Below are 244665 nucleotides of genomic sequence, written 5' to 3' on the forward strand. Positions count from 1 at the left end.
TAGGCTTGTTAATCTAGATTTGAGATTTCAACAAGAGGAAAGACATGCTGTCTCTGAAAGTCTCCTTTTGGGTGGAGAGACTGAAAGTGAAGTCCTGCTTGGCCCAGACTGACCAGCCAACCCAGGTCATCCCCTGTTAGAATTAAACCCACCAGAGCCCAAGGTCAGGCACAGTTCCCTTTGCTAATTGTTCCTGCCGTCTGCTTCTGCCAGATCTTCTCTAGCGTATCTGCCAAACCTTAAACTTCTGTTTGTACCAAGCAACCAGATGCTGTTGCTTACGAGCCTTCCGACCAACCCATTTGCAAAATTGCCTGATGTTGAGGGTGGCTGTGTAATTTACCAATCAAACCAGGGCACTTTTGAGAGCAAAGCGGGGTGAGTTTAATAATTACACTGGGATAACAGTGTCAGCTGATTCTGTTCCCGGTGAACCAGTTTGCATGGTCACCCTACTGATGACCCTCCCCTAGTGTGACCTCTTGGGCCATCCCCCAGATTTGCTAGCTTTGTCCATTCACTGTGGTAGAATGCTTCCTGCCCTTCCATCTTGGGCTTGGGGAAGGGATGGCATTTGGCAGGCCATTCGCTGCTGAGAAGCGTCATCTACTTGAGCATCCATCAGAAACAGCAATATTCAAGCCCTCAATAAGGGGTTCACCGCCTTCCCGCAGATGTCCTAGACTGACTTTCTCTCAGCCTGGGGAGAGAGAGTGATGCTGAGAATGATGCCCAACGGCCCTGTCATCCAAAAAAATTTAGTCCTTTAAGCAGCGTAGACATGCATTGACATTTTAAAAAGCAAATGCATTTTGAAGAGTAAGGATTAAAAACAGTGCACGGTCTCCAGCTCAACTTTGAGTTTACCAGCCAGAAAAGTGCAGGGATACAGACCCCAACACTGTACCAATATAGACATAGGGTAATTTTGGGGCCCATGGAGCTGGGCAACCTGCTCAGTGCTGCCTTTGGGGTGGGCCTGTGCCAGTGGGTGGGCTGGAGCCCTCTTTCTGGCTTTCACCCTTTTCCCACTGGGGTCCGAGACCTTCGAGGTGGCGGTCGCATTATTGGCCTGAGTTATCCTCATTGTCTATCAAAAGCAAAGTCTCTCACAAGCTGCCTGAAAAGCCCAATGTCCCTGTGCTGGTGAGCCACATACATTTAACCACAGCTGACACCTACCAGCGTGAGCTCACACCACTTTCCTCTCCTTGCTCCTGCCTGGCCGCCTCCATCAAGGCCAAGCAGAACTGAGGTGTGTGCAGAATTCAGCTTTCTGTGGCCATTGCAAAAGTGAGACTGAAGCATAGGGTTCCATGTAGCCAGATAGACACTCGACCCAGCTTTTCACTTCCGTCCCTATACCTGTCCATCCATTTATTGATTAGTATTTAAATTGTGTCTGCAGTGAGCTAGGAGGGACTGCGTTAGGTGCTGAGATTCAATGGCAATAAAGCAGCCATGATGATTCACGCTCCAGTGAGGTTTACAGGTGTTTTAAAATGTAGGTTTTATTATTATTCAGGTTTGGTGAGGCCAACAGATCAGCAGACAATTGCCATTGAAGAGAGAGTTTGGTCCAGTTCCTACGAGGAGGGGGCACGCCATGCCACCCAGGGCCACATGGGGAATCACCAGGACCAGTCAGGAGGCAGAGGGAGTGAGGGACAAATGTGAGCAAGACCCTTTACTGTGGTTCCCATGGGAAAGGAAAAGCAGGGTGAACAGGCTTAGGATTGGCTAGTCCGAATAATTTCTGTGGCTTCTGGGACATAGGTGTTGCCTCTAGTTGTCTGGTACCTGGCTCTGGGTGATGAGGGCAGGTGGCCCAGAGTGTAAGAGCCTGGTAGAGGAAGTTGTGGGGGATCTGAGCTCTGGATTGGTTAGTTTGCATATGAAAGGCATGCTCTATTATCTCTAGGAATTGGCTGGCCCTGGGAGGGGCAGTCCCTTCAGCATCATCAAGGCCCCAGATGTCAAAGCATCAGAATAAAAAAGCATGCTTACTACAACAGTCTGCAGGGTCTCAAACGCTCCGCCTACAGGCCACATGTGTCATGTCTGGTGGGGCATGTGTTTCAAATCTTTCAATGCAAATGCCTTCAGCTGCTCAGGAGTGCAATCCCCAGTTAGCCGCACACCTCAACCTTCCCTATTGCCTTATAGCAGGCCACTCTCATATTTATGTTATCTGCTAGCCCCATAGTTTGTACCCTGATCTCCTATTTCCTTGTGCAGAGAGCATGGGCTGGGTGACATTTTCTTCAGTGACTTTGCAATCATTAATTGTACCTCCAAATCCACTTTGCTGAGCTGCCTGGCTTTCTATAAGTTGTGGTTCCCGTCCTCCCCACCATCCTGCACCATCCCGCCTTCTCAATCTCACTATTTCCTTCTCAGCCATAGCACGGATCACCTCACCCTTGCAGAGGACCTTACCAAGTGTTTCTTTCCCGTTGCCTCCTGCACAAAACCTTCAAAAGTGACAGAACAGCCATTTCTCCTATTGTCTGGATGGGAAGACTGACACCAATAACACGACTCACACAGGCTCACGCTGGTGAGTGGTAGAGCCTGGCGAGGGAACCAAACCTGTTCCCTGATGCCAGCTCCCTTTTTGGTCCATCCCCTGCCTGGACAGGGCCCCAGAAAAGCCCAGGGCTGGGGGTGAATACTGACCTTTGGGTAAAGACGTGCACTTACTCACAAAACCGATATGCAATGAGTACCTACTAATCCCAGGCCAAATGTTTAGATACAGCCGTGTAGGGGGATGAACGAATGAGGCAGAAACCCTGCCTCCAGGGAGCAGCTGGTCACGAGATGCAATGGAGTCTTTACCAAAACTACCACAAGAAAGAAAATAACCAGCCCCTGGGAAGGGGACCAATGGGACATGACAGGCTGGTGGTATTGATCTCTTAAGTTTACAAGCTCAGTTGTTTTCTTTCCCCTAAATATCAGGATGTTAAGCTTCATATGGGCACTAGGGGTGAAGTGATTTCTTTTAAAAAACCCAAGAATGGGTGCTCTGTGATTGTGGGGATAAGCTTTTTATTCCTGTCTCAGGAGAACTCTAGAGAATGAGGAATTTGTTAACTAAGTTTCCAATTACGGTTTTGCTAACAAGGACATACATCCCCTCATGTATCAGAAAGTGGGGAGCTGATGAATTGAGACCCAACTCCCAGGTCCTGGCTCTGGATTTGGGAGCAGGCTTTGTTTACAAGCTTTGCAAACTGTGAGGCCAGCTCAGCCATGGTTCACATTCTGTCATTGTTTACTTTCATTTTGGCTGTGGCTGTTCTAGAACTTACATTTATGTAAGTGCTAAATGGTCTTGTCCAACCATTAGCTTCCAGGGTTTTAAAATTTGCGGCTCTTCTCCAGGTTGCATACAATGCAGTGAGCACTGTAAAAGGGCTGCTGCACGGGCAGGGAGGGGAGAAACCTCAAGCACAGCTGGGGGGAAGGTAGAATCGTGATGGAAATAGTCCCCAGTCCTTGGGCAGAGCAGATGGGCTCTCCTGGGATTCCCATAGGCATTGCAAGCCCAAAGTTGGGCTCACAGAGACCTGTGGGCCCTTCTCCTCTGAGTGAGGGTCTTGTAGGTCATGCTCTCTCTGGGTGCTTAGATGGAGGGTGTTCACCCCACCTGGAAAGAGGGAGGGTTCTTTTCCTGTTTCCCGTAAAGCCACTGGGTAGGGGCACCTGGAGGTGGCCTAAGAGTTTCCTGCACTTGTATGTCTGATTCATTAGCAAGTCCTCTAGATTCTTCTTTAAAATCCAGTTTGAATGTGTCTGTGCGCTCCCATCGCCACGGCTCTGGGCTCTGACCAAGCTGCCTCCCTCATCACTTGCCCGGATGGTTGTGACAGCCCTGAGCAAGCTGCCTCCCTCATCACTTGCCCAGATGGCTGTGACAGCCCTGAGCAAGCTGCCTACCTCATCACTTGCCCAGATGGCTGTGACAGCCTCTCACTGGTCTGTCCTCCTCGTTCCACACCCCCTCTGCATCTTCATCCAGCATCCATCTTTTAAAAGGACAGACCTGACCATGCTGCTCACCTGCATGAGCCCCTCGGTGCCTTTCCTTGTCCTCAGAATAAAAATTCAGGTCATGACCATGGCCTCATGACAAAGTCAGGAGAGCTGAGCCCAGACCCCCTCGCCTTAGGCCCCTCTGTGGCTGTTGTCTGCCCCTTGGGTCTTTCCTGAGGACCCCGTTAAACAGCACCCCCCAAGTGCCCCTTCCCATCCCCAACCCCACACATGCTATTGATCTATTACCAGTTTGTGGCCTCGCTCCTCAAGGACAGAGAGTGGATGTGTTTCACTGTGTGCCCAGGCCTGACCCAGAGCAGCCACATAGCAGCCTCTCCATAAATGTTTCTTGAGTGAGTGAATGAATGCCAGGGTCTCAAATTTTGGTTGATCTCATTCATAGCCTGGCACGACAGTGTTGCCCCTTGCTAATGGCTAACCCTGTGATTGTCATAAAAATGCAGAACTGGGAGGGCTGGAGAGGCCACCCTTCCTGAGCACCTGTTGTGGCCAAGCACTGTGTGAGGGGCACTGCAGTGGGTGTGGCTCCCACTGTATCAGTGGGGAACTGACTTCAGAGGCATTGAACCCGCATTAGGTCACCATGGCTCGTGGTTGATGGTGTCAGGATTGGAACCCACTGCACAGTGTTTTAGACCCCATAGACCACCATCTTTCACTCTACCAGGCTGGGCCAGAATTCAGTTCAGGCATATCTCTGGCCATTCCAGCTAAAAAGGGGGACTGTTCTCTCAAGGAGGCCACTACCCAGCTGGCCGGGACCCATTCTTCTTTTTCTTCTGCAGAGGGGGCCTCCCCCCAGCCAGGTAGGTGAAGGCAAATGCTCCTTTAAAAAAGGCTGGTTTTGTATTTGCAACCAGTTTTTTTGTTTTTAAATCCTGTAGTGATATATCATGACCATCTTTCCATGCCAATAAACAATTATACACCATCAAAAAAGTTTCAAGATTATCTAGGGAAGATAAATGTTTCCCTTATGCTAATTCCAGCACAGTTTATATGGTGTTTTGTAACACGGGCAAACTGTTTTCTTCTCATTTAAGCATTTAAACTCTGCTTTTAAAATTGTTATGGCATACGGATCGCCTAAGAGTAACAGATGTCTGCTTGATAGAGATGTTCCCAGGAAAAGAACTTCTGCTTCTTGGTCTCCAGAGGAAGGATGCCTTTGCAAGTATGTGGCTTTTGGTCCACTTGTCGCCCCTCTCACCCCCATAAGGAAAATGGGAGAAGAGATACAGCACTGCAGGCTGCCTTGTACGTGTCTGTGTTCACAGATCCTGGGACTATAGAGGTGAGACCTTGGTCTCTCAGGACGGTTGTTCCTGCCCCTCCTGCAAGGTGTGTGTCTCTGAATTTTCCTCGGTGGGTGAGGCCACTGCCCATGATCTGGACACATGAAAATGTGCATCCACTTTTACTAAATGTGCAGCTTTCTCCAGAATCTCAGTAGTGAAAGAATTTCTTTCAATTATTTTTCTTATTATTTTTCTTTTTTATTATTATTATTTTTCTTTACTATTGGTTAGCATGAGAATTTTGGTTAAGATCATGTCATGAAGTTTGCCTAAATTCTAACCCGGCTCTATCGCTTGTTCGCTGCGTGATCTTGGGCAAGTCATACATCTTTCCAAACCTATGTTTCCTCACCTGTTAGAGAAGGATAACATTGGTCCCAACGTGAGAGTCAATAAGATAATACATGTGATGTGCACAGCACAGTGCCTGGTCCAGAGGGGGCCAATACATAGTAGTGACCCAGAGAGGTTGTGTGGTCTGTTCAAGGTCACACAGGGCAGACTAGCAGATTCCTGGTTCTGGTGTAGGCGAATTTCTGACTTCTTGGCTGGGGCTCTTACCCCATGACCTCTGCGTGGCGACAGGAAGACCCCCAGGGCCAGGGGGCTGGATCTGAATGTCGTTCAAATGATTGAAGTGGGAAGTATGTGGGACTCTGACCAGGAAAAGGTGAAGCCCAGAAGCGGATTGCGGAGGGCAGCCAGGGAGGTGACGGGGAGACCTGGCTGGGCCTGGGATTGGGTAACAACGCCAGGAGATAGCTCCATTGCCAACCAGGAGCCAGGTTCCTAGTCCAACCAAGTGGCCAAGTTAACGGGAAGGATGTCTGAGAGGTCACTGACAGAAGGAGTTGGTGTCCCAGGAGGGAAAAGCAGAGAAAACAGGGAGCCTGTTGGGTCTCTGGAGGCATTTTGCATCTGAAAGAAGGGGAAGAGAAGCTAGTAGATGTCCTTGGGGGAGCCGCTCGTGTCCTCGGTGACTTTCCTTGGCACGCGAGGATGACGGTTTCCCATGGAGGAGCTGACCCCGTGCTTTCCTGGATGTCCCGGGCTCCCAGACCCCTCGGAGGGAACAGCCTTCCTGAAGTTCCCGGCTTGGGCTCACGGGGGAGCTGGTGAGCTGTAGAGGGAGGGAGCAGCTGGGCTTCCCCCCGGGAGGTCCCTGCAGGGCGGAAGGAGCCTCGGATCTCTGGGAACCGCCCCCCTGCCCCGGGTCCTTCCAGAGCGGCGCCGTGCGGTGCCCCCTGCCCAGGTCTGGTTGTAAAGGATTCTTGGTGCTGATCAGCTTCAGAGAGCCCAGGTCTGGGGATGGGGCAACCCCGGAACTGCCAAGTCCATGCCTGCTGACCAAGGCCACCGCCCTGGCTTGCAGGGATGAGGCTGGGCCTGGGCAGGAAGGTGGGGCAGCTGCTCGTACCCTTGCTGGCTCCCACAGCCCCATGGCAGGAGGAAGAGGCACTTCCTGGGCTTGCAGGGGGGTTTTCTTTCCACGCATTTCAGCTGGTTCTTGACCGCTTTCCTCCTCCTGTGCCCCCACCACCCACCTTCCACCTTGGCCTCTGCTGGCCCCAAAGACCCCAGATATCCCACCGGGCCATCAGTGGGAAACGGTTTCATTTCTAAAGTCACTACTGATTTTTAAAAAATGCTTGGAAAAAAAGTTTTGATGCGAGTTTATTACATAAAGAACTGCAGGACTTTGTACATAAACTGCCAGGTACTAAAGTTATAGTAACACAGAGATCAAGAAAGGACTGGCTGTGTGCACAGAGGCTTAAAGGTTTAAAATGGTTGAGATATTAAATTTCTCCCTTTCCCACCACCGGATTTTAAAAGTATATCTCGAGATCCTCACCTTTTATCTTTGTTGTTTTGTTCTGAAATGTAGTTATTCTATTTATTTATTTATTTTTAAAGATTTTATTGGGGAAGGGGAATAGGACTTTATTGGGAAACAGTGTGTTTTTCCCAGGACCCATCAGTTCCATTCAAGTCAAGTTGTCCTTTCAATCTTAGTTGCAGGGGGCACAGCCCACCATCCCTTGAGGGAGTCGGGAGTCGAACTGGCAACCTTGTGGTTGAGAGCACAAGCTCCAACTGAGCCATCCGGCTGTCCCGGAGCTCGGGAGCTCAGCAGCAGCTCAGCTGCAGCTCGTTGTCTTCATTCTAGTTGCAGAGGGCGAAGCTGGCTGGCCCATGTGGGAACCGAACCGGCAGCCCTGTTGCCCAGAGCTCGCGTTCTAACCAACTGAACCACCCGTCCACCCCTGAAATGTAGTTATTCTTTCTGAAGCTACCTTCTACCTCCTACAACCTGCAGTGGGATCTGGGTATGTGGGGTGGGAAGGGCACACAGCCTGGCCGAGTGCCTTTGGGGGAGGGTTTGCTTGGGAAGGAGTCAATGACCCTCAGCTGGGCCTCAGGAGGTAGGAGAGTCCCTTCTTCCCGGAGGCATTCAGAGTTGGGGCAGCCTCCTGTGGGATATGGGATGGGGGCACTCAGGCATCCCCTGAGACTGGGCTGGCTGAACCCTGAAGCCTCTTTCAACTCTGAGAGGCCATGGGTTTATGTTCTGGAAGATGCTTCCCAGGAAAAACGGGAACTCACATCTTCATTTACACCCGGAGGGAAAGCAGGAAGTGATTTTAAAAGGGAGATTTAAGAGAGGTAAAAAATATCCCGAAAGGCACGTTTTGTTTCAACATTTGCACAAGCTCTTAAGTTTGGGCCCTGGAGCTTTGAGGACATCATCAAACGAAACCATTTCAGTGGAATAATAAATATTAATCCGGGAACATTCCGCTGTTACCAGCTGTCCTCAAGATCCATCACTGCCAGCTGGATCACCACCGCTGCATAAGGAGGCAGGGTTCGTTCTAGCCCAGAGAGGTTAGACTGAACTATGTAATACGGGAAGATGGAGAAGGGAGAGAGAAGCAGGGGGAGGTGCCAGGGGGACTGAGGGTGGGGGTGGGGGATTGAGGTAAGTGGGTGGGACAGAAACAGGGCTTTTAATTCATTCCAGAATCTGGTGTTTGGATCTCCTTCAGGATGATCCTTTTCCACGGAGGAGCTGGGTGTTGAGGAAACAACAGGAAAGTACATTGGACTGTGCTTCTTTGATGGCACAAGTCCTCTGAGACTGGACCATGTAGGTGCCGGGTTTTATAAGCATTACTTGATTAACCCTCGGGCTTCGTGAGCAGAGGCCAGTGGGCTGGCCACTGTGGGGAATTCATAATGCTTGTTGTTGTAGGATGTGGTCAGAGAATCTTCTAGTCACTTGATTTGCCTTAGGAATGGTACTGCTTTCTGGCTGCCTAAAAAACAACCCCCACCCTATAGATTGCAAAGCACTTACTCTTCCAAGTGATCTCCTTTAAGCCTCACTACAAGACTAGAGCGAACACGTGGGTATCAATATGCCCATTAAGCAGATGGGAAAAGTAAGACTCAGTGGCATATGTGACAGGTATATAAGGAACACGGGGATGTGCACGCTTACTTTTTCTGACTGCTTTTCCCACTGCCTGCCCTGTGGACACCAGACTCGCAACCCACCTGAACTTTGGCTTGAAGAGTCATCAAGTTGGTTTGGCTTTCCTGTCCCCAGAGCAACTCTCAAGTAACTTTGGAACTCAAGGCTGAGTTGTGATTCTGTTTTTTTTTTTCCTGAGCTTTCTTTGCTTGTTGGAGGCACTCTTTAAAAACCCATTGCATTGTTTCTGAAAATGAGTGACAGTACACTTGCCAAAGCATCATGTGGGTGGTGGCATTCTGCTATCTGTTCTGTACACACAGAGAAATGATGCTGCTAATTACATCTGTCCTGTCTGGATGTGCCCGTGTGTCCCTCAGCACTGCTACTATTTATGGTGTTCTCGGCGTTGGCTCAGACAGCTCGGACGTGAAAGGGAGCCAGGGCCCTATTCTCTCTGTGGTGTTTACAGAGAGCCAAGGACGCTGTTGTCAAGGTCATATTTCCGTTTTGTTGGTGTTGGGAAGTGGGGTAGGAAAGAAGGAACAGGGTACTTCTTGGAAGAAAATGGGGTGGGGGGGCGAAGGCATCGTACATTGCAACTAGAAATGAAACCTTCAGTGGTTTAACTTACAGCAAGTTCAAAGGATATGTTAGGGGAAAATGCAGGTGCTGGTTCTGAGGTGTTTGGAATTTAGAAGAAAAAGAGAACAAACTACTTGGCAGCTCATCTCATAGAGGCACTGGTATGCAGATCACTCCTTCTGACAGGAACCCTCCTTCCAGTGGGTCCTGAAGGAGGTGAGGGTGGTGGAAGGGGGCAGAGGGAGGAGAAAAAGGGACAACAAAACACACTTTTTGAGACAAACTCATTCACCCAGCTTTCAATATGGAAACAGAGTGAGGGGATAGATCAGGCATCCCATCAGAAAATTCTAAGAGATTCAACAGAAGGAAAGAATTTTCTGATGGTGCTCAAGTGCAGAAACTACAGAGTTTCTTCAGAGATGGAATCAGTTCCCTGGGCTTTTTTAAAAAAAATAATGTAGAAAAAACAGGTTCCAAGCTGCTGCCAGCTCTGCAAAACTTTCTTTAAGTATCACAGAGGTCTAGAGTGTGCAGAGGCTGGCCGAAATCTTTATTCCTTCAGTTCAGACCCTAGGAGTCAGAAATCACATGATGACCTCCATGGGTGCCCCCCAGGAGGATGTGATGGGAATTGCTCACTCATTCATTGTCCATTCCTTCCATTCGTTCCCCAGAGCAAGTGCTCATTTGTGCTCGAGTTGTATGGGACGGGCTCACAGGGTGTTGGTTTCTAGATTTTTCTTTAAAAAAAATAAATGCACACATTTGGGATTCAGTTGTTTCCAAGGGTAATCCATGATTCTTTGTATGATCGTGATCAATACCTAGTAGTTGGCCTCTAAGGAGGACCCAGGCTGGGTGACAAATATGCATCTTTAAATACCAGAATTATAGGCAGTGAGATATTCTCACCAAGGTGAGGCAGTAAGACCAGCTGACCCTCACATCTGTCACTCAGGGGAAATATGGTCCCTGTGTGGGATGGCGCGTGGAACGGCCTCAACTTTTAAAACGGTGTTTCTCTCTCTCAAGTGGATAGAGTTAAATCTCTGCATTAAAGGAGCTTCTGATGTGACCTCCTTGTACTCAGAGACTCTTAGATGCAGCGTGGGGTCCCTTTCTTTGAGCCCTGACCCTACCTACATATGACAGCCTTCCCTTTTCCTCTGTGACTTCCAAGGTATGTAAAAAGAAAATAAAGGCAGATTATTCTGGCTGGCTCATCAGCCTATGTACGATAAGGATTGTTGAGCCTCTGGTCTGTACTTGCCGGAGGAAGAGGGGCAGAAGCTGAAACAGGAATTGAGAGAAAAGGGTAAAAGCTGGAGGAGAGGAAAGTGCCTCCAAACCCCTGGGGGCTGCAGGGGACAGAAGGAATCAGGGGGACTTCTGGTCTAAGAGGACATTTGCATCCACCCCATAATGATCTCCCGTGTGTTGTGCTGCATCAGCAAATACAGCTCGTAAGAGCCAATTACGTGCATCTCTTCCCAGCTCCATGTTCGGTGTGTGAAATTAACCATGGTGTTGGGAACATTTACACCACAGAAATCGACAAGTGCCAGCTACAATCAGGGCTTTTCACTCCTCTCCCCTAAGAGTCTATTAAACATTGACCAGCACACCACTGAAGATTCCCAGGCAGAGGTGGTCACTATCATAGAAAGTGATAGCTATTGATCTCCATTTCTGTCTATCTATCTCTCTGTTTAATTCATAGGACCAGGGGGTCTAGAAACACATCCTCTGTTGGGCAATGGATAAATAGAAAAAAAAATGGGCAAATGGTGTACTCAGACCTGGGCAGTGGATATGTGAAGAATGGGGGTAAACAAGAACAGAGAAACACTTATTAAGCAGATTTAAGAGGACAGACATAAAGTTCAAATTCATTCTTCTTTAGGAAATAAAAAAGATTATTAAAACAAATTCATTCCTTCTTCAGCTGTTCAGAATTTTCACAAATTATGTTGCAAGAGGCAGCATCCCCAGAGGCCTGTTGAGGAGGTGTAATGTCACTAATCCCCTCCCAGTCCTCTGGAAATGGCCCCAACACCCAACTTCAAGAGCAGCTGCAAAGAAAACAAAGCCTTTTCTGAACACACTGAGCCCCGCGAGGGATTGAGCCAGAGGCTGTCACCCTCCTCTTGCCCTTGCTTGCTACATTATGTTTACATCGCCCAGGCTTTTCCCATTCGCTTGGATGAATGTTTGTTATCATTTACAAAAACATGAACAAAATCCCTGAACTACACTTTCCAACCTCAAACCCTCTTATTGTTTTTGGAAACTTCGGTGAGTCCTGGGCCACTGTGAAAGGGGACGTCTTTGTAGCTGGGCCAGTGACTCGGTCCTTGTGAAGGCTGAGACCGAGGTCCACAAAAGGACTTCTCTGGACCTCCAAGGACTTGGTGTGAAGATATAAATCCATCACATTTTGATGGCTTCCCCTCACCCCCCATTGTTGTTGCTGGTTTGGGCTCCCTTTGTGGGACTGGCATAAAGATGGCTTTAGAATAAAAACCGAGGCAGTGAGGAAACTGGCTGGGAGTGCTTGGTTAGCTCTGTGCCAACCTACTTCCAGTTAAAACGGGGCTGGGCAGCTGGAGAACTGGAAATTGCAAAGAGATGAACTTGGAAGGTTGGGGCCAGCTGCTGAGAGGTGCCTGGGGCACTGGCCCACTGTGCCAGGTGGTGCCAGATGCCACAGGGCAGTGTAGAGTGAGTGAACATGACACAACCTTGCCTGCTGAATCTGAGGCTAGTTGTGCTGCCAGCCATGGCCAGGGCCAGGGCAAGGTAACATGTTCTGCCGGGACCACCCTTTGCCCCCAGGCCCAGCAGGAGCCAGGCGTCAAATACGTGTCTGCAGATGAGGAAGACGTCCTCAGTGGGCATAACACCCCATCCTCATGGCCCCTGGGCATTTCAGCACACATGACGCCATTCTAGTCCGGTGTATGCCAAACACAGCCGATTCCAAACCAAGGTGGGCTGGATGGGCTGTGGGACAAACCCAGAAAGCTCGGTTAGCTGCCCTCAGACCCTGTTGGCTGGCATCATGCTTCTCTAAACCTTCCCCATTCTGGAGACAAGAAACTCTTGGATGACAAAGTTCCTTGGAAGGAAGGGCCCCAGTGGGGAAGGATGGACCGGTTCTGTTACTCCATGTGGGATGCATTAGAAATAAATAAGTTAAATAGACCGAATGCGGGGAAGGTCAGAGTGCTGATCCCGGGGCCGTGGGCTCTGGGGGAGCTGCCCACGGTCTTCACTGTGCCGCTTCCGGGCGCCTGGCCTCTGAGTCCCCAACCTCCACCTTCCTGGAACCTCAGAGGGCTGGGCTTTGGCACATGGGGAGGGGACTTCTTTTCAGAGAGAGAAAAACCTGGGAGTGAGGGGAAGGTAAAGGGAGGTGGGGCAGGAGGGAGCGTATATGAGACCTTAGGAGAGCAAGAGACAGGCAGAGGGGCCGCGATGGACGAGACACAGACACAGAAAGACAGATAAGAAACAGACACGGGTTCAAAGAAACAAGCACAAACAGAGACTGACACACGTAGAAAGACAGAGAGCAGGAGGGTTTCGCTGAGGTGTATTTGAGCCTCCCAACCTCCTGCCAGCCCCTCTGTCCCAGCACTGAGGAGGCAGGTGGGGGGGGGGGTCTCTGGAGTTACTGACCCTGCAATGGCCCCCCGGGGCTGGAGGCAGTTTGGAGGACCAACACAGCCTACGCTTTCTCCTCCGTGGGAGGGGTGAAGGGCATTTAGAGGCTCAGGGAGGCCTGGTCTCCTCCAGTCCAGCGCACACCCCTCCCCTCCTGGGAGCTCCCCAGAGGAAAGCAAATCTGGCTGCTGTGAGGATGCTCTCTGCCTGCCACCCATTCCCTCTCAGAAGAGGGAATGCAGGTCTGGGGTTGCACAGAGGATCTCCCTTGGAGTTCAGGGCCATGTCAGCAGCCAAGGCAGGGACACAGCTGTGAGCGCAGCGGAAATAGAAGCTCAGAGACTCACCTGACTGAGCCAACACCACGTCCTGCTGGGGACTGGGCTCTTAAATCACCTAGGTGGCTGCAGACACTTGACCACCAGCAAAGAGAAAGGCAGAGAGAGCAGCTGAGGGGGCCCCGCCTCTCCCAGTCTTGGGGGCCAGCCCCACCAGCCTCTTTTACCTGCCTGCTCTCCCCACTTCTGTGGAAACACTTCTTCCCTTTGTGGCTTATGTCCTCCAGTGGCAAGCATGGTGCTGAGAGCTTAACATTTCTCACCTCAGCAAATGTCGCATTGGCCTCATGGGGCAGCTGCTGTCGTTAGATTAGTTTAACAGACAAGGGAACAGACTCCGAGACATTAAGGTCACTTGCCCAAGGTCACACAGTTAGTAAGTGTCAGAGTCAGAATCTGATCCCAGCTCTCTTTGCATCCAAAGCAGAGAATGAGTAAGTGATTGGTCAGCATTTAGAATTCTAGAGAGGCAGAGCTGGAAAGAGCTGAGAGGTCCTCAAGTTTATGAGCAAATTCACTGGCACCGTTTTCCTTCCTGAGCCCACTGCAGACTTCACTAATGGATCAAGTCATTCTTTTCCGCTAAGCCACCATTCAGCCCCACCGGCTCCCTCAACACGTGGTGCTCCAGGCAGCCACTCCTACTGAAGATAGTAACAATAGAGCAGGTACTTTCGTGTGCAGGACGCCTGTCAGCAGGTGGGCACGGCCACACCCCAGGTGCTCCAGGCGGCAGCTGTTGAGGACTCCCCTGCATCCTGCCTTGGAGGTTCGCCCCAGCAGCCTCCTCCAGAGATGCCTGAGGAGCTCTGCAGCTCTCCCTCCTGGAGGCCTGTGGAAGGGCTGTAACAGTTCAGCCCAGGACCACTTCTGGGCTGCAATCAATGCTCCAGAGCTCCCTGTGGGACCAGGTTGAGGTTGTACTTCTCCTGAGACCACAGCTTTGCTTCTTCCACGGCCTGTCCTGCTTCCCTCACTCCCTTGATAAGTCAGGTGCATGAGAAGCCCAGTCTCAGGCTCTGCTTCTAGGGAAGCTGGCCCAAGACAAACAGCAACAGGGCTAACGTGCACTGAGCACTTCCTAGGTGCTGGGCGCTGTGACACATGGTTTCGATGCCTCGTCACCGTGGTGCGTGAAGCTGGGAGTCTCACCTCATTTCACAGCTGATAAAACAGACCTAGAGTATGGACTTTATTCCAGGTCACGTCAGTGGTGTGTTCTAGAGCCAGGGTTCAAACCAGATCTCCCTGCCCCCAAGCTGCATGCTCCTTACACCACACTGGGAAGGTGCATTCTTTCCTCTTCCCCTTCCTGCTTCTCTTATAAGCTTTGTAGACGTAGAAGGGAAACTGCTGAAAGCTTTGCCTTGGTTTAATTCATGTTTAATTTGATTCGTTTGGGGTGGGGGGTCACCTCTGGGTTTGGGTGACTTCCCAACCTGCCCGCGGCGTCCCTGTTCTGCCGTTGCTTTGTGTCCCAGCAGTTCCTGCCATAGGTCCCTTCCTCCTTGATGCTGTCCCTGCGCCATCCAGGGGCCGCCTCCCAGGAGAGGTAGCTGCTGACCCCGAGAACCGGTTGCTGCCTCTCTGTGCTCTAACAGCTTAGCCCTCTGCAGGCGGAACATAAGGGAGGAAAGGTGGCCTGAGGTTACAACATGGAAAAAGGGGGTTAGGAGCTCAGGCCCAAGTGGAAGGGGCGGGAAGGGCTCATTAGGGCATGAGGTCCACCTGCGTGTGCCAGGTGTGCTTATTCTTTGACGGGTGGAGGCAGGCCAGACGGGGCTCCTCTAGGAGGTCTGCACACCGCCAAGCCTGGAGGAGGGAAATTGGACCAGCTGGCCCTTCACTAGCCCCCCTACCCTCCTGTGGTACCTTCCTGCCACAGCAGGAGAGATTGAACCCTCTGTGCCGGTTTCCTCGGCTTCAAGAGAGGGACGACCTCATCCAGCCTGCCTACCATTTGGAGCTGAGCAGTTCTCTAAAGTTGGAGCCAAACTGTAAAGTGCTGTGCAAAAGAAACCAAAGCCCAGTGAGGGGAAGCACTTTCTTGAGATCACACAGTAAAAGACGTTGAAAGGTTTCACATACGTGGAGGCTCCCAGGGGTTTGTTTTGTGGGGAGAAAAGGCCCTGCTGCTACAGTAAGTTGGGGGAAAGCACTCATCCTGTTCTGCCTCCTCTCAGAATCAGGTGGGTGTTCTAGAGAACAGGTCATTACAAAACAAAACAGGAATGAAAACAAAAACCAGCTGCTGACAGCAAACCAGGAAATGACCTTAACTTGAAAAGGAGGAAGAGGGGCCCTTTCAGATCGACTCCTACAGACGCCCACAAAGACGTGGGGCCACTGGGTGGGCAAGGAACATCGTTGCCACCCTGGGAGCGGATGACACGAGCGTGGTCTTGGCCTCGGACCCACAGAAGTCTGGCTTCTGATGAGCTTGGAGTCCCTCCTGTGCTTGGGAAGAGAGGTTTTCTGTGTCCTCATGACGGAATTCAAGGGGACACCACCACCGCTTTCACAGCCCAGCCCAAACCACCACCTGCCGCCCTTCCACACCCCCTCCACTTCTCCGCCTTCTGTTCTGCTGTGAAATCCCAGACCTCGTATCATGTCATCTGTAAATATGTCAGTATGGATCTCAAAAGTTATACTTAAAAACTAGAACCAAGGCAATATTGTCATATAAATCAATAGCTATTTAAACATAACACCAAACTCTCCAATAGAAAGAAAAATAAGCTAGCATTTATTGAGTGTTTGCAGTATGCTCGGTTCACGCCATGTCTTATGTAAACCACCCCCCTGCCCTCTCAGGCACTTATATATAGTTATGCTCTATCCAAAATTTCAACATCTGCTACCCACATCATACCTAGCCTTTCTTCCTACTTTAGTTTGTATTTTCTTACATAGTAAAGAAAAACTTTTAATTTTGAAATATAGATTCATGGCAACTTGCAAAGAAAATACAGAGAGGTCCCATAAACCCTTCACCCGGTTCCCCCAAAGGCTCCAGCTTACATCACTGAACTGCAACAACATCAAAGCCAGGAAACTGTCAGAGGTCCCATGTGGATGTATAGTTTTATGTCATTTTTAAACACATGTATAGATTTGTGTAACTACCACTACAACCAAGATACAGAACTATTCTATCGTCGCAAAGACCGCCCTCACGCTACCTTTTCTAGTCACATGTCCCCAACCCCAGGCAACCTTACGTCTGTTCCCCATCTCTCTGATTTTGACATTCTGAGTATGATGCATAATTCCCTTGAGATCCATCCAGGTTGTTGCATGTATCAATAGTTCCATCCTTTTTATTGCTGCATAGATATGAACCAGAGTTTATTAACCATTTGCCTGCTGAAGGGGATGTTTCTCTCTCCAGGGGAGCAGAGACTTTTGCCTCTTGTTCATTGCTGCCTCTCTAAGGTCAGGCATAATGCCTGCCCATAGTAAGAACTCAGGAGATATTTGTAGAGTGAATGGTGCATGAGTTTTACAGAGGAAGAGATCTAGGTTTGGGGAGTGTAAGTAACTTGCTCAAGTGAGTGGTAGATGGTGGAGCGGGGACTTGCACCAGCTCCCCTGGCTCAAAGCCCCACTCTCAACCCCACGTGCACCGGCTTTCTTCTCTCTGGCCAAGCACGGGCAAAGCGGCTCCCCTCTCTGTGTTTCCCTTGGCTTAAAGGACCTGCGCAGGGTTTTCCAATGAATCTTTACTGACAACCCGCAAAGCCCAAAGGGAAATAAACAAGGGAAACACGAGGGCTTATAAAATGTTGAACTTATAAAATAGAGAGTTTTTCTTTCTTCCTTTCTTCTTTTCTTTCTCTTTTTTTCTTTCTCTCCCTTCCCCCCTTCCTTTCTTTCATTCTTTCAACAAGTGTGAAGATTTAATGAGAAAAAGCATATAAACTTTTAGGACAGTGCCTGGGACATAGCATATACTGAATAAACAGTACTCTTTTCCTTCTTTCATTTCCTCCTCCTTTTCTAAGTCCCTAGAGTGCTGGGAGGCAATACTGGGGTCCAAGAGAAGAATAAAACGCAGTTCATACCCTTAAGGAATCTATAATCTAGTTAGGGAGACACCATCACAAAATGCCGGGTAAATAGTAAAGCGCCATATGAGTGTTTGACACTATTGATGGAATGACTATATTAACATCAATTATTGCATTAGTTTCCTATTGCTGCTGTAACAAATTACCACCAACTTAGTGGCTTAAATCAACACACATGTATTAGCTTACATTTTGGAGGGTAAAATCTAAAATGGGTTGGCCGGGCTGTGGGGTGGGCCCGGCAGCTGTGGCACTGCCAATACTTGCAGTACGCTGTGACGTACATTATGTTGGCCTATATTACATTGATAAAACACTTAAAAATAATAATGAACACGATAAATGAAAACAAGCTTCACATTAGAAGACCCCACCCCTACCCCGGACTCCAGTCCTATGTCGTGGCTACTGCATGTTTATCCTCCTGGCGTCTAGACAGCAAATAGGAATCACGGGGAGGGAACAGGTAGAGAATGAAGGTGCCAGGGTAGGGAACTTACCCACAGCCCTGGGCAAGGATATTTGACACCACTGTGGAGAGCAGGGAGTGGAGCAAGGATGGGGCATTCAAGGGGCAGGTTGCCAGCACTCTGAGATGGCCTTGGGGACAAACTTCTGCAGAAAAGAGCCACTATTTGCCAGCAACGCTCTCCTGCGAGCTCTCCAGGATTTAAGTAGATCAGTGGAGCGCCCTGATACTGAATGGCTGAATAGAACTCACCCTCTAGCCAACTGAATGGGCCTCTTTCCTGCTGTTCCCGTGAGGCAACGGAGCCAGGCCCCACCCTCCCTCCCCAGGACAACTGGCCCCGACTGGGCAGGAGGAACTACTGGGCAACGTGGCCCCAGGAGCCCTGACTCGCTTAGCTTGAGTGCCTGTTCCTAAGGGCCCGACTTTCCTCCTCTTCAGGTCTCCAGGGAGGGCAGAGAGATCCTGACACCCCTACAGACCCCCCCCCTCCCAGAGGGAGAGTGGCTTGAAGCTCCTTGGTGCCCCAGGAACACCCACTTTGAGCCTTTCTTGGAAATGAGTTAGTTGGAGACCATTTTCGTGCTCTCACTCACCAAATCCACAGATATCTGGAGTTGAGAGGAGGTGAAGGGGCCTAAATAGGTGGAGGAGGTGAGGGATGGGTGCTGCCAGCCCCAACTGCAAAAGAAGGGCCTGAAGTTGCCGAGCAGAGGGGTGTAAATGGTGGGGTGGGCTGGTGCTATGGGGCTGGAGTTTCTTCCTCAGATGCAATTACCCAGAGGGACGGTGGCTTCTCCCTGCCTGGGAGGCTGGCTCAGTGTCATGCAGGGTATCATGTGGGGCCTCTGGTCCCGCTCCCCACATAAGAACGCAGGACATGGTGAGGCCAAATAGGAACACCCACGGAGCCATAGGTAGGGGAGTCACACCAATATAGTCGCGCTGGCGGCTGGGTTGGAGACACAGGAAGCAGGAGCCACATGATCCGCAGCCTGCCATCCATTTGTCTCTGCCAACCAACCATCCCCTTGCTAACTGCAATCCACGCTTGCAGGCTCAGCCCCCATCTTCTTGCTAGCCCCCATTTTTCTGCTAGTGTAGCCACGGCAGTTATATTAGTGGCCAATGGCTCACTGGTTATAGCTGATGGCCAACTAGCCACAGCTGATGGCCATCCAATCACAGTTGATGGCCATTTACTACCCGAGTGAGCACCTTTCCACATGAGGCTGAGAGCCTGGAAACTGCACTCCTGGCTCTGTCCCCACACTCCTCCCATCCAGGTCTCGCCTCACAATCTACGCGACAAGCATCTTCCGCGAGGGGCCCTGTGCGAGGAGCCTGGAGGTGAATGCAATATTTGGGACACAGCTAGGGTATCTCAGGGTACCACCAGTCTTTCTGAGCAGAGCCGTACTTCCTGGGCACAGCCAGGGTTCTCAGGGCACCGTGCTCTTTCTGGGCACAGCCAGACTTGCTGGGTTTCTGAGGGTACCACCAGTCTCCCCTGGCACAGCCAGGACCTCTCAGGGCACTGCCACTCTCTCTAGGCATTGCCAGGGTTTCTCAGGGTACTGCCAGTCTTTCTAGATACAGCCAGACTTCCTGGGCTTCTTAGGGTACCACCAGGCTCCTCTGGCACAGCCAAGGCATCTCAGGGTACTGCCACTCTCTCTGGGCACAGAATGGGTCTCTAAGGGTACCACCACTCTTTCTGGGCACAGCTAGACTTCATGGGAACAGCCAGGGTTTCTCAGGGTACCACTACTTTCTGGGCAAAGCCCAATTTCCTGGACACAGCCAGCGTTTCTCATGGTATGACCAGTCTTTCTGGGCAGAGCCCGATTTCTGGGCACAGGCAGGGTTCTCAGGGGACCGTACTGGAACAATAATGTCTCATAAGCAAGGTGCTTACATATTCTCGATGGCAGCCGGTTGACACACAGGAAGCAAACGTCCACCGGTTCAGCTGCATGGTGTTACATTCTCAAGCAAACAGTCAAGTGGTCCATCAAATCAGGGATGGAAGGCAATTCCCCATAGTCCACAGGTATTTGCCAGGGCTGTATGTTGGCCCCACAACGTGTGTTCTCTCCGCCGGGCGAGGGCTCCAAGTCCTCCCCAACCTGGGGGTGAGGGACGACCTCGACCTCACCCGCATCTCCCACCGAGGACTCCGCAAGAGTTTCCTCCTGGGCTACAAGTCCCGCAGCTGGACTACCTCAGCAAGCACTTCCCAGCCCACATGTCCACAACCTTTGCTTTCTCCAGCCTGTGCTGGTCGGAGAACTGTCCATGTCTACCCACCCCTCCACGGGGGTCCAGCTCTCCGGCAGCTGCTCCTCCTGGTCTTCCTGAGACTGAGTGTTCATACGCACAAACTGTTCCACCACCCTTCAGAGGGCTGTGGCCGGCACCGTACCCTGCTCATGTGTCATGTGGGGTGTTATGCAGGGTCTCTGGTCCCGGTCCCTGCACCAGAATGCAGGATACGGTGAGGCCAAAAAGGAACACCCACGGAACCATAGATAGGGGAGTCACACCACTATATTCTTGTTGGCGGCTGGGTTGGAGACACAGGAAGCAGGAGCCACATGATCCGCAGCCTGCCGTCCGCTTCTCTGCCAACCAACCAACACCTTGCTAACTGTAATCCGCGCTTGCGAGCCACCATCTTCTTGCTAGCCCCCATTTTCTGCTAGCCTAGCCATCGCAGTTATATTAGTGGCCAATCGCTCACTGGTAACAGCTGACGGCCAACTAGCCACAGCTGATGGCCATCCAATCACAGTTGACGGCCATTTACTACCAGAGTCAGCACCTTTCCACATGAGGCCGAGAGCCTGGAAACTGCACTCCTGGCTCTGTCCCCACACTCCACCCGTACAGGCTCTCGCCTCACAATCTACGCGACAAGCATCTTCCGCAAGGGGCCCTGTGCGAGGAGCCTGGAGGTGAATGCAATATTCTGGACACAGCCAGGGTCTCTGGACACAGCCAGGGTCTCTGGACACAGCCAGGGTCTCTGGACACAGCCAGGGTCTCCTCAGGGCACAACCAGGCCTTCTGGGCACAGCCAGACTTCTTGGGCTTCTGAGGGTACCACCAGTCTCCCCTGGCACCACCAGGGTCTCTCAGGGCACTGCCACTCTCTCTGCGCACAGTCAGACCTCCTGGGCACAGGCAGGGTTCTCAGGGGACCGTGCTGGAACAATAATGTCTCATAAGCAAGGTGCTTACATATTTTCGATGGCAGCCAGTTGAGACACAGGAAGCAAACGTCCACCGGTTCAGCTGCATGGTGTTACGTTCTCAAGCAAACAGTCAAGTGGTCCATCAAATCAGGGATGGAAGGCAATTCCCCACAGTCCGCAGTTATTCGCCAGGGCTGTATGTTGGCCCCACAACATGTGTTCTCTCCGCCGGGCGAGGGCTCCAAGTCCTCTCCAACCTGGGGGTGAGGGACGACCTCGACCTCACCCGCATCTCCCACCGAGGACTCAGCAAGAGTTTCCTCGTGGGCTACAAGTCCCGCAGCTGGACCACCTCAGCAAGCACTTCCCAGCCCACATGTCCACAACCTTTGCTTTCTCCGGCCTGTGCTGGTCGGAGAACTGTCCATGTCTACCCACTCCTCCACGGGGGTCCAGCTCTCCGGCAGCTTTCCTCCTGGTCTTCCTGACGCTGAGTGTTCATACACACAAACTGCTCCACCGCCCTTCAGAGAGCTTTGGCTGGCACCATACCCTGCTCGCTGCGCCATGCGTCATGCAGGGTTCTCATGCAGGGTCTCTGGTCCCGCTCCCCACATAAGAACGCAGGACATGGTGAGGCCAAAAAGGAACACCCACGGAGCCATAAATAGGGGAGTCACACCACTGTAGTCACGCTGGCAGCTGAGTTGGAGACACAGGAAGCAGGAGCCACACAATCCGCAGCCTGCCGTCCGCTTCTCTGCCAACCAAACAACCCCTTGCTAACTGCAATCCACCGAACTAACTGTAGTCCGCGCTTGCCAGCCACCATCTGCTGCTAGCGTAGCCACAGCAGTTATATTAGTGGCCAATGGCTCACTAGTTACAGCTGACGGCCAACTAGCCACAGCTGATGGCCATCCGATCACAGTTGATGGCCATTTACTACCAGAGCCAGCACCTTTCCACATGAGGCCGAGAGCCTGGAAACTGCACTCCTGGCTCTGTCCCCACACTCAGACAGTGGAAGTTTTTGGAGGGGTGAGAGAAGGTTCCAGAGAAAACGCTGGGGCCACTGAGAGAACAGGAAGGGTCCTTCTCAACCTGCTCTGAGGTCAGAGTGCTTCCTGTCTTCTACCCCCTCCATTTTCTCCTGGTGGTCTCTCACTGTCAGCAAACCCTTCACTGTAGGTTCCCTCCGCCCTTCAGCTGATTGGGTTCCCTCCGTTCCAGGAGAGAACTGTTTTGAGTCTCAGCTGCTCCCACTGCACCCCCATCGCTAACCAGCCCCCCTTTCTCTTCAGTTTCAGAGTCCCCCAATAAGCAGAATCCTCTCATTCCTTTCCTCTAATTAAGAAAGGTACCTGCTTCTGGGAGCCAAGGGTAAGTAACTGTTGCAGTTGCTACCTTCTCTGTGAGGCGGGCCCCAGGCCCTGCCGGGAGTCGTGCAAAAGCAAACCTTGACTCCCAGCTCAGGGTGCTCCGCCTACCGAGCACCGAGCACCGAGCACCGCTGCGAAGGCCTCGTGCTCTGGGCGGGGCTGGTGTGAGTGTGGGTCTAGCACCCCCGCCTGTCCTGAGGTCAAAGATCAAAAGGGGTCCAGAGACAACCAGGGTGACCGTGTCCTCCAGGGACACCTTCTGTGCTGAGTGTCACACATGTTCCAGGCTGCACAGGGATCTCATTTTATAGACAAAGACCCCAAGGCTCAGAGTTCAGCAGCTACTTAAAGTCATCCAGTAAGTAAGCGGTTGCCTGAGCCCAGAGCCTGTCTCATTCTACCACTGAGCCAAGCAGGTGGCAGGGAGGCTCAAGGGGCCTCAGGTCCTAGATGGGGACCTGGGCTCTGAGGCACTCAGGTGTCCTGACCTGCTGGTTACCCAGTCCCAGCGTGTGGCTGGCTGGGTGAAGGCCAGAAGCACCCCTCTCTGCACAGCCTGCCTCAGAGTAAAAACACATCCTGTCACGCAAAACATGCCAGGGAGAGGTGCGAATGCCTGTCTGATGTGTGGGTGCCAGGCTGACTTCTGACCGGGCTCCTGCTTGGGGCCCTGTGGCAGGATCACTTCTGGGGTCACTGCTGGGTTTGGGCTCAAAGCCAATCAACCTGGACAGGGTTCAGGTGGGCTCCTGAGGCCCTGCCCACCAGAGCTGGGTCATCTTGGGCAGGGCAGGGGAGGTCAGCGTGTGGGCCAGCTTTGGGTGGGGCTGAACCCTCCACCTGAGCGAACGGTTAACTCAAAGACAGCAGGTGCTGGCACCTTACAGGGCGGCTGTCACATGCAGAAGGACCAGAACAATAGCTCAGCAGAAGCAAAGAAGCAGTCATTTTCATTAAGGAATTTATTTCTCTTAAAAAAACAAGAACAGTGGTTCGATCTAGGTACAGCAGCACTGTGACGTCTGAGACGGAACATACAAAGATTCCGCGCAGCAGGAGAACAAAAGCTCTTATCCTCAGGAATGACCTCCAAAATGGAATTATTTTCATTCACCCATGTTAAAATTTCCCTGAAAAAAACCCCAAAAGAAACCTTTGGATACTAGGATTATTACTTTAACACTACCGACAGCCACTAAGCTCTTCTGTCGAGAACATCTTCTTTTGATCTATTACAAAAATGACCCATTGAAGGACCAGGAAAGACATCTAGATTCTTCTTTGGGGAATTGTCCTTCCTTTCTAGGGAGAGCCAGCTTTTCACATGTTTTTTTTTTTTTTTTTTTTTTTTTTTTTTTTTAACTTTTATTTATTTTAGGTGTGTTTTTCCAGGACCCATCATCTCCAAGTCAAGTAGTTGTTTCAATCTAGTTATGGAGGGCGCAGCTCACTGGCCCACGCAGGGATTGAACTGGCAACCTTGTTGTTAAGAGCACCACCCTCTAACCAATTGAGCTAACCGGCTGCCCCTTTTCATGTGTTTTAACCACTGTCTGCAGCACAAGCCTTTAAAATCAGACCAAGAGAGACACCCCGAGCAGGGTTAGACCCGCACAGCTGAGCTTCCGAAACTGGGCGTTAGTTCTGGAAGCAGGTGTGGCAGGGGCCTCAGAGATGAGGCATCACCGCCATCATCTGTGGTGAGCAGAGAGAAGTGAGCTCTCCACTGTTCATGACTCAGGGCTCCGGTGCTTCAAAATGCACAAAGGCTTCACACACTCTCTTTCCATAACAAAGGCTAGAAAGTTAGGTCCTGTCTCAGAGGGTGGCCCTAGGCAGGGCACAGGTGCTCTCAGGGATTCTGGAGCACACAGCAGCGCCAGAGGACAGCTGGTGTTTCCTCTTCATCTCAGTGGACTTCTGGTCGTCCACGAGGCCACTGTTCCCTTTCGTGAGGCCTGGGAAGCAGGCTCGAGGAGGCCCCGGTTCTCCCTCCATATTGAGGGGTGGGTCAGCAGCTCATGAGACAGTCGGTGAGAAACAAACCGTTGATCTGAGCCTTTCGGTAAAGGACACAGGTGTGGAAGATAAAGAGGAGCTCTGCAGTGGCTGGGCTCCTTGGAGAGGCATGGAGACCCCGGCTTCTCGGAGCGCAGGCCCTGAGCCTCAGCAGAGCTGGCAGGCCCAAAGGTATTCGGCCACATCCAACTTATGCCTTCAATGCCAAGGTTTGCCCTCAGAACTCACAGCCATATGTCCCAGGGCGCTGCTTGTCAAGTGTGCATATAACCAGGCCACACCACTTCTGTGCAGCATAGCCACCCTTCCACCCACCCTCCAAGACTGGGTGTTCCCTGTTGCTAAGAGCAGTGCATTTCAGGAAACAAGTATACTTTCCTGGGCTGCTCGAGACATAGCAACACTTCGCTACTGCGCAAGTGAGCAGCTCAAAGCTCATGGTTTAGAAAGCGAGGCTCCTGGCCTGGAAAGAAGGGCGAAGGAGTCGCTGTGGGATGTGGTGCCAGCCTCCATGAAGGTGATACTATGGGTGATGCAATGAGAACCCCTGGGGGGCTGGATGAACACTCGTCAGTCACGGTGATCGTGGCAGAGACCACCCCTGTCCCACCAGGGACAGCAGCTTGTCTCTGGGAACTGGAAACAGAGATGCTGCTGCAAGACCCTGCGTCTCACCTCAAAGGCACGAAGTCAGTGAACATCCGGTGAGAAAAATGTCAGGCTTGGAGAAAGAAATGCTCTCTGTGAAGAGCTCAAATGCAATAAAAAGATTTCAATCCACTCACTGTCCAAATATGCCTCATCCTGGACAGGTGGATGGATGGGTGGGAAGGTTTTTTTGTTTTTAAATTAAAAAATACCTTTAAAAATGCAGTTATAAGAAACAAGCTGGAGTAGAAGCAATTGGGGTGGGGGTGGGGAGAAGGGTCAGAGACAGGATCTGTGGTGATTGGTGAAAGGAGGGCTGATTTTCAGGCTCTGTTCTAAATTAAGACTTCCCTTCTCTTGCACAAAGCAATGGGCCGAAAGGAAGAAGAGGTTTGGAAAGGCCAGGGACTCTGACCCTATGTCCTACGGGCACTCGCGGGGGGCCGGTGGATGTGAAGGAAGACTCCAGTTATTTTAAGTCACACAAGGACTTCTGCTGTAGCATCGGTTGAGCTCTCACGCTGTAGAAGCACACTAAGCAGATTTATGTTTTCTTTCTTGCTCCTTGAGGATTCTCTACTGCAAATGGCCAGTGTGTTGGTTTTGAGGCCTAAAAAGAGACTGGCCTCTCAATGCCGGCCTACTTGGTAAGGGTTGGGTTGCAGCGAATTGGACAAAATAAGTGAAACTGCTAGATAGGAGGGCTGGTGATTATCCCAGGATGATGACCGTCCTTCTGGTCATATAGAAAGGAGGGTCAGCAAGAGCTTGGGGGTCTCAAAAGAGCTTGGGGTTCAAAGAGCTTTCCACTACTTGGCAAAAACCGAATATAGCTGTTTGCATTTATCTTGTATTCAGCCCAAGAAGGGTAATTCAGGCAGCCTCATGAGACAAGAACCGGTCCCGAAGAAAATAATACGGCCCATTAAAGGGACCTGAGGGAAGCCCAGCTGTTTCTTCTCTCCCATTTGTTTGTAAAAATGACCTCAAAATGCTCAGTCCCAATGGACAGGCTTTCGAGAAGGATGCCCTAGGACCACGGGTAACGTTTAGGAAAAGAGCATGGAAACTGGGACACAAGGCCGACATCCTCGCTACTCTGTCCTCCCCCACAGAAGCTCATGCCCCAAAGTTGCCTGAGTCGCCCAGAGAAATAAGGCTGGCATGGCCTAGGATGCGTCAGAATGACCTGGTGAGCTTTCAAAACATTCAGACGCCTAGGTTTGGGGTGAAGCCTGGAACCCGCATTTTATGAGCGCAGGGCCCTCACTGGGAGAAACCCTGGCGGTTTCCTGGTGGCTGAGACCAGGCCTGCCTGAGCCCGGCCGGGGAGCAGAGGAAGTGACCCACTTACCCTGTCCCAGAGGGAAGGCGAGGGCGGGTTTGCTCCTCTCAGAGGCAGCTGGGGAGGCCAGTGGCTCCCTGGGACTAGATGGCCACGCTCTAAGGGCCTGGGGACTGTCCTCAGAGGCCCTGGTCTGGCCAAGCCACCAAGTCCTCCTGAGGCTACCTCTGCCTGAATCTTTAAGACCCCCATTAGAGCTGGCCTCTGCCCACCTCTCCTGGGAGGTGACAGTGAGCTTGTCTTGAGCTTCTTTGGTGGCCCAACCTCTCCTTGGGCATTCTGGAGAGCTAACCCCATCCATGCCACCTGGGCCAATGAATCTGTGGGCCCCAGGAAGCTCTCAAGGCCCTGTGAGCCCGTGAAGACTTAAGGAACAAGCCCAGAGCCCCTGGGCAGGCCCACCCTCCCTCTACAGACTCATCCAGGATGACCCACTGACTCCACTCCCTGATGCCCCCATGGGCCATACAGGTTTGGGACATTTGGGGCTCTGTGACGACTCCTATCATTGCGATGCTTCTCTTAAAAATAGAATAAAACAACACTCCCCCCCCCAAAAAAAAAAAAAGCCTCCTTAAAACATATTGGCTTTAGCAGTCAGAACCTGCTTAGAAAGAAAGAGGCCCAGAGACCACTGTGCTGAAGACTCCTGGCTCCACAGACCAGCCGCCTTTCAGATGGAAGAAGAGACCGAGGCCAGAGCCACAAGGGCACCGGGAGCCCCTGCAGGGACAGGGCACCTTCCACCGGAGCTGCCCCAGGAAACCCATGGACCCAGCAGAGGACGTCCCAGCTGGGGGAGAAGTCCCAACAGTGTCTCGGAGGATTTAATTCCAATTCTTACAAGGCAACAGAAGGGTGATACCAATGAGAGGGCAAGGTTAGAGAGATGGATACAACCAATCCTTTTAAAGGTGAAATGTGAATCATTTTCTACATTTAATAAAAACGTTTTCTCATTTGAGGCTCTGGAAGTCTTGAGTCACATTTTTTTTTTTAATCCCCCCACCCCCTCTAAAATGTCTGAAAACACATGGCTTAACAGTGGCTGCACAGAAAATATACACCCTCAAAGTCTGACTTTCATTTAAATACAAATATACAAAATGTAAACTGAGACAATAGAGAAATTTACAAAACTTTTCTTTAAAAATAATAAAGACAAAATTCAGTTCTAGTTATGACGCTATTAAAATACGTGCAAGTCGTCGTATCCAATTGGATTTCTATTGCAATGTCCGACAGAGACAAATCCAGTCCACCCCGGCTCGAGGGCCACCTCTGCAAACAGACCTGAGTGGAAATTGCTTTGAGAAGCCTAGAGGCTCTGTGTTGAGGGGGTGACAGCCTCCTTGCCCGGCTCCTGGAGGGCTCCCCCATCCGCCCGGCCAGAGCAGAAGCTCCATGGGTCACAAGGTCCGCTTCTGAGAAGGGTCGAGGCTGGTCCCACTGTGGACTTCAAGGCTAAGCTGGAACTAGCTGCTTCCGGTGGAGTTGGAACTGACATGGTTTGAATTTATGTGGTGGTTAAAACTGCTCTTGGAATTGGGCGAACTCTTGGAATTGTTCTGATGCTGGGAGTGGGGTGTAAGCAGGGAGAGAGAGGGAGAGAGAAAGCAAGTCAGTCCTCGCAGAGCCAGGCCCTGTGGCCTGCACGTCACAGGGGCCTCTGGACCTGGACGTAGGCCTGTGGGTCAGGGGCTGCTGACCAGAACTCTTCTTGCTTTGAGCTGCCTTTTGCACTCTCTCTGCAGACTCAGGTCCAGTGTTCTAGCAGGGGTGGCTCTGTCCCCACGGGACATCGTCTGGAGACATTTTACAATGAGAGGGGGGGTAGGGAGTGGGGTGCTACTGGTATCTGGTGGCTGGAGGCCAGAGAGGCTGCTAAATACCCGTCAGTGCACAAGATAGCCCACGTGACAAAGAACCCAAAACGTCAACAGTGCCAAGGTGAAGAAAGCCTGAGGAAAGGTAAACTTGGGGCTGGCCCTGCCCTTCCACCCTGGGGGGCCCATGAGCCAGTGGGTTTTGGGGGGCTTCAGACAGGTTGCCTGCCCCTTCAAGGTTGCCGCTGCCCCCCGGTCTCCCAAGCCCCACATGTGGTTGGAAATCTGCAGCTTTGGTCTCAATGGCAGGGAAGTGCCTGGGCCCAGGGTCCCCGGGGCAGAGGCCAGGACAGCTGCGCGTGGTGGTGGTGGTGGTGGGGGATGAGGGGGGTGTGGGGGGGTGACCTCTCACCTGACGCTTGAAGATTCTCTGGAGCAGCCCTTTCTTTGGTGGTTCTGGTGGGTGACTTCTGTTCAGGTCTGGCGAGAGGGTACCGTTGGGTCCAAACACGTTCAGCTCCTTGAAGCACTCTGTTTCTATCATCTGGAGAAGCGGTGCATAAACATGGGCAGTGTGAGGGGCTGCGGCTGTCATCTTGGGTGGAGAGGAACCCCAGCACCGAGCCTTGGGCTGACACCTTCCCCCGAGCCTGGTCCTACCAGGTCCTCCACCTGCCGTCCGTCTTACCAGGGCCAGGACCCAGTCAGCTCCCACCTGCCCACTGCCTGTCCCCGACGGCCTTGTATGCGCCTTCACTGAGAAGGCAGAAGACATCCACCACCAAACCTCCTTCACCCCACTGAAGCCCAGGTCACCCCACATGCTCCGGAACCTCCCCCTTTCAGGGCTTCAGCCCCCTCCTCCGCCCTGTCATTTCTATCTCATCCGACCCAACTCTAAGACCCCCAACTCACTCCCACTTGTGCCTCCAGCCACTGCTCCATTTTTCCCTCCTTTCCCAGCCAAACGTCTCAAGAGAGTCATCCAGACTGGTCGCGCCTGTCCTGCCTCCTCTTCCCTTTTCTGACCCCACCCCACACAATGCCCGAGTCCAGGCCACAAGGACGCCTGACCCAGCAGTCCCTCTCCTGTCTTCATGGCACCCCAACCGCCAGGGCGAGGCCGCCCCCGGCCTGCTCACCTCGTTCTGCCAGGGGATGGGCACGGAGCCGGTGGAGAACTTGGAGTAGAAGTCGTCGTCCGTGTGGTCCAGGTTGACGCCCTTCACCGTGGAGAACTGCTCGATGTCCAACACGTCCTTACAGTACACGGCCCGGGGCTGAGAGGGCAGAGGTCAGTCGCACACGCCCTGCCCATGGCCCCGCTGTCCCCCAGCCAGGCCTGGGGGTCTTATGGAGGAGCGGAGGGGCGTCTGCCCGAGGCCACCCCCCACCTTGGAAACCTGTGCTGCCCTCTCTGAGATCCGCCAAGCGGACCCTGGCCAGGGTGAAACGTGAGCTCAGGGTGTCTAGGGCCCCTTCCTGCCATCATGCCCTCCCACATGCCACAGGTCACCCATGTTTTTCCTCCAGGCCGGGCCAGGGGGTGGGGGCAGTCAGAACACCCCTATCTCTCAGCTCACACTCTTCGGCACCCCTGGGGATCCCCACTCCCCTATCAGGTATTCTTTCTCTCCCCAAAGCCCACAGGATTGGGGCAGTGGAAATATTTCCAAAGTCGTCGCTGTCGGAATGAGGGCTGGCAGCTTGGGGGCTCTGGTCTAGTTCTCCACAGAGAGAAAAATACTGGTTCCCAGGGCCAGGCAAGGGCATGGCAGAGACAGTGCTTCACCGGGAACAGTGACGCAGGGACGCAGCGATGGAGGATGTCCCAGGAGGACCTCCCAGCCCCTCCTCATGAGAGGGTGCAGCACCCAGGCTCTGCAGCCAGACAGGCCGGGCTGGGGTCCCAGCTGTGGTGCTTGGGAACTTGGGGAAAGTCACATAGCTCCATTGGCCTGTTTCCTCACCTGCAAAATGGGATACAGAAGCACCTGTGCCAGCTGGGGCTGTGGCAAATGCTGTTACCGAGCCTGGTGCCGTGCCACGAGCTGCCACTGTTACGGCAGTCGTATCTTTTGTCTCACTCGCTTCTCAAACGTGCAATGGGGGCTGCTCTATGTCAGGACTCACGAAATGAACCTGGATGGGCTTTGCCCTCCAGGAGTTCAAAGTTGGTGGAGAGGCCTCCCAGGGGCCCTGGAAGCCTGGGGGTCTGGAGACGAGGACTTCAGAAAGGTGATGACTCCAGGATGGGTGCAGAAGGACCCCCGACCTGGCAACATGTCTGTTAGTAGAGAGCAGAGGCTGCCTCCTGCCCACGGGTCCCCTCAGCTCCCTGTCAGGGCCCAGCATGGACATTCAGGGAAATTGAAGGTTGTGAACCAGTGCACAGGCTCAGTCCGGGCTGGGGGAGGCTACTCACGTCTGGAATGAAGGGAGGGTCCAACATCCCGGCTTCTAAGCGCTTGAAATTCATGTTCCTGAAGAAGGGGTGTCTCTTGACCTCTGCAGCCCCCTCTGCCTGGCAGCCCAGCCTCTGCTTTGCATCTTTGGTGAGCAGCTGTGAAAAGACAGAGTCCCATGTGGCCATGCCTAGGGGGCCTTCCTCCTCCTGGAGGCAGAGGGGCTGTGGGAGGCCTGTGGTCACCTCCGTGTCACAGGTGCATCCCTCAGCCTCTCCGGTGTCCCTCGTCCAGGCTTCTCCAGCCTGTGCAACCCAGGAACCCAGTGGACGTGGTCTGGCCCTGCTCAGGGCTTGTTTCACGGTCACGTCCGGGGCCACATCCAGAGCCTGCTGAGATGCCTGCAGCCTCCAGGACAGCAGGAATGCCCGGTGCCTGTGAGTACTGGGCACCCACTGATGTTCGCTGAGTGGATGGTACCTCTTCTGATACAGGGAAGCTGCAAGGGCGAGGGCTCTACTTGGAGGTCTCTCATTCACTTACTCAACTCACAAGTACAGAGCTGACTTGAGCCTACTTGGTGCAAACCACTGTGCTGGGGGAGAGGGAGGGAAAAATCGTGTTTAGAGGCCCCATCAATGCAATAAAGATGCAACACCACGGGGTCAGGGGAACGCAAACTGGCTGCCAGCTGGGGGGTCGGGAACCTTCCTGGGGAAGGGGCATTAGGGACAGATAGGCTTTCAAAAGGCAGGAAGGTGAAGACACCAGGTAAAGGGACATAGGGGTGTGTATGGGGCGCTCCCATCTTAGTGTGAGTGGAGGGTGAGTGTGGGGTCCAGTCAATGTGATGGGGACTGGTTGGAAGAGGTGACAGAGGGTCCTGAAGGCCAGGTCTGCAGGTAGTGGGGAGCCAGGAGATTGGGACAGGGGAGTGTCCTCATCGAACCTAGAGGCAGGAGGGTTGCTAGGAGAGGAAAAGGCTGCAGGGCAGACGGCCAGGGCAGGTGGGATGAAGGTCGATGAGGCGGGAGGGCTGAGCCTCAGCTGATGATGGAGGAAGCAGCCAGGTGACGTCCACAGGACGGAGGCCCCTGCCCCGAAGTCCCAGTGTCCCTGCCTCACTGCACTGCACCTTGTACACAGTCGGAATCTAGTTTGCTTTGAACGTAAAATCAAGGTGGGCAGTCTGCACCTGAGGAAGTCCAGCCCTTTCTGTCACCAGTACCTTGGGCCTTCTGTGCTCGTCCTTCCAGACGTATTCCCAGCTGGTCTGTGTGGGCTGGGGGCGCAGTGAGAGCCAGCAGGCAGGTGAGCCTCCTGGGGCTCCCAGTCTGGAGGGGGAGGCTCTCAGGGACAGCCCCTATCCCAAACAAAGGACTCCAGGGTGGCAGTGGGGCAAGCACCACGTCATAGCCTTGAAAGGACTAAGCCGTGAGTGCACTGACCACCTAGATGTGTTTCGCCCAGTGAGCTGGTAGCTCAGGGACTCAGCGTCTCTTCCCCGGGGCTTTTACCTTTGCACAAAAGCTTCGGGAATCGGGCTGCGCTGCGCCCGAGCTCCTCCCGCTCTGCTAAATCCCAAAGAGGCAGGCTCCTCGTGGGGACCTGACCTCCTGGCTGCAGACCCCAGTGCCTGCCAGTGCTGGCCAGACAGGTGACACAAATGAGAGCGATAAAGGTGAGGGGTGGGCCAGGTGGGCCGTGCCAGGCTGCCCATCAGCTCCCATCAGGCAGGAATGTCAGCCAGGCCTGCTGCTTTTATCAAGAGAAGCCAGAAAATCCAGGTTTTTATGTGAAATCTCTCCAGTAAGAAATCTTGGTAATGAACCCACCATTCACTTCTTTCCAAAACACTGTGCAGACTGAACTAAACATCTACCTACACGATGCCTGTTTGCAACTATGATACCAGGTGTACACCAGAAGTGAGAGGGAGCGGTGGTGAGAGGGAGAGGGCCTTCCTGGAGGCAGAGGACTAGCGATGGGCTAGGACAGGTGAGACTGAGATGGCGGAAGTGCCAGAGGAAGGGAGCTGGCGGTGGGTGCAGAAGGACCAGTGCTGGGACTCAGCAGGGGCCTAAGAAGGTGGGGGCTGGGGGCTGGGCCTACGGGCTGGACTCAGGGGAGAGGGCAGTGAGATGCATGAATTTCAGGACCCCAGGGGCAGTGGCGAGGGGCTGCCAAATTGGAATGGGGGACAGAATCTAGGGACCGAGGACCGGCTTCCTTGCTGTTTGTAGAGAGGCTTTCTCAGGCAGGCAGGGCTGGAGCTGCACAGGGCCTCCATGGTCTTCTTATAATTGGGCCCTACTGTGTCCTGAGCCAGCACCCATCGGAGGGGAGAGAGCAAGCCTGGCTGCCAGACCAGACGGGCTGTGGTTAAAGGCACAGAGGAACCCCAAGACCAGAATCCCAAGACCCCAGGGTCATTTTTAGGAAGATGGAGCAAGACCAGAGGCCTCCCGCCGTTCTTCCCGCTGAGGAAGACGACAGGATGTTGGTTTGACACGAGGCACCCACAGGCCCAGGTCTACCTGGAGCCCCAGGCTCAGCGCCGCTTTTTCCACCCGTGGCCACCAGGGGGCAGACGAGGGACAGCAGCGCCTCTGGTCCTGGGGCCGAAAGCCAGGCGCCAAAGTGGATGACTGCGGCCTCTGTGCCTCTCTGTCCTCTCAGCACGTCCCAGGTGCCTGTTGGGGTCTCTTAAGACCTGCTTCTCTGAATCCTTGACCCTGACCTGGGACAGCTGATGATGCTCTGACCTCCCTTTTCAGTCCCTCGCTGAGTTTGGTCCCACTGGGTATATACTCACCCTGACTGACACAACAAAGTATAGTTGGCACTGCCCACCTCTAGTTTTCAAACATCCCCAGGAGCCCACATTTCCATTTATCTGCCTTTTTCTGCCTTGCTTTCCCTATCTTCCCACCCAACTCTGGCTGCTGTGACTACCTGTTCTCTTAGAGGCCTCGGGCTTTGTAGGCAAGTGCCCAGCTGCAGGTTGGCCCGTGGGCTACAGGCTCTGGGTGTGTGTTTGCGCATGGACCTGCTGCCCCTCCCTCGCTGTCTCTCACACATGCAAATGACAGAACTGTGCATCCTCTTTTTTCTGGAAGCGGTCAGATGGCAGCTCAAACGCTAATCCTTCTTCCCAGGGCTCTGTGACGTCAGACTGAAGGTGGTAAGAGGAAGTGGTCAAGCAGCCGGCGGATGGATCCAGGAGAGGGGCCTCCTGGGGACGGGCAGCCAGGCCAGGTGGTTCCTGAGCCCCCAGCAGTGCAGCGTCTGGTTTTCTAGCAGCACAAGCTTTGCTACTTTTCTTCCGCTCCCAGGCCTGCTCTTCTCCACACTCCAGCCTAGTTGCTATGCACACGGTTCAGAGGTGGGAGGTCCCACCTGCCTGCCTGCTGCTCTGGGTACAGCAACACTCCAGGAGAGAATGTCCATGTGCTTGCAAGTGCGCAGACTGGACACTCAGGCCCCCCGGTCTCTGTGTGGCCGCCACTGGAGGGCAGCTGCCTGAGGTGTGGGTGCCAGCACAGCTGTGTTGGGCACCAGAGGGAGGAGGGCCCCAAGGGGCACAGCAGAAGTTGGGAGCCTAAGAGCCAGGCAGGAGCCGGAAGTGGCCATTCCCCCATAAAGCCCCTGGCCAGGCTGAAGGAAAGGGCAGTGGTCCAGGGGTGGACTCTCTTCCAGCCCCATTTTTGATGGTTCTTGGCACTCCTTCCTCTGTCTGGCTTCCCAGCCCCAATCTGTCCCCCCTCCCCCCGCCGCCTATCTAAGTGTCACTCCTCACGTGCGCCCTGCCTAGATGGGTCAAATCTCACTACCCATTGATACTGCCATATAGGTGTGACCAGCATGCCACTTATAGAGGGAATGCTGGGCTATAAGATGCTCAAAGAGTGAGAATATCACCACCCAGCACCCGTGGCCTTCGCCGACCACCCCAGTGCAGCAGGCAGCTCCGGCACCTCTGGCGTGGTCTCACTGCCCACACCCTAACGTGCCCAGACCCGGGCCACCGCAGTCGTTTGCTGTTCTCAGCTGGGAGTGGCGAGCGGAAACACCGCTGGACACCTGGCCCAAGGGCAGCCTCTGGCTCACCAGGAGCTCACCATTTTGCAGATGGACTTGGCCTCCTCGGAGAACTTGTGGGAATACACCTCCTCGGTCTCCAGGACCCGGCAATCCACCTCCTCCCGCTTCACCTTCTCCTTGCGGCCTCGGAACGGTGACTGGCCCTCGATCATCTCATAGATGAGGCAGCCCAGACCCCAGTAGTCGGGGCTCAGGCCATATCTCTGGTTATTCAGGACCTCTGGAGCTGGGGGCAGAGGAGGGGAGTGAGGAAAGGTGACAGACAGCTGGTGGCAGGACAGCCCAGGCACCCGGGCGCAGGGCTGTGACTCATGCCAGCCAGGCCTCAGAAGTCCTGCTCCCAGTAGAGATAATGTTCCTCATGAACCCTTGAACGTCATGGCTGGGACAGCTTCCCCTGCTGTCTCCTACTCACCAACTGCTACATATACCACCTCCTCCAAGGAGCCTACCCTGATTGCTCTCCTCTATGCTCCCACAGGACTCTGTGGCTTCAGAAGCCTGACCACAGTGGATGGAAACATCCCGCTCCTTTAATGTCTCCCCCTAGAATATGAGTTGCTTTATTCACTGCTGTGTCCCAGTAACAGGTATGACAGCTGGCACATAGTGGGTGTCGCATATATACATTTGTATCAATGAACGAGGGCATGTTCACTCAAATTAAAGATGATTTTAAATTTACCTGGAATTCAAACAGCCTCTTCCTATGGCTTCCCTACTACTTTGATAAAATGACTTATAGATTCACCATAGAAGTGCAAAAAAGATAGTTTCACGTCATCAGGCAGGTCACACATATCCAGAGGCAAATGTACACACACGTGTTGGCATGTACGCAACAGGGGCTGTGTAGACAGATACATGACACGCTGCACCGAGGAGACACACACAGGTGCACAGCAGACATGTACACAGGTGCAGGTAGATCTGTCAGTCCCCCACCTATCCATCCATTATCTATCTATCTATCTATCTATCTATCTATCTATCTATCTATCTATCTATCTATCATCTTCTATCTATCGTCCAACCATCAGCATTTGCATGTGTATACACACAGTCACATACACACAGAAACAAATCCCACAGGTTCCCAAATGTCATGCAGTCTGAAAAGGACCCTCTAGCACCACCACATACAGAATCCTGTGCACGTGCTATTGGCATGAGGGTGGCAGAGGACAACCACATCCCTGGCCCCCAGAGCTTTCTGGAGCCCTCTACCCTTGGGGTGAGTGAAGGCATGTGTGTGAGGTGTGCAGAAGAAGCCCAGGGGCGCTCCCTAATTGGAAGGGGATGGATCCAGGGGACTGGATGTAGCTCCGTCTCTTCCCTGCAGCCCCAGGAAGACAGTCTCAGAGTCGCCTCAGGAGAGGCAGGGCCAGGAGCTCAAGGCTGGTGTCTACTTAGAATCACGCTTGGTGACACAGAAGTGGTGTGCTTCTCTCCTTTCTGAGCCTGTCCTAATGACCTCCCTCGTCTCAGCCTCTCACGGAAAGGCTGCCCGCCAACCCACCGGACCCCCACTTCTGAGCAGTGCTGTGTGCCATCCCTGGCCACTGAGCCTGAGAATGGCTTGGCTTTAGACACAGGTGGGGCTGGGGTTGGGGATTACAGAGAGCTCAGTTGAGTCAAATCACATCTAATGCTGCCCCCAACCTGGCTAAGACCTCTCACCTCCCACTGAGAGTCCACTTTTGATCAGAGCCGCACAAAGAGTCCAGGGACGGGTGTGGGCAGGGGCCACACCCAAACTTACCCATGTAACCGACGGTGCCCACCCGGCCACGGATCAGGTCTCCCTCGGGGATCTTCACGGCAAGGCCCAGGTCCGAGATCCTAATGTGACCTGAAGGGGAAGAGCAGGGTCAGCAGGTGGTGCATTTGCGCCCCCACCCCAGGCAGGGCCACAGATTTGCCGTGTACCCCTGGGCAAGGCATGTGAACTCTGTGTTTTCATTTATTGCACAGAGAGGGGCACTCCAATCTGCTATTTCAGGGTGACAGCAGACCCTTGGGAGAGTCCAGGTGTCAGAGGATGTGGGTAAATCATTATTTTTTAGGAGAAACACATAAAGATGCAAAAGGACGCCTGAATTTGGCTGGACGTTAGCCGACCTGCCTCATAAAATGCTCTAATGGGCTTCTTGGAAGGCTGAGGTCACAAAGTTTAAAATGCCTTGGCCTGATTCTGGGATTGCTTCATGGAAAAAATGTGAGATTCTCCTGACATTTTGCAACAATTTGCTTAAGGGGAAAAATTATAAAGCAATTCTGAAAGCAACTCCCTGCCCTGCCTCAGTAGTCTTGGAGGTGGTTTGCTCCCTTTAGAGAAACAAGATGGAAGATGCCCAGGCCCCTGGAGACTGGGAGATGGCTCAGAGCTCCCATCCAGGACTGACCCTCAAAGGCTGAGACAGCATGCTGAGCGCTCGTCTTCATGTTGTCTCAGCTGGTGGCCCACCCAGGGACAGGGGTCACGGCCACATCTGACCCTGCAGGAAGGAACACTGCCCCCATCCCCGTCTGCGGGTGCCAGGGCCCCCACAGCCTGGACCTCAGCAAAGCCCAATGCCAGGGTCCACGGCCAGGCCAGAGCTGCGTGGGTCCCCCAGGTTCAGTGGCTCCTGACAAAAGCAGGAAGGGTGAAGGGAGCATGTGGATTCCAGCCATTGGGGCAGAGGTCAGTGGTGGGCACGGCTCTGAGACCAGCAGGGAATAGGAAGCCTGGTGGCCACCGGGCCCTCTGCCTGCTCCTCCACATGGCAGCATCACCAGGTCACCAACGACCGGTCCCCTACCCTATCTGGGGCTGCCTGGTGTCTGGGGCACACTGGGGGATCTGGCCTCTGCTCTTGGCTCCCCACTGATATTGCTAGGTGACCACGGCAGCTTGGCTCCTCTGAGCCTTCATCTTGTCATCTGTAAAATGGGCACAGGGATGCCAGCTCTTTGCCCTCTGTGGAGATGGGAAGATCTACTCAAATTAAAGACATCAAAAGCATTTCCTAGGCCTGACAGCCTATGCAGTTGTGAGGCATTGCTGTGGCTATCCTTGTTAGCCATGCGTGCACACAAGAGAAAAATAACAATAGTGATGCACAAACACTAATGACTAACAGACTTATAACTGGCTATGGTTGACAAAACAATTTCCCCTCAAGCTATCTTGTCGGAACTTCACCACCACCCACTGACGTAGGCAGGGCAGGGCCCCTTGTTTCCCTTTTACAAACAAGGAAGATGAGGTACAGAGAAGTTGTGCTAGAGTTCAGTATTTGCCCAGCATCTCTGAAATTCTGGACTCCTCATTCAGCACATAGTTCTCTCTCTCTCTCCCCTCCTCCTTCTCCTCCCTCCCCCCCTTTGTCTCTCTCCACTGAGCCACACGGCTCCTTACCAAGTGGGAGCTTTAGCCACGCCCACTGCCTTCCCCAGGATCCCAGGACAGAGGAGATGGAAAGGGATCTTCTTGCCCACTGCCCTTCTTGCCCACTGCCCTCCCGTGGGCCCAGGGTGGGCGCCTGAGTCTCCGGAAGGCCCTCTGCTCCCTTTGGGTTGCGATGCTCACCTCAGCTACACAGTAGGAAAAGGATGTTCTGAGCGGCTCCCTGACTTACCATAATCATCCAGCAGGATATTTTCAGGTTTCAAATCTCTGAAAGGGAAAGATCACAAGATGTGAGTGTGGCTATTCTGGGCAGCAAGGGCACACGTGCATCTGGGGGGACCCCTTGGGCCAGCCAGGCCTGCAGATTCCCTCCCCACTTCCTGGCTCAGGCTGTCTGTCCTCTCTCTGGGTCAAGACAATCTTGGGCTAATTTCTCTCCTTCCAGTGTTTGTCACAGGCATATTCCCGACCCTGGAGAGTGACTAGGAAGGAGGTTAGGCCAAGGCTGGTCCTGGCTCCTGTCCACATACTGTCAGCCCCCAGGGCTGAGAACACATCTGGCTGGGGTGGTGACAGACCCCCCAGGACTGGCAAGACCCTGAGGTCTCAGGAGGCCCTGGGGGGCCCTGAAGGCAGAGCAGGGCCTGGGAATAAAGGGAGGGAAGTTACTGAAAACAAAGCACCAGCTGTAGAATTGGGACAGAGAATCGTAGGGATGAGGATGGCTGCCCCCAGGAGAATGACCCCCTTGGAAGGGGGCCCCAGGATCCTGGGATATCTCCCAACTCCAGCTGAGCCACAGCCTGGGAGAAATTGCAGCCAGAAGGTACAGCTGTAGGTGTGGCCACCTTCTCCTGTCTCTAATGTCTCTCTTCTCTTTGATGAGACAATCATGCTCCTAAGAAAGAGAACCTCTCCATTCCCAGTAGGGGGAATAGGCAGCAGAAGTGTCTAGTTTTACTAATAAAAGGTCTCCCCATGAGTAAAAGAACAGCCAGTAGGACAGTGTATGTGCAACTCACCATTGGGAAAACAATACACAGCATCTGGGTTGAGGATTGGTTCTCAACCAACTGGTTTTGTTGATTTAACTGATGGCAGCTGTCCTCATGGGGCATGGTTAATGTGCCCAAATGCCGTGGGCAGCCTCACAAAGTGATAATTGCTTTTCGTATGTAGTTATTCATCACAAAATACTTTTTGTTGTTGTTGTTACTTAATTTGCATTTTTTTGATGTGTTAATAATTCCAAATAAGGGCAAGAGCCATTGACTCAAAAAACCAGCAGCCACAGGACTGGAGAGTGGGCCAGTGGGCACAGGCCAGAACCCCAGCCCACGAGAGGCCAAGGCAAGTGTTCAGGCTGGAACTCGGTGGGCCGCCTTCCTTTTTTTTTAAATGAAAGGCAATTAAGTGGAGGATTCTTTCTCCCACTCTTAGGAAAACTGTTCTGACTCTCTTCTCACTTGAATGAAAACAAAAGCATAAATGGGGAGATGGGGGGGGGGGGGAAGGGCATGTCGTCAAGACCTTCCTTCTTGTTTTGAAAACCTTGGACTCCCAAGATAATCTCCACCACGGGCTCCACGGCAAAAGTCTTCAAACTGGGCTTTGTGTGCTGGGGATCTGTGGGGGAACTGCCCAGGGGGTTCCCAAAGGCTGGGATTTCTAGGTCCTTAATATCATAATGCCTCTCATGGCGTCCTTTGGGATCTCCCCTCCCAGCTCGTCTCCTAACCGGCAGAAGAAAAACAGGCCCCGCCCAGGTCCTGAATATTAATTACTATGGTGTCCTTCTCTACGGTCCCCATTAGAAGTGGGATCTCCTTCCGTGTTTCCCCGAAATGAAGACCTAGCCGGACCATCAGCTCTAATGCGTCTTTTGGAGCAAAAATTAATATAAGACCCGGTATTGTATTATATTATATTATATTATATTATATTATATTATATTATATTATATTATATTATACTGATCTTATATTATAGTAAAATAAGAACAGGTATTACATTATATTATTATTATTATTATTATTAATTATAATTATTATATAAGACCCGGTCTTATAGTAAAATAAGATCGGGTCTTACATTAATTTTTGCTCCAAAAGATGCTTTAGAGCTGATGGTCTGGCTAGGTCTTATTTTTGGGGAAACATGGTAGTAATAACTACAACGGCAACTCAACAGAAGAAATTATTTTGATACTTAGGAAATTAAAAACAACAAAATTTATATATCCACATGTTTCAGAGCTGAATGCTGATCAATGAAAGACTTTTAGGCAAAAAATTACATTACTTTATAAAAACATTCTGTGAGGGAGGAAGGGAGGGAGTGGAGGAGAAAATGGGAGGAAATTCCTCACCATTAAAGAGTTTCATGCATTTTTTAGATGGATGATAGTGGAAATCAATTTGCCACAACAATTAGATTCCACTGGATACCTTTAAAAATGCGATATCACTGTTCAGTTTCAAAATATGAGTATTAACCACTATTTAAACATATGATAGGCTATTTCAGATGTCTACTTAAAATGTATGAGGGCACAGAAATGTGTCAGAATTCTTTGAGGAGGTCTGTGAGACAAGTTTGCAGGACTCTGCTGCCAGAACCTGGACCCGGTCCTGCAAGGTCGGGCAGTGTGGGACGGAAGGAGGCCTGCTGGTGGTGCTGACCCTCCTGAGGTCTTCCTGGGGCTGGGTCCAGGCCACAGCCACAGGCTCCACCGCGATTCCTCGGGCACTGAGTGAAGGGACCAGTGGCCACCACGTTTGGCCCGCCTCAGCAGCCCACCTCACTCACTCAGTTCCAAGGTGGGAGTTTATCTGACTCAAGCACCTTCACCCACGAGGGCAATGACTAGGCCTCGGTTCCCAGGCCAGGAATGACCAACGACCCGAGGCAGGGACGGGTCCCCACCCACTCAGACCCAGGTGGGAGGACGGGCGAGCCTGCTCACCTGTACACGGTGTTCTCACGGTGCAGGTCCTCCAAGCCGCACAGGATCTCTGCCGCATAGAACAAGGCTCGCTCCTCCTCAAAGCCGGGGTTGCCCATATTGTAGATGTGGAACTTCAGGTCCCCCCCGTTCATGATGGTCAGAACCAAGCACAGTGCATCCTTGGTCTCATAAGCATAGGCCAGGTTGACCTGGGAGCACAGGACAGCAGCACCGTGAGATTCTGCCAACTGCCCCCCCTTCTGCTCTTCCTCCTCAGGGTCCTCTAAGCTGGCGGGGGAGCTGACGCAGTTTCATGCCACCCCCCTGCACCCAGACAGCCTCATAGCGCCCTGTCCGCTGCCCCTCTGGGCTGATGAAGGACTCACACCTTCCAATTCAGTGGTTCCAGGTGAGGAGGCAAAGGGGGAGTGGCACCGGGTCCCCTGCCCTTTCAGGGATCCGGCCAGGATGGTGTCTTTGTGTTTACACCACAAAAGCACATGCAGGCATTAGTTGGCCAAAACTGTATGTTGCTTTGTCGGCTGGTCAAGAAAAGCAAGGCCCAGATGCCGTCAAACGTCATCATTGCAGGGACGCGGGACTGGGCTGTGGAGGTGGCCAGCGGGGCTTCATGAAGTGGAAATCAGCGTGGCAGAGACAGTCTCCCGCTGCACGCAGGACACGCCTGGCCAGAGGGACCATAAGCAGAGGGGATCTAGTCCCTTGCTGGTGGAGACCAGCCTGAGGCGCATGGGCAGAGGCCATGGGGGGTGGGAGAGGCGGCGGGACTGCGTCTGAGGCAAAGTACACTGGGTGGTAGTCGTCCTTCTCCACTTACAGAGATGGTACAAATGAAATCTGGCCACCATGGACCCGGCTGGAGATAGGCTGGGCCAGAAAACTTGGATACAAATATCAGGATCAACAGGGTTATTTCTGAGAAAGGAGACAATGGCAGTGAGGGTGAGAGCTCTGGGGACTGTGCTCTGGCACCAACGGACAGCGCTGCTCCCCGACCCTCCCCACACCTACCCAGGTGATCACCTAGGAAGGACTCCAGGAGGGGCAGAGGACAGGGGACAGTTGAGGAAGGTCCACGCCCTTGAAGACGTGTCCCTTCAGGTCTGCCAGGCACACAGCCTTTCCCTGATTAGAAACTACCATCACCAACCCCGACAAGAGCCAGAACAGTCCTTTCTTTTACTGACGAGGGCTACAGCATTGAGATGGCGAAAGTGGTCCCTATTGAAGGGGGCTGGCAGCACCGAGGAAGGTTCCAGAATCAAAGAGGCCTGGGGTCAAAATAATGGCTGGTGTTGGTCTCGTCCACTGCCTCCCACACAACCCCATCTGCTGGGCAGGGCTGGCAGCTGGTGGCAGCCTGGGATGAGACCCAGAGACGCACACTTCTGTCCCCTTTGAGCGTCACCTTATAACCACCCCTTTCTAGGGAATAATGCGAGCATGAGGCCCATGGCATGTCTTGCTCTCACACACAGCTGGTGGGCGTTTAACTGGGGCAACCTTCACGGAGAGCTACCAAACGGAAGGCACACACACCCTCTGACACAGCATACATCCTGCAGACACTTTCACAGAAACGTGCCAAAGGGAGGTTCAAGGATGGACATCACAGCCTGGTTTGCAGTGGCTTCAAAACCAGAAACGCTCCTATCCATGGGGACTGGCTGCATAGGTTCTGGTTTCTCTCTTCCCTGTAGACCAGGGGAATGGCGCACAGCGTTTTAAAAAAAGGTGCAGCCATAGATCTGGATATAGAAAACGATCTACATTTTAAGGGGAAATTAAACATTCATGCTCAATGAATCGAACATGTGGAAATGGTTCCTTAAAGAAGGAGGCTTTTGTTTTTATTTTGTATCTGTCTGTGCTGTTTGAATTTTTACCTTGTACATACATTGTTTTTTTGTAGTGACATGTGGCAGAGACACTTAGAGCTGACCAAATACACTCTTCCACATCTCCCTGCAGGTGGCGTGCCCCTTGCAGGGACGAGCTCTGGCCCACAGACTGCAGGCAGAAGCGAGGCTTGTCACTGCGGCTGAGGCAGTGACAGCCTCTGCACCCCAGAGCACACTTCCATGACTAAGACGGAGGAGGGTGGCCCGGTGACTGGATCCCATGCGAGTGACAGAACAGTCTTTGGTGTTTTCAGCTACTGTGAGTTGGGGTTAATTTGTTACAGCAACAGAGCTTAGCTTAGACGGAGAAACACCGCGGACATAAACATAACAAGATGGCGCCTCTCCAAAGGCTGACTCCACCATCTCCGCCATGAGGAAACCAGCCTACAGAGCTCTGTGGAAACAAAGCTCCTTGGCTGGGCCCAGGGTGGGCTTCTTTTGTCCACCGAGGAGCTTACAAGGGGGTCCTGCAGAGTCAGGCCCGAGTTCTACACACAGAGGGGAGCCAGCCTAGCTCTGGTGACAGGACAAAGTCAGCCATCATTGACCATGTGGTGCCTTGTGACAGAGGAGCGTCTGGCTGCCTTTCTGCAGCTTACTCTTCTCACTGCATTTCACCTCCCTGCGGATGGGGAGCTGCCATACTGAAGGACCACCCACTTCCCCAGGGACAGAAGCCCTGGTCACTAGAGGGTAGCCCGTCACTGGGCCCTGGATACTCACCACAAACTGACTGTTGACCTTTTCTAGAATCTGCTTCTCGTTGAGGGCCATGGACTCCCCTTTCCTCTTTTTGATCCTCTTCTTCTCCAAGCGCTTGCAGGCGTACATTTTACCAGTGGCCCGAACCTGGCAGGCACAGACCTAAGGTGCAAGAAAGAAGCCAAGGAGATGGGAGGGGGGTGGGGATGGGAGAGAAGACAAAGGGATTAGAAAGTACAATACAAATTAGTAGTCACAATACAGCCACGGGGATATGAAAGACAGTTTGAGGAATATAATCAATAATGTTGTAAAGGTTTTGTAGGAGGTCAGATGGGCACACGTCTTACTAGGGAGACCACTTCATGGAGAGTGTAGATGCCTGACCACTGTGCTGTACACCTGAAGCTGAAGTTGAATAATATTGAATGTCAACTATAATTAAATAGACATACAAGGTCACAGCCTGTGGAGCACAGCATAGGGAATAGTCAATGGAGTTTTAACAGCTGTATATGATGTCAGAGGGTAGGAGACTGGTGAGGAGGGGTGATCATTTTGTGAGGGGTGTAAATGTCTAGTACATTGCTTTGTACACCTGAAACTAATAAAAAAGGAATGGAAGGAAGGAGCCAAACAGATGGAACACGTGAAGCCTGCCTGAAGCTCCTCCATGGCCAGGACGCTGGGCCTCGGGATGGGGACTGCTGGGGCCACAGCTGGCCACGCCTGGCCCTGTGGGAGTCCTCAGCCACAGGACCGGACAATGCCTGGCCTTGGACCCACAGCTGCCTTGGGCCCTGCCCTCAAGATCTGGCTTCAGGCCCACTCTGCTCTCCTTCCCCACACTTTAGGTGGATCCTAGATCTAGAAGCCATTTATGCTGATGTTTAGATGACTGGCTGGGGCCTAAAGCACCTTCCTCTCTCACAGGCCACTAGATTTTCTGTCCTAAGTTTCCAACCAGATGCAACCATTGCTAACTGCGGACTTTCAAGCCCCAGCTGCTGGTAGAAGATGCTTGTTGGGGGATCAGTGATGAGAGACCCCCGAGAAGCCCGAGTTTATAATTCAGAGGAATGGAAACCAGGGTACTTGGCTGCTAATCTTAGTTCTGCCCCTTATTGGTTGTGTGCCCTTGGCTGGGTTCCCTAACCATTCTGAACCTCAGCTTTCCTTATCTCTAAAATGGGAATAATAAGGCTTGCCTCACTGCTGGGATCAGACAAAGTTCAACAGTGCATATAGACAGCGTTCTCTGGCCAACTCGTTTAGGCCCCTCATGTCCTCACTTCTCCTTCCAAACACAGCTAAGAACGCCCATTTCTCCTCTCCAGTCTGGAACCCTGCCTGAGGCTGGCTGCAAGAGCAACTCTGTCTCACCTCCACTGCCACACACAAGGAGACTGCTCCACACTCTCCTTTCCCATTTTAGACACGTCTGACCTTCCCAAAGGCTCTGAGCCTCCCCCTCCCTCTCCACCAGGGGGCCCACAACCGAGCTGTTTGCTGCTCAGGACACTTTAGGCAGATCCAGAGGGGACAGAAAAGGTGTGTAAAGAATGGGAACTGAAAACATGGACGTTCACTTACCTCCCCAAAGCCCCCTTTTCCTAGCACTCGGTACTGCCTGAAAGTGTTTTTGGTGACTGGTTGCCTGGAAAAAAGCAAGAATCCAACATTGGTCTCATGGTGTGAAGATGCAGAACCCATAAGCAACAGACACTGGCAGCATTGAACAGAGTGGGTGCGAAGCACAACTCCATGCCCTCCTAACCAGGCCAGGGGACCCCAGGATTCATCGCTGCAGATGGGACCTCAAAGACTTACTCTGGGGCTGGGTGTTCAAATCCCAGCCCACCAGGCCAGGTCGCCCTGAAGCCTGGGAGAAGAGCAAAAGGGCAGAAGGCTTGAAAAATGTGAGCTGGAGCTGCTTGACCGCACTTTCCGTGTGGTTCCCCCCTCTCTCCCAAATGCAAATCAGGTGGCTAAACTCAGAAGGAAGCTGTGTCCTCTGTGCAGGGAGAGGGGAGGGGGCCAGGAGCCACAGAGATTCAGTGTCCCACGGAGGACAAGGAAACCGCAGCCCTCCCCACACCTGCACACCTCTGCCTGCCTAGCAGGTCTACAGCATTCTCTCCCCAGGAGCCCGGGGCTATTCCTTCCTGCTCCTCCAGCCCAGGCCTGGCAGAGCCCCGAGAAGACCTGTGTCCAAGTCTCGTCTCAGCAATCTGTCACCATCGGCTCCTGACCTTTCCACCGAGGCCTCTTTATTATATTTCCCATAGCTCCAGAACACTAGAAGGTCCTGTCTGCCAAAAGCAGAATTTAGGAAGTAATCATCACTTCGTGTCTCCAGACGCCCCACTTTAATTAGCCAAAGCCATGTAGCATGTCTAATCAGACAGGGCCTCTGACCACGAGGCAAGGATGGGACTTCTCGGAGTAAGTAAACAAACGTGTTAAGATGCGGAATCTGTGTTGCAGATAACTTGTGCTTTTTCAGCGCTGGCCTGTTTGGCTACGAATAATCAGCTTTTTTTTTACCTTTACTGAGGTATAACGGACAGTGTAAACGTGCTGTTTTGATACACGTATACACTGTGAAGTGGTCACCTAACCAAGCTAATTAACATCCTATCACCTCACGATTACCCTCTCTCTTCTTCTGTCTTTCTTTCCTCCCTCCCCCAACCTCCTCCTTCCTTCCTTCCCCCCTCTTTCCCTCCCTCCCTCCCTTCCTTCCTTCTTTTCTTTCTCTGGTAAGAACCCTTAAGACTTATCCACGCAGCGAAGTTCAAGTATACAACGCAGTACTGTTAGCAACTGTCACCACGCTGCACGTTGCGTCCCCAGAACGTACTCATCCTGCGTGGCTGAAACTTCGCACCCTTGGCCAACATCTCCACATTTCCCCAATCCCCTCCCCACCTCTCGCAACCACCATTCTGCTTTCTGCTTCTATGATTTTGACTGTTTTACATTTCACATGTAAGTGAGATCATGCGGTATTTATCGTTCTGTGTCTGGCTTATTTCACTTAGCAAGTGTCCTCCAGGTTCAGCCATGTGGTCATGAATGGCAGGGTTTCCTTCTTTTTTAAGGCTGAATAATACTCCACTGTGGATACGTGGGGATATATGTATATATGCCAAAAAATTGCATACAAGTGGACACTTTGGTCAACGTTGCTCAAGCAGGAGTTCGCCGTCATCAGAAGTGTCTGGACGCTGATGGTAACCACTTTGAGCCCCTCTTGTAATTGCAGAAGTCAAACGTGACTTGTGTTCATCTTTTGTTGTTGGTATATATTATTACAATTTTAATACAGTTTTCCTTTCTTAAAATGTGTATACATTTTTTGGCACCCTCTGTATATATGTACACACACACACACACACACACACACACACCACCACCACCACCACATTTTCACTCCCATGTTCATTGCAGCATTATTCACAATAGCCAAGATACGGAAACAATGTCTATGTCCATCAACTGATGAAATGGGTAAGAAAACAATCAGTTTTACGACATTAAAATTGGCTCTTGGATCTGCAGGACTATTTTTGAGCATCCTCCAGCTCCATCCCAAGATCCTGACCAGGGTGGGGCTTGGAATGAGACTGAATTGGCCAAAGAACTGGGTCAGCCCGAGAAAGACCCGTGAGCTTCTGGTCACCCAGCAGCTCTTGAATGAATCTTCCACAAAAACTCTTCTGGCTGCTGGGTCCAGTGGAGGATTTGGGTTTCACCGGAAATCACATCTTTGGACCATGCTGTTCTCACAGGACAGCCCTGAAACCCCAGGCCACGCCATCTGGAATTCACATGCTGTGACTCACTCTCCTATCTGGCGTTTCTTTAGGATGCGGGGCCCAGGCCCCACCAGTAGCACAGGGCTGCCCTACTGCAGGACTGGCCATTGCTCTGTATCTTTCTTCTGCACACGAGCAGCCCGGGCCCTGGAGAAACCTGCCGAGCGCCAGCGTCCGCCATGCGCCCTGGGAGCGTTTCCTACAGCTGCCCTCGAAACCACATGAAGGCGTCCGGGCCTAACAGTTTACGATACATGGAGAACAAACAGTCGGTCGACATTACCGCAGAACTCCTCTGCTAGGGGAAATAAGTGTAATACAATTTCCGAGGAATTTCTTGGTTAACCTTGGGAGGGAAAGAATCCTTTTAATATTTCAACAGTACAGCATTAAGGGGCCATGATCTTGTTACCAAACAAAAAAAAGGGTGGAGGGGGAGGCAGTGTGTTGTCAGTCATTTAGGATGGTCCCTACTGGCTTCAACAACTTAATGCAAAAGGGCTTAACTTCTCAGATTTAAAAAGTCCATTTCTCCATTTCATGTGCTTGATACACACAAGTAGGTAAAAGTCAGTGGCCACAGCTGGATTCTGTTGGAATGGGAGTGTTGGGTAGACGAAAGGTGAAGGATTTGAGTGACGGACCTGGAGTTCAGATTCCAGCCTTGCCAGGCCCTTGCTGTGTGACCCAAGGACACTCCATCAACCTCTCTGAGCCTTGCATCTTCAATGAAATGAAGATATCAAAAAGGCATTTGCATCCAAAGGCTTTCTGTAAGCTGCTGTTCAAATGTCATTATTAGAACTCTAGGAAGAAAGGACATGGCCCCCTTTGGGGGTCTCTGTAGTGGGAGTCCCCACTGCTTAAATCACCCTGTAAGGTGGCCAGTGACAGTCAGTGGGCTAACAGAGAAGGCCGTCCACTGCTCACTCTGTCATTCCCATTGGTCAGGGTGCAGAGAAACGTCCCTGAGCGGCTGATGGGCAGTGTTTTACTCTGGCTTCCTGAAGTGGGCAGGGAGGGACCGGGAATGGGGCTTCTAGCGGGTTTGTGTCCTGAAGCTTCCTGAGCCTCTGTAGGGGCCTCAGCCAGCAAAGGTGCTGATACATACCCAGCAGCAGGATGGCTCCATGCTCTCTAACCACAGCAGACACAGATGGCTGCGAGTGCCAGGCCTTCAGGGCACAGGTTGCTCTCCCAGCCTCATCTACCAGCTTAGCCCAGAATGGACTTAATGCAGGCATCACCCTGCCCTGCAAATCCTGAAACATGGTGGGCAGAGCACTGTGCCAGGAGTCCTGGTCCAGGGACCCCCTTGGCTATACTACAGGCCCGCTGGGTGACAAGGAAAGCCACGTCCCCTCTAGGTCTCTCCTTCCTCATTAGTCACATGGAGGCCACATCTGCCTGGCCAAGTCACCACCATGCATATGAGAGTACTTGGCAGAGAACGACGCAGCAAATAAAATATGACAAGATACTCAGTCTCACCCAACGTTAGAGATGAAAAGATAAATACAAAGGAACATTGCTGCACATGTATGGGACGGGAAGACATGAGAACGGTGTTGCTGAAGCTGACAGGAAACAGGCACTGGGGCACTGGCAGGACTGGGAATCGAACAAGCTGCTTGGGAGGGCGATATAGCAGGCCCTCACCATAGCAGGCCCTGACCATAGCAGGCCCTGACCATAGCAGGCCCTGACCATAGCAGGCCCTCACCATAGCAGGCCCTCACCATAGCAGGCCCTCACCATAGCAGGCCTTCACAGCTTAGCATCGGTGCTTTTGGATCCTGAAATGCCTCTGCTAGCAATTTCTATGGTCGTACTTGAAAAGTACATAGAGGTATATGTACAAAGTTTTTCATTACTTAGGGAAGGTTGCACACAAAATTGAGAGCCACCTCCATGTCCATCAATAGGGGATTGGGTTAAATAAGGGACGTGCAACTCATTCAAAGAATATGGCAGCTCTTCATTCTCTGATGGATGAAGAATTCCCAAGGACAGTGAACCAAAACAGAACCAGATGCCAAGATGCTGTATGTGTACGTGAGTGTGAGTGTGAGAGTGTGTAAGTACACTTTAATAAGCACAGAGCATTTCTAGAAGAATACACAAGAACTTAACAATAGAAGGGTGGTTAATTTAATTTGATCCATGGGTCCATGGAGGTACCTGATTTTAATATCACTTCTCAGGGGAAAAACCAGTAACCAACCCCCTCTTCCCCCCCCACACACACGCACATTGTCACACGCACATAGGGTGTGCCAGGGGAGTGCTCACCTTTCCAACCACTTCCACTGGAGAAAGCGATCAAAATACATGCTGTCCAGATACTCGTGGAAGGGTTCTCCACTCAGGTAGTTGTGGACAGACCTGGCTCGGAGGGAACAGAGAAACATTTTATCATCCTGATCCAGCAGGCTGACGCAATGCTCCGGCCTCATCCATTCCCAGACTTTGGAAATGCAAACACACAGGGTCCAGACGCCCCACCGTTCTAGGAGGTCACTGAGATTGCCTGGATGATCCTGCAAACATGGGCAGAGTATGTGGCACGGGCACATTCCAGGCCTGGGGTACAGCAGTGAGCATGTGGATGGCATCACAACAGTAAATAACAAACATGAAATTGGGACATGTTATCATGAGTTAGGGTTAGGTGAGGTCCCGGGGTTGGGCGGGGGGAGTCATGGAGATCTTTCGGAAGAAGGGACAAGAGTGGAGATGACAACAGAAGCGGATTTAACTGCGTGCAGGGGAGCATAGGGACTCCGAGGTGGTGGGTGGTGTTGGGCTGAGTGGGGATGAGGCCCCTGAGGGCCCAGGCTCTGGATTTGGTCCAGGATAAGCAAAGCCGTGGGGAGATTTTCATCCCCGCAGCAGAATTTACTGGTCACTTGCTATGGGCCTGGCCCCAGGCCAGACCTGCAGCGTTCTGAACCTGGCTGCAGGCAGGGATAGGATTCTTCCCTTTTTAAAGTGGCAATGCCAACAAATCTGGCCCAGGCACCTGGGACCTAGGGAGGGGAGGTGCCATGGGGAGTGGCGGCATTTCACAGCTGTGTCCTGCCAAACCTGAAAACGGGCTGGCATGGGGGGCTGGTGTGGCCACTCCCTCAGGGTCCGGGTGTCAACCCAGAGACCTCACTGGTTGTCAGATCTGACAGATGGCTAGCTCCAAGAGGGCAGCAACCGGGTTTGATTCTGCTCACGGCCATGTCTCCTCGGCACCTAGCACAGGGCTGGGCCCCAAGCTGGCCTCCCTAAATGTCCGTCCTCTTTGTCACACTCCCTGTGCATGGGGGGTGATGGCTTCCTTGCCCCCTGCCTGGCAGGAAGCTCAGTGACAGCTGGGACTGGGCTCCTGCTCACCAGGGCATCCCCCAGCACCAAGCAGAGTGCCAGGCACACAGCAGGTGTATTTATACCTGTGAGGCAAAGGCTGAACAAGGGCACGCAAAAAGCTCCCCATTCGCCCAGGTGTGTGGAGTGATTGAGCTCCGGACGTCTCTTGGCATGTAGGTATGTTGTATGCCTGCGTGAGTTAGCTTATGGGGAGCAGTGCGTGTGGGCAGTGAATGTGTGTGCTACGGTTTCGTTGTGTGTGAGGGCTTAATTGGTACACGGCTGGCACTGCACCCACAGACTTGTCTCATATTCCATAGGGTGGTTGTACGGTCTGCAGAGGTGATTGGGTGTGGCTCTGACGGCAGCCGGCAGCCCCCTCCTGTAGCAGTGCCACCTGGCTGTGGTTGGTGGCAGCGGTGGTGGTTGGGGGGCCGGGGAAGGATTTCTAAACCACCCAGACTGGGTCAAATTTTTGCACATTCCTCTGTCTCAACAGCCTGGAGAGCCACTTGCTTTCAACACCCTTTGAAGCAGATGTTTTCTTTGGCCTTGGCCCCCTGGTATCTTTTTCCCTGCTTAAGAAGTATACAAATAGCTAGGTGGCTTGGCTGGGGTCCTCGGCCACTGAAGACCTGTCCCAGGTGCCCAGTGCTCAGGAGGAGGCTAGAGGCGGCCTCTCTCGGGCAGCTGTGTGGCTACCCAGAGGAGGCTGAGGGGCCTGAGGCCTCCAGCCCAGGAAGGGAGGGAGACGGGTCCGCCTGGGGAGGCCAGGCGGGCCGCGGCACTTACTGTGCACAGGCAGAAAAGAGTTCTTTGCTGGGCTTCTGAAGGAGCTTCTCCTCTGTCTGGGAGACTAGGTCCCGGCCGACTTGAGTGATGAAAACTGGGGACTGGAAGGAGGAAGAGAGAGGAGGCGGTCAGTGATGGGAGGAGCGGGACGGCCAGGACCACCCCAAGGTGCTGGGCGCACAGTGCCCCTCCCTGAGTGTCTCGCCCTCCCACCCACACCTGGCCCTGGGCCACGTGCAGTGTTCGGTGGTGCAGGTAAGCAGCTGGGCGGGAAGCTGGTGAAGGAGCCCAGACTTCGGGTCAGATTTTTGGCTCTGCCACTTTCAGTTGGCGTCCCCTCATGGAGGTCACACGGCCCTCTGAGCATCACTGCCTGCGTCTGCAGAACATCCATCACGACATCCCCATGCCCTGGGCCTGTGGTCAGGACTGAATGAGGTACGCGCGTGCACATGACATAGGGAGCTGTGCAAGACAGCCCCGTCCATCAGCCACCCCGTCGGAGCTTGCTGACGTCCCTCAGCCACTCTGGGGCTGTCTCCTCAGAGGGCAGACATGAGATGAATACCTTCCTGGTCTCAAGGTCATGAGCAAACAGGTCTGAAATGGGCAAGAGGGCAGGTGAACAGGATGGCCCAACAACCAGGGGAGGGGAGCTCAGCAGCCCTATGGGGATAGCTTTGTCAGGGACAGGCCTGGGTTCAAATCCCAGATCTGCTACTTGTAGCTGTGGGACTTGGGTCTTGACTGCTCAGTCTCAGTTATCAGGAAGATGACCAAAAATAAGAATGTCTCCCAGAAGGAATCAACGAAACATTTAGGTTAAGCCTTTGGCCCAGATCCTGGCACACAGTAGAAAGCATGCAATAAATGTCACCACTGTCATTTCGTTCTTCTTCTTGGTTAAACTACCTGGCCTGAATAGTTCAAGTATGAAAGAGCATCTCCAAGAGCTTCTGCGTCCCACCCCGAAGCAACCACCTCTGGGAAGGTAGCCCCCCTGCACCCGTCCCCTCCCCGCACCAGTCACCCTCCACCAGCTGCTCACTCACCAGGTGGGTTTTTAATAAACTAGAGCAATAATTGCAAAAATTGCTGGGAGTGGGCTCAGAAAGACAGGGCGTAGACACATCTTTCCCAAAGATGTTGAAATCTGAAAGGCTTTCTTTCTCTTCCCAGCTATTGAAATGTGACCATGGGCCTGATTACTCTGCTAAGCCCACCGGGCAGTGTCTGGGGAGGCGGGTTCCATTCTAAGAGTGGAGGTGGGGCAGCCTAGAATGGCTCTGGTGAATGAAACCAGTGGCTCATTTTCTATTTTGCCACCATTCTGAATGCCTTCCTTCTTCCATTCCTTCCTTTCCTTCCCTTCCTTCCTTCCTTCCTTCCTTCCTTCCTTCCTTCCTTCCTTCCTTCCTTCCTTCCTTCCTTCCTTCCTTCCTTCTCCCTCTCCCAGGCCCTGCCCTCTGTAGGTTTCCCCTGCCCTGGGGCCTCCCTGCGGTGCAGGGGGAGGCCTCAGGTGTGGGGGGAGCCTCTGTGATGGCAAATGCCACCTGTCCACTGAGTGCAGGCAAAGCCAATTACACATGCATCTCAGCACGTCTCCCCGATGTCTGCTGTCTCCAGTCCTGGGTGGTGGGGGCTCCCTTTCGTCCCACTCCACCCTGGACCATCCCTCTCTCCCACCCGAACAACTTAGTGGGACTGCAGAGGAGCAACCATTGCAGTGCTGGTTTCTGGAGCTCCTGCTGCTCCTTTCACAGAAAAGATGCTGAACCGAGAGGTGGGAGCCCTCCACTCTGGCCCACCCTCTGCCCTTGGCCATTTTGGGCCTCCATGTTCTCCTTGGTAACAGGAAAGAGCTGCTCGAGATGCCTGATGGGTCCTTCAAAACTTGGGAATTGATGGTTAGGAGTTTTCTTGCTTCTAAGACTTGGGGAACTTTCCCGGGAATTCTGGCATCTGAGTCTCCTAGAGATCAGTAACCCCAGGCTACTTCAGGGCAATCAAGTATTGGAAGAAACCTTGAGGCTGTGGGCAAATGTGCTTCAGGAGGAGAGGTGATGGCTGGCGCAAACTTGGTTGGCAGGGCCCAGGGGCTGGTACAGAACTGGTGCCCACCATTTATTTGTTAATGAGGGACATAAAACAATGTGTTGTGCCAGGATACGGCTTGAACCTGGGGTGAGTCAGCAAAGACCAAATAGAGATGCTGGGTGGATGGGCCACAGGGAGAAACAGCCATTTCGTGGACCTCGGAAGAGGCACCAGGGCTGTGCACTCACATATACCACCTGTGGCCATCAGATGACCCAGGGAGGACCCACCCTTACCCACAGTGGGCCCAGCCTGGTACTGGGTACAGCGGGCTGGGGGTCGGGTCGAGTCAGGTCGGGGAATTTAAAAGGTGAAGCCAGTGCGGTCCTTGACGGCAAAGCACTTTTTCTCCAATGGGACATAAATGAGATAAATTTCTATCATAACAGAAAAGTGCTTTTGCATCTCTTGGCTGTATGTGGTGATGTATAAAATGGGCTGGTTGGAACTCCGTGGTTCTCAAACGATATATACATATTTTTAGCAGCAAGCTTCTTTTCTCCTTCTCTGCATGCAATTTATCTTATAGACTCGATGTCTAAAACAAATAGAAATAATATAATGGGTAACAATAGTTTACTTATATTGAGGCCACCTCTGGCCGGGCGCCATGTGGAATGCCTCATATGCATTTTTTCACTCAGTCTCCATTGTGGCTCTGTGAGGTAGACACTATTATGACGCTCTGTGAGGCAGACGAATCACTTCGCAGATGAGGAAACCAAGGATCAGAAAGGTAAAGTCATTTGCCCAAGGTCACCCGGACAGTAAGAGGCAGAGAGGGGATTTGAACCCAGGGTGAGTGGGTCAAGGATGAGTTGGAGGTGGTGGGGTGTCTTGGCCACCTGTAGTCCCCTCACTCCCCACCTCCCAGGAGGCCCCTGAGACGTACGTAACCTTAGCTCTGCTGACAGAACACTGCGGCCCTCCAGCTGAGGCAGGTGGAGCTTACATGGAAGATGCCATAGCTCAGGGCCATGAGCCACTGGGCTCAGGGAAGGGGAGATGCTTATGGGAGGGTCTCACTGGGAAAGGCTCCCGCAGGACGGGGTCAGAAGCAAAGCGAATCTGGCTGCAGACCCCTCACCCCTCCTAGGCCCGCCCACCTGAAGGGCTCCCTGCTCAGCCACCCTCCCCTTGCTCCTAAGCAGATGGCAGGACTGTCCCGGGACTGGAGGTGACCCAGCTGTGTGTATGAAGTCGCACCATCCCATTCCTTGGGGTTGGCTGGCAGGAGGGCTCTGGGGACACTGCCCACCGGTCAAAGCCCTAATGAGAGTTAACAAGGAGGTAATAATGCATTTAGTTTAACGACCATGGGTTCAAACTCAGTCTCTGACTCGACATGAAGAGACTAAGCGATTCCAACCAAACCCCCTTTCAAGTGACTCCAGAGAGTGACACCTTTGCCAAGGAGAAGGGAGTAAGACGCCGTTGGCCAGTTTAAGTTGGAAAGTGAAACCCAGACCTGCCAGGAGAGTGAGCTGAGCGCTGCTCAAAGGGGCATTTCAGTGGGACATTCGCTATTTGCACTGATGGAATCAGAGGGTGTCTGGTCCTTCCCCTTCCTGTCAGAGAAGTCAATTTCAAAGGGAGACCATTAGGAAGGTTCTGCCTGGGCTGTATGTAACGTCTGACCCACGTAAGAAAAAGGGCCCCCAGATGTTCACAGGACTCTGGGGTTCCAGCAACCACAATCCACCCCCTGCAGCTTGAAAGCAGAATTTCATGCAGTTTCAGATCTCTTTCCAGGAAGTTAATCTCTTTTGGTCCCAGGGGGCCTATGAGGAGGCTGAGGAAAGGGGGGCATATCTTCCGGGCCAGGTGGGCTCTGGACAGCAATGGCAACCTCACTGCACCGAGGGCTCCGGAGAGCTATGGCTGGGATGCCCCTGGCACGGATGGAGGGGACCCAGTGGGCTTTGTACCTTCACTCTTTTCTAATCCCCTCTGGCCCCTTTTATCTCCATGCCCCTATTACGATCTCAGTGTCCCCAAGCTGCCTGCACTACCTGTGACCCTAAACTTGGATGTATGGCCTAGCGCATACCTCTCTCATCCTCTGCTCCATCAAAATGAAAAACATCACAATATTCAGGCACAGTGTTGATGAACTCCTTTCAATACCCTGGAGCAGGGATGTCCAAACTTTTTTCAACATTTTTTACCAAGGGCCATATGCGGTAAAATACACAAACAGCCGGGCCACTCACTCGAGGTGAAGTACGAATTGCCTCACTTGGTTTATTTTAAGTAAACTAAATATATTTTTGGAATTTGCTGCGGGCCAATTAAAAATGGATTGCGGGCCGCAGTTGGCCCGCGGGCCGCAGTTTGGACACCCCTGCCCTGGAGTCTCAGGACTTCTAAAGAGGAGATGATAGATGTTGGTGGGGGGACAGTCTGGTTGGACTGAAAACCTAAGGACTAGTCCTGAAGCTGCATTTGCGTGGCGATGGCTTTGGAGTGAGCATAGGCAGTGGTTTACAGCACCCCTTGGGGCTGCAATTGCTCAAGGGCTCACCCCTCCTGGGTCATAACTGCAGCTTCACAAAGGCCTTCTGTGCTTAACCTGAAGCAGGACAATCTGGGGTATTTCAGGGACTGAGCAGGCTGGTGAGGAATGGATGGTGGTAGAAAAGACATTGGCCTGGCTTGGGCACGAAGCCACCCCACAAATGCTTTACTTAGCTCTCAATCGGGAAGCATATGCTGATCACCCACCACTCTCAGGGCTCTGCCTCCCTGGGATTCTCCAGCATCCAACCTCCGTGATTTCACAGCGAGAAGGACTGAAGCCCCAGGCAGGCCTACAGCCCAACCCCAGTGGGCTCTGCCAGTACTGGCCAGGTCATCCAGTCTCAGCCAGCCTGGCCGTGAGTCCACAAGGTGGCGCTGTTGCGCCCTTGGTGTCTGTGCCTCCCTGTGCAACCAACCCCGGGTAGACCAGCATCCCCAGCCCCCAGGCCTCTAAGAGCAGGGAGGCCAGGTGGCACACGGGAAATAATGATCAAGTGATTCATCGCAGACCTGAGGACTGCGGCCTTTGCAATAACAGTTGAGGGGTGGGGGGGAATGAGAGATTGGTTTTGGCGGGAGCTCTGGAGAGGGAAGATGAGAGAAGTCGGATGTACCAGGTGGAGGGGACAGCACCGGCAGAGACCTGGAGGCTGGACTGAGTGGGGAGTATGGGGGTGCTGCTCAGGGGGAGAAGGACTCATCCAGACAACGCTAACTAAGCAGGACTAAGCACGTGCCGATGTCTCTTGCGAGGCTGGTTCTCCCAGCCCCGAGGGCGGCATTGTGAGGGCCCTGCCATCAGCTGCCCCAGTTGCTGTACCTGCTCTCTCTGGGCCTTGCTGTCCCCTCTGCACTGTGATTGATGACTGGCAGGAGGAAGGGACATCATTTCCTGCATCAGTGAGAAACTAACTCCACATGTCTGAGGACCCGTTTCCCAAAGCATCTCCCAGCTTCAAAGTTGCTGGTTTGAAGATGTCAACGTGGAAATGTGATCGACTGCATGTGGCTGGTGCCCTTGGAGGCAGCCAGGGATGGAGGCACACAGTTGGGCCATGAAAGGCTCTTCAGAACCACCTCCCACTCCTCCTCTGTAGCCATCGATAATCCTGAAGACAGAACCCATCATGTCACCCTCGGAGCCTTCTAGAAACACACACCCTCTACTTGTTCAGAGATGCAGGACCCACGATGGAACAGGAGGAGGAGGCATTGTGATCACAGGACTCTCCTGGGCCCAGCTGATTCAATGCATTCATGGTACAGATGGGGAACTGAGAGAATGGACCAAGAAGGGAAGGGACTCCTCCAAGGTCACCCTGCTGGCCCATGCTGGAGCCAGGACCAACACACAGCAGGGCTCCATGGCAGGCTTCAGAGCAGTAATGAATCTGAGCTGCATGGGCTCTGTCAGCTGTTCTGGGCCAGCTCTAGGGGAAGGACTTAGCTCTGCCTTCATTGGTCCCACTCAAAACCAGCTTGTCCCCATTTCACAGATGGGAACATGCACACACGGCAATCTTAGCCCTGGTATCTCTCCCACCCACCTGTCCTCTCCATCGCCACCTCAGTGCCCGGTTTCAAGAATTCTCTTCTCTTGCCTGGACTATCAGTAGGCCCCTCACAGCTCTCTGTTACCACTTACACCACTTACACCACACAGCACAGGTGGTCTCCACTGCCAAAGGACCAAGTCCACTGCCTTCTTGGGCCTGGCCCCAAACACCCTTCTCGACCAGCTGCCCCTTCCTGCCTTCTGCTCGTGGGTGATCTCACGCTACACTCGCTGTTTCCTGAGCAAGCTCTGGCTTTCCGGCCACTGGGCCTTTGCTCGTTCCTTTAGAAGGAGCTCTTCGTGCCCCATCATGGCACGTCCAAAAGTCACCCAGTCTTCAGGACCCCCTTCCAATACAACCTCATCCAAGATGATTCTCTGAGCAGGCAGGACCTTCCACCAACCCCACCTCCCAGTGACGACTGTCACCATCATCACCATCATCATCATCACTGCCATTTCCTGAGCACCTACTACATATTAAGTCCTAGGTGCTCTACATGGGATAACCCTTTTTAATCCTCTCAAGGGAGGTTTTATTATTACAATCTGCATTTTACAGATGCAGAAATAGACTCAGAAAAGTGAAATAACTTGCTCAAGGTCACATGGGAGTAAAGATAGGATTCAAACCCAGGCAATCTGGTCAGAGAGGCTCTTCCCTAAGCCCCATCGTGTCCTCTAAAAGATGCCAGAGTCCTTCTCGGATAGTTTGAGGAGGATATGACTTTGGCCTTGAAGAACAAGGCTGGATAATGAGGTGCAGTGGGCGCTACGTGTTTTGGCAAATGCTGTTTGTATAGTGCCGTCAACGTACCACCCCCACCCCCCACAGGCTAATGGCCAACATACGCTTTGCTTCAACATATGAAAACATCCCACCAACGGGCTCAGTGCTCATTAGCAGTGGTTCCATCAGTGAACAAAAGGTCAGTCCAGGAGACTGGCCGCTTTATCTCCAGACGCAAGCACTTAGGGCTTAATGATGATGTATATTTTCACATGTGGGCAGCTGACATTCCCCATGTAAACTATTATGATCAAGTGAAAGGCCAGCTCGCTTGACTCCAGCAATTTCCCAATGTGGACAGACCTAGCTTTCAGGAAAAGCAGAGCAGGACAAGACACTCTGGAAGAAAGGGGTTCCATGGGGTCCCCTTCCTTCCAAATAACAGGGGGTTGCCCTCCCACCCAGTGGAGGCAGCTACCTTGGGGGCCCACCCCCCATTTCTCCTCCAGGACAGGAGGGGGAGGGACACTTCCACAGCGGCCCCTTGACCCTTCACAAGGGGATCTGCGTCAGTGACGGGAAGCCGCCAGGGCCTGGCCATGGGCGGGGGCAGGGGCGGGAAAGAGGCTCGTTGTGGGCTCCTGGAAGAAGGGGTTGGCCTGACAGTCATTGGCCCCTTGACGTGAGTTTCTCCACATTTAAACTTCTGCTGCTCTCCAGAACAATGCCCTAAGGAGAAGCTTGTTGTCCCAGGGTCACAGATGTGGAAACTGAGCCTCAGAGAACTCTTTGAAGGGTGGGAGTGTTCATTCCTGTCTCATCAGCATCCAGCACAGTATTTGGTGAGCAGCTAGCATATGCCACACATGCTTGTAGACCAAATAGTAAATGGTGGGTCTGAGATTCAAATCCAGACTCCAAAATCTGTAATCTCTCAACCCCTCTTTGCTGAAATGAACAGATGATATTCCCGGCACATAGAAGGTAGTCAGTATATGTGTGGCATAAATGTGTGTGTACACATGTGCATTCATAGCAGGAAAGAAGGAGGAAGAGAACAAAGACGTCTGTCTGTCAGAAGCACCTTCATGAGGTCATCTGGTCTACCCCTGCCTTTGGACAAGTGGGCCAATCAGAGTTCTTTGGGAGTTTCTTAGTTATAACCTGTTGGAACGCCTATCTCGGGCAGAAACGGTGGGCTGGAGGCTTGGGATGGCCAGCGGGGAGAGAACCTAGAATCGACCTTGGGAAAAGCATCCTTGTGCCAGGGACTCCTCGGCCCAGGTACAGCCATGTCTCTCTCACCGTTTCATTTCATCATATCCCCCTCCCTTCCAACGAGTCCCTCTTTTGTTTGAGCAACTGGGTTAAGTACGTGCTACTTGCTGCCAAGACTAGTTCACCATCTGTAAAACAGGAGTTGGGCCAGGTAACCAGAAGTAACTTCCAGATGCTACCTAACCCACCAGGGCTTCCTTTCTCTCCTCGCTTTTCTCTTCCCACCCTCAAGGTGGCTGTTTCCAAGCTCCATGAAATAACTGAGGCCGGCTCGCTTGACTCCCGGAATGAGAACTCAGTAAAGATAGCACGGCTGGTAGGAGGGGGACAGAGGGGGCCTCCCTCCAACCCTAAATCCTGGCTTGAAATGAAACCTGCTTGTACAATCACAACCAGAAGACAAAGGACAGTTTACTGAACGGCAGCCTTGGACAGCATTTCCTCACTAGAGGGTTGATTTAAGGTCTGGCTGACAGGAAGAAAAAGCACCATTCTTCCACCTTTTTAATCAAAACCTTCAGTGTCATGTGGAAAAGCCACCGCCGTGTGCCCGTCTGGGATAGTTCCTCTCTCTGTACACAGCCAGGCAGTAGGCACGAGCCCCAAACAAGACCAGAACCAAAGAAAAAAGGCAGGGTTTTGTTTTCTTTCTCACTGGGGAAAAAGAAATCCATCCAGCCAAATGCTCATGAGCGAAGTGCTGTGGGGCCACAGCTCCCTCCACGCGGTGCCTGATGTCTGTATCCTGCAGCTCTTGGCGGAAAAAGCCCAACTCCCCCCCAGTGTCTGCATGGTCAGCCTTGATGGGGAGACTGCATGGTCTAAGCAATGTGCCGGATGCAGCCCCATTGGGCAGGTCCACACGGCTAGACAGGCAGCTGGTAGCGGGGGTCCTTGGGGCAGAAGCCAGAAAAACGACCAGTCTCCCCCTCAGGAACTCACTGGGCCTCCTTTAAGTTCTAAGGGAAGGTGACGTTCACCGCTTCCATTGGGGTGGGCCTGGTCTCCACCAGAAGTGACTTACCCTGAAGCAGAGGAAGTTTAAGCTTTGGGACCCTTTCCCTGCAGTCCTGCGAGCTACAAGTGTTCTAGGTGGGAGGTTTCACGGGGGAAGCATTTCTACAGAAGCACCTCAGGTACCTTGAGATCGCAGATGAAAAGGACCTGAATCTCCAAGGCTCCTGTCATTTGTTATGATTTCTTTTCCCATTCTCAGGGAAGACTCGCTTTTGTACCTAATGTTCTGTTCTAAGAGAACACTCCCCAAGTTATTTAAGCTTCAGCCCCCACAAAACCCAGATCTTCCCTTGTCTCCAACAGCACTCAGTCTCAAGGGGGCCTTCTCCAGAGGGACACCCAGGAGTCCACCTCCTGCCTGATGCCACCAACCCTTAGGACGATGGAGCCTGACCTGCACCGTTATCTTCCGCGATGAACAGCCAAAGACGAGTCCAAGGGGCTCACGGGACCCTCAGGGCTCCTCACGGTTGGAGGAGGAGGTGAGGAAGGCCAACGCCCTGGCACTGTATTGGGAAGCAGCCCCGGGGCTTCTGTAATGACCACAATTCCGTTATACCTGCGACCACCCTGGAAATCTCCTTAACTCTTTGGGCAACGATCTCTTGCATTAATTTGGGGGTGACCCTGAGAATGGCTGCTCACTCTGCCAGGCCGGGAAGACCTTAGAAGGGATGGGAGCAAGCGGAGCTAGAGGTGGTGCTACTGCTGTGACTGGTCAGAAAACAAGGAGATTGTTGCTTCTCCAGCTGGGGCCTGAGCTGATTCAGTCTGTCAGTCACAGGGGTTCCCCGAGTGTCCATTCTGTGCCCAGGTCAGGAGCTGCACCCGAGCGACCTCATCGACCACTCACTCGGTCAATGGCAGGAGTTCAAGGCTGATGGGGACCAAGGGCGGCCAGGTGGGCTGCAGCCGACCAGCCCGCAGGAGGGAGAGCTCAGGGAGGTGGTTGTATCAGACTGAGGTGGGGTTTGACCAAGGCCCAAAGGAGGAAGGGGGTTTGGCTAGGCAATGAGAAGGGCTCTTCCTTCCTTCAACCTGGCATTTTCACACTGGGAAGTACTGAGAAGGGCAAGGCTCCGAAAGAATCGATTTTTCCCTATGGCAAAGACACTTCTCTGGACAAACTTAATATGGCAGGATTGCCTTTGAGAACCTCCATCCCACAGCAGGCTCAGAGTGAACATCAAGAGAAGGAGGGGCCACGAGGCCAGGAAGTGCTCTGAGGGAGGGGGTTCCAGCCTTTTCTGATGGTTCCCCTGCTGACCTGGTCACCCCAGGTCACAAGGTGTCACGGACCCTGGGTCAGCAAAGTACAGAACCACAGCTCTTGAGAAATAGCCACAACCCTTCAAGAAGAGAAAAGCAGATTGGGGCCTAACAGATCTTGACCCATATTTCTTTGCTATTCAAGGGCTTCGCAGAAATCAGGATGAAGGATTTTTAGAAGTCAGGAAGTGAGAGGATGTTTCTAAACATTGGCAGAATTTAGCCAGGGGCCTGAGAGCTGGGCAACTTTAATGAGAAAGAAAGGAAAATACACAAGCAACCCTGCCCGAGCGCTTGACTCCTTACGTCAAAAGCGAAAAAATGATAATTAACAAAATGAAATATGCCTGGAGGTGGACTGAGGGGCCAGCCGGGCTCTGTCAATTCGATAATCCCGGTCATGACCTATGGGCCCAAAGTGCATGATGGGAGATGACGCATTGTTTACATATGCTGCGAGCTGGCTCTTGGGGACCCCGAGAGTGGGGGTTTTTCCTGGCAAGTGGCTTGAATCCAGCCAACTCTGCTCTGGGGCAATGCAGCCACGTGCAGGTAATTGTCGAGTGGAACCTGGGTCTGAACGGCTGGGGTGCAGAATGCTCACGGCGGGGAGTGTCCCTCATTCCTTGTGCGTGAGAGGCAAGGGCCCTGTGAGCCAACTTTCCATCTTCCAGAACACCCTCCCATTCCACGGCTTCCAAACCGGCTTCACTTTGAAACTGTGTTGGAAATATCTTGGCCTTGGAAGATTTTTCTCTGGTGAGGATTTCATTCCCTGGGCTTAGGAGTGAAGGAGGGGCAGGAATCTCCTAAGATCCAGGGAAATCAATGTACCGCATCACCATGGTGTCACTTCCCTGCCTAAAGCCCACCTGCTCCACACGGGGAGTCAGCCCAGCGCAAGCACCGCAGAGACCAGCGTCACCACCCACCCAGGGCAGAGCTTGGGGGAGGGAGATGTTCTTCAGAAAGCCTACGGCTGAGCTCTCTGTATCCAGCCACTCTAAAGAGAAGAACTCTGGGCAGGAAATACTCTACATACACGGGGGAACAGGGAGTCGGAGGCAGAGCTGCTCCGCCAGCATGAAAGGAACATCCTACTTCCTGACCTGGAAGGTCACGAGAAAGGAAAAGGGACCCAGACGGGCATACTTGGGCCTGCTGTGAGGAGCCCCAGCTGGCACATCAGTCTCAAGGACCTCAGGAGGAGCAGGAAAGAAATCAGGCTTTGGGCAAAGAGCATCTGTTTCTCAGGAAAGGTTGGGGGAGGAAATAAAGTATGTCTATTTGAAGGACAATTACACTCATTAAAAATGCTGTGTAGAGAGACTGTGACAGGAGAATGCTGAGGACACAGTGCAAAGTGAAAGTTAATGCCCAGGTTCAGGGCCAGTAGCTGGACAGGGGCAGAATGTACATCCTCAGTTTGGCCCACCTGCCCTCCTGGACCCCCTCATCCATGGACACCTGGGATGGTGGGGGGGAATTTTGTCTTTGGTTAAGTTTTGAGAAGATAAGACAGTGGAGGAGAAAGACTACGGATACTGGAATCAGAAAGAGCGGGGTTATATCTCAGATTCACTCTTTTTTTGTTGTTTTTCTTTCATGATGATAAAATATACAGAGGATGCCAAAAAATGTATATACATTTTAAGAAAGGAAAACTGTATTAAAATTGTAATACTCAATATATACCGATAACAAAAGATGAATACAAGTCACTTTTGACTTCTGCAATTACAAGAGGTGCTAAAAAAAAAAAAAGCATTCAGACACTTTTGATTACGGCGAACTACTGCTTGAGCAATGTTGACCAAAGTGTCCACTTGTATACATTTTTTGGCATCCCCTGTACATTGCCATTGTAACCATTTTAAAGGCACAATTCAGCGTACATTGATTACATTCATAATGTCAGCCACCCTACCATCTTTTTCCAAATTTTTTTCATTGTCTCAAACAGAAACACTATACCCGTAAATCAATAACTCCCCATTACCTCCCTCCCACCAGCCCCTGGTAAACACTAATTAACTTTCTGTCTCAATGGATTTGCTTATTCTGGACATTTCCTATAAGTGGAATCATACAATCTGTGGTCTGTCGTGTCTGCTTTCTTTCACTTAGCATCATGTTCGCAAGGTTTATCTGTGTAGTAGCAGGTGTCAGAACTCCATTCCTATGTCTGGCTATAAATAATAACATTCCATTGTATGCATAGACCACATTCTGTTTATCCATTCATCTCTTCATGGACACTTGGGTCATTTCTACTTTTTGGCCACTGTGAATAATGCTGGTGTGGACATTTGCATACGAGTATCTGTTTGACTCCCTGTTTTCAATTCTCCCAGATTCACTCTCTACTAAGGAACTTTGCCCAGGGTAAAAAAGAGGACAATTGTGTCTACTACACAGAACTGTCATGAATATGGGATGAAATAAAGAAGTAAAGCACATAGTGTACAGTAGGTGCTAAATTAATGTTATGTTGCCCCATCTCCCCCATTAAAACCCACCCTTAGTAAAGGAGTGGGAAGGGGTTCATGACAGCGCTACCCCTTCCTTCAAGGGTGTCTCCGTTTAAAAAGCACAGATGTTCAAATGGTGGAGCCGCAGCCCTCTCTGCTCTGCTCGGACACGACACAGGGCTCAGTATCTGACACAGATGGACGGGCCCAGGAAGAAGTGCCCCAGAGGAGTTCGAGCCCAGTTACAGGCCAGCCATGGTGGGAACCTGAGAGCCGAGTCAGGAAGCATGCCTTCTGGTGCCTTCTCTCCAAGCTTGTAGCACAAAGTTGTGGAAAGCCCAACGAGGAGCATTCCAGTCTCCTCCGAGCCATGTGATCCTGGGGAGGTGGTGGGGAGAGGGGGTCCAGCCCCTCTTTGGGCCTCAGTTCCCTCATCTACGAAATGACAAGTTTGGCTTAACTCCATGTTTTTAAAACTGGGTTCCATGGAGCCATAAGTGTTCTTCTCAAAGCCAGGGCCTGGGGAGATGGAGGGAGGCAAACGGGGGGCCTGGCCCTCAGGCTGCTCAATTATAGCAGATATTGTGGACTGGATGGCCCCTGAGATTCCCCTGGGTGCTGCAGCCAACCCTAGGTGCTGTCCTCCTTCTTTTGGGGTGAACTGGAGGAAAACTCCTCAAGGATGAGCTCTCGGGTCCTCTTCCAATGGACCTGGACTTCTGGAGGCCCAGCCCCAATTCAGAGGAAAGCTAGAACAGCAGGGGTGGTCCCTGGGGAGCAAGGCAGCTGCTGGGCTCCGGGGCGAACTGGAAACGACTCAGGAGCCCTGGCAGGCCCTGCTGCCCTCCATCAGCACCCCGGCTCCCTGGCGAGTGCTCCTGGGACAGTAACAAACCCTCAGCAAGAAGAGATGCGAGCGGTAGGGAGCCAGGCTAGGCTACCTTAGGAGAGCAAGTTACTTAACCTCTCTGTGTCTTCTCCTCACCTTTAAAACGGAGACAACAATCCAGGGGGTAGATGTGCAGATCGAGTTATTTAAAGCCCTCAACAGAGTCCTTGGCACATAGTAAGAGCTGTTTCTGGGACTGAATTTTATCATTACTATAGGTGGTTAGAGTGGAAGGGCAACACCCAGACCAACTTCCTCCCTCTACCCATGGTGAGGCCCAGGGCGAGGGGACATCTGGCTGGGAGGGGATGGGAAGACGACAGGCCTGGCTTCAAGTCCCTGCTCTGGCCCTACTGGGTGTTCTTGGGCAATTACTTAACCTCTCTTAGCCCCCGTTTCTCAACCTTTCAGCTGGTTATTATGAGGACTGAGTTAAATGTGAAACATGAAGTTCCAGGCATACAGTAATTGCTCAATAAATGCTAGCTCCCTTCTGTCTCGCCCCAGGACAGCTAGTGAGCACAAATGTGGCTTTGTTTTGATTTCCTCTGTCTGCTGCTCCCAAAAATGGAAGAGGAAGAGGTCCAGCCCCTCCACTCCCCCACTGTGGCTTCAGAAAACTCCAGGAAGTTCCTTTCTCAAGTTTTCTTTTCAGTCCTCTTCCACCCTTGGGTCCTCTTGCAGTGTTATGGTGGAAAGTAGGAGAAGCCAGGGGCATGGCCCAGCTGCCCCTCCAGCCCAGCGCAGGACAAGCTGAAGGGAACATGGACTTCAAGCTCACCAGATTCATCAACAGGATGAAGACGCTGCTCTGGGTGCTGGGAGACAGACGAGGGCCAAGCAATCTTTGCAGAGAGGAAAAGCTGGGTCCAGGGCCACTGGCTGGAAGCCCAAGCCCCACAGAAGATGGGGCAAGCTATTGTAAAGGAGGGATTTGCTCAAGCCACCCATATTCCATGTCATGGGCTGCCCTGGAGACCAAGAGTTGGTTAGATGGTTAAGTGGACTCCATGTCAGCTCCTCCCAAGGCCACAGATCCAGGAAGGGAGATTGGGAATAAGCCTGACTCCTAGTCCAGTGCTCTTTGCTCTGTCACTCTGTCTCTTCCAACAAGCCAGCATTTATAAAATGCATCATAGCTGGGAAGTAGTTAGCCCAGCATTTTCCCAAAACTGATGAGGTAGGTGGTTTTAGGAGGTACAGAGACACACTTTAATCATATTAATCACTCAGTGAAAACGGTGGTCCCTTTTCGATTCTCCTTCAAGCCTCCTACCCTCAAGTAGAAAGCCTGCGTGTGGTGTTACAATGTTACAATCTTGCTCACACGTCTCTAATATTCACGAATCTCCTTCAAACAAAGAGGAAGGAGGCTTCAGGCTCAGAGCCTCAGGTAGGCCAAGACTATCTAGCTAGAATTCAGTGTCAATCTTTCCACTTATCTTTATGTATGACAAATCAATGCTAGTTTTCCAGACATGTTCCTGATACAAAGTTTCCTCTTAAAGCTCATTTAAAGTTAACAGATGAGTTAATTTAAAGAAAAATGTTATATAAATAATTGTTAGGGGGCCTGCAGATGTAGCCAAAACTGTGAAGGTGCTTTGAGAATGACTGAAGTCCACAAGCCCATTTGAGCACCACCGTCATCATCCCCATACTCAGATGGGGAAACTGAGGCCCCAAAGAGGCACAGCTATGAAATGGCAGAAGTGGGGTTCCATGTGAACCTGGGGACAAGGACAGAAGCTATTGACCGCCCCCGAGGCTATCCCCTGCTTAGAAGCCAGACTGCCTGGCGAGCGCAGACTCCCGGGGTGGGACAGGGAAGGCACCACAGAAGTGGCGCTGTGGGGGGTGGGGGGGTAGAAAGAAAGAGGAACTTAGAATTATTTCCTTTCATTCAAACTCTTTACTTTTTAAAAGGTGGATGTTTTCTGGAGCGCAAAACAAGCATTAGGAATAGGTTTCTTTTGTGCAGGAACTCGGGCTGATGGGTAATTTCCCCCTAAACAAGAACAAACTTCCCTGTCTTACCCTATCATTGTTTATAGAAACAAAGAAGCATCGTCTCTGGAGGGACCCAGAAAACAATATCCTTCCAGCGGACCTCCAGCAAGAAATGCCCTCTAAGAGCTGCCTGCCTGGGGCATTGTCAGCATCAGAAGCCTGCTCCAACGCACTTGTCCACTTTGTTGTCAGAAGAAACCCACACATGCACTTTCGCCAGGTCTGAGCTTCCCCTGGATTCCACTGATACTCCCTAGTAAAACTGCACTGAAATTGGTACCACCAGCCGGGCTGTAGTGATTGGGAGGGGACAGCTCAAAGCTGGAGACCTCGCACAGTTGCTCATGGGCCTAATTAAAATGAACCACAGTGGGGTGGCTGGATGGCTCAGTTGGCTAGAGTGTGAGCTCTGAACAACAGGGTTGCCAGTTCAATTCCCACATGGGATGGTGGGCTGCAACCCCTGCAATGAACAGCAACTGGACTTGGAGCTGAGCTGCGCCCTCCACAACTAGACTGAAGGACAACGACCTGGAGCTGATGGGCCCTGGAGAAACACACTGTTCCCCAATATTCCCCAATAAAAAAAATGTAAAAAAGACTAAATTTGTTAAAAAACACACACACACACAAATGAACGACAGCAAGGTGTCCTGCAAACAACACTGCTGAAGCAGGATACTCAGGGGCTCCACGTAAGCCCTAACCCTGCCTCCACTAATATAAACCAGCCTCTTCCCTTCCCAAACCTCAGTTGCCTGATCTATAAAATGGGTCCACTAATACCCATCTTGGGGAGTTGCTAGGAAGATCCAAGAGCCCGTCTGTAAGATGCCATTGCAGTGCTGGACATAGAGGGCCTAAGGATAGTGCCATGTCAACCAGGGGAAGGGCTGGAATATTCCTGAAGGACAGCTCTTTCCAACAGGTAATTGGGCTTCGGTTCTTTAGAGGAAGACAGATCCATGGGCCTAATGTGTACTCCAGTTTGTTTACTTTGTCACCATACATAACCTGTTCCCCCAAAAACTGAGACCTTCTTATAAGGACAGATCAGACAAAGTAAAAACCAATCATTGAAAAACAAGTCACAAAAATGAGTTTGAATTTCATCAAAATTTAACATCTTTATGCTTCAAAGGACACCATCAAGAAAGTAAAAAGACAACTCACGGAATGGGAGAAAATATTTACAAATCATATATCTGATAAGGGACTTGCATCCAGAACATACAAAGAACCTTTAAAATTCAACATTAAGACGATAAAAAACAAAAAAAACAAAAAAACAACCCAATTTGAAAACCAGGCAAAGGATTTGAATAGACATTTCTCCAAAGAAGATATGCAAATGGCCGATATGCACATGAAAAGATGCTCAACATCATTAGTCTCTAGGGAAATGGAAATCAAAACCACAATGAGATAACACTTCACACCCACTGGGAAGAATAAAATAAAAAAGACAGAAAATGTCAAGTGTTGGAGAGGCTGTAGAGATCGGAACCTTCGTACATTGCTGGTGGGAGTGACAAATGGTACAGCCACTTTGAAAACAGTCTGGCAGGTCCTCAAATGATTCAACATTGAGTTACCCTATGACCCACAATTCCATTCCTAAATATATACCCAAGAGGAATGAAAACACATGTCCATGCAAAAATGTGTCCATGAACGTTCACAGCAGCATTATTCATTAGAGCCAAAAAGTGGAAATAACCGAAGTGACCATCAATTGATGAGAAGATAAACAAAATGTGGCTTATTCATACAGTGGAATATTAGTCAGCCGTAAAAAGGAATGAAATATGCTACATGTCACAACACGGATGAACCTTGAAGACACGCTAAGTGAAAGAAGTCAGTCACAAAAGTCCACTTATTATATAATTCTATTTATATGAAATGTTCAAAACAGGCAAATCCATAGAAACAGAAAGCAGATTAGTGGTTGCCAGGAGCTGGGAGGAAAGGGAAACAGAGTTTCTATTGTGGATGATAAAATGTACTGGAATCAGATCGTGAGAGCTGGACAACTGTGGATATTTTAAAAACCATTGAACTGTATACTTTAAAAGAGTTTTATGGTATGTGAAGTATATTTCCATAAAGCTGGTATTTTAAAAAAGAAGTCCGTAGCGATGAATGACCACGGTACGTAATACTGTTTTTAGGATCACCTATTATTATTTATTATTACAATTAGAAATATTTCCGTCCACCCCAGCTCAGAGCAACCCTGCCCCACCCCCCAACACCTGTCACCTGTATCATTTCTGATCTGCAGGAACCTGGAAGTGAGCTGCCCAGGTCTCCAAAGCACCCAGCACATATGTCTGATGCTACCAGGGGGCTTCTGGGCAGCTTCTCTGATAGCCTGAGGCTATCGGTAAGATGCCATTCTCGTGACTGTCTCACCAGCACCAGAGACTAGCCTGCCACACAGACAATGTTTTCAGCTGGGGAGATGAGAATGGAGGGCGGAAGCCGTATTCCACATGGCCCCCTGAAGACCCCCGGCTTCCTGACCAAAGGCCTGGGAGAGGAAGTGACATGTCTTCCAGGCCAAGGCAATTAAAGCTCTTGTGCCTCCTTCACTTCTCTCTTCCCCTTTGGTGGTGACCGTATGACATCTTCAAGACGGTGGAGCCAACAAAGCAACCAGGACCCCTGGTTTCACCCAGGAGACTTGAAAACCCAATTAGATTGTACATGAGAAAGAAAGCAGTCTCTGTGGTGTGAAGGCCCTGAGAGTTGGGCTTGTTTGTTGTGGCTGCTGGCGTTTATCGTCCTGACTAATGCACTGCGTTTTCATGAGTCTGGCCTGTCTGGTCAGCCCTCTGTGGCTGGGGGCTCTCTGGACCCCTCCCTGGCCTCTCACAACTGCACAGCTGGAGTTCATGTCTGGATGATTTCCTCATTCAAGAGCCTCATTTTGAAAGTACAGGCAAGAGAGGGGAATGTCCGATGACAGCAAATGCTGAGCAAATGTCTAATATGTACCAGCTCCTGGGCTCTGCACACGTTCACGACCCTCACCACTACCCTGCCCACTCAACAGACAAGCAACCTGTGGCACCGAGAGGTGAAGTAACTTTCCCAAGGCCACACAGCCAAAAGAGGCCAAGTGTGGCTTCCAACCCCGGTACCTGGTTCTAAAACTTGCCCACTCACAGCACTCTGGTGCCTTCATGTTAGATCTCCATGGCTTTCAGCCCCTCCCAGAACCCACCCCGGGCTGTGCCCTCTAACGGCCCCCCAAGCAAAGCTGGCCACTTATGGTCAACTGATACAGGACTCTGGGCAGCGTCCAAAGACTGGACATTGCCTCTTGGGAGGGAAGCCTTCAAACCAAGGTTTGAAGGGAATCATCCACGGCAGGCAAGAATTCGACTCTGGGCATAAGCTCTGACTTTGAGCAGGGACTGTCCAGCCAGACTTGCAGCAAACACACCAAGTCAGACACTGGGGGACACAAGCCAGCTAAGTGTCAGCTCTCCAGAAAGAGGCATGAGGCAGGAGACGTGAGGGGCCCGTGGAAAGAAGCTTCCCAGGACCCCTCATTGTCTTAAACCAACTGGCAATGAGTAAGAGCCATGTGTCCAGCACTGGGGCAGGGGACACCAGAGAGAGCAGGTGCCATTGTTGTCTCTGCCCAATGAGCTAATAACCCTGCCACTTACAGCAACGACCCTCGTCCTACGCTCTGTCCTCCTTGGGCACCTGCACCCACTCAGTGACTCAAGACGGAGACAGGGAGTCACTCGGGAGTCCTGCCACCTGTTCTCGCCACCCCTCACACCTGCCCGTCTCCCAGAGTTCCTTCCTCCTAACGTTCCCCAAGGCCTCTGCCTCCCCATCCCCGGCCCACAGCTCGTGCGTCAGCTCCCCACGTCGGCGCCTGCCTTCAGTCTCTGCCCCTCTCCTCCGTGGGGTCAGAGGGATCATGCTGAATAGCAAATGGCATGCAGAGCCCTCGTGGCTCCCCACTGCCTTTGAGATGGTGTCAAAGTCCCCGACGTGCTTTTCCAGGCCCTGCCACCCAGAGGACCCTGTACCCCTACCCTGGCCTCATCTCACCGTTCCCACCTCTATACCAGGGTTTCTCCCCCTCAGCACTACTGACATTGGGGGGCCACATAATTCTTTGCTACGGGGCCGCCCTGTGCATGGTGGGACGTTCAGCAGTGTCCCCGGCCCATGTCCATTAGATGCCAGTAGCACATCCTCCCAAATGTGTCAATCAAAAAGTTCTCCAGATACTGCCACATGAGGGGGGGATGACAAAATGTCCCCAGGTGAGAACCGCTGCTCTGACCTTTGCCCATGAAAGGCCCTTCTCCTTTCCTTTCATTGGCACCTGCCTTCCTCCTCCTCCTCCTCATTATCATGTTAAGATTTACTTCAGCAGCGTCACCTCCCAGAAGCCTCTCCAGCTCCCCCAGGCTGGTCTAGGGCAGCTTCTCACGAGCCCCCTCCCCACTTCCCTTTGCACAGTTCCACCACTGCTCCTGTCACTCTGCATTCCACTGATCCGTTGATATGTTGTCCCCCCCTCTGTAAGGCGGGCCGTTGAGGACCCCCCACCAGCCATGGAAGCACTGACTGCATGGGCGAGAAGCACAGCAAAGCAGCACACTCAGAAACCACCCAGGTAGGAACATGGCTTCTAACCAGAGGCACAGGAGGCTCCGTGCAGCGGGAGGCGTCGGGCTGAGCAGGGACAGAGGGAGAAAGATGGAGTCGGGGGGCCACACCTGCCAGATGAAGGGCCTTGCAGGGAACAGCCTGAACCAAGGCAACGAGGTACAGATGTGAAGCCGAGCTTGGGAAAGGCGTGGCCAGAGCCCGGTTTGGGGGCTGTGGGAAAGGTAACAGCAGAAAGGATGTTGGAGGAGGACGAGGCCAGGTCGTGAGGACCTTGGGTGTGTTCCGCAGCCCAAGATGGATTCAGCAGGATGTGGGTTTGAAAGAGAAGAGCAGGTCTGATGGTCACATAAGTTTGGGAAATGTTTTGTTGCAGTGAAACAGGTGTCTTTATTGCAGGACTTCTCAGAGTCTTTCTTTAAATGAGGGAGAGGCAGTGTTGCCCTCCCTCTAATGACTGCAGAGGTGGGGTTTTTCCTCAGAGCCTCTCAAATGACCAGTGTCCTATGACCTACCCTTTGGAAAATGCTGCTTGAAGCCAAGACACAGGAGCTGCAACTCGAGGGGGGCCCAGGGTAAGGATGATTTGGGCCTGGGGACAAAGGCTCTGGGGGTTGTTCCAAGGCCTCAGGGCCATTGCTCAGCCTCGGTCACTAGCTTGGCCCCTCTCCCGGCCACTTGTTCCCCAGCACCTGGGCATCTGCAGGACTGACAAGTAAAACAGGCTGAGGAGAGGGAGACTACAGGAAGGCCTGGGAAGGCAGTGCAAAATTTATTGTAGAAAAACAGTCGACCCACGGGAGCGCTTCGGCCACCTCCCCCAGGCCCCTGGGCCATAACATATGGTGTGGTTTAAATTCTAAAAACTGAGGAGTACTTAAGGAAAAAATGTTGGCAGGCTCCAAGGCACTTGTAAAACCGTCTGAGCTGATGGGGAGTCTGGGCCCCATCCCTCCAGGAGGTGGATGTAGCACTGAGCAGGGGTGGGGAAGTCTGGAGGGCCCAGCTTGGGGTCTTCTAGCAGAAGCTTCTGGATGAGGTTGGCCAAAGGGGAAGAGAGGGAAGCAGCCCCCCCGCAGCCCTTGGCTAGGCCGGAAGAGCCGACGAGCCTGGGCTAAGACCACTTCTTCCTCACTGAGCTCAGCTGGGCCACCAGACTCGCATGTGGGGCGGGGGTGGGAAACAGTGCACCACAGGGGACAGACCAAGGCCCTGGGGTCACCCCGACCTGGGCTCAAATCCCAGCTGTGTGACCCGGGACAGTGACAGCCCATCCTGATCCATACGTCGGAGCCAACAGAGTCCCATCACGTGGTGACGGTGAGGACTGAGATAGCGCCTGCACACAGTGGGTCCTCAGTACATTAGCTGCCATTGTCTGGAGGGAACCCAAGGAAGTGGGCAGCCCTGAGGGGGCCCAGAGCCAGAGATAGACGGGCAAAGCCAAGCCACATGAAAACTGCCTTCGCAGAGAGCAGCTGAAGAGTCCATCAGCTGTGCCCTGTCTGGCAGCAGATTATGCCCTCTCAATCCTGGGAGCCACCTATAAACAGGGCTATCTGTCTCTCATCTCTTGGAGGCTGGAACCATCACAGAGAGGCACGCCTGGCTCTCTTAGGCACTCAGCCAGTGAGCTGTTGTTCTTATACCCCCCTGGGGTGAAGGAGCTACTGTGGGTTTGAACCCCTCGTGTCACCCTGGATGCCTTCACGGGTGTGCAGGCTTTCAGCAGCCCAGCTGTACTGGAGGAGCTGCTGTACGTGACCTGGATTCCTTCTGTCCACAGCCCACCTCTGTCTCTGGAGCAGCTAACGCATCCACGTTTCAGTGCCTTCAGCTGACACAAGCCATGGGGGTTAGTGCCCCCATGGTGGCAGGGAACTGGGGCCTTTTGAATTAAGCTAATTAAGAATCAACTGATGGACTAATATTCTTAGGTGGGTCCGGGGCTGCCTTTCTTCAGGGGCTAAATGTCACATCCCGGAGTCTGCGTCTCGTTGGCAACACATCTCTCCCTGCCTGGAAGCATCTCCCACCGTCTGCTCGTTGTTGTTTGGTTTTTGTCTAGTGAATCGCTTGCCATTCCCTCAGTGTGGGGTTGGAGAGGATAGATTCTGATTATCCAGTTTGCAGGGACGCTTTGAGATGATCTGGTTAAATCTCACCCATTTTACAGCAAAGACCACTGAGGCCCGGGGAGAGGAAAAGCAAGGTCCCATGGAGAGTTAGGTGTAGGGCCATTTCCTGACCTGCGTGCCTGTGTGTTGCCACCCCCGCCACACTGTGTGTGGCTGGACTGACAGCGAGGACCTGGTTACACAGGCTATGGTGACCTCAGTCCACTGGCAGCTTGGCACATGAGGAGCACCCTTCCTGGAGGGCTGGTGCCCACAGTGTCCAGGTCCTGGGTGAAGATGATGGCACGGCTGGCCCACAGGGACGCAGGACGCACCCACAGCTCTTTGCACGCAGGTCTCACCTCAGGTTCTCAAGGCCTCCAGGAGGTGGGTCCCTTTTAAGAAAGGGAAACTGAGGCCCAGTGAGGGACATGGCTTGACTGCATAGGTAGAACAGCTGAGACTAGAACCCCAGGCGCCCAGGCCAGGCTCTCTGAACTAGATGGAGAAAACATTCATGTGTCAAGTTGGGGGCAAGAAGACACAAGCTCCAGGGAGCCAAGGCCACCAGGACCCTGGGGGGGAGTTACGAGTGGGTATGACTGTGAGAGGGGTTCAGGGTGACCTGTCACCCTTCTGTGCACTCCAGAACCTACTTCAGGACACTGCGTTCTGTCACGTGTTCAACTGACATTGCGTCTGCCGACAAGCTTCAGCCACCCCCTTTCCCTCCCAATCACCTCGGACCCTGCCCCCCACAACAACCTCTTAGAAGCACCCCTGCTGGCCTGGCCTGGGCCCCCGCCTTGGCCCTTCAGGCACGTGCGCTCTCTGGGGGAGGCTGAGAACTCCGGATCTCTGGAGACCAAGGGCAGCCACCAACCAGCTGCTTCCAGCTCCCCACACAGCCTGGCACAGACCTGGGGGCCCATATTCCTGGATAAGCCCTCCCCTGCCTCCTCTTACCTTTGAGGTGAGGTACTTGGTCATAATTTCCTTCCCTTTTTCGCCCAGTTTTTCATCTGGAGTAACTTCATATTCTGCCTAAAACAGAAGAAGGAAAAGAATAATAGATTTGCTCATGACCTTCTTATAGTTCAAGAACTTTGGAGGCCCCTGACCAATCCCCTCCTTGTACAGGGCAGGGAGCTGAGGTCCAGAGCGGGGAGAAGCCCTGACGCCCAGTCCAGCCTACTCTGCACCCTTCACGATGTGTGCTTAGAATAGCGGCTCTCCTGCCGGGCTGCACATTAGCATCACTGGGGAGCAAACTCTGCTGCTCAGGCCCCCCCCACACACACCAGCTGGGTCAGACCTTCTGGTGACGAGGGCCAGGCATCCAGGCAGCTGGGTTGGAGATGCCAGGCAGCTGGGTGGCTTAGATAAATCAAAGCGAGCCACTAGAAAACAACAAGCCACCAGGCTGGAAGGCCCACCCACCCCCAAGAGGCTGCCTTGGATCACTCAGGCCTTACAAGCGGCGTGACCTTAGACAATTTCCTTAACCTTATAAAATGCAGATGGAAAAAGCACTGACTTATAGGGTAATTGTGCAGATATTAATAGAATGTGATAAAGCTCTCAGCCCAGAACTGGGCACATAAATACTCAATTAACAGTTGCCATCATGATCACCATTCTTATGATTACACCTTGCAAGAGGAAACAACAACATGGATGCCTTAACTTTTGCAAATTTCAGCTTTCAAATGCACATAGAGATTATTCAGATGTTCTTATCTGAATCTCAAAAGAGCCAGGTAGTGAAGCGGGAGGGCCGGGGGCCACCATTATATCCCTTCATCCACATATGAAGAATGGGAGAGTCAGCAGAGTTTCCATGGTCGTTCACAGGGAGGTGGCAGGTCTGGCATTTGGACCCCCAATCCTGGAGCTCTTTCACAACAACACCAAGGAATTTAAGACTTCAGGTTGCAGGCCAAGCAGGTGGGACCCGGGCTCTAAAGAAGTGAGGCCTCTGAAAGGCAGACATTTTTATTTTCCTTCACCCAAGAAGGGCTGCTTCACTCACATGTGATACACTTGCCCAATGGATGACGCCCCGGGGTTAATGGGAAGCCTGGGTGAGCCTGCCTTTCTCATTGAGACAAGGCAACTAATTGCAAATTATTTATAACCATTTCAAAATCTACCACCCAAGGATTTGTCCGTCTCGGTCCAAAAGTACAGCTAATTCAAAAGAGACAAAGACAATGACATCAGCACAGACGAACTGAAACTCCTTCCCCCTCCGTCTCACTGTGGAGTTAAGACCCCCCAGCCCTCTGGGCCCGGTTCAGGACAGCCTCACAGCCCAGTGTCTAGCGGCCAGTTTCTCCCCAGGGCAGTCCAGAGGACCCTCCTGGAAAAAGAGAAGTGCAGGCCGCACATGGAATGCCCACAGGGGCAGCTGGGCACGTTTCCACCCAAAGTGAGTGACTTTTCTTTTACGACCATTTCTCTTCTCATGGAGAATCAAAAGTGAATGATTTTCTCCATCATTTGAATCCCAGGACTATGGGATGGTGGTTCTGGAAGGAATCCAACCCACTCACTTAACAGAGCTGGACACTGAGAAGTGAAGGACGGGCCCAAGGTCACAGAGCTGGTCGTGGCACAGCCAGGACAGGCGCACAGGCCTGACGTCCACTAGGCCGCCCGCCGCTGTGCCTCTCTCCCGAGGTACTGCCAGTGGCTCCTCACCATTAGGATGAGTTTTGGGGGACTGATTACTTTTTGATGATTTAGTTTGATTGATGACGTCTTGAGACCATTTAAAGAGAGAAGGTTGAGCTTCTCCTGTTATTTTCTCATTCAATGCTGCCCAACAAGCCCCCCAAACTGGCAGCCCTGTGCACGCACACACCCACACACAGTATGGACTAGATTCTAGGCTCTCCCTACAAGGTAGGTAGGTATTAAATCATTCCCAATGTACTGGTAAAGAAACGTAGGCTCTCAGAGGCCAAATATAACCAGTTCAAATACAATAGAACTGGCATCTAGGCTGGGCGTTGCATTTCTAAAGGGGCTGAGAGTTCTAGAGCACAACTGGCCATCCTTTTTCCAGGGTGAGGAGAGAAGCACCCAGCATCCTCTGCTCTGGAAACCCCACCCTAGTGGTCTGGCACATGGGAATTTACTCAAACTGCTTTGCAAGGCCCAGGCCCCGGGCAAATGGCCGACCACCTTTTGGGGTAACTCAATCCCACGCAGAAGCCTGGATTTGTGCTGTCCCAAAATACATCTGTGAAGGCAGCTCTATTTAACCAAATGGAGTCCTGAGGCTCACTAATCAGCCTCAATAACCAGCTGAAAATATTATTGCTTTAGGTACTAAAACCCACGTTAAAAAAATAACATCACTTTTAGGTCAGCTGCCTCCCAGCAGAGGCCTGGCCGGGCGGCTGGGCGCCACAGTTCCACAGGGAGGCAGCCGGGAGCACGCGGGGACAGGCCTCCCAGCCCGGGATCAAAAGGCCTTTCTTTGAGAGTCCACATCAGGTCACCACCACTTGAAGAGCATTTGTGTTGGGAGGCAGAAAACCAACAGAAGGCTTCCAGCTGGGCTTTCCACACTGATTAAGTCACTGGGAGTGACAGGCCATGTCTCCACAATGACCCCTGAGAGGGGCTTATGACCCCCCATGGGGACACATCTGGAGAGGCCACCTGCAGAGCTCAGGCACATCACACGACCCAAGGTGAGGGACCACCTGGAAACGCACTGCAATGGGAACACCTCTGCCCAAGTAGTGGGCAAAAGCTGCTGCAATCAGCTTACACAGGAAAACAGAAGCAGCAAAGAAGAGGTGGGGCCACCAGCCTAGAATATTACAACTGGCTTGGGAAATGGCAGCCAGACAATAACGTCAATGACAAGAATGGTAAACCACATGCAAGGCGTGCTCGTGTGACCTCCATCTGCCAGAGAGTTTCCTCCAACCACAGAGGGTGCAGGGCCCTGTCCCCTTCCCCAATAGAGGGGACACACATCATCCGTCCTCTCTTCTGTAATGCCCATGTGAAACCTTCTCCTGCCCAGAACTCACCCCCAACAGCCAGAGCGCCTCTGCCAATCCAATCGGAGAGCATTTCTCTTCCCCAGATACATCCAAGGTGTCAGTAAGTTCCAGGGGAGGGAGATGGTAGATGAGGGTAAAGGGGATCCAATATATGTTGATGGAAGGAGAACTGACTCTGGGTGGTGAACACACAATGGGATTTATAGATGATGTAATACAGAATTGTACACCTGAAATCTATGTAACTTTACTAACAATTGTCACCCCAATAAACTTTTAATTAAAAAAGAAACAAAATATGTACTCCCTATTAAGTCATATCCCTCAGATGATTTTTAAAAACACAAAAATTGCAAGCTGATAAAAGGGGACCTGCCACATTTTCACACTGGTTTAAAGAACAGAGTTTGAGCTGGACTCCTCTTGGTCTCTGACTAACTTTAGATGTCACCTCCTTCTCCCAGGAGACCTTCTTGTGCCCTGACAGGAAGATGAAGTCAGAGATGCTATGAGGTCTTGCCACCTCCGGCTTCTATAATTACCCATGTGGTCAGCTTTTCCAGAGTACTCATGGCAGGGGCGAGTGACGTGCCTGGTTGGCAGCGCAGCTCACCATGGCCCTTTCTGGAGAAATACCCGGCTCTGCCCACACTGGCCCTGGTGTCTTACCCGTGCTGACCACGTGGACGGGGAGGAGTCTCCATTTGCCTCTCCAGAGCCACTTGCCACCATGCTGCAGGGGCAGGCAAGAATGAGGGGTAGTTATCTGCTGGCTCCCCCCCACCTGGGCACCACGGGCTCCTACACTCCTCTTCTAAAGACCCAGTCTCAATATGCTGCCGCCTATGCAGACTATTCTCTGATGTCCAGCTGCCATCTGAGGAGCTCACCTGGGTCTGGGTTGGGAAGGGATTCATTGACCCCCTTTAGGGCAACAGATGGGACAGGACCAAAGAAAGATGGAGGGAGGAATGAACCACTGGCCACAGTGGGGTACAGACTGAGAGTAGTAGGAATAGCCCAAGGTGACCCTGGAACTTACTGACAGCACCACAGCCACCAACCTGTGAGACATGTCCTGGCTGGGGCAAAAGCTACAAAGGAGGAAGGAGGAAAGGGGTGTGCACTTCTCTCCGGGGAGAGGTGATTCATTTACCAGCAGCTGTCAGAGAGGCTGTGCTGTCACCCGTGTCTGCACCATCGTCCTCCTGAGAGCCACGGCCCTGAGTGGCTCCCCTGACCCCAACCCCTGCCCAGCTGCTTCTCCTTCTCTCCAGGCCCCAGAATTAGTTCTGTCCTCACTCCCTGCTGATGCTCTGAAGGCCACTGTGCAGAGATCTTTGACTTTCCCGGTTACTCTTTTGGTTCTAAGAGAAAGGGATCCCAACCCAGCCTATTTCAGGCAAAATTATAATTTCTAGGTTCCTGGACTCCAAGGATGGGTTGGACAACCAAATTGTGGGGAGACTGGAAATGCAGCTGGCCCGGAGCACCAGGAACCAGGGACATAAGCACTTCTGGAACCTACTCTCATCTGTGTGCGCGTGCATACGTGCGTGTGTGTTGGCCTCATGTGTCTCAGTGCTCACTGGCTTGCTCCAGTGGTAGGAAACATGGCAGTCAACAGCTCCCAGGTTTTTTATTTTAAGTCTTCTGTACCAGAAAACGACTTCCCCTCAAGTCTATAAAACCCAGAGAAAGGTCACAGGCTCCTCCCTGCTCCAATCAACTGTGGTTTTGGGGTGACATCATTAGGAACATGGCAGCTTCTAGGAGAGCCATGTTGTTTGGAAGTATGAGTGGGGCACACCCAGGAGAACCCATTTTACGAGTATAAGTGGTACTTTTCCAGGGGGACCCTGCTCCAGGGTCTGGCCTCACCAACTGCTGGAGTGTCTGTCTGTCCATCTGAATAATGATCACCTCCCTCCACCTTCCTTCCCTCTTTTGGGAGATCACAGCAGTGATAGTAAGACGAAGATGAATCATGGTATTTGTCTTTTCTCACACATAAGAGAAGCAGAATACTTAGTTCCCCGGGGAAAGTATGTCAAATCATTTTAGAACATAATTTCAGGATAATCAGGCAAATCTAAAGCCCAGTGATAACTTACTAATTTCAAGTTATTTTCCATAGTTCTGGACTAGTACTATGGCTGGGAGATTTCATTAGTGGTGACTTCATGTTTGTCGTTGCCAGGCTCCACTATGAGAGACTTTAATAATCCTTGCTCCTGCTGTTCCTGCTCTAGGAAAGTTTCTTCCCATACTGAACAGGGCTAATCTGTGTAACCATTACGATATTAGGGACATGACAGTATGGAAACTCTGAGACTAGGTTATAAAAGACATTGCAGCTTCCACCATGCTCTCTTGGGTCACTCGCTCCGGGGAAAGCCAGCCATGTTATGAGGACACTCAAGCAGTCCCATGGAGAGCTTCACACGAGAAACAACTGAGGCCTCCAACCGTCAGCCAGCACCAACCTACTACCAGCCATGTGCAGAAGCTTGGAGACACACCAAGCCTTCAGAGGGATGCAGCCCCAGCCACCAACTTGAGACCACCTTTTGAGAGACCTTTAGCCACGAGCCCCTCAGTAAACCATTTCCAAATCTTGACTCACAAAAAATATGAGATAATACATGTTTATTGCTGTTTCAAGCTACTAAGTTTGGCGGTAATTTCTTACACAGAAACAAATAACAAAATACTTAACAGGCATCTGAACTCATAGCAAGTATCACTTAACTTCACTAAAAATGTTTCTTTTTCAATCTCTCGTTTCCTCAGAAAGAAAGCTCCACGAGAGTAGAAACTTCATGACTCCTGCTCACTGCGCAGTCTCCAACCGCTAGAAGACAGTGTGACGTGTTGGAGACACCCAATATGTGCTGAGTAAGTCTGGTTGAGGATAAGCTGAGTGCGCTCAACCCCAAAGAGAAGAGACCTGAATACCACACTGCACCAAAGTGTGGAGACAGGGGTCCCATGAGCTGAGACACCATCAGGGCCCCAGAAAACAGCTTAGAGAAGAAGTACATCAATCTTTAAGAACTCCATGGCAAAACCCCATTAGCCTGTGGACGCGGACACTAACCTGGAACCCCTCTGACCCCTTGACGAGCTGGGCACATCCTCTCGGCCCTCCAGAAGCCGAGCCTAGTCATAGCTTTGCCTTAAGTCACTGACTCCAGTTCTCGGTGGGAAAGCAATGGGGACTCCTTCTCAGGGTCCCAGAAGTCCCTTGACAAACAAGACTAAGCGCTGAATTAGCCCTGCAGGCTGATAAGTGGTACACACCCAGCTCTGCTGCCCCCCAAATCACCCAGGCCCCATTTACAAACAGCCGCAGTCTTCCGCTTGACTTGAGCAATTCAGACAGGAGGGCTGTGCAGGAGAGCAGCCTTTTCTGCGGGGTACGTCAGAGCCTGACGACGGTGGGTTATTTTTAATAAACTCCACTTGGTAGAAATTCCACACAGAAGTGGGAATGGTGTGGATGGCGCTGGCTGAGCCAGGGAATACTGGGGCGGTACGCAACACCCCGGACAGCACCACCTCCCTCCTCAGACTTCCAGTCAGGATGGAAGGAAAAAAAACGTATTTCAGACAAGAATTGCGCCAGCCCTGGAAAACTCAATAAAGTCTTCATGCGTAAAAGAAGTGTTCCAAAGACTGGTCATTTGACGTCAAGATGGGCGATGAAAAGGCCTCACTAATTCCCAGAGATGCAGACAAAACGCAAAGGGATGGGGTCAGCCTCGCGTACGTGGCAGCTTCGTTAAGGCAATGTAAAGAGCATTTGTCACGTCAATACAGGCAGCCAGACTCACATTTCCTTTCCAAAAGGAAAAAAACCTCCTGGTACAGGCCCAGCAAAAGGGAACGTCTGCATGCACAACTAGAATGAAAATGGGCATCCATTGGGTGTTTTTTTTCTTCTTCTTCTCAAACTGACTATACCCATCTAACAAGACACACGGCTGGAAAATTCCACTGGCTCCTGGGTTTAGCCTTGCTTCTCTCTGCCTCATCAACTCTAGACAGGTCCCAACGCTGCCGATGCCTTACCTTTTCCAAATGGGGAGCAGCCTTGGTCCAGGGCTCAGTCTTTGGGTTTCATCTCTTCCCCATCCACATGCATCTCCTGGTGAGCTCATGCAGCCCATGGCTCTAATAACCAGCTATATGTTGGCAACTCCCCATTTTCTAATGGCAGCCCAGATCTTTCTCACCAAGTTCAGACCTGAACACCTTCCTCCCCTCAAACATCTCTATTTGGATGTCTGACAGACGTCTCGAGCTGAGTGTGCCTAAAATGGAGCTCCTGATCTTCCCCTAAACGAGCCTTCCCCTAACTGCATCCTTCCAGCGGCTCAGGCCAGTCCTTGGAAGTCCTCTGTACCTCTTCTCTCTCACCCTCAATGCATCAGGAAATACGGTTAACTGCCTGCAAAACATGCCCCAAAGCCAACCACTCTCACCACTGCCAACTGCTTCCGGGTGGCTTGAGCCACGCTCCGCTCTCACCCGGACTGCTGCAGTAACCTCCTGTCAGAGCTCCCTGCTCTCCCCCTCTCCCCATAGCCTGTTCCAACCCAGGAGTCAGAAAGCCCTTGCAAAACATAAGTCAGACCAGGCCACTGCTCTGCTCCGAACCCTCCAGTGGCTCCTCATTTCACTCAAAGTCAAAGTTCTTCAACGGCACAAGGTCTGGCATGATCAACACCTCTCCTAGACCTCTCTGTCCTGCTTCCTCCATTCCAGCCAGGAACAAATTGCTTCAACCAGCCTGGCAAACGAGAGCCATCACAGGCAGATGGTGGGGCTAGAATGTAGGGCCCAAGAAAGACCCAGGGGAAGGTCGAGGATGAAAGGGCAGGCAGGGGCCTGTCGGTGGAAGGTCTGGTAAGTCAGCCTCAGAACTTGGACTCTATCCCAGATATCAATGCTTCCCAACCTTGGGTATTTCGTACAGTCCTGGGAAATTTGAAAAATGCAATGTCTACTACAAAGTACAGCTAGTCCAGTGGTAATGAGCACCCCTAGTGCCAAACTGGTCTCCAGGTATCACTTCCCAGTAGGGGAGCCAGGGCTCCTTGGAGAAACGATGGACTCTAGGAGTAGGGCACACAACCTGAGCCTGGAACATCACATTATACCAGATAGCCAGAAGGCTACCAGTGACCACCGGGGTCCTCTCAAGGGCTCAGAAGCCAACCAGAAGGGCTCCCACTGGCCAATGAGGAAACCATGGAACACCAATAAAAATAATGCCTACCGTGCATCAAAACGCACCATGTTTAAATCCACATGTTTCAAATCCAGCTGGCCACTGCGGTTGGAAGATGCTAGTGCAGCAATTTGGTACTTTGAAAACATCAACACAGGGAAAGAATCAAGCATTTCCTGTATGAACTTTACTGCTGGGGAACCAAACAGTAATCGAAAGGAAGTATTTCCAAGTTAGCAAATGGAGAAGGAATGATAGACTTAGAATGTCACCACGTTGTAACCCCTAATTAATCAACTGATATAGGTATTTGAGATGGCTGCTGCCATCTCAAAAAGAAGGACAACCAGCTATCACATGTCCCCGGACAGAGAACATGAAACCACTTATGAAGTCAGTCCCCCACCCCCAAAATTGAAACTAATCTGATGAAGTTTCTAGATTCAATGAGCAATTTACAAGAAATACAGAGGAACCTATTAAGTGACACATGGGGACGAGAGCACAAAATTCACACTATGGGAAGCTCTTCGGGATGAACACGGGGAGACGCTTTTATAAAAAGCATGAGGAAATCAGAAATGGGAAGACTGACAAATATTCGATCATAGGAATTATTCTTTTAGTTGTGGTGATGGTACTCTGATTATTTTTTGTTTGTTAAAGAGCCCTTATCGTTTAGACACATACTGAAATGTTCACAGATGAAATAATATGTGTAAAATCCGCTACACAATACCACAGAGGGGAGGAAATGGAGGAAACAAGATTGGCCCTGAGTTCATAATTATTGAAGTGGGGTGAAGGGTGCATGGGGGTTCATTATACAATTTTGTAGACTTTTACTTTTTATAGTTTGAAATTTTCCATAATGAAATGCTATGAAAATCCTAGGCTCCACCCCAGAGACACAAATTAATGAGTCTGAGCCAGTTCGAGCACTGGTTATCTTTTTAAGGCTCCCAGGTGTTTGTACTGCTCAGCCAAGGTTGAGAATATTGTAATCGCTTACAGAAGCTGTGCGGAGAACCTGCACGAAAACCCAGACAAAGGCCATGGCGGGGAGGGAACTGCTCTGGGAAAGGTCAAGGAGCCAAGTGCATGGTCCTCGATCGGGTTGGGGAAGGGATGAGAGAGAAGGAGGCGTCAAGGCCAACGCAAAGATTTCAGGCTTGGGTGACCGCAGGGGGCTGGTTACTGGAACAGGGAACATGACAGGGCTGGCAGTTTTGGGGGCCTGAGGGAAGGTTCTGAGTTTGTTTAAGACACGTTGACTTTGAGGGGGCCTATGTGACTGCTGGCAGACACATTCAGTGGACAGTTTGGCTTGTGGGTCCAGAGATCCACATTGAGACCCTGAAGAAGACACAGAAACTTGGGCCCCACAGGCCTGTCTCCTCAACTAAGGCAGAGGTAGGGATGGCTGCAGCCAATAATGGCAGGAAGGTCTCTAGGAAACAACAGTACTTTGGCCCCCTGCCTTGGGAAAGGGAGACTGGACGACCCCACTCCTTTCCTGAGTGGTCTGTCTCCACTCTTCACCTTGAATAGAAACCCAAAGGGCTGCTGCTCAGGCTGAGGTGCCCTGCCTTCCCGAGCTGGTGCTGACAAGCTCCTGCGTGTTCCTACATCTGCTCCTTAAAACCCACGCAGCACAATCAGCATTTGTTAAACAAGTGAATACCGGTGCCTCTGCAGGACGTCCCCACGGTGCCAATCACAGCCCCACGAGCAGCAGCTGTCAGGTTGGCTTGAAACTGCTAACACGTTCATTCCACAAACATATACTGAATGCCTGTGTGTGCCAGGGACTGTGCTAGGCAGAGGTGAAGCGGGAGCCCAGGGTCCTGGCCTCAGGGAGCTTGCGTTCTAGTGGGGAAGTAGACAGCAACCCAGCACACAAACACAAGCTTTGGCATTTTAGAAAGTGGGTTCTCAGCGGGGGAAAAGGGCATTGGGAACATCATCCGACTTGCCCGGGCACAACCTTGTATAATAACCCAGGCTCCCAGAATCAGAGCTGACAGGGCTTCGTTTTAAGCAGCAGCAACTAAGGCCCAGAGGGGGTAGGTGGCCCACCCTTGGTCGCCCAGCAGTTGCACACCTGGAGACAAGTCTGCATTCTCAAAGTCTGCATTGGAAGTTTCTTGAGCAACAATTTTATTCTTCACCCTTCTAAACCATGTGCTCTTGCTTTTCCTTCGGACAAAAGTGATTGCTGATCACAGAGGACCAAAGACACCCCTTCTCCCCAGGACCAGGGACTTACCACTGAGTCCAGGAACTGAATGTAACACTCCAGCCCAGGTCTTGTTTCACAGAATTGCCGGAAAAGCAGTCTCCCAATTGGCTGCTTGTCACATAAACTGCAGTAATCTCTGTCTGGAGACAAAAAAAACAAAAAAAAAAAAGAATGTGGTAAGACCCAGGAGAATGTCAGGCAGAGCCATCCCACCAACCCACACCTGGTTCTAACATCCCAGATGGATGGAGAAAAGCGACAGGTGAATTCTCAGGACCCCTTATTTATTTCCAGGCTCTGCAGACTCAGAGGGGTCAAGGTCAGTGTAGAAGAAGGCAGGGGTTATGACCCAGCCTCTACTCCCCAGCCCACTCCCCCTTTCCAAGGCCCTCATTTCTTTATGTAGTTGCCAGCAGTTCTGGAGACAATGACTGGCTGGCAGATTAGCATGTCACATTCCCTGATTACAGTGACTGGGTAAAGGTGGCAGGCATGTAACCCAAGCCAGTAAAATCAGAATGAACCACAGACTTTGCCTACACACTGAGAAGAGGGGCTTTCTCTTTCTCTGGATGCTGGGTGCATGGGGGTGAGGCCAGAGTTCCACTGCAGCATTCTTGACACTGCAAAGGAAGCTGGGACACACAGAGGTCAGAGCTGGGAAAACTACAAGTAGACTTGGTGCCCTGGAAATGTCATGAATCTGGATCAAACCATGCCTGCAGCCCAACCACATCTGGAAAACTTATTTATGAGCTTTGTTTAGGGCAGTTTGAAAAAAAAATTTTTTTAATTACTTGTAATTCAAAGCATCCTAATGAATACTGTAAAACAATTTTTTTCCATTTTGCCCAATTGGAGCAAGCCCCAGTTTCAGGATGCTTCAAATTATGAAAAACCTGCATTTTCTAGCTGAGGAGCTAAACACACAGAGACAGAAAGTGATTAGCTCTCAGCCACTCAGTAGCCAAGAGAGTTGTGAAGAGGAAATGCAGTGCAAGACTCTAAGCCCAGAGGCCTGGAGATCAGGGTTCTAGCCAGTGACTGGCTGTGCGACTTCAAGAAACTCACTTGCCTTCTCTGGGCCTCAGTCATCCTCTGAAAAAATGAAGACACATGTTGGAGGTAAGATGGAGGTGGGGGGTACCCCTTCTTGGCCCTTCCTGCAATGACTACAAGAGGCTTTCTCTGGCCAGAAGAGGCTCAAAGGAACGACCAAAGCACATTGCCTTGAATCCTCGCAAGCACTGAAAATTAGCCCTTTGATTCTGCAGTTGCACCAGAAACAGTCTGGTGGTTTTGCGGGGAAATCAGGAAGTGGGGTGAGCTAGCTTCAGTTAGGAGAGGTACTTGGACGGAAGGAATGACTACCCTTGCCAACTGTAGAGGAGCCAGGACAATTGTCCCCGTAGAGGACATTTCTTTAGTGTTAGGGACTACAACAGGAGACTGCCATCATGCCATCTCATTTCCACTCCCAAATTGCTTATCCATGGGGAGGTAAAGCATGTAGGGAGGTTGGGGGCCGTGAGCATGGGTTATGGAGCTAACCCGCCTGGGTTCAAATCCCAGCTTCACCACTCACTGCCTGTGTGAACTTGTTTGACGCTTTTATCCCTCAGCTTCCTCACCTGTAAACTGGGAACAGGAATCGTACCTACCTCCTAGGACTATCATGAGGATTAAACAAGACAATTCATAGAAAGGACATAGACCAGATCCTGGCACACAGGAAATGCTTCATAAACACCATCTATTATCATCACGGATATGGACTTTTTGGTCTGTTCCATCTCCCTTTCTTTCGGGACCTTCCTTTCCCAGAGTCTGTAAAAATCCAACCTAAGGTTGTAAGGAAGCCGACTCCTCCCAAGCCTCAGGGATGGGCACATGACTCAGTCATAGCCAATCAGAGCCCTCTGCCTCACGGACACAATGAGTCGGCCTTGGAGTCCTTCCAAGGGTTTTGCTAGAACTTCCAGGAAAGACACTTGTTCCTCTCTGGGGTGACAAGGCCTTAGGACTAGTCAGCCAAGAGCTGCCAGGACTGTTTTTCCCACCAGCCAACGAGAGAGAGCTCACGGAGAATGTAGGCAGCACAGGGAAGACAGTTGAGTAGAGAAGAGAGAAACCCGGTGATAGCCCCTGAAGCCAGCTCACCAGGCCAGGACGGTACCTACAGCAGTATTCACCTGACAGTCTTTCTTAAGCCAGTGGGTATGGAGGTTTTGTCTCTTGCAACTGAAAGACTAGACATACTGGCTGGAGAATGCTACAGGCCACTTCTTCCTTCATGGGCAAACTGCCTGAGGGCAGAGACTGTTTTTGTAGGAATTCACCGGGCCTAAGTAGACTGTGTACAAGAAGGCACTCACAAATTATTACTTCTCTGAGTAGGTTCCTTGAGCAGTGTGGCCCCTTCCTCAAGTGGTTTGGCGCTGAAACTAGCCTTGAGCTATGGCCTTAATTCAGTCTGCCTTTCCATGCACAGATGGTGCACAAACAGCCACTCCAACAAACATTTAACCCACCTCGATGTGTGCCAGGATCGGTGGGGGTGGGGATGGGATGTGGTCCCAGCCCTCGGGGATCCTGGGGTCTGTTGGAAGCGGAGTGTGTGTGTGGGTGAGCAGACAAGATCCCAAGTGACAGTAATAAAATGTCAAGTTAGATGAGTGTTATCGTCAGCCACTATAGGGAGTCTGGAAGGAGGGAGCCCAGAGGGGGACAGGTCTGTAGCCCGCACCTGTGAGAATGACGCCCTGCAGACACGGCCTGCATTCCCGCTGCATCCCACGCCACCTGACGCCCCAAGGTGAGGAAAACAAACTTCCCTCTCCTTTCCCAGTCAGCTGAGCTTCCCCAGCACAAACACAGAAGGAAAGTAAATTACCTTGCGTCAAATTCCAGTTTTATTCAATTATGGCAGAGAGCACACTGCTTATGCAATTTGAGCACGATCCCCCTCCCCCTCCTTCTTTCCAAAAGCAATTACGAGATTTCATGTGCCATATTGTGATTGCTTAAGGGTTCATCTGACAGGATTTTTTCTCACCATATGGTGTTTGCTGTCAGTATGGAAACAAGCCGTAATAAATTCATAGCACAGTAAACACCATGTGATTCCAACACAAGCTGTCAGCACCTCAGCTCCTCAGCGGCACAGGCCGCTCCCAGCTGTACAGGAGCCCAGGCAAGAAAGATGCTCGTTGGAAGCCCAGGAAGGAAAAAAGGAGCAGTAATCATCTATTTGGATTCTTTGCTCAGCCTTCAATAAAGATAAAGGGGCTTATCTTCTGAGGAAGCGCCACCACTGCCAACCACCAAATCCAAGTGTAACGTTTGGGTTCCTTTAGAAATGAACAATGAAGCCATAGAAGGAAGAAGATGAATTGGGGAATTGATCCAGGTGACAAGGGGAGGTGCAAGTCAAAGTTCTCGCATCAAGGGCCAACCGGAGGTGCAGGTCACTTCTGGAAAGTTAGACAACCCTGAAGCTGGCAGCATGAGGACCCTTTCGGATCGGCCTCTACAGAAGCTGGTCCTGGTGTGGAAATCCAGTGTGGGAGCGCCCTGCCCACAGCCTGCTTCCCATGTGTGTTGTTCGGGTTGGCGGGGAATAGCATCCAGGACAGAGGGGCAGAAGCCTTTTCTGTCTGACTCTCTGTCAGGCTGGGAGAACCCTGGGATGCTGTGCACACAGGCACGCATGCACTGTACACACACACACACACACACACACACACACACACACACACCAGCTCTTCCACAACATGAAAATCCTGCTTTGGGCCACTTGCCTCATTGATCTTTCCCTCCAAGCCAGAAAGAGGCTATTGTTAGGTAAGATATGAGGGGCATCAGTGTCCCCTGCCCCCAAAGTACCCACCAGTCATCTAATCATTCTAGCTATTATTTTAGGTCCTTCATTCATTCAATAAAGTGTCTTCCAAGGTCTCCAGCTTTTTGACACTGGAAGTTTCCTTCAACTTTAAGACTCTCTTCAACACCTGAGGGTGTGTGGATGAATGGGTGGGAGGAGACAAACCTTATATCCACTGGCAGGTTAATAATCTAGTAACAAGCTTGGAGTTAACAGCCCCAAGAATGGGGCATGGTCTTTGTGACATTACATCTGGCCTTGGCTGCAGTAATAGAGGTCTGGTGGACATAGCAAATGGAAGCGTGCCCAGAGATAGGCAGCTGGAAAAGGGGGTCTAGAAAGCCCAGCACAAGCTCTAGGACACTGAGCTGTGCCCACTGTGCCCACAGGAGGGTGGTGGGAGGTAGAAGCTGGAAAGGCAGGCTGGGCTCAGACAGGAAAGGGCTGGGCTCCCAGGGCAAGGAGACTGGCATGGATTCACCACTCACTGGGAGACCCATGATTTTAGGGCACAAATGATTCAAGTACAATCCACAAAAAGGTGGACAAAAAGGGGTGGGGAGCAGGGAGTCTGAGACACTGATGGAGGAGGTCACCGCTCTGGAAGCCGTGGCCTCCTGGGGTTCCAGCCCGGCCTTGGGGCAGGGAGGGCACAGTCTGTGGTTGAAATCCTGCTTTGGTGAAGAGCTGGACTGAGGAAAACCACATGCGTCGTTTGTTTCTTCAAGGACTTGATACCTCTCAGGCATGCCCACGGCTGGCCTGGGAACACAGGACTGCCACCCCTTTCTGCAACACACTGAACTCCAGCCATGCCCTCACACAGAACCGCTTCTTCCCACAGACAGTCCTTAGCCAGCTGACAGGCACTGGCTGTGGCCCTACTGGGCACTGCATTCCGGGCCCTGTCATGAGCACCCCTGAAAGCAGACGAGGCACCACAGGCTTCGTCTTTGTCCTGACACTTTGCTCACGAGCCGGGTCAAGGGGAAGCACATTCACAGACAGGCTGGGAAGAGAAGCCACGAGACAAAACTGCATAATGCAGGGCTGCTGGCAAAGTCCAGGAAGGGGACGCACACGCCCCTCGGGATGTTGGGTTGGTGTCCACGGACAGCATGCTGGAACGCAGGAATGGGAGTGACAGGGTCAGTGAAGGCAATGCCGGGAGACGCTGAGTGCTGGGGAGGAAGGTCAAAGCCAGAGATAATGGGGCCAGAGGTCGGGGTAAGAGACAAGGAGAAGCCACAGTGGGGAGAGGAATCCCCAGGTGAGACGCCAGGAGGACAAGGCAAAGCATGGGGATGGTATGTTAGGGGAAGAATTCAGGGCGCGGTCTGTGACCACTGCAGGAAGCCTGCAGGAATGACTGAAAGTGTAGGAAGGGGCCTCAAAAAATTAAAAATTAAATCTAAAGCCACCACATGATCCAACGATCCCAATTCTGGTTATTTTTCCAAAAGAACTGAAATCAGGATGTCAAAAAGATACTTGCACTCCCATCTTCACTGTGGCATTATTCACAATACCAAGATGTAGAAACAACCTAAATCTCCCTTGATGGATGAATAAATTACAATGTGGTATATACATACAGTGGAATATTATTTAGCCTTAAAAAGGAAGGAAATCTCACTCCATGTGATAACATGGATGAGCCTGAAGGACATTATGCCAAGTAAGAGTAAGAAAAGAAATAAGCCCGTCACAGAAGGACAAATGCTGCATGATTCCACTTGTACGAGGTTATCTAAAATCGTCCGACTCATAGAAACAGTAAAATGGTGGTTGCCAGGCACCGAGGAGAGGGTTAATGGGAATTGTTCCATGGGTATAACATTTCAGTTATGCTAGAGAATTAAGTTCTAGAGATCTGCTATGCCTATAGAAACGATACACTATTGTGCACTTAAAATTTTATTAAGTGGGGAGATCGCATGTTAAATGTTCTCACCATCATACTTTTTAAAAAAGAGAATGGCTTAAAAAACATGGACAAAAAGTGATAGGTTGCTTGGCGATGGGAGGTGAGGCATGAAGGCACAGGAATCAGAATGTAGCATTAACTGATGGGGTCAGCAAGTAAATTTACTAGATAATGAATGTCACTGTTTGAGAACACACATCCAAGCATGCACGCACATGCGTACCAAGATGCAACACACAGCCAAGTCACTTAAAATTCTTCTTACCCAGGTTGGCATGACTCGTACCAAGTATTCAACCAACAGAGGGCGCAACAAGACAAAGGGCCTCCATCTTGTGATGCTTGGATGCTTTGCTGAGAGCTTCCCCTTGTCTCATGGGCTGTTCTCGCAATAAGCTACTGACGGTACCACCACCTCAAGCCCACTGTCAAGGACACTTGCTATAGATTAAATGTTTGTGCCCCACCCCCCCAATGCGTATGTAGAAACCTAACCTCTAACGTGATGGTATTTGAAGGTGGGGCCTTTGGGAAGTGAGCAGGTCATGAGGGTGAAGCCACCACGAATGGGATTAGTGCCCTTCTAAAAAAGACCTCTGAGAGCTCCCTTGTCTCTTCTGCCATGAGGACACAGCAAGAAGATGGTCATTTATGAACCAGAAAGCAGGCTCTCACCAGACACAGAAATCTGCCAGCACCTTGAGCTTGGACTTCCCAGCCTCCAGAACTGTGAGAAATAAATTTATGTTGTTTATAATCCACCCAGTCTGCGGCATTCTGTGACAGCAGCCCAGACACACTAACTTGCTATCTGGTCTTGGACAAGTCCCTTAATCCTGCCTCTCGTATCACAAGGGCAACCAGAGCCAGCCACTGCTACCAAGGATTCGCGATACGTCTTACTTAGCAGGTCGTACATAAACAACTGCCATTCGGACAGCTCACGTGTCCTCTACAAGACTTAAGAAATGACTCAAGAAATGGTGTTTTTTTACTTTTCTGATGTAGGGGGAAATGGGATGTAGGTGGTGAAAGGGGTCTTGACTACATCGGCGCCAAAAAAGGAAAAAGCCGCTTCACCCATGGCTGAGCCATTCCACGACTCCAAGCCCCAGGAGGGCAGGGGCCAGGGTGCTGCCAGCCTTTCTTTCCCTCACTTTGAGCCTCCCTCTCAGAGAGAAGCCACACGTGTCCTCACAGCACATGGCCGAGGTTAAAATCTCACAACCCACAGTCAATTCCTTCAAGACTCCTAGCCCCCAGTGGAACTCAGAAACAGGAATGATATTGATAGTGAAGATAAATAAATGCTGTCACTGTTTTCATTCCTTTCGAGTGACATGAGACGGGAACATACTTTCTTAATTAGGAGCCTGTGGTATGTGGACGCTTGGAGGGCAACCAGATTTTCCCAACCGAGGGCCAGAACGCAGGCAGGGAGGCCAGCATGGCTCCCCTCAGAAGGCCAGGAACCCAAGTGAACAGGCCACCCTCCCCGGCCTTGGAGAGTTGGCGCTGCTCCCTGGCGGATGGGCAACAAGGGGAAGTCATGGCTGGGCTGGGGGGGTGTCAATGACTGAAACCTGCCTGGGGCTGTTTTCCCTGTTGCCCCAGGCACTCCTTGAACTTGGGCCAATGAAAATGCACGTTCCATTTCAGAAAAGCGAGAAACGCAGTTTCCTGAGGAAATGGAACCGCTAACACCCGAGCCCTTGGAAATGAAACCACATGTTTATTGTACATGGTGGTGCTGAGGGGGGGGGGGGTCCCCAAACTGATTCCTGGAGCCATCTCTACCAACTGGAGGTTTATTTTATTTTGTTTTATTTCACTTTATTTAATTTAACATTGTTTTACTGAAATACCAAGGATGGGGGGGGGGGTTGGGGGGTAAAGGGGATTCCTAAAAGCTCCTAAGGCAATTTAGGAAAACAGATGTGAAGCGACTGGATTAGACACAGGCCACGAGCCCTTTACTTTGCCATACTCCAGGTCTAAAACAATAAACAGAAAAGTGATCTGAAAACAACTTTCTCTTAAAAATTCCTGCCAAAATTGGAAAAAACAATCGGGCGTTTGCTCTGAGGAAAAGGCTCTCTGACGTTGGAAGGGCAAGATAGCATCACGGATAACGGCAGTTCTTCACAGCCCGCCTCTTGGAAGGAGCACGAGAGGAAAAGGGAAACATTTGGTATTTGGTTAGCAACAGCTGAGTGGGTTCCTATTACTTCAAGAAAGATGTTTTTATGTGAATAAAAAATGACATATGGCACGTTACGTAAACATGCCCAGATCAAGCCCCATCTTCTGTGCCTTTTGTCCCCCTCATTCTGGGCTCTAGTTTTACTGACTGTCTTACACTTGTCACATGTCTCTGTAGGGTAAAAAATATTAAGGCTGGGCCTTACAAAGGTTGGTGGCACTTGGCCAAGCCACATGTAAAAACCACTCAATTGTAGGGAGCTTTGGGCGAGGCTGCCAGGTGAGGGAAGGGAGAGAAATAGGGGTGTGGTGAGGTGGGGGGAAGGAGGGTCTTGTCTGTGGATTTGTGAAACAAAGAGGAGCAGTGGGTGCTTCTGGGGGGGGCAGTGCAGCAGCCCCTACCAGCCTCGCCTCTTTGATGAAGGTCAAAGTCTCTGGCTGGAACCCATCGAGTGCAGTCAACCCCCAGCAGATACCTGGGAATCTAGAAAAGGGCTGAGGGCTGAGCTGGACAGGAGATGGAGTGAATGTTGTCACCACAGGGGCCCTCCAGGCAGTGACCTCTCCCTAGTCTCAAGGCCAAGAAAAGCAAAGAACTGAGATATTCCCTGGCAGGGGGAATGGGACAAAGGATGAGGTGGGTCAGTGGACGGGTGGTGTGGTGTAGGTGGACCCAGGGAATGGCTAGATAGACACGGAGACTGCGCAGGTAGTGGCTCGAATAAGCCCGGCATGTTGGAAAGAGCTGGGGACAGAGTTGGGACTGAGGTTCCAGGCCCGGCTTTATGACCTGCCATTTCTAAAGGCAGGTTGGAACCAGTGAGCTCTGAACCCTCTTCTGTGTGTGTTGCTCTGACTGGAAGCCTCCCTTCCATGCTAGCACAGGACTCTGAGCGTGAACCCCAGAGGCACTGGGCACAGCAGCAGTGTTGGCTCTTGAAAATGCCACTCATAAAGGAGACACACCAACACGTGACCTGTAGTTGTTGCTATTTCTCTAGATTTTCAGTACTTTCACAAATGAGGGGGAAACAACTCTTGTAAAAACACAGCTGCAAAATCACTGAGATTAGGAAGGCCTTGGGAAGCAGAGCCACGGTGACCGGCAGACATGTCCCCCTTCGGTGCAAGGCCTGGGTAAGAGGTAGGTGCTCATGGCTCCGTTTTACACTCCCAGGCCTGCAGCAGAAACTTCCGGCAAGCCAGGACAAGGCCTGCTTTGGTGCCAGCACCCAGGGACGCCTTGGTGGATGGTAATTCTGCCTACAGCCTGGTGACCCCGGCATTCCCTCTCTCGTGCTCTGCTCACAGCCATCCTAGGGATGCCATCCTCTTAGAGCCACATTCTTTCTACAAGCCTTTTTCTCCTTGAAAAGAAATTTCCATATGCATACAGGCAGCTTCGGTGATTGAAACACCCAGGCCACACCTGGGCCAACCGCCTCACACCTCTGGGGGTAGTGTCAGCATTGTTTAAAGCTCCTCGGGTGATTCTAACACTGTCTGGACTGTAAGGTCTAGGTCACCAATTTATCCCCAGATCTGGACGGGTGCCTGGCTGGAGCAGGAGCTCAGGAGTATATGTGCGATGAGTGAATGACTGGACAAATGAAGGAACAAAGCAGTGTGGCGTGGGGGCCACACACTTCCAAACTGGAGAGTAGACATTTCAGGCCCACGCTCCCTCGACACACCCCTCCGGTGGTTAATGGTCCAGAAATGACAGTCTCCCCAAAGAGCCAGATGACAAAGACTCGCTCCTAGTGGAGCTTCTTCTGTCCAAGAGAAACAGAAGGGCTCCGGGTACCCAGCCAAGGTTAAGGCTGGGACAGGCTGTGTGCTGCTCTGGGAGCAGCAGCTGTGGTGACCGGGGCCCCCAAAGCTGGTGGGCCTGAGTTCAGGGCCCTGCCTGACTCCCTGCTCCCCGGAAAGCTCGGCCAGGGCCAGGAGTCTGGACTTTGCCCCCAGCTCCTCTTCTGACCCCTGTACGAACTCAGACTCACCATTTTCTCTGGACCTTGGTTTCTCCTTTACAAAATGAGTCTGATGAACGCGGGGAGTTAAATGCCCGTCTCCCAGTTTGGAGTTCCACAGGGAGGAGCCTGGTGGGCATGGAGACACCAGTGGGCACAGGCCTTTCTCCAGCATCGGGGGCTTTAAGCCCATGTGGCTGCCTTCCCTCTCACACCTGCACTGTGACCAGAGCACCACGGTGTGAGCAGGAGCTGAAAAGCAGCATTTCTGGAAGGCCTGGGAAGGGCATTGTTCTGGGGGGCCAGGGGCCCCAGCTTCCATCCCAGCCCTGCCACAGTTTGCTGCGGGGCCTCGGTTGTTACTTCTCTCTGTGCCTCAGTCTCTCTGGAGTGCTTTTCTGGCATGTCAGGCGCACCCCTTACTGCCAGCTGCCCTGGCTCACTGGGGAAGAGAGCAGGGCGGCCTGGGGGCTCTGAAGCCTTGAAGGCCGGGCCCACTATGCCATCCAGGGGCCCCAGGACTGGCTTCATCTGGAGCTGTGAGTTAATGAAGCAAAAGCCTTGGGGGTGGGGTAGGGTGGGGTGGGGAGTGTAGCCAGGAAGTGGCTGGGCAAGGGTGCGGGGGTGGCAAATAGCAACCTCTCTGCAGAGAGGCAGCTTGCTTCTTCCTGGGCCACCAGCCAGGGCCTAGCAAGGCTCCCAGCTGCGCTAGCAAAAGAGCTGGAGAAGGGAATGCCTGGGAAGGTGAAGGCAACTGATGGTCTCCTCAAAGTCCTGATGTCTCCGGATCCTAAGACCTCAGCCATTCCAATCCTCTCGACATGGTCCCCACCTGGGGCTTGGTCAACCATGGTCTGTGCACTTGCGGGGACAGGAAGCACCTCACCTACAAAGTGGCCAGCCCTCCTTATCGACGCTGTGTTAAAAATCTATTCTGAACATGAGACCAGACTTGTCTTTCCCTCATGCTGGCCCCTTGGTCCTCATTCTAGGGATACAGAGGACAAATGTTAGGTGGCAGTTAATCTCTGCTCCTGGAGTCTTCTCTCATAAACCTCAGGTTTCCCCAGCTGCCTCATCACAGCTCCTAGAAGACTGGCCATATCAGGTCTCTGTTTCTCAAAGGAACAGAGCGTGGAGGGCCTGGCTCGCCAGAACCAGACCTGGGCCTTTGGTAACTAAACGTGAAAACATATCACTCTTTCCTTCAAGCCATCTTGGCTTAGCTCAGCCCAGATGCAAGAGGGTATAGATTTGGGAAGAGAGGGACACATTCGCAGGCACTCACAGTTCACCCCATGCCCACGTCCCAAACAAGATACAGGGGAGAGGCCTGATGCTTCAGTAGAAACTAACATAGAGAAAGCTGGAGTCTCAATTCAGACTCATCTTGGCTGAGTTATAGGTCAGGTGCTGGGAGTTTAGACACGGATTTTCAGAGTTTGCCAGAGCTAGTTTTCAGAAAGAGATATCCTTTGGGTTGGGCCGCAGCCTTCCCACTTTGCTACCTGATGTGTGATAACAGTCACTGAAATGGTAGCAGCCAATGGGGTGCTTGCTGTATACCAGGTGCTCTGCTAGGCACTTTCCATGCTTGTCTGTTGCAGTCCTCATAACATCCCTACGAAACAGGTACTGTTATCAGCCGATTTTTCAGATGCCAAAGAGTGAGGTACTGAGAAGGAATTAACACAAGGTACCAAAGCTAGCAAGAGGCAGAGAGGAGATTTGAACTCAGGTCTTCCTGACAGCAAAACAACTCTTCTGCATCGTTTAGCTTTTAGGGACCCACAACAGCAGCAGGCAAGGACCTAGGACCCCGAAGGGTGGGCAACATCCTGCCAACCTCTGGGGGGCACCCCAGTAACCTGAATGTACCCACGTCCACAGGCCCAGGCTGCGCTGCACACTGAGTCCAGGAGCTCTAGCCTCCAGAGACAAAGGCCCGGAAAAGCCACGGCAGCTCAGGGGCTAGCGATCAGCGGGGCATGCATGCTCCAGAGGCTGGGCCAGCCCAGGAGAAGTGTTTGGAACGCCTTCTCTCTCCTCCTCCAGAAAGCCTGAGTATGCCGCCTCCTGCCCGCTCGGAGCTCCGTCAGCTCTGAGGCTACACAGCACCTGTGACCACATAACTTACGTGCTGTCTCATTCCTTTGGCTGCTCTCCTCTGAGTTGGCCTTCTCCCCTAGGCTGAGCTATAAATTCTCTCTCCATCGCCACCCCCTTTGCATCCCTATAGAGCCCGGGACAGTCTGGACACTTATGAGGTCACCAAAAAATATACCACTGATTAAAGCAGGAGCAGCCATGAGAAAAGTTATTCACTAGGCTCCTGTTTACACTTCTTTTGTCAAAACAAATCCCTTGCTCCTTGAAGGGAGAAACCTTCAAATGCTCGGTGTCCAGAAGTCAATGCTTGACTTTTAATAGGGTGTTGGAATTGCATTTCGCAGCACATTCCTGTGCCCAGACCTACATCGAGACAAATCTTGAAGCCAACAGGACAGGAGCCCAAACAGGGCTGGACCCAACGTGGAGCCGGCATCACCCAGGCTGCCTTGTTCCTCGCGCCCCCAAAACCCAGCACAGAGCCTGGCACAGAGCCGGCACACAATCACATTTAACAAGTGAATGAATGAATATATGAACGACCTAACTCATCCATTTGTGAGCTTTTGGCTGTCTTCTAACATATTTGTTTCCAAATTTCTCCTGTGCTAGGTCAGGTTAATGAATGAATCTGCCACACAGGACATGGAGCCCTCCCCAACACTGACACCCTCCTCCTGCACGGGGCAACAACGGCAGGGCAGAGAAAAGGCATGTTGGAGGGAGCATGGTCAGAGACCTTTCAGAAAACCCGAAGGAAAGCCAGTCTGATCCCCCATCTCTCAGATGGGCAAACTGAGGCCCAGGTGGGGGAATGGCCTTGTCCTATCCATCACCCGAGGGCTTGCTTAGCCACCTCAACTCCTCCAAGCCGCTGGATCCGTGTGAATAGCGAGGGGAAGTCCTTTAATACAATTCAAAGACCCTCACCCAAGGGTCCCACCCAGGTCTGGCACAGAGACACTCAGTCAAGCCTTGCAAAACTGCCCCCGGGACTGGCACTGTGAACGCCGTGAAGTGTAGCTGCTTCTGTCAGCCTGAAGGCCTATGATCGATGCCACACAGGTGTCTCATATAAATCTTCAAGGGCCGTCTCTGCACGGAGCCAAGTAGAAGCTTTTAATCATCAAGAGGGAAGAAAGCAAAATGCCTCATGCATTTTCATTTTTATCTAAGCAGGAGAGCACGATCAATTTGTCAGCAGGCAGTAGCACTTCTTGCCAAATACCACTTCTTTTAAACTAAAGCTTTCTCAGCTACACAAATACAGAAGAGGAGCCTGCAGGACCCACAGCACATGCTTTCCTTTCTTCTTTTCTTTCTTTTTTTCAGAGTGCCACATATCTCATGACTGTCTAGACCTCCTAAGCTCCGTCTCAGCCGGGAGCGGTGCTCCCTGCTAATGCTATTGCTCTTCCCTCTGACTGCCAGGCTTGAGAGACATTTTGACAGATATTTAACTGATGTTAAACCAATAGATAGCCTCCTCAGTTACTTAGCACAAGACAGGTAACTGGGGGAAAGCCCCCCCCCAAAAAAAAAAAGATTGAGATGATCAAAGTATACCATTGTGATGAAACCCCTATTTCCAACTGGGCTAAAAATGTAACCCATACAGCTGTTTGTTTTAAATTATTCCTTGCCAAGCACAATGTTCAGATGATTGAAAAATTCCACACTGAAACCTCGGATGCTCACTTATTTTTCCTTCTGAGCACCTGCATGGAGAGAAGCTTTTCTCAGAAAAAGGTAACTAATCCTAGGGCAGGCGAACCCCCAGCTCCTCACATTCAGTATTCCTGCCTTGGGAAGTCCTCTGAAGATTTCTTAATGGGGGCAGGGGGGGGTGGGCTGGGTTCTGAAGGTCAGGCTGTAACTGTGTTTTGCTCTAGATGAGTCAGGGCCAGTTAAAGTAGGCGGCTGCAACACAGCGGGAGGGAGGCACGGACCCTTCCTTGCAGGCAGGGTCTGCACGGCGGCCAGCAGCTGACAAACGTGACCTACGTATGTGTAGCTGGAACCAAATCGGGAACGTACACAGCACAGCCAAGTGACCACCACTAGGAAAGAATCCAGTTTTCCCCAAAGGGGGCTCAGAATAAAATTTCCATTCTGGAAGCACAACTCACAGACGCTGGGGTTAAGCTGGGGAGCCAACAGGACACCCTGAACCTCTGGCCCAGACCGAAGCAGCTGCAGAGCTCCACCCTGGAATGGAATCCCAGACCTGGCTGCCTTCTGGCGGTTGGTCACCAGTTTCCAGACCCCTGTATATCCACATCCAGGTTTGCTCAACTCATTTAGCTGGGGTTGGATCTGGTAGGCCAGGGCCCTCTCTCCCAGCCCACCCTTTAATACTGATTTACTGAGCACCTACTTGGTGCTCTGCCCTGAACTAACCCAAAGGGTCAAGGGATCACCAGAAACCCCTACCCCCCCATGCAGCCAAGGAGCTGACGGTCCAGCTCTGGCTCTTTTCCTTAGAGCTAACTTAGAATTCCTCCCGGATGAGAGGTGGTGGAAAGGTGAGGGGCATGAACGCTGCCACCCACCTGGATACATATCCCAGTCATCCAGTGTCTGTTCATCATGTTTTCTATTGTAATAGAACCTCCATTTTTAGCTGGGTACATGGCCACCCAAAAGAAAGACTTTTTTCTTTGTGGCTAGGTATGGCCATACGACCAAGTTTGAGCGAAGGGAATGTAAGCAGAAATAACGGGACCCAGTTAGTTCTGGTGAGGCCCTTCACCATCCCCCTCCCCATGGACTAGAACGCAGACACTGTGGGCCGCCATCTTGGACCATGGAGAAGAGAGCAGTACCTAAAGACAGAAGAGACAGAATGGCCACATACCCAGAACTTCCACAGCACTGTTCCATGAGAGAGAAATAAGCTTTACCTTGTTTAAACTCATGTTCATCTGGGTTTTGTTGCAGTCCCCAAACCTACTCTCTGCCTCATACAACCACCTACTAGCTGCATGACCTTTTCTGAGACTCACTTCTGTGGTCCTAATATGGAGACAACAAGATGACCTACCTTATAGGTACGATTCCATCAAGGTGCTTAGCGCAGTGCCTGGCACATGGTGGGCCCTCAGTGGATGCTATCTATCCACTGTTTTTGTAAGGAACAGCTACTGGATATTCTTGACCAAATCCCCTACATCATTCTCCTCCACTGCCCAACCAGGAAAGAGTGTGAGCACACACTTCCAGGAACGGGTTAACTGGAACCAGGTTGACCCACCTGAGCCTCATCTAAACAGGTGGAGTTTCAGACGCTCTTAACTACAGAGTGGGAGGCCGAGGTGTTTCCAACACAGTGTACCCACCAGGACCCATGGTGCTGTGACAAGGCTCCAAGGGTCCCACGTCCTCTGGGTACCCCTGCACTTGAGCAAATCTAAGACCGTTTTGCTGGTGGGATTTAGGTACTGCAGTCTCAAAAAGCATGTGTTTTGAAGATCAGAAATGCAGAACAATTTTCCTCCCTGCCAAACACCATTTAGTCTTTCTTCCCTGTGATATCCTGGGTGATTCACATCGGACGAGTAGTTTAGTGAGTTATAGTTTGGATGCTGGAAGGTTCTGAAGTCAACAGAACTGCTTTTGCTGTATATTACATAAAATAAACACTCAGTTCCAGGAACTCAAGGCAGCATACTGGGAACCACATTTGTTTTCCCAAGACGCACAAGTTGTGCGAAACTGCCCATGTCCTAACCACACTGGGTCACTCAGACCCAAGGGTCTCTGGGGTTCCCCAAGGGCATGGACAATGGGCAACCCTGAGCTGGCCACTCAAGCACCTGGCATGATGGCACCTCCACTCACAAGGGCCGGGACGGAGGGCGGACGATGTGCTCGCACTCAAGGGGCAGACATTCAGGGGCTATAGCATTATTTAAATGGTTAAACACGAGATTGTATACAGAGCTACTAAGGGTTTCTAATAACTGACATTTCTTCTTTTAAATATTGACTTCCTTCTTGCAGTATCGTTGCCTCTGATGGTCGCAGAGCACAGAATGGGGACAGCCTGCAGCTGGCTCCCACATTTCCTGAGAGCAAGGGCTGCCTTTCCATTCTGAACCCCCTCAGAGCCTCCGCCAATGCTGGGCACCCAGCGTGGGCCCCTAGTCTGGGCTCCTATTACCTCTTCTCTGAGGCCCTCAACACTGTGACCTTTGCAATCTGCCTGGGTGATGGCCTGACTGACTTCCCACCACACCTCCTTGGTCTGTCTGACTCATGCCCGTATTCCCCAGTGCCCAGAGCAAGGCCTGGCATATAACGGGGTCTTGGAAATGGGAGAATGAATGAATGAATGAATGAATGAATGAATGAATGAATGAATGTTGAGCTTGCTGAATAAGGGAAGGGTTTTAATCACGATGAAGCAGATGAGGACTCCATCTAGGCAGTTAGAGAACAGAAAAGGTCACACACTGACCAGTGCGTGTGGGCATCTGCTCATGGGCATCCAGTGAACACCGGAACACTCACTCCGACATCAATGCACACGTATTTGGCACCTACTAGGAGCCACACGCGTTCACACTCCATTCTCTCCCTCAGTGTCACCCTGTGTGGCAGAGAGCACTACCCCGATACAGCCAGTCTCAGGGGCCTGCCTGAGGGCACAGTGTCAGTAGAGGAACTGGAGTCTGAGTCCGGGATTTTTGGCTCCAAAGCCCCGGGTTCTCCCAGCAAGCACTGGGGAGGCCAGAGCCGGCCTGGCCAGACGTTCCTGGGAGAATTCCCTGATGTCACAGAGACCAGTCCTTAGGAATCAGAGGGAGGGGGTGTAGTGACTTGCTCCTCCCTCAAGAAGAAGCCACCATTTCCCACCAGAGAAGCAGTGGGGCTGTAGACTCAAATACTCAGGGGCCTTCCTCGGGCCGGAAGGGAGAAAAAGGGCCTGGGAACAGAGCGTGACCCCGAGGAAAGGGCCCGGGGCCAGGTGCAGAGCAAGAAGATAAGGGATGAGAGATGCGGGAGGGTAGATATTCCATCTTCTCTTAACTCGGCTGTTGTAAGACCTTCACGTACTTTAACATGGAGCTTCAAGAGAGGCATTTTCCCTCTCGGAGGGACTGTGGCTTCAACTCTGAAAAGCAGCTCCCTGGACACCTTTGGAGCCCCCGAGGGGCCCAGGTGTGCTAAGCCACGAGACAGACTTATGAGAAGCCAAAGACAGGCTCTGCACCCCAAAAATGAACAGGCTCACAGACTCTGCTTTGGGGCAATGCCCGGCACTGTGGCCTCCATGGAGGAAATGTGAGACACAGGCAGTTCCCCCAAAACAGCAGTCTCTCTGCCTCCCCTGCCTCCCTGACTCCCTCAGCCTCCTGGCTGGGCACTTACTGCAACGCTGCCTGGAACCCGAATCTGCTCTGGACCCCACAGAGGGCTTGGTGCATGAACCCAAACTTCTGCCTTGGGAAGACTGCCCTTATTCCAGAAACACAGACACAGCAGAAATTTAAATTCTAAACCTGGCAGTGAGGATTCTCTTCACCAGCCACATGCAGCATGTGAGTCTGAGAAGGGAGGACAGACACAGGATGAGGAAGGCAAGAGAATTTACACCGAGGGCTCCCACATGCAATGCTGTCCTAGCACAGAAAGACAGAAAGACCATGTTCCCCAGCAGCCAGGGCCATAGAGCTGGGGGCTGGCTGCCACGTGCTCCCACCTTCTCTCTCTCTCCACAGGTTGAGGCCCATTTCTGCCCTCCTTTGCTCATCCCTGCTCACCCAGAATTCCATTCTCTTCTACATCAAAGACCTGGACATGCTACCTGATTGGCTGCATCAAGCTACAGCTGCCTGTGGGCCAGGCCGGGACCAGATGGTCCCGTCCCTCTTGCCACATCCATGGAGAGAAAGTGGTTCCTGGAAAGAGCCCCAGATCATCTGAATCACTGGGATGGATTACCTGTGGGGCTGCCCTGAAATGGGCCGGAGTCCCACATGAGCCAGCTACAAGCCCAGCATGTACGCATACAAACACATACCCAGAGTCACACACACCTCCAGAAAGCCTTCCTGGATTGCCCCCGTCCTATCCCTGGGCTCCTGTACAATCATTCCAAATGACTCGTTTAATGTGCAGTAGCGGCCATCTCCTGGCGTGATCGGGAGGGCCCAAAACAGTGGGAGGGGCTCGGGGTGCCTGGCGGACTGAATTGTGCCTACCCCACTCCCCAAATCCACATGCTGAAGCCCTAACCCTCAGTGTGACTGTATTTGGAGATAGGGCCTGTAAGAAGGCAATTAACGTTAAATGAGGTCATAAGGATGGAGTCCTAACCCATTAGGACTAGTGTCCTTATAAGAAGAGGAAGAAACACCAAAGATTATGCTCTGTCTCTCTCTCTCCCCCTACACAGAGGAAAGGCCATGTGAGGACATAGCAAGAAGGCAGCTGTCTACAAGACAGGAAGAGAGGCCTCACCAGAAACTAACCCTGTCAGTGTCCTGAGCTCAGACAGCTACCCTCCAGACTGTGACAAAATAAGTGACTGTTGTTTAAGTCACTGAGCCTGTGGTATTTTGTTGTCGCAGCCAGAACTGAATAACACAGGGTGTGTGATCAAAAGAGTGAGGTTTGAGGCTTAGTTCTGCCATTTACAAGCTCAGTGATCTCTAATGAATCATTTGGCCTCAGTTTCCTGGTCTGTAAAATGGGGCTACAGTATTTCCCTGAAAATAAGACCTAGCTGGACAATCAGCTCTAATGCATCTTTTGGAGCAAAAATTAACAAAAATTAATATAAGACCCAGTATTATATTATGTATAGTATAGTATAGTATAGTATAGTATAGTAGATCTGATTATTATATTATATTGTATTATATTATATTATATTATATTATATTATATTATATTATATTATATTATATTATATTATATTATATTATATTATATTATAATATCATATTACCCAGTCTTATAGTATATTAAAATAAGATCAGGTCTTATGTTAATTTTTGCTCCAAAAGACGCATTACAGCTGATTGTCCGGCTAGGTCTTACTTTCAGTGAAACACGGTTCTAACTCTCTCTGCCCTGCCTGCCTCCCTAAGAGACCTGTGGAGGCCCCGGAGAAGGTGGCTAGGCTGCAGGGTAGGAGGGCCTGGGCTGGGGCATGGATGGACACAAGTTCAATCCTGGCTCACCATTCAGCACCTGAGCCACCCCAGACAAATCACATAATCAGAGCAGTTACCGTTAGCAGAGCATTTGCTGCGTGCCAGGCACAATCGATCTGTTTTCTGAGCAATGGGGATGAGGACCCTACGGCTGGTGGGAGTGACAGCCAGATGCTAACGTGGGCACAGTGTCTGAGCCAGGGCCAGCTGTGCACTCGGGGCAGTCACCCAGGAACCCTGCCTCCTAGCCCTCGCCACCCTGGGCCCAGGGACACTTGCTGGTAGTGACCCTTTGCTCCTTCTTCACTGCACAATGGGGAAATCAGCTGGGGCCTTGGGAAGAAGGGGCCAAGCCATTCCCGGCCATCTGTGGCATCGTCCAAGGCTCACATACTTTCCACACTGAGGCGTCCCCCTTGGGGTGTGATTGACGCAGCCCCCCCAAGAGGACCGGATCTGCTCAGCAGACGCTGCCCGGCACAGCTCACAAGTCTGCCTCAACACCTTGTCCAAAACCTGGTCCCCACTGGGCCAAGGGCTTGGAGTCAAGGGCATGCCCCCACCCACTCATCACCCTGTTAATGGCTGTGGCTACTGACAATGGAGAAGCCCTGATACGTGCCTGAGGGCAAGTGGGGGTGAGAGGTGGGGAGGCAAAGGGGGCACCTTGCTTGCATGGAAAAAAATGCATGCAGAGCTGTAAATGACAGGAGCCAGCGGGGGTGCTGAATTTGAGCTGCTATTGCTGTCAGGATTTCCCTGGTACCTGGATGCAGGTCTTTGGAGGGCAGCCAAGCAAACAACAATTTAGACCATGATGCTTCCCACCTGCCTCTCTGAGAGGCAGGAATTCAGGAGACAGCAGTCACAGTGTGCACCAGAATGGCACAATCGTGGCCTTTTCAAACCCCTCCTAGACCCCAAGCACCCACTGTCCCCACAAGGTGCCTCAGCCTCTATCTCCCAGGAGACGGCACTGCAGAGAAGACGCAGGACCCTCTGAAGGCATCTCCTTGTGGTATAGAGACGGTCTGGGGCATGAGGGAATTTGCCCAGAGCAAACAGAAGGCATAGCCCACCCTGTCTGCCATTTGTTGCTTTATCTTTGGAGCAAAAACAAGCTTCACCTGCATTTACAGTCAAATCGGCCAAACCACTATTCCAGTCCTGCTCTGTTAAAAGGAAAAAGAGAAAAGTTACAGATCTCTTTCATTACTCTGGAGGGGACACAGCATTTGGTGTCACTCCACCAGGGCTTCAGGCTCCGTTTGGCGCGGCCCCTTTTCCACCTCACTGGTTGCTAAGAATCTGTCCTCCCTTAGCCTGGCCTCACCCACATGCTATTCAGTGGGTGTGGAAGCTCCCTGTCCCAGGGCTGGGTCTTCTTCGACAAAGCCCTAGAGCAGGGGTGTCCAAACTGCGGCCCGCGGGCCAACTGAGGCCCGCAATCCATTTTTAATTGGCCCGCAGCAAATTCCAAAAATATATTTAGTTTACTTAAATAAACCAGGTGAGGCAATACGTACTTCACCTCGAGTGAGTGGCCCAACTGTGTGTGTATTTTACCGCATATGGCCCTTGGTGAAAACCGTTGAAAAAAGTTTGGACACCCCTGGTCTAGAGGTACCGTGAGACAGTCCAACACTGGTAGGTTGCAAAAAGGGGACCTGGCATGCATATTTCAGTAAAGCAAAGCCTTTCTCCTTCTGTCAATTTGCGAAGGGTTTCCACACAGGAAGACAAATCTTACTGTAGATTGTGTTGAAAACTCATGAGCAAAGGGATCAAGGGTGGCTGGACAGAGTCAGGTGGATGCTGAAGCACACAGCGGACTGTGGTTCTGTTTTGTTATTTGTTTTCTATTTTTGACAGTTTTCTCTGTTCTAGGCTCTTACCTTTTGAGAGTCTTGGGCACGAATAGAAATCAGTCTGGGGTTAAAGGAAAGAGAAGGAGATAGAAAAACCCAAAGCCTGTTCAAAGCTGGATTTAAGCAGTGCTGGGAGTAGACAGCCAAGCACAGTTAAAGGGCTGATCTGACAAGGCAACAGGAAAATAGACAAACAGGACTCTGGCCAGCCCAACCTCACAAATCAGATGGCATCCCCAGAAATAAGAAGGGATGTACAGTGAATGGTCTAAAGTCAGGGCTCAGAGCCCCAAACCTGGACATTCACAGCAGTGGAAAGAATGAGACAGCAACCAGTGGAAGAGCTGGGTGGGGACAGGCACTGGCATAGATGAGACCCAAAGCTCAGCTGTCCATTCCTACCATGGTTCCTATGGGACACAAGCCAGCCTTAGCAGAGCCATCTGGACCAGATATTGTCAAATATGACCATGTTCCCCGGATAATTTTAAAAAGTATAAAATTCTGGGCCCAGAGGCTCTGATTCTGTAAAGCCTTGGAACTATTTATTTCTTAAAAGCTCCAAGGTGATTCTGATGTGATTCTCTAGGCTCCTTGATGGATCACTCATTTTCCATCCAACTGGGGAAGAGGGTTTATAGGCAATGATATTGTCATTATGTGTTTTTTGAGTTGCCTTCTGCACCCTGAGAATCTCTATTGAGTCTAAGCCTATTATGATGTCATACCCTGCCTGACAGAATTTGCTCTTTTCTACATCCTTGTTAGTTACAGCATTTACTCGTTAGTCTTTTGTCCCACAGAGCTGGGTTGTAATATGTCGGTTGTACAGGAGATGTCACTATCACACAGGATGAGCATGGCCCAGTCTTGAAATTCCTCCAGATCAAGGTTCTCAGGCCTGCAGACAATATTAGTACCTTACTTCTTAAGTTCTCTAGATTTAAACATTTCTATCTTGAGTTATTTTAGGATTAAGTATAACTAGCACCAATTGTTCTCAAGGCTCAGAAAATGCCATTTCGTAAGGATTGTCTTGTACGTCTCACTGTTTCTCTCATTCTTGTTTCCCCTTCTACTACAGTGGTTCTTAAACTTTCTGGACTCAGAACATCTTTACACCTCTAAAAATGATCGAGGACCCCAAACAGTTTTTATTTGTCTGGGTTATATCTATTAATATTTTCTTTCTTTTTTTTTTGTAAAGGAAGATAGTTTATTAAAAGCCGGAGAAGAGGTTGCAGCTCCTGAGCGGGAGGGGGTACCCGAACTGGAAAGCCCCTCTATTAATATTTTCTATATTAGAAAATAAAATTGAGAAAAAAATTAAAACACAAGAATACACAAGCATATCTTGTTAACTATCAGAGTGATGATGTCATCACATGTCATGTACTCTCTAGAAAACTACTGTACATTCGTGAGAGAATAAGAGTGAAAAGGGCAAATAATATTATTATGGATTATTATGTGTTATTATGAAAATAGTTTTGACCTCACTGAAAGGGTCTCAGGAACCCCTGAGGGTTCTGGTCCATATTTGGAAACTGCTGCTCTACTAGTTTCAAAGTTATACTGTCTGTTCTTAATAAATCCAAAGTTAATCAACATCTTTACTTTCCTTCCAAAAAAGATATAATGAAATTTGAATGCTTTATTTCTGATGATCCTTTTCCAGCTTACGTGTTCTGGTTTTCCAGTATTTTAGTTCTGTCTTGTTTCTTTTTTAATCCCTCAGTCAAGACATCACTTTGTACAATCAGCATTTGTTTAAATACAGCCAAATGTTTACCAAAATTTTTGCACACTACGCCATCTTGCACCTCAGATCTGTCCTGTACTTTCTTTTGCCTGAAGTACATCCTTTAGAACATCCTATTATAAAGTAAATTTGTAGAAAATTATCCAAGCTTTGATCTTCTTTGTCTATCTTCAATCTCTAATTTTGCTCTTATTCCTGAAAGGAACTTTCGCTGGGTATAGAATTATAGGCTAACAGTTACTTTCAGCACATTGAAGATATTCTACCATTTTTTGGCTTCCATAATTGTTGAGAAGTCATTTGACAGACTCACCACTGTTCCCAAACAGGAAATCTTGCTCTTCTCTCTGGCTGCTTTTAAAATCATTCTTTGTCTTAGGTGTACTGCAGGTTTACTCATGTGTCTTATTTTTATTTATTTTAACTTTATTTAAATTTATTGTATGACATTTTTATTTATCATGCTTGGGTGTCATTGAATTTCCTAGATCTGAGGTTTCAGACCAGTCAAAGACTCTGTAAAATTCTCGGTCATTACCCCTTAAAATATCACCTCTTCCCCATTTTCTGTATTATCTCCTTCTGAAAAGTCAATCAGATGTGTATTAGACCTTCCACTATATCCTACATGTCTCTTGCTCTTTTCTTTTATAAACAGTAATTTATTTCTCACAGTTCTAGAGGCTGGGAAGTCCAAGATCAAGGCACTGGCAGATTCGGTGTCTGGTGAAGACATACTTCCTCATTGACAGCCATTTTCTCGCTGTGTCCTCACAGGGCAGAATTGCCCTGTCTTTTATTACTTCCATCTCTGTATGTCTCTGGAATGCATTCTAGTTCATTTATTTGAACGTATATTTCACCTGTCTAATTTTTTCATTCACTAAGTCTAATCTGCTGCTTAATGTGTCCATTGAATTTTTATTTCATTGATTAAATTTTCATTTTTAAAAGTTCTTTCTTTTCAAATTTGCTTTGCCATTTTTCTGGCCTCTTCGTCCTTGCTCATATTTCCAGGTCTCTCTTACACTTATTATGAACTATACATACATCCCATGTGCTTTTCAACGTGATTGACAGTCCTCCCACTGAGAGGTGGGGTTTCTGTTCCCTCCTTTTGTATCTGGGGATGGGCTTATCACTATTCCAACCAACAGAATGTGGTGAAGGAGACGCTCAGTGACTTCTGAGGCTGGGTCACAAAAAGGATGCAGCTTCTGCTTAGCTCTCCATCTCTGGGATGCTCGCCCTCAGAACCAGCCACCAAGTTGTGAGGAAGCCCAGATCACACAGTGAAACCAAATGGAAAGGAACTGAGGACCCATCAACAGCGAGCACCAACTGCCAGACATGTGAGCAGTAGTCTTCCAGCTCCCAGCCTCCAAGTCTTGGGCTGAGGCGTCGAACAATGGGGAGCACAAACAAGCCATCCCCGCTTTACTCGCTTTGAATTCCAGACCCCCCAGAATCCGTTTGCATAGTAAGTAGTTCTTTTATGTGACTATGTCACTCAGCCAGGGAGCATTCTCCAATGTCTCTCCAGTGCCTAATTTAGGTCTGGCACGTAGTGGGTGCTTAACTATTTGTCCGATTTATGAAACACATTAGCTGATATATTGTTCTCTTAGAATCTACTGCCAACTTTTCAGAAAAGTCCCATGCCTCCCATTGGATATCTTGATTCCCTCATTGGAACAAAGGCTCACTCTCCTGGTTTGCCCTTGAATGAACAGTTCAGACAGGGCTCCTGCCCCACCCAGTTCCTCAGAAAGCTAAGGGGTGTGGTCAACCCTGCTTCCTGCCTTCTGGGATCCACCCTCAAAGCAAATAAGGCACTTATCCTTCTGTTTCCTAAACAAATACTTCTATTGCCTTTGGCTGTGTGGCTGCCATTTTGTTTTTCACCAGGTACTTCCAGGACAAAAGTGATGCGGGGAGAAAAAGACATTTCTAAACAACACCCGCATCATCCAACCTAAAAATAAAGCAGTAGAACTGGTTTTAGGAGAGTGATGCCGGTGCTAAAAATAATGTTTAGATATATAATGACATTAGCAGGTTACTGGCCTGGGACTTGGGCCCCAGCAGCTGACATCTTAAGGAGCTGCCTGCTTTCCAACATGCGTCAGTTCCTCCTCACCCGCCCCACCCGGCCTTCATTTTGGGAGGCCAAGGCTGGACCTACCGAATCCATGAAAAAGGGATGACTGAACATAGGGAAAAACTGGATTTAGAGATTTCATTAAAAAGTAATCCCAGACTTTCTATTTCAAGAACAGAATGTCTAACAGTGTCGTCAAAGAGAAGCTCTCCAGGCCCTGCTTAAATGGTAAACACGGAACTGCTGTAATTAGCATATTAATAGCAGTTTGATTTCCAACGCAGTCGGAAAGCATCTCTTCACAACACGATTTGCTTGGAGGTAATTACAGAACAGACAGAGCACTAGAGCGTGGAGCCTGCTCTCGCCAGTTCTGTCTCTAGCCAGCTGCAGCAAAGTTTCCTGATCGAGAGATGGAGGCACGGGGTAGCACCCATTTGAGCCCTAACTTTCTAGCCACCGTCTGACAAAAAAAAGTGAAAAATGCTCCCAAAGTGAAAAGGGAACCCAAGTCCCAGCAGAGGGGCTTCTCACCAATGACTGGTCTTCTATGAGCTAGTCCCCAGAACAATGATGGCAACTCAGAAGAGCATCACTGTTTTTAAAGAACTCTCCAAATCCTCTATTCCTGGCAACTAGCCAGCATGCTCGCCCAAGAACCAGAAGTGAAAAAGCCAACTTAGGCCCCGGGGCCTGGAGGCAGGGGATGAAGAGGGACAGAGGGTAGCACCAGGCGCTTTCCAGGCTATTCACCTTGGGACTTGTGAACCCCATGCAGGGCCCTCCGTCACAGCCCAGGATTCGGTCTGAGCTGAAGTTTCGAAAGCTGGCTCTGTGACTCCTGCTCTAATTGCACCAGAAGGTGGAAGGTTGGGGAACTGGATAGTTTTGTGCTCAACAGCAGTCTGTCTTTTCAGAGGGGCTGATGGGATTGCAGGCAGGGGCTGCCTGGGGCTGCCTAATTGCTGCAACTCTACACTCCAGTTAAACAACAAACACACGATCCAAAACAGAGCAAGCTTATTGGGGCCATTCTACAAGCAAGTCCCAGTTCAGAGGAGGCTTTTTCCTCTCCACTCAATGGCTGTCCCCTCTACAGGCACAACTGGAAGCGGCTCACGCCCCTGGACGCACCTTGAGGACAGGATTTCTGTCCTCCACTCACTTATGCCTAGCTCACAGTGGGCGGCCTCTCTCACAACTAGGGCTGGCCAAGGAGATGCGGATAAGCTGTTAGGTTCAGCTTCTAGAAAAGCTCCTTAAAGGTGATTGCCTCGTTGGGAGAAATGCACATTTATCCCTTTCCCTCTCTTCTTTCTTCTGCTGCCTAGAATAAGAATGTGATGGCTGGAGCTGCATCAGCCATGTTGGACCATGAGAGAGATCTGGTGGAGCCTGGGTCCCTGAAGAGACAGAAGAGCCAACCCACAACCTACTTCAAGACTTCATTGCTGGGAGGAAAAAATACGTTTATTCAAACCATCCAGCCAACAACCATGGCTATCTGCTCCATAGGATGCTCGGCCTTACTACCCAAACTTTCCTCGCTAAATCTTACCCCTCCTTTCAGACAAGGCTACCTCTTCTAGGAAGCTTTCCTGGATTATACACACTAGGGAGAAAATAATTACTTCCTTATTTGACTAACTGCAGTACTTTGTCATGTAGCGTAGTCCTGCAGGAGTCAGACAGACCAGGTTTGAAATCCAAGTTCTTCCACTTTTAAGTCATGTGACCTTGGGCAAATCATTTCACCTCTTTGAGCATAACTTTCATCAGTTGTCAGTTGGGATGGTAATACTACCAACTCCCAGAGTTTCCTGAGGCTTGGACGAAAATATAAGTAAAGCCCCTAGCATTCCATCAGCATGCAATAAACCTGAACTTGACTTTTCCAGACATCAGCCATTTGTGAGTCAATGTCATGACTTTTTTTACTGTAATCTACCGCCTGTAAGAGTTACCATTATTACAGTGTTTCCTTGATATTTTTCTTTAACTTGGATTTTGACTCTCTCTCCTGCCTTTTTTCAACTCAGCCTCTCCAAGCAGTATCATAGGGGAAATTTACTGTAGCAGTTAGTGCTTATTTTTCATGACATACATTAAAATAAATGCATAAACACAGTTCATCTGGGTACCACCTAAAATCATCTCACATACTGAGAGGTGTGCCTCCGCCCTCCCTAATGTGGTTCGGATGTATTTAGGAATGAAATGCACTTGCATTTTCTCTTCCCTATCAACTAGTCTCCTTGGGGATGGGGGCCGGGTTGCACGTATCTCTGATTAACCCAGCATCTGGGACATAGAAGAAAGCCGTTGAATATTTGCCTAATGAGCAGGAGAACATTCTCTCATAACCATATCAGAGACCCGGACAGAGAGCACAGCCAAATTCCATTCCAGCACATTCCGAGGGCCATCCAAATTCTTCTGCTGTGTAGGGTGCACGTTCTATCAAAAATTACACATAAGAAGTGGGCTGTCAGCAGAGGAGTCTGCAATTGTTTCCACAGACATTTCCATGAAACTTAAATGGTTTTTGCTATAATGGGATTTGATCTATTTCATGGCGCCTTGGCAAGACCCGTACTGACCAGTGAAACGTGGCAGGGACTTCACAGAAAACGGGTTCTTCTCTGAGCCGGACAAAGAACACCTTTTGAAGGAGTTCTGTACCACCTCGAGAGCTGAAAACATTCTTGCAAAATATTTCCATCAGGGAGCATGGTCCTTACGCACAGCAAGAGGTGGTGACATCTGAAAACACCGGATCCCAAATAAAATGTGAGCTGTGACAAGGATGCAGTAGGACCCAGCTTCTGTGTCAGAGACACTTTCTGAATGATGGAAATGTTTTGATGGAAAATTGTACACTTGGCCTGTTAAGAAGTAACCAAGTGAAATGTTTCTTGGCATATATAAAATGTTTTATTTGGCAACTTCATGCCAACTCAGACTGGAAGGTAACTCACTTCTCCCACCACCTCACCTTTCCATGGCCAAATGGCGTACTGAAAAAATGGGACAGGTGGAGGCGGCAGGCTACTTGGGGCAAGACAGCCTAAGATCTACAGGCTGAAGGCGCTGGAGCTGGAGGGTCCCCGTGAAAGAGGCAGCGGCCGGTTGGCCAGAAGCTCGTCCAGCAGGAATGAGCTCGACCCTCCAGCCCCGTGTGCACTGTGTTCTCCCCCATCCCATGGAGGCAGTGGGGGGGCGGTCACCACTGTGCTTACACCCACCCCCCCAGCCCCCAAGAAGCAGCAGTGAGCAGTGGCGGGCCAGGCCTTGCCTCTAAGTGGGCGACTCAGGCAACTTCTGGGAGCCTGGTCCATAAAATGAGAATGAAAATACCACTTACTCAAAGGATTGTTGGGGGATTACATGAGCTCAGGGAGTGTGAAAAGAGCTTTCCAAGCTGCACGGCTGCCTGCAGCCTGGACAGGGAGTGAAGACAGGCACACTCAGAGCCACAGCCAACGGCATGCGGCCTGAGTAACCCCATGAGCCAGTGGCAGTTTTGAGGATCACAGGAATCCCTGGAACTCAGAGGAATAGGAGGTGATGGCAGCTGAATCCGCCCCAGATGGGAGAGCTGGCTTTCACCATTCAGGCCTAACTAGGAAAACATGTGGCTGCTGGCCAATGACCCCAGAAAGGCTGTCACCAGGACAGGAGAGAGACCCAACGCCCACTCCTGATGACTACCTCCTGCCCCGGTGAAATGTAGTCCACACCTGCAGGGGCCAGCCCTGAGTACATGGAGACCCTGGGGGTATGTTTTTTATTCACCCCTTGGTACAGGTGGGGGAACTGCTTCCTGAGTATGAGAGACTTGCCCAAGGCCATCCAGAGAGTAAGTGCAAGAGCAAAGAACAGAACCCAGTCTGGCTTTAAAGACACTGCTTTCCTTCCAGAAGCACCGGAAATACAGTGATGTAGCATCTCCTCGTCCCACCTTCCAAAGCCACACCACTGTCTTTAGCTGTGGCCTCCCTTTCGTCTGCATCTTTGTAACACTGAAGCCCAGTGAAGCCCAGGTTTGGTCCATTGTTAGTCCAGCCCCATCAGCTCCCTCCCCAGTTCCTTCCTGCACAGACCACCATCATCCACCATCCTTTCCTCTCCTCCCTCTGCTCCTTCGCCACAAGCTCTTCTCTGAACACAGCAAATGGACCGTGTTTAACCTCTCTGCCTGGAGCTCATGCTCTCAAATTCTCTCTTATGATGTCCGGTGGGTGGGGTGGAGGAAGCAGAGGCTGACGGGAGAGTGCTCAGCTCTCATCACTTGCCATCATCTCAGAAAACCTGTCTCCTGCTGGAGGCCATGCCCTCCAGAGCAGCCCCCCGCGGTGGTCAAGGGCTGAGCGAGCAGCCGTGTCATCTGGCCACCCCAGCACTCCTATTTGTACCTCTAATCAAGCTCTCTCCTTTTTCGGACAATGTCACCGTCTTGGTTCCCTGCGGGTACTCAGTCATTGTATCCCTCGCCAGGGACAGAGAAGCACAGCAAAGCAACGCGTGTGGTTGACCTGCCGCTGGTGCTGGTGCTGTGACTGGAGAAGCCTGACTCCCCTCCAGGGCACTTTATGATGGCTGGTCCAGCCAAGCTCTCAGCCAGTTTCTCCAAAATGGGAAGCCGGCCAGCCGTGCCCAGCCAGGCAAACTCCAGTCCTCTCCAGGCTGGTCATTCCACAGACAATTCCACGGAGGTGCCTGGCTTCTTCCTGCCTGGGTAACCCCATCTTCAAGAGCCCCAGGGCAGGCCCTGGCCTGGCCCTGCCCAGCACGTGGCCTGTCACAATACATCCTGCTCAGACGTCCGTCCAAGTCAGCAGGACAGGTGCTAATCTGCCCACTCTCCAGAGACAGGACCGAGTCACACACACCTGCTTCCCAGGTGGAGCAGAGCCATTTCTCCTTTTCATTTCTAATGTACTGATTTATTTATTGCTTGTTCACTTCCCAAAGGGACCCACAGCATTTTCCAATAAAAGCACATGTCCAATTGTTCGATGAAAGACAAAGAACAGGAAAGAAGCAGCCAAGAGGGAGGAGAGAACAAAATGAGCTCTCTCTGGGGCATCTGACGAAGGAGAGCTATGCTTTTGGCACAAAACTTGGCTCTGGGCTTCCCAGCAGTTGGAACAAACAGGGACTCAGGTGGGTGGTTACTAATGGAGCATAAGCTAAAACCAGGCCTCAGGACTCCTCAGTAAATGAACACAACCACACCTACTCTGTGCAGGCGCTGACACAGGCTGAGGCTGCAGGGAACTGAGATACAGCCCTTGTCCTTGAGGGCAGACAAACAGGGTTGGGTGGGCGAGAGAGGAGCTTGCTCATGGGGCACCACTCTGCCCTCCCTCATGAGGAAGGGAAGGGGGGACTCTGGAGCAGAATGGGACAATGAACAGCAGCAGGGCCCAGGGGCCAGCCAGCCCTCTCTGATGGCGTTCTGAGGGTACGCCGGTGCTGACAGAGGCACCTCGGCCTTGCAGCTGCAGCCCACACGTCCCCGAGAGACCTCAGGTCTGTCAGGAGCTGTAGGCTCCCCGGACAGGACCGAGGCTTCACTGCAGCATCACACAAGCGGGAAGCCAGTTCCAGCAGGACAGTGTTCACCCTCCGTAACACAGCCGCATGGAGCTTTGCCCTTCCTGGCCCAGGAAATAACAAATCTGACCCAGGAGGTCATGGTCAGGAAATAACTGAAGCCAGTGCCCAAACCCCGCAGATTATGGAGGTGTGCGGACGGGGCTGCCAGGCTGCGGGAGGCTACGCTGGGTCCAGGAGCACCTATGGCTGCACAGGCATGCGCCAGGGGACCCCTCCTCAGTCCCCACACAGTAAACCCTCTCCTCATTCACTCCTTCCTTCCCCCTCTCGGCAAACCCCTTGCTGGTTTCCTGGCTTTGTGGATACCTTATCAGCTCCCACAAAGGCCCAGGTACTGGGGCAGGGCATCACATACCTTCTAGGGAAACAGTTGGACACCTGAAGCCAAGTTCTGTTCTCCGTGGGTGGAAGGGGTGGGCAGTTATTTGGGGCAGGGGTTCATTGACACTGGAGGTAGGACATGACCAGGCGGAGAGGAAGACAGAGGATTCGACCTGAGCAAAGGCCTAGAAGCAGGCAGAAAACATGTTTACGGAGCTCCCAGCACTGGACAGGGACTTCCAAATGCACCACCACATTTCAACCCCCTTAGCAACCCTGGAAAGTGCATCGTGTGGTCCCCATACCTGTGAACGAGGACCAGCGCCCAGACAGGACCTCAGTTTGGCTTTGCCTCTTCGTGTTGTGTGACGTTGGGCAAGGGGCTTCACTGCCACAAACCCCAATTTCCTTCTTTGCTAAGTGAGCCTAAGAACAGCACCTCCCTCTTAGGGTTATGGAGTGGATGTAAGAAGGTAATGCAAACGCTGGGCACAACGGCACATAATAACCACCTGACGCTACAAGTGAGAGATGCTCCAGTATCACTATCGTTTTCGTTCTGTCTCCGCAGCCCAGAGAACTTAAGCAAACTGCTCCAAGTCACAGCTCCTAAACAGAGACAGGGATTTGACATTGTGACTTGAAAGGTCACGCTGTTAACCACCATGTTGGTAGACGTTTGCCCAAGGGCACAAAACGCCTGAAGACTTCCAGAGATGGGAGTCATGGGGTGAGGACCACGCTGGGTGGTTTTACATGGAAGTCAGACAGCAAGTTGAGGGGCAGAGGACAGGCCAGGTAAGAGGCCCTGCCTTCAGGCTGTGTGGTTTGGCCTTTGTCCCATAGGCAGTGGATAGGCCATTTACATCTGCTAGCAGCCTCGACTTGGATGTCCTCAGAAAAGTCAAGAAGCTTCTGAGTGCTGAGAACAGCAAACAGGAAGGTCAGATGGGACGGGCAGGAAGGAAAAAGCAACCATTCAGAAACAGGACCACTGAAGAGGCTACTGCACCAGTCCAAGCAGGGTGATGCATGTCAAGGCAATGGGGTGGAGAAGATGGGGCAAATCCAACCAACCAATGGGGGACAGGAATTCCAAGGTTTCTACCTGGTGAGGCTGGGAAAGTCCTTGAGGGAAACAGCAATTCAGGAGGAATGCAGGCGTGGGGGTTGGAAGGGAGGAGTTGACACAACATCAGGCAAGCATGGATGACAACTATTCCTTATATGTTAAAGCCAAATGTAGACAGAGGGTGGCAAAAGCCCAGGAGAATGAGTCTCGTGGCTGGCTGGCCAGAGGAGGAGGCCAGGCACTGCCAGGGGTAGAGAGCTCCCTCTGCACCCCACAACGAACATTCTGACCCCCAGTCCGCTTGGGTCTGCAGGCCTCATCTGGAAAGGGCCCGAGATGCTCTCTCGGCTGGGCCCGCGCACAGCACGGGGAAAGAGATGGCCAGTGTGACATTCATGCCCATCTGCCACTTTCCAAAAGGCCCTGCAGGGGCGGAGGGTGAGAAAACAGACAGCAGGGGAGCGAGAAACCACCCCCCAAAAAAGGGGAGGAGAGACAGGTGGGCAACAGGGAGAGCTGATGGCTCAGAGGCCTCGCAGGTGACTTCAAAGGCATCCGGTGACCCAACGTCACAAAGAGAAACCTGCTCCCAGCCTGACGCTGCAGGTGAGAGGAGCTCCTGCCTCCTGTGGCGTGACCTGAGCCATGATGTATCATCATCAGAAGTGGAGGCCATTTATGGTACATTCCAGGTCCTGGGCTGGGTACTAGAGAAACTGTCTCCTTTCCCCCTGGCACATAGCAGGTAAAGGATAATATCTGGAGCAGTGAATGGATGTCATATTGCCCTGGAAGCCCAGACTGCTCTGTCCACAGCCTCTGTGCTCTCTGCTCTCACCCTCTGCAGGGCTGTCAGAGACGGACATCCGTGAGCTCCCTACTACCTGTAGGACAAACACCTACCCCTTCAGGCTGGAGGCACGGATGATGGCGTCTCTGGCCTGACCCGGCCTCTCTTGGACCTGCTCCCTCGGCACCAAGCCCGACAAAGCAGGGCACACAACACCTCCCAAATGTGCCCCATACTGGCCCACCTCCATGGACAATGCAAGGCCAACATGGTGGAAACCCACAGCCAGCGTGGCCTTGACTCAGGCCCAGGTTTCAATCTGGGCTCTGCTTCTTCCAGAGCTTTCTAACTGAGCAATTTATTAATCTCTCTGAATCTCTGCATATTCATCCATAAATCAGGGGTGAGGAAAAGGGTACCTGGCTCATAGAGTTTTGTAATGATGCAGTGAGCCTGTCTGTAATGCAATAACCTGATGCCCGGCTACACTAAGAGCCCAGGAGGTGATGCTGGAACCTGCTGAGCCCCAAAGTCTTCCCTTTCTCCCACTACTCAACAGAAAGAGCACTGTCCCCCTTCCCTGCCCCACCTCTGGGCACTGGTACTGAGGGCAGACATTTGACAGCTGCCCACTTTCACATGGCTGTTTCCCAGGGTCACGTGTGTGCTTTCTGTCCTGTCCTCCCAACTAGGGACAGCTCCCTAAGGGATGGAGCTGGCCTCACCTTCCCCCTCGGAATGCTCTGCAGGCCTTGCCCAGGGTGAAAGCTGAACGGGCGTTCACGGATAGGATTGGCTACCACCCCGGCTCTGAGGCGGCTGAGGCCCCTCCAGCCTGGAGGCGGAGGGGTGGGTGAGATAGGCTTTAAGAAAGAGGAGGGGTCTACACGCAGAACCTCTAGGTCTGCTCTGACAGTTCGCAAATAGCAATTTGAGGGATGGGCCTGGGGCTCAGGGAAAGGGGTTACATTCAGGTTACATAAAGGCAATAAATGTGGCCCAGCCCACGCTGCCCAGAGCCACTCCTGAAAGCAGCTCCCGACCACCTGGCAGCTCCCCGGAGCCCTGGCACAGAGTAAGGGCTTAACAGATGAATGAACGAATGAATGAACAGATAAACTTAAAACCAGCAGGACCTGGCAACCACCACCCAGGGGAACCAGGAAACAAAGCTCTGAACTGAACGGGACTATTGCCGACAGTGACGACGGCCAACAACAGTGATGCGGAGAGGAAGATGGTGGTGGAGCTGCTGCTGCCTGTCGCGCTGCCGGGGGGCAGGCCCTGGGTAGAGCCTTCCGTGTGTGTCTTCATTCGCTCCCTGCAACACTCCTAGTCCCATTTTGCAGAGAGCGAGATGGAGGATTAGGGAAATTAAATCACTTGTCCTAAGTCATCGTCAGTAAGGAACCGAGGCTGGCTCAATCCCAGGTTCCTCTGACACCTGAGCTCACGCTCTTCACTGTCTCCATCCCAACTTGACCGAGCTGGGTTAGCTGCTCAACAGCTTTGTCCCCACTGACCTGCCTGAGAGGAAGCGCAGCGCCCACAGCTGCCAGGCACATGCCGGTTGCTGACACCCAAGCCTGATGACGGAGTCTTTTGGCGACATAGTTCTCAGAGCCGTTCTCTGCCCCAAGCTGGGCTCAGTTAAAGGCCTGGAACAGCGTCACCTCTGTGCCCATCTCTGCCCAGCCAGTCGGGCTCCGACGCAGAGGGATCCTGCATGACAGCTGCTCTGGGAGCACACACCCTCCCTCCAACTCTCCCACGCCTCCCCCTCAGGTCCGTAGAGGGCCCAGAAAGGGAAAGACAAGTGGGGTCGCTGCCCTAGGGGGTTACAGTTGGACATCTCCTCCCTGAGCCATTTTTGATAAAAGCAGCTACTTCAGAACTAACAAGGTGATTGCCAGGGCCTTTTAAAAGAACTCAGTGAGAAAAATAAGACCCATCAGCAATCATTCCAGGATCGGGGAAGATTAAGGTGTGTTTTTTCCCCCCGTCTCCAGGGCAGAACAAAAATATCTGAGCAAAGAAAGGAAATCCAGATTCTGAAAGGGCCTGGCACACAGTACACACTCTCGTTGGGCGCTGGGGCAGCAGCACCAGGTAGACCAGGATCTACCCTTACGGGGCCTGCAGTCAAGTGAGGACGAAGCCCAGGCCAGGGGAGGTCACCAGGGAAGGCTCCCTGGAGGAAGTCACCTGCAGAGTAGAGGCCTGAGGTTGAGTAGATCACCAGGCAGAGCTAGGGAAGTGTGCCAGCAAAGGCCTGGAGAAGGGAGGAAATGTTCAGGAAAGGCTGAATCGGGGGATGGCAGGAGGGGGCAAAGCTGGAACAGTTAAGCAAGGCCTGGTCAGCCTTACTAAGACCTTTGGCTTCACCCTGACCAAAATGGAAAGCTACTGAAGCAGGTGGTGGTGTGATCAGATGGACATTTTAGAAAGAGCCTTCTGGTTGCTGCGTGGAGCTTGTCTGGAAACAGGTGAGCCTGGAGGGAGTTGGGAGCAACACAGGATTTCAAGCAGGAGAGGAAGGTGGTCAGGATGAGGGAAATAGTGGGGATAGCGAGAGAGGGGCCGACCCAAGAGATACTGTAGAGACAGAGATGCCTGGACATGGAGAGAAACTGGCCACACGCACTGGACAGGCGCGGGGGTGGCAGGGCAGAGGGCAAGGGAGGTTCCAGGTCTCTGGGCAGCTGGAGGGATGTGGTGATTTTCACTAAGATCAGACACAAGGCGGCTTTAGAAAAATGGTCACAGTTCACCAGAAAGACAGGAAAATGACTTCAGCTATTTGTCCAGCCAAAGGGTCCCATAACCACATCGAAAAAGACCACACCAAATTGTGGAGCGCATTACAAATCACTTTCTACCAGTAACTCCTTGGGCCACTTGGTCATCCACTGAGGTGGGGATTACTGCATCCCCATTTTAAAGATGAGCAAATGGAGGTTAAGTGACTTTCCCAAGATCACAGAATCAAGGAGGTGGCACAAGAACCAGGGTCTTCTGCCTCCCAGTCCAGTGGGGATACTACAACCACGTACGTATTTCAGTTTAAAATGGCCTGGGCAGGGAAACAAATGACAGGTGTGCAATTCTCTCTCTATAAGCAGAACCAACTATGAAAGGGCCATAAACCAAAATGTTAGCAGCAGTTATCCCATTGGCAGTTTTTATTTTCCTCTTTTTGATTACATTTTGGAAATTTCATCGGTGAATGTATATCATTTTTGTAAAGAGAAAAAGAACTAAAAGATGATTTTTCCCCCTTCTTCCGCCTTCCCCCCCGCCACACACAAACTCCGGTTCAAGCCGTTGTTTCTCAGTCTAGTTGTGTAGGACACAACTCCCTGGCCCAGGCTGGTATTATGAGCCTTGTGATCAACTCCCCCCCACCAGGCAGTAGGTCACCGGTCGTTGGTCGGCCACTCACTGCAACCCACGGCAGCTCTTGCCGGCTGCTGGCCACTCACACTGGCTACCATGGCACTCAGTAGCCCGCGGCAGCTCATGCCAACCTCCGGCTGCTCACAGCAGCCCAGCTCCAGGGAGAGCTCAGGAGCCCAGTGCTCCAACCACCTGAGCCACCAGGCCGGCCCTAAAAGATAACTTTAAAAATAATTTTTGAAGACGACACAAGGACAGCACAAGCTTGAAACAGAAAAAAAAAAAAAAAGCAGCAATCAAAATGTTTCTTGGTTTTGCATTTTCCTTTCTAACACTGGCTGGATAGGGCCGCAGGTAGAAGTCAACAGGAGCTCTTACGGGGATAAATTTTTTGTTGTTGTCCTTTGGTTAGGTTTTTTTTTTTTTCTTAACTTGAAAAGTTTATATTGGCCCCAAACATCCTTCCACCCACATTTTTTCTTCTCACCCTCTCTTGGGTGCTAACTCCGGGTACTGAGAACAAGGAGCATTTAACGCGCTGAGGCAGACGCCCGGGGAGGTGCTGCCAAGGTGATGCTGAACACACGGAGCCCGGGAAATAAATTCCGTAAATACAGTCTGGGCAGAGATCATTCAAAGTGTTGTCCTAGCGTCTCTTTATGGGGCAGAGTGCTGTCATGCTCAGACTGCTGCGGGTCGGCTGGCCTCTTGTGCTGGTTTGAGGTCCCCGTTCCTGCATAAAGCAGCTTGTTTTTCCTGTTTTCCGTGACAGGCCGTGAAAGACAGAAGAGCCCTTCTCATGGCTGTGACTGCAGTGCATTGGGGCTGGTGAGCGGAACCCAGGGTGCTTCCCAAACCTTGCTTTGTCAGCAGCATGTGTCAGGTTAATGGCGACTGCAGATGAGCTGGAGGCCGGACATTCCAGAGGCAGCAAACGAGGCAGAAGCAGAGGCCGCGGCACACGCTAATCGGGTTTCAGCCCAATGTAACCGGCCTTCAGAAAGACGGTGTGGGCTTTCTCACCCTCCCCTCGGAGCCAGAGTTCAAAATGACACAGTGAGGTACAAAGACGTTCAGGGGGGAAAAACCACCACCAAATAGTGTAATACAATACTCTCTATACATGTGATATAGAGGAAGCCTTTAAAAATCAGGCCGATGCTGGGCTCTTGGGTGAGGGCTTATTTTCAAGATAGCTTAAAGGGAGAATCCATCTACAGGAAATAAATAAGCCATAGGTGGGCATAAATTGTGGGCCTGGACTGATGCTGGGTCGGGGGCCACAGGCTGGTCACCACTGTCCACTGGTGGAATCACCCACCTGGAGAACGGCAGCCCCTGAGGACATGAGGTTTGAGTTTTGGTCGCTGATGGAGCCCCAGTGTCTGACACTCAATAAATATGTGTCAAATGGAAAAACATAAGTCACGTTTATGGAGAATTTTAATGACATGGGAAAATACTTTTGAAATTCTAATAAGAGGAAAAGTAAGAAACAAAACTGTAGGCATGCACAGAGGGGAAAGCTAGAAGGAACCAAGGAAACTGTCACAGGGGGCTGGAGCTGAGCGGTAAAATTATGGGTGGCCTGTCCTTAAAATTTTCTGAATGGTTTTTAGCAAAATAATTTACCAGTTACTATGATGTGAACAATAACAGCAACAGTAATAGAAAGAGGGAATGAAAAAGCACATATCACACGGTTTGGGAAACAGTTCATCCTCCCCTAGACATTTGTAGACTTTTCCTGTGGCCCGTGGACAGTCAGCCCGGGCCTGCAGGGGTTAACCCCAAGCTTGGGTGAGCAGGGAGGGGAGGGTCTACCCTCAGACCTGATGAGAATCAGGATCCTCTGGCCCCTCGACTTGACCTCCACAGCCCATGTGAGAAGTTGGCATCAGGGATTGAATTGTGCACCCCTCCCCGCCCCCCAAAAAAGATATCTTGCAGTCCTCATCCCTCGTTCCCTAGACTGTGACCTTACTTGGAAACAGGGTCTTTACAGAGGCAATCAAGTTCACATGAGGTCATTAGGGTGGGACCTAACCCCAAATGACTGGTGTCCTTATAAAAGGGGAAATTTGGACACAGACATGCACACAGCACACAGGGAGCACACCATGTGACGATGAAGGCAGAGGTGGTGAGATGCGTCTACAAGCACCGGCACACCAAAGATTCCGGCAAACCACCAGAAGCTAGGAGCGAGGCCTGGAACACATTGTTCCTCAGAAAGAACCGACCTTGCCAACACCTTGATCTCAGACTTCCAGCCTTTAGAACTATGAGACCATACATTTCTGGGGTTTAAGCCCCCCGTCTGTGGCACATTGTTAGGACAAACTAAGACAGTGTGGGAAAGCCCGCCTTGGAGTCAGATCGCGGTGAGACTTGACAAGTCCTACTTCTCTCTGGGACTCAGTTTACTTATCTGAAAAATGAGAGACATTATCTAGAGCGGTGGGTTTCAAACTTGGTTTTAACCCTGGAATAAAATATGGCACAGAGGCCCAAACATAAAAGGTAAAAAGGTAGAAGCCTGCTCTGGGTCATACCCGCTTCCTGCAGGGCAGTCTTGGAAAGAAGCCCGATGCCAGAGTGTCTGTAAAAGCCCCATTGATGTGCCATTCTAAGACTCTCCAAACGCAAGACGCACCGACTAGGATCTCTGAGCATCTCACAAGCTCACACCAGGCACCGAGGGCCGACCCCTTGGCTCCTGCTCTTGCTGGGATAGTGAGACGAACGCCCAGAGAACAGTGGGCAGACAAGCCAGGCTGTCCTCTCCCTCCTGAGTGCTACAGCTGCAAACAGGTCACCTGAGGCTCTAAATCTGCCACGTCTAAATTTATCTTGCCCTCCAATTGCGAGCAGACGCTGTGCCTTATCAGGGCATGGCAAGTGGCAGAACGACAGACATGACGCGTCCTTATCACCCCAAGGACAGGAATGACGTCTGCAGAAAGACTTGGTTTCCCTGACGATAAAATCAAGAGCTCGTGTGCTAGCCTGGCAGGCCTGAAAGGCTCTGGGTCATGCGCACCCCTGGGTGGGGTGGGACGCGACCCAGGAGCCCGAAATCCTTTTCTGACCTTGATGCATGCCTGGCAATGCCAGGGTGGCAGCAGCCCTTGAGCAGTGGGGAGCAGAAAGGGAAGGCGTTTGAGGCACAGGCCAGCCCCTGCCGCATCTCCAGGAGAGGACCCAAACCACCCCACTCCATTCAGTGAGCACCGATGCAGTGGAGACAGAGACCACTGTGGGGCCACTGTTGGTCGGAGAGCAGAGCTGAGCAGCCGAGCAGGAGCCTGGAGACTCCAGGGGTGGGGTCCAGGGTCAGACTGAGCTGATTCAGGCCTGGGCTTTCCTCCAAACCCTCGCAAGACGGTGGCCTTGAGACCTCACCTGCTGGAGGCTACAGGGTGATTCCTGCCTTCCAGCATCCCAGAAGAACCGGGCAGGGGCCCCTCAGCCCGTCCTGTGGGGTATGCAAAGATGGTGAGGCTCTGACCATCCTCTTGGAGCCCACAGACTCCTCAAGGGACACAAAGTCAACAAGGAAAGAGGGAAATGGTGTCACTGTCCCCACTGCCCCAGTGTGGAATCAGGCAGCAGATCCAGTCTTTTTGCATTCAACTTTTAATTACACAAAATAACACACCTATTCATTTTCCTTTTTAAAAAACCACCTGCCAGATAAAGCTAAGCTCCACGCCTTCCCAGAGGTGACCATTGGTAGGGCTCTGGGGTGCAGCCTCTTAGAACAACCACATGTCCTTGCCAAGAAACCCCCCAGGCCAGGGGTCTGTGCAGAGTGTGGCACTGTTAGCTTCGCGGGGTGTGCTGTGGGGTCAAGGGGAGGATGGACGGGAAAGAGCTACAGGAATCTGAGTGGGGTGGGACTCAGATGACCCCAAGGCAGGGGTTCCTGGGACACTGGACCCACACGATGTATCACAGAAACAGCTAGTTCCATTCATCACTTGTAACCAGTTCAGCTCCTTTGGGAAATGCTAAAGTCCTCCCAAAGGGTCTTCAACCTCTGCCCTGAAGCCACTAGACCCATGATGATGATGACGACGATGACGACGATGATGATGGCATGTGTCAGGCACGCTGCTGGCCCACCCACCAACTCTACCAGGCTGGTATTGCTGTCTCCATTTTATAGACAAAGAAACTGCAACCCAGAAACTAAACAACTTGCCCACTGTCACTCGGCTGGGACCAGCAGAGCCACCCTCTGACCTCAGTACCAATGACAGAGGCGGTCCTTCCAGGAGACTGCATTGCTTCTATAGCCAGTGGTACAGCTCTTGTGTCTGCACCAACGCCTAGTACATAGCAGGGGCCCAACCAATCCTTGTAGGCTGATTTCCTGTTTAAAGAATATCGTAGACTGGAGGGAGTGACTCGTCAAGTGCGAGGCTAGTTCACGGCCGTCTTCACATTTCTATGGTGCTTTGGTTTTTTTTCTTTAATGTTAAGGTTCTACTTTTTCTTCTAGGAATCCCCCGCGGCCTAGAGCTTCTGGAAAGAGCTCTAGGAAAGAGTTAAGGCTTTGGTATGAGGCTGTCCCGCCAGGCAAACGAAATCTCCCCATGGGTCGTCGGTCGTGAGGGCACAGGGCACTGCAGCAATCACTTTCTGTGAACAGCCTCCGCGTAAACGTCACTCACACCAGGGGGTGGGGAGGGGGTCTTGATTTATTATATAGCTTTTGGACAGTTCCTACAGAAATATTGCCAAACATTGGAATAATCAACTCTTTCACTCAAGCCCCCTCGAACTTTTTTTTTTTAATGGAAGAATAAAGTACGCAATGAGACTGAACTAAATAAATAAAAATGCCACACTTTTCCCCAACCGAACTTCCTGCGTCACTGAGAAATATTTGCAGACCTCAACAATCTTTTATCTTCGCAATGACGTTTTAGCCTTCCAAGTTTTGGACATTCTGAGAACTCCTTTGATTTAAGCCCTCTAATTATCTTATGTGAACCATTAGCTTATTAACTAATGTCATTATTTGATGTTTCATCAAGCAGACTACAGAACCCCTTCATCCTCTCATGGTCTCTGCCCTCAGCCAGGACTGTCTAAAATCAGTTACTCATGTCTGGGGCTCACACTGGAAATAGATGTGCGTGGCAAGGAATTTCTGTCTTAATATGCATCGCTGCCGATCACAGTTTCCAGGCTGGGAAGGAGGACAATGTCCATTCAGCCACTTTATCCATCCATCCTTCCACGACCCATCCATTCACTGTGCCAGTAATGGAGACTCCAAGATGGACAGCACGTGGTCCAGCTCACAGAAAGAGATGCCCTGGGAGGCTCAGAGTGATCCCATCTCCTCCAGGGATGTTCCTGAGGGGTGCAGACCCTCAACACTTTTCTCCAGCTCAGCAACCTGTTCCTCCATCATAGAACTTTCTCAATTTGTTACCATCGCTTTATTTCTCTCAGTCTCCTGGGCAAAGCCATGAATGAGCTCCAGGAGAGCAGGACTCACATCTGTGATTCCCCATCCCCAATGGGTGGCACATAGTAAGTGCTCAATAAACACTGGTTGAATAAACAAATGAACTACAACCCATACTGACAAGACAATATAAAAAGAGAAACAGACAGACAGAAACGTCTGTCCGCATGAGTGCCTCATGGATCTCTCCTTTGATTACTGGTAGGGGCTGATGCCCAAAATGTTTATGAGTCAATATGATACTGTGGAATGGGAATGCAGGCCCTGTCCTGGGCGGGCAGGTCACTTCTGCTCTTGGAGCCTGTTTACTCAGGTCTGAAATGGGTGGTTGGACAAGATGCTCTCCAGTTCCCTGTGTTGAGGATTCTGTGGAAACCTAACATCACTGTGAGAATTACTCAAACTGTAGCCTTAGGGGAAACTGGCCTGGGCCTTGGGTGCCAAACTGTGGCCCCAGTCTTGTAACTGTGCTAAGCTGACTCATCCATCTAATAAGCATTGTGGGAGGAGTATTAAAGTGGGTGTTTTCTAAGGTACCTCTTAAGTCTAAATTTTTATGACTTTAACCACTGGCTACGATTAAATTTGGGTATGACAAGCACATGTCACAAATTTTTTTTTAAAGGCCTCTAATTTCCAATATTTCACCTCATTCATTCCTTTATTCATCCAGTATTTAATGAGCCCCTGTTACGTACCAGGCACTGTCCTGATGGTGAGCCAGACAAGACACAGTCACTATTGTCATGGGACATCCAGTGCAGTGGGGGGAGGGAGACAGGAAAGACACAAGTCAACAACTAAACAAACGATGACTTCAGATGGCGTTCCGGGCAAAGGACATTAATAAACAGCAGCTCCAGGGAGCGTCTGGTTCCTTTCCAGAGGCTGCTTGGGAAGGCTTCTGTAGGAAGGATCTCTGAACGGAGACCTAAAGGCCCCTGGAAAATTTGAGGGGAAGAGCATTCCAGGACATGGGAACAGTAGTTGCAAAAGTTCAAGCTGGAAACAAGTCTGAGGTATTTGAAGAACAAAAAGACGATCCGTGCAGCTAGTGACTGGGGAGGAGGGAGTGATCCACGACAAAGGCGAGCCGGCTCATGAAGGGCAGGGTGGGAAGGCCATTGCCAAGAGGTCCACAGACAGGATTTCGGGGGCCCATGGACCTGGACGGAAGAACACGTCATCTCTCTTTTCACCAACCTCTCACTGAAAATGAACACTTGCTGCAGCCATGAAAGTTGACAATAACCCACAGAAATGTTAGCGGCACCTGGGACGCGTCAGCGACAGAAATCGCAGAGCCATTCATAGCGCCATTATTAAGGGTATCTGGAAATATCACTTAATGCTCCTCACAAATTCAAAATTACAGTAGCTCTTTGCTGCCAAACTTTGTTATTTAAAGTCTTAACAAAGAAACACATATACTTCAATATCATAAATTTTAAAAGTACCGAATAACTGAAAAGAATAGTTATTTTATTTTATTTTATACACCTAAAGACATTATTTTATTTTATACACCTAAAAGCATTATTCTTAGAAGGTGTCTCTAGGCTTCACCCAATGGCCAATGTGCTTATAAGGCAGGATAAGTGGGATGGAGGACTGTTGCACTGTTTCCTGCAGGGGATTCACAGAGTACAGTTTTCATTTTTCAAAGTCACCCTGGCTGCTGGGGGGACATGGCCTGTGGTTGTGCAGGGCAGTGCTACGGGCAAGAGAGGGCGGGCTTTCACTGACCACTGCTCTGGGCAATGCAGAGGGGGCAACAGCCCCGGGTCCTCGCGGGCTCTGATCAAGGGCCTTCCCACCCAGCACTGTCCTCTGGGCCCAAAGAGGCCCTGTCATCTTGGCCCAAAGCTTGTGGCAGAACATCCTCCCAAAGAGCTTCAGAGCGTGAGCTCATGTGTCCACAAGAAAAATAAATGCGGCATTTGCCACTGTTTGGTTTGTGTCTTGGTCTAGAAAAGCAATGAGATTTTTATTTAAGAAAGCGTTCCAAAAGAACCCCAGCAGAGGCTCAGCAAACAGCAGGGCGACAGAGTGTAAACAGGCAGGAAGGCCCAAGCACTGGGGCCTGTGGCCACGGACGGCAGCCCCTCGGCTTACGGTGCCCTTCCTGTTTTGCCCGGCCTTCCCTCACACTGTACTCGCACACAGACTCTTTTCAATGCCCTCTAGGATCTAGGAGAACGGAAGAATTCATTGTCATATGCCCGCACGCACACTCCCAGGGGAGCGGGCCCTGCCAAGAGGCCTGTTTATGGACCTAGAGGGATCCGTGGGGATGGGCCTTGTGTGGTGGGGTCCACAGACAAAGAAAAGCTCAGAGGCAAATCCTATGCTGCTGGGTCTCCCAAACCGGAAGTGAAGAGGGCAGGGCAAACTGGAAGGTGAGGGACATTGCGGGCACTTCTGGGGCAATGTCCAGAAGCCTCAGGGGGAGCAGGGCTGCAGTGAGGGGGTGCTGAGGGTCTGCTGGGGCACGAGCCTCTGCCAGGTATCAGAACTGTGTGTCAGAGGAGAAAAGTGCAAAGAAGGGCGCCCTGGATCTTTGAAGCTGGATCTAGGTTGAGTGCGAAGAAAGGCAGAAAGGGAGGCCTCCATGCTGCTGGTATGAACGGTACAGAAGTTTGACAGTTGTACCAACAGCTGTACCAACAGCTTCCCAGTTCAGCTCAGCTGCCCCTTTCCTAGGCCTCTGGCTACAGAGAATGGGCGGTTTTTGTTGTTGTTGTTGTTTGCAGGGGGGGAGGGTCTTTTTTGTCTGCGCTCATTGGCACTCCCGGGTCATGAGTTTCTCCAGCACCCAGTCTGTGGGAAATCGTGAGGCAAAAAGCAAACCCAGGCACTCACTGGCATGTCTTTGCTCACACGCCAAGCTCCCCAGCCAGTCTGCCTCTTCTTTCCGTCTTTCAGAATCTCCTACATTAGCTCTATATATGATGTCCAAAACTGTCCTTGGTGAGAGGGACAGGGGACAGTGTGTCTACTTCATCGGCTAGAACCACAAGCCCTATAGTTCGTATGTTTTGTATTTTTAAGAAACACACGAATCAAATATAGCAAAGTATTAAGAGTTTTTAAATCCAGATGGTGGCTACATGAACGCACTTTATACTTCTCTCAATACTCCTCCATTTACTTGAAACACAGCTCAGTGTTCACTCACTCACACGTCTTCATTCATTCTTTCCTTCACTCATCCATCAACCACCATCTATTGTGCAACTCCTGTAAGCCAGGTACCAGGAAGACGATGGTGAACTTAAAAGATCCTTTCTGAAGAGCCTTTCATGCTTGAGAGGCAAAAAGACACACAACAATGGCTGAGGAGGGGACAGGACACTCCGAAAGACCCTGGCAAGGAGCTAATTTACTTAGTCTGAGGACGTGGTCTTTACACCTGGCTGTGCCTCACAGGGTATTCCTGGCACCACCCCCTATGGGCACTTTGCCCAAAGACAGAGAAGCCAATGGTTTCCCGAGGGGGTTTTTCAGGCAAGGTCCCTGCCTGGTGATCAAACAGCCACCCACCTCTTGGTACAGCTACCGCTTTGGAGGCCCTTTCCTCCTCCTGCAAGCTCTCGCCTCCAATTCAACACCTCAGAAAGGTCTCTTGGATCAGCCCTTTGGCTCTGAGGCTGAGTGGGAGCCATTCCCTGGGGCTCGTTGAGGAAAAGTGGGGCTCAACCTCCAGGAAAGGCATTCTGGTAGCCAATGAACATGGTGCCCCTGGACTGAAGAGCACAAAGAGAGAGCTTGGATCCCCGGGGGTGCACGGCGACCATGGCCACTGAGGACCCACCCCTTCCCCACCCATACTCTCTTTAAGCCTAAATTATCACTAAGAACAAAACACCCCTGTGAGGTCATGGACAAACCCTGGGGGCTCTCCCTTCCCTCCCCTCTCGGAAGGCCTTTCAAAGTTGTCAGTGGCAACTGCCCGTGTGCCTCCAGGATCAAGAGCAAGCATGGCCACCCAAGCCCCAACATATGAGTGGCCGAGCAGGGTGGGAGCTATCAGGCATTCCAGAACGAAAGCTGGGGTGCTGAGGGGAGTGGGTCCCAGCTCCTGAGGGGGTTCCAGCGAAGCCCTTCACACACATAGGCTCATGTGACTGCATTCACGATCAGCTGGGGCACTGAGCCTCAGCAAGGCTGAGTCGCTGGTCGGGGGACCAGCAAAAAGGCTGGGGTTGGAACCCACATCCGTCTGGACCCAGAGGCCCTAATGCCTTGAGCCAGCCTCAGGCTCACCCCCAAGAATGCCACAATGATTCCAACCTAAGGTTTTAAGGTTGTAAGGTGGGTCTTGAGGACATTTCCCCATTCTTTAGCACCCTACCTTTTACACCTGCTCACATCAGCCTTCGTGGGGTACAGGTGGCTGCCTTTCATTTCATGAACACCGATTAAGCAAACCCTTCCCCATGCTAGACATGAGGGATGCACAGAGAGAACAACTGCCACCTGTTGTCATAGTGGCACCGAAGAATCTGGAGAGTGGGCCTCGGGCCAGCACTTAGCAGGCCTGGGCTGCCATGTAGGTGCCATGCACTTCCCTGGCCTGGGAAACTGCTAGAGGCCAGGCCACGTGGAGAGGCCATTTAGAAAAGTACATGGTCGGGAGCAGTCTCACATTGTAGGGCAGGCACAGGACAAACCAGACCGCCCAAAGGTACAGAGATGCCCCAACAGCAGATGGGTCTGCAGAGGTCTGGGTAACAGGGCCATCCTGTGCTAATATGAAGCCTTCACGCATCGAGCAGGGGACCCCTCCCATGGGCAGAGGAGAAGGGCCAGTGTCCCCTCCCGTATGAAGAGGGGCACCGTCACACCCACCCCTCGTGAGCCCTTGCCAACCCACAGCCGTGTCCTAAGTAGAGCCGGGATGGACCTCCCCAGGTGTGTTTGGCTGTGCCGGCGGCCCCTTACTGAGCACCAACCTCCCCGGCGAGAGGAAAGGCAGCCCAGTGCTCAGCTCACCCTGGGCTCCCAAAGCATGGGGCTGTTTGCAAAGGATGGGATCCACGGGCTCCAGGATGGAAGGTGGGATGCTATGAGCGGGGCCTCAATGCGGGGCCTGGCCCACGTCCACCACCCTCCCACAAGCTGTGTGACTTTGGGCCAGATACGGAACCCCTTTGCGCCTCGGTTTCCCCATCTGAAAGGTGGGGTAAAATAACAGTACCTGCCTCTAAGGGTAATTGAGAGGGAATTCTGCCCGGTACACACCAAATACTCAATAAATATTGGTTTTATCTTTATGTCAACTAGCAAGGATGTCAGCCTGGAGCCTTACCCGGAATCATGGAGTCAACTGATTTGTATTCGACCCACCGTTTGGTGGTTAACAGGCTCCTTGCCCCCTCCCGGCTCCTCCCCGAGCTCCCAGGAGGCAGGATGGCTTACCTATGGTCCTCCGGAGGTCTTCACACTGGCTAATGTGAGGGAACTTCAGGATTTCCTTCCACTTCTTGCTTTTCCCTTTGCGCTTTCCTCCGCCCCCTGCAGAGATAGAGGACAAAGATGTCAGTTGATGTTGGTGCATCATCCAAGGCTCCAGAGCCTGCATCCCATCCTCGAGAGCCTGTCTACCAGCTTCTCCAGCTGGGATACAGCTGGGAAACAGGGGCTCACAACAGTCCCTTTCTCTGCGATCGGCCCTTCCTGTCTGCAGCCTGGCCAACCAGCCCCAGCTTCTTCCTGTCAAGTCTGCAGAGAAGGCGGAGGCCCCCGACTCCGAACGGCAGAACGAATGTGTACTGGGCATGTGCTGGGGCCAGGCACTGGTTGAACATTATCTTGATTAATCCTCAGAATGACTCTTTGAGGAAGCAATCACTGGGCCAACGTCACACATGAAGAAACAGATGTCCGAGGTTGTGTAACTCACCAGCTGAGGGTCTGCCTGACTCCACACTTACTCTCCCCTCAGCCGGAGCCAACCCACACATGCACACTCGGGCACACACTGCAGAGCCCTTCCGCTGGCTTTGCCCTGGGCCAAACCCCTCACATGCACCCTCCTGGAGTCCTCACTCTAACTCTATGAGGCAAAAATCTTACTCTTCCCACATGACAGATAAGGAAACTGAGGCATGGGGTGGGAGAGAAGTAAGACGCCTACGGCTCCACCGCTCACTAATGGCAGAGCCAAGACCCCAGCCTGAGTGGAATCCAGACCCTGGACACTCACCCTCACCCTTTAGACCTCCCTCCTGGGTGCACTGAAAGCAAGCGAAATTCTCAGGGATCAATGAGAAACCGGGTGTCAGACCTCAGAAGTGATACAGCGCCGATAAGAGGAGCAGGAAAGGGGATCTCTCAAGCTGGGGCCCGAGCCTGTGAGCTCCTGGAAAAGATGGCAGCCCAGCCCCGAGGCTGCAGATCTGTTCTGTCTGACCCACACATGGCTTGTTTGCTCGCCTGTTCACTGAACCAGTCGTCAAGATTTAAACATTCGGAGATTTTGCCTACAAATCCATTTCGGACTTCTCCCTATAACCAGGCATCTCACATGGCAAGAATCAGCGGGAGCTGGGCAGCAGCTGTCCCTGTGGACAGGACACGTGGCCTCTATTCAGGCAGCCCGCCTGGCCTCCTGAGGGGCAGAGGTTAGGATATGCACCCCAGAGAAGGCTGCCAAGTCAGCGCTGCCTTCTCAGCCACTAGCTGCCTGCAAGGCCGCAAAGGTCCATTCGAATCATCTCGTCCACATCACCTCCACTCCCACATTCCCACCCTAGTCATTCCCCAACCTGACTGGGATGAAGCAAGCTTTTCGTGTGTGTGGTAAAATACACACAACATAAAATTTACCCTCTGAACCATTTTTAAGTATGTAGACCAGTGGAGGCCAGTACATTCACATTGTTGTGCAACCATCACCTCCATCCATCTCTAGAACGTTTTCATCTTCCCAAACTGGAACTCTGTCCCCATTAAATAATAACTCCCTGTTCTCCCCACCCCCAGACCCTGGCAGCCAGCATTCTACTTTCTGCCTCTGAATTTGACTACTCTAGGTACCGCACATAAGTGAAATTATACAATGCGTATCCTTCTGTGATTGGCTTATTTCATTTCGCATAATGTTTTCAAGATTCATCCATGTTGTAGTAGGTGTCAGCTCTTATTCCATTTTTGAAGCTGAATAAAATTCCGTTGTGTGTATAGACCATATTTTGTTTACGCATTTATCTGTTGATGGACACGTGGATTGTTTCCATCTTTTGGCGATTATAAATGCTGCTGCTGTGGATATAAGTCCCTGCTTTCAATTCTTTTGAGCATATACCTACCGTGTTTTCCCCAAAATAAGACCTAACCGGAAAATAAGCCCTAGCATGATTTTTCAGGATGACATCCCCTGAACATAAACCCTGATGCGTCTTTTGGAGCAAAGATTAATATAAGACCCAGTCTTATTTTCGAGGAAACACGGTAGGAGCGGAATTGCTGGTGTGGGGGAGGAAGAAACTTTCCTCTACCCTTCAAGGTTCTTTTGTGCTCCTTTAATTCTAATAATTAAATCTACATGAGACAGATTAACAAGAGAAAATAACCAAATTTAACTAAATACATACATATGTGGACCCCACATATGTGAAAGGTGCAAAGACAGAAAGTTAAAATGAGGTATATGGCATTCTAAGCTAAGGATGAGGTAAGATGCCTTGAGGTGAGATGCTGCAGAGGGGGCAGGGTCATTGCAGGATAAGAAGACAGATGTTCAGTAATCAAAAGTTTGCCTGTCCTATGAAAAGTTATGACCTTTTTAAAAAGGTCATAAAAAGTTGTTTCTGGTGTTAATTCTTATTATGGGCAAAGCCCCTAATTTAAATTCTTTAAGGTAAAAGTTTCTCATGAACCTGAAGGGTCTCCATTGCCTTTAGCTCAAAATAAGGACATACCACAGAGGCATATTTTGGGGTGACTCATTCTGAACCCCTACACTGGATCACATGGTAATTCTATGTTTACGTTTTTTGAAGAACTAATATAGTACTCTTGACAATAGACCCCCAGGCTGTACCCCATCTGTCTGCACCTCAACTCTCTGTGATTAGAACCCAGAAATATAGCTTCTTAAAAGGCTCCTCAGGTGATTCTCAGGTAGCCAGTCTACAGAAACCAGGAGTCTATTTTATACACACATGTGTGAGTGTGTGTGCGCATGTGTTTGTACAGTTTTTATAAATTAATTTATCCATTAATTTAAGAAAAGCAACACAGATTCACTCATTCATTCGACTAATATGTGTTGAGCATCTACTAAACACTGAGCACTGCGGGGCTGGGGACGAGGTGATGGGCAAGATGGAGGGGTGTCCCCCTCTTGGGACTTCCCCTTCTTGGGGCACCCCATCTATCAAGAAAGACAGCCGTCAAAGGCTTTATTTCAGTGGTTCTCAGCCACTCTCAGGAGGATGTCCCCCTAAAAGGCCACAGGGACACTGAATGGCCTCCCTGCTCACACCTGGTCTCCAGTTCCTCTAAAAAGCCTGTGAAATAAACCGAGTTCCTCCCCAACTCAAGAGGTTTGGGGCAAGGCTTCATGCCTTAACAACAAACCAAACCTGCCTCCAAGCGGTCACCACTTTCAGACAAGTATGTGGCTCTCGAGTGTGCCACTGAATTATTAAGTTGCATATTTGATGGCTGAAGTGTTGATGCTGTTTATTATTTCAGTCGGACTCGATTGTTTCTCAGCATCCTGAGGTGGCCATGCCCACCATGCTTCTGCAGAAATTCCTCCTGCATCTTAGCCCTGTGGTCCCTGTTTGGGAGGTCACGGCCGGGGTCTGAAGTGAGGGCAGTCCTGTGGGGACTGCACTCTTCTTCACTGGCAGAGTCCATGCTAACTCTGGGGTGCTTAGTATAGGGTTGTGTTGCAGCATCCAGGCCCCCAAGTCCTTGGGACCTTGCAGCCCAGCTCACTGCCCAGCTGCCAGAACCCTAAATCTAAAGTCCCAAGGAGCAAGTCTGATTGGCCAACTCATCTTTTCTCTCCAGGCCACACATCGTGGACCAGCCTAGACTCTGAAACAATCGAATCAGTTCTGGCCCTTGTGGCTGGGGAGAGCAGGGATGAGACGGTGGGGCTGAGTGAGCCACAGGCACCTTCAGACCAGAAGTCCCTAGATGGTGCCAGGATAACCAGAGGCAGCATGAGTGAGACCACAGAAACAGCCACCCTCCCTTCAAAACAGCTTAGGGCGCTGCTGGTTCGTTTAAGGCACAAGGCCATGGGTGGAGGGCCGCACAGGCTGCAGCCGCCCAGGATTCCCAGCAGGGCCCATTTTCTCCCGTCATCTCACGGAATAGCCTGGGGATCGCAAGGGGCCACAAGGCTTGGAATGGTCAGCATTATGGTAACATGAGGGAGCAAATTTGTTAGAAATCCAAATTCTGTGGCTACGCAGGTCTTTTTTTTTTTTTTTTCCAAGTGTGTTTTTCCAGGACACATCAGCTCCAAGTCAAGTAGTTGTTCCAATCTAGTTGTGGAGGGCGCAGCTCACAGTGGCCCATGTGGGGATTGAACCAGCAACCTTTTTGTTAAGAGCACCGCGCTCTAACCAACTGAGCTAACCGGCCGCCCCTACGCAGGTCTTTAGAACACACATTGTGGAGGTGGGGAAGAACCATGAAACTGCTCTCGGCACATTTTGATCAAGGTCTGGGAGGTTCTCGAGTATCCTAGAGACTGTACGTGGGAAGGATCTCTCTGTGTTCCCAGCCACAAGACGCCGATGAGTCACCCACTCTCAGCCGGTCAAATGGAAGGTAATGTTACAATTTTGCCTGTGACGTCTGTGGAGCTAAAGAATCTGTTCAATTCCTTTCTGCCCAGGTGAGCTTTTAAGACTCAGTTTCCACAGTGCTGCCAGCAGGGTTGGTTTTCCAGAAAATAACACCGTGGGGAGGCTGTGGGTGTGCTCAGAGGCCTTGGGCACAGCGGAGGCGGCTAGTTTTTCTGATGAGGGAAGGTACCCCTGTGTCTGCTGATTCCACCCATGCCCTCCCCACCACTGCTATTTCATCTGAACCACCTGGGCTCTGCCACCTTTTCCACCACCAGGGTGACACCCCCAGCTGAAGCTGATGAGGAGGGTATGTGGCATCTCTCTGGTCCAAAGTCTCTTTTCAGTCAGCCCCAAACAAGGCACGATCCCAATTCGAGGGCCGAATTTGGGGGCTGCGCCACCAAGTGACTCAAGCCTTTTCAAAAGGGACATAACTCCAGCCAGTGGACTTGAGGTGACCTCAGCCTGCAGGGGACTTTGTTCAACCCAAAGCACTTGGCAACCACCATGAAAGGGAGACAGGCCACTTGGGAAGCAGGAGAAAGCACCAATACCACTCTACCCTTAGTTTTCTCATCTGGGACCCGGGCGGTTTGTGCCAGGACAGGGCAACAGAACCTCTTTTTTTCCAAGAGTTTTTTTGTAGATACTGGCAGGCAAGATAAATAATAAGGGAGCCACTTGGGTGGGGAGGGCAGGGGGATGGAGCTTGCAAACTCAGGGCTGGTGGCCTCCTCCTGTGTTTGTGGGCCTCACTTTCTGGAAAAACCCCGCACTTGCAGGGTCTCTGCCTCAAGGCACCGTCCTCTGTGAAGTCCCCTGAATTGAGGTGACTCCTCCTCAATTCCCCCCGAACCCCGGCCCTTGGCTTCTCGGTGACGTCACTGTCCCAAAGTGCTCTACCTGAGGGACACGATCTGGGGGTGCCGGGGGGAGATGACCCCAAATAACTACCCACTGGCTTCATGTTTAGAAGAAAACGTAACAAGAGGGGCCACCAAAGGCACCCCTGGCCCAGAATCTCCTGAGACGGGGCCTGTGCTGTGTCCACTGGGTGGCCCGGTCCCCGGTTCCTCAGAGCGGGAAGCATCGGGCAGCCCTGCTGTCTTCAGGTGTGTGTAGCACCTTCCTAGCTGCACATAGGACCCCAGGGCTGGGCAAGAGAGGGACAACAGCAGGTGTGGGCGGCACAGAGCCTCTTCCTACCCAAGGGTGCATCCCACGGCCTGGTACCACCACCAACTTCACGTGGTAGGCACTGGCCCTCTTACCACTTCAGAGACCCTACTCGGGATGGGCCCAGAATGCTGGAGTAAGCCCCAGGCTCCATTCAAAAGGCTGACCCTGGTGCTGGTACAACCAGGCTGGGGAGAACCTGCCAATCTCAGTGTAGTGAGGAGGCAGAGGAGGCAGGGAGGGACCGAAAGCCTTTCCAGGTCCTGCGAACCCTCCTGGGAGTCGAACTCAGCTGCTAGTCAGAAGCTGCTGTTGTTCAAAGGGACCTCACCAGGAAGGTGGGCAAAAACCATGGTGAGCAGATTGGAGCAGGCATTAGCACAACCCAGGCCTTGAGGCCGCTCCACCCTGTGGGACCGGACGTGGGAAGGCAAAGACACACAGTTAGCCTGACCCCAGAACGTTTTGTGGTGCTGCAGCTGTCGGCTACAAGAACCTGAAACCTCTACTATGTTCTTCAAAGGAAGTACAGCGTTGAAGTGGTGTGTGAGGCCTGGGGGGCGGCACGGGGCATGTGGGGCCTGTGGCCTGCGGGCAGGTCCCAGCACCTCCGGGCCCCCCTCATGGCCACACCGCAGTCGGGTTTCCAGAGCAGAAAAACCTCAGCCACAACCAGAAGGATCCCACACCTCAATTAGGAAAACCCAAACCAACACCAGGCCTGGTAGTTGGTTGCCATGGGGACGGGGAGACATGGCCCCTCCCCAGCACACTGAGCCTGAGAAAAAGGAGGCTTCCGGTGTGGCTTTGAGGGGGAGAGGGGCAGGCCCTCCCAGGAAAGCCTGCTGCCAAGGGCAGCACTAAGACTGGGCCACCTCGACCAACGGCTGTCACCTTCGAGTGAAGGCTGTCCTGTTTACCAGGGGTTCTGATGCCACTGCCTCAAGGCCTCTTCACCACAATATGATAAGTGGGTATCACTGCATGTTATCTGAGCCCTGCCACACACCAGTTGTGTGGCCTTGCTTAGTCATGCAGTGTTCTTTCCTGCAAAGATGACGCTACCCAATTTGTACCACTGTATCAAGGATTAGAGCCAAGTGTGCAAATACCTAGCATAGAGCAGGAGGCTCACAAAATGTGTTCATTTTCATCACCACCATCAACATCACCATCTTCACCACCCACACCATCTCCACCAGCACCACCACCGTCGTCATTATCGCTACCACCCGCACCCCCACCATTACCATCATCGTCACCATCATCAACACTCCTGCCATCATCACCACCATCACCACCACCATTGTCACTACCATCAAAATCACCATCACTACCACCACCATCACGACTTTTGTAGATGAGAGAACTGAGGACACAGCTGGCAAGGGGCCGACAGCAGGTCTCAAGCCCAGGTCTTCTGACTCCAAGTTCAGCTCTCTCTCCACCCTACCTCCACTCTCCCCAACACACACACACACATGCATACACACACACACACGCATACACACACGCGCACGCACACACGCACGCACACACACACGCACGACTTCCCCATCAGCGTGGTGTCTGTCCCTACGTTTGCCAGCGAGTGTCACGGGGAAGTCATGCAGGAGGCGACATGATTTGGCCCCCGTTGCCCCTCTGACCTCACCTGCTACTACTCCTTCCTTTGCTCACGCCACTCTAGCCGTACTCTCCTCCTCATGTCCCCCAAACTCCAGTCACCTTCCCACCTGAGGACCTTTTCTTTAGCTTAGGAGTTGGCAACTTTTTCTGTAAAGGCCCAGGTGAAGTCTCAGGGTCACAGACAATATGTAAACAAATGAACGTGGCTATATTCTCATAAAACTTTATTACAAAAATAGGCAGTGGGCTGTTGGCCCCACGGATTTGGCCCGTGGTGCAGGGAGTTGGGGGTCACAGTTTGCCCAAGTTTATCTGTTCGCTGTTCCCTCTGCCTGGAACCCTCTTCTTTCTCCCTGGAGGAACACATCTTCAGAGGTAACACCTCTGCCTCCTTCAGGCTTTTGCATAAATACCACTTTCTCCATGAAGTGACCCTGGCCAGATTTTTTCACCTAATGAACAATTTATTGAAGTAAAATTCATATAACATGAAATTAACTGCTTAAAGTGAAGAATTCAGTGGCATCTAGTACATTCGCAATGTGCTACCACCACCTCCATCTGGTTCCAAAACATTTCCATCCCTCGAAAGTAACACATGCTGACCACCATTTGTAATGCTACAACCTGCCTCCACCCGCTGCCCCACCTCTCCTGATCCCTCTGCCTTTCTCTGACTTTTCGTTTTTAATTTCTATCGAACCTCTCCCCTTGTAACATTCTATGTGGCTTATGGATGCTGTTTATCATTCATTGCCTGTCTCTGCCCCTCCTTCCATGAGAAGGTAGGCTTTAGGAGGGCAGGGCACTTTGTTTTCTTCCCTGCTGTCTGCCAGGCACCCAGAACAATGCTCGGTACATAGTAAATGCTCAATAAATCGTTGATGAATAGACAGATAAACAGAGGTAGGACCCAGAAGGGAAGAGGTGGTTTCCAAATGGACTTTGTAACAAAAAACCACATCACATATCACAGCCTTTTCTGTGCCTCTGTTTTCCTTCCTGAAAATGGGAACACAGCCACCTTCCCTGGGAAGAGTAGAGTACACACTGCCTTCCCCTCCCTGGGGTACATCTCCTCCCCTCTCACTGTGTCAGTTATCCCGACCTTGGACCAAGAGCCCCTTCTCCTGGGATAGCATGGAAAGAGCAAGGGCTCTCATCAGACAGGCAGGGTTGGACTCCTGCTTCGTCTGGCCACGAGCTGAGTGACCACAGGCTACCTCCCCAACGTCTCTGAGCCACAGTTATCTAACTGCTGTAATAGCCGAATGCCCTTTGTAACGGTCATACAGGGTGCACTTGAAGCTCTAGGGCTGTGCCAGGCTCCAGGTGGATCTAACACACTTCTAAGCCTCTCACTTCCCATCCCGGCTCCCCAAGCCTCCCCTCCCTGTGGCTTCCCCCGTCTCCTCTATTCCCCCGTGTCTCTTTAGGAGTTTAGAGAACATTTCCTTCTTGAGAAAGCAGACCCCCGTTCTCCTCTTGCAAACACTAATGACCTTCTTTAAAATGTCCTTTCCAAGGAAAATCATTTTTTCAAATATATTTTTGGACTTACTACACTTTGCCCACACCGGTTTTCACAGTTGAGAAAGTTTGGCCACAAAAATTAACTTTTCACTGCAAAAGTAATCCCCTTCTCTCACCAAAGCCCAAATTTGGTCACTTTTTGTCTCCGCTTATGTTTTCTCTGGGTTAAATAAGAAGAGAACGTGGGGAGGGGTGAAAGGGAGGTGAGCCGACCCCTGAGAAAAGCCACTGGCTGTTGTAAGTTGGCCCCGGAGCACAACTGTGGCTATTTTGTTGGGGAAATAAACAGGACTATTTGCTCATGAAAAAATGCCCCAATTTTTCATAGGCTATTTGTAAAAATATTTGCATTTCCCTGTGAGTAATAATTACTTCTGCTGTCCCCAGAATTTTTGCATCACCTACTTAAAAGAGGCTGAACAGACTCTTTAGAAATCCTTCCCAGTCAAGTCTCCCCAGCGACCTGGTATGTTCTAGTGGAGATAGGAATGTGGGCACAGAACTGGGAGGTCTGAGGTGGAGATGGGTCAGGAAGAGCCAGGCCCTCGCCGGAGTGCTGCAGCTCCATTATCTGTGAGTCTCATGACACCACAGCAAAGTGGATCTATTTTGCAGATGAGGAAGCAAGCCCAGAGAGGCCAAGTATCTGGCCCAGGGTCACACAGTGACTAAGCTGGGATTCGAACCTCAGAATACCAGGTTTCTAACTCCTGGTCCATGAGACTGACATGAAGTTAGCTCAAGGAACAGATGAGAACTGGGCCCTGACAAAGTTCCCCCAAAGTCTGAGGCCATGGAAGCATAAAACAAGCACAGCACAGAGGTATGACACCGATTGAGAGAAAATTTCCAGCACCGAGGAGCAGTCTTCCAAACTGGGGTCCAGAGAGAGTTCTGATTCCCACCTTCCTTCACCCAAAAATGCTCCTCCCCTCTCAGTATATGGCACCACCATCCACCCAGCCACTGAGGCCAAACACCTAAGTGTCATCCTGATTCCATCCTCCCCAGGGCCTCTGTGGTAAACAGCCTGCAAGATGCCCCGATGATTCTGGCCTCCTGGTAGTCACAGCCTGTGCAGTCACCTCCCACAGTGAACCCGTGGAACCAACGGGATGTGCAGAAATGACAGTGACTCCAAAGCTAGGTCATGGCAGTCATGGTGCCTTTTGCCCCGCTGCCTCTTGGATCACTCGCTCTGAAGGAACCCGGCTGCCATGCTGTGAGGACCCTCGAGCAGCCCTGTGGTGAGGCCACGGGGGAGGAGCTGAGGCCTCCTGCCAACAGCCGGCACTGACTTGCCAGCCATGCGAGGGAGCCAGCTTGGAAGTGAATCCTCCAGCCCATCGGGCCTTCAGGTGACGGCGGCTCCAACCAACATCTTGACAGCAACCTCATGAGAGACCCTGAGCCAGAATCACCCAGCTAAGCCACTCCCAAATTCCTGACCCACAAAACCCATGCGAAGATAAATCTTAATTGTTCTTTGCGGCTAAGTTTTGAGTAAGTGGTTACACAGCAAAGCTAATTAACACAGTCTTCCACCTGCAACCATCCATCAGGTCCTATGGATTGTATTTCCAAATGACATATCGACTCTGTTGTATCCCTTCCCCTCCATGCCCACCGTCCTGGTTCAGGCACCATCACATCTCACAGGACGACCACAGCAGCCTCCTCTCGGGCCTCCCTGCCTCCAGCTGGTTCTTGGGCAACTCACTATCCACTACAGCCTGTGACGTTCTACACAAGCAAACTGGTTCTAGTCCCTCCAACGGCTCCCAGGGCCCTTGGGGTAAAACCTGAACTCTCGGCCCTGCAGGCTGCAGCCCACCGGCCGCCCTGCTGGTTCACCCCACACCAGGGGCACTGGGCTGCCTTTTGTTCCTCAAACACGTGAGTTCTCCCCATTCTGAGCCTGTTTCTTCTGCCTGAAACACTCTTCCCACAATGCTGCCTTTGGTCTCCAGCTGGGAGTCGTCCTCAGAGAGGCCCTGGCTGACTAGCCTAAGGAGATTCCCCATCACCACACCTTGTTTCCTCCCTGTGTGGCTGAAACTATTTTATTCACTTACCCTTTAAGCTTGTGTACTGTCATCCTACCCCTCTCCAGCCCTTAGAATGTTACTTCTTGAAAGCCAGCACCACGTACCCGGGCCTGGCACCAGGCAGGTATGTGATCAAATGTGGTTGAATGAATGAATGAATCCCCTGTCTTAACGTGACCCCACAAAAATCGCCTATCATCTAAGAGCTTGGAATTTCCACCGTGGAATTCATTAACTAACTTCCTGTGTGACCCTGGGAGTCCTTTCTCCTCTCTGGGCCTCAGCTTTCCCAGATAAGGAGCTGGACTAATAAACTCTCAGGTCCCATGGATCCCATGAGCAGTTAAGCCAATGCTGGGGAAGGTAAAAGAACCCCGTTTTCTGTGCTCCTGGACGGGACCAGAGGGCCTCACCTTGGGTTCTATAGAGCTAGCAAGTACTTTGTCCTTAAAGATCAGCTCAAACGAGCATCGCCATGGAAAGAACTGCTTTCTGCCAGGCTACTTAAACTCCGGACCCAGTGAAACTCCTGGCTTACTTCTACCACGAGCATGGCTCTGGCACCTGCGGACGAACCAAGACACCTGTGTACCCTGCAAAGCCCTGGGGGGCAGCCTACCACCTGCTGCCTCAGACCTTGGCCCTGGCTGTGCTTGTTCAGCTCACACGGAGGTGCTGGGCATATGTGCAGCCCTCACTAGGTTGTCACTCATTGGGGACCAAGCACAGTGACTGCAGAGGTAGAGTGTCCAGCTGGGGACTCACAGAGGCAGGGTCTATGCTGGGGTCCCAGCCCCGCCCCACCTCCTGTGCCCTTTCCCCTCTGTACTTCCCCCTCCTCATGTCCATCACACAGCATAGTAAACAGGGGCAAGGCAGGTGGGCTGACAAAATCTTCCTCTAAAATGCTTCTTGAATTGCAAAATGGCCAAGGAGGGCTCTATTTGACAGATTAGATTCCTACTCCTAGGAATTCAGAATCAAATCTGAATGCAGCAATACATGAGCGCTGACGGCAAGGAAATGAGTGAGTCGAACACAGTAGTATTAGCTTCCTATTGCTGCTGTAACAAATTACCACACACTTAATGGCTTAAAAATAACATGAACTACTATCTTAACATCCTGGAAGTCAGAGATGTCTGAAATCAGATTCACTGGGCTAGATAATCGGTGTGTTGGCAGGGCTGGTTCCCTCTGGAGGCTCAAGGGGAGACTCTGTTCCCTTGCCTTTTCCAGCTTCTTGAGGCGCCAGCATTCTTTGGCTCATGATTCCTTCCCTCCATCTTCAAAGCCAGCAGTCACTGGATGAGTCTTTCTCAAGCTGCATCAATCACTCTGACCTCCTTTTCTGTAGTCAAATCTCCTTCTGCCTTCCTCTTATAAGGACCCCTTGTGATTACGTTGGGCCCAGCTATAATCCAGGATCACCTCCCTGTCTCAAGAGCCTTAACTGAATGATTAGGTTGGTGCAAAAGTCATTGCAGTTTAAAAGATAAAGAATTGCAAAAACCGCAATGACTTTTGCACCAACCTAATCTATCTGAAAAGTCCCTCTACCTTGTAGGTAACATATTCCCAAGTTGTAGGGATTTGGATGTTAATGCCCTTTGGCGGGGAGGCATTATTCAGCCTCCCACACACATTCTAGGGTCAGACTGCCTGGGTTCAATTCCCAGCTGTGTCATTTACTAGCTGTGTGACTCTGGGAAAGTCACTCAACCTCTCTGTGTTTTAACTGACTCCTTTGAAACCTCATGGACATAGGAGTAAAGCATTTAGCACATTGAAGAAAGCTCAGTGAAAGGGGACTGTAATTATCCCCTCCCCCATTAGACTCAGAATTAACACAAGTCCGAGCTGGGTAGGACCTTGGTGATCACCCAGCCCTGCCCCTTACTGAACAGCTGGGGACACAGAGGCCCAGAGAGGAGAGTGAGTCACACAGGCCACACAGTATTTTCTCATGCAATCCCCAGTAGTCACCAACCACCACCAGGCACAGACCAGCCCAAAGGAGGGTCCAGTGGGGCAGAGGCCACAGCCCCCCAGCATCCTGCACCCAGTAGATGATGGAGGACACTGCAGCCAGTCACACAGAGCGGGAGGGAAGAGCTCCCCAGCTAAGCATCCGCAGGAAGCAGCTGCAGGTGCAGCCACCACCCCACCCCTCCCCCACAAAACTTTCACCACCGCCAGCCCCACCCCACCCACCAGGCTCAGGGGCGAGAATCAGCCACTGCGCATCTTGCCCCAGGAGAGGTCAGCAGACTCATCGTGGCTGCGGACACCGAAAGCCGCATTCAGGGCCAAGAGCAGGTGCTCTGGACGCAACTGTCAGCCAGCCCCTCACTGCCTCCCCACGTGGGGCTTCCGTTTCCACAACAGAAAAGCAAGGTCCTGGACCAGACCAGTGGCCTTCAGTCTGCAGTCTGCGTTTCCAGGTCCAGGAGCCCCCACCCAAGTTTCAGAAAATTCTGGAAGAGTCGTACATGGATATAAAGCTGAAACACGTGCCCGACTTGCTGGTCCAGCGCCAAATGTCATCAGTGTGTGCAGCTGAGGCTGAAGAGACCTGTGCTCAGAGGTGCTCAGAGGTGATTAACAAAATGGGGGACACAGTGACTCACCTCACACAGATGGCCTGTTTAGCAGGCAAATTCATCCACAAAAGGGGAGAGGAATCACCATGGTTCCTTGGCAGAAGATGAACTCATCTCTGCTGCTTCCAGCCAAAGAGGGCGGACCCTCCCTGAAGGCTTTCCCCTCCGCTAATCTGGCCTAAGGAGGCACTGCCCCCAATGGGTCAATTTCCCCCACCATCGCACTGTCCTCCAGCTGACACCCCAGACATAGAAGGCCTTCCCAAGACTCAGTAAAGGGCCTTGCCCACGGTCTCAGGGGCAGCTGAGAGCAGACTTTCAAACAGAGAGATGCCCAAAGTTGGGTGGCCTCCAGAGCTAAACCCAGGCCTTCACTTGCTTCCTCACTGGGAAAGTTATTTCCTGCCTCAAGGCCTTCGCACATGCCATTCCTTCTGCCAGATACGCACTTCCAGCATCATGTTTTAAATGAAATATTTCATGCTTAGAGAATAAAAGTTTTAAAAACATACCTGTGGGTTTTATCAAAATATTTCATTCTAACACTTTCTGTTGAGAAGCATGTAGGTTATTATTTCTAGATTTTTACCGTCACAAATAAGCTTCTCTGAGCGCTCAGACCAAGATGGCTTCCACTTCCGCTAGCCAAGCCTTCAGGTCTCAGTCAGTGAGACATCATTGCCCGGACCGTCTCCTCACCAATCAGTTATGTCTCCACATGTCTCTCCCACCGCTCCCCAGTCTTTCCTTCAAAGCACATTCCATAATTTCTGTCTTTGTTGGGTTTCTGTCCAGCAGAACAGGACCATGTCCCTTTTGCTCACCTGTGCCTAGTGAGCAGTGACCAGTGCCTAGGACGCTGCCTGGTACACAGCAGGCCTCAGTAAGGGTCTATAAATGAGTGAGGGGATGAATGAGTGAGCAGAGGCACCACCCCAGAAGCGGGCTGTCTGCTCCTTTCCACCCAGGACTCAGAGATGGCACATCAGGGCCCCAGGAGCTGGAAGGTCAGCGGCTTGAGGACAGGCTCTCGGTGCTGAGTACAAGGTGCGGTTCAGACCTTCATGTGGCTTCCCAGGGCTCCCTGCAGCCAGACACCCAGTGCTGCTCCACCACGGCAGCTTTGGGTAACACACTTCCTTCCCAAGGCCACGGCTGGTTGTGAGAAGCAGCTGCTCTGGGAACCCAGAGATCTGGGCCGGGAGCTGCACATCAACCATCGCGGCTGGAAAGGACTAGACCCCACTTGCTGGCTACACCTGATCTTGGGGTCAGGCCAAGGAGCAGGGCCAGGCAATGCGCCTTTACTTGCTATCAACCACTTAGGGTCTATTTCCAATGCTTCAAGGGAATGCGCTGGATAAATAAAACGAGGGGGCAGCCAAGGAAATAATAATGTTACACGTTAGCTGCTGTTACTGAGTGGTGCTCTTCATAGGCTGACCTCTCTCAACTCGACGAGGAAGGTCCATTCTGACAGATGAGGAAACTGAGGAATGGTGACCCATTCTTTTCTTGCTTTTGTAGCTGCTAAGGTCTTAACCCAGCAGGCTTAGGGACCAGCCAATGACGCAGACTGGAGACAGAGGGACAGACAGACACATGGGGACAGACCATGCCGTGGTAAATGATGGCATTCTAAAAACACATGCGGCAACAAGCCTCACCGCCAGCCATCTCGGTCCCTCCTGCCACGGAACTTCCGGGCGCTGTGTGAGAAGTCAACCCTCCAGGTACCCAGCACAGATCCCGGCTCAAGTCCTGGGTCTTCTCAACCCTTTTTATCTGTGTGGCCTCTGGGAAGTTGCTTTCCTTCCCGGCCTCTGTTTTCTTCTCTCTGAAATGGGCTAATGCTTGCTGGACTGGGAGGATGGACAGAGAAAAGGGATGGGAAGCCATTCAGCACTACATGAATTCTGGTAGCTTCCCAAGCCGCTAAGGGTGAAGGGGCCCAAAAATGCCATCCTAGTACTGAACCTGCCCCACTCCCTTCAAGGGCTAAGATACAACCGTGGGGATGGAGGTGAAAGTATTAACCGCCCCCCCCCACACACACACACAACTGGCCTCGTTCTGAACACAGAGGCTGCTGAAGGGCACCCATGCACCAGCCCCAGCACCACAGAAGGCCTGGGGGGAGGGGGGATGACCCTAGGGACCCAGGGTGGGGAGGGCACAGCCACAGCTGCCCCTGCTTCCTGTGCTCTCACCCTGGGGCTCCGTGGTCTGAAAGGAAGCCTGCCTGCCTTCATACACTCTGTCCTTCTGACACTGCTGCTGCCTCGGGGCGCAGTGACTTTTTATTTCACTCTCCTCCAACTCATCACAGCCCATATTCTGAGTCCCAGGAGCAGGGCTCTGTCGTGACCTGGCCAAAAATCCCAGAAATCAGAGCCTGCTTCTTGGGGAGGTAGAAGGAGCACCCTGGGCCCACACACACAAGGCATTTCCATCTTCTCCTGTTCAATTCTGGCACCAGCCATGCCCATTTCAGAGGTGAGGAAACTGAGGCTCAGAGCTCTGCCTTCAGTAACACAGGAATGGGAGAGTCAGGATTCCAACCCAGGTCTCTCAGTCTTTCAAAAACAAGTATCTCAGTCAAGACCAGTGCTGCCTGATAGGAATCTAACACAGGCCACACAGGCAATTTAAAACTGGCTGGTAGCCACATTAGAAAGGAAAAAGGAATGAGTGAAATTAGTTTCAATAACTTATTTTATTTAACTCAATATACCCGAAATATTATCACTGCAACATGTAATTAGTGTAAAAATTATTAATGCGATATCTTATATTTCTTTTCATACTAAGTCTTTGAAATCCAGTTTTATACACTTATAGTGCATCTTAGTTCAAACCTGGCCACGTTTCAAGGGCTCCATGGCCACATGTGTGAGTGGCTACTGGCTTGGACAGCGTAGGTCTAAAGCAACAGAAAAGCACTGAAAACAGGGGGCAGCTCATTCGTTCATTCATTCCCTCACTCAACTTACCAACCATTACTTACTGTGAGCCTACAGTGGGCCCGGCAGGGTGCCAGGGGTGGGGATACAATTTGAACAAGACAAAAGCAATCTCTTCTTGGGGCAGGGGGACAGGAGGGGCAGACATGGAGAAGACGGCAGTGAGGAAAAGCACAGCCCACTGGCTAAGAGAACAACAGCCCTTTCTGGTCCCCGTCTGCACGCACAGAGCCAGCACCTCACGTGGGGATGTCGGTTTTCAGGCTCCCGTGCCTGGACAGGGACAGGGCACAGAGCAGGCGCCGGCTCGGTGCACAGCTGGTGAGAGGACAGTGTGATACACGGGCAGTAGGCTGGATGCTCATTGGCTCAATACCTAGAGTCAGGGGCCCGTCGGTGGGCTTGACCACTCACTAGCGGGATGGCCTTTCCAAACACTCTCTGAGCACCAGTCTCCACACCTACAGGATGGGAATGATGTGCGTTGCCACTCAGGGTTGTAACAGAAAACGCATGTCCGGCTCTTAGCTCAGTGCAGGGCGAGCACTCAGCCAACAGAAGCACTGGCTATTGTCCTGCCGTTGCCATCACTGGGGACCAACCACTTAGCCCTGTTCACTTCTCCAGGGCCACATCCCACTCCCTGGGCCCATCAGCTGCCCAAAGCTGCCTCTCGGACATTAAACACAGTCCAGACAAACTGCCAACCTGAGTTTTCCAATTTCCGCCGGCTCCGGGTAACATCACACAGTCCCGCCTTCTGGACCCAGAAGGTAGCTGGCGTCAACCCAACCCCTCCAGGCAGGATAATGGACGCCTCCAGGAGCCAGGCACCGCACTGGCACTTTAGGGAGAACAGGCCCCTGGCTCTGCCTGGGGAGAGGAAATCCTGCGCCCTGCAACCCTGGGAGGTGAGTGGATCAGAGGAGCCCTCTGGAGCCCAAACCCAGGGGAACCCTGGATCCTTCTCTTTCCCTCCCCCGCCTCACACTCCACACTGGGTCCGTCCCCAAGGCTGGGGGTTCTACAGCAAAACACACGCCTGTCCCCTCCCTCTGTCTCCAGGCTGCCACCCGAGACGTCCTCTCTTCCTACTCGACTGGAACGACCTCCTCCTTGCTCTCCCGCCTCTGTTCTCACCACCTTCAAACCATCTCCACCCAGCAGCCAGTTCTCCAGACCCAAATCAAATCATGGAATTCTCTCACCTAAAGTCCTCTGGTGACTTCCCAACAGGCTTAGCATAATGTCCAAAGGCCTCGCACACGCCAGACCCACACTCCCTCCAGACACCCTGACTTCCTCCTACTCCCAGCTCATCCCCACCTCCAGGCCTCTGCTCCAGCTGCGCCCCAAGCCCAAAGCACCCCATGCTGACTCCTTTCTGACACAGCTATTTCGAGTCACATGCCCCCGCAGGAGGCTCCCTGGGCCCCCTCTAAAGACACCCTCACTTTAAGAGTCTGCCTCATTCTATCATCTTATCCTGCTTATCTCGCTGACTCCACAGCATTCAACACCATCAGGAATCATTACTGTTTATGTATGTACAGGTTGTTTATTTCTGTATGACACGATCTCCTTTGCTTCCTAGCTCCCCACCCGTCTACCACCCCCACCAGAGGGCAGGGATGGTGTCCCTCGTGCACTGCTGAGCCTCAGAGTCCAGACGATTCTGGACACAGGCCTCCGTGACTGCGTGTGACCATCCTCCTCCTCACTGAGCAATCTGGGGAAGGTCACAGACCCCCCTGAGCCTTGAGCTCCTCTGCTGTGAAATGCCACCTCCTGTCACTGACTCTAAGGGGGTGTGGATGGAGGAGGACCAGGAAAGGAGAAAGGGAGCAAATGCTGTTGCCACCAGTACAACCTTTGCCCCAGTGATAGCGACCATAAGCAGCGGTGGGGCAGGTGGGGCGTTGGTCACCTGGCGACAGGTGGTTCCTCCAGGGCCCCTGGCAGAGGCCCCCGGGAACCCCAGACCTCTGAGTGGAAGAAGCCTGACAGGCCACACCCTCTCTTCACGCTCCCAGGCCTCTGCTCAAACACCTGGACGATCCTGCTTTCTGGCCCCAAGAAGTATTTACATTTTGATTAAGTCTGGTTTTATACCACCAGGTAGTCTGGCCTGAGGCCGATACACCCCAGCCAGTCCAGCTGTAATAACAAAGTGTACTGGGGGGCAGGTAACAAATGTGGGATCCAGGGAGGAATTCACCACATTTCCAGTGCTCCCGCAAACCCCCCCTCTGCGTTAAGCCACCTGCTAGAGAAAAAGACAAACCAGCTCTTGTGAACAGAGCTGGCAAGCTCTTGGTGAGCCCCGAGTTCAGCCTTGGAAAGAAACACACAGGGCAGGGAACACGGGTCACCCTAACCAGCCTGACTGCGAGGAGAGTGACCTTGGCCTCGGGCTGCCCCCACACCCCCCAGTAAGGGCCTCCCTCCTGCCAGATGTTCTCACCCAGGAAGCACGAAGTGAGTCTTCCAAACCGGGGGCTTGCACCAAATCACAGTTTTATCCTGTTGGATGTATTCCGAGGCCTCCACTAACACCCTATGCTTGTGAGACCTCCGGAGGCTGGGAGTGAGCCCAGTAATTTATTTCACTACCTTCAAGTCTCCTTGAAAGTATGACTTTGGAAGCAGCAGACGACACCCTAAAGGAATGTGGACTCCTGAATTCAAAATACAGTAGAGCCCCTTATCTGTGGCTTCAATTACCCTGGGTCACCGTGGTCTGAAAATATGAAATGGAAAATTACAGACATACGCAATTCATAAGTTTTAAACTGTGCCCCTTTCTAAGTAGCATGATGAACTGTCACGATATCCCTCTCTGTCCTGCCAGGGTGTGAATCATGCCTTTGTCCAACTATGGACGCTGTACCTACCGGCCCATCAGTCACTTAGCAGCCTCCTCAGTTATCAGATCGACTATTCCAGTGACACAGTGCTTGTGTCCAAGTAGCCCTTATTTAAGTCAATAATGGTCCCAAAGTGCAAGACTTTGATGCTGGCCAAAGAGCCAATGAGCTATACACTTTATCACAGGTCTATGTACCGGGGATGCCAAAAAAAAATGTATGCACATGACTTTGTATTCATTTTTGGTTATCTTGATATTATAATTTTAATACAGTTTTTTCCTTTTGTAAAATGTGTATACATTTCTTGGCACCTTCTGTATACGAGGTCAGACAATTAAGTTCACGAACTCATCCTAGAAAAAGTGCTGCATACCTCATTGCTGAATATCACTACAGTCACTTTCAAAGGACTCCCCTTGGGAAGCTATGTGCTGATGCCAGTGCCCAGTCCACCCTTCAAAGCAGTTTTGGAACTCTTTTTTCTGGAATGGCCATCAGAGCAGTCGTCGTATTACCCTTGATGTCTTGAATGTCATCAAAATGTCTTCCTTTCAATATTTCCTTTATCTTTGGGTAAAGAAAGAAGTCATTGGGGGCCAGATCAGGTGAGTAGGGAGGGTGTTCCAATACAGTTATTTGTGTACTGGCTAAAAACTCCCTCACAGACAGTGCTGTGTGAGCTGGTGCATTGTTGTGATGCGAGAGCCGTGAATTGTTGGCGAAAAGTTCAGGTTGTTTTCGTCTAATTTTTTCACGCAGCCTTTTCAGCACTTTCAAATAGTAAACTTGATTAACTGTGTGACCAGTTGGTACAAATGCATAATGAATAATCCCTCTGGTATCAAAAATGGTTAGGCACATCATTGCAACAAGTTCGCAAACTTAATTGTCACACCTTCATACATATATATATGAAAAAACATAGTGTCTATGGGGCTCAGCACTGTCCATGGGTTTAGCATCCACTGGGGGCCTTGAAATGTACCCCTACAGATCAGATAAGGGAGCACAGCTACTATACTACTAGACACGCCCCGTCACCCACTCCCTGCCACTCCTCCTGCAAAGGGAAAAAGTCCAGACAACTAACGAATGCCTCAGAAAGGCATCTTTCCTTCATTTCTGGGCCCTTGCATAGGAAACCAAGTTTCCTTGGCAGAAAGCAGGATTCTGCTTGTGCCACTTGGAGCTGCAAAGGCAAAAAGATTTCATTAAGCCTGTGAGTTCCAATCAGATGGCAGTGGCTACTTGGAGTTCTAGGACTCAAGACAGGGTTCAGGCTCAGTGGGCAAGAGTACTGTAATTGATTAGCGATGTCTGCCACTGGCACAGGCGGAGAGATAATGCTATGCGTGCTACAGGTTTGCTGTTTAGAGCTGAGCTAAAAAGCAAAATCAGCAGTGGGAATTCAGAACCCCAGGATTTGAGTGATAAGGAAACATGGTCAAAGTACCTCAAAAGGAGAGCCAGGGACTCTTGGAGGACCAAAGAGAGAGCCATTGGCAATTTCTAGGGCAAAGGGACAAATCACTCCCAAAAAGATCAAGTCACATCCTCAACAGCTGTTGGATGGGACTTGTCCCAGAGCTACTACCCCCCATAGGGTGTCACTCAACCCACGATCCACTCCCAGCTCCTCAGAGACACAATTCAGACTTCAGCAGGAGACGGAAGGGTGTTTGACCTTTAGGGCCCAGGAATAAATACCCAGAGTTATGAATACAGTTTGCTGCTGCACTGTGGAGGTGGTGGCGGGGATGGGTCTGGTCTCCCTGATAACAGACGTCCCATTTAAAGGCTAGGGAAAAGGAGCAGCTGGGGCACAGAATGTTCCATTAGTAGGCGTCCATTCGTCAGGGTTGTGCAGGAGTGCGGTTCATAGCAGAAGAAAAGAACAGGCCAGTGGTTGACACTTTTGGGGGACAAAGTAGGCAGCTCTGCCTCTATGTTTCCACCTCATTATGAGGCCCAAGGAAAAGGCTCCCAAAATGACTACCTGAGGCAGCCTTCCCAGGAAAGCCAACCCCAATGGAGGTTTTCTAGCTGGGTTCAGTTTGAGAGTTGCAGCTAACTAAGGAAAGGCTTAGCGGGGAGCAACCCGGATGGTTACAGGATGGGAAGGAGGGTGTGTTCAAGCATCTCTCCGCCGGCCCACCAAAGGTGACTTCCAGGGAATGCGAGTTATTTCCCAGAGGAGCAAAGGGGAGAGTCTCCATTTCTACAGAACAAAAGATTATGGGGAAATTAACTTCTGTTGCATCCCAGAAGATTAATGTGAGACTGGAGGGGAAAGTTCCAGAACATATTACACTAAATTGGAGGAGGAGGCTGTCAGTGCAGCGCCTCAGGATGTGGAGTGTCGAGATCCGGGGAGACTGATCTGGGGGAGCCCCGGCCCACTTCTACCTAAGTGCGTCGTGACCTGTGCTTCCTTCTCTGTAAGACAGGAGAACAGTCCCCACCCCATGCTCCTCACAGGGGTGCCGTGAACATCAAATGTGTGTGGAAGACAGTGGACTACTATGCAGCAGCGAGAAAAAAACCATCTGCCGCTACATGAAACCACATGGCTGAATCTCGAACTCAGGGGTGAGGAAAAGAAGCCACAAGCAAAAGAGCAAACACTGTATGATCCACTCATCTAGAGTTTAAAACTAACCCATGGTGTCAGACAACCTTGGGGCAGAAGGTAACCGGAGGGGACCCCAGGCTTCTTGGGATGCTGGATCTATGATGCATGCACTTTGTGAAAACCCATCCAGCAGTACATTATAGTTTCTGTACTTTTCCATGGACAGTATATCTCAATAAAAAGTTCACCCTCCAAATTGTCTGGAAGTCTTTTGTAAACCTCCAGGTCAAGACATTACTATAAGGGAGAGTGTTCTAAAACATAAGCGCTATCGATTTCCTAGAAATGAAAGGCAGGTGAGACAACCCCCAAAGCCCTAGTGCACCCTGTGGTTTGGGGGAAACTGGGGGAACCTCGTCCTCTGTCCATGACTATCAGTTTCTAACCTGAGCCACTGCATAGGTGACAAAGGGGACAACCTTTGCCCTTCACCAACTGTACTTTGTCGTCTTTGTCCAGACTGGGGTGTCCCCTCCCTACCCCATAATGCACCGGTTGCTCACTGGTTCTTGGACCCACACTTCTCTTGCTGAAGCTCGCTTCCTTGCTAGCCATGCTGACGTCACACTAGTCTTCAAATGAACCAACTGTCAGTTTGGCACCCTACAAAAGGGAACATTTATATTCTTCCTCACAGGCCCACTTCCTGTGCACCTCTCAACTTTAAAAACACAGATGCCAACTTGTTGAAACTTGTGGTGCACCGGCGCCCAGGCTCAGAGAGCATGCATGCGATTCCACTATTGAGCAGCATTCTTCTTCAGGGAGAACACCACACAATTTAAAGAAAACTCTGAGGTCCCAGCAACGGAGCATTTGCAAAGGATGGGCTCACACCATGAGGATAAAGGGCTGCATTAGAACATCTGCCTAAATGCAGGACGTGGTGGCTCACTGGAAACGGGCCCTGTCACTATGTCCCCATGAGATGGAGGCACTTGCAACCTACCCCCTTCTCTTCTCCAATCTTCACTGATAACAATGAGAGCTTGGTTATTTCTAATTGTTTCACTAGGACCCCGCAGGGTGCCCCCAGGGACTCCCTCAGGAAGCTTTAAAGTAGGGCAATTCCGTTGGAACAACAGGTTTTTAAGACATCTAAACAAGCTGGACACTACCGACCTAGGTGAACCTCAGGCTCCTTAAAGAACAGGATTCTCCTGTGGTATGAAAGCTGACCCCAAGGACCGGTGTCTCCACCTCTGTCCGAAACCTACTCCTTATTCATCTATTCACCCTGCTGGTCAATAAACACCTACCATTCTGGGCACTGAAGATGAAAGAGGAGATGCATCCAGGTCCCTGCACCCCAGGAGCTCCCGGGGCGATGGGAAGCGGACAAGAAGTCTGGCCTTTAGAAGGTCAGACTTGAGGCGGCAGACATGCACACTGTGGGGAAAGGCGCACGCACGGCTGCTGGGAGGGTCAGGAAGGCTCCACGGTGGGAAAGACTGGAGTTTGCCAGGAGCACGGAGTAAACAGCATTGCCAGCAGCGGGAATAGCATGTGCAAAGGCAGTGAGGAGGGAGCAAGGCTGAATACGCAGAGGCTGGAAAAGGTGTGGGGCTGAACCGCGGCAGGGGCACTGAAATGGGGCCCAGGAGGTACCTTGGGGAAGCGAGATAACAGGGTGTGGGGAGCAAGGGACAGCGGAGTCCGGACAGGCCATTTGTGGAGGAGGCGGGTGCAGAAGAAGAGGAGCACATTCGGACAGAACAAAACTACAAGGCCCATTGGCAATGCTAAGTCTGTGCTCCCCGGGACATCCAGAGACAGTGTGTGCAGAGAGCGATGTGGGCAGGAAGTGGAGAGGGGTGTGGTCAGGGGTGTGGGACAAGGGGCAGAACGGTAGGGGACATAGGCAGCCCAGCTCTGCTGCTCTCTGCTACCCTGGATAACGCCCCCGAGGGTGAAGTCAGGCCTCTGTCTGCCTTAGTCAGTACTTGGAATCGTGTCAGGTACACAGGAGGAGCCAATCCTCTGGTTGAATGAGCAAGTGAACAAATGAGCAAACAGTACTGAGCTCAGAGCTTCACTGTGAGAAGCAGACACCATGTCACGTGTCAAGGGCTAAGCAGAGCATGTGCATGCAGTCAGTGATGAACACATGCCGGCTGGGACTCAACCTCGGGTCTGTGCGACGTTCTCTCACCGCCACACAGCCATCTCGCCCAGGTCCGGGGGCCCTAGCTCCCCGCGGGAAGGGGCAGGAGCAAGCACAGGTGCGTGTCCTCAAACCCTGAGCCTGAGTCTCCCCGGTTCTGCTGCTCCTGGGCCTCAGGTTTCTCCAGCCCCACGAAGCCCAGGGGAGGTGAAAATACTGCTGCTCCCAGACTCCAGGGGATTAGCAGGTGATGGTCAGGCATCTGAAGACAGAGCGCTCCTGTCACTACTAGACCGTAATAGACACACATCACGCTCTCCAACCACAGGTGTCTATTTCAGGCTTAACGTAACAGTATTGTTCCCACTCCTGACTTGGGTACCACCCTGCAGAGACGTTGCAATGAAGGATGGGGCCGCACCGGCACCACCCACTCCTGGCACTGACTCCTGCCAGGGCTTCTGGGCACCACCCACTCCTACCACCCACTGCACCTCCACAGGCAGAGAGGAGCAGGGCACAGGGCTATGTTGGCAGGAGATGCACGCTGACCACTCTCACCAGAAAGAAGCTGATTCACTGCCACTTTGTGCCTGGCGGCACTGGGCATTTTGACATAAAGGGATCTGTTGCCACCCATCATCAAGGGTCACCCGAGTGACAGCCTGTGGGCAGTGCTCTGTGGGGAAAGGGGGAGAGGAACAACAATCACTTAATACACAGACAGAGAGAGCACTTGCTGAGCACCCACCGCTGTTCCTCCATTGGATATAAGCTTTACAACATTGGATATAAGTTTTACAACTGTCCCGTGGGAGAGCAGCATCTGACAGCTAATAACACAGGCAGCGTGGCCAGAGGAAAGTGCTCGGAACCCAAGTCAGCAGCCTGGCCTCAGGCTGCTCACGCCTCTGTGTGACTCTCCCAGCCTCGATGTTCTCATCTGTAAAATGGGAAGTAAAAATACGGGTACTTCCCCTCGTTGGTTCACAGGACTGCTGTAAGAGTGAAAGAAAAGTGCAAGTACATCCCACGCTCGGCCACTTCCTGGTTGCATGACTTCCAACAACGAGTGATACATGATTTCTCTGGGCCTTAGTTTCTTTACCTATAAAATGAGACAATTCGTGCCCATAAGGCTGCCAGAAAGAGTATGAGACGACTTTGTGCAGTGCCTGGCCCAGAGCAACCCTAGTGCTCAGGGTTAAGCCAGCGAAGTTATTAAAGGTGCTTTGCAAACCAATATGATTGGAGACCCCCACTCCATCCCAGCTGACAAACGGCATCGTTAACTTAGTGTACGACTTCAAATGTACTTATGCCCTGAGGGTAAGAACTAACTTTGGGGCTTATTTATTTTTTCATAATTCTCTGAAAGACCCTCAAAATAGCTACTCGCCCAAGGCAGCAACCCATAAACAATGAGCGGATGAGCTGGCAAGCAAAAGCACCAGACAATTGTGAAGGCTGAGGAGGAGGTCCGCGGAGGCAGTTCCTTCCTGGCTCCAGGAAGCAGCTCTGCACCCACCAGCACCCATGGCGGCCTGGTCACACCCATCACTCAGGCTCGACCTGAACAAATGATTCCCAAAGGGAACTTGAGCCCAGATTCCGATTTTTCCAAGGATACCAGGAGGAACCCTCAACCCGAGGGTGTGGCTAAAAGGGCAGCAGCAACTTCACTGGGTTTCCTGCTGAATGGGTGACACTTTGGAAACCCAATGGCGCCCTCCTTTGCTTCTGATGCCAGCTTGCAAAAAGTGGAAAAGATCAATCCAGAGGAAACGCAAAGATCATGGATCACGTAAAAACGCATGGGCTCACCCCCCAGCATTGCTCACGTGCTACCACCTGCCCATAGCTGGCTCCATGGGCCCCCCACTGCCTATGATCCGCCCCAAACCCACCCACCAACCTAATGTCTGCTCACCTCTCAAGGGCCCACTCAAGTCCCTCCCTCCACAAAGCTTCTGCTGCTACTCGCACTGGGGACCACCTTTTTCCGTCCCTTTTGCTTTTGCACGATCCTCCCCACGCATTCCTGGGTGCATTTATTGAATAAAACACATTTGTTCCCATCTTTGATTTGTACAGCATTGGGCCTGACGCACGGAATATGGGGATGAAAGCCCCCCCTCCTTAGGGAAGGCCAGTCCAGAAGACGAGACAGACAGGAAAGCAGATGAGTGTGCCCAACACAGGGGCTACAGCACCCGTGCAAACATAGGGGCACAAGAGGGGAAACCAAGCCCAAGGCATCTAGGAGGATCCCTGGAGGAGAGATGACTCATGGTGACCTGGAAAAACAAGGAGGTGCCCTCCAAGCAGAGGAGGGTGCAAGCACATTCCAGATAGAGAGAATTCCAGGGGTCAGGGATCTTTGGGGCTGGCTGGATCATGGGCTGCCTGGGAAGGGATGGAGTCAATCTACAGACTGCTGCTGGGCCTCTGGGAGACTCAGGATTGGGGGCAGGGGGGCATCTGACACAAAGACCAAAGCAGCAGGGAAGCCACTCTGCTCCTGGCATCCGTTCATTGCTACCTGGTGGCTGGGTGGCCAAGTCCCGACCCTCTCTGGGTCTCAGATCCTACATCCACCAGATGAGAATTCAGGGGCTGTCAATATGCTCGTGGATGCGGTCATCCCTGACCCCCACAATAGGAGGAGAAGCCAGAGCAGAGCGGGGCTGCCCACCCCACCCTACCCCCTACCCCCACCCAGATACAGATCCCAAAAGCAAAGGCCTTAAGCACTTCCGGCCATGGGAGGAAATGCTGGTTTACGGCCCTCAGCTGGTCCAGTCCTAGGTCTGCAGATGGAGAGGAAAAGGAGTCACCACAGAGACCAGAACAGCTGCAGGCTCAACTAGTAGGAGACTTTCAGAACCGTAGTGCATGGGCCTCCTACACGTGGCTCCACACAAAAAAGAGCTCCAAGGAAACCCCGACAGCGCACGCGCACACACACGAAAAAAAGAAACCCACACACACCTTACTCTCCCCATTACCCAAAGCCCTTTTTTAATGAAAAAAAAATCTTCTAAAATGACGTTATAAAAGAAAATATGCTCCTTTCCCATATTTTCTCATGAAGTTAAAAATACAAGTGTTGGTTGGAGGGGGGAAAGTTTTGTTTAAGGTCAGGAGGGGAAAAAAGGCATGTTTTTTTGAAATCTCAGAAAATAAACAGACTTGGCCCTCATCTGCAGACTCTCTGGGAATGTGACCTGAGTGCTGCTGGGGGTCGGAGAGCCATTTAAAGGAAAGTTCAAGGGCAAGCCCGGCCAGGGATTAGTAGCTTGGACACTGTGTCCGCCTCTCCAGATGACCAGCCTGCTGGCCACTTGGGACAGGAGTGTCCAGGAGATGAGAGGGGCAAGGAGAACAGAGCAGGCAAGCCGGCTGCCCTGGGAAACAACCCCGGGGGCAGCAACGGCCTCAGGGGCCAGGTCTGTACTAAAGGAGGCCAGCAGGGCTCCGGGGACAGACTGTAGGCAGCCAGGAGCAGTGATTCCAGTGAGGGGCAGTAGAGCTGCTGATCACTCAGGGGACAGGGTCACACTGGGTGGTTTCTCGTCCTGGCCCTCCCGCGCCTCAGCAGTAGCTACAGAACCCACACCAAAGTCAGCTCTGGGGAAGGTCCGGAAAGCAGGGCTGAGGTCATTCCTGCACTCGATACATATTTATGAAGCACCTACTATGTGCTAGAACCTGCAACAGGCACTGCAGCTACAACTAGCAAGACAGAGAAGGCCCCAGTCTGCATGGAGTTTACATCCAGGTGTTCAGAGCCCCTCCACTCTTTCCCTTCCCCCTCCCCACCCTGGTAGACCTTCTGCTAATCCCATTAGGTGTTGATGCATGCTGAGCTCTGTCGCACAGGGCTGGAATAAGCCATGTCCCTGCCCCTCAGGGCTCATAAACTCCTGGAGAGCTTTGCAGGTGGTCGGGTTGGGATGCTGTGTGGCCAGCCATAGAGATATGCCCCCACTTGATTACTGAACACCTCCTGCGTCCCCAGCTCTGAGCCAACACCAGGAGCAGTGGACACAGGCACAGCTCTGTTCCGACCTGGGAGGATCTGCCAGGCCAGAGAGGGGAACTAAAAAGGATTAGGACACATTTGGGAGCAGAGGGAGGAGCAGGGCTCTTAGAAGGGCCTTGGAACCAACCAGGCTGTTTGGATCTAAGCCCAACCTTTTACCAGCTGTGTCGACTGAGGAGAGTCACTTCACCTCTCTGAACCTCAGTGTCCCCTACGGTAATGTGGGGAAGACAGTGCCAACCTCATGGGTCATGTACAGTGACCAGCATGTCACTGGAATTTGACAAGGCAGAGCAATGACCAGCTACCGATCTGGGCTTTACAGAGGCGTGAAGAGCAGTTTGCGAGCACAGAGTAGGGGGCCATGGATTTGGCCAGAGAAAGTCCAAACATTTTAAAACATGAAATGTCATCTGAATAAGCCTGAGATAGAAATACAATTTCTACAAGAAAAAGCAGAAGGGTGTTCCGAGCCCAGAAGAAACAGGCATTTTTTTCTTGGTGGCCTTCTAAGGACATTTTCTTATCCTGAAATGAAAGATTTGCGATGGATTATTAATAATAGATAGATGGATGTAGCTTTCCTTTCCCTCTCTCCCTCCCTCCCTTCCTTCCATCCTTCTTCCCTCCCTCCGTCCCTCCTACTCATCAACATAAATTTATTGAGCACTTACTACGTGCCAGGTGCTGTTCTAGGCACAGGTGACAGATCAGTGGACTAGACAGATGCTTATATTTGACCCCTACAACCACCCAGAGTAAGTTTGGCCAACTATCATTCTCAACCCCATTTTAGAGACGTCAAATGAACCACAAGAAGCCTTAAACAAACACAGGCACTTGAAGCCAGAACAGACACAGCCGGCCCAATCAGCCTTGACCCCCACCTTCACCCCTTCCCACCAAAACCTTCCCACCCAGGCAAGGGAAGGGGTGACCGTCCCCCACAGTGACCACTTCCAGGGAGACGCCTGCATGGCGAGCTGAAATGAGTGGAGGCAGGCTGCCGGAGACAACGGCCTTCCCAGCTCCCTCATCACTCCAGCCAGCCAGCCACTCCCAAGTCTCTGTGTAAGTAATCATTTAAACCTCCGAACAACCTTTTCCCTTCAAATTATAGCAACTTGAAAAGCTGAGTCAACAGAGGCCCCCAAACTCCTGAGATAAATGAACTTGCCCTCGTGGCTTAAGGAAGAGCAAGGGGGCCACAGGGGGCCCCAGGCCCACGCTGTCCACTGAACACTTAGACTTTGCTGAACAGCCAATCACAGGGTGCAACAAGCATATTAGTCCAAAAACCTAATAGACAAAAACCCTCTTCTTTCCCAAGTAAGGGGGCACAATTTTCAGTAATTTATTTAGTCAGATTTGACTCTGGGAATTCAATTAATGAAAGGGATTATTATTAAGTGAGCTCAAAATCGCCCTGATGAAATATTAAGAATCGCCGAGGCAAGCTGAAGGGCACAGGGGGTTCAGTATACTGTCCTCTCTGAGTACATACAAAATTTTTCAAAATGAAAGTTTTTAAAATCCAGATAAAACAACACCCCAATATACCATAATGCTGCAGAATGAATAAAAATAAAACACTCCCTGTAAAGTTAATAAAAATAACCCCTGCATTTGTGGGGTGCTTTGTTTGCCCTACAAAGCACTTCACATCAACAGCACCTAATTTGAACTCTCACGGAAAGTAGGGGTTAGTAGCCCCATTTTGCAGATGGAAAAGCTGAGACTCGGGGCTTGCCTGAGGACTTTCCACCAGGAAAGCATGCAGTGAGGCCTTGAAGTCGGCCGCAGGGCTTCACTGGGACTTCACCCCTCCTGGCTCTGGCCAGCCCCAGGAGGCAGCAGCCCCTACTCCTGCACTCAAGCCTGGGTGGTGTGGCTGGTATCAAAACTATTTTGCCTGCCACCACCCCTATTCCCGAATCACTCCACAGGGTTTTAAGAACTGCGCCAGGGCCCCCACAAGCCACGCTGGCCTGATTATTCAGTCACTTGCCAGGGATTCTTGGCCCAGCATTCATCTTCCCTGTTGGACCTTTCGACCAAATACATGTTTGGCCAGTGGATGGTCCTCAACGTAAAATGTTTCCAGAGGCATAAATCAAGTTATAATGGAACGCTTCCCCTGGCCAGCCTTAACTGTTCCAACCCCGACGCACCTTTTCAGAAACCTTACCTGGATAGAGACTGGCCACAGATTCTTTTGATCTCTGCCCCCCAAGCCAAGAACCAAGAGTGGGGGGTGGCCCAGCCCAGGAAACTTCTTCTAACCATCCACCTTCCTCCCATGGCACCTTAGGACCAATCCAGGAAATGTTTTAAGCAACAGTCTTAACCTCTTTCATGCCAGACCCATTTGAGAAAAACACTAGTTCATGACTGCCCCGCCCTCTGTAATTTCTAGCCTCCCCTGCTACAGGCGCCTCCAAACAGAGGTGCCCTAAATGCGTCAGCCCACGTTGACCCATGATGGATGGCCCCGATGACTTCACTTCTGACACCGGCCTGGAGACGTCCACTATTTGTATACTCAGAACCTCTGTTATGTCTGAAACCTCATAACCTTTTCTGAAGAACACGTCGTACCTTTTCTGTGCTCTGGGAGTTCTGCAACTGCCTTTAGCCAAAAGCAACACGGCTCGGAGCCAGATCCCCACGCAGACGAGCAAGGCCTCCCCGCAGCTCAGGGGCTAGAAGCTCAGGGTGTCTGCGCTCTGGCCAGGCCCTTCCAGAGAGCAGGCAGGATGCTGGCTTTTCAGCACAGTCCCTCGTGGGACATCCCTTTGCTGAGGCGACAGCTTTCACCCAGCACTCATGCCTGGAGAGAGAGACCCAGAAAGTGTCCTCGGAGCCCAACACGCAAGCTCAGGCCTGCCCTCCCATCTCTGTTACTCCCTCTATCACCTGCTTGTACTTCCCTCTGCTCCAAACGGGAACAACTCCCAGTCTTCATTCATTGACTGGCAGAGTGGTTCACAGCTGCACCGCCCAACACACAGGCACTGGACACAAGTAGCTATTGAGCCTTCGAGATGTGGCTCGTCTAAATTAAGACGTGCTGTAAATTCAAACATACACTGGATTTTTTGAACATTTAGTACGAAAAGTAAAATAATCTTAATTTTTATACTGATTACATGTTCAAGTAAAATTTGCATACGTTGAATCAAATAAACTATATTAAAGTAATTTCAGCTGTTTCTTTTACTTTTTTTAAATTAATGTCACAACTGAGAATTTTGCAGTTTCACAGGAGGCTCACGTGATTTTTTTCCTATTGGACAGCTGCTAGTCTAGACAGTGGCTCGGATACACTGTCTGGGTCCAAACCTCAGCTCCCTTTACCAGTTGTTTGACATTGGGCAGGTTTCTTTTCCTATCACGATTCTAGCCTCCCCACCTGCACAAAGGGCATGAAACTACCTACTGCCCAGAGCGGGCAAGGATTCAATGAAATCACATAGGTTCGCAGTTACCACAGTTCCTAACACTCAATAAATAATGTTGGCTGCTATTATTCATTCAACAAAGATTTACTGATCTCCCTCTGACATGTCAGGCTCTGAGCTAAGCCCTCAGGACGTAGAGACGAACCCGAAACACTCTCCTGCTGGAGGCATCCCCAGCTCAGACCTGGATGAGCGAGGTTCACCTCGCAGCTTTGTGACTAACTGTGCGACCTTGAGCCAGTCATGTTGCAGAGAGTGGGGCTCACGGTCCCATCTGCAGAGTAAGGGATGGGACATCCAGCTCCGACAGATGCTTGATGACACTGAGAGCTCGTGGAAACCATCAGCAGCCAGGTCACGTGCCCAGAGGGCAGGCATCATAGCTCGCCCCACCCCAAGGCTGAGCCACACTGGGTAACAGCATCTGCACCCAGGCCCCATCAGCTCCGGCCAGGGAGAAGACCAGGGACAGGGCACTCCCGCGACTTGGCAACTCCTGGCCCCAAGAATGGATGTGACTTGCTCCGTCCCCCAGGCCCTGGCCCTGTGTCCTCATTTCCCTGCCTGAGTCTGGGGGGGGGGGGGAGGAGGGGATGGGGATGGCAGAGGGAACTTGGCTTCACTTTCACAGAGCCTCAAGGACAAACATTTATATCATCTCTAAATGTGACGACGCACAGCCACAGGGACAGAGGACACTTCTGTCTTGTCACAGCTCCGCTCTGCCGGGCGCACCCTATGAATCAGTATTTCTTATGAATTGTGTCATTACCTTGTAAATAGAACTGCTGTGCAGTTTTTGTTTAAAAAGCACCATCTTAATAAAGGTAAATAGTTTTAAACATCAGAATTTTTGTAACCTTCTTAGAGAATTAAAAATTTTTTTAATTCTCTGAACTGGGAGCCTCAGAACAAACAAAAAAAAATTGGAAGCAGGCCAGACCTCTTGCCACCCTTGAAAGGCTCCGAGATGTACCCAGCTTTGCAGAAATGCCGGTGTCCAGTGGGTACCTGTGACTGTCCGGTCAGCAGCTTGCTCACCAGACCACACCGGCTGATGTAACCGCCTGCGCTTGCTGGTCTCCCATAAACCTGCCTGCTTATAAGAACTTGCTTTTCAGATTAGACATGCAGTCTTGTTTGCTCAAGAGAAAGTGGCTCAAATGTTTCTGGAAAGCCTCTTAAAAGCCTCCACCAACCCTGAACCCTACCGATAACTCCTAAGGCACATGCCTCTCTTCCAGTTGGCCCAGGTAGCTCTGTGCCCGGCTGCTGACGATGAGAGCGAGAAGCTGCTGCCGCTCACCTGGGCCTGTCCTTCACGCTCCAGGGAGAAACCTGGCCCCGCGCAGAGCCGTGGTCCATGCACCCGTCCGTCCTCCCGTCCCCACAGCACACAGTTCTCCAGCCCCGGCCGTACCCAGGCCCTGGCCTAGGAGCTGAGCACACAAGGGTACGAGACACGTCTAGACTGGTGAGGGAGACAGATAAGAACAGACACCTATAACGCAGTCTGGTGAGTGTGGGCTGCAAAGGGAAGTGGGTACACAAGTGGTAGGGACAACAGGACTGGGGTCAGAGAAGTCTCTCCTGGGGAGCAATGTCTGAGCTGACGCCTGAAGAACGAGTGGGAATTGGCCTGGTCAAGAGCTGGTAGAATGTTCCAGGCCCAGGGAATGGTACATGTGAAAGCAGACAGTGAGAGGGAGAGCTCGGTGCACACTCAGAACTAAAGTGATTCAGGGGCCTGACATCCGCAGGGGGAAGAGATGTTAGTGAATCACTGGTTTGGAGGGTGCAGCTGGAATTTGAACTCTAGGAAGACTGTGCTGTGTAACAGGCAGATTGGAGGGGGAAACCAGAAGGGAAGGCACCCCACAGGAAGCCACAGCCACCATCTAAGCTAGAGACGAGGACAGATATTTCAGAGGAAAAATCACCAGTGTTAATGACGAGCAGGAAGGGCTCAAGAGACGACACCAGGGTTCTGGCTGGGGTGACAGGCCACTCAGGCTGTTTTCTGTGCAGTGAGATAATGCTGAAGAAATAAGAGGCTTGGTATCCACCGAACCAGCCCACAAAGCTTAGTCAGTGGCTGCTTGCTTCGCCAGCACTAATTCACAGGAGGAGAGTTCAGCCAGGCTTCTCAGCCATCGTGGGGATCAGGTGACCTGATGGCCTTCCTGGTTCGGGGATGGCAGTGCTCGAGGGCCTGCTTCCCAACTGGCAGGGGCCCAAGAGGGGAGACAGCTAGTCACCACCCCGGGAACCTGAGGCAGACTGCCAGCTTGGAAAGCTCAGCACGCTCACGCCAGGGACCAGCCAGACCCCTCCCTGTGCAGAGAATGCCACGTGGGGGGTGTAGGGGGTGCTGCTCACAGAGCAGCTGCTTGCACACAGGCTGGCACAAGCACTGAGGCGAGCCAGGCAGAGGCATCGCCACAGGGAGGGGCCCATGTTGCCTCTGTGTGTCTGAACCTTAATAGGACCTAAAGAGCAAGGGGGTGGGGGAGGCAGAGGGTAATCTCAAGGCAGAGATTAGTAACCCTAGTTAGTTAGAAAATTAGGATGGAGTGTCACTGAACAGCAGCGTGGGGCAATTTTTTCCAAAGGAGGCGGTGAGGGCAGGATTTGTACTGGGTCCCAGGAGGAGGCAAGGCATGGCCCAGGAGAGAGGAATAACCCAGCCCAAGCAGGGCGGCAGGACATGGTAGCAGAGCAGCCTGGCCGGAGCAGACGCTTACGCTCGGGCCAGAACGAGAAAGTCCGGAATGCAAGAGGCAGGCACTGGGGCTGTACCCTGCAGGCCATGGCAAGTCATCGCCTCCAAAGCATTCTGCGAGGAAAACAGCTTAACAGTCCCTCAAAAAATTAAACATACCATCTAACAATTGCACTTCTAGGTTATACCCCAAAGACTTGAAAACTGGGACGCAAACAGATACCTGTACACCAATGCTCATAGCAGCATTATTCACTATAGCCAAAAGGTGGAGACAACTCAAGGTTCTATCAATAGATGAGTGAGTAAACAAAATGTGGTATGTCCACACAGTGGAGCATTATTCAGCCATAGAAAGGAATGTAATACTGGAAAATGCTGTAACATGAATGGACCTTAAAAAGATTATGCTAAGTAAAATGAGCCAGACAAAAAAAGGACAAATACTGTATGATTCCACTTAAATGAAGTATCTAAAATAGGCAAATTCATAGAGGCAGCAGAAAGTAGAACAGAAGTTACCAGGAGCTTAGGGAAGGAAGGAATCGGGAGTTATTATTTAATAGGTGCAAAATTTTTGTTTGGGGTGATGAAAAAAGTTCTGGAAATGGAAAATGGTGATGACTACAAAACACTATGAATGTCATTCATGCCACTGAATTGAATACCCAAAATGGTTACAATAGTAAATTCTATGTTATGTATATTTTTCCAAATATACACATTAAGAAAAGACAAAAAATATACATAATTCCAGGAACACCTCCACTGGTAGGCAGAGAATGGGCTGCCATATTAGGGTGCTCTGAGCATCAGGAAAAGGGGACTCCCCACCCAGCACCTGGAGAGAGCAGGTGGGGCAGTTCCAGTCAAACATGGCGGAGCTGAGCAACATGATAACTTTTACTCCATCCTGAGACCCCCAAATAACAGCCAGACAATAAAACAACCTCCAAAGACAGAGGGTACTGGAGAGTGGATGTCAGTGGACCCGAGCTGTTAGAACCACTTTTGAACGACGATGACAGAAGGGTGGATTGGCAGGCCGACACTAGCATTCACCTGCCTGCAGGCAGCAAAGCCAACAAGGAAAGCCCCATTTGGGAGCTGTGGGCAACAAGTGTGCCAGCCCGCAGGCTGGGAGCATCGATTCTGTGGTGTGAGCACTAATTGTTATCCTCATTGCCTGTTAACACTCAGACAAAGCACGCATGGGATAATTCGCTAGCAAACATAGTTTGTCCCTGCACCACCATTTTAAAGTTCACTTTTCACTTTGATTACAGTTGTTCTGCATGGACAGGGAAAAGCTTCCAGAGGTAAAGGTTGTAAGGCCTCCAACACCCGGGTACAGTGCAGGGACTTGCCATTGCCTACAGGGGAAGCCCCAACTCCCCTGGCTGTTGAATTCAGGGCTTTTCCCATTCGGGCCCCAGTGCAACACTCAGGTACCAGATTTGTGGGGTTCGGGACAGCAGGAATCCAAGAGAAAAGGGAGGCCAGGCCATAGGATCCAAACAGCCAATGCCTCCAAGCCGTGGGATTCCCAGCCCCCTCCACCACCACCAGCACGAGGTGTGTGCAAAGCAACCGACAGCTTCTCCAGTAACAGAACAGACTTCACACTGTCCCAGGGCTGCTCCATTTTTCACATGCTTCCCTTCCACTTCATTGCCCCCCAGGAAGATGGTGTGAGCTTTTCCAGTGAGAGCACTTGCTGAAAACATCGAGGAGCCACTGATGTGAGCATCGGGGCTGACACAGGGCCTGGAACACAATCGTTACCCTGCATGGTTGGAGCCGGCATTGGCCATGGAATGCCAGGCCACCTCAAAAGTGATGGCATGTTGTGAAGGGTGAGCATGAACAGGGAAGAGACACACTTGCTGTGGCCTCGGCAGTGGAGTCTGGCTTACCCATCCTCCCTCCCTCCACCCCTCCCAGTAGCACCAAGCCTGTTCCCTTCCACACCTGTTTCCATCAGAAAATCGGCCCCTCCTGCCCTTTTCCCCAGGACACTGAGCTCCGCCGTGGACACTGAAAAACCCTGTGCCTCCTTCTACAATAGCACCTAGCTCAGGGCTTGGTATCTAAGGGGACCAATAAATGCCAGGTGACGGTAGAAGCGCTGAGAGAAGTCCACCTCTCAGGCACAGCAGATTCCAGACTGTCCCTTCAGAGGGCACACATCAAGCCAGTGGACAACCAAAAACATGACTCCCAAGACACCCAAGCATTCCTGAGGGGGCCACACGAGTGTTCACCTCTTTAAGGCCTCTGTGTGGGACACTGGCACTGGATAAGGCAGTTGCCTGCCACATGACTTGTCAACCCTGCAAAAAGTCAACGCATCTACGTAGCTTGGGTGGGTCGGAGACGTGTATGGACAGGAAGCATCTGAGCTGCCACCTCTGCTTCTCCAGCGCCCTCATGCACAGGGGCAGCCTGCAGGGAGGTTCCAAGGCCAGACTGGCTCTCAGAAAACAGGTGGAGGAGACTGGCCCACAAGACCTGTCACTCTGGGCCAAACACAGGGCTATTCAGTGCTCTCAGGAAGAAAAGGGCTATAGGAGAATCACTGGAAAAGCTTATTTAAAAATACAGATTCCTCGCACAGCGGTGTATCACTTTAGAAAACAGTTTATCAATTTCTGGAAAAGTTCAACATATACCTACCATAAGATCCAGCCATATCATCCTAGGTATTTACCCAAGAGAAAAGGAAATATATATCCAAAGAAAGACTTGTACGTGGTATTCCCAGCAGTTTTATTTTCTATGGCAAAAACAACGGGAAACAACCCAAATGTCCAAACATGTGAGTGGATAAGCCAACTGTGGTACATCCATACACTGGAATATTACTCAGCAATGAAAAGGAATAAACTATTGATACACAGCAACATGCACGAATCTGAAAATACTTATGCTGAGTTTTTTTCACAGACAAGAAAGAGTACTTACTGTATGATTTCACTTATAGAAATGTCTAGAAAATGTCCACTCATCCATAGTGACAGAAAGAGTGGTTGCTTGGGGTTGGGGCTGTGGCAGGGAGGGATGAGAAGGTGGGATTATAAAGGGGCATCTGCAAACTTATGGGTGATGACGTGTTCACTGAGTTCTCTGTGGTAGTGGTTCCTTGGTGTAAACATATGTCCCAAACTTCTCAAATGGCACATTACAAATATGTACAGTTCACTGTCATTTATACCTCAATAAAGTGATTTCAAAAGAATACAGATTCCTGGGTGCCACCCTGGAGAGTGGAGGCAAGTCATGGTGGGAGTGTAACAGGGGAGAGAGAGGGGTGTGGGGTGCTCCCCAACAGCCTGGAGCAGAGTGATGAGGACCAGCCATGGGGCCCCAGGCTGCCACCCGCCACTTGTCACTTCTGTTCATTTACAGAATATACACAAGGACCATGCCGCCACATCATCAGTTAGCCCTCCTGGGAAAGCGTGCGGACACAGTCAGCCAGTAGTTTGGTCTTTGAGCTCTGGTGGTCTGTGAGCTCTCTCGTGGGTCTGGCTGAGCTGATCCAAGGTCAGTGACCCATGGACAGTGTCCAGCAAGAGGATTCCAACCCAACCACCTTCCAGACCCTTCACCACCTAATTCTTCACTTGAGGACATTTAGGTTAAAAATTTGTTCACCAGATAAGGCAGCAAGCAAAAACCTGGTCACGTGATCCTGAATTTTGGCCAAGGAATCATAAATTTTCCCAAGTCACAAGGACAAGGGATGGAAATATGGCCACCGGGGGACTCCACCTCAATTTCTATAAACTTCAAGGTCAAGCTAAATAATAGATCTGACATTATTACAGTTATATACGCTTGTATATTTACTTTGCAGGTCTTTCTTTTTCTTTCACTTCTCACTCACATGCTTGGACACAAATAAAGACAGGAAAGAAATATGCCCAAATGCTAATGGTTAGTGGACTTCACTCCTTGGAGAAAATTTTCTGTAATATGATTATGTTACCTAAAATAAACCCATATGATATAAACTTCTTTTGCCAATATAAATTGGTACAGAAGTGATGAATAGCGTAATAATAATGAATCATTGTATAAATCTGGCAACAAGCTATAAGTCATTCATGGAAGAACCCTAGATTGGAAGTTAAGACATGGGTTCAGGTCTCAATTAGGTTCTAAATAGCTGTGTGCTGTTAGGCCTTCCACACATCCTCTCTGGGCCTTGGTTTTCTCCTATGTAAAAAAAGGACTTCACCCTCCCAAAATTCCCTCCCCACTTTGACTTTGACAGGCCAGGACTGACCTCAGGCCTCCTGTTGGAGTCTTCTACCCCGCTCTGCTAGGTGCGTTGCTAGAATGTCAAAGGGGGCTTCAAGGAAACCCAAATTCCCTCTGATTCCTCTTTTGAATTTCATCCTGTGCTGCAGGATCTGAGCTGTACGCCTTTCCAGCCAAAGCCCAGCACATCCCATCAGTGGGGCTAAATGTGAGTGAAACGTTAACCCGGCAAACAGAGGAGCAAAGGCACGAGACTTTCTTCAAACCCCAGCCTGGGGGACCAGCAAGACGGTCCCCAAACCACAGGCCTTCTTTTCCTGTCTGATGTTGACACTAACTACATAAGTACCCTTTTTACACACGCTCAGCCCTCTCCTCCAACAAATGTTGCATTTTTATTCCAGGGACTAACATTTCGGAATGCCTTCTAAAGGCACCCATCTCACGTCTTGGCATCTCATTGGGATTACCATCCAGAAAGAGCAGCCGCCAAAAGCACAGCATGGCGTGACTTTAAAACTATGGCAGCAAAAAATAAATAAATAAATTCTGCCTTGGAGAATTCCGACTTAACCCCAGTTCCAAAGGTCATTGTTTATCACAGGAAATAAAGGGTTCACCATATGTTTTTCTTCCTCTGTATCAGGACTCCTTCACAGGAAAGTTTAAATAAATGAATCACAAAACTGAAAGGACTGGCTGTCTCCAGGAAGTGGTAACACGAGCAGTGGTCACAGAGGTCCCACCCAGGGTAGAGGAATCTCTCTCTCCCTGGTTCACTTCTAACAGGTCAGGAGCAGGTCACCTTACACAACCATCCAGGTCACTGCTTGGAGAAGAAAAACCAAAGATGCTGATCAACTGTGTGACCTGTCACTTCGCTCTAGGTGCTTCTGTGGGTGTAACCTCAGCAACAGGAAGCTCGCATCCCACCCTGAGTGGTGGTCACGCTGTGATAATGAGAATGGGGAAAGCTGCCCCCCACCGAGTCTTACCATGTGCCAGTAACTGTGCTCTGGTGCCCACGTCATTGCATCTTCCCCAAACCCAGCGGTAGGGACCATCATTAGCCCACTTAACAGGCCAGGAAACTGAGAGCCTTAGGAAGCTAGCATGCGACCGAACCAAAATTCAGATCCCAGGCTCTTCACCACTTTGCAATATTCTCATTCCAAAAATTTTACATTAAAATGGTTTTTGCATTTCCACAGTAACTTCCCTGTAACAGTAGGAACCTGTGGCCCACAGAAGTCAGAGCTGCCCAAGGCCACCTAGAGGGAGCTGGAGCCGAGGGGGGAACCCTAGTGCTGACCCCCTGTCAGCCTTCTTGGGTCTGCAGGCCGGGCCTCAGAGCCCTCCCAGACGCCATGTGTAAGGATGCAAGAGCCCCTCAGACAAGGGGACAGAGAAACCTAAACCTGTATCTTCCTTCAACAGGCAAAAATACACCCCTTGCCTCCAGTGTATCCAGTGGAGAGAAAAATACTCAGCTGTGCTTCAGGAGGCACAAGTCACCGAAGGAAACCACCACCAGGAACAGCCATGTAAACACACCTGTCCTGAGTCCTGCAGGTTTCTGACGGCCCAGACACCCCTTGACAATGCCAGTGTGACACGCAGCGGCAACGGGCTAATCACCGTCTGAAGGAAGCACAGAGGGTAAGTGTGTAATGAAGCCACGAAATGAACATCACACTTGGAATGTCTCCGCATGTTTACTGCTCACGTGCTTTCCGTCTGGTATCGAGGTGCAGCCCCACCTGGACCATGTATCAGTCAATGGCTGGCGTTCCCCAGGCTTGTCAGGGTCAGACATCTCCAAGTAAGTATGGCCTGTGTTCCTGTGCCCCAGGGGAAACCTCTGGCCTCCCATGGAGCCCGGTCAGTGTTGTAATCTGAGTGTCAGCCGGGGCCTGGGTCCCGCTCCTCAGTGGCATGGGTGGGTGGAACCAGTCCCCAGTCAGATGCCAACAGCTTAACCAGGCTTCACTCTAACTCAAGCATGTCAGGGCTCCCTCACTTATGACATAAACCCAGATCTAACTAGCTGAAGAAAAAAAAGAGAACATGTAGGATCAAGGAAAGGCTAGTCAAATATCTCAACAAAAGGTGATGGCAACACCCTTGGAAAATCTTAAGTATCAAAAGATAACACAGGAGAGACTCTAGATGACTTTAGGCTTAGAGATGACATTTTAGATACAACACCAAAGACAGGATTCCCTGAAAAAAATAATTGCAAAGTTGGACTTGATTAAAATTAAAATCTTCTGCTCTGCAAAAGACATTGTCAAGAGAACGAGAAGACAAGCCACAGACTGCGAGAAAATATTTTTAAAAGACACATCTGATAAAGGACTGTTATCTGAAATATACAAAGAATTCTTAAAACTCAACGATAAGAAAACAAATAATTTGGTTAGAAAATGGGCCAAAGACCTTAACAGACACCTCATCAAAGAAGATATAGAGACGGTAAATAACACACAGGTGTTCATAGAAGCTTTACTCATAATTGTCAAAACTTGGGAGCGACCAAGATGTCCTTCAGTGGCGAATGGATAAACTGTGGTCCATGCAGACAATGGAACATTGGTCAGAGCTAAAAAGGAATGAGCCACCAAGCCATGAAAAGACATGGAGGAACCTTAAATGCGTATTACTGTGAAAGAAGCCAATGTGAAAAGGCTACACACTGTATGATTCCTACTCTATGACATTCTGGAAAAGGCAAAACTATGGAGACAGTAAAAAGGTCAGTGGTTGCCAGGGGGTGGGGTTACCAGGGCTGAATAAGCCAAGCACAGAGGACATTTAAGGCAGGGAAACTACTCTGAGTCGTACGATTACTCTATGTGATGATGGACGATACGACAGTGATGGAGGCATGCCACTCATTACACGTTTGTTCAAACCAATAGAACTTACAAAAGCAAGACTGAACCCTAAGGTAAACTACACTCTGGATGGTGTGTTACTGCAGGCTCACGCGTTGTAAGAAGGGTGCCTCTGGCAGGGGATGCTGATAATTGGAGAGGCTGTGCACATTTGGGGGTAGGGGATATATGGGAATTCTCTGTAGCTCCCTAATTTTGTTGTAAACCTAGAACTTCTTTTTTTAAAAGGTCTTAAAACACACACACACACACACACACACACACACACACACACACACAACTAAATATATGGCTCAACCACTTTCCTACCATCAAACAAATCCTAAAACCAGAGTCAAAATGTAGATGGCCAAGGGGGACAAAGTCTGGGGAAATGAGTCAGAGCAGTGGCCCACCCACACTTGTGGTCTGAGGTGCCAATGCCTCAGACACCCTGGGCAGCTAGGCAGGCTTGAGAAAGCCAGGGGCTAGAGTGTTGAGTCTGGCACCCTGTCCCCATACTGGCCACCATGGATTGCTCATGGATGAATTTGCTTAAAACCCTTGTTAAGTGGTCATGTGGAGTCTGCACACTCTTGAGGGCACCCACTCCTGATATTTACAACCTACTGTACCGAGGCAGGCAGGAGAATCTCAGAACAAAGCTCCATTTGGAAGGGACCACCATGGCCCCTGATACTACTGACCTCAGAACAGGTGCCAGTGGATGCATCTCAAACCACCTTCTTTGAGCTTAGGGTGGCATTGCCAAGGCCCCCTTCCAGAAATCCACATTCAGTAGACCCAGGACCCAGGACCCCACATAATCTCTCCTGAGCCTTCAAATCTAATAAAGAGACCCCCAGATCTGTGTGCGCATATGCCAAGGCATGGGGATTAGCAGGCACATGGTTTTGAAGGGGGCTATTAGCTCTGGGTCTGTAAAGAGTGCTGGCATTCCAGACTGAGAAGGATATTGAAGGTGACCAAGCTGGACTGCCACGTCCCTATCCCTCCCCAGGGCTTCCAGCTTTTGCTCTTGGAACAGGAAGCGACTCTCTCCAGGACAGCGCCGGTCCCTCCAGAATGGTCTTGCCGCCTATCACTCCAGTTCTGTGAGCGGGACCACAAACAACATAGGCAACCCTGAGTCGGATGAAGTCAGGCCTTAAGAAGTTTAAAGACTGATTATCTCCTCTGCTCCCCACCTCAACCACTCCAGTTTCCTCAAGACTGTTGTATTTCCAATGCCCTTTCTAAGAATACCTTGTCAGGTGTAGCCCATGGGTCAGGGCAGCCCCCCTTTCTACGCGCTGGCTGTGTGCCAGGCCCACCTAAGCACCTTACAAACACAGGGTCAGGTCAGTTAATGCCCATGGCCCTCCTATGAAACAGGGATTTCGTAGGCTCAATTTCCCAGATGAGAAACGCTCAGAGAAGACAAGTAGTGTGTCCAAGGTCACACAGCTGGTAAGAGCAGAAGGACGGGTGCAAACCCAGGTCTGTCACATTCAGCATCTGAGCTCTTAGCTACTGACCTATTCAGCCAAACATCCCATGCCAGCGAGATGTTAAGAACATTCTGAACCATTTTCGATGAACGATCCACCACCACTACACCCAGGATCACATCAGCCTACAATCATGGACTCCCCGATTCCACTTCTAGGTCGAGGGGGTCCATAGGAAAGCCATTCCCGGTAAGATCTGTGAGGGAGAGTCTGCAAAACAGAGCCCAACAGACAAATAACAAGAACAGCTAGCACGTATGCATAAGGCTTGGTACCAGATGATTTCCCAATATTAATGTCTGTAAGCCTCCCAACTGCCCTGTGAGGTAGGTGTTGTGTTTACCAATGAGGAAACACACTCACGTCAGGTAAGCAACTTCCCCCAACTCACACAGCTAAGAAAGGTGTTGGGACAGGGCCTCAACCTTGACTAACATGGTTCTCAAACATGGGTCCCCCTTGATTGATCAGAGGCCCAACATTTCCCCTCATTGAGCAGCCAGCAACTGAATCTCTGAACACGCGGGCGGCATGGATGGTATGAGTCATTTACAAGTTCTGGCCCATCCAAGATCTGCAGACTCAAGGAGTTGGTGACTCAGGGCAGCCGCCGGGTCCAGGCCTCCAGATTTCTCTTTGTCAGGCACACAGATCTGTATATGCTAAATGTCTGTTGACTAGAGCAAAACAAGGAAGTCAATGCACGCAAACAAAATCTGTAGGAAACACATTGTCTCAGCAAGTCACTGGGGCAGGAAACAATAGAAGGGAAAGGCCATGCAGCGATCTCTGTGACGAGAGCCTGCCTTGCAGTCCCCAGACCTGCAGGCCTCTAGCGCTGGCAGCTAAGGGGGCTGAGGGAGCCGCTGAAGAGGTGAGGCCAGCGTCTAAGAGGCCATGGGCCTCCACGGCGCCTCTGAATGACCAGCGCCCCGAAGGGCGTGGAGGATGTGGCTGAACACGGTGACCAGGGTGGGGCTTCCGGCCAACACTCCGTCTGTCCCTCATGGTGGTGCTAATAGAGTCAGTTGGCGCCTCCCCAGAGTCTGCAGTCTTGTCTGACTGCGCGGACTTAGGAAAGCGCCCGTCTGCTGTTCGGCAACTTCTAGGTGGGTCCTGTTATTATTATTAACAAGATAAGATTACAACTAATAATAACACTCATGACATTTAAATGCATTTGGCCCTATTGCTGCAGCCTTGCTCTCTGAGGTAGGGTAGAGTTCAAATTCCACATTTGTATCTCTCCAGAAGCCGAGCGTGCCAATTCGCCCAACACAGATGCAATTGCCAGAGGTTCTTAAGAACAGAGTGATTCTTTCTTTTGAACTAGCATGCCACGCACGCTGCCGTTTGAGCTGCTGGAAGGAAAATGTCTGTTGTGTGACTTACAAAAAGCATACTTAACTCTCAACTTCACACCTCAGAAGAAACCTCTGAAAATCTCCTAGACAGTCCCCCCAAACTAATTCACTCATTCACCCAGCGTTTGAAGGTCTGCGAGCCAGGCCGGTGCTGTGAGTCAGGTGGACCAGCTGGGCCTGCACTGAGCAGCTAATGTTCTAGTCGGGAGAGGAATTGCCAGTAAACCAACAAAAGCACAACTACAAATTTTGGCGAGTACTGGAAAAGAAAGCAATGAACGGGGGCTGTGATTTGGAATAATGGACCTGACAGGGGTGGGCAAAAGAGCCTGGCTACTCAGGATGGCAACTAGAGGTCCCCTGAGAAGATGAGGTTTTATGCCAAACCCTGAAGGTCGCGAGGACCCAATGGGGGACAAGCAGGGGAGAGGGCAGGAGTGCTAGGCGGTGAGAACAGCATGGAGGAAGGCACATCCAAGGAACTAAAAGGAAGCCAGATGCCAAGAGTAGACAAAGCAGGGAAACTGGCAGGAGGTGCAGGTGGCAAGGTGGGCAGGAGCAGGGTAAGCAAGGCCCCCCGCCTCCCGAAGGTCCACGTCCCAGGCCTGGGGCTGGCAAGCCTCCTCCGAGATGGTTCCGAGGAAGAGGCCTGGTGAGCAGAATTCAGCAACCCATGTCAGTCCTGAACTCCTCCTCAGGATTCATTAAAGTGTGGAAAGTGTCAGAACAGGGCCTGCCCACAGGGACCCTCCATCATGTGAGCCCTTACCGCTCCCATTACAGGGCCATCACATGGCTTCATGACCTCAGATCCCTGAGCACATGACAGGGGCTGTGGGACCGGGGCTCCAGACTCCCACCTGTGCCCATTCTTCCTTCATACAGGAAGCGGGCCAAGACCATTGTCTATTGTTCTCAAGCAAGTCACACCAATTGTCAGAGAAGAGGCCACTGTGCTACCCGCAAGCAGGGAGAAGGTGTCAGGTCTACAAACTTCCTGTGAAAAGTCCCTCTTTGTTTAGAAATGATGCCGGTTCGTTTCTATGTTTCCACTAGAGAACAAACAGACACTTGGCCCGGAAGAGGGTTAAATGAGGTAAGTAATGATCCTCCTGTGACCAAGGCCTCACTTCTACCCTGAGAAGAAGCTGGAACACCCTCCCCCTCTGGTGGGTAGCCTTACGGGCCCATAGGGACTAGGCTGCCAGGTGAGAGCACCCCCTTTGTTATCGACACTCAAATCACCCCAGGAGTGAGACCAGCTGGGGCTCGAGCCTCTACAGACAATTAATGAACCCCACCTTTGGGTCCAGCCCTGGACACAAAACCAGGACATTCTATAATGACAAAAGAGACAGGACAACCCACCCATTCCTCATCTCTCCTCCATGTCCTGAGAAGAGGACAGTGACAACTAGTGCCACAAGACTCCTATGACAAAGGCACACACTTAGCCGGCATTTATCATGTGCCTGGGTTAATGATTTAAATCTCAATAACTCTATTATTCTCCCACTTTACAGATGAAAACACAGAGACTCAGAGAAATTAACTAAATTGCCCCAGGTCAGGTTCTATTTGGTAGAAGAGCTAAGATTCAAGCCCAGGCTGCCTGGCCTTTCACCCACGACACCACACCGTGATCTCTTGTGCAGTGAAAGCAGCAAAGGGGGTCTAGCTTATGATGGGGTTGCACTGACAGAGGCGGGAACTCAGACATCAGGACCATCTGCTGAAACCCACACACGGGGTCTGCCCAGAGGCAGAGGGAAGCCACATTGGGACTCCTCCAACCGTGAATTCACTTCTTAGCACAGAAAAACACTGAATTGGATTTTGTTTTTAAATAATCTAATTATGTCCACCTAGTTAACACAAAGCTTGTCTGACAGTTGCCTTTGCTAATTCAATTTTCCCATCTGCTGCTTCAGAAGTAGGTGAGGATAAACAACAAATACGGAGAATTTCTCCCTCTCAGAGCACATGTCAGTGTGGACAGGGCCAGGGCACAGGGCAAGGCCGAGTGGGTATCAGCTGTCTCTACCCTGTTCTTTACCAACTGGTGATCTACACCCCACAGGTCACCCGGGAAGGCTGCAGAGAGGACACTCATTTGGGGATCAATCAGCACAAACAAGGGTACCCTGTCCTCCTCTTCCTGTGTCTGCAGAAATTCAGTCGGTTTTTATTCGTATCATACCCTCAGGGGACCCCATTTCCTGTGAGGCAGAGCCTAGGGTTTTGCACCTGCCTGGGCAGAAGGGGTGGGGCGGACCCACTTTCTGATGCTCAAGCAGCTTCCCTGGTCCCACGTCCGCTTGTGTGGCTGACAAGGCAAAGCTCCCAATCAAACCATAGCTTTGAAAACATTCCCAGAGGCCATCTAATCTAACCCTTTCACTTCATGGAGGACAAAACTCAGGCTCCCACAAGTAGTCACTGGACCTACTTGCCAGAACCCAAGACTGCTCACGTGCTTTTTGTCCTTAGACCACAATGGCAGGGCGAATTTGAGTTGGTTCTGCCAAACAGCTGAAAGACCAGGAGCGCCTCCCCCAGGCAGAGGAAGGCCTAGGCCGTGCCCCCTCTCCCTCACCTCCACTCCTGCCCACCTTGATTTGTGGGCTAGTAGTACCAGTCACATGCCTGTTTGGACAGGGCTGGACACTTGACCTTAGAAACTCGTGTCCCTTGGCTGGCTGGTTCCTGTAGCCTGGAGAGGACAGAGGAGCTCTCTCCAGGGGACCCCAAGAGCTTGGGGCACTCAGCCATGGGGACATGAGAGCCACAGGATCACACTGCCTGGGGACAAGGCTGCCATGTTGGGTCAGGTGCTAAATTAGCAAGCAGCCCCTGTAATATAAAAATAACAACCTTTGTTCTTTATGTTTTGGTCCATTCTGTGTCCTCGTGGGGTCTCTCTTGAGATGCCTGTGGAATCTGTGCAATAAACCCCCCTTTGCTGGATGGAGTTGATTCCTATGGGGTTTCTCTCAAAACAGCCTGAATAGAACTCACTCATTCCACGTTGGTGCATAAGACCCATGGGTGAGTTCCGTGTGGCAGGCAGAACAGCGAGGCAAGTTGAAAGGAGCACAAAAGATCCTTGTAGGTCAGTCACATCCACATACAGCCCCCTGGGGTGATCACCAAACTTACGCTGACCTACACCTGCACTAGAGCGGGGATGAAAAGTTTGAGAAATGCTGAAATCGGGGCAGTGTGCCACAAAAGGGAAGAAAAGGGCTGTCCCACGGTTTGCTGGGTGTGGGTCCAACCTCTTACAGGCCATGAGATCACCTGGGGCCCCAGGGTAAGCTTTCTAAAGCACTAGTTGCTCCTGCATGAAAACCATCTATGGCTCCCTAGAACTGAAGCCCTACATCTTCACTGAGGCCCCAAGGCTCTGGCTTCAGTCTCCAGCCTCCTGGCCTCCTTCTTTCCTACCGGGCACTCACTCCCCCACAGCAGCCTGAAGTACCCGGGACAGCCTTGCTCTTTTATATCACAACTGCAAAGAGAGGACACCAAGGCCACCCTCAGGTGACCTGCTCTAAGACTTTACCTCTCAACCCACTGCCATCCCAGTCCCTAAAGCAGGGCACGGTCAGCTCAGCCTCCAGCCCCTTGCCAGCCTGTGAGGACGGCCGTCTCGCCCAGGTGGGGATCCCTTGCCTGGCCAAGGGGAGAAAGCTTGCAGCCCAATGCCAGCTTACCCAGCAAGTATGAATCCTGCCCCCAGACTGTAAGCTAGCAGGAGGGGCCATCTACACCAGCTCCAGGTAATAAAGCATCTTCCCATCCCTATCCCAACCCCTCCAAACTGGCCAAACCCAGGCCTCGTGAGTGCGAAAGCGGCAGAAAAAGCCCTCTGGTTCCTCAACCAGCTGCCCAACCACAAAGAGCAGCTAAGCCCCCAGGTAGAGGCACCTTCCCGCTTCCTATCCCAGCCGCAAGGACTGACAGCATGTTCCCTTGGCCGGCCGGCCCTATGGTTTGACTATTTAAACTTCCTTATCTTTAAAAACATACAAGTTATGAAAGGGAAGGAAAAGCTCGTGGGATGGTGGCTGGGAAGCACCTTCTCGTTGGGAAGGGCTCTCCTTGGGAAACAAGCAGCATTGCATCTAAAAGTAGTTTAAGAACGCAGTCTGCTCAGCCCACAGCAGCCTCCAATAAACCTCCCCGAGACGATGGGCACAACCGCTTCACCTCAGACCATTCCCCTACAAGAAGCCAGGGATGCCCTGTGGCCAGGGGGTCCCAGGCTCAGCTGGGGGGGCTGGGCTCCTCAGAGAACCTCTCCCTTTGTGGGGCCTAGAGAGGGGCCCAAGATGGCTCAGTCTGTGGGGCCAGGACTGAGCAGGCTCAGAGGCCTCCCCACATTGATGGCAGCTCACAGGGCAGAGGCCAGTGATTCTACACAGGGCCCTGCAGAACCCAGCGTGTTCCTGGAGGACCCAAAGTCCTGGAAATATGCACATGCCCTACAATGGGGGCTCCTCGCTACTGGATCACAGTGGAGCCCAGGCACTCTGACGGGGGCTGAGACCCCAACTGTCGCAGTCAGCATCAGCTACCATAAAAAAGAGTTCCATAGACTGGGGGGCTTAAACAACAGACATGTATTTCTCACAGATCTGGAGGGCGGAAGTCCAAGACCAAGGTGCCGGCCGATTCCGTTCCCTGGTGGGTTCTCTTGCTGGCTTGTAGTCAGCTGTCTTCTCACTATGTCCACACATGGCAGATGAAGAAAGCTCGGGCTCGCTTCCTCTTCTTATAAGGACACTAATTTCACTATGGGGCCCCACTCTCATGACCTCATTGAACCCTAGTCACCTCCCAAAGACTAACCTCCACATAGCATCCCACTGGAGGGCAGGGCTTCACATATGGGTTTGGAGGCCACGCACATTCAGTCCATAGTGCCAACTCTGGGTCAGAATCCTCCCCCAGCCGCCCACCCTCCCAAGAGCCTCGGCAAAGGCCTGTGCTACCCGGAGCCTCGATTTCTTCATCGGTAAGGCAAGGCTACTGATGCTTAGCTCATGGAGAAGATGAAGGAAACCAAGAACAGGAAGAAAGCAGGGAGCACAAAGCCTGACACACGAGCAGGACCCCAAAAATTACGGATAGGAGGGGAGCACTCCGAGACCAGACACACATGCTTGATTCACAGCGGGAGGCTCCTGGGTGCCACTAGGGAGGGTGAAATGGGTAAAGGCTGCTGCTTGCCCGAAGAGACCTCTGCAGGCCCCCGCTAGCCCAACATGGAGTAACACAGGAGGATGGATGCATCTTGGAGTCTGCCTTTCCAACTAGTGTGCACCTTCCTCTTTGGACCCTAGGACCCTGTACAAATTATTGTTTGTGGTGAGTAATAGCAACGATATTTAGGTGCTTGGCAGGGGCTAGGCCCTGTGCCAAACGTATCCCACACATCACATCATCTCACTGGGGGGGGGGGGGGCTCAATATTCTCCCCATTTTGCAGATGAGCAAACTGAGCACAGAGGGGTTAAGGAGATCACTCAAAGTCAGGCAGCTATTAAGTGGTGGGTGGAATTCAAACCCAGGTCATCTGAAGCAAAAGAGGACCCCAGTTTTCACTCAACCATCTGCTGAATGCATGTGGTTTTTCTGTTTTGGTCTCTTGTGGTCTTGCTCTATCTTTCCCCTCAATGGCCCAAGCTATGAACCTGATGACCTCTCCCAGTCTTCCAATCATCTTGGTGGATCCCACAAAGTGTTGTGCTGGAGCTCGCTTACACCAGCACATGCAGGGGTCAAGTCTTTCCCCACCTCCCTGTTGACAGATATCAGGTTGGTAGCGTGCAATAGGTCACGGAGGGAATATTTACAGCAATAAATTGTATTATTATCATTTATATAATAACAAATATAGAGCCTCTTCGGACACATGGCACTTGAGAAAAGCACCTCTGTGATTCTCTCTCTACCTTGCTTCCCACCATCTCTCTCAGAATGTGTGTTACAGAAAAAGAAAAGATCCACAATTAGTAATCCACTAAGTTTTAACACTTGGAGGAGGAAGCGGAAGAGAAAGGGAAACGAGGAGAGGAGAAGAAAAGCTAAGAGCATAATGGAAAAGGAATTTAACTTCCTCCTTTGCCAAGTACTCAGACTTTTAAGCTGGAAAAGTTTAAGAATCACCAACTCCTATTTCCCAAGCTGATGGGTTTATAGAACAGTATTCTAGGAGATGCCAAGAGATGTTACACATAGACACACATGCATGCAAGCACACACAGGCTGGATTCCATGCTCAAACAATTTTGGAAAACTTGATTTATATAATGTAAAAGATATATCTTATTCCTCTACAGGACTTCTCAGAGCCTCTGATATAAGAATGTGCTTTGGGGAGGGGAAGAAGGGGAGGAGAAAAAAGAAAGAAGGAAGGAAGGAAGGAAGGGGAGAGAGAGAGAGAGAGAGAGAGAGAGAGAGAGAGAGAGAGAGAGAGAGAGAGAGAGAGAGAGAGAATTGTAATATCCAAGAAGGAAATATAGTAAGTAATATTTCCCAACGTATTTGACCGTGGCCTTTTCCTCAGACATAACTATTAACATTTCCTGCAATGCTGTTCCATGAACATTTGTAAAATGCAGATCTAACCAAATCTCCATACTCACAGATGAAGAAAACAATGCTCAGGAAAGTACAGTCACTTGCTAAAGGTCACAAAGCAAGCCGATCAGTGCACAACCTGAGCAAGAACCCTGTTTCCCAGACTCCCCGTCCAGTGATTCCTGAAGCTGCATCTCATTATAACTCCAAAAGAATTGGAAACAGGTGTCTCTTAGTGAATTCCTTAAGCCAAGGCAAAGTCACATTAAAACAAAAGTTTAAAACGTTCCTATATAGTCTTCAGGCCGTACAGAACCTAACTTGGCTCCGACTTCAGAAATTCACACTTAAGCTGCCACGGGGAACAGCACTCGTGCTCCTGACTTCCAAGAGACAACTTCAGCCCTCCTGCCTGGGGGGCCCAGTCAGCTGCCACATGTCTCCATGTGGAAGGAGGAAACCACTAACTCATACACATACGTTTGACAACGCAAAATAGGTGTAGTACAAGTGTCAGAGTGAGTTACAGAATCAAAGTGAGCTTCTGAGAATAAACTGTAAATAGATCAAAGGTAGCTTCAGAACAGAATCATACCAACAGGTCATCGGGTCCTCGTTGCCTAAAATGATGGTATTTCCAATTTTTGAAGCAAATGGGGAAAAAAGAGTTTAAGAGATTCAGAATCAGAATCACGAAGATGCTGAATCAGGTATTAACTGGCTTTTAAAAAAACGGATCTCGAAAGCATGTGATGTCACACGGTATGCTAGAGAGAAGAGGCCAAGGCTCCTTCTGAGCCCATGTTCTAGAACTGTACTGCCCGGTACAGTAATCACGAGAGACTCCATCAATTTAAATCTTAATTGATTAAAATTAAACTAAATTAAAAATTCAGCTCCTCAGTGGCATTAGCCACATTTCATGCGGTCAGCAGCCCCATGGGCTAGTGGCTAGCATATTGGACAGGGCAGTTACAGAACATTTCCATCATCACAGAAGGTTCCATTGGAGAGCAGTCACAGAGAATATTTCCATCATCGCAGGAAGTTCTATTAGACAGCACTGCTCCAAACGGGAACTTGCCTCCCTAGTCACAGCTGATTGGCCCAGGCCAGGTCACCTGATCAAAGGGCAGCCAATGGATGGCCAGTGTGTCTACAGGATGCCCTAAATAGAGGGCTTTGTCCCATACAAAGGCAGTGACTTACTTATCAACCAATTTCTCTCTTTGGGAAGTCTGAACTCAACAGAATCAGTTAGTTGGTAGTGGGAAATAAGCAGAGACACACTAGCAGAAAACACGAAGCAGAAAATGAAGCCACCAGTGGACAGAGCCATGTTGAAAGACGAAGCATGGGGAACAGCTGGAAGGAAATGTTTGTTACCTGAGAAGAAGAGTGTATCTTCACTGTCACATATCAACCTGACTTCCAAATGCCCTTCACCTGTGACTCTCTAGCTGCCAGTCAGCTCTCCCTGCACACAGGGTAGCCAGAAGTGCCAGGATATGAATGAGACACGGGCAGCTGCCCTCAGCCAATGACTGAAGGGAGATGGCTTATAGAACCCCGCCAGGAGACCCGTGGGTGGGAGAGGACTCAGGCACGTGTTCGGTACTGTTCCTCAGAGTTCCTAGCGGGACAGAGCATGAGTTGCCCCAAACTGTAACTTGATTAATAGCACGTCTTTTATTGGCTTCCTTCCTTTTCTTCTCACATCTCCACTCCCCTGCTGGTGTCTCCTAGGACCACCACCCAAATAAGCCACTTACACTCAAATCACTGCCCCAGAACCAAAATAGGTAAACAGAGTAAGTCTTTCTTCCTTGCAACTGAAAAAGCCAAGCACATATAGGCTCTGATCAATTTGGGGGTCTAGGAAATAATAAAAGGTAAAGAATGTTTGTATACCTCTGGTGGAAATGCAAAATGCTCCAGCTCTTTGGGAAACAGCTTGGAAATTTCTTATAAAGTTAAACGTACACTTATCATATGACCCAGCAATCCCACTCCTAGATATTTACCCAAGGGAAATGAAAACTTATGGTCACACAAAAAGCTGTTCATGGATGTTTATAGTGGCTTTATTCATAATCACCCCAAATTGGAAACAATCCAAATGTCCTTCAACTGGAGAATGATACACAAACAATGGAATACTACTCAGAAATAAAAGGGAGCCAATGCACACAGCAACACAACGAATCCAAATGCATCCTGCTAAGTGAAAGAAGACAGTCGGAAGGTTACATTCCATGTGATTCCATCTATATGACATTCTTGTAAAGACAAGCCATAGGCAGAGACAAATCACTGGTTGCCAGGGGCTGGGTGTGTGGGGAGGAGGGGAGTGTAGAGGAGTCTGGGGGAATTTCAGGGGTGATGAGAATCTTCTTGACTGAGGTGGTAGTTACATGGCTGTACGTATTTGTTAAAATGCACATTTTACAACGGTGAATTTTTCTGTATGTAAATTACATCTTAATGAAATACATGGGAAAACAAAAGCCAGTGAAGGTGGCACTCTAAGCAAGGGCCTCAAACACACTCTTGGACTAGCACCAGAGCCCATCTGCACTGCAGCCCAGGCGTGGCTGTAAAAACAGACTTGCCCCCAAGTCGTTCAGGCAGCCCCTCATCCACAGCATCCTTTCATCAATGGCTCAGCCACTTTGCCCCAACACTCTTGGGAATGACCTACTCCCATCTGTAATAGAGTCACCTCGCTGGGGCATGTCCTCCGGGAGCGGTATACCAGAAGGATAGCTCCTTCCCATTTCAAAATCACTGCTCGGGCTTCTCCTCAGGCAACCTGGAAAACATGCCCAATATAGCCAGCCTACCAGGTGGAGACTGCTGACCAAATTTCCAATAGAGAAATTAGAAATAACGTCTAATCACCGCCTGGCGAACTCAAGGAGACATCAGGGGGGCTGTGATTGGAGTGAAAATGAAAGCGTCAACAGATGGATGGATAAAGAAAACATGGTACAGCCAGCCACACAATGGCATCTTACTTGGCCACAAAAAGGAATGAATGTCGCACAGACTGACACAAGCTACAGCATGGATGAACCCTGAAAATGTTATGTTGAGGGAAGCCAGACACAAAAGGCCACATATGGCACGACCCATTTATGGGACGTGTCCAGCACAGCCAATCCACAGAGAATGCAGATTGGAGGTTGCGGGAGCTGCAGCAAGGACAAATGGGGACTGACTGGTCATAGGCACAGGTTTCTTTTGTGGGTGATGAAAGTGTTTTGCAATTAGTAGTGATGGTTGCACACTGCTGTGCATGTACTAAAAATCACTGAAATGTACACTTTAAAATGGTAAGTGTTATGGTATGTGAATTATATCTCAATTTCAAAACAAAAAAATGGTGCTCAAAGGCAAAACACTCATTACCAGAGACACAGCACTACCTTAGTGTTGAAGGAAAGCAGCTCAGAGGTGAGGGAAGGGGAGGGGTGGGGGTGTGGTGGCCTGGTGCAGCCTCCCCCAACACCCACAGGCCTCCACCAGGCCATGCCAACCTCAGGCAAGTTTCCTAAATTCTCTGAACTCCAAGGAGACTTTCCACAGAGAGCAGAGAGGGCCAGGAGGATGGGGGATGGGGTGGGGGATGGAAGATGGGGGTGGGGCTGGGGAGTTGGATGGGGAGTGGGGGCAGGGGTTGGGGGTGGGGATGGGGGGGGGGGTAATTGTTGAGTCCCGGAGCCAGGACTCCACTTCTGCTCAGTTTCCAGTTCACAACTGTTTTCCCCATTAGACTGTAAGCCCTCTGAGCATAAGGATCAGGTCTGCTTTGCTCACCACTGTATCCCCAGAACCTGGAACAATGTGTGACAGTCAGAGGTGTTGAAGGAATAAGACCAGAGTGGGAAAGCAGTACTGTATAAAACTGTCATGATACACTGTCTGGAGTCTAAAGTAGAACAGAATAGACAAAACCCTTTTCTGGACATCATGAGACAGGCTTCAAGTTCCAGTTGTGCAACCCTGGGCAGGTCATTGGTCTTCTCTGGCCTTCAGTTTCCTCTTCATTTAAAATTGGTCATTTGGCCAAGATGACCTTTCAGACCATGAGTTGGAGGAACTCAAACACTGTGTGATTCTGAAAGCATTTTCCAAACCGTTTAGAATTAAAAGAGTGACATTTCGGGGGGGTGGGGGGTGTCACCAACCCAGCAGGCTCCGTGTGTAGCTCATCCTCTCCAGTTGGGGTTTGGTTTGGTCTAAAGGCCAAGAGTCAGAGGAGACACATCAGCCTCGTTGACTAAGGCATAATATTTTCCATCAGGTGTCATAGCATTCTGTACTTTCTCCTTTCCCAAGGGACTCCCAAAAAGGCCCACATGAGCATCTGAAAATAAGTGTGCTCCATGAAAAAGCACACGCGTATGCACACACATGCAGACACACACACACACACACACACACCCCTGGAGCAAAGACTGCCAAGAGCCGAAACACTGAACACCCTCCAGGCCCCCTCCCCCAGGCAAAGCTCCAGAAGCTGTATCCGGGAGATGCTGCATTTTTCCAGAATTGTGTCATTATTCACAAAGAAGTTCAGTCTCAGGCCTCGCATCCACTGAGTGCTGGGTGGGCTGCCTGGAGCCACAGTGAAGGAAGAGCTGGCCACTCGCACCGCTTTTCTGGTGAGCTATGACCTTCAAACGAGCTGGGAGTGTGCAGGGGATGGAGACCTGGCTGCTGGTTCAGCCTTGGAGAAGCCATGCCCTCCACGCACATTGGGGAACAGGCCCACGCAGGGTTGGCCTCAGTCAACTGGGTACGTACAACTGGCCTTGAGAGTGGGGTCCAGCACCCTTCCCCGCCCTCCTCAGTATAGCCCCGTGCACTGGGCCTCGGTGCTCTGGGGGCTGCTGCAGGCTCGTGTCCCAGAGAGAGAACTTCCTGGAGCCTCCCACTCCCTGGCCCTGGGAAAGGGCTGCGCTCCTGCTCGCATGATCCCACTCACTGGGAAATTCACCATCTCTGCCCTTCGGGTTCCAGAAGGGGAAACAGCAGGACAGCTCTCTGCCCATCATGGCCTGGGCTGCCCAGGGGTCAGAGCACAGGGACAATGAGCTGCCCATGCCATGGCCCAGAGGCTGGGTCTGCCAGGCTGTACCCCACAGAGACCTGAGGATTTCCCTTCCACCTGTCCCAAGGATGGTCTTGCTACTCACACACCTGCTCCAAGCAGCACCCACACGCCAGTGCAGAACAGCAGCGATAAGGACTCGAGGCAATGTGCCTGATTTCAGTTACCTGGGCCCCGGGCACACTTGTCCCAGTGCAGCAATATCTCAAAGCAATGAGGGTGGGGTGACAAATACCTGCACTCCCATTCATGGGAGAGTTGTCAGTGGGAGATGCAGAGGGCAAAGAAGCAGGGTGCAAGTTCAAGACCACCAAGATCTAGGGCAGTGGTCCTCAACTGGGGGTGATGCTGTGCTCTGGGGACATCTGGCAATGCCTGCATTTTTGGTTGTCATAATTATGGGGTGTTCGTGGCATCCAGTGGGTAGAGGCCAGGGATGCTGCTAAACATCCAGCCATGCACAGGACAGCACCCCAACAAAGGATTGATTATCTAGCCCCAAATGTCAATAGTATCAAGGCTGGCAAACCCTGCTTAGGTACATACCTTCTGGAAGAAGGTTTTTTTCATTTCTTTCCTTTCCTCCAGACCCTTTTCATCATTGCTCTATAAGACAGCAAGACAATAAGATGGGAGTATGGCAATTACAACCTCAAATAAATGTTCACAGCCTATCAGAATGGAAGCTTCGGCTTTCGTCCGTTACAATGATTATTAGTAAGTGGGTTACAGAAAGAAAGGTCAACCTGTGGGAAAATAATTCTAGTAAAGACAGGCTTACGAAGAAATTCCGAGTATGTTCTTAAAAAGATTCAGCCTCACAGAAAAAGGTCTTCGTGATGCTATACACATCCAACTCGGGCTGCCTTTTTAATTTGATTAAATAAGAAGCACTCTTACGGGGTCTTTCGGATATAGCCTATTTTTTTGTTTTAAAGTGGTTTTAATCAGGGGATCATGGCTCTTGGTTGCTTGAGGAAATTCTGTCAAATGTTTCACATTCCTCAGAGAGAACTACTGTCTATACAAGACTCCAATTTTTAAATTTTGGGGCAAGCAGCATTTTGTTGTTGTTTCTTAATGTGAGAAAAAAAAGTGAGGGGAGGAAAGAATGCAAATGTTCGTCATTGAAAACACACACAAAACCAGAAACATTTTTTCCCTCATGCACAAGGTCAAGAATATCTGGGTAAATTTGTTTCATGTTTTGCATATGCGCTAATGGAACATGAGAAATGCTATTGCAAAGGCCCTTGACAGGAGCACAGAGAGAGGCCTAAAAATAGCCATTTCACCCTAAGAAGGGTTATCTATTAGAACTGCATTATTCTCGGCATGACTGAGCAGCACAGACTATGACATCGGAGCAGGAAAAATAGAGTAGCACACACTGTTACAGATTCTCCTTACTTAGAATGAGAGGAGATAATCTCGGCCATTAGAATGAGAGGAGATAATCTCTGCCACGACAAAGCCATTCCCTTCCGAGTCACTTCCGATTTTTCAGGGAGTGGAAAATGATGGAGATGCTGATTTGGAAAAGTGAGGACAGAAGATGTAGTGTGTGTGACATCTCTTTACCTCTTCCTGGAAGTAGGGGAGTGGAGTAGAAAGTTTTGTGGAGTCCCCTACAACTGGGTTCAAACCCCGCTTCTGCTTTCTTCGTTTCATTACCTAGAGCAAGTTATTTAATTTCTCTGAGCCCTCAGTTTCTTCATAGGTAAATAGAGGTGGTTGTGCACACTTGCAGACCAGGGGCTCAGGGCAGAAGAGGCCGTCACTCAACCATGGGGGAAAGCACAGACTCCATGGGTGGGAGCAAAACTGGGTGAAGTCGTTTGGGAGGCATTTTAGTAGCGCTTATCAACATATACTTCACCATCAAGGCCACTTCTGGGTGTATCTGTGACAGCCTTGCACGTGTGCACAGAGAGTTACGCTAATAGTAACAAAAATGCAATAGAGTAGCTAAGCTTTACTGAGCATTTTAAAAGTTCTAAGTGTTTTACATATAATTTATATGTGTACTTTTCATATGTGATACATCAGATATGTTCTACATGTGATATGTGTTTGATATATGTACTGAATAACTTAATCCTACAAGGTAGGTATTATTATTATCTCCATCTTTTGTAGAAAAGAAAGCTGAGACATGAGAGATTGGTAACTTGCCCTAGGTCAAGGGTCAACAAATGTTTTCTACAAAAGGCCAGATGGTAAATATTTTAGGTGGGCCAGATGGTCTCTGTCACAACTACTCAATTCTGTTGTTGAGCATGAAAACAGCCCCAGACAATAGGTAAACAAATGAGCGTGGCTGTGTTCCAACACACTTTATTTATGGACTCTGAATTTTAAATTTCATAGAATTTTCATGTATCAGCAAATACTATCTTTTGATTTTTTTAACTTTATTTTTTATTAAATTTTTGGCGGTGACATTGCCTAGTAAAGTTACATAGATTTCAAGTGTACAGTTCTATATCACATATATATATATATATATATATATATATATATATATATATATATACACACATACATACATATATACATACATACCAGAGGTGCCAAAAAAATGTATACACAACTTGTATTCATCTTTTTTTATTGGTATATATTGAGTATTACAATTTTAATAGTTTTTTCCTTTCTTAAAATGTGTATACATTTTTTTGGCACCCTCTGTATATGACATTGTGTGTTTACCACCCAATTCTCCTTCCGTCACCATATACTTTTGATGACTTTTTTTTAACCATTTAAAAATAAAATCATTCTTAGCTCACGGGCCATAGGAAAACACGAGGCGGGCCCATTTGGCCTGAGGGCTGCAGTGTGCCACGCCCTGCCCTACCTCATTCCTCTAGTCAGTGAGGTCCCATTTCCAAACCAGGCAGTCTAGCTCCAGAAGGCACATTCGTGATCTCCTGCTATCATTACTTCATTTGATAGCAAAAAGAACGAGTAGGGAAACGGTTCAATAAATTACACATTCATAGTATGGAATGCTCTAGTAAGGCCTTAAAAAAATCATACATACATGTACTGACTAGAAGCAGTGTTGGCCATGTAGAGTGAAAAAAACAAGTTGTGCATCAAATACATATATCACCACTGTATTAAAAACAAAACTAATTATATACGCACATGTTTACGTACATACACACTTGTTCATGGACATAGAAACAGTGAACGTAAGAAAAAGATCTAGAAAGAACAGGAAGCGTTAGCGGCCAGGGATGGCAGTGGGGTGGTAGCGGTGAGGGGGAGTTTTGAGCTTTCCAGGGCATGTATGCTGTCTGTGAATTGAACCTTTTACATCCCAAATGCATCCTTCTATTCCTTGTGTAATAAAAGGAAAAAAATGGAGGTCCCAGTTACAAGGCACCACTTGCCAAAATACTTTGAGCTCTTGGAGCAGTTTCCTTGTACTCTGATCTAAACAAAAGCTGGTTACAATTAATTAAGGCAGGACGAAGACATTCTTTACAGAGAGAAACACAAACAAGCAAACAAAGGTGGCATAAACTCTAGTAAGTAAGTGCAGCTCTTCTCTCTTGGACCATCAACAGTGATTTTCTTTAATTGCACATGTGCAGAACCTAGCGTTCTCTAGATGCCATTAACCTTCAAACCAAGGATGTCAGCTGGAAACAAAGTCTTCAAGGTTTTCATCTGGTGGGTGATATTCCAGGCGTCGCTTTTTTGCCTGCATAAACTTTAATTTATGAAGTTATTTTGGTTTGCTCCACTGGCATGAGCACAGCTGAAGAGGGAGTCATTGACTGGGGAAATGAGATTTTCCTCGGTGCCAATTTTTAAATCCAGCCTCCAGGTCATCTTATTTTTTTGGATGTTTTCCACAGTCACATTTTTTGTTTGTTTGTTTTACATGAAAGAGCACATTCCCTTTCCCCAAGTCAGGTTTACCATTTTCCATTGCTCTCATTAAATTCATCTTATTCAAATGGAATGTCCTCCGAGTTTCCGCCTTTCACTGGCCTGGGTAGAGGCCTGGAGTGGATGCCCCAGGACGGATGGTCACACAGGCCCTGCACTCCAGGCTGCTTCCATGGGAGCCATACCCGTCTAATCACATCGGCAGAAAATACGAGGGTGCACAATCCCCTCTCTAACCCCAGGACCTCAGACTCATTTTCTCAGATCTGGCACAGACCCCACGGGGCCCTCAGCCAGTCCCTCTGTGCCTATTAAAACAGCAGCTGGCTGAAGCAGTCTGCTAAAATGCAAATCTGTGAGGAGATGGTCCTTCTCAGGTGACATTCCCATCAGAGCTGTGAGGGCCTTCTGTTGACCAAACAATGAATGTTTTCAATTCCAAACCACCTGGTTTGGAAGGTACAGGAAGGAGCTTTAAATCTCAACTAGGCATGCCATGCTACTCCCACATTCATAACATAATTGCATGCATTACCAAAACTGGCAAGACAAAGCCATCCTAGCCAGGATTTGAACCCAGCCATCCTGCTGTGGCTACAGATGCCATCTCTTCAGTATGGCCATGGCTGACATCACCAGTTGATTAATTTGTGATGGAACATTACCTACCCCTTTGGACAAGTCAGCAGTCAATTCTGACTCTTCACTTTTGTGATGGGATCAATTTTATATTTTCTAAATACTCCCACCATATTAGGAACAAAAAATAAACTATTATAAATTTAGTATACATATAGTGTGTGTGTTTTAAAAAAATAACATGAAATCTACCCTCCCCCCTGGCAACCACCATTCTACTTTCTGTTTTTATGAATTTGACTATTCTAGGTGCCTCATATAAGTGGAATCGTCCAGTGTTTGTCCTTCTGTGACTGGCTTATTCCACTTAGCATAATGTCATCAAGATTCATCCATGTTGTTGCATGGGACAGGATTTCCTTCTTGTTAAAGGCTGAATAATACTCCACTGTGTGTATACACCACATTTTCTTAATCCATTCATCTTTTGAAGAACATGTCAGTTGTCCCATCTCTTGGCTATTGTGAATAACGCTGCAAAGAACATGGAAGTACAAATATCTCTTCAAGATCTTGATTTCAAGTCTTTCGGTTAAATACTCAGAAGTGGAATTGCTAGATCATACAAGTACAGTAGTGCTGTTTTTAATTTTTTGAGGAACCTCTACACTGTTTTCCATAACGGCTGCACCATTTTACACTCCCACCAACAGTGCACAAGGGTTCCAGTTTCTCCACATCCTCACCAACACTTGTTATTTTTTTGTTTTTTGATAATGGCCATTCTAACAGGTGTGAAGTGATATCTCATTGTGGTTTTGATTTTCATTTCCCTCATGATTAATGATGTTGAGCATCTTCTCAGGTTTCTGTTGTCGAGCTGTATGTCTTCTTTGGGAAAATGTCTATTCAAGTCCATTGCCCATTTTTCAATTGGGTTATTTGGTGTTTTGCTATTGAGTTGTAGGAGTTCGTTATTATGTTGGATAGTAATCCTTTACCAGACATGTGATTTGCAAATATACATGTTACTTTAGAGCAGTGTCTCATTGCCTATTTGAATATGAAACTTTCAGACAGCTACAAGTATAACAGGGGTCAAGATAATGCCTTGTGGGCCAAATCTGGCCCAATGCCTGTTAAAAATAAAGTTTTATTGACACACAGCCTTGTCATTTGTTTAGGTATAGACTATGGCTGCTTTGGAGCTGCAGTGGTCGAGTTCAGTAGCGGCAACAGAGACCACATGGCCCACAGGCGTAAAATATTTACTATCTGCCCTGTACAGAAAAGGTTTGCTAAATCCTGGTATATAGAATCAAGGCTTGAAAGCATATGTCTATTTTGACCCCAATCACAATGTGACATGGACAATTCTGGGTCAGATAATTCTTTTTTAAACACTGTGATTGTTGGCACTGGAAACAACTTTCAAATCCACGCTCCTGCCACCCAGGCATATCAGTTACCGATGAGCCGCTGGTTCTACCAGGAGATGCCTTATTCTGACGTGGTTGGGGAAGACAGTAGTGGTTTTCACTTGCCTGGCACTTCTTCGTCCCCTTCTTCTCTAATAGCCAGTCCACAGGACCCCAACCTTCCTTCCCTCCCTCCAACTCCGGCCATGGAACAGGCAAATAAAGGCAAGTGAAGGTGCTCTCTTTGCACTGGGGCTGCTCAAAGAGCAGCTATAGGGCCTCCTACCAGCCAAGAATGAAGCCAGGGAGAGATAAGCAGAGCTGAGAGGTGGGGACAGGAAAACCCCAGGGACACTTTGAATCTTTGGATTCAGATATCTACAAATATCTGGATTCCCAGACACATGAGGTCATAAATTCTCATTTTTGTTTAAGCTAGTTAGATTTGCGTTTCTGTCACTTGCTACCAAAGGGTTTCTGAGTACTACAATTGTGATCTTACTATGTTCTACTCCTTGCATTTAAGAGTTCGTATATTATTTTCCATGTTTCTATTTTATCTTAATAATTTTCATCTTTAATGGGTACCTAACCCATTAGATGAGATAAACCCCTACTGACACCAGTACAGACCTTACTGGGTACCGTAATCCTAACTCGGTGACCCTTTTGTGCAGCGGACATTACTGGATGCCATGATGTCACGGGCAGCCTTTGTAATACAGGAGACCACCTCTAGCCAGCCACATGCCTTCCTAATTCACAAGCCCCGGTATCGCCAGCCAGGCACCAATACTTAGCGAGAGTACCTTCCCAGTGTCAATGAAACACATCTCATGGACATTTAACTATGAAAGACGTACCTAGATCTCATCCCTCACAGCCCAGACGCCATGCTGTCGGGCTCCCTACTTGGTAATAAAACTTTTCCACTTGGTGCTCCATTTCTGATCTCTTAATTTTTCCTTTAACAGATGGTACGTTGTTTGTGTTATTGGCAGGTTATTCCTTCACAGGAACAAGTTCCAGATCAAGGCAGATACCATGTCTGCCCAGCCACCCAATCACCCCAGCGCCTGGTCTCTGTTCGCTGGGTGGGTGAAGGAATGAATGAGTGAGTGACTACATCCTAAGTGCCAGCCACTACGCCATTTTTCACAATCATGTATAACACTGCCTCTTTCCACAGCTATGCCAGCTTCAGTGTGGCCAATGATGTTCCCAGAGAAGCTTGTGGTTAGCAGTGGAACAGAATGGAGAGAAAGACCTGTGTTAGGAAAAGCTACTTGAACACTTACTGTGTTATGAAAAGCCTCATTGAACCTGTCAGTTGCTGACAGGGCTGAGAAGAGAATGCACTACAGGCCATCTGTGATGTGTGCCAGACACAAAGGTGCTCAAGGGTTACTACTCCCTTTTGCCCAAAGGAAACAGCAGTTTTGTGACCACACAGGGGCCACAGGGCCATTCCCTCATGATGGCATGGCCCATCCCAGCTCACTAACGTCCTTTGCCCTCCATTTGGTTCTCACCAGAAGCCCTGGAGATAGGTGGTGGTCCATCCCCATTTTACAGATGGAGAAACTGAGACTGAAGAAGAGAACTACTTGCTATAAGTCATTCCATCTAGGAAATGTTAAATTAATAAACAAGGAGGCCATTAGACGGAGGTGACTCTAATGCGGTGACAACCAACATTAAGTGAACCAAAATCTAAGCCTATAAATGTCCCAAGGTTATGAAAACAAAACGCTAAGGACAACCAACCCCAGACAGCCAACTAGGCTTTACGCAACAGCCAATCAAATAATTCCCTTTCTTTGCTTCCACACTTTTCTCTGTATTCATCTTTCCCCTGGCTCCTTTCAGAGAAGCACTCTTAACCACTTCCAGTTTGGCGCTAGCTGATTTGAATGCATTTTTGCTCAAATAAACCCTTGAAATTTTTAATATGCCATAGTTTATCTTTTAACAGAAATGACTAGAGCCTAGATTTTTTTCAAGTCCTAATCCCCACTCTTAAATCAACCATGGTCAAGGATGCACCCAGTGGCCCCAGCAAAGGACCGAGAGCCCTGGCACCATCCTGCTCTCCCTGACCTCCGGGCCCTTTGGCCTGGGCATCTGCATTCCTCGATGTCCCAGCTGTGCCACATCAAGTCACATACCCCTATGCAACCTCTTTCTTTCAAAACTGTGCTCCTCAGGAGGCGTGCCCAGCGATGACACAGGCTGCCCCAAGCTCTCTGGAGCCCCTATGGACCCCAGCGGGTGACAGCCCCTGCCTGTGAAATGTCCCTTTTTTTTCCTTTTCTTTTCTTTTTTATAAGGTTTTTCAATAACTACACTTCCTTCCTTTCTTTCCAGCATGAAGTCAGGCTCTGAAGGTTGCAATGTCATTTACAAAAGAAAAATATATACATTTAAATGGAAAATCACATTTTTCAAATGCCTTGGTTTTAACAACCCCTCCCAAAAAAGAAGTTTTCCACTGAGCTTTTTCTGCTCTTTCGCGGTAGAGTGACCATAATTTATTGTCCAAACAGGGACCTTTTTAAGAATGAAAGGGGACACTATTAATCCTGACACTAGCCATACAATCACCCGTCTTTGGGGGAGGGAGGGGGTCAGAAGCCCAGAAGAACATAGTGAACCACCTGTGGACAGCAAACTGAATTAATGAGGGCATATTCATGTCGGGCCTCGAAAGTCAACAGCCGTGCAGCCCCCTCTCACAGGATTCGATTCTCTTTGCTGTATGTACTCTGACACGGCAGCTCAAGTCACTGGAGCAAACCCCACGTGTCACACAGAAGGTGGGTATTTTCCTACTTGTTGCCCAAAAAACCAAAGGATCCAGCTTTACGGATCCTTATTTTTCTGGCCATAATTCTAATGTGCTGAGACTAAACCTTTCTAGATCCAGAAATTTCTCAGGCGGGTAAGGGGTGGGGTGTCTCATCTCAGAACAAAGAAGACTGAGGAGACCATTGGGTCCATCCCAGCCGCCAGGCAGGGCCACACCCATCATTCCAGATGGAATCGAATCTCTGCTCTTTCTTTTAAACCTCCAAAGGAAATTGTGCCACCTCCCTGGGCGAGCCAGTCCAAAGTTTAATTGAAATCTTCAGGGCCAGGCACCACTCCTCCGGGTCCACCCTCCACCCAGGAAACTAATAACATCTGACCCTCCCGCCTGTCATCTGCTCAGCTTCCGTCCACGGTAAGGGCTATCTTCTCCTCTGCAGACCAGAAAACCCTCTCTGGGCCCAGAAAATATTCAGAACACAAAACAGAAAGACACATAAACATACACGCAAGATCTCTTTCCTCCCTAGCTCAGCACCCTCCACCCCCAAACTTTTAATCCCCAAGCAGATTGTAATTGGAAAGACAGGAAGTGCAAGAAGCAAAGTTTAGAGGCATTTCCAGGTCAACTCCAGCCCCTCCCCCATCCCAGCTTCTCTCCCCTGGATAGACAGACAACCCATTAAGAGCTCTCCCGTAACAGCCTTTCCTGTAAGAACATGTAAACAGCATCATTGAAGCTTAAACTTGGGTATTTCCCAGCTCACTTGCTTCCATTTCCTTTGTTGTGGAATGTTCCCATGGGGAACGGTGGGGAGGCGAGGGGAGGGTCTCTTCTCTCCCCACCCTCTCCACCTCCCTCCCTCCTTCAGTCTATGAAGTTCAAAGGTCTTCGCCTCAGGATACTGCTTCTATCACTTAGCTTTGTGTGTTCCTTTTCATTTCTTTGAAGGAAGCCCTTCCACTGAGTATGCTGGAGACTCCAGGTAAAGCCTGCCATTGCCTTCATTCTGACATATTCTACTGCTAAGTATGTATGTGGGGTTCTTGCCAGTTCCTGGCATTAAATAAGCAAAATCAGTGCCTGCTGAAATTACGTTTTATGTAAACTCTGTACCTGCAAAACTGTTTTAAAAAGAGGGAGAGAACTTGTTTTATTATGTAATTTAAAGTTTGTAAGGCAAATATACTATGGAAAAGGGCAGGGACCCCAAACCCAGAGGTTGGTCAGGTGACACAACTGAGTGAAGGGGACTTGGTGTGAGGCCAGAGGGAATAGTGTGGTCTGCAGTGAAATGTACAGCCTCACACCTTGCCCTCGAATAGACAGCCGACATTCCATTGTAGACAACTGTTGCCACGAAAAACTTTTTATCTAATATTGCCAGAACTTCCGATTTTCTCAGAGAAATCTCCCATCAGGAATGTTATGTGAAATTATCTGATTTTTAAAATATCGCGTGGGCAGAACAGTTTGCAACTGCTGGACTAGATGACAAACAGCCCCTGATGCTACCAGGGCCACAGCGCTGCTGGGCACAGAAGAACCCAGTCCCAGGAGCAGCACCACTGTCTGTGGGGCAGGGGAGAGCCAGACGTGGGGCTGGGCATGAGGCCAAAGGCAGATCCCACACCCCACTGCTCAAAGCCCAGCTCCTCTGCAGGCTGTGGCCTTCTGGGGCACTTTCTGGGAGCGATCTTATCTTTTAGGGAGAAAATGATCGGGAAATAGAACTCGCTTTACTGTAATTCACTTTACTGGAGTTCACCTTAGAGACATTCACTTGACAGCCAGGTTTGCTGAAACAGAGCAATGAAAGCTGTGATGGACGTGGCCTTTTCCCAATAAAAACGTCCAAGATACATTGAGCATAAAGCCCTTAACTAGCTCACAGTTCCCTGTGATAGAGCAAAAAACAGTAACTCAAATAAATAACCCTACAAAACAACCAAGGCCTGTATCTTCTTTCCCAAACTCCTAGGAGGGGAGTGCGCCCTAGACACAGCAGGGAAGAAAGCAAGTGTGAAAGTCCTGTTCCCTTGCTTGGTGTAAACAACTGAGAAGCTCCATAATGCTGAGCAGGTTACTTGTCCTCTTTAAGCCTCAATTTCCTCACCTGCAAAGTGGGGAAAGATAACACGATCCTATCGCTATCGAACAAGCGTAGAGGTAGTAACACTTTCTGTGTATCAGAAGGGAAACAGGGAAATAGAAATCCTAACGGAAAAACCCGAGAGAATGTATTTAGTACTTAGTACAGCATACAGCACACCTTAAGTAACCAATACAAAGTTAGTTCTTAATTAACACAACCCTCCCGCCAGGGTTGAGGCCAGAGGTAACCTAGAGGTTCCAGAGGGTAGAAGGTGGAAGCAGGGTCTCCCCGGGCAGGTCACCAGTACCCAAACCCACACCGTCGGGGAGCTACTATCGGGCTGAGGTTAAGCCAGCTCCAAGCCAGGCCCTGAGGGCTCCTGGATCTTCTGTCTGTGTCTGCCTGGCTCCATCTCCCTCTGTTCTGATGGAGAGGGACTTTTGGCCTTTCAGGCAGAGTGGTGAGAGCTGAGATTGGGACCGCGCCTGAGCAGGAAGGGGGCTCCTGGGCTCCCAGACTGGGCCACCTACTCTAGCTATCCAGAGCCCCACTTTGGGGCTTCAAGTGAGCTGTAAGTTTCCACTGGCCTTTGGTCATCTGCCAGCCTCAAGGAACCTCGGAGAGAGAAGTGGGTCTGGTGGGGGCCAGAATCTGGGTGCTCCTGGATTCATCGTTCATTCAAAAAGTATTTACTGAGCACCTACTGTATACAGTCACACGACAGGACGCAACAGACACCTGTCCTGTCCTGTCCTGAAGCTCCTGGGTTACCAGTTCCCAGATCCACTTTGATTTCTAACAACAAATCCTAAATATAACACATTTTCAAAAGGAAAAAGTGTTAAAAATGACTCGAGCAGATGTCCCTGCACCTTCATATTAATATGATTCATGTTTTTTGTTATTGAACCAATTTATGAGTTTGGGGGAGTGCAAGCAGAACGAATGTTCCTTGTAATGGGCCCTCAATGAAAATAAAATTGTCACATACTCCCACTCCACAGCATTCGTAACACATCCAGCCAGCCCGCAATCATACACTGGGGTTTTTTCTTCACCAAGGAGCTGACATAAACCTAACGGTGTGATTTGGTTTTTAAGCCTCACTCTCTTGCTTTAACATTTTCCAATGACTTCTATGTTAGAGAATTCCAGGATATGGTTTTCCAACCATAACAGACAAATCCAGTTGCTATTTATTATTCTCTGTCTACATTGTTCACTCTCCTGATTTGTTTCTTTAATATAAATCTACACATGAAGAACATCACAACCAATGAAAACCAGGTTTAGAAATTACAGTTTTCACCCATTCTGAGCTTCCACATTAAATTTAAGGCACATGAGCATTCCGAATCCATCTGAAAAAATAACCTCAAAATATATTTCTGCCTCCTACTAACTGTGGCACTTGGGCAGAATTCCTAAATCCTCTGTGCCTCAGTTTCCTCATTTATAAAATGGGATTAACCAGTGGTACCTACTTCACTGATTTATGGTAGGAACTCAATGAAATAAGACACGTAAAGTAAGTATTAGCTACTTTTTCTAATATTTTTTTCCAACACCCATGTGAGGTAGTGAAACGTGGTGTTTGAAAGAGCAGGGACTCTGGGGCCTGGGTTTAAATCCTGACTTTTCCGTTAATAACTCTGACCTTGGACGAGTTAAGGGATCTCGCTGAGCCTCCATTTGCTCATCTGTCTATCTGGGATGAAAACAGTACCTCCCTCACAGGGCGGTTGTGAGGAGGGCCCGGGCGTGCATAAGAACCATATTAAGTTTACAGGTATTTTAACGATGATGAAACCAAGCTTTATCGGCGGTGTTACCCTCTCCGGGAGGAGCCGGCTATGTAAAGAATGTATGGACACCTCCAGGCTCCCACAGAGAAACAGATTTGGGATCAAACTAAGGTCTGTGTGGACAGCATCCACTTCCAGACTCACACAGCTATTGTTCCTAACACCTTGGGTTCACATTTCCATGGTGACCAGCATGTTTGTTTACTTGTTTCCTGATTTTTTTCTTTTCCTTTTTTTTTTGCTATAACTGGAGTCCCACAAGGGCAGCCAGTTTGGGGACTGTATTATTTGTAGCAAACATGGAATGCACTTGCCCCTACGTTTAGGCAAACCAGGGGTAAGTGCTCACTCAGCCGTCCTGGACTCAGGGCACCTTCTCTTGCTCCACGCCACACCCCTCCACGCCTGCCGTCTGGGGATTCAATCTCCCCCATGTTTCCCATATTCTCAGGCAGGCTGTGGCAACAGCAGCCAGAAGCTCCAAGTTTCCCTTCCACCAGCTTGGCACCACCAGCAGCAGAAGAGCAGTCCTTTCTGGACCAGAAATCACATCCTCATCCCTGAACTGGTCCCTGAGGTCAAAGAGAGAAGCAGAGCTCTGATTGGCCAGGACAGGGTGACATGCTCACCAACAGAACCAATGAGAAGTCATCCCCATCCAACCTCGTGGACTGAATATGGGGAAGGAGTGGTCCTCCGAGAAAATGAAGGTGCTGTTACCAGAAGAGGGAGTAGGTATGCGGCAGGGAAAAGTAGTAGAGCATCTGCTCCCACTTTCTTCAAAGCTGCGGCTGTGCGGGCACCTCCTGAATCCCCACCTCTGGCCTGGAGGCTCTCTCTACAGCCCGAGACTCAGTGCTGGCCATGCCTCCACCAGTGAGGCCCAGCCATGCCTACACCTTTCTGCAGAGCCAGCAGCATCCCCCAGTTGCCCTGCAGTGTCTCCTGGGTTCAAACTTAAGAGTTTCGTCCTTCTACAGACCTCCATGTCCCAGCAGGTGCCAAGTACAATAGATTCGGCCTCCCCAAAGCTGCTCCCACCCCAAGACCCCCCTTTCTTGCAGGACCCTGGCCAGCCCCCACATGCTTCTCAGAACTACTGCCTATTTAGTTAGCCTCACAGCCTCTACTGCCAGATTCAGAGTCTTGTAGCTCAGCCAGCGTCAGCCTCCTCTGCTCAAAAAATGCTCAGTGGCTCCATTTTGCCTAGAAATTTAACTCCTGACTTCTCAGCCTGTCATTCAGAGACCTCCCCCTGGGACAGTCCCCTTCTCCCGCCTTCCTGTTCCCTGCTCCCCTGCTCCCACCTCACATCCATCACCCCCAGTCACCACCACTGGGCTCTGCCCTCCCTGCAGCCAGGGACTTCTGTTTACAGGGTACTCTACCCTGTCACCTCACGAGATGGAATTCTCCCCACAACACTGGCTTCAGGACCAAATCCAAGCTCCCGCGCTTACCTGCTGCACCACCTTGGTGCATTAGCCTCTCGTTGGATTTGCCATGTGCAAACGATGATACCTAACTCATCAGACTGTTGTGGAAAATCCATCTCTAGGAAGCCCCTGAAGAGTCCGGAGGCCTGTAGGGTTTGTGTTCATGGTGGCTTCCTACTATCAGCCACCAGGCTTCAAGGCGCAGCCCAGATGACACCTCTCTATGAAGCCTTTCCTGAACCCCACCGGCCCCCAGCAAAACTGCCCTTGTACTTATTTCTGCCTTGTAATGTAGTTGGCCATGCACCTGTCCCTCCCAACTAGATTAGGACTTCCGGAAAGGGAGGAGCAGTCTCCTTCGTCTGTACGTTCCTGAAACACCTCTAGCATTAGACACGGGCAGATGCCGGAATCATGTCAGTGAAATCGACTCCAACTTTGTGCATCCCAAAGTATTCCTGCTCATTAGCGGTTGTTAGCTCACCAGACAGAGCTGGCAGGAATGCAGTCCCCACTGGACACATCCCTGGGTTCAGGATTCCAGGTAGTCACAGTGTCCTCTCTTCCTCAACTCCTCAGCCTGTCAAACAAGACTCAGAGTGCTCACCTCTACACACTGCCACATGCAGATAAAAGAAGTGAAGGATCGTGGTTACTGGTAAAGCAAACCAGAGCACCTGCACACCAAGAAGAACCCTGGGGGAGGCGTGGGGGGGTAGATAAAACCCACCCCTGCCAGGGCACGAGGAATGGTCCCATTCTCTGTTCTTGCCCCCCACTCCCCACCTCCAAAACTGTCACCCAGAGGAGTTGCCTACTTTATGCACCAAACCGGATGATAAAGAAATGCAGGCTTTTCCCAAAAATCAAATTCCTGCCTAAAAGACAAAGGTGTGTCACCATCTAGCAGAATCCAAAAAGTGTGCTAGACACACTAGGGAATTATTTCACAGGAGCAATCAAGCCAGTTAGTCAACAAATGGGCCCAAAGAGACGTTTCAAGGGTCACGTGGGCAAGATGGTTGCAATAATCTTAGGTATGACTTCCCGCGGTGAAGTGCGAAGGAGGACAACCCTTGTAAGATCCGGAGGGTTTAACATGTTTATTTTTTTAAAGGATTTTATTTCTTTATGGTCTCATCAAGTGGTCTTACAAGGCACAGATTGTCATCCACTTCCTCAAATGGAACTAGCTTTGTTTTTCTAAGTAAGTGTTATGTACACTCACTGCACAAAATCCAGGTTTTCCTACCCTGCGCTCACTATGTGATGACCACGTGTCCGTGTCAATGAGAATAACGTTCCATGACTCTGAATGGCGACATAGGAGTCCATTATTTGAAGATGCCGAACTTCATTTTATCCACCCTCTGCTTATGGTCATTGACATTATTTCCAATTTCCATTATAAGCACCCTTTAAACAGCCTCCTGCAAAGCATTATTACACTGATTTTTCCCAAAGGTAACTTCTTAGAAATGGAATTTCAAGGCCCAGGGTTACACAGCTTTAAGCTTTTGGCTGTATATATTGCCAAACTGCCCTTGAGAAAGACTTCCCAATCTCCGCTCCTATCAGCAGTGCGAGTATAATGTTTGAAAGCACTTGTTCACCCACTTCCTTAACCAGGCAGTATCAGTGTTTCCATTTCTGCCAATCTGAGATTCTGCATGTCGATAAGATTCTGCTTACTAGCGAGGGGGAGCATCTCTTCACACACAGTGAGACTGTTTTACTGCCTTGTCTGACTAGTACCTTCTTCTTTCCCCTAGACACTGCCTCCCTCCCCCCTTACTATCCCCTGCCCCTCGGCGGTACCAGAGCCACCATGTTCTTACAACGTCACCCCTATGACCTGTAAACTGAGAATCTAAGAGTTGATGCCTGCGATCTACGTTAACTGTTCCAGAACAATCCACTGACACAAGACAGGCCAATTTGAGTCATTCCCTAGGATTTTCCAAATTTGAATTGGGGAGGAAAAGACCAGTCTCTCTCCACTGGTGGAAGCTGTAAGATGTGAAACTATGAATGTTTCCTTATCATATGGAGAACGTAGTGAGAAAATACGAAGCTCCTCTGTTTTCAAGAGATGCAGGAGAGAAACATAAAGAGCGCGAGATGGGTTCGAATTCCAAGTTACAGGGATTCCAAGGCCATCCTGGTCCCTGCACTCCCCACCCTCCCTTTGACATGAAAAATACCCCAGTATCCTCCCAGGTGAGTTCTCATGTGTCTACACTAGTCCAGACTGAATTTCTGTCACTTGCACCCAAGACTCCTGTCTACTTAATATACGTATCTTCTTTACTAGCTCTTTCTTCTTTAGTGAATTACCTCTTCATGTTGTTTGCTTACTTCTCTGCTGGAACTTTTCCTCTTTCTGATTAATTTTATAAGAGTATCTTATACACTGAGGCTATTTTCCCAGCTTGCCACTGACTTTTAACTTTTGTTGTGATCTCTTCTGTCAGACAACTTTATTATTTTGCACTGTCACATACATCCATCTTTTTTCTTATGATTGCACCCCCAAACTGTAAGAAATATTCACCTACATTTTCCTCTAGAATGTCTAGAGTTTCACTTTTAAAACTCTAAATCTTCAATGGCTCTATAATGTTTTTCAGTTAGTATAATGCTATGTTTTCCCCAAGGGTTACTTAGCAGTTATCTCAACGTCATTTCCTGAGTAAGCTATTCTTTTCCCGTTGAAATGCTTCCTTTATTACATACTAAATTTTTGCATACACTTGGGTGTCTGTATCTAGACTTTCTATTTCATTTATATTCTTTATTTGGTTTCTATGATCATTAGGGCATTGTCCCTGTGTGATGATAAAGATACAGAGACTAAGTTACTAGCCTTGGGACCTCAGACAAATTAGCAGCAAAGCAAGGACAGAACCCAAATCACCCGACTCCACCTTTTGTCACTTCCAGCGACAGAAAACTTAAGCAAGAGAACCACCAGTCCTCTCAGTGTCATCCCAGACTGAAATCTGTACCAGAAGTCAAGATAAGGCAGACATCTAGACCAAACGAATGAGGTTGCAGGCGAATGAAGAAGTGGGCCAGGATTTGTCAGGCACCCACGAGAGTGCTGGCAGTGCCCATTCCCATCCCCACCATCTTTCCTTGTGAAGGACAAGTGTCCCCAAACAAGCCTTGGAAAGTAGGTCATGCTTATCAATATCTAACTCTTTGGAGGATGCCTCCAGGTCTACACGACAATGTTTCCCTAGTGTCCAGATGGAAAATTCTTACATTTTCTCAACAATATTGACATTGTTTTCTTTGGCCAGACAGAGCACTGTGTATTTTTAAACTTTCCAGGAAGGCTGTTTATTAAGATAATTCAGTGCAGAACAATCAAACTGTTTGTTTTTGACTTTTGATTTAATTTTCCTTTCTATAATCCACTAAAGAAAATACGAGAATCATGAATTTGTCTTTCTTAGATTGCAGGCATCAGTTAAATGAGCAGCAGCAGGGTTCTTTCCTGTTTGCATGGCACATGTCACCCCTCCCAGCACTGATTCTTTCCTTGGGGTAATTTTCATTTTAATGTGTAATGCTCGCTCTTCAAATTAACGTTGAATCTTATTATGAAGTACCCACAGTTGAATTATTATCAGTGGGAAATGCACCAGCAAATTCTCAAGATCTAAAGGGTGAAAAGAGCTCCAGAAATCACCTGGGTCAAGTCACACATTTACACAGCGGAGGAAAGTTTGGCTCAGAGAGGTCAAGCAATGTGCCTGAGCTAACAGAGCGTGTTAGTGACACATTCTCCCTTCTGCAGCAGCCTTTCCGCTAGAGGCATTAATAGAGCTTTCAATGGCAATTGAAACATCTCAGCTTGGTGCACTTCACAGCAAGAGACCATATTACCTTGAAAAGAAAAAAAAGTGGGGTCTTGACCCCATCTCTGGGAAGTTATTTAGACAGCTACGTCCTCGAGCTTTGCCAGATGTTAGTTAGTAACACCACATTCTGATCTGCTAACCAATTCTAACCCTCGGTTGAATGTGTCTGTTACTCGAATGTGCTGTACAATGAAAGCACTGACCTGACCTGAGAATCTTTAGGCCAGGATTCTGGTTTCAGTCCTACAGTGGGCATCTCAGTCGCCTTCTAATATCAGAAGGACCCCTCCGCAGAGGGCGGTGCATTTATTCTGGGTGCCTCCAAAGAGCAGAGCCAGGACCTGAGGGGAGGACAGGACCAGGCATACCTGGGCTTGACCTGCAAACCTGGGTTTACCACTAGCATTTGGGGAGGCCCAGGCAGACAGAAGGAAAGGAAAAAGCCTAGTCCCAGACCTTGAGGAGTTTGCAATTTCCTGGGTGAAGCAAGAAGCCTATCTAATAATTTCTGGGTTTTAATCCAGCACTTCAAAATGAGATGGGATGCTTGAGAGAGGGTGTGAGTTCTGAATCCTAGAAAGATTTGAGCAGAGGGCCGAAACCAACTCCCAGGGATGCTGGAGAGGCAGCTGTTTGGGGAGCCAGGTTGGAGCAGAGTCTCCAAGATCCTGTCAGAAGAGAGTCAGAAAACCTTTAGGGCAGCGGTTGCTGATCCTGAAGCATTTTTAAAATACAGATTCCCAGGTATGACCCATGAGCTTCGGATTCAGAACATCATGACCAGGGCTTTAGGTTCTGGGTTGAATTGTGGCCCAAAATATGATTATGAGGAAGCCCTAACCCCGGTCCCTCAGAATGGGAGGGACCTTATTTGGAAATAGGTCTGTACAGAGGTGAAAAGTTAAAAATGAGATCGTTAGGGTGGACCCTAATGCAATATGACTGGTGTCCTACAAAGGAGAAATTTAGACAGAGGCAGAGGGGAGACTGTGAAGAGACACAGGGAGAAGCCAGTCGTCTACAAGCCAAGAAATGCCGGAGGCTTCCAGAAGCCAGGAGCGCGGCCTGAGACAGACAGACCCTTCCCCAGCACCCTCAGAGGGAACATGGCCTGCCCACAGCTCGATGTCAGACTTCTGGCCTCCAGAACTATGAGACGATACATTTCTGTGGTTCTAAGCCGTCCATTCTGTGGTACTGTGTGGCCCTAGGTGGCCCCTAGAGACAAATGCAGCCTGGGAATCAGAGAGCTGCTGAAGTGCCTCGGAGGAAAACCCAGGCCTGGGCACCAGCCCTGCACTCTGCCACCCACGTGGGCTTCCTTCAGGCCTCAGACCCCTCCTCTGGAGAAGAAAGGCGCTGGCTTCAGTGTGGTGGAGCTCCTTCCTGCCCGCTGAGATGACAGGGAGCCCACAGCCATGTCGAGACTAATCATCCAATGAATGGGCAGCCTTTCTCCATCTGGTCACTCTGCTGCTTCTAGGCAGCTGGGAGCCACCGGGGTGCGAGCCAACACAGCTACAAATGCTTCCAGGGAGAAAATGCCACTCCTTCTCCCAACAGTTACAAAAACATGGAAGACTGTGGGCTTTGGATTACGCTCATGCCCAGCTTCTCTCAGAGGGGGACGGTGGGGAGGCGGGGCCTGTGGCTTGTTTCGTTTTGTACTATTTTTGTGTGTGCTTTTGATTGTCAAGGGGGGAACTCCTAGAACTGTCATATGCAGGTAAATCACATGCAAACCCTCAGGCAAAGTAGTTACTGATGGAAGAACCCACAGAAATCCACAGAAGATAATCCTGTGGCAGATAAAAGACAGGAGCAAACAATACGATGTGGAACGGACGCCAGCACATGCATCACCTCTGAGAGAATTGGGGAAGGTGCCCAGTCCCCAAGACACACTTACAAACTTACCACCTCCGTGGGGGGACCGATGCCTCCCTCAATGTGTGCGATGTACAACCAAACGTGAAAGTTCTTACAGATTAAAAAAAAAAGATCCAATGGGTCTGCACTAGAGGAGGAAGGCGGAGAAGTGGGTCCTTGCTGTGTGACCTTGGAAAATCACTTCACCTCTCTGAGCTTGATTTCTTTTTCTAAAGTTGAAATAATAATAAATGTAGCTGTCAAGTGTGGGTTGTGGTGATGACCAAAGGAGAGACTATGGAACCACCTTTACAAAGCTGTGGGGTTTGTTATCTGATCCCCTGTTCCTTGCCAATTTACACATTCAAAACCCAGGGGCAATTACAAAGTCATTGCCAAAGAAAGTCTTTGACTGAACTTGATTTCCCTAATCTAAGCTTTGAATACCACAGAAAAGATGACTGAACACTCAGAGATGTGGGGGTGGGGGTTGGGGTTGGGGGGGGTGTCAAATCTCTCAGAACTGTCACATCACATGTTCTTAATGTATTATGAGCCTTTCTCATAAGAAAAATGTACTTTGTACATCCCTAAGGTCACTTAACTCCATTTCGGAAATTATTACTATTCTTCTCAAAGAGGGGGAGGGGAGGGAGGGAGAAATGCTATTAGACAGATATCACCAGTGGCGGGGGGGGGGGGGATAAACTAAGTCTTTAAATAAATATATAAAGATATTATACCATGGGAAGGATATTCCTACACTGGTGACAACAATATACTTAAGACTTGGAAAACCTAAGTGGCCCACCATAGGGGCTTGGTTAAAGATGTTATTACACTAGTGTCAGACAATCCAAGACGCCGGCCCCGTTCGGGCCAGATAACCCCCGAAGGTCTGCTAGAAAGCACCCAGCATTCCACTGACACGACACTCTGTTTCCAAAGTCTTTCACAATTTTTCCTGACACCCATCCATTTCATGGGAAACTGTAAACACAGATACGGAAAGGTTTTACAACATACTGTTGACTGAGAAGAGCCGCAGAACTGCGTGAATACGAGGATACCGTCTGTGTAAAATGCTCTTACATCATCGACACAGAGGCTTGGGGTAAGGCCCACCTCCGTGCTGACAGTAATTATCTCTGAGAGGTGGAACAGGTAGCAGAAGCACATGCGGACACAGAGCTTTTGACTTTCTTCTTGGCGTTTTGCATTGTTTGGCTTTTCTTTAGCAAGTGTTGTCTGTGCGGATTTTTTTTTTAATCTTAAATATTGGATGGAATGACTCCTATTTAATTATGCATCACAGCTACACACTTGATTCTTTTTCAGATGTCTCATATATGTTCGTAGTGACGTTCCCAGCAGCTGGTAAGAGTGTTAAGGGAGGGAGCGGTGATGGAGCAGAAAGACTACCAGATGGAGAGACAGGGCACTGGGTCCGGGCGCTGGAACTAACAGGGTGCTTTGGGTAAGTCATTTACGGCTCTGAGGCCCCGATTCTTCATCTCTAAGAACAGGGAAGAATAAAACAGACCTCACAGGATTGTAAAGATCAAGTAAAACAATAGACACAAAGAACTTTATAATTTTCAAATGATCCTTTTAGAAAGAAGATGGGCGAGGAGACTCCATTGCTCGCCCTGCCCGCCTTTCTGAGCCAAGCGTGATGTCAAGTACACAGTAAGTGCTAACGAAATCCTGGATTTACGACACTGGGTTAAGATCCAAAAACCAACCCAGGGCTATTCCCATCAGCATTTTGCCCCCATGGAACCCCCAAGCGCTCATATTTAAGGCAGATATTTAGAGCACAGAAGCCCACCCTGGGTGGATGAAATTATAAGCAGACACAGGTTCATTTCTAAGCGCTTGCCCAGGAAGAACTTGACTCTGAATAGGCCTCTCAAACCCTCAGCCCCCTCAGTCATTCCTGAAAGGTTTTTAAGCTGCCAAAAAGACTAGCGAGAATACCACGCACCGTGATACAGAACAATTAGTCACCCAATAGTTACCAAAATATAAACTGAGAAGTGTACTTGAAGTGTAACCCTCACCTTGGTAACCCATTGAACCATCGAGGAAATCAAGTTTTCCCTTCTTTAATTTATATTCTGCTATATGTTATAGAGAATTAAGCTTTAATTTTTAAAATGCCTCTAATTGGATACTACTGATGGGAAGACATCTGGGGCAAATATCTATGGCCAGTGCATTCCATCCCAAGCAATGGTTAGTGGTTTGGAAAATGAGTGTGTGGCAAAATAACCAGTGGTTACTAATTATTATATATCACAGGGTTTGGCATCATCCATAAAGCCTAGTCATGTTGGCCTCTTCCTCCTCAGAGAGGATTACAGAATCGACTGTTTAGAAATTTCTTCTCCGAGTTAACATACATTTTCTTTGTCTTAATTGAATCCAGCCTCTTTGCCCATGAACAGAAAGGCAGTTTTCTATAACAATTACATCCTTCAAATGCCAGGTCATCAGCCATTCTTAGGTCTGGAAGGACCACAGGTTTGGATTCCTAGTATCTTCTTTCCATTTTCTCAGCCTCGTTCTATTATGATGTGAAAAGCATGTGAAGATTGCATCCTAAGCTACCTTTGATTTAGCAGAAAAAGGTATGAGTGTTATAGCATAAGACATCTCCTCCAACCCACACAGAGCCTCCGAATTAAGGAGATCTGTTTGCCCCAAATGTTTGGTCTAAGGCAAATATTTACTTCTTCCAAAACAAGTAAAACAACCCACTTCCAAATTGGGGGAGGAGGTGGGGGAGTTTTCCAGACATTTTTCACAGTTAAGATAAACATTTGGAAAACATTTTCCAATTTGCCCTATACCCTTAGTTAATCTTCCTTAACTATGTAGAATCATTTCCTAATTTACCATCTGCTGTGACATCAAGACCATTTCTTGAGGATCTTACTTTCTCTGCTCCCTCCTTCCTCCATATAACTTTGATATAGCATCAGTCAGTCATTTCTGGAAATGCTTGTTGAACACCTACTATGTTTCAGGCACACACTCATCTGACACCCTTTCTCACCCATGACTGCAGACTTAGTGCCACCAACCCACAGTGGCACTTGGCTTGAGAAAAGCTGGACCTTGAGACACCCTTTGCCATTCAAGTCAACAGCCTAATTCTTTGTGCCCACCCCACCCCGTTTTCCCTAGAGCTTGGAGCTTCTCCCACGGGATGTTACTTCAGCACCCCAACAAGCTCTTCCTGAGTGCATGAACAGACGACATTAAGATGAGGCAGAGCGCATGTCTGTATCAGCCATTGTAACAATTATAACATTTTTTCCTGGGCCTTTGCTGACCCTCCTCCAGCTTGTTTCCATTTCACAAGTGGTGCTAAGACCCGTGCCAAGATGGAATTCCATTTTCAAATGAGGTTTCACAAGACCTTTTATCAGATATGCAGACTAATTACACTGGCTGGCTTTTCTCTAGTGTGTAGTAGGGTAATTCTATCCTTCATCCCTTTTTCTTCCAGAAATGGTTAAGTTCAGAGCTTCACCTTCTCTGCAAGAGACGATTGAACGCTTAGCTACCTGTCCTCTCATTACTAGGTGGTGCAATTATGCTCCCTCATCTCCAGCATCTCAAATTTGACAGTGATCCCCAAGGAAGTCCACGGTTCTTAGACTCTCTCACCTCACCACACACACACACACACACACCACGCAACCACGTGCACACACATGCTGATGTGGTTTAGAAATGCAAACATCCATAAGGTTACCACAGAAAAAGGGAAAGGGTTAACCCTAAATGCGCTTTTCCGGAGAAAAAGGCCACTTCAAACATTCTCCTTAGGAGGGAGAGGGGGATGCCCTACAATCTGGCAGGGGAATCACTTTGGTAGGTTTTCCCTCACCTCTCCCCATCCTGACCCCCTAATTTTTTAGGTAAAGGAAGCTGCAGAGGAATGAGCAGACACCAAGGTGCCACCATCTGGCAGATGCTTGAGGTCTGGGATTTCCCAAGGGGCAGCAAGCCCCCAAGGATGTGGGCCTTGGGGCAGCTGTGACCCGCACATGGTAAGCCAACACCTGTGGGAACTGGCCTGCCCTGTGCCCACGTCTTGGCTCTGCCAAGGAAAGGAAATAACACCACTGCCAATGACATGTTCCCACTACCAACCCACCTGGTTTAACACCCGTCCCTCAGGGGCAAGTCTTTGGTTTCTAAAGATTCTCTCCAAGTCCTGCGAGGAGGAAGAAGAATGACCTGGGTCTTTTGATGTGTTGGTGTGTGGGAGGGAAGAGAGGGCATGAGGAGGAGAATACAGGTAACTGGGGCTCCAGAAAGGATCATAGCCATGTGTGCGCACACACATGTGCAGGCATGTAGGTATAGTATGCATACCTCCCCCCTCTCCTCAATCATAGATTCAAGTTGATAAACAGCTCTATTTTTAAAGTAGAAACACCTACTGTGAGGATTCACCTATTAGTCTTTCACAGCCTAGTAGGAATTACGTTATCCAACTGCTCTCAAATTGCCACTTAGCTGAAATCAAGGTCTTGTGGGAAAATGATATTCCCACTTTGCTCCTTTCTCTAGGAAATCTGATACAGCTGCAACTTCAAGGAGGTTTCCATTTAGAAACCATACTGCCCTGAGAAATGGGTTTGTTTTCTTGGCTTACATTACCACAGGGCAGAGAAAAGATTTATTTTGGAACATTAAAGGACCGTAGAAGGTGTTCCACAGAAGTCGACAACTCAAGTGACTTGGACAAGTGGCTCCCTTTCTTTCACCTCGGTTTCCTCATCTGTTAAGCCAAGGAAACCCTTATTTTGGAAAATGAAGGACAGATCAGTAGGCCGACTGAGAAGGTTTGGGGCAGCGGGGGCCCTGAACAGCCTGTGGGCCTCTGCCACGTCATGGTACAGCAATGTTCTCATCTGTTTATCTCAGCTTCTTCTGCTTTCTGCATGGGTCCCAGAAGTTGTCTTCAGAGGTTCATTTCTTAGTTGCCTTTAAAAAAATATACTGATATTCCACTGGTTACTGATTACAAATTCCTAGAGACAAGACAGGCTCTCTCAAAATTAGCCTAATTTATTACTGACTTCTGTCAGGAAGATGTTATCAGTTGACTCTGTCACAATTTCAAATAGGGTTCCCTGCTTTAGACACCAAAGAACCACAACTAACTGTTTTATTGTTTCAAATGCTTATGTTGCTTTCTAAGTGCACTTTAACTGGACTATCGTTAAAATGTTTCAAATCTCACAGGAAACAATTTTTAAAGAGAAATTTTAAAGTGGATACAGCAACACTGTTTTTCTTTTTTGTCTGTTTTTTTGGTTTGTTTTAAAGATTTTATTGGGGAAGGGGAACAGGACTTTATTGGGGAACAGTGTGTACTTCTAGGACTTTTTTCCAAGCCAAGTTGACTTTTTTCCAAGCCAAGTTGTTGTCCTTTCAATCTTAGTTGTGGAGGGTGCCATTCAGCTTCAAGTTGTTGTCCTTTCAGTCTTAGTTGTGGAGGGCGCAGCTCAGCTCCAGGTCCAGTTGCCCTTTCTAGTTGCAGGGGCCCCCATCATCCCTTGAGGGAGTCGAACCGGCAACCTTGTGGTTGAGAACCCGCGCTCCAACCAACTGAGCCATCCGGGAGGCAGCTCAGCTCAAGGTGCCATGTTCAATCTTAGTTGCAGGGGGCGGAGCCCACCATCCCTTGCGGGATTTGAGGAATTAAACTGGCAACCTTGTGGTTGAGAGCCCACTGGCCCATGTGGGAATCGAACCGGCAGCCTTCGAAGTTAGGAGCATGGAGCTCTAACTGCCTGAGCCACCGGGCCGGCCCAGGAACACCGCGTTTTTGACATCTTTCTTTGTGATCTTATTTCAGTCTGGCCCCGTTCAAAAGAAATGGAAACCCTTAAAATTGTTTTACCTATTATCAGTCCCCCTTTAGAGCACTTTTAGAAGTCTGAGAAGTTTTATTTGTCTTCCTTCTGTGGACTTACTGTACATACAACTTAATGTTTTTTTCTTAATGATTGTTTCAAAATATCCTCCTATCAGAAGTTTCAGGAAGGAACATAGTGCTCTGTATGTATCGATAATATGCACTTAATTTGAATCAGGAAAGTCAGTTGCTCAATCTAGGCAAATTTCCCAACAAGATATGAAAAAAAGGGGAAAATATGGGTGGCTCACCACCACCACAAATATCTATGGTTGTTCCTGAACGGAAATGTTCTCTAAAGTCTGTCCTAATCCCCAACCCTCCAGACCCAGCCTGCACCTTTCCTCTGTCTTCCCCCCTTTCCCGTCTCTCCCCCTCCACTTTTCCCTCTCTCCTCCTTAACCTTTCCCCAATCATCATTTCAGAAGTGGGGGGTTATCACACTCTTCTTTAATTTGATGTGTAGAACTCCAGAGCGGCTCTGTCCAAATGAGCTTTTAGTGGCTCTGTCCAAATGAGCTTTCTGCAACGCTATGAAGGTTCTGTAGCTGGACAGTCCACATGGTAGCCACTGGCCACATGTGCCTACTGCGTCCTTGAACTGTAGTCTGCATGCTTAAGAAGTGAATTTTTCATTCTAATCGGTTTACAGTTGCCTTCTTAGCACAGTAGCCGCGCATCAGTCTCATAATTCTAATTAGTTTAAAGGTAAATAGCCACGTGCAGCTCAGAGCCACCACGATGGACAGCACACCTTTACAGGCCCAGATGCCTGTAACTCTTTCAGGTCATTGCCACTGGCAGGCTACAGCACAGGTCATGCCCAAACCATTCTCAACAACAATCTAGAAAGAAAGGCAGCCTCTACCATCTTTATACCAGAACTTTGGCCATTAACCCCATCTGGGTTGCTACCCAAAAAAAACCACCAAAGCTCCCCCTGGAGGCACCAGTGCACACCAGTTTTCCTCTTGGATATTGTCATTCCAACCAAAGGGTCTTCTTGCCATTGTTTTTCATGGTTTCCATTTGTAGGAAATGACCTTCATTAAAAGCCCAGTCTTGGAAAATTAGCAACTGTCTCCCAGATTTGGGCCTATCCCTCAAAGATGGCCTTTGAATTATCCTTAAATCATATTTGGTCCTTCAGGCGATTGACCACGTTCTAGGCACAGCAGAGTCAATAGTACACCCCGCTAAGCAGGTCACACCGCAGCCAGTTTCAGCTCTTTGGGGGAAAAAATCTGGTACTACTCGTATTGGATACACCAGTTTAAAAGCTTAAGAAGATAACGATGGTGCCATCCCATCTCTTCACCCACCTCTAGCTGCATGTCTACAAAGCTGACATCCAGAATGGCAGCTCCCACAGGGTCCTTCAACAATCAATGTTAAACGAATGAATGAATGAATGAATGATTTTACCCTTGTAAGAATACAGAAAATTGAAGAGCAGTTTCCTCAAAATGAGAAATTGGGGGCGGGAGGGAGGATCTTGTCAGGAAGTAGCTGCTTTCTCTTTAAAAGGCAGCATGATTTACACAAAACGAAGTGCTTCTTCCAGTGTTTGGATGGCACTAAATGGAACAATATTGTTTTCACCACCAAAAGATAAAATTGTAAGAAGCTTGATTTATTGATTAAAATCTTTTCGATACTTAGGATATTTTTAAATAAAAATTTTCACTCAAATTTAACAGGATGTGTTTTAAAGTAGAGACCGCTCGTATTATTGAAGCCCACATAATCATTTCCATCATTGAAAATCACATCTAACGCCCTTTTGTCTTCCCTCTTCTACTTTGATGGGAGGTGGGGGCTGGGGATAATGAGACTGAAGAAATTCCTGATATCCGTTTCTATGTGTCACCTGTTCAGAGTCACTTTCTATTGTTTCCTCAAGTTTCACCTCTGAGTTGCATGATCTACTGCAGCGATCTTTTTGCAACCATAAGACTTTATTTCAAAAATGTCTAGCTATTATAATGCTTTATCTTGAGCCACAAATATATTGGCAACAAATATGAACTTTAAATATTGCCAGCAGTCCTGGATGGATTCCTAAGAATACGAGAAGTTCCCAGATACGGGTTGAATAGCCCTTGGTAAAGGTGAATTTGGTTGTATGTTGAGCTCTTTCCCGGAATTTACCTGGATATTACAGAAGTCTTCATGCTAGACCCAAAGGGTATCATTTAGCAAGCAACAACAAGAGTGACAGCTTCTGAAGACATAATTTAAACAAGGATTAGTTTGGGCACTGGAAGAATCAAGCTTTTTGGAGTTTAGCATCTGACAAGAAGCAGCTAAGCTCTTGAAAGATGAGAGTCTTGTGGGCATTTATCTGATGATTTTGAAAAGAGGCAGCTGGATTAATTAAAATCATCACTTGAAATCTTTCTGGAAGAGGGCAAAGCTTCTGAAAACACTGCTTTTCATTTTTCTACCTCCAAGTTGTCGGTCCTGTAAAGAAGCTTAGAAAAAATAAAAGGCAGTTTCATTTAGCGGCATTGTACTTAATAGGCCAGGCAGCCTTTGCCCACACTGAGCTGCCGGCGCCAGGATCAAAGCTGTTGCTCTTCTGTGAGGTAAGGCTGAAGGGAGAAGCCATAGGTTGGAATAAGTGTGCATGCAGAGAGCAGTAAGAAGGCAGCGAGCCTCAGAGACACTGCAATGGTCTAGTCATGAAACACCCATGTTTCAGTTTCATCATCATGAACTTGGGGGACAAGGGAAAAAGGGAAGAGAGACCTAAGCTTTCAGCCCTGCTGGGGAATGCTGAGTCTGCCCCTCCCTGGCTAGCTGCGGTTCCCTCCCTCCCCCAGCCCTCCCTAGCTTCTGCTAGCCCCCAGTTTCACGTTTTCCCAGGTCTCTAATCTTGATCATTGGGAAGAGCCAGACCAGCAAGTCACCGAGTTATCTGAGGAAATGGTTCTCGCATATTCTGGTTTTCGGCAATTACAATCAATGGCAAAGTCATTATGTTTCTGACGTCTCAGTTCCTGTGCTCAGTGCCTGCTAGAATCATGCTCAGGAAAATAAAATCAATACTCCCCTCTGTCATCTTTATTGATTAAATTGGCTACTGCTGGCCTGTGAAGAAAGGAAAGGTGGACCCCTGCCAAATTTCTTCTCACCCCTGTTCACTCAAAAGTGAGGCAACAGATTTGGAATATGAGAAAAACTCAAAAAACCTTTACTGCAACAACAAAAGAAATACACAAAAGGTACTCTGCAAACACTCTTTCTCACTACTATTATTAATATTTCAACACTAGCTTGCTGGCCTATTTTATAAGATTCTGAAATGTAAATAGTTATTCTGGGTCTCATTAAATGCTTATTCAGTTAGCACATCTCTATAAATTGGCATAAATTCAGTCTCAACTTTTCATTTTTCCCTTAACCATTTTTTAGGAGAGTGATCTAGAGTTCCTAAGAGTGACCAAGTTGGTGTTTTCTCATGGACAAATAAACAGCCCACAAAATTCACTTGGGTGGTTTAAAATTTTGAACCCAGATCTTTTCTTATTTCAAAACAACAGTCCCAAAGGTGCAATTTGCTTGCTATGTTTTCTAGTTACTGACAATGAATCACTTTTACGCTAATCCACTTATAGGTTTTTCTATTTTATTTCTATATTCATGTTTTCCACTTATACATGTTTTATTATGGTACGAATTTGAATTTACAATGAATTTAGAAGCCATCTGCCTTTCAGAACGCATAACAAGATAGGCCCCAAAATTATCCATCAACGTGGACAGCTACAAATTCCTTTATAGTATTTGCAAAGTGTGTCTGTCTTTCTTCATTCAAGTCCTGTTTGTCTATTATTGGGGACAAATGTAACTTTTACTTGAAAGCCACATTTTAGATTGTTTACAATATGTTTTGTTAAGTGAACTAAATTAAATTTCACGTTCGCCAATTATATTTCTCATCTGTGACCATTCACAAGAATCTTCAAGTAGGAATTGTTTTTAAACATTCCAAACCACTCAGATTTCTTAAGATACTACAAATTTTATATTAGATATTTCATTAAGCGGACTGGAACTTTCGTTTCTGAGTATTTGGATAATATAATTATTTGCTGAATTACTTAATTTAAAAGAATGATTTCAAGTATATGAGAACTGAGAAGAGAAAAATAAATTGCTTTTATTTCTAAAAGCATCCACACTGGTTAAAATATATGTGCTCAAATTTTTAATAAAGACCCAACAAGAAGAAAATGGAACCACTTAAAATCGTGGGCTCTGTTTAGACAGAGAAAGAGGGGAAGAAACGCAAATTTAAAAATGAGTTTCCATGTGATTAATTTTTCTCATTCATGTGTCAGTCTCTCCATTTCCTTACAGGCAAGGCCCTTTCCACTTCAAAGACATCGTCAAGAGCTATTTTCTCACCATGAGCTGACTACCAAACTCTCAAAGAGAAATTGAAAAGACTCTAAAGGCAAATGGAAGTGTGAGACACATTCTGGGGTGCTTTTAATCAGTGGGATTCTGTCGTTGCATATAACCCTCCAGCCTGCAGTGCTCTTCCCTAAGGTTCTGAAAAAAATAATTTGTTAACCTAACAAAACAAAATATCAGGCGGTGAATTCATTTCGGTGGGAAAAAAAAAAAAGAAAAAAACCGAGGAGACGAACTTGGGGGAGAAAATTGGTAACACTTTGCCCACTCCAAGCAAAACATTTTAAAAGAATGAAACCAAATGAGGAGGGAAGAAAAAAGCATGTCCCAGGCAAAGGAACGTGTAGCACAGCAAATTCAGGGAGCAGAATTCCCCGGGCAACGGGAGAAACCAGTGAAGCTGGCAAAGCCTCCAGCACCAACCTATCCAGTGATTTCCCAAGAAATAATTTCAGAATGGAGGGAGGGAGAAAAACTTTCCCAGCCTCCGAGCCCTGAGAGGTACAACCATGTTCCACCACTAGGTGGCGGCTGCAAAGACTGAGAGTGAGGGGCTGTTTCCTCCACTTATTCCCCACCAGGACGCACTACCCAGCCCAGGGGAGAGCCCACCAGCCCTCGCCTTGATCCAGCTCGCTAAAATTTCGGGTTAGTAAAAATTAAAAAACAAATCAGGTCTTAGAACCTGAAGAAGCCAAGTAACGGCCTCTCCTCCAAATGTGTTCTCACACCAAAGCTGAGCAAGCGGGGTGGGGGGAACGTGCATATTTTTAACTTTGCTGGGGTTTTCAAAGCAGACCTTCCAGGCGGCTGCTTTTGAGCGACAAGTGACGACGAAATTACGACGTGAACGCTGGGTTGAATTAATGGGCTGTGCATCACCCAACCCACACAGCGTGTACAGAGCCACGAGGTGATGGAACCGGCTGGATAAACATGAATCGTTTTATTGCTGGCCAAAAATTCCTCCTTCATTCATCAAAGTGGGTGAATGAAAATATTAAGAAGGGGGGTGGCCGGTTAGCTCAGTTGGTTAGAGAGTGGTGCTAATAACACCAAGGTTGCCGGTTCGATCCCCACATGGTCCACTGTAAGCTGCGCCCTCCTTAAATATACATATATATATACATATATATATATATATATATATATGTATGTATATATATGTATATTTATAAAGAAGTAAGTAAGGCATTTTCGTGGACTGCTCCCCAAGTATCCTTCTGAAGTCAACACCTTGCTTAGGCTGCCTTCTACCTTGGGTGTCAAATAAGGCCTCCTCCCATGAAAGGGAAAAACCACTTCCCCGTTTTATAAAAAGGCTGCACTCCAGAGCTCAAATCTTGGCAAAAGAGATGTTACATAAATTCCAGGTGTTCCTAAATATGCATGTTTACAGGCACACAATCATTTTAGGAAGCATCTAAGTTTCTGGGGACTCCTCCCCCCCCACCCCCACCCCCGTCTCAAGGAAGCGGCAAAACGTGTGTTTACAGCTTTGACTTTAGGATCTTACCCACTCTATATAGTCATTTCCTGCCAGCTAAATGCAGGAAATCTAATGATTTGCACCCAAAACGCATCGAAGCACCGGCACACTTACCTTTCTTTTCTCAACTGTGCCCAAATCAAACAATTTAGTCATCCTCCCGCCCCCCGCCAAAAAGAAAAAAGAAAAAAACACACGCCTCTGAAATCCTGACTTATTTTCTAAGTGATTTGTACAGCTATCCTCTCGTTATTCTAGGAACAGGCTAATTCCTCAACATCTTACTTTGCCTTTAAAAGGCTTCCTTCCACACGACGGGATTTCCCTAAGAAACATTCCCAGCGGATGGTTTCCAGCAATTGCCTGTATCAACTCAGCCTGCGCAAGCAAAGACTTGGCTTCTGCTAATTCCACCCCCCCAAAAAAAAAAAAACACCAAAAAACAACCACACCAATTCACACTCAGTACCATCCCGGGCCGACTCGAAAAGCTATTTTATTTGCCTGTTTGCCCATCTCTTCCTGAATAAATGCTCTTCCAACTGACGACCTTTCAACAGCTGCCGAGAGAGAGGTCTGTAAGGTTAGAGCAGAAAACTAGGGAATATTTCAGCATCCCAATCCCTGCCACCGCGATGTTTCTCCCTCTCGACTCAAGTCCAGATTCTCTGAGCTCAAGGGCAGGAAGCCCGAAGCGTTTGCAGAGCAGCTCTCCGAGGTGTCCTGCCCGCGACCAACTCACTGCGGGCATCCTGCATACTCACGTCCCAGCCCACACGCCGCCGACACCCGCACCCTCGCCGGCGGCGAATGAGCCTGGCACGCACCAGCCGGCCTCTTACCTTCCCTGGCTTTCAACAAGACCGTGTTGGCCACGATGTTTTCCAGCTCCATTGACAGTCGGCGGTCAGCGAGGGAGCCGGCCGGTGGGGCTGTCAGCGCCTGGGGGTGCTGCCGCTGCTGCTGCCGCTGCCGCTGCTCGGGCTACCGCCGCTGCTGCCGGAGCCGGGAGCCCGCCTTTCCTACCGCATTATTCCTGCTCTTATTCCTCGGAGTTTTCCCCCTCTGCAAAGAGGAGCTGCCGCCGCCGCTTCTTCCTCCCTCTGTGTCCCCCCTCCCCCCTCCCTCAACACTCTCCCCCCCACCCCCCACCCTCCGCGTTTCTCTGTCACTCCATTCTCCTCCCCTCCGGCTCCCTCGGATGCTTTAATGCCTCGGATGCTTCTGCCTCCCCTCTGTCCCTCCCGGGGGTGTGGTACTAGCAGGCTCCGGCGGCCGAACTGCGCAGGCGTCAGGCCGGGCCGCGCCTCCTGCCTCGGCGCTCGCGGCGCGGGGCCTGCTGGGATTTGTAGTCTTCCCCGCGCGCCGTGCTGGGGCCGGGCTGGCGTGCGGCTGCGGGAGTCGGAGAGCCGCCCGGGGACACGCACCCAGAGTGAAGGCAGGCGCGGCCCGGGCCCACGAGGGGCGCAGGGCTGCGAGGGGCGGCGGCCGAATCAAAAGCTGCCAGGATGAGCTGGATGGAGCCCCCAGGCCCGGGGCCCAGACTCGCACGCCCACGCCCTGGGCTCCCGCTCGTCCGCTTCCCGCCCTGCCGAGAGCCCGGAAAGCGAAGTCCACAGGCCACGGCGGCGGCGGGCGAAGCGCTGTGGCCCGGCAGAAGCCGGTGCGGGTCCTAGCCGACCCTCGGGGCGTGTTCGGGGTGAGAGGAAGTGTCCCGCCGAGCCACGCGTCGCACCCCCTTCCTTTGGGCCACGCCGGGCCCACGCGGGGGGTGCAGCCCAGGGGCGGCGAGGCGCGCCAGCGGGCCCCGCACCGGGTAACTGTCCGCCGCCTCACACGCACACGCGCCCAGTTGCTGACAAAGGTATACTTTGTTTTCTGCAAGGGCGCGAAGGGGTCTGCGACTCAGCGGCAACCTGGCTCTGCCGGCCGCGCGGCCTGAGCGCCCCCCAGCGGCCGCGGAGTGACGGCGCAGCAGCAGGTCCTCGCGAACGGCGTCCCCCAGCGCCCGGGACCGCCCGCGCCCGCCTAGTGGAGACTCTAGGGGTCCCTGCGTGGGAAGCGGCCCGTTCGGCTAATAAAGTGCCTCACAGCACTCGAGGCCCGCAAATCAACGATCCCCACTACAACCAAACTCATTCAGATTAATAAAACCGCAGACAGAATTGCCTGACGTAGGGGGAGTGTTAAAGAATAACAGCGCCTAGCCGGTGTTGGAAATGCGTTTTCAAATTCTGGGCTTATTTATCTTAGGGCTCTTAGCGCCTTTCCACTGCATGCTCCGAACATCAAGTTCCAGCTCTGCGTTCAGCCTCGCTTCCTTGCTTCCTCTGAAGACCCCACTCCTGGGAAATGGGCACTCGGTCACCCTGGGGTCTGCGACGTGTGTCTTCTTGGCTGGGGGAGGGGCGGGCCGGCCCCAAGAACAATGAGGCCTTTGCTTCCTCTGCATCCTGCGGGCCGGATATCCGCTCAGAAGCCGGCTCTGGGCCTTCTCTGCAAATGGAGGAAACCTGCTGTCCCCAGGACTGCCAGGAAGTGGCAGGGAGGTGCCGAGAGAAACGGAGAACAATTATTAGGCATTGGGGAATATAAAGAAATTAATAGACTTTTCAGGCCTTGGAAACCAGAATAGTTGCTGATTCTAACAACAGGATTGTCTTTGTTTCCTGATGTTTCCACCAACACTTCCTAGCGTCTGGATTTGGGTCAGTGGGTCTTCCTGGACCTCACTTGTCTTCTCTGCAAAGTGGGGGCAGTAACAGTTTACCTGTTAGAAGGCAGGGAGATGAGCAGATGACTTCTTAGGCATCTTCCACTCCAAGAATTACTGTTCCAAGCAACACAGCTTTGGTCTTGGCTACATATCCACCTGCCCAGAGCCCTAACTTATAATGGAAAGGTCTCAGAGAGAGAGAGAGAATCCTAGAGCTGGCAACATCTCAGAGCCATCAACTACAATGAGCACATTGGCCGCCTAATGCCTGATGCAGCCCTAAGTTTGTTATTTTGGCTATTACTTTAAAAAACACACACAAACTGAATGCCTTTTTATGGCTTATGCTCCATAGCAGCCTTCTCAAAGTTTTATGTGGATACAGATCACGGAGGGATCTAGGTCTGAGATGGGTCCTGACATTCTGTGATTCTGACAAACTCCAAAGTTCTGTCAATGAACCACACTTTGAGTAGCAGAGCTCTACAGTTAACCATAATCCCCACCACTTGCTAATGCCTTGCACCCAGCCCTAGTCACAGTGATTTTACCTGTCTGGCCTCTATAAGCATTTGAGTTTGTACCCTGGAAAAATTCCTACCTGACCCCCTCACTTTACAGATGTGAAAAAGACCAGATAGAATAAATGGGTTTTGCTTAGTCATTCAGTAAGCAAAAGCCTATCTACTCTGCCACCCAGTAATGCATCCTGCCTACAAAATAAATGGTGGTACTTCAAGTACCTGTGCCTCTGTGAAGAAATTAGGACATTCCAACGCAAGAATGGAATGATAATGGCTAGATTTACTGGATACCAACTGTGGTCCAGGTCCTGTGCTAAGTGCTTTATGTGAATTATTTCACTGAACACAATATCTGGATGAAGAAGAGGACATAGCCTCATTTTATAGATAAAGTCACCGGGTTGGGAGAGGTTCTATAACTTGCTTAAGGTCATACAACTAGTAAGTTGACCAGGGATTTGAACCTAGCGGTCTGACTCAGGGGCTATGTACTTAGTTTCTGGCTAGGTCAGGCTGGCCAGCAGAACTAGGTTGCAGTTGTTCTGTTTGGCTGCCACAGTGAATTTAAATTGTTAAGGCAAAGCAGGCAATTGGCTAAATGATTAAGACTTAAGGGGGTTTTCCATCCCAGTCCATAATCCACCATTATGGCTTCATTCTTTTCAATTAACTGTATCACCTACTCGCAGTCCTCTTGAAAAATGGATTTGATTCAAAGCAGAGTAGTCCATTGAACATCAATAAGTAAGCAGGGAATCTTGCTGGATGACAGCAAGAATGGAAATCCAAGTGGAGGAATGGCTGAGATTGAGAGGGATGGGAATATGCCAAAGACAAACACTGACGTCAGATGACACTCAGGGATCAGCTGAGCCTGAATTGCAAAAGATACGGAATCTTCTCATTCTGTGGGCACCTGTTTCACATGGATAAAACTGCTCGGTCAGAGTTCTTGTAAATGGAAATGGCTATTCTGGAAAGTCACAAACCTATCTTCATCCTAAAATATGTATTGCTTTTGTCTGAATAATCAAACTGGCTTTCTGAATAGTGCTGGAGCTGGAGTTTTCATCCCTTTTCTTGCCTCACAGCTTTGTAACCATCAGGAAACAGCTAGAGATAGTGCTTTCATTCTCCCATTTATTCTCCCCTTCAGTTTACCTTTATGTACCAAGTACCGTAGGAAATACAAAGGTGACTTCCCAGAAGAGCTCCCCACTAGGAAGGCAGGCAAACTGGGAAGCAGCCCACCGAGATAAAATGGAATAAGGCTCAATGGGGATACATACGGAGAGGAGGAAGTGATTTCAAGCACGTAGGATGATTCCAACGAGAAATGAGAGCTGAAAGTGGAGTTGGAGGTATGAGGTTTCCAGTTGCATTCCTTCATCGATGGCCCCCAGGAGTTACCAATTTAACATTAAAAATTTTGCCATCATTCTTCTAATATTTTTAAAGGCCTGAGCAGCCTTTGGTTCAAGACCAACCAGCTGATCTTCATGAATCTGATGAGATGCTTAACCCTGGTGTTGCTGGATGATTATGACCTATCGACATCTAAACACCCAGCTTGGTGACAACACTTTTCAGGGTCATCTTGTTGGGTTCTTAACTACAAGTTCAGAAAAGAAATTCCCAGTGAAACGCACATGTCTGCTGATGGTCCCAACCATATGTGGTCTCCATTGCTCCTGGGGCCACAGTTTCACACGGTTTTCTTTCATGAGAATAAAAGGACTCCTTCCCTGGGGCCACGTTCAGTTAGGAGGGTCCCCACAGTGCTTACTTGGACACTAAATTGTTAAAAAGTTTTTGCTTCCATTGTACATGTATATAGAAGAGGTCTGTTGCCCATGGTCAACTGGTAAGTGGGTGGCTAGGCTGCTTTTTAGGTAAGTATCTGCCCTCCCTACCCGAAGGCCTGAAATGTGTCCTTTTCATCTTTCAATTCCCTTTTCTATAAAACCAAATACGTGCCTTACAAGTAGGGAGCATTTGGCAATATTTGCTGACTCTGAGTAAATATGACATCACTCAACCCCACCTAGGCCTCTGGGCTGCTGGTTATTCCATACTAGTTACCGTAACTATCAAAATTACCACATCCCTGCCAGATCAGAGATTAAAAGGGAAAAGTAAGGGAGATTAGCCTGCTGGCATCAAAGGTCAACATCACAGAAAGCTGTGGGCAATCTCTCAGTGCCTGGAACTTCCAGCTGCCTGTCTGTACCTCCAGCCTCAAATCCAGCTGTCTCCTGCAATCAGCAACAGTAGTTAAACCGATCATACAATTTTAAAGGACACTAACCAGACCAATTTCATTTCACTTTTCAGACTGAGAGAAACACAAGACAGTTATCCCCAAAATGGTGCATGGAAAGCTGGGCACTGTTTGGTTCAGTGCTGAGCAATCAGATAGCTTTAGATGGAGGGAAAATGTTCAAATGGGTAAGGAAATTACACAGCAAACGTATAAAAATTAATGCAGAGTGGGAAGAGGAAAAATAGCCTCTTCTCAAGTAATCTACTTAAAAGCCGGTGACTTGCTGTTAATACGGATAAGGAAAGAGTCCAAACCATCACTTATGGTCTATTTATGACTAGCGTCTATCAGGCAACAACACGAGGAAAGCCAGGTTCATTTGTCTGAGCAGGGTAGGCTACAATAGCAATGTGGAGTCTTGACAACAAAGGTAGAGCTGCTTCTTAAAACAGGAGGAGGAGGTGAGGAATTGAATGCAATGTTAAAAGCCCTTAAAACCAGATGACTCATAGGTGAGATGGGCTCCAGCAATTTCAGCCTAAATGCTGCAATAACGTAAACTTTCTCTTGCTCCAGAGACTCTGGGCCTAATTATCTGAGACCTTAGTACAAAGCTTTTGCTGTCCTAAGATAGGCCATTGTATGTGAATATTTCATTCGCGCAATAAAAGGAGGGCATACTTGCTCCTTTCTTGAAGTGTCAGCTAACTAGCCAGTTATATGCTCAATAGAATCTCACAAGTACTCAGAGTTTTAAAAATGTAATGTTTTGCACAGATTGCTCTTTGACAATTACATAAAACAGAATGTGGTATCTAATGTGCCCATATTGATTTGGAGCAGCTTCCTTTCCTCCAGTAGAAGCAAAGGCATGGACCACCATGCTGTGGAAACGAGCTGATGCAGGAACCAGAAAGCCGGAGCACTCGTTCCATGTGACTGTCAGAGTCTCTTCCATAGAGACAGGACGCTGGAGAGCTGCAGCCAGCCCCCAAATGGCAAATGTAAGCCTTAGGCTGCACTTCTTGTGGTCTAAAATGAGTCCAAAAGTGTGCCAGGCCAGTTCATTTACAATGCAAACAGTTCCCAAAGGCAAGTCTGCTCGTGAAGTGGTCGTTGGGCCACATAACTTTTCCGTTACTTATACCTCAGTCTCCACAACCTTCTGATGCTCCAGGAACCAAACGGGATTCCAGTGACTCTCCTCCTCCCCTGGCTGAATTTGGCCTCTCTGTGTTTCCGGGAAGGGTCAACACGTTCTTATTAAGGACACAGGATATTCATTTCATGGAATGGCTGGACCATAACTCATTTAACTAGTCATCCACAGATGGACATTTCTATTATTACCAATTTTTTTATTGGGGAAGGAATATTAGGGAACAGTGTGTACTTCCAGGACTTTTTTCTTTTCCAAGTCAAGTTGTTGTTCTTTCAGTCTTAGTTGTGGAGGGCGCAGATCAGCTCCAGGTCCAGGTGCCCTTTCTAGTTGCAGAGGGAGCAGCCCACCATCCCTTGTGGGAGTCAAACCGGCAACCTTGTGGCTGAGAGGACGCGCTCCAACCAACTGAGCCATCCAGGAGGCAGCTCTGCTCAAGGTGCCGTGTTCTGTCTTAGATGCAGGGGGTGCTGCCCACCATCCCTTGCAGGACTCAAGTTGTTGAACTGGCAACCTTGTGGTTGAGAGCCCACTGGCCCATGTGGGAATCAAACTAGCAGCCTTCAGAGTTAGGAGCACGGAGCTCTAACCGCCTGAGCCACCGGGCCGGCCCCTGAACAGCATCTTTAATTTCAGCACAACCTCTCACCCTCTGGCCCCCAGCATCCGATTTGGGAGAACCGTAGGGAACACCGTGGATCTTGCCTCTTTTCCCCCATCCCAGCCCTCCTCTCCACCCCACCTCCACCTTTGGCTTCTCCCAGAAAGAGAATAATCCCCCGCGATCAGCTTTCCCTGATGAAGACATCCCTCTCAAGTGTTATTCAGCACAGTTTAATTCCTCTTTATTCCTAACTTCTCCATTCCAGAGCAGGAAGTTGGCTTGATTTCAAATAAGTAAAAGCCCCTTGAAGATTTTTCCCTAAAATAAAAGAGGCTTCTGTGCCTTCAGATGAATTTTCCCTGCATTCCTACCTCAACAATAACAAAAATAAAAAATTAAGAAATACTGCTTGCATAAATACTTTGTGATGCCTTTTAGTCACCAATATTTCAGAAATATTGGTGCCAGGTCACAAAGCATGTAACATACATGACACTAAACCTTACCGTTTCAAAGCAGTTTTAGGGGCTCCATCTCCCTGCCCTGTTAGGGCTGCTTAGGTGAGAGGCCCCAAATAATGTGCAAGGAGAAGCTGCTTTTCATTTCCCTGTATTTTCTTTGCTGTGGAAAGAGGAAGAACTCAGCAAAACCCAGAGTGATGTTTGCCATGTCTAATTGTAGTCCCATCTACCAGAATGTTAACTTGTGGTTCCAGGGAGGTATTTTCCTAATCATCATAAAAAGTAGCATATATCTTTTCATTAACCAGGCCTTTCCTTCAACGAGGCCCAAACATTCTTCTCCCAAACTCAAAGGGGAGAATTTCCGTTATTTTCTACTCTTTTGGTTATGAGGACAAGGTCAGTTTGTCTTTTTCCTTTAGGGGAACAATCTATGTCCTTGTTGTGACAGCTAGAGAAAGTGGAATAAAAGGATTTTTTTTCCAGAATGAGTGTGGAAAGAACATTTTGGCTACCATATCCGCAACTGTTTATTCATTCATTTAACAAACTTTTTCTGAGCAGTTGCTATGAGCCAGACACTAGCCTACCCACTGGGGCCACAGAGATGAGTAAGACATGGGCTCAACTCTCCAGAAGTGCACAGGATGGTAAGACCTAGATAAAGCAAAAGAAAATTCCATTGTGATATGACAAGAGTGATGAGAATGAGAAAGGCCTGTGTACAACGCTTTCTCTAACCCAGACGGATTGGGGCAGTGGTCAGGGATGGCTTGGCAGAACAGTGTTGATATTGGTGACCTAATACTAATCATGGTTATCTTTCTCGGAATGAATAAATGGAGGGCACGAGAAGTTTGGGCTGCAGCCTGAGATTAGCTGAAGGCCACTCGCTTTGCAATTCTGAGCAGGCCGTTGGAAGGCTCACATGAAATTCCTTCTGGGCCTGTGGGCCTGAGATCTTAGGGTATTTCACTCCCTTTAGGACAAGGGCGGATCAGCCTTTAGACGGGGGTCAGGAGACCAACAGGTCCACTGGAGAGTGCCCGGTTCTAATGTCCCTGAGCCAGTAAATCCCTGTGTGCCGTGAGGAAAGCTCCTTACCCACAGGCAACTGCCTCAGCTTCCTGTTTGGAAAAGAAGTGACAAGCGTCGAGACTTCCTCTCCAGTGGCTAGAACACTTGGAAATGGGGCTGCTGTGTTGGGCCTCTGCTCGGTGTGAGGGAAACAGTAAGTAATGTGTTGTTAGGAACATGCCTAAAATGCCAGTATGAAGAATGACTGGAATCATAGAGATTCATGGAGATAAAAATTACAAAGTGTCCTAGCATCATTTACATTGAGGGAAAAGGCAAAAAGACACCTATAAGGTGGTCCCCTCTTAAGATGAAAATTAAGCCACATGTTAAAAAGAAAACATACAAAATGTAGACACAAACATACAAAATGTAACTTCTACTGTATTAACAGTAGAAGTTAATTCTTTCCATCTGATAAAGAAAACTGTTTTCAAAATTGTACCAAGCTATTAGACACCCAACAATATGAAACTGAAATCTGCATCACTCTTACAAGTGGTCAAGATTTCTTTGTAATTAATAGCTAAATCCCATTTCAGGTAGATGGAGGTCTGATAAGTGTCTTATCCACTGTGGTCACCCTTATTATTCATAGTCAGCTTTAAAAGAGAAAAAGTTATACATTAACTCCCTCCTCACAGCTAATGCTTTAAGGTAGATGCTATGATTCTCATTTTACTGATAGATGTGGAAACTGAGGTATAGAAAAGTTAAGCGATTTGTCTAGCGACAAAAGATTCGTGATGACTAAGACACGTGCTCTACCCTCCAAGACCATAAGTGACAGACCAGGAGTTTAATCCCATGTCCCAGTGGCTCCAGAGCCTATGCCATTAACCATTAGAGCAGGGGTTTTCCGACCAGGGGTGATTTTGTCCTCCAGGGGACACTTGGCAATATCAGGAGACATTTTTGGTTGTCACATCTAAGTGGGTGCCTTCCTCCCACGAACTGGGTGGGAGGACAGGAGCAAACAGAACCCAGAAAAAAAAAGAGAATACAGTGGGCCAGTCCCCAAGGTGGTGGTCGTCAATTCAGGGGCAGAACCCAGGAGACCTGCTCAGACAAAAGAGCAGAGGGTACCAGTGCATCAAAGGAGCGCATCGGCTGGTAGGCCTGGGGGCAGAGTATTTGGAGACATTTCACTGAAGGATAAAGGCCAATACTCCCCCAGGCGCTGATCCAGACCACCTGCTTAGCAGCATCTCCTGCTGTATTTCCCCGAAAATAAGACCGGGTCTTATATTAAGTTTTCTCCAAAAGATGCATTAGGACTTATGTTCAGGGGATGTCATCATGAAAACTCACGCTAAGGCTTATTTTCCAGTGAGGTCTTACTTTCGGGGAAACACGGTATTAAGTCCTGTCGAGCACCTGACGCTCCATCCAACAAATACTGCAGGAGGTGGGACAGCATTGTGTTAAAAATGGAGACTCAACAGTCAGCTCTGGGGTTTTAAATCTTGGCTTCCTCCCTTCCCAGTTGCGAGAATTTGGGCAAATTACTAAACCTCCCTAGGCCTCAGTATTGCCACATATGAAATGGGAATGAGAAATTAAAAGTAGTTCCTATCTCACAGGGTTTTATGAAGATCAAATTAGATACTACATTCAGCCCAGAGCTTGGCCGCAGAATAAGTTCTCAATAAATGTTGGCTGTCAATGACAACAAACCAAAGGGACAAAGGTCACCTGTTATTTCTATCTGCCATCTTCCCCATCATATTCCCCCATTCCTCCCTCAAGGACTGAATCCATCTGTTCTGATAGCATTTATGACACTTTTCTTGGTCTCTCTTCCTCTAAACTCTGATAGCTTACCTGGATTTCCCTTTTATTTAATATAACGAACACTTATAGTACTCACTATATGCCTGCAGACTGTGCTAACTGCTTTTAAAATATTAACTCATTTATTTCTCACAACAACCCGAGGGGGAGGTATTCATATCACTCCCACTTTACAGATGGAAAAACAGGCAAAGAGTTAATTAACTTGCCCAAGAGAGCTGAGTACTAAGTGGCAGAGCTGGTGTCTGAACCCAGACTGTCCACACTTAACCATTAAGCCTCTTTCATGCCCCTTAAAATGATAGATCTTGGATTTCTTTTCTTTCTTTTTCTTTTTTTTTAGTAATCCTTACTCATTTCTCCCTGGATATCCATGGAGCTCCTTGGGAACAGGGCCTGTGTGACCCACTCAATATATACTTATTAACTAATTAAAATCACATTATTAATTTATGCAAATTCATCCAACCTCAGAAGGCTCTACCTGGGACCCAAATAGGAAAGGAAATGCATTTACTCCAGAGGATCAGGTGGGCTCAGGGTGGGGAGGAGGCAGGAACTGCCCTCTAACTTGAAAGGCAGCAGTAGGAGGATGTGCTTCTTGGAAAACTGAAAGTCATGTTACCTGTGAGCTTCAACAGGCCGCAGCCGATAAGACAAGACTAATGAAAGCATCTCAACTCTAAAACTGAAACCAGGATGAGTAAGGTGCATCATGGGGGAACTCCACACTGTTCTGTTTGGTTTGTACTGTGCTTTACAGTGAAGTTTAGTTATAACTCAAACTGCCTACATGTGGGGAACTCAACTACAAATGTATAAAACAGGAGGGAGAGAAGTGCCCTCCAAAACAGGAGAAAACGAGAGGTGGCCAGCAAAGGACTAGGGGCCTAAGAAACATGAAAAGAGAAGGCTACCCTTTGGCTTTTCCTGGCTCAAGCCATGGTAGCTCAGTATTTAAAAACTGCAGCATGAGGGAAAAGATGAGAAGGCCAGAGGGTAGGTAATATCAGCTCACAAAGTGGCGGGTGAAATGGTGCTAAGGCTGAACTCCAAGCCGGCCACAAACACTGACCTGCCAGGTGTGCGGAAGTTCTGGCTGCGCTGGTCCTGCCTTTGCTTCCAACTACCTATGAGACTTTGGGAAGGGCTGTCTGTCTCTAAAGTTCTGTTTTCTTGTCTACAAAATCAATGGGCTAGAATGCAGCAGGATTTTTGTTTTTGTTGTTGGTCCCTATTTCTTCTTCTTTTTAAAACTGAGTTAACAGTCACATGACAAAATTAATCATTTTAGAGTGTACAATCCAATGGTATTAAGATATTCACAATGTTGTAGAACCACCACCGAGTTCCAAAACATTTTGTCACCCCACCCCCACTCTCTCATCTCCCCCAGCCCCCCAAAACCCTGCACCTATTAAGCTGTCAGTCTCCCTGCCCACCTCCCTGCAGCACTTGGCAACCATCAATTTGCTTTCTGTTGCTATGGGTTCACCTATTCTACATATTTCATAAGAAAGGGATCATATAACGTGATCTTTTGGGTCTGGTTTTTTTCACTTAGCATAATATTTTTCAGGTTCATCTATATTACAGTGTATATCAATCCTTCAGCCCTTTTTATAGCTGAATAATATTCTGTTATAAACTACAGTATGATTTTGAGCTCCAACATTACGATCACTTTCCTTTTCAAACATCTGTTCAACAAACACATAATGAGCACCAATTAAACACAGTGCAGAAACTAAGGGGGAAATGGTCGAGAAATTGCTTCTTTTTTTTAAATACATTTTTTAACTGAAGTAAAACAAGTGTTCACAAAAGTGAATACAACTATTAACTTTAACCCAGGTCAACAAATAGAATATTACATATACCCCATTCTTATCCCATCATTAACTTCCCCCTAAATCTGTATTTCTCAAGGTAACCACCATTCTGACTTCAAACACTACACATTAATTTTTCCTGTTTTTGAACTTCATATAAATGGAAGCACAAAGTGTCTACTTTTTCACATCTGGCTACTTTCATTCAATGTTATATTTGTGAGCCTCACATACATTGTTGCATGTGGTTGCAGTGCATTCCTTCTCATTGTTGTACAATGTTGCTAATATCACAATTTATCCATCCATTCCGTGGTTGATGAGCACTTGGGTAGTTTTATCATTGTGCCATTATAATAGCATTGCTATGAACAATCTAGTCTATCTTTTGAAAAGCTGATGTACACATACCTTTTGGGCATATGCCCAGGACTGGAATTAATTTGAGTCATACATTCAGCTTTACTAAATACTGACACAGAATTTTCCAAAATGGTCAGACCACTTTACATTCTCACCCCTTGCTTCAAAGGCAGTCCTTCCAAAGAACAGGACTGGTACCCAGGGCTGTACTAGTGGTACAAGAGAGGATTTTAGGAAATGCACAGCTGGGAGTAGGGGGGCGGTGGGAGGTGATGAGGAAAATAAATAACATCAAGTCCCAAAGTGAGAAAATTATTGTTCTTTCAATGCTCTTTAAATCCTTCTGATTACATCAAAGTGAAGTCTCATTTGATGCTAGGATGTTGCTAACCATCTTTCTCATGCTCCCTTTTTTCACCCTCCCTCTCCCTTCTCTCTCCCCTTCCCTCCCTCCCTCCCACCTTCCCTACCCTCTCCCTCCCTCTTTTCTTCTCCCCCTCACACTCCCTTTTTAACAAAAAGACTCAAGGGTTTCAGCAGACAACTGTACCTAGCTGACACTTAATAACATTTTGTTTTAATGTATTTATTTTAATGATTTTCTACTTGTAGCAAGTTATAAGGTTTTTCCATTTACGTTAACATTTTCTTTCAAACAAATTCACTTACTTTTTAAAAAAAGTTAGTCAACTTAAAGAAAATAGTAAATAATATGCAGGTGATATGCAGATTCAACAAACTAAGTTGGTAATGGAATGATTGATGTTTGGAAAAGACCCATTTAGAGCCTGCAATTTGTCACATTTGCTGTGAAGGACACTGATTTTTCTGTTTGATGAGCTTGCTGCGAAGTACCATGATCACTAGCGAGCACTGGGTTTCACAAATCGACAGAAAACAGATTTTAAATTTATCCCAATTCTCCCAGTTTGGGAAGAGAGGCCAAAATGGAAGCCCACAGACCATCCCAAAGGTTTTCAGGACACCAATACCTTGATGTGCCTGACCCATTTGGCTTATTAACGGACTTAAAATTGCATTAAATTAATTCCGTATCATGCAGGCTCTACCTGAGGCCGAAATAGGAAAGAGGTCCTTTGTAAAGAACCCGCAGAATCAGTAATCCACACAGATTGATAAAACACGAGTAGCAAACATGGAAATAAGTATCTAGCTCCCCACCTGGATTAGTCCTTTTAAAGTTGGGGCGACAATTAGAGACAAAGTGTTGCTTTCTCAAGTATTCAGCTACTCAGAAGTCTTAACGGGAACTTGCCTCCTCACAAAACGGACGGAGGGACCCAACAGAGACGTTTACTCGCCGAGGGTCCCTAAAAGGCGGGAAGACGGTGGGTCTCCTTCGCCAGCGCCCGGGCCCTGGCCCCGGCCCCGCCCCTGACTCGGCCCCGCCCCTGACCCGGCCCCGCCCCTGACTCGGCCCCGCCCTTTCCTGCCCCGCCTCCCGCATGCCCTGCCTCCTCTGCATCCCCGTGTTCCCCGCCGCTGCAGCGTGTACTGAAGATGGCGTCTGCGGCGGGAAGGTTGCTCCGTGCTTCGGTGAGTGGCTGCGGGCTGGGAACAGGCGCGGCGACACTGGGGTGGCTCTGAGAACGTGCTTCTCAGACAGAATCCCACTCCCTTACGGTCTGGGGCACTTTCGCCCTCGGAGGGTGTTAGCTAGTAAAGGACCCAGAGGCCTCCTCCTGTACGGAAGGCTTTTGCACCTGCGCAGAACCGCCCTCCCGGCCCCCACATTGCGGTCCTCTCCCTTAATCCTGCGTTGCTCCGAGTCGCAGTTCCCCAGTTCTCTCTCCATCCAAGCACGTGGTTCTGGCCCTGAAAGCGGGCTACCTGTCCCTGGTCCCGGTTCTGTAACACTGTGACCTTGGAAAGTGACTTCGCCTTTCCGAATCTCAGTTCACTTTGCTCACCTTACGGTAGGAAAAATTAAGCGTCCATCAAGGCATGGCTGTGAGCATCCACTAGATGCTGCATGGAAACCAAAGTGCTAAAGTGCTAAAATACAAAAGGCACTTTTCTCCTCCCACCCCCCAGGCCTGCCCCCGTGCTTTTCTCTTGGTGGGTTTCATCGCAGGCTCTTCTTCCTGAGTCATGCTGGACACTAAAGTTGAGCAAACATTTTCCTTGAGCCCTTTCCAAACTTTCCTAGAGGGTGAACTTTGCTCTACTTGTTTGCTTGTCTGTGGGGCTGGAAGGGCCTTGTCTTTTCGAAGGAAAACCTTGACATCGACTGCTCAGCAGATTGTCCTGGCAAAAGGCATAAATACATGGGGCCTGGCCAGTTCTTCTTGATGTTTGAACCCTCTGTGTTGGTCTTAAGAGTATGGAGTCTTGATGATTTTATAATTACCCTCCGCCTTGCAGTCTTTTTTAATTAATATATTTTTATATACAAGTTATATACTTAAGATACAAACCATGCTGATTTGACATATACCTTATGAAATAATTACTAGTCAAACTTATTCATGTCTCTTCAGTTACCTTTTTGTGTGTGATGAGTGTACCTGAAACCTGTTCTCTTAGCATATTGCCAGTGTTCAGTACCATATTATTTAGTGTAGTCATCATGTTGTACATTAGATCTCTAGACTTACTCATCCTACATAACTGCAACTTTGTATCCTGTGACCGATATCCTCACCCCACCCCCACCCCCCAGTCTTGAAGAAGGAAGCAGAAGGGAATGTTAAGAACTTGGAGACCCAATCCATACTCTTAGAGCTTGGTGTTTAGAATTTGGTTCACAGGAACAAGGACATCTGAGGCCACCATTGGCTCTTGCCCTTTCAGCAAAGCCAGCCTTTAGCCACCATTGTGGGACTACTTCCTAATATAAAGTGTTTCTCTTACCAGGTTGCCCGACATGTGAGCGCCATTCCTTGGGGCATCTCTGGGTCTGCAGCCCTTAGACCTGCTGCTTCTCGAAGAATGTGCTTGACAAATGTATTGTGGGCTGGTGCCAGTCAAGCAAAATCTGCCTTTAGCACCAGTAAGTATTATGCCTTGTTTTGACCCAGGTGATGGAAAGATGAATCATCATCTCTGGACAGGGGCTCTGAACCCTGGCTATACATTAAGACTCACCTGGGGAGCTTTTAAAAGCATGCCACTGCCCCAGTCCCATCCCAGATAACTTAAGTCAATCTCTGGGGTGAGACCAGGACATCAGTATTTTTTAATATCTCACCAAGTCATTCTAATGTGCAGCCAGGGCTGAGAATCAGTGAAGCAAACTGCCCTTGTGTCATAGTTCCTTGTTGGTTACCAGAGGTTTTAATCCTCTGTGTTGAGAGACTTGGGTAGGGGACCCAACTCGGATGCCTTGTGTGGCATGAAGGGGTGTGTGGTACGTGACAGTGATGGGCAGCCTATTGGGAACTCTGGCTTCTGGATTTGAACCTGTGTGCTGGCTCCAGTTCGTTACATTAGACCATGGACTCCTCTGTGATCTGAGTGAGGCATAGCTATTTTTGGAAATTTATACTCCGTTTTTTAGAACGTGGGCTTTGCTAAGATCAGCCTCAGATAAAGAATGGTATTTGAAAATGCCTCCTTTAGATTTGTCCCACCTTTCAAGAAGCATGTATTTAACACGTAATGGTTTGAATAATATACTTTAGCAAAAACTTTGTTTATGGGTGAAACGTTCTAAAACAATTTCAAAATTTTGCCATCCTGGACCTTTAAAAAAATTTCTAGTAGTGATTTGATGCCACAGATTTAAAACTTTCCTTGGCACCTGTCCCAAACCCCTCACTCCCAATAGTTCCTATTGTTTCTGAGACCCAGGCATTTTGATACCTGATCTCCTTTGTCCCTCATACCCAGGTAGAAGCAAGTCCTCCAGTTCTAACACATCTCTTGCATCCTTTCCTTTCTGCCCTGTTTTCTCTGCCACACGCCCTCCTCCATACCTCTTATTTAGATAACTGAAATCACCTCCGAACATCATTCTCCCCTCCTCCTGCTCCCCTTACCCTCCCCTGCCGGACTAATCTTCCTAAGAACAGCCGACTCATCTTCTATGTGAAAACCTCCAGTGACTCCTTTATCTCTTCTCTTTAAAACAAACTCATCAGCTTGATATTTAGGGGCCTTCACAGCATGGCCTTCACCCATGCTAGCCTTATCTACCACTTTTTCTTCCACACATACCTACACTGTTCTGATCAAACTGTGCCGTGGGCTTTCCCCACACGTGCCCTCTTCTTTCCTCCATGCCATGTGCCCAGTCCTATCTGGACTTGTCAAAATCTGAACTGTATTTAGAATCCATGCCCAGTCTCATGTCTTCCTTAATTCCATCTTAATTCCACCCCGTACCACGTTCTGTCATCTTGTTAGTTTCCATAACACTTGCAATTGAATTTATGCATCATCTAGAACTATGGAAAGAAAATAATTTACCTAAGATGTACAGTTGAACTGAAGCTTTTAATTAATTTATACTACTAATTAATTATTGTGAGAGTTTTAAATAAAACCAATGGGTGCTTGATTTAGCAAATGATGAACTTTATACCCATGTGGGTTTTTTTCAGGTTCCTCATACCATGCTCCTGCCGTCACCCAGCACGCTCCCCATTTTAAGGGTACAGCCGTTGTCAAAGGAGAGTTCAAAGAACTAAGCCTTGATGACTTTAAGGGGAAATATTTGGTGCTCTTCTTCTATCCTTTGGACTTGTGAGTTCAGTTTCTGTGATGCTTTAATGTCCTTCTGAGAGCAAAGATCCCTGTTCCCACTGACATTGCCTGTCTCTAGATGGGCTCCTTGTCAAGCGAAGGATGGGTTCTTTCTGAGCTTTTATCACTGATGGGTTTGTTGATACAGCCTGCATCTGTAGCTAATTTACAAGTGACAAATTTAGAGGATGGAGTGGTATTCTTCTTAATGTGGTAGGATTTTAATTGGACTCTGTTTCAAGTGCTCTGGAGCAATGGTTCCTATAAGCCAGTCTATGGGGAAGTTTTCATTAATCTGGAGGAAAATGAGAAAAGTAAAGGTAATAAAATGAGTTTTCTCTTGAAGTTGCTTTATTTAAATAAAATGCTTCTTTATTCTTAGAATATATCTCTTCCCCCACTACCCCCATTCTTTAAATAAGGTTCTTAAATAGAAAGATGAGTGTGTGAGGATAGTTAGCCGTTTTGCCTTTTTCACCTTTAAGCAAATTGAACTAGTTTTTAGACTGTTGTTCAAATTTTAACTCAGTGTTTTTAAATTCTCTGATGAGCATTTCTGCCTTTTTTCTCTAGCACCTTTGTGTGTCCTACAGAAATTATCGCTTTTAGTGACAAAGCCAATGAATTTCGTGATGCGAACTGTGAAGTCGTTGGGGTTTCCGTGGATTCCCACTTCACCCATCTGGCCTGGATAAACACTCCGAGGAAGGTACAGACACCTTGGGCCGCTTTGGCACTTAGGGTCTTCAGAACTGAAAAGGTCCCATAAAAGACTGGCCCAGAAGGTGTCAAAGAGTGACTAGTCTGAAATGGGCTATTTGTAGGTGCTAACCGACTAGCAGATTCGGTTACGCTCTGTCCATATGGTCCTTGGCATTGCATGTATATTTACTCCTTCCTGTACTTGTATTTTCCGAGGTACAAACACGAAAGGAGAGCAGGCCCAGCAAGGCCGCGCGGCACAGCTGGAATCCGTTGCCCCTCCCCTTGCCAGTATCCTGTAGACCCCGTGTACCCTGCGTGGCTTGTGGGATGGTGGTTAGGTTCTGACTTCAGTGTTTGGCATGATCCATGTTCTTGCCTAAAAACTTGCCTGGAAGAATCAAGCTATGATTCTGGAAGTGAGCTGGAAATCAAAATTTCCAGCTCTGCTGCTGGACTAATAATAATAATTCTTCAGAGTATTTTTCAATACTCTTCCATTTTTGTGCTGCAGAAGTTAATCTTCTACTGAAAGACTACTTCAAGAATTAGAACAAGAAAGGTCAATAGTACTAGCTGGGTTTAAGTCTTGCCCCTGTCCCTTCCTAGGTTACTTAACCTTAATGTGCCTCAGTGTCCTCATCTATAAAATGGTGATGGTCATAGAACCTCCTTCAGGCTGGTTGGGAAGAGGGAGTGAATGGAGCTTAGGGCCACGCTGGGCCTTGTTGGTGCTCATGACTGCTACTTATGCCACGGTGTTGGTCTCAGACATCGCGTTACCTGACCCAGAATGTTGTAAGAGCACAGATAACGACACCATGTTTGCGTTTTCATTAGAGTGGTGGTTTGGGCCACATGAACATCGCACTCTTGTCAGATTTGACTAAACAGATTTCCCGAGACTACGGTGTGCTGTTAGAAGGTCCTGGTCTTGCACTGAGGTAAGGACAATCCTGAGGAACAACATTGTTTTTCATGTTTAGCATCATCCCACTTCTTGGGGTATTTAGAGAGGCCTTGGTAAAGCATTTTGAAAACCCAAACTCCTTAATTTTGACCTTTTAGTAAGCACTGATGAATGCCTATTGCAAGGGTTGGCCGTCTTTCAGAAATGGCCTAGACGTGTTTGCCTCCTGCACCTGTCTCTTTCTGAAGAAGGATATCGTGCTGTGATGGGTTCACTGCTCCACTCTCTCTAACCACGTGGGAGCCGCTGTCATGGGGGCACAGTCCTGGCATGTTTGGCGAAGGGGGGACTATCAGCGTAGGAGTCAATACCTTGCAGTGGGTAAGATCTCAGAAAGTCCTGGAATCAAAAACAGCCAGAGTTCGATTTTATTTTATTTTTTAACTCATTTACTTCATAGATGTATGACTTTGGGCAAGTTATTTAACCTCTTTGAGTCGCAATTTTTTCATAACTAGAATGAGAACGTACCTCACAGGTTGGTCGTGAAAACTAAATAAAATGAGGCAGCTAACATTTTTAGCACAAGTCCTGGTAGCTGTTATAACCCCGTCCCAGGATTTCATATCTGTCCTTCATTCTGAGGTGAGACCTTTATTCCTTTGAGTGTGAGAGCTTTCTGTCTTTCATTCACAGTCCCACATTCAAACACAGCCCTCCTGGGAGGGATGAGAACTTAGGCCTTAGAAGTGGCAGCTTGATGACCTCTGAGTGGGGGTGAGATTGGGCTGTGTTTTACCTCCAGGAAGCGGGCGAGGACCCCGCTTTGATGTGTCCCTCAGTTTTGCTGGGGGCCAGCTTGGACCCGCTCACCTGCCCTGTCTCGTAGCTGACCTCTGGCCTGCTTTCCTCTTGCATTCCACCTAGACTTTCAGCCCTGGGAGCCACCTTGAACCTTGGGCCTTTTGTGCTCCAAGGACATCACTTCTTCCGTTAATAAACTAAAGCCTGCCTTTGACAGTGATGGCAAGGGAAGGAGAAAGAGAGTGCTGACTTTTTCCTCCTAGCATCCTTCCTTGTTGGGTCTTGCTAATTTGGCTGTTACCTCCCTACTGATTTCACTGTTAGGACTGACAAGGGAGAGGAGCCAAGTCTGGCTTGTAAGATAAGGCTTTCTTTCTGGAGTCTGGGCCCTACTCTATCCTAGCTCTGCGTCTGCACCTGGACTCCAGCTTGACTCTACTCTCCAGGAGCACACGGCTCAAAGCTCGACCCCAGGGAACGTTTCTTTTCCCGGAGTGGTTAACACTTGAAATGCCACACCCTTTTAAGACAGACTGTTAAAACCTGTGCATATCTGCGCATGTCCTGGTGACACCAGCGATCCTACAGAAGATGACTGCAGACCACAGGATGGGTCATCTCATTACGGCTTGGTTTCTCCTTTCGATTTCCGCTCTGCAAAGACTTAATTCTTTCTGCAGAGACGTTCCCATGGGATTTTTCCCCTCTGCGCAAGAACTCACTCATTTCATAAGTATTGACTGAATATAGATAAAACACATCTCTGTCCCTTCTCATTTGCCTATGGTTGCTTGCCAAGAGTGGACACAGCAGCACAGAGAATGCTTGCTAAATCACTACGTAAAGAAGTCTCTCCCCTCTGTGACTTTCATTTTTATTTATTTATTTATTTATTTATTTATTTATTTATTCATTCATTCATTCATTCTACCCTCTGTGACTTTTAGATCCTGTGTGACATTTGGGTCACATTTATAAATGTTTTCCATGGTGGCCTGGTCTAGTCCTGCCTTTGTGAAAGGATCTGTCAATAAGAGATAAGTTTTTTGTATAACAACGAAAACCCCATTTTTAAGCATATGTTAGAGCTTAATACATGGTTTATTAAGGAGAATGAGAGAAAGAAGAGAAGTTACACTCTTCCTAGTTCTGGTACTGGTGAGATACTAATGGGGACCAATTCTGACGCAGAGGCCTCTTCATAATTGACCCCAATGGGGTCATCAAGCATTTGAGTGTGAACGATCTCCCTGTGGGCCGAAGTGTGGAGGAGACCCTCCGCCTGGTGAAGGCGTTCCAGTTCGTGGAAGCCCATGGAGAAGTCTGCCCGGCAAACTGGACGCCGGATTCTCCTACGGTACGTTTCTTGTCCAAAAGCACTGGGACCCCAGCAGAGGGTCCCAGGTCCTTGCTGCCTCAAGGGCTCCTGGCCTGGAATATCCACAGAAGGAGCCCACCCTTGGAGGAAGGCTGCAGATGGTGTGCAAATGGGTGAAGCTGCTGAGCAGTGAGGAGTGGTGGGGGTTGGGAACAGGGGTCTGGCAGGCTGTTAATACAGCTTTCATCCTTGTATTTTAAAAGAAACAGACCCATCTTTAAAAAGTTAAAGAACTTTAGGTGAAAAATTGAGCTATCAGCTCGCTTTTGAGATTATTAAAGTGAGTTACCTAATGTTTTTGTATTTTCAGATCAAGCCACATCCGACTGCTTCCAAAGAATACTTTGAGAAGGTAAATCAGTAGTAGACCATCACATGTGCACCTGCAGCTTCTCAAAAGAACCACAGTTGGGACTCACTTTTAGCATTTCAAAGATGATTATTTATAGAAGCGAAAAACCAATTATGCTTGCATTCATAAATGTTACTCTAAATGTTTTGTTCGTGTAACATTGGCTTTTTAAACATGATTAGTTACTAACATGAATCCTTGACTGGTAACTTCTTGATGGCTAGCTAGTTTGTAGAATGCCTAGTTCACTCATTTCTTTGATCATATCTTCAACGGGAAACACTCTTAGCCTTTCTGGAACTTTTGTGTGCACCAGAGTAGCACCTCAAGTATCGGAAGCCTCTGATCAAAGGTCCTGAAATTTTCTTCTTGAATTTCTTTGTATTAAGCTGCATTTTCTTTTAAGGTAACAAAGATCATAGTTTTACCTTATTAGCATCAGCAGTCTAATTAACTCTTAGAGTGAATGTATATGCGATTGAAACAAATGTGAATCATGTTTTTAAAAAAACACGGTGGCAAAGTGACTTAGCTGATCATGCATGTTCCTCTTCCCTGAAATTTACAGTTTATATAGTTATTTTACTTATTTTATTTTTTAGCTGACTTAGTGTTTGCATACATTTCTAGATATTGGTTGAGTATAATTATAAAGGATATTTATTGAATCCAGGGATTGCGTTTTGAAATCATGTAATTCTTTGCCGAAGCGGTCAGTGTAAAGTATATAATAAAAACATTTTTAAATATTTGCATTTTTAAAACCATTAATTGTTGGTTCAGTTTATGTTGTGGGGCTTTGGTTTTCCTTCTGATTTTTATCAACAGACATTTATTGAGCATTTAACTCGGGGCCCATAAAGATGAGTAAGATGCTGGCTCCACACCCAAGGATCTCAGTTTGGGGGGCAAGAGAGAAATGGAAGCAATTATTCATTGTTTTCAGTAAACCCTTGAGTGCCTACTATCATAGCCAGTGCTGTTGTGGATGCACAAGAGTGAACAAAAAGACAAACCTTTTCCTTCATGCACTTACATTCTAGAGGGGAAACAATAAACTACATACAACGTTTGGAAGGAAGATAAAGTGGAGTGGACTAGAGCCGAGAGTTGCAGGTGTTCTAGATACAGGTTGTCAGAAGGCCTGGCAGGAGAGTCCGTCTCTCCAGGCCTATTTTCTCATTTGTCAAATGAAGGCAATAGAACTTCAGGGTTTTGATGATCAAATGAGATAAAACAAAGTGAGGGAGTTGGGGAGGGAGGTGATAAGGTTCTAGGCGAAGGCCCTGGTAAGTGCAAAGGCCCTGAGGCAAGTGTGTGTTGGAGCCAGACGAACTATTGAAGGGCCAGGTAACTTCATAGAGCAGTGAAGGAGGAGAGTGGTAATGAGCCAGAGTGCCTTAGGGGAGAGCTGAGCACTTTGGGTTCTAATGTGATACGAGAAACATCAGGAAGATTTTGAGAAGAGTAAAATCAGCTTATTCGAAGAGGAGCACTATCTCCTTTGTTAAGACTAGACTGTAACGTCCAGAGAGGGGAGCAGAGGTCACCTGGGCTGGATTTGTGACATACTTGATAGAGCCAACAGAATAATACAGGTGTGCTAAATACTATGGTACAATAGATGTATTCCTGGGGCATAAGGGGAACACTGAGGTGAGGAGGGGCATTTTACCCAGCTGTGGGCATCAGGGAAGGCTTCCTGGAAGAGGAGATGAACTCTTGAAGGCTATCAAAAAGAGCCAGGTGAGATGAGCAAAAGGAGCTGCGAAGTCACATGGGCCTAAAGAAAACGAGCTGGTTTCTTGTTCCTGTAGGGAGAGGCAAGCAGGGAATAGGCCAGCCCGGTGTTAACGGCCCAAACTGAGCACTTCCAATGGACCCAGCACTGTATTAGGGCTTTTACATGTTTTATGTCATTTGATCCTCAAGCAAACCATGAAATAGGTATAATTATTGTCCTCATTTTACAGATGAGTAGACAGACCTGGAGAGATTGACTTGACTAGGGTCACACTATGTAATGGGTATGCTGAGTCCCAGACCCAGGACTCCTGGGGCTCCCCTGAACACCCTAAACACCCACACTGGCTTCCACCAACACATCCATCCCAGTGAGGTTGACGAAGGGAGTGGCAGGAAAAAGGAAGGTGCATTTCTTTCCTCTATAAATCGTCCCTACTTGATGTGGTATTCAACAGAAGGAGCTGGATTTGTCCCAGCGCTGGAGAAAAACTGCTGGGCTGAGAGGTGGTGCACTGTCCGCAGGGCCAGCTTCACCGTGGGCGCAGAGCCAGGGGTTGGGTTTAATGCTCCAATGTCGACATTTCTCCATCTTTTTTCAATAAGGGGCGCCAAATTTTCAGTTTTCACTGGGCCACGAAAAGTATGTAGGTGGCCCTGACTAGCCCCAATACCTGTACACGGGACTTGAAGG

At 49.8% G+C, this 244665-nt stretch overlaps 2 protein-coding genes across 3 annotated transcripts; one reads left to right on the forward strand and one right to left on the reverse strand.

Annotated features, from left to right (window-relative positions):
- Nucleotides 1–27486: 27486 nt before the first annotated feature.
- On the reverse strand, nucleotides 27487–221764 carry GRK5 (G protein-coupled receptor kinase 5). 2 transcript variants are annotated; one of them, XM_019725274.3, is made up of 16 exons: nucleotides 221425–221764; nucleotides 133038–133133; nucleotides 85970–86082; nucleotides 75406–75483; nucleotides 51840–51940; nucleotides 49983–50075; nucleotides 45463–45526; nucleotides 43891–44031; nucleotides 41261–41451; nucleotides 38525–38562; nucleotides 36664–36753; nucleotides 34919–35127; nucleotides 30818–30955; nucleotides 29535–29672; nucleotides 28805–28936; nucleotides 27487–28140 (listed from the first exon to the last, which is right to left on the reverse strand). In XM_019725274.3, exons 1-16 carry the CDS (start codon nucleotides 221474–221476, stop codon nucleotides 28042–28044), a joined length of 1773 nt encoding a protein of 590 aa, XP_019580833.1. In that variant the 5' UTR covers nucleotides 221477–221764; the 3' UTR covers nucleotides 27487–28041. The 2 variants fall into 2 exon arrangements, with proteins under 2 accessions (XP_019580833.1, XP_074195080.1); XM_074338979.2 differs by lacking the exon at nucleotides 221425–221764 and adding an exon at nucleotides 181874–181994.
- A 13059-nt stretch (nucleotides 221765–234823) lies between these two features.
- Nucleotides 234824–242995, forward strand: PRDX3 (peroxiredoxin 3). The gene is made up of 7 exons (XM_019725273.3): nucleotides 234824–234932; nucleotides 236253–236388; nucleotides 237941–238082; nucleotides 238656–238791; nucleotides 239625–239728; nucleotides 241690–241855; nucleotides 242187–242995. Exons 1-7 carry the CDS (start codon nucleotides 234897–234899, stop codon nucleotides 242238–242240), a joined length of 774 nt encoding a protein of 257 aa, XP_019580832.3. The 5' UTR covers nucleotides 234824–234896; the 3' UTR covers nucleotides 242241–242995.
- Nucleotides 242996–244665: the final 1670 nt, after the last annotated feature.

Source organism: Rhinolophus sinicus, chromosome 15, assembly GCF_057876585.1.
Source record: "Rhinolophus sinicus isolate RSI-liver-muscle chromosome 15, RSI-T2T, whole genome shotgun sequence".
Classification (NCBI taxonomy): Eukaryota; Metazoa; Chordata; class Mammalia; order Chiroptera; family Rhinolophidae; genus Rhinolophus; species Rhinolophus sinicus.

Coding starts and splice junctions, on each gene's coding strand:
- GRK5 (XM_074338979.2), bottom strand. CDS start 181,979: ATGTGTGGACATAGTGAGAAGACAGCTGACTACAAGCCAGCAAGAGAA. Junction 51,941..75,405: donor CCAAGTACCTCACCTCAAAG/GTAAGAGGAGGC, acceptor TCCTCCTTCCAG/TCCCCAGTTTTCATCACTCA. Junction 41,452..43,890: donor AGGTCAACAGTCAGTTTGTG/GTGAGTATCCAG, acceptor CTGTGCTCCCAG/GTCAACCTGGCCTATGCTTA.
- PRDX3 (XM_019725273.3), top strand. CDS start 234,897: ATGGCGTCTGCGGCGGGAAGGTTGCTCCGTGCTTCG. Junction 236,389..237,940: donor AAAATCTGCCTTTAGCACCA/GTAAGTATTATG, acceptor GGTTTTTTTCAG/GTTCCTCATACCATGCTCCT. Junction 241,856..242,186: donor GGACGCCGGATTCTCCTACG/GTACGTTTCTTG, acceptor TTGTATTTTCAG/ATCAAGCCACATCCGACTGC.